The sequence below is a fragment of the Spermophilus citellus genome, assembly GCF_964194105.1.
Source record: "Spermophilus citellus genome assembly, chromosome: 13".
In the NCBI taxonomy this organism is placed as follows: domain Eukaryota; kingdom Metazoa; phylum Chordata; class Mammalia; order Rodentia; family Sciuridae; genus Spermophilus; species Spermophilus citellus.
Genome location: NC_138193.1, coordinates 38,761,177 through 39,049,534, shown reverse-complemented (window position 1 = coordinate 39,049,534; position 288,358 = coordinate 38,761,177).

Here is a 288,358-nt window from a genome sequence, read left to right as displayed (position 1 = left end):
ACTGCTTAGGGCTACACCAATAGGAAACAGAACATAGAGATAGAACTTGAAACTACTTAATTGTGTCAAGTTTCAAGAAGCTAGCACAAACCGTGCTTGATTTAGAGTTCCAAATACATCTATCAATATAGGAGAAAACAGAGTGAAACCTAAAAATTCAAATTGTTAGTGGAAACGAAAGCTTCAACATAGAAGAACGAAATTTGGGGAACAAAGTGGGCTCAGTGTACTGATCACTACATGAAAGTATCATCCAGTTTGGGTGTAAAAATATTTGCTGAGATTTCTGGAGATTCGTAATTTTTGGAAGCTTTTCAACCCCTTTCAATGAAAGTGTGTCTCGTCTGTCACTGCTTAGGGCTACATCAATAGGAAACAGAACATAGAGTTAGAACTTGAAACTACTTAATTGTGTCAAGTTTCAAGAAGGTAGCACAAACCGTGTTTGATTTAGAGTTCCAAATACATCTATCAATATAGGAGAAAACAGAGTGAAACACCAAAATTCAATCTGTTACTGGAAACGAAAGCTTCAATATTGAAGAACAAAATTTGGGGAAAAAAGTGGGCTCAGTGTACTGATCATTACCTGAAAGTATCATCCAGTTTGGGTGTAAAAATATTTGCTGAGATTTTTGGAGACTCGTAATTTTTGGAAGCTTGGCAACCCCTTTCAATGAAAGGGTTTCTCGCCTGTCACTACTTAGTGCTACATCAATAGGAAAAAGAACATAGAGATAGAAGTTGAAACTACTTAATTGTGTCAAGTTTCAAGAAGCTAGCACAAACCTTGCTTGATTTAGAGTTCCAAATACATCTATCAATATAGGAGAAAACAGAGTGAAACGCCAAAATTCAAACTGTTACTGGAAACGAACGCTTCAACATAGAAGATCGAAATTTGAGGAAAAAAGTGGGCTTAGTGTACTGATCATTACCTGAAAGTATCATCCAGTTTGGGTAAAAATATATTTGCTGAGATTTCTGGAGATTCGTAATTTTTGGAAGCTTGGCAACCCCTTTCAATGAAAGTGTTTCTCTCCTGGCACTGCTTAGGGCTACATCAATAGGAAAGAGAACATAGAGATAGAACTTGAAACTACATAATTGTGTCAAGTTTCAAGAAGCTAGCACAAACCGTGCTTGATGTAGAGTTCCAAATACATCTATCAATATAGGAGAAAACAGAGTGAAACGCCAAAATTCAAACTGTTACTGGATACGAACGCTTCAACATAGAAGAACGAAATTTGGAGATCAAAGTGGGCTCAATGTACTGATCATTACCTGAAAGTATCATCCAGTTTGGGTGAAAAAATATTTGCTGAGATTTCTGGAGATTCGTAATTTTTGGAAGCTTGGCAACCCCTTTCAATGAAAGTGTTTCTCGTCTGTCACTGCTTAGGGCTACACCAATAGGAAACAAAATATAGAGATAGAACTTGAAACTACTTAATTGTGTCAAGTTTCAAGAAGCTAGCACAAACCGGTTTGATTTAGTGTTCCAAATACATCTATCAATATAGGAGAAAACAGAGTGAAACCTAAAAATTCAAACTGTTACTGGAAACGAAAGCTTCAACATTGAAGAACGAAATTTGGGGAACAAAGTGGGCTCAGTGTACTGATCATTACCTGAAAGTATCACCCAGTTTGGGTGTAAAAATATTTGCTGAAATTTCTGTAGTTTCGTAATTTTTGGAAGCTTGGCAACCCCTATCAATGAAAGTGTTTCTCGCCTGTCACTGCTTAGGGCTACATCAATAGGAAACAGAACGTAGAGATAGAACTTGAAACTACTTAATTGTGTCAAGTTTCAAGAAGCTAGCACAAACCATGCTTGATTTAGAGTTCCAAATACATCTATCAATATAGGAGAAAACAGAGTGAAACCTAAAAATTCAAACTGTTACTGGAAATGAACGCTTCAACATAGAAGATCGAAATTTGGGGAACAAAGTGGGCTTAGTGTACTGATCATTCCTGAAAGTATCATCCAGTTTGGGTGAAAAAATATTTGCTGAGATTTCTGGAGTTTCGTAATTTTTGGAAGCTTTTCAACCCCTTTCAATGAAAGTGTTTCTCGCCTGTCACTGCTTAGGGCTACATCAATCGGAAACAGAACATAGAGATAGAACTTGAAACTACTTAATTGTGTCAAGTTTCAAGGAGCTAGCACAAACTGTGTTTGATTTAGAGTTCCAAATACATCTATCAATATAGGAGAAAACAGAGTGAAACCTAAAAATTCAAACTGTTAATGGAAACGAAAGCTTCAACATTGAAGAACGAAATTTGGGGAACAAAGTGGCCTCAGTGTACTTATCATTACCTGAAAGTATCACCCAGTTTGGGTGTAAAAATATTTGCTGAAATTTCTGGAGATTCATAATTTTTGGAAGCTTGGCAACCCCTTTCAATGAAAGTGTTTCTCGCCTGACACTGCTTAGGGCTACATCAATAGGAAAGAGAACATAGAGATAGAACTTGAAACTACTTAATTGTGTCAAGTTTCAAGAAGCTAGCACAAACCGTGCTTGATTTAGAGTTCCAAATACATCTATCAATATAGGAGAAAACAGAGTGAAACGCCAAAATTCAAACTGTTACTGGAAACGAACGCTTCAACATAGAAGAACGAAATTTAGATAATAAAGTGGGCTCAGTGTACTGATCTTTACCTGAAAGTGTCATCCAGTTTGGGTGAAAAAATATTTGCTGAGATTTCTGGAGATTCGTAATTTTTGGAAGCTTGGCAACCCCTTTCAATGAAAGTGTTTCTCGTCTGTCACTGCTTAGGGCTACACCAATAGGAAACAAAATATAGAGATAGAACTTGAAACTACTTAATTGTGTCAAGTTTCAAGAAGCTAGCACAAACCGTGCTTGATTTAGAGTTCCAAATAAATCTGTCAATATAGGAGAAAACAGAGTGAAACCTAAAAATTCAAATTGTTAGTGGAAACGAAAGCTTCAACATAGAAGAACGAAATTTGGGGAACAAAGTGGGCTCAGTGTACTGATCACTACATGAAAGTATCATCCAGTTTGGGTGTAAAAATATTTGCTGAGATTTCTGGAGATTCGTAATTTTTGGAAGCTTTTCAACCCCTTTCAATGAAAGTGTGTCTCGTCTGTCACTGCTTAGGGCTACATCAATAGGAAACAGAACATAGAGTTAGAACTTGAAACTACTTAATTGTGTCAAGTTTCAAGAAGGTAGCACAAACCGTGTTTGATTTAGAGTTCCAAATACATCTATCAATATAGGAGAAAACAGAGTGAAACACCAAAATTCAATCTGTTACTGGAAACGAAAGCTTCAATATTGAAGAACAAAATTTGGGGAAATAAGTGGGCTCAGTGTACTGATCATTACCTGAAAGTATCATCCAGTTTGGGTGTAAAAATATTTGCTGAGATTTTTGGAGACTCGTAATTTTTGGAAGCTTGGCAACCCCTTTCAATGAAAGGGTTTCTCGCCTGTCACTACTTAGTGCTACATCAATAGGAAAAAGAACATAGAGATAGAAGTTGAAACTACTTAACTGTGTCAAGTTTCAAGAAGCTAGCACAAACCGTGCTTGATTTAGAGTTCCAAATACATCTATCAATATAGGAGAAAACAGAGTGAAACGCCAAAATTCAAACTGTTACTGGAAACGAACGCTTCAACATAGAAGATCGAAATTTGAGGAAAAAAGTGGGCTTTTGTACTGATCATTACCTGAAAGTATCATCCAGTTTGGGTAAAAATATATTTGCTGAGATTTCTGGAGATTCGTAATTTATGGAAGCTTGGCAACCCCTTTCAATGAAAGTGTTTCTCGCCTGTCACTGCTTAGGGCTACACCAATAGGAAACAAAATATGGAGATAGAACTTGAAACTACTTAATTGTGTCAAGTTTCAAGAAGCTAGCACAAACCGTGCTTGATTTAGAGTTCCAAATACATCTATCAATATAGGAGAAAACAGAGTGAAACGCCAAAATTCAAACTGTTACTGGAAACGAACGCTTCAACATAAAAGAGCGAAATTTGGGGAACCAAGTGGGCTTAGTGTACTCATCATTACCTGAAAGTATCATCCAGTTTGGTTGAAAAAATATTTGCTGAGATTTCTGGAGATTCGTAATTTATGGAATCTTGGCAACCCCTTTCAATGAAAGTGTTTCTCGCCTGTCACTGCTTAGGGCTACATCAATCGAAAAAAAAATATAGAGATAGAACTTGAAACTACTTAATTGTGTCAAGTTTCAAGAAGCTAGCACAAACCGTGCTTGATTTAGAGTTCCAAATACATCTATCAATATAGGAGAAAACAAAGTGAAACGCCAAAATTCAAACTGTTACTGGAAACGAACGCTTCAACATTGAAGATCGAAATTTGGAGAACAACGTGGGCTCAGTGTACTGATCATTACCTGAAAGTATCACCCAGTTTGGGTGTAAACATATTTGCTGTGATTTCTGGAGATTCGTAATTTTTGGAAGCTTGGCAACCCCTTTCAATGAAAGTGTTTCTCGCCTGTTACTGCTTAGGGCTACATCAATAGGAAACAGAACATAGAGATAGAACTTGAAACTACTTAATTGTGTCAAGTTTCAAGAAGCTAGCAAAAACCGTGCTTGATTTAGAGTTCCAAATACATCTATCAATATAGGAGAAAACAGAGTGAAACGCCAAAATTCAAACTGTTACTGGAAACGAACGCTTCAACATAGAAGAACGAAATTTGGGGAACCAAGTGGGCTTAGTGTACTGATCATTACCTGAAAGTATCATCCAGTTTGGGTGAAAAAATATTTGCTGAGATTTCTGGAGATTTGTAATTTTTGGAAGCTTGGCAACCCCTTTCAATGAAAGGGTTTCTCGCCTGTAACTGCTTAGGGCTACATCAATTGGAAACAGAACATAGAGTTAGAACTTGAAACTACTTAATTGTGTCTAGTTTCAAGAAGCTAGTACAAACCGTGTTTGATTTAGAGTTACAAATACATCTATCAATATAGGAGAAAACAGAGTGAAACCTAAAAATTTAAACCGTTACTGGAAAAGAAAGCTTCAACATTGAAGATCGAAATTTGGGGAACAAAGTGGGCTCAGTGTACTGATCATTACCTGAAAGTATCACCCAGTTTGGGTGAAAAAATATTTGCTGCGATTTTTGGAGATTCGTAATTTTTCGAAGCTTGGCAACCCCTTTCAATGAAAGTGTTTCTCGCCTGTCACTGCTTAGGGCTACATCAATCGGAAACAGAACATAGAGATAGAACTGGAAACTACTTAATTGTGTCAAGTTTCAAGAACCTAGCACAAACCGTGCTTGATTTAGAGTTCCAAATACATCTATCAATATAGGAGAAAACAGAGTGAAACGCCAAAATTCAAACTGTTACTGGAAACGAACGCTTCAACACAGAAGAACGAAATTTGGGGAACCAAGTGGGCTTAGTGTACTGATCAATACCTGAAAGTATCATCCAGTTTAAATGAAAAAATATTTGCTGAGATTTCTGGAGATTCGTTATTTTTGGAAGCTTGGCAACCCCTTTCAATGAAAGTGTTTCTCGTCTGTCACTGCTTAGGGCTACACCAATAGGAAACAAAACATAGAGATAGAACTTGAGACTACTTAATTGTGTCCAGTTTCAAGAAGCTAGCACAAACCGTGCTTGATTTAGAGTTCCAAATACATCTATCAATATAGGAGAAAACAGAGTGAAACGCCAAAATTCAAACTGTTACTGGAAACGAACACTTCAACATAGAAGAACGAAATTTGGGGAACAAAGTGGGCTCAGTGTACTGATCATTACCTGAAAGTATCATCCAGTTTGGGTGAAAAAATATTTGCTGAGATTTCTGGAGATTCGTAATTTTTGGAAGCTTGGCAACCCCTTTCAATGAAAGTGTTTCCCGTCTGTCACTGCTTAGGGCTACACCAATAGGAAACAAAATATAGAGATAGAACTTGAAACTACTTAATTGTGTCAAGTTTCAAGAAGCTAGCACAAACCGTGCTTGATTTAGAGTTCCAAATACATCTATCAATATAGGAGAAAACAGAGTGAAACGCCAAAATTCAAACTGTTACTGGAAACGAACGCTTCAACATAGAAGAACGAAATTTGGGGAACCAAATGGGCTTAGTGTGCTGATCATTACCTGAAAGTATCATCCAGTTTGGGTGAAAAAATATTTGCTGAGATTTCTGGAGATTCGTAATTTTTGGAGCTTGGCAACCCCTTTCAATGAAAGTGTTTCTCGACTGTAACTGCTTAGGGCTACATCAATCGGAAACAGAACATAGAGATAGAACTTGAAACTACTTAATTGTGTCAAGTTTCAAGAAGCTAGCACAAACCGTGTTTGATTTAGAGTTCCAAATACATCTATCAGTATAGGAGAAAACAGAGTGAAACCTAAAAATTCAAACTGTTACTGGAAACGAAAGCTTCAACATTGAAGAACGAAATTTGGGGAACAAAGTGGGCTCAGTGTACTGATCATTACCTGAAAGTATCACCCAGTTTGGGTGTAAAAATATTTGCTGAGATTTCTGGAGATTCGTAATTTTTGGAAGCTTGGCAACCCCTTTCAATGAAAGTGTTTCTCGCCTGTCCCTGCTTAGGGCTACATCAATAGGAAACAGAACATAGAGTTAGAACTTGAAACTACTTAATTGTGTCAAGTTTCAAGAAGCTAGCACAAACCGTGCTTGATTTAGAGTTCCAAATACATCTATCAATATAGGAGAAAACAGAGTGAAACGCCAAAATACAAACTGTTACTGGAAACGAATGCTTCAACATAGAAGAACGAAATTTGGGGAACAAAGTGGGCTCAGTGTACTGATCATTACCTGAAAGTATCATCCAGTTTGGGTGAAAAAATATTTGCTGAGATTTCTGGAGATTTGTAATTTTTGGAAGCTTGGCAACCCCTTTCAATGAAAGTGTTTCTCGCCTGTCACTGCTTAGGGCTACACCAATAGGAAACAAAATATAGAGATAGAACTTGAAACTACTTAATTGTGTCAAGTTTCAAGAAGCTAGCACAAACCGTGCTTGATTTAGAGTTCCAAATACATCTATCAATATAGGAGAAAACAGAGTGAAACGCCAAAATTCAAACTGTTACTGGAATCGAAAGCTTCAACATAGAAGAACGAAATTTGGGGAACCAAGTGGGCTCAGTGTGCTGATCATTAACTGAAAGAATCATCCAGTTTGGGTGAAAAAATATTTGCTGAGATTTCTGGAGATTCGTAATTTTTGGAAACTTGGCAACCCCGTTCAAAGAAAGTGTTTCTCGTCTGTCACTGCTTAGGGCTACATCAATGGGAAACAGAACATAGAAATAGAACTTGAAACTACTTAATTGTGTCAAGTTTCAAGAAGCTAGCACAAACCGTGCTTGATTTAGAGTTCCAAATACATCTATCAATATAGGAGAAAACAGAGTGAAACGCCAAAATACAAACTGTTACTGGAAAGGAACGCTTCAACATAGAAGAGCGAAATTTGGGGAACAAAGTGGGCTCAGGGTACTGATCATTACCTGAAAGTATCATCCAGTTTGGGTGAAAAAATATTTGCTGAGATTTCTGGAGATTCGTAATTTTTGGAAGCTTGGCAACCCCTTTCAATGAAAGTGTTTCTCGTCTGTCACTGCTTAGGGCTACACCAATAGGATACAAAATATAAAGATAGAACTTGAAACTACTTAATTGTGTCAAGTTTCAAGAAGCTAGCACAAACCGTGTTTGATTTAGAGTTCCAAATACATCTATCGATATAGGAGAAAACAGAGTGAAAACTAAAAATTTAAACCGTTACTGGAAACGAAAGCTTCAACATTGAAGAACTAAATTTGGTGAACAAAGTTGGCTCAGTGTACTAATCATTACCTGAAAGTATCACCAAGTTTGGGTGTAAAAATATTTGCTGCGATTACTGGAGATTCGTAATTTTTCGAAGCTTGGCAACCCCTTTCAATGAAAGGGTTTCTCGCCTGTCACTGCTTAGGGCTACATCAATCGGAAACAGAACATAGAGATAGAACTTGAAACTACTTAATTGTGTCAAGTTTCAAGAAGCTAGCACAAACCGTGTTTGATTTAGAGTTCCAAATACATCTATCAATATAGGAGAAAACAGAGTGAAACCTAAAAATTCAAACTGTTACTGGAAACGAAAGCTTCAACATTGAAGAAGGAAATTTGGGGAACCAAGTGGGCTCAGTGTACTGATCATTACCTGAAAGAATCATCCAGTTTGGGTGAAAAAAATATTTGCTGAGATTTCTGGAGATTCGTAATTTTTGGAAGCTTGGCAACCCCTTTCAATGAACGTGTTTCTCGCTTGTCACTGCTTAGGGCTACATCAATAGGAAACAAAATATAGAGATAGAACTTGAAACTAATTAATTGTGTCAAGTTTCAAGAACCTAGCACAAACCGTGTTTGATTTAGATTTCCAAATACATCTATCAATATAGGAGAAAATAGAGTGAAACCTAAAAATTCAAACTGTTACTGGAAACGAAAGCTTCAACATTGAAGAAGGAAATTTGGGGAATCAAGAGGGCTCAGTGTACTGAACATTACCTGAAAGAATCATCCAGTTTGTGTGAAAAAATATTTGCTGAGATTTCTGGAGATTCGTAATTTTTGGAAGCTTGGCAACCCCTTTCAATGAAAGTGTTTCTCGTCTGTCACTGCTTAGGACTACATCAATAGGAAACAAATATAGAGATAGAACTTGACACTACTTAATTGTGAGAAGTTTCAAGAAGCTAGCACAAACCGTGTTTGATTTAGAGTTCCAAATACATCTATCAATATAGGAGAAAACAGAGTGAAACCTAAAAATTCAAACTGTTACTGGAAACGAAAGCTTCAACATTGAAGAAGGAAATTTGGGGAACCAAGTGGGCTCAGTGTACTGATCATTACCTGAAAGAATCATCCAGTTTGGGTGAAAAAATATTTGCTGAGATTTCTGGAGATTCGTAATTTTTTTGGAAGTTTGGCAACCCCTTTCAATGAAAGTGTTTCTCCTCTGTCACTGCTTACGGCTACATCAATAGGAAACAAAACATAGAGATAGAACTTGAAACTACTTAATTGTGTCAAGTTTCAGGAAGCTAGCACAAACCGTGTTTGATTTAGAGTTCCAAATACATCTATCAATATAGGAGAAAACAGAGTGAAACCTAAAAATTTAAACCGTTACTGGAAACGAAAGCTTCAACATTGAAGATCGAAATTTGGAGAACAACGTGGGCTCAGTGTACTGATCATTACCTGAAAGTATCACCCAGTTTGGGTGTAAACATATTTGCTGTGATTTCTGGAGATTCGTAATTTTTGGAAGCTTTGCAACCCCTTTCAATGAAAGTGTTTCTCGCCTGTTACTGCTTAGGGCTACATCAATCGGAAACAGAACATAGAGATAGAACTTGAAACAACTTAATTGTGTCAAGTTTCAAGAAGCTAGCACAAAGCGTGTTTGATTTAGAGTTCCAAATACATCTATCAATATAGGAGAAAACAGAGTGAAACGCGAAAATTCAAACTGTTACTGTAAACGAACGCTTCAACACAGAAGAACGAAATTTGGGGAACCAAGTGGGCTTAGTGTACTGATCAATACCTGAAAGTATCATCCAGTTTAAGTGAAAAAATATTTGCTGAGATTTCTGGAGATTCGTTATTTTTGGAACCTTGGCAACCCCTTTCAATGAAAGTGATTCTCGTCTGTCACTGCTTAGGGCTACACCAATAGGAAACAAAATAAAGAGATAGAACTTGAAACTACTTAATTGTGTCCAGTTTCAAGAAGCTAGCACAAACCGTGCTTGATTTAGAGTTCCAAATACATCTATCAATATAGGAGAAAACAGAGTGAAACGCCAAAATTCAAACTGTTACTGGAAACGAACGCTTCAACATAGAAGAACGAAATTTGGGGAACCAAGTGGGCTTAGTGTACTGATCATTACCTGAAAGTATCATCCAGTTTGGGTGAAAGAATATTTGCTGAGATTTCTGGAGATTCGTAATTTTTGGAATCTCGGAAACCCCTTTCAATGAAAGGGTTTCTCGCCTGTCACTGCTTAGGGCTACATCAATCGGAAACAGAACATAGAGATAGAACTTGAAACTACTTAATTGTGTCAAGTTTCAAGAAGCTAGCACAAAACATGTTTGATTTAGAGTTCCAAATACATCTATCAATATAGGAGAAAACAGAGTGAAACCTAAAAATTCAAACTGTTACTGGAAACGAAAGCTTCAACATTGAAGAAGGAAATTTGGGGAACCAAGTGGGCTCAGTGTACTGATCATTACCTAAAAGAATCATCCAGTTTGGGTGAAAAAATATTTGCTGAGATTTCTGGAGATTCGTAATTTTTGGAAGCTTGGCAACCCCTTTCAATGAAAGTGTTTCTCGCTTGTCACTGCTTAGGGCTACATCAATAGGAAACAAAATATAGCGATAGAACTTGAAACTAATTAATTGTGTCAAGTTTCAAGAAGCTAGCACAAACCGTGTTTGATTTAGAGTTCCAAATACATCTATCGATATAGGAGAAAACAGAGTGAAACCTAAAAATATAAACCGTTACTGGAAACGAAAGCTTCAACATTGAAGATCGAAATTTGGAGAACAACGTGGGCTCAGTGTACTGATCATTACCTGAAAGTATCACCCAGTTTGGGTGTAAACATATTTGCTGTGATTTCTGGAGATTCGTAATTTTTGGAAGCTTGGCAACCCCTTTCAATGAAAGTGTTTCTCGCCTGTTACTGCTTAGGGCTACATCAATAGGAAACAGAACATAGAGATAGAACTTGAAACTACTTAATTGTGTCAAGTTTCAAGAAGCTAGCACAAACCGTGCTTGATTTAGAGTTCCAAATACATCTATCAATATAGGAGAAAACAGAGTGAAACGCCAAAATTCAAACTGTTACTGGAAACGAACGCTTCAACATAGAAGAACGAAATTTGGGGAACCAAGTGGGCTTAGTGTACTGATCATTACCTGAAAGTATCATCCAGTTTGGGTGAAAAAATATTTGCTGAGATTTCTGGAGATTTGTAATTTTTGGAAGCTTGGCAACCCCTTTCAATGAAAGTGTTTCTCGCCTGTAACTGCTTAGGGCTACATCAATAGGAAACAGAACATAGAGTTAGAACTTGAAACTACTTAATTGTGTCAAGTTTCAGGAAGCTAGCACAAACCGTGCTTGATTTAGAGTTCCAAATACATCTATCAATATAGGAGAAAACAGAGTGAAACGCAAAAATTCAAACTGTTACTGGAAACGAACTTTTCAACATATAAGAACGAAATTTGGGGAACCAAGTGGGCTTAGTGTACTGATCATTACCTGAAAGTATCATCCAGTTTGGGTGTAAAAATATTTGCTGAGATTTCTGGAAACTCGTAATTTATGGAAGCTTGGCAACCCCTTTCAATGAAAGTGTTTCTCCTCTGTCACTGCTTAGGGCTACACCAATGGGAAACAAAATATAGAGATAGAACTTGAAACTACTTAATTGTGTCAAGTTTCAGGAAGCTAGCACAAACCGTGCTTGATTTAGAGTTCCAAATACATCTATCAATATAGGAGAAAACAAAGTGAAACGCCAAAATTCAAACTGTTACTGGAAACGAACGCTTCAACATAGAAGAACTAAATTTGGGGAACCAAGTGGGCTTAGTGTACTGATCATTACCTGAGAGTATCATCCAGTTTGGGTGAAAAACTATTTGCTGAGATTTCTGGAGATTCCTAATTTTGGAAGCTTGGCAACCCCTTTCAATGAAAGTGTTTCTCGTCGGTCACTGCTTAGGGATACACCAATAGGAAACAAAATATAGAGATAGAACTTGAAACTACTTAATTGTGTCTAGTTTCAAGAAGCTAGCACAAACCGTGTTTGATTTAGAGTTACAAATACATCTATCAATATAGGAGAAAACAGAGTGAAACCTAAAAATTTAAACCGTTACTGGAAACGAAAGCTTCAACATTGAAGATCGAAATTTGGGGAACAAAGTGGGCTCAGTGTACTGATCATTACCTGAAAGTATCACCCAGTTTGGGTGTAAACATATTTGCTGAGATTTCTGGAGATTCGTAATTTTTGGAAGCTTGGCAACCCCTTTCAATGAAATTGTTTCTCGCTTGTCACTGCTTAGGGCTACATCAATAGGAAACAGAACATAGAGATAGAACTTGAAACAACTTAATTGTGTCAAGTTTCAAGAAGCTAGCACAAACCGTGCTTGATTTAGAGTTCCAAATACATGTAGGCATATAGGAGAAATCAGAGTGAAACCTAAAAATTAAAACTGTTACTGCCAACGAACGGTTTAACCTAGAAGAACGAAATTTGGTGAGCCAAGTGGGATTGGAGTACTGATCATTACCTGGAAGTGTCAAAAGAATGGGTGAATATATGTGTGCTGAGATTTCAGGAAACCCGTAGTTTTTTAGAAGCTTGGCAACCCCTTTCCATCAAAGTGATTTGTGCCAGTCTCTGCTTAGGTCTACATCAAAAGGAAAAAAAAAAAAACATACAGATAAAACTTGGAACTACATTATCGCATCAAGTTTCAAACAGCTAGCACAAACCATGTTTGATTTAGAGATCCAAATACATGTATCCATATATTAAAAAAACAGAATATAACCTAAAAAATAAAACTGTTACTGCCAACGAACGGTTTAACCTAGAAGAACGAAATTTGGTGAGTCAAGTGGGATTGGGTTACTGATCATTACCTGAAAGAGTCATCAAGATTGGGTCAAAAAATGTGTTTTGCGATTTCAGGAAATTCGTAGTTTTTTGGAAGCTTGGCAACCCCTTTCCATGAAAGTGATTTGCGCCAGTCTTTGCTTAGTTCTACATCAATAGGAAACAAACCATAGAGATACATCTTGGAACTACTTTATTGGGTCAAGTTACAAAGACCTAGCACAAACCGTGTTTGATTTATAGTTCCATCTACATGTATCCATATAGGAGAAAACAGAGTGAAACCTCAAAATTAAAATTGTTACTGCCAACGAACGGTTTAACCTAGAAGAATGAAATTTGGTGAGCCCAGTGGGATTGGGGTACTGATCATTACCTGAAAGTGTCATCAAGTTTGGGTGAAAAAATGTGTGCTGGGATTTCAGGAAAATCGTAGTTTTTTGGAAGCTTGGCAACCCCTTTCCATCAAAGCGATTTGCCAGTCTCTGCTTAGGGCTACATCAACAGGAAACAAACCATAGAGATAGAACTTGGAACTACATTATTGTGTCAAGTTTCAACGAGCTAGCACATGATTGTTTGATTTAGAGTTCCAACTACATTTATCCATATATTAGAAAACAGAGTGAAACCTAAAAATTAAAACTGTTACTGCCAACGAACGGTTTAACCTAGAAGAACCAAATTTGGTGAGCCAAGTTGGATTGGGGTACTGATCATTACCTGAAAGTGTCATCAAGATTGGGTGAAAGAACGTGTGCTGAGATTTCAGGAAACTCGTAGTTTTTTGGAAGCTTGGCCACCCATTTCCATTAAAGTGATTTGTGCCAGTTTCTGCTTAGGGCTATATCAATAGGAAAGAAACCATAGAGATAGAACTTGGAACTACTTTATTGTGTCAAGTTTCAAAGAGCTAGCACAAACCGTGTTTGATTTAGAGTGCCAATTACATGTATCCATATAGGAGAAAACAGAGTGAAACCTAAAAATTAAAACTGTTACTGCCAACGAACGGTTTAACCTAGAAGAACGAAATTTGGTGAGCCAAGTGGGATTGAGGTACTGATCATTACCTGGAAGTGTCAAAAGAATGGGTGAAAATATGTGTGCTGAGATTTCAGGAAACTCGTAGTTTTTTAGAAGATGGCAACCCCTCTTTATCAAAGTGATTTGTGCCAGTCTCTGCTTAGGGCTACATCAAAAGGAAAAAAAAACATAGAGACAGAACTTGGAACTATATTATCGCATCAAGTTTCAAAGAGGTAGCACAAACCATGTTTGATTTAGAGTTCCAAATATATGTATCCATATATTAAAAAACAGAGTATAACCTAAAAAATAAAACTGTTACTGCCAACGAACGGTTTAACCTAGAAGAACGAAATTTGGTGAGTCAAGTGCGATTGGGGTACTGATCATTACCTGAAAGCGTCATCAAGATTGGGTGAAAAAATGTGTTTTGCGATTTCAGGAAACTCGTAGTTTTTTGGAAGCTTGGCAACCCCTTTCAATGAAAGTGATTTGCGCCAGTCTTTCCTTAGTTCTACATCAATAGGAAACAAACCATAGAGATACATCTTGGAACTACTTTATTGGGTCAAGTTCCAAAGACCTAGCACAAACCGTGTTTGATTTAGAGTTCCAAATACATGTATCCATATATTAGAAAAAAGAGTGAAACCTCAAAATTAAAACTGTTACTGCCAACGAACGGTTTAACCTAGAAGAACGAAATTTGGTGAGCCAGGTGGGATTGGGTTACCGATCATTACCTGAAAGTGTCAAAAGAATAGGTGAAAATATGTGTGTTGAGATTTCAGGAAATTTGTAGTTTTTGGAAGCTTGGCAACCCCTTTCCATCAAAGTGATTTGTGCCAGTCTCTGCTTAGGGCTACATCAACAGGAAACAAACCATAGAGATAGAACTTGGAACTACTTTATTGGGTCAAGTTCCAAAGACCTAGCACAAACCGTGTTTGATTTAGAGTTCCAAATATATGTATCCATATAGGAGAAAACAGAGTGAAACCTAAAAATTAAAACTCTTACTGCCAACGAATGGTTTAACCTTGAAGAACAAAATTTGGTGAGCCAAGTGGGATTGGCGTACTGATCATTACCTGAAAGTGTCATCTAGATTGGGTGAAAAAATGTGTGCTGAGATTTCAAGAAACTCATAGTTTTTTGGAAGCTTGGCAACCCCTTTCCATGAAAGTGATTTGCACCAGTCGCTCCTTAGGGCTACATCAATAGGAAACAAACCATAGAGATAGAACTTGGAACTACTTTATTGTGTCAAGTTTCAAAGAGCTAGCACAAACCGTGTTTGATTTAGAGTTCCAAATACATGTATCCATATAGGAGAAAACAGAGTGAAACCTAAAAATTAAAACTCTTACTGCCAATGAATGGTTTAACCTTGAAGAACGAAATTTGGTGAGCCAATTGGGATTGGTGTACTTATCATTACCTGAAAGTGTCGTCAAGATTGGGTGAAAAAATGTGTGCTGCGATTTCAGGAAACTCGTAGTTTTTGGAAGCTTGGCCAACCCTTTCCATGAAAGTGGTTTGCGCCAGTCTCCGCTTAGGGGTACATCAATAGGAAACAAACCATAGAGATAGAACTTGGAACTACTTTCTTGTGTCATGTTTCAAAGAGCTAGCACAAACCATGTTTGATTAAGAGATCCAACTACATGAATCCATATAGGAGAAAACAGAGTGAAACCTAAAAATTAAAACTGTTACTGCCAACGAACGGTTTAATCTAGAAGAACGAAAGTTGGTGAGCCAAGTGGGATTGGGGTACTGATCATTACCTGAAAGTGTCATCAAGATAGGTTGAAAAAATGTGTGCTGAGATTTCAGGAAACTCATAGTTGTTTGGAAGCTTGGCAACCCCTTTCCATGAAAGTGATTTGCACCAGTCTCTGCTTATGGTTACATCAATAGGAAACAAACCATAGCGATAGAACTTGGAACTACTTTATTGGGTCAAGTTCCAAAGACCTAGCACAAACCGTGTTTGATTTAGAGTTCCAAATATATGTATCCATATAGGAGAAAACAGAGTGAAACCTAAAAATTAAAACTCTTATTGCCAACGAATGGTTTAACCTTGAAGAACAAAATTTGGTGAGCCAAGTGGGATTGGCATACTGATCATTACCTGAAAGTGTCATCTAGATTGGGTGAAAAAATGTGTGCTGAGATTTCAAGAAACTCATAGTTTTTTGGAAGCTTGGCAACCCCTTTCCATGAAAGTGATTTGCACCAGTCTCTCCTTAGGGCTACATCAATAGGAAACAAACCATAGAGATAGAACTTGGAACTACTTTATTGTGTCAAGTTTCAAAGAGCTAGCACAAACCGTGTTTGATTTAGAGTTCCAAATACATGTATCCATATAGGAGAAAACAGAGTGAAACCTAAAAATTAAAACTCTTACTGCCAATGAATGGTTTAACCTTGAAGAACGAAATTTGGTGAGCCAATTGGGATTGGTGTACTTATCATTACCTGAAAGTGTCATCAAGATTGGGTGAAAAAATATGTGCTGAGATTCAGGAAACTTGTAGTTTTTTGGAAGCTTGGCCACCCCTTTCTATGAAAGTGATTTGTGCCAGTCTCTGCTTAGGGCTACATCAATAGGAAAAAACTATAGATATAGGTCTTGGAAGTACTTTATTGTGTCAAGTTTCAAAGAGCTAGCACAAACCGTGTTTGATTTAGAGATCCAAATACATGTATCCATATAGGAGAAAACAGAGTGAAACCTAAAAATTAAAACTGTTACTGCCAACGAGCGGCTTAACCTAGAAGAACAAAATTTGGTGAGCCAAGTGGGATTGGGGTACTGATCATTACCAGGAAGTGTCATCAAGATTGGGTGAAAAAATGTGTCCTGGATTTCAGGAAACTCGTAGATTTTTGGAAGCTTGGCAACCCCTTTCCATGAAAGAGATTTGCGCCAGTCTCTGTTTTGGGCTACATCAATAGGAAACAAACAATAGAGATAGAACGTGGAACTACTTTATTGTGTCAAGTTTCAAAGAGCTAGCACAAACTATGTTTTATTTAGAGTTCGAACGACATGTATCCATATAGGAGAAAACAGATTAAAACGTAAAAATTAAAACTGTTACAGCCAACGAAGGGTTTAACCCAGAAGAATAAAACGTGATGAGCCAAGTACGATTGGGGTAATGATCATTACCTGAAAGTGTCATCAAGATTGGGTGAAAAAATGTGTGCTGAGATTTCAGTAAACACGTAGTTTTTTTAAGCTTGTCAACCACTTTCCATGAAAGTGATTAGCGTCAGTCTCTACTTAGGGCTACATCTATAGGAAACAAACCATAGAGACAGAAATTGGAACTACTTTATTGTGTCAAGTTTGAAAGAGCTAGCACAAACCGTGTTTGATTTAGAGTTCCAAATATATGTATCCATATAGGAGAAAACAGAGTGAAACCTAAAAATTTAAACTGCTACTGCCAACGAACGGTTTAACCTAGAACAACGAAATTTGGTGAGATAAGTGGGATTTGGGTGCTGATCATTACCTGAAAGTGTCATCAAGTTTGGGTGAAAAAATGTGTGCTGAGATTTCTGTAATCACGTAGTTTTTTGGAAGCTTGGCAAACCCTTTCCATGAAAGTAATTTGCGAAAGTCTCTCCTTAGGGCTACATCTATAGGAAACAAACCATAGAGACAGAAATTGGAAATACTTTATTGTGTCAAGTTTCAAAGAGCTAGCACAAACGGTGTTTGATTTAGAGTTCCAACTACATGTATCCATATAGGAGAAAACAGAGTGAAACCTAAAAATTAAAACTTTTACTGCCAACGAACGGTTTGACCTAGAAGAACGAAATTTGGTGAGCCAAGTGGGACTGGGGTACTGATCATTACCTGAAACTGTCCAAAGAATTGGTGAAAATATATGTGCTGAGATTTCAGGAAACTCGTAGTTTTTTAGAAGCTTGGCAATCCCTTTCCATGAAAGTGATTTGCGTCAGTCTCTGCTTAGGGCTACATCAACAGGAAAGAAACCATAGAGATAGAACTTGGAACTACATTATTGTGTCAAGTTTCAAAGAGCTAGCACAAACCGTGTTTGATTTAGAGTTCCAACTACAGCTATCCATATAGGAGAACACAGAGTGAAACCTAAAATTAAAACTGTTACTGCCAACGAACGGTTTAACCTAGAAAAACGAATTTGTTGAGCCAAGTGGGATTGGGGTACTGATCATTACCTGAAAGTGTCAAAAGAATCGGTGAAAATATGTGTGCTGAGATTTCAGGAAACTCGTAGTTTTTTAGAAGCTTGGCAGCCCCTTTCCATGAAAGTGATTTGCGTCAGTCTATGCTTAGGGCTACATCAACAGGAAAGAAACCGTAGAGATAGAACTTGGAACTACATCATTGTGTCAAGTTCCAAAGACCTAGCACAAACGGTGTTTGATTTAGAGTTTCAAATACATGTATCCATGTAGGAGAAAACAGAGTGAAACCTAAAAATTAAAACTGTTACTGCCAACGAACAGTTTAACCTAGAAGAACGAAATTTGGTGAGCCAAGTGGGATTGGGGTACTGATCCTTACCTGAAAGTGTCATCAAGATTGGGTGAAAAATTTTGTGCAGCGATTTCAGGAAACTCGTAGTTTTTTGGAAGCTTGGCAACCACTTTCCATGAAAGTGATTTGCGCCAGTCTCTGCTTAGGGCTACATCAATAGGAAACAAACCATAGAGATAGAACTTGGAACTACTTTATTGTGTCTAGTTTCAAAGAGCTAGCACAAGGAACTACTTTATTGTGTCAAGTTTCAAAGAGCTAGCACAAACGGTGTTTGACTTAGAGTTCCAACTACATGTATCCATATAGGAGAAAACAGAGTGAAACCTAAAAATTAAAACTTTAACTGCCAACGAACGGTTTGACCTAGAAGAACGAAATTTGGTGAGCCAAGTGGGATTGGGGTACTGATCATTACCTGAAACTGTCCAAAGATTTGGTGAAAATATATGTGCTGAGATTTCAGGAAACTCGTAGTTTTTTAGAAGCTTGGCAATCCCTTTCCATGAAAGTGATTTGCGTCAGTCTCTGCTTAGGGCTACATCAACAGGAAAGAAACCATAGAGATAGAACTTGGAACTACATTATTGTGTCAAGTTTCAAAGAGGTAGCACAAACCATGTTTGATTTAGAGTTCCAACTACAGCTATCCATATAGGAGAAAACTGAGTGAAACCTAAAATTAAAACTGTTACTGCCAACGAACGGTTTAACCTAGAAGAACGAAATTTGGTGAGCCAAGTGGGATTGGGGTACTGATCATTACCTGAAAGTGTCATCAAGATTGGGTGAAAAAATGTGTGCTGAGATTTCAGGAAACTCGTAGTTTTTTGGAAGTTTAGCCACCCCTTTCCATGAAAGTGATTTTCGCCAGTCTCTGCTTAAGGCTACATCAATAGGAAACAAACCATAGAGATAGAACTTGGAACTACTTTACTGTGTCACGTTTCAAAGAGTTAGCACAAACCGTGTTTGTTTTAGAGTTCCAAATACATGTATCCATATAGGAGAAAACAGAGTGAAACCTAAAAATTAAAACTGTTACTGACAACAAACGGTTTAAACTAGAAGAACGAAATTTGGTGAGCCAAGTGGGATTGGGGGACTGATCATTACCTGAAAGTGTCAAAGGAATGCGTGAAAATATGTGTGCTGAGATTTCAGGAAACTCGTAGTTTTTTAGAAGCTTGGCAACCCCTTTCCATCAAAGTGATTTGTGCCAATCTCTGCTTAGGGCTACATCAACAGGAAACAAACCATAGAAATAGAACTTGGAACTAGATTATTGTGTCAAGTTTCAAAGAGCCTGCACATACCGTGTTTGATTTAGAGTTCCAACTACATGTATCCATATATTAGAAAACAGAGTGAAACATAAAAATTAAAACTCTTACTGCCAACGAACGGTTTAAACTAGAAGAACGAAATTTGGTGAGCCAAGTGGGATTGGGGTACTGATCATTACCTGAAAGTGTCATCAAGATTGGGTGAAAAAATGTGTGCTTCGATATCAGGAAACTCTTAGTTTTTTGGAAGCTTGGCAACCCTTTTCCATGAAAGTGATTTGCGCCAGTCTCTGCTTAGGTCTACATCAATAAGAAACAAACCATCAGATAGAACTTGGAACTATTTTATTGTGTGAAGTTCAAAGAGCTAGCACAAACCGTGTTTGATTTAGAGTTCCAACTACATGTATCTATATAGGAGAAAACAGAGTGAAACCTAAAAATTAAAACTGTTACTGCCAACGAACGGTTTAAACTAGAAGAACGAAATTTAGTGAGCCAAGTGGGATTTGGGTACTGATCATTACCTGAAAGTGTCATCAAGTTTGGGTGACAAAATGTGTGCTGAGATTTAAGGAAACTCGTAGTTTTTTGGAAGCTTGGCAACCCATTTCCATGAAAGGGATTTGCGCCAGTCTCTGCTTAGGGCTTCATCAATAGGAAACAAACCATAGAGATAGGTCTTGGAACTACTTTATTGTGTCAAGTTTCAAAGAGCTAGCACAAACCGAGTTTTATTTAGAGTTCCAACTACATGTATCCATATAGGAGAAACAGAGTGAAACCTAAAAATTAAAACTGTTACTGCCAATGAACGGTTTAACCTAGAAGAACGAAATTTGATTAGCCAAGTGGGATTGGGGTACTGATCATTATCTCAAAGTGTCATCAAGATTGGTGAAAATATGTGTGCTGAGATTTCAGGAAACTCGTAGTTTTTTGCAAGCTTGGCAACCCCTTTCAATCAAAGTTATTTGCGCCAGTCGCTGCTTAGGTCTATATCAATAGGAAACAAAACATGGAGATAGAACTTGGGAATACTTTATTGTGTCAAGTTTCAAAGACCTAGCACAAAGCGTGTTTGATTTAGAGTTCCAACTACATGTATCCATATAGGAGAAAACAGAGTGAAACCTAAAAATTAAAACTGTTACTGCAAACGAACGGTTTAACATAGAATAACGAAATTCGGTGAGCCAAGTGCGATTGGGGTACTGATCATTAGCTGAAAGTGTCATCAAGATTGGGTGAAAAATTGTGTGGTGAGATTTCAGGAAACTCGTAGTTTTTTGGAAGGTTGGCCACCCCTTTCGATGAAAGTGATTTGCGCCAGTATATGCTTAGGGCTACATCAATAGGAAACAAACCATAGAGATAGAACTTGGAACTACTTTATTGTGTCAAGGTTCAAAGAGCTAATACAAACCGTGTTTGATTTAGATTTCCAGCTACATGTATCCATAAAGGAGAAAACAGAGTGAAACCTAAAAATTAAAACTGTTACTGGCAACGAACGGTTTAACCTAGAAGAACGAAATTTGGTGAGCCAACTGGGAATGGGTTACTGATCATTACTTGAAAGTGCCGTCTAGATTGGGTGAAAAAATGTGTGCTGAGATTTCAGGAAACTCGTAGTTTTTTGGAAGCTTGGCAGCCCCTTTCAATGAAAGTGATTTGAGCCAGTCTCTCCTAAGGACTACATAAATAGGAAACAAACCATAGAGAGAGAACTTGGAACTATTTTATTGTGTCAAGTTTCAAAGAGCTAGCACAAACCGTGTTTGATTTACAGTTCCAAATTCATGTATCCATATAGGAGAAAACAGAGTAAATCCTAAAAATTAAAACTGTTACTGCCAACGAACGGTTTAATCTAGAACGAAATTTGGTGAGCCAAGTGGGATTGGGGTACTCATCATTACCTGAAAGTGTCAAAAGAATGGGTGAAAATATGTGTGCTGAGATTTCAGGAAACTCCTAGTTGTTTATAAGCTTGGCAACAAATTTCCATCAAAGTGATTTGCGCCAGTCTCTGCTTGGGGCTACATCAAAAGGAAACAAACCATAGAGATAGAATTTGGAACCACATTATCACGTTAAGATTCATAGAGCTAGCACAAACCGTGTTTGATTTACAGTTCCAAATACATATATCCATTTATTAGAAAACAGAGTGAAACCCAAAAATTAAAACTGTTACTGCCAACGAACGGTTTAACTTAGAAGAACGAAATTTGGTGAGCCAAGTGGGATTGGGGTACTGATCATTACCTGAAAGTGTCAAAAGAATGGGTGAAAATATGTGTGCTGAGATTTCAGGAAACTCGTAGTTTTTTAGAACTTGACAACACCTTTCCATCAAAGTGATTTGTGCCAATCTCTGCTTAGGGTTACATCAACAGGAAACAATCCATAGAGGTAGAAATTGGAACTACATTATTGTGTCAAGTTTCAAAGAGCTAGCACAAACCGTGTTTGATTTAGTGTTCCAATACATGTATCCATATAGGAGAAAACAGAGTGGAACCTAAAAATTAAAACTGTTACTGCCAAAGAACGGTTTAACCTAGAAGAACGAAATTTGGTGAGCCAATGGGATTGGAGTACTGATCATTACCTGAAAGTGTCATCAAGATTGGGTGAAAAAATGTGTGCTGAGATTTCAGAAAACTCGTAGTTTTTTGGATGCTTCGCAACCCCTTTTCATGAAAGTCATTTACGCCTGTCTCTGCTTCGAGCTATATCAATACGAAAGAAACCGTAGAGATAGAACTTGGAACTACTTTATTGTGTCAAGTTTCAAAGAACTAGCACTAACCGTGTTTGATTTAGAGTTCCAACTACATGTATCCATATAGGAGAAAACAAAGTGAAACATAAAAATTAAAACTGTTACTGCCAAAGAATGGTTTAACCTAGAAGAATGAAATTTGGTGAGCCAAGTGGGATTGGGGTACTGATCATTACCTGAAAGTGTCATCAAGATTGGGTGAAAAAATGTGCGCTGAGATTACAGGAAACTCGTAGTTTTTGGAAGCTTGGCAACCCCTTTCCATGAAAGAGATTTGCGCCAGTCTCTGCTTAGGACTACATCAATAGGATAAGAAACCATAGAGATATAACTTGGAACTACCTTATTGTGTCAAGTTTCAAAGAGCTAGCACAAACCTTGTTTGATTTAGAGTTCCAACTAGATGTATCCATATAGGAGAAAACAGAGTGAAACCTAAAAATTAAAACTGTTACTGCCAACGAACTGTTTAACCTAGAAGAACGAAATTTGGTGAGCCAAGTGGGATTGGTGTACTGATCATTACCTGAATGTGTCATCAAGATTGGGTGAAAAAATGTGTGCTGAGATTTCAGGAAACTCGTAGTATTTTAGAAGTTTGGCAACCCCTTTCCACCAAAGTGATTTGAGCCAGTCTCTGCTTAGGGCTACATCAAAAGGAAACAAACCATAGAGATAGAACTTGGAACTACATTATCGTGTCAAGTTTTAAAGAGCTAGCACAAACCGTGTTTGATTTAGAGTTCCAACTACATGTATCCATATTGGAGAAAACAGAGTGAAACCTAAAAATTAAAACTGTTACTGCCAACGAACGGTTTAACCTAGAAGAAAGAAATTTGGTGAGCCAAGTGGGATTGGGGTACTGATCATTACCTGAAAGTGTCAAAAGAATGGGTGAAATTATGTGTGCTGAGATTTCAGAAACTCGTAGTTTTTTAGAAGCTTGGCAACCCCTTTCCATGAAAGTGATTTGCGTCAGTTTATGCTTAGGGCTACATCAACAGGAAAGAAACCGTAGAGATAGAACTTGGAAATACATTATTGTGTCATGTTTCAAAGAGCTAGCACAAACCTAGTTTGATTTAGAGTTCCAAATACATGTATCCATATAGGAGAAAACAGAGTGAAACCTAAAAATTAAAACTGTTACTGCCAACGAACGGTTTAACCTAGAAGAATGAAATTTGATGAGCCAGGTGCGATTGGGGTACTGATCATTACCTAAAAGTGTCATCAAGATTGGGTGAAAAAATGTGTGCTGAGATTACAGGAAACTCGTAGTTTTTATGAACCTTGTCAACCACTTTCCATCAAAGTGATTTGTGCCAGTCTCTGCTTAGGGCTACATCAACAGGAAAAAAAAACATAGAGATAAAACTTGGAACTACATTATCGCATCAAGTTTCAAAGAGCTAGCACAAACCGTGTTTGATTTAGAGTTCCAACTACATGTATCCATATATTACAAAACAGAGTGAAACCTAAAAATTAAAACTGTTACTGCCAATGAACGGTTTAACCTAGAAGAACGAAATTTGGTGAGCCAAGTGGGATGGGGTACTGATCAGTTCCTGAAAGTGTCATCAAGATTGGGTGAAAAAATGTGTGCTGCAATTTCAGGAAACTCATAGTTTTTTGGAAGCTTGGCCACCCCTTTTCCATGAAAGTGATTTGCGCCAGTATAGGCTTAGGGCTACATCAATTGGAAACAAAAAAAGAGATAGAACTTGGAACAACTTTATTGTGTCAAGTTTCAAAGAGTTAATACAAACTGTGTTTGATTTAGAGTTCCCGCTACATGTATCCATATAGGAGAAAACAGAGTGAAACCTAAAATTTAAACTGTTATTGCCAATGAACAGTTTATCCTAGAAGAATGAAATTTGGTGAGCCAAGTGGGATTGGGGTACTGATCATTACGTGAAAGTGTCATCAAGATTGGGTGAAAAAATGTGCGCTGAGATTTCCGGAAACTCGTAGTATTTTTCGAAGCTTGGCAACCCCTTTCCATGAAAGTAATTTGCGAAAGTCTCTCCTTAGAGCTACATCTACAGGAAACAAACCATAGACATAGAAATTGGAACTACTTTATTGTGTCAAGTTTCAAAGAGCTAATACAAACCGTGTTTGATTTAGAGTTCCAGCTACATGTATCCATATAGGAGAAAACAGAGTGAAACCTAAAAATTAAAACTATTACTGGCAATGAACGGTTTAACCTAGAAGAACGAAATTTGGTGAGCCAAGTGGGAATGGGTTACTGATCATTACTTCAAAGTGTCATCTAGATTGGGTGAAAAAATGTGTGCTGAGATTTCAGGAAACTCGTAGTTTTTTGGGAGCTTGGCAACCCCTTTCAATGAAAGTGATTTGAGCCAGTCTCTCCTAAGGACTACATAAATAGGAAACAAACCATAGAGAGAGAACTTGGAACTATTTTATTGTGTCAAGTTTCAAAGAGCTAGCACAAACCGTGTTTGATTTACAGTTCCAAATTCATGTATCCATATAGGAGAAAACAGAGTGAAACCTAAAAATTAAAAGTGTTACTGCCAACCTACGGTTTAACCTAGAAGAATGAAATTTGGAGTGCCAAGTGGGATTGGGGTACTGATCATTACCTGAAAGTGTCAAAAGAATGGGTGAAAATATATGTGCTGAGATTTCAGGAAACTCCTAGTTGTTTATAAGCTTGGCAACACCTTTCAATCAAAGTGATTTGTGCCAATCTCTGCTTAGGGTTACATCAACAGGAAACAATCCATAGAGGTAGAAATTGGAACTACAGTATTGTGTCAAGATTCAAAGAGCTAGCACAAACCGTGTTTGATTTAGAGTTCCAATACATGTATCCATATAGGAGAAAACAGAGTGAAACCTAAAAATTAAAACTGTTACTGCAAACTAACGGTTTAACCTAGAACAACAAAATTTGGTGAGCCAATGGGATTGGAGTACTGATCATTACCTGAAAGTGTCATCAAGATTGGGTGAAAAAATATGTGCTGAGATTTCAGAAAACTCGTAGTTTTTTGGATGCTTCGCAACCCCTTTTCATGAAAGTGATTTGCGCCTGTCTCTGCTTAGGGCTACATCAATAGGAAACCAACCATAGATATAGAAATTGGAAGTACTTTATTGTGTCAAGTTTTAAAGAGCTAGCACTAACCGTGTTTGATTTAGAGTTCCAACTACATGTATCCATATAGGAGAAAACAAAGTGAAACTTAAAAATTAAAACTGTTACTGCCAATGAATGGTTTAACCTAGAAGAATGAAATTTGGTGAGCCAAGTGGGATTGGGGTACTGATCATTACCTGAAAGTTTCATCAAGATTGGGTGAAAAAATGTGTGCTGAGATATCAGGAAACTCGTAGTTTTTTTCGAAGCTTGGCAACCCCTTTCCATGAAAGTAATTTCTGAAAGTCTCTCCTTAGAGCTACATCTACAGGAAACAAACCATAGACATAGAAATTTGAACTACTTTATTGTGTAAAGTTTCAAAGAGGTATCACAAACCCTGTTTGATTTAGAGTTCCAACTACATGTATCCATATAGGAGAAAACAGAGTGAAACCTAAATATTTAAACTGTTACTGCCAACGAATGGCTTAACTTAGAAGAACGAAACTTGGTGAGCCAAGTGGGACTGGGGAACTCATCATTACCTGAAAGTGTCATCAAGAGTGGGTGAACACATGTGTGCTGGAAACTCGAGGATTCTGGAAGATTGGCAACCCATTTCCATGAAAGGGATTAGCACCAGTCTCTGCTTAGGGCTACATCAATAGGAAACAAACCATAGAGATAGGTCTTGGAAGTACTTTATTGTGTCAAGTTTCAAAGAGCTAGCACGAAGCGTGTTTGATTTAGAGTTCGAAATGCATCTGTCCATATAAGAGAAAAGAGAGTGAAACCTAAAAATTAAAACTGTTACTGCCAACGAACGGTTTATCCTAGAAGAACGAAATTTGGTGAGACAAGTGGGATTGGGGTCCTAATCATTACCTGAAAGTGTCATCAAGATTTGTTGAAAAAATGTGTGCTGTGATTTCAGGAAACTCATAGTTTTTTGGAAGCTTGGCAACCCCTTTCCATGAAAGGGAATTGCACCAGTCTCTGCTTAGGGCTACATCAATAGGAAACAAACCATAGTGATAGAACTTGGGACTAATTTATTGTGTCAAGTTTCAAAGAGCTAGCAGAAACCGTGTTTCATTTAGAGTTCCAAATACATGTATCTATATATTAGAAAACAGAGTGAAACCTAAAAATTAAAACTGTTACTGCCAACGAACGGTTTAACCTAGAAGAACGAAATTTGGTGAGCCAAGTGGGATTGGGGTACTGATCATTACCTGAAAGTGTCATCAAGATTGGGTGAAAAAATGTGTGCTTCGATATCAGGAAACTCTTAGTTTTTTGGAAGCTTGGCAACCCTTTTCCATGAAAGTGATTTGCGCCAGTCTCTGCTTAGGGCTACATCAATAAGAAACAAACCATCAGATAGAACTTGGAACTATTTTATTGTGTGAAGTTCAAAGAGCTAGCACAAACCGTGTTTGATTTAGAGTTCCAACTACATGTATCTATATAGGAGAAAACAGAGTGAAACCTAAAAATTAAAACTGTTACTGCCAACGAACGGTTTAAACTAGAAGAACGAAATTTGGTGAGCCAAGTGGGATTTGGGTACTGATCATTACCTGAAAGTGTCATCAAGATTGGGTGACAAAATGTGTGCTGAGATTTAAGGAAACTCGTAGTTTTTTGGAAGCTTGGCAACCCATTTCCATGAAAGGGATTTGCGCCAGTCTCTGCTTAGGGCTTCATCAATAGGAAACAAACCATAGAGATAGGTCTTGGAACTACTTTATTGTGTCAAGTTTCAAAGAGGTAGCACAAACGGAGTTTTATTTAGAGTTCCAACTACATGTATCCATATAGGAGAAACAGAGTGAAACCTAAAAATTAAAACTGTTACTGCCAATGAACGGTTTAACCTAGAAGAACGAAATTTGATTAGCCAAGTGGGATTGGGGTACTGATCATTATCTCAAAGTGTCATCAAGATTGGTGAAAATATGTGTGCTGAGATTTCAGGAAACTCGTAGTTTTTTGCAAGCTTGGCAACCCCTTTCAATCAAAGTTATTTGCGCCAGTCGCTGCTTAGGTCTATATCAATAGGAAACAAAACATGGAGATAGAACTTGGGAATACTTTATTGTGTCAAGTTTCAAAGACCTAGCACAAAGCGTGTTTGATTTAGAGTTCCAACTACATGTATCCATATAGGAGAAAACAGAGTGAAACCTAAAAATTAAAACTGTTACTGCAAACGAACGGTTTAACATAGAATAACGAAATTCGGTGAGCCAAGTGCGATTGGGGTACTGATCATTAGCTGAAAGTGTCATCAAGATTGGGTGAAAAATTGTGTGGTGAGAATTCAGGAAACTCGTAGTTTTTTGGAAGCTTGGCAACCCATTTCCATGAAAGGGATTTGCGCCAGTCTCTGCTTAGGGCTTCATCAATAGGAAACAAACCATAGAGATAGGTCTTGGAACTACTTTATTGTGTCAAGTTTCAAAGAGGTAGCACAAACGGAGTTTTATTTAGAGTTCCAACTACATGTATCCATATAGGAGAAACAGAGTGAAACCTAAAAATTAAAACTGTTACTGCCAATGAACGGTTTAACCTAGATGAACGAAATTTGATTAGCCAAGTGGGATTGGGGTACTGATCATTATCTCAAAGTGTCATCAAGATTGGTGAAAATATGTGTGCTGAGATTTCAGGAAACTCGTAGTTTTTTGCAAGCTTGGCAACCCCTTTCAATCAAAGTTATTTGCGCCAGTCGCTGCTTAGGTCTATATCAATAGGAAACAAAACATGGAGATAGAACTTGGGAATACTTTATTGTGTCAAGTTTCAAAGACCTAGCACAAAGCGTGTTTGATTTAGAGTTCCAACTACATGTATCCATATAGGAGAAAACAGAGTGAAACCTAAAAATTAAAACTGTTACTGCAAACGAACGGTTTAACATAGAATAACGAAATTCGGTGAGCCAAGTGCGATTGGGGTACTGATCATTAGCTGAAAGTGTCATCAAGATTGGGTGAAAAATTGTGTGGTGAGATTTCAGGAAACTCGTAGTTTTTTGGAAGGTTGGCCACCCCTTTCGATGAAAGTGATTTGCGCCAGTATATGCTTAGGGCTACATCAATAGGAAACAAACCATAGAGATAGAACTTGGAACTACTTTATTGTGTCAAGGTTCAAAGAGCTAATACAAACCGTGTTTGATTTAGATTTCCAGCTACATGTATCCATAAAGGAGAAAACAGAGTGAAACCTAAAAATTAAAACTGTTACTGGCAACGAACGGTTTAACCTAGAAGAACGAAATTTGGTGAGCCAAGTGGGAATGGGTTACTGATCATTACTTGAAAGTGCCGTCTAGATTGGGTGAAAAAATGTGTGCTGAGATTTCAGGAAACTCGTAGTTTTTTGGAAGCTTGGCAGCCCCTTTCAATGAAAGTGATTTGAGCCAGTCTCTCCTAAGGACTACATAAATAGGAAACAAACCATAGAGAGAGAACTTGGAACTATTTTATTGTGTCAAGTTTCAAAGAGCTAGCACAAACCGTGTTTGATTTACAGTTCCAAATTCATGTATCCATATAGGAGAAAACAGAGTAAATCCTAAAAATTAAAACTGTTACTGCCAACGAACGGTTTAATCTAGAACGAAATTTGGTGAGCCAAGTGGGATTGGGGTACTCATCATTACCTGAAAGTGTCAAAAGAATGGGTGAAAATATGTGTGCTGAGATTTCAGGAAACTCCTAGTTGTTTATAAGCTTGGCAACAAATTTCCATCAAAGTGATTTGCCCCAGTCTCTGCTTGGGGCTACATCAAAAGGAAACAAACCGTAGAGATAGAATTTGGAACCACATTATCACGTTAAGATTCATAGAGCTAGCACAAACCGTGTTTGATTTACAGTTCCAAATACATATATCCATATATTAGAAAACAGAGTGAAACCCAAAAATTAAAACTGTTACTGCCAACGAACGGTTTAACTTAGAAGAACGAAATTTGGTGAGCCAGGTGCGGTTGGGGTACTGATCATTACCTAAAAGTGTCATCAAGATTGGGTGAAAAAATGTGTGCTGAGATTACAGGAAACTCGTAGTTTTTATGAACCTTGTCAACCCCTTTCCATCAAAGTGATTTGTGCCAGTCTCTGCTTAGGGCTACATCAACAGGAAAAAAAAACATAGAGATAAAACTTGGAACTACATTATCGCATCAAGTTTCAAAGAGCTAGCACAAACCGTGTTTGATTTAGAGTTCCAACTACATGTATCCATATATTACAAAACAGAGTGAAACCTAAAAATTAAAACTGTTACTGCCAATGAACGGTTTAACCTAGAAGAACGAAATTTGGTGAGCCAAGTGGGATGGGGTACTGATCAGTTCCTGAAAGTGTCATCAAGATTGGGTGAAAAAATGTGTGCTGCAATTTCAGGAAACTCATAGTTTTTTGGAAGCTTGGCCACCCCTTTTCCATGAAAGTGATTTGCTCCAGTATAGGCTTAGGGCTACATCAATTGGAAACAAAAAAAAAGAGATAGAACTTGGAACAACTTTATTGTGTCAAGTTTCAAAGAGTTAATACAAACTGTGTTTGATTTAGAGTTCCCGCTACATGTATCCATATAGGAGAAAACAGAGTGAAACCCTAAATTTAAACTGTTATTGCCAATGAACAGTTTATCCTAGAAGAATGAAACTTGGTGAGCCAAGTGGGATTGGGGTACTGATCATTACGTGAAAGTGTCATCAAGATTGGGTGAAAAAATGTGCGCTGAGATTTCCGGAAACTCGTAGTATTTTTCGAAGCTTGGCAACCCCTTTCCATGAAAGTAATTTGCGAAAGTCTCTCCTTAGAGCTACATCTACAGGAAACAAACCATAGACATAGAAATTGGAACTACTTTATTGTGTCAAGTTTCAAAGAGCTAATACAAACCGTGTTTGATTTAGAGTTCCAGCTACATGTATCCATATAGGAGAAAACAGAGTGAAACCTAAAAATTAAAACTATTACTGGCAATGAACGGTTTAACCTAGAAGAATGAAATTTGGTGAGCCAAGTGGGAATGGGTTACTGATCATTACTTCAAAGTGTCATCTAGATTGGGTGAAAAAATGTGTGCTGAGATTTCAGGAAACTCGTAGTTTTTTGGGAGCTTGGCAACCCCTTTCAATGAAAGTGATTTGAGCCAGTCTCTCCTAAGGAATACATAAATAGGAAACAAACCATAGAGAGAGAACTTGGAACTACTTTATTGTGTCAAGTTTCAAAGAGCTAGCACAAACCGTGTTTGATTTACAGTTCCAAATTCATGTATCCATATAGGAGAAAACAGAGTGAAACCTAAAAATTAAAAGTGTTACTGCCAACCTACGGTTTAACCTAGAAGAATGAAATTTGGAGTGCCAAGTGGGATTGGGGTACTGATCATTACCTGAAAGTGTCAAAAGAATGGGTGAAAATATATGTGCTGAGATTTCAGGAAACTCCTAGTTGTTTATAAGCTTGGCAACACCTTTCAATCAAAGTGATTTGTGCCAATCTCTGCTTAGGGTTACATCAACAGGAAACAATCCATAGAGGTAGAAATTGGAACTACAGTATTGTGTCAAGATTCAAAGAGCTAGCACAAACCGTGTTTGATTTAGAGATCCAATACATGTATCCATATAGGAGAAAACAGAGTGAAACCTAAAAATTAAAACTGTTACTGCAAACTAACGGTTTAACCTAGAACAACAAAATTTGGTGAGCCAATGGGATTGGAGTACTGATCATTACCTGAAAGTGTCATCAAGATTGGGTGAAAAAATATGTGCTGAGATTTCAGAAAACTCGTAGTTTTTTGGATGCTTCGCAACCCCTTTTCATGAAAGTGATTTGCGCATGTCTCTGCTTAGGGCTACATCAATAGGAAACCAACCATAGATATAGAAATTGGAAGTACTTTATTGTGTCAAGTTTTAAAGAGCTAGCACTAACCGTGTTTGATTTAGAGTTCCAACTACATGTATCCATATAGGAGAAAACAAAGTGAAACTTAAAAATTAAAACTGTTACTGCCAATGAATGGTTTAACCTAGAAGAATGAAATTTGGTGAGCCAAGTGGGATTGGGTTCCTGATCATTACCTGAAAGTTTCATCAAGATTGGGTGAAAAAATGTGTGCTGAGATTTCAGGAAACTCGTAGTTTTTTTCGAAGCTTGGCAACCCCTTTCCATGAAAGTAATTTGCGAAAGTCTCTCCTTAGAGCTACATCTACAGGAAACAAACCATAGACATAGAAATTTGAACTACTTTATTGTGTAAAGTTTCAAAGAGGTATCACAAACCCTGTTTGATTTAGAGTTCCAACTACATGTATCCATATAGGAGAAAACAGAGTGAAACCTAAATATTTAAACTGTTACTGCCAACGAATGGCTTAACTTAGAAGAACGAAACTTGGTGAGCCAAGTGGGACTGGGGAACTCATCATTACCTGAAAGTGTCATCAAGAGTGGGTGAACACATGTGTGCTGGAAACTCGAGGTTTCTGGAAGATTGGCAACCCATTTCCATGAAAGGGATTAGCACCAGTCTCTGCTTAGGGCTACATCAATAGGAAACAAACCATAGAGATAGGTCTTGGAAGTACTTTATTGTGTCAAGTTTCAAAGAGCTAGCACGAAGCGTGTTTGATTTAGAGTTCGAAATACATCTGTCCATATAAGAGAAAAGAGAGTGAAACCTAAAAATTAAAACTGTTACTGCCAACGAACGGTTTATCCTAGAAGAACGAAATTTGGTGAGACAAGTGGGATTGGGGTCCTAATCATTACCTGAAAGTGTCATCAAGATTTGTTGAAAAAATGTGTGCTGAGATTTCAGGAAACTCATAGTTTTTTGGAAGCTTGGCAACCCCTTTCCATGAAAGGGAATTGCACCAGTCTCTGCTTAGGGCTACATCAATAGGAAACAAACCATAGTGATAGAACTTGGGACTAATTTATTGTGTCAAGTTTCAAAGAGCTAGCAGAAACCGTGTTTGATTTAGAGTTCCAACCACATGTATCCATATAGGAAAAGACGGAATAAAACCTAAAATTAAAACTGTTACTCCAAACGATCGGTTTACCTTAGAAGAACGAAATTTGGTGAGCCAAGAGGGATTGGGGTACTCATCATTACTTGAAAGTGTCATCAAGATTGGGTGAAATAATGTGTGCTGAGATTTCAGGAAACTCGTATTTTTTGAAGCCTGGCAACCCCTTTCCATGAAAGGGATTTGCACCAGTCTCTGCTTAGGGCTACATCTATAGGAAATAAAGCATAGAGATAGAAATTGGAACTACTTTATTGTGTCAAGTTTCAAAAAGCTAGCACAAACCATGTTTAATTTAGAGTTCCAACTACATGTATCCCTATAGGAGAAAACAAAGTGAAACCTAAAAATTAAAACTGCTACTGCCAAGGAACAGTTTAACCTAGAACAAGAAAATTTGGTAAGCCAAGTGGGATTGGGGTACTGATCATAACCTGAAAGTGTCATCAAGTTTGGGTGAAAAAATGTGTGTTGAGATTTCAGGAAACTCGTAGTTTTTGGAAGCTTGGCAACCCCTTTTTCTGAAAGTGATTTGCGCCAGCCTCTGCTTAGGGCTACATCAATAGGAAACAAACCATACAGAGAGAACTTGGAACTACTTTATTGTGTCAAGTTTCAAAGTGCTAGCACTAAATGAGTTTGATTTAGTGTTCCTACTACATGTATCCATATAGGAGAAAACAGAGTGAAACCTAAAATTTAAAACTGTTACTGCCAACAAATGGTTTAACCTAGAAGAACGAAATTTGGTGAGCCAAGTGGGATTGGGGTAATGATCATTACGTGAAAGTGTCATCAAGATTGGGTGAAAATATATGTACTGAGATTTCAGGAAACTTGTAGATTTTTAGAAGCTTGGCAACCCCTTTCCATGAAAGTGATTTGCGTCAGTCTCTGCTTAGGGCTACATCAACAGGAAAGAAACCGTAGAGATAGAACTTGGAACTACATTATTGTGTCAAGTTTCAAAGAGCTAGCACAAACCGTGTTTGATTTAGAGTTCCAACTACATGTATCCATATAGGAGAAAACAGAGTGAAACCTAAAAATTAAAACTGTTACTGCCAACGAACGGTTTAACCGAGAAGAACGAAATTTGGTGAGCCAAGTGCAATTGGTGTACTGATCATTACCTGAAAGTGACATCAAGATTGGGTCTAAAAACGTGTGCTGAAATTTCAGGAAACTCGTAGTTTTTTGGATGATTCGCAACCCCTTTTCATGAAAGTGATTTGCGCCAGCCTCTGCTTAGGGCTACATCAATAGGAAAGAAACCATAGATAGAACTTGGAACTACTTTACTGTGTCAAGTTTCAAAGAGCTTGCACAAACCCTGTTTAATTTAGAGTTCCAACTACATGTATCCATATATTAGAAAACAGAGTGAAACCTAAAAATTAAAACTGTTACTGCCAACGAACGCTTTAACCTAGAAGAACGAAATTTGGTGAGCCAAGTGGGATGGGGTACTGATCATTACCTGAAAGTGTCATCAAGAGTGGGTGAACACATGTGTGCTGGAAACTCGAGGTTTCTGGAAGATTGGCAACCCATTTCCATGAAAGGGATTAGCACCAGTCTCTGCTTAGGGCTACATCAATAGGAAACAAACCATAGAGATAGGTCTTGGAAGTACTTTATTGTGTCAAGTTTCAAAGAGCTAGCACGAAGCGTGTTTGATTTAGAGTTCGAAATACATCTGTCCATATAAGAGAAAAGAGAGTGAAACCTAAAAATTAAAACTGTTACTGCCAACGAACGGTTTATCCTAGAAGAACGAAATTTGGTGAGACAAGTGGGATTGGGGTCCTAATCATTACCTGAAAGTGTCATCAAGATTTGTTGAAAAAATGTGTGCTGAGATTTCAGGAAACTCATAGTTTTTTGGAAGCTTGGCAACCACTTTCCATGATAGTGATTTGTGCCAGACTTTGCTTAGAGCTACATCAATAGGAAACAAACCATAGACACAGAACTTGGAACTACTTTACTGTGTCACGTTTCAAAGAGCTAGCACAAACCGAGTTTTCTTTAGAGTTCCAACTACATGCATCCATATAGGAGAAAACAGAGTGAAACCTAATAATTTAAACTGTTACTGCCAACGAACGGTTTAACCTAGAAGAACAAAACTTGGTGAGCCAAGTGGGATTGGGGAACTGATAATTTTCTGAAAGTGTCATCAAGATTGGGTGAAAATATGTGTGCTGATATTTCAGTAAACTCGCAGTTTTTTGGAAGCTTGGCCAACCGTTTCCATGAAAGTGATTTGCACCAGTCTCTGCTTAGGGCTACATCTATAGGAAACAAAGCATAGAGATAGAAATTGGAACTACTTTATTGTGTCAAGTTTCAAAAAGCTAGCACAAACCATGTTTAATTTAGAGTTCCAACTACATGTATCCCTATAGGAGAAAACAAAGTGAAACCTAAAAATTAAAACTGCTACTGCCAAGGAACAGTTTAACCTAGAACAAGAAAATTTGGTAAGCCAAGTGGGATTGGGGTACTGATCATAACCTGAAAGTGTCATCAAGTTTGGGTGAAAAAATGTGTGTTGAGATTTCAGGAAACTCGTAGTTTTTGGAAGCTTGGCAACCCCTTTTTCTGAAAGTGATTTGCGCCAGCCTCTGCTTAGGGCTACATCAATAGGAAACAAACCATACAGAGAGAACTTGGAACTACTTTATTGTGTCAAGTTTCAAAGTGCTAGCACTAAATGAGTTTGATTTAGTGTTCCTACTACATGTATCCATATAGAAGAAAACAGAGTGAAACCTAAAATTTAAAACTGTTACTGACAACAAATGGTTTAACCTAGAAGAACGAAATTTGGTGAGCCAAGTGGGATTGGGGTAATGATCATTACGTGAAAGTGTCATCAAGATTGGGTGAAAATATATGTACTGAGATTTCAGGAAACTTGTAGATTTTTAGAAGCTTGGCAACCCCTTTCCATGAAAGTGATTTGCGTCAGTCTCTGCTTAGGGCTACATCAACAGGAAAGAAACCGTAGAGATAGAACTTGGAACTACATTATTGTGTCAAGTTTCAAAGAGCTAGCACAAACCGTGTTTGATTTAGAGTTCCAACTACATGTATCCATATAGGAGAAAACAGAGTGAAACCTAAAAATTAAAACTGTTACTGCCAACGAAGGGTTTAACCGAGAAGAACGAAATTTGGTGAGCCAAGTGCAATTGGTGTACTGATCATTACCTGAAAGTGACATCAAGATTGGGTCTAAAAACGTGTGCTGAAATTTCAGGAAACTCGTAGTTTTTTGGATGATTCGCAACCCCTTTTCATGAAAGTGATTTGCGCCAGCCTCTGCTTAGGGCTACATCAATAGGAAAGAAACCATAGATAGAACTTGGAACTACTTTACTGTGTCAAGTTTCAAAGAGCTTGCACAAACCCTGTTTAATTTAGAGTTCCAACTACATGTATCCATATATTAGAAAACAGAGTGAAACCTAAAAATTAAAACTGTTACTGCCAACGAACGCTTTAACCTAGAAGAACGAAATTTGGTGAGCCAAGTGGGATGGGGTACTGATCATTACCTGAAAGTGTCATCAAGATTGGGTGAAAAAATGTGTGCTGCAATTTCAGGAAAATCGTAGTTTTTTGGAAGCTTGGCAACCACTTTCCATGAAAGTGATTTGTGCCAGACTTTGCTTAGAGCTACATCAATAGGAAACAAACCATAGACATAGAACTTGGAACTACTTTATTGTGTCAAGTTTCAAAGAGCTAGCACAAACCGAGTTTTCTTTAGAGTTCCAACTACATGCATCCATATAGGAGAAAACAGAGTGAAACCTAAAAATTTAAACTGTTACTGCCAACGAACGCTTTAACCTAGAAGAACGAAATTTGGTGAGCCAAGTGGGATGGGGTACTGATCATTACCTGACAGTGTCATCAAGATTGGGTGAAAAAATGTGTGCTGCAATTTCAGGAAAATCGTAGTTTTTTGGAAGCTTGGCAACCACTTTCCATGATAGTGATTTGTGCCAGACTTTGCTTAGAGCTACATCAATAGGAAACAAACCATAGACATAGAACTTGGAACTACTTTACTGTGTCACGTTTCAAAGAGCTAGCACAAACCGAGTTTTCTTTAGAGTTCCAACTAAATGCATCCATATAGGAGAAAACAGAGTGAAACCTAATAATTTAAACTGTTACTGCCAACGAACGGTTTAACCTAGAAGAACAAAACTTGGTGAGCCAAGTGGGATTGGGGAACTGATAATTTTCTGAAAGTGTCATCAAGATTGGGTGAAAATATGTGTGCTGATATTTCAGTAAACTCGCAGTTTTTTGGAAGCTTGGCCAACCGTTTCCATGAAAGTGATTTGCACCAGTCTCTGCTTAGGGCTACATCTATAGGAAACAAACCATAGAGATAGAAATTGGAACTACTTTATTGTGTCAAGGTTCAAAGAGCTAGCACAAACCGTGTTTGATTTAGAGTTCCAACTACATGTATCCATATAGGAGAAAACAGAGTGAAACCTAAAAATTATACTGTTACTGCCAATGAACCGTTTAACTTAGAAGATCGAAATTTGGTGAGCCAAGTGGGATTGGGGTACTGATCATTACCTGAAAGTGTCATCACGATTGGGTGAAAAAATGTGTGCTGAGATTTCAGGAAACTCGTAGTTTTTTGGAAGCTTGGCAACCCCTTTCAATGAAAGTGATTTGCGCCAGTTTTTGCTTAGGGCTACATCAACAGGAAACAACCCATACAGATAGAACTTGGAACTATTTTATTGTGTCAAGTTTCAAAGAGCTAGCACAAACTGTGTTTGATTTAGAGTTCCAACTACATGTACCTATATATTAGAAAACAGAGTGAAACCTAAAAATTAAAACTGTTACTGCCAACGAACTGCTTAAACTAGAAGAACGAAATGTGGTGAGACAAGTGGGATTGGGGTACTAATCATTATCAGAAAGTGTCATCAAGATTGGTTGAAAAAATGTGTCCTGTGATTTCAGGAAACTCGTAGTTTTTTGGAAGCTTGGCAAACCCTTTCCATGAAAGTGATTTGGGCCAGTCTCTGCGTAGGGCTACATCAATAGGAAACAAACCATAGAGATAGAACTTGGCACTACTTTAGTTTGTCAAGTTTCAAAGAGCTAACACAAACCGTGTTTGATTTAGAGTTCCAGCTACATGTATCCATATAGGAGAAAACAGAGTGAAACCTAAAAATTAAACTGTTACTGCCAACAAATAGTTTAACCAAGAAGAACGAAATTTGGTGAGCCAAGTGGGATTGGGGTACTGATAATTACCTGGAAGTGTCAAAAGAATGGGTGAAAATATGTGTGCTGAGATTTCAGGAAACTCATAGTTTTTTGGAAGCTTGGCAACCCCTTTCCATGAAAGTGATTTGCGCCAGCCTCTGCTTAGGGCTACCTCAATAGGAAACAAACCATAGATAGAACTTGGAACTACTTTTTTTTTTTTTTTAAAGAGAGAGTGAGAGAGGGGAGAGAGAGAGAGATAGAGAGAGAGAGAGAGAGAGAGAGAGAGAGAGAGAGAGAGAGAATTTTTAATATTTATTTTTTTTTTAGTTCTCGGCGGACAAAACATCTTTGTTGGTATGTGGTGCTGAGGATCGAACCCGGGCTGCACGCATGCCAGTCGAGCGCGCTACCGCTTGAGCCACATCCCCAGCCCAGAACTTGGAACTACTTAACTGTGTCAAGTTTCAAAGAGCTTGCACAAACACTGTTTAATTTAGAGTTCCAACTACATGTATCCATATAGGAGAAAACAGAGTGAAACCTAAAAATTAAAACTGTTACTGCCAACGAAGAGTTTAACCTAGAAGAACGAAATTTCGTGAGCCAAGTGGGATTGGGGTACTGATCATTATCAGAAAGTGTCATCAAGATTGGGTGAAAAAATGTGTCCGGAGATTTCAGGAAACTCGTAGTTTTTTGGAAGCTTGGCAAACCCTTTCCATGAAAGAGATTTGTGCCAGTCTCTGCTTAGGGCTACAAAACAGGAAAGAAACCATAGAGATAGAACTTGGAATTACTTTATTGTGTCAAGTTTCAAAGAGCTAGCACAAACCGTGTTTGATTTAGAGTTCCAACTACATGTATCCATATAGGAGAAAACAGAGTGAAACCTAAAAATTATACTGTTACTGCCAATGAACCATTTAACTTAGAAGAACGAAATTTGGTGAGCCAAGTGGGATTGGGGTACTGATCATTACCTGAAAGTGTCATCAATATTAGGTGAAAAAATGTGTGCTGAGATTTCAGGAAACTTATAGTTTTTTGGAAGCTTGGCCACCCCTTTCCATGAAAGTGATTTGCGCCAGTCTCTGCTTAGGGCTACATCAATAGGAAACAAACCATAGAGATACAACTTCGAACTACTTTATTGTGTCAAGGTTCAAAGAGCTAACACAAACCGTGTTTGATTTAGAGTTCCAGCTACATGTATCCATATAGGAGAAAACAGAGTGAAAGCTAAAAATTAAAACTGTTACTGCCAACGAATGGTTTAACCTAGAAGAACGAAATTTGGTGAGCCAGGTGGGATGGGCGTACTGATCATTACATGAAAGTGTCTTCAACATTGGGTGAAAAAATGTGTGCTGAGATTTCAGGAAACTCGTAGTTTTTGGATGATTGGCAACCCCATTCCATGAAAGGGATTTGTTCCAGTCTCAGCTTAGGGGTACATCAATAGGAAACAAACCATAGAGATAGAACTTGGAACTAGATTATTGTGTCAAGTTTCAAAGAGCTAGCACAAACCGTGTTTGATTTAGAGTTCCAACTACAGGTATCCATATAGGAGAACACAGAGTGAAACCTAAAAATTAAAACTGTTACTGCCAACGAACGGTTTAACTTAGAAGAACTAAATTTGGTGAGCCAAGTGGGATGGGGTACTGATCATTACCTGAAAGTGTCATCAAGATTGGGTGAAAAAATGTGTGCTGCAATTTCAGGAAAATCGTAGTTTTTTGGAAGCTTGGCAACCACTTTCCATGAAAGTGATTTGTGCCAGACTTTGCTTAGAGCTACATCAATAGGAAACAAACCATAGACATAGAACTTGGAACTACTTAATATGTGTCAAGTTTCAAAGAGCTAGCACAAACCTTGTTTGATTTAGAGTTCCAACTACATGCATCCATATAGGAGAAAACAGAGTGAAACCTAAAAATTTAAACTGTTACTGCCAACGAACGGTTTAACATAGAAGAACAAAACTTGGTGAGCCAAGTGGGATTGGGGTACTGATAATTTTCTGAAAGTGTCATCAAGATTGGGTGAAAATATGTGTGCTGCTATTTCAGTAAACTCGCAGTTTTTTGGAAGCTTGGCCAACCGTTTCCATGAAAGTGATTTGCACCAGTCTCTGCTTAGGGCTACATCTATAGGAAACAAAGCATAGAGATAGAAATTGGAACTACTTTATTGTGTCAAGTTTCAAAAAGCTAGCACAAACCATGTTTAATTTAGAGTTCCAACTACATGTATCCCTATAGGAGAAAACAAAGTGAAACCTAAAAATTAAAACTGCTACTGCCAAGGAACAGTTTAACCTAGAACAAGAAAATTTGGTAAGCCAAGTGGGATTGGGGTACTGATCATAACCTGAAAGTGTCATCAAGTTTGGGTGAAAAAATGTGTGTTGAGATTTCAGGAAACTCGTAGTTTTTGGAAGCTTGGCAACCCTTTTTCTGAAAGTGATTTGCGCCAGCCTCTGCTTAGGGCTACATCAATAGGAAACAAACCATACAGAGAGAACTTGGAACTACTTTATTGTGTCAAGTTTCAAAGTGCTAGCACTAAATGAGTTTGATTTAGTGTTCCTACTACATGTATCCATATAGGAGAAAACAGAGTGAAACCTAAAATTTAAAACTGTTACTGCCAACAAATGGTTTAACCTAGAAGAACGAAATTTGGTGAGCCAAGTGGGATTGGGGTAATGATCATTACGTGAAAGTGTCATCAAGATTGGGTGAAAATATATGTACTGAGATTTCAGGAAACTTGTAGATTTTTAGAAGCTTGGCAACCCCTTTCCATGAAAGTGATTTGCGTCAGTCTCTGCTTAGGGCTACATCAACAGGAAAGAAACCGTAGAGATAGAACTTGGAACTACATTATTGTGTCAAGTTTCAAAGAGCTAGCACAAACCGTGTTTGATTTAGAGTTCCAACTACATGTATCCATATAGGAGAAAACAGAGTGAAACCTAAAAATTAAAACTGTTACTGCCAACGAACGGTTTAACCGAGAAGAACGAAATTTGGTGAGCCAAGTGCAATTGGTGTACTGATCATTACCTGAAAGTGACATCAAGATTGGGTCTAAAAACGTGTGCTGAAATTTCAGGAAACTCGTAGTTTTTTGGATGATTCGCAACCCCTTTTCATGAAAGTGATTTGCGCCAGCCTCTGCTTAGGGCTACATCAATAGGAAAGAAACCATAGATAGAACTTGGAACTACTTTACTGTGTCAAGTTTCAAAGAGCTTGCACAAACCCTGTTTAATTTAGAGTTCCAACTACATGTATCCATATATTAGAAAACAGAGTGAAACCTAAAAATTAAAACTGTTACTGCCAACGAACGCTTTAACCTAGAAGAACGAAATTTGGTGAGCCAAGTGGGATGGGGTACTGATCATTACCTGAAAGTGTCATCAAGAGTGGGTGAACACATGTGTGCTGGAAACTCGAGGTTTCTGGAAGATTGGCAACCCATTTCCATGAAAGGGATTAGCACCAGTCTCTGCTTAGGGCTACATCAATAGGAAACAAACCATAGAGATAGGTCTTGGAAGTACTTTATTGTGTCAAGTTTCAAAGAGCTAGCACGAAGCGTGTTTGATTTAGAGTTCGAAATACATCTGTCCATATAAGAGAAAAGAGAGTGAAACCTAAAAATTAAAACTGTTACTGCCAACGAACGGTTTATCCTAGAAGAACGAAATTTGGTGAGACAAGTGGGATTGGGGTCCTAATCATTACCTGAAAGTGTCATCAAGATTTGTTGAAAAAATGTGTGCTGAGATTTCAGGAAACTCATAGTTTTTTGGAAGCTTGGCAACCACTTTCCATGATAGTGATTTGTGCCAGACTTTGCTTAGAGCTACATCAATAGGAAACAAACCATAGACACAGAACTTGGAACTACTTTACTGTGTCACGTTTCAAAGAGCTAGCACAAACCGAGTTTTCTTTAGAGTTCCAACTACATGCATCCATATAGGAGAAAACAGAGTGAAACCTAATAATTTAAACTGTTACTGCCAACGAACGGTTTAACCTAGAAGAACAAAACTTGGTGAGCCAAGTGGGATTGGGGAACTGATAATTTTCTGAAAGTGTCATCAAGATTGGGTGAAAATATGTGTGCTGATATTTCAGTAAACTCGCAGTTTTTTGGAAGCTTGGCCAACCGTTTCCATGAAAGTGATTTGCACCAGTCTCTGCTTAGGGCTACATCTATAGGAAACAAAGCATAGAGATAGAAATTGGAACTACTTTATTGTGTCAAGTTTCAAAAAGCTAGCACAAACCATGTTTAATTTAGAGTTCCAACTACATGTATCCCTATAGGAGAAAACAAAGTGAAACCTAAAAATTAAAACTGCTACTGCCAAGGAACAGTTTAACCTAGAACAAGAAAATTTGGTAAGCCAAGTGGGATTGGGGTACTGATCATAACCTGAAAGTGTCATCAAGTTTGGGTGAAAAAATGTGTGTTGAGATTTCAGGAAACTCGTAGTTTTTGGAAGCTTGGCAACCCCTTTTTCTGAAAGTGATTTGCGCCAGCCTCTGCTTAGGGCTACATCAATAGGAAACAAACCATACAGAGAGAACTTGGAACTACTTTATTGTGTCAAGTTTCAAAGTGCTAGCACTAAATGAGTTTGATTTAGTGTTCCTACTACATGTATCCATATAGAAGAAAACAGAGTGAAACCTAAAATTTAAAACTGTTACTGACAACAAATGGTTTAACCTAGAAGAACGAAATTTGGTGAGCCAAGTGGGATTGGGGTAATGATCATTACGTGAAAGTGTCATCAAGATTGGGTGAAAATATATGTACTGAGATTTCAGGAAACTTGTAGATTTTTAGAAGCTTGGCAACCCCTTTCCATGAAAGTGATTTGCGTCAGTCTCTGCTTAGGGCTACATCAACAGGAAAGAAACCGTAGAGATAGAACTTGGAACTACATTATTGTGTCAAGTTTCAAAGAGCTAGCACAAACCGTGTTTGATTTAGAGTTCCAACTACATGTATCCATATAGGAGAAAACAGAGTGAAACCTAAAAATTAAAACTGTTACTGCCAACGAAGGGTTTAACCGAGAAGAACGAAATTTGGTGAGCCAAGTGCAATTGGTGTACTGATCATTACCTGAAAGTGACATCAAGATTGGGTCTAAAAACGTGTGCTGAAATTTCAGGAAACTCGTAGTTTTTTGGATGATTCGCAACCCCTTTTCATGAAAGTGATTTGCGCCAGCCTCTGCTTAGGGCTACATCAATAGGAAAGAAACCATAGATAGAACTTGGAACTACTTTACTGTGTCAAGTTTCAAAGAGCTTGCACAAACCCTGTTTAATTTAGAGTTCCAACTACATGTATCCATATATTAGAAAACAGAGTGAAACCTAAAAATTAAAACTGTTACTGCCAACGAACGCTTTAACCTAGAAGAACGAAATTTGGTGAGCCAAGTGGGATGGGGTACTGATCATTACCTGAAAGTGTCATCAAGATTGGGTGAAAAAATGTGTGCTGCAATTTCAGGAAAATCGTAGTTTTTTGGAAGCTTGGCAACCACTTTCCATGAAAGTGATTTGTGCCAGACTTTGCTTAGAGCTACATCAATAGGAAACAAACCATAGACATAGAACTTGGAACTACTTTATTGTGTCAAGTTTCAAAGAGCTAGCACAAACCGAGTTTTCTTTAGAGTTCCAACTACATGCATCCATATAGGAGAAAACAGAGTGAAACCTAAAAATTTAAACTGTTACTGCCAACGAACGCTTTAACCTAGAAGAACGAAATTTGGTGAGCCAAGTGGGATGGGGTACTGATCATTACCTGACAGTGTCATCAAGATTGGGTGAAAAAATGTGTGCTGCAATTTCAGGAAAATCGTAGTTTTTTGGAAGCTTGGCAACCACTTTCCATGATAGTGATTTGTGCCAGACTTTGCTTAGAGCTACATCAATAGGAAACAAACCATAGACATAGAACTTGGAACTACTTTACTGTGTCACGTTTCAAAGAGCTAGCACAAACCGAGTTTTCTTTAGAGTTCCAACTAAATGCATCCATATAGGAGAAAACAGAGTGAAACCTAATAATTTAAACTGTTACTGCCAACGAACGGTTTAACCTAGAAGAACAAAACTTGGTGAGCCAAGTGGGATTGGGGAACTGATAATTTTCTGAAAGTGTCATCAAGATTGGGTGAAAATATGTGTGCTGATATTTCAGTAAACTCGCAGTTTTTTGGAAGCTTGGCCAACCGTTTCCATGAAAGTGATTTGCACCAGTCTCTGCTTAGGGCTACATCTATAGGAAACAAACCATAGAGATAGAAATTGGAACTACTTTATTGTGTCAAGGTTCAAAGAGCTAGCACAAACCGTGTTTGATTTAGAGTTCCAACTACATGTATCCATATAGGAGAAAACAGAGTGAAACCTAAAAATTATACTGTTACTGCCAATGAACCGTTTAACTTAGAAGATCGAAATTTGGTGAGCCAAGTGGGATTGGGTACTGATCATTACCTGAAAGTGTCATCACGATTGGGTGAAAAAATGTGTGCTGAGATTTCAGGAAACTCGTAGTTTTTTGGAAGCTTGGCAACCCCTTTCAATGAAAGTGATTTGCGCCAGTTTTTGCTTAGGGCTACATCAACAGGAAACAACCCATACAGATAGAACTTGGAACTATTTTATTGTGTCAAGTTTCAAAGAGCTAGCACAAACTGTGTTTGATTTAGAGTTCCAACTACATGTACCTATATATTAGAAAACAGAGTGAAACCTAAAAATTAAAACTGTTACTGCCAACGAACTGCTTAAACTAGAAGAACGAAATGTGGTGAGACAAGTGGGATTGGGGTACTAATCATTATCAGAAAGTGTCATCAAGATTGGTTGAAAAAATGTGTCCTGTGATTTCAGGAAACTCGTAGTTTTTTGGAAGCTTGGCAAACCCTTTCCATGAAAGTGATTTGGGCCAGTCTCTGCGTAGGGCTACATCAATAGGAAACAAACCATAGAGATAGAACTTGGCACTACTTTAGTTTGTCAAGTTTCAAAGAGCTAACACAAACCGTGTTTGATTTAGAGTTCCAGCTACATGTATCCATATAGGAGAAAACAGAGTGAAACCTAAAAATTAAACTGTTACTGCCAACAAATAGTTTAACCAAGAAGAACGAAATTTGGTGAGCCAAGTGGGATTGGGGTACTGATAATTACCTGGAAGTGTCAAAAGAATGGGTGAAAATATGTGTGCTGAGATTTCAGGAAACTCATAGTTTTTTGGAAGCTTGGCAACCCCTTTCCATGAAAGTGATTTGCGCCAGCCTCTGCTTAGGGCTACCTCAATAGGAAACAAACCATAGATAGAACTTGGAACTACTTTTTTTTTTTTTTTAAAGAGAGAGTGAGAGAGGGGAGAGAGAGAGAGATAGAGAGAGAGAGAGAGAGAGAGAGAGAGAGAGAGAGAGAGAGAGAATTTTTAATATTTATTTTTTTTTTAGTTCTCGGCGGACAAAACATCTTTGTTGGTATGTGGTGCTGAGGATCGAACCCGGGCTGCACGCATGCCAGTCGAGCGCGCTACCGCTTGAGCCACATCCCCAGCCCAGAACTTGGAACTACTTAACTGTGTCAAGTTTCAAAGAGCTTGCACAAACACTGTTTAATTTAGAGTTCCAACTACATGTATCCATATAGGAGAAAACAGAGTGAAACCTAAAAATTAAAACTGTTACTGCCAACGAAGAGTTTAACCTAGAAGAACGAAATTTCGTGAGCCAAGTGGGATTGGGGTACTGATCATTATCAGAAAGTGTCATCAAGATTGGGTGAAAAAATGTGTCCGGAGATTTCAGGAAACTCGTAGTTTTTTGGAAGCTTGGCAAACCCTTTCCATGAAAGAGATTTGTGCCAGTCTCTGCTTAGGGCTACAAAACAGGAAAGAAACCATAGAGATAGAACTTGGAATTACTTTATTGTGTCAAGTTTCAAAGAGCTAGCACAAACCGTGTTTGATTTAGAGTTCCAACTACATGTATCCATATAGGAGAAAACAGAGTGAAACCTAAAAATTATACTGTTACTGCCAATGAACCATTTAACTTAGAAGAACGAAATTTGGTGAGCCAAGTGGGATTGGGGTACTGATCATTACCTGAAAGTGTCATCAATATTAGGTGAAAAAATGTGTGCTGAGATTTCAGGAAACTTATAGTTTTTTGGAAGCTTGGCCACCCCTTTCCATGAAAGTGATTTGCGCCAGTCTCTGCTTAGGGCTACATCAATAGGAAACAAACCATAGAGATACAACTTCGAACTACTTTATTGTGTCAAGGTTCAAAGAGCTAACACAAACCGTGTTTGATTTAGAGTTCCAGCTACATGTATCCATATAGGAGAAAACAGAGTGAAAGCTAAAAATTAAAACTGTTACTGCCAACGAATGGTTTAACCTAGAAGAACGAAATTTGGTGAGCCAGGTGGGATGGGCGTACTGATCATTACATGAAAGTGTCTTCAACATTGGGTGAAAAAATGTGTGCTGAGATTTCAGGAAACTCGTAGTTTTTGGATGATTGGCAACCCCATTCCATGAAAGGGATTTGTTCCAGTCTCAGCTTAGGGGTACATCAATAGGAAACAAACCATAGAGATAGAACTTGGAACTAGATTATTGTGTCAAGTTTCAAAGAGCTAGCACAAACCGTGTTTGATTTAGAGTTCCAACTACAGGTATCCATATAGGAGAACACAGAGTGAAACCTAAAAATTAAAACTGTTACTGCCAACGAACGGTTTAACTTAGAAGAACTAAATTTGGTGAGCCAAGTGGGATGGGGTACTGATCATTACCTGAAAGTGTCATCAAGATTGGGTGAAAAAATGTGTGCTGCAATTTCAGGAAAATCGTAGTTTTTTGGAAGCTTGGCAACCACTTTCCATGAAAGTGATTTGTGCCAGACTTTGCTTAGAGCTACATCAATAGGAAACAAACCATAGACATAGAACTTGGAACTACTTAATATGTGTCAAGTTTCAAAGAGCTAGCACAAACCTTGTTTGATTTAGAGTTCCAACTACATGCATCCATATAGGAGAAAACAGAGTGAAACCTAAAAATTTAAACTGTTACTGCCAACGAACGGTTTAACATAGAAGAACAAAACTTGGTGAGCCAAGTGGGATTGGGGTACTGATAATTTTCTGAAAGTGTCATCAAGATTGGGTGAAAATATGTGTGCTGCTATTTCAGTAAACTCGCAGTTTTTTGGAAGCTTGGCCAACCGTTTCCATGAAAGTGATTTGCACCAGTCTCTGCTTAGGGCTACATCTATAGGAAACAAAGCATAGAGATAGAAATTGGAACTACTTTATTGTGTCAAGTTTCAAAAAGCTAGCACAAACCATGTTTAATTTAGAGTTCCAACTACATGTATCCCTATAGGAGAAAACAAAGTGAAACCTAAAAATTAAAACTGCTACTGCCAAGGAACAGTTTAACCTAGAACAAGAAAATTTGGTAAGCCAAGTGGGATTGGGGTACTGATCATAACCTGAAAGTGTCATCAAGTTTGGGTGAAAAAATGTGTGTTGAGATTTCAGGAAACTCGTAGTTTTTGGAAGCTTGGCAACCCCTTTTTCTGAAAGTGATTTGCGCCAGCCTCTGCTTAGGGCTACATCAATAGGAAACAAACCATACAGAGAGAACTTGGAACTACTTTATTGTGTCAAGTTTCAAAGTGCTAGCACTAAATGAGTTTGATTTAGTGTTCCTACTACATGTATCCATATAGAAGAAAACAGAGTGAAACCTAAAATTTAAAACTGTTACTGCCAACAAATGGTTTAACCTAGAAGAACGAAATTTGGTGAGCCAAGTGGGATTGGGGTAATGATCATTACGTGAAAGTGTCATCAAGATTGGGTGAAAATATATGTACTGAGATTTCAGGAAACTTGTAGATTTTTAGAAGCTTGGCAACCCCTTTCCATGAAAGTGATTTGCGTCAGTCTCTGCTTAGGGCTACATCAACAGGAAAGAAACCGTAGAGATAGAACTTGGAACTACATTATTGTGTCAAGTTTCAAAGAGCTAGCACAAACCGTGTTTGATTTAGAGTTCCAACTACATGTATCCATATAGGAGAAAACAGAGTGAAACCTAAAAATTAAAACTGTTACTGCCAACGAACGGTTTAACCGAGAAGAACGAAATTTGGTGAGCCAAGTGCAATTGGTGTACTGATCATTACCTGAAAGTGACATCAAGATTGGGTCTAAAAACGTGTGCTGAAATTTCAGGAAACTCGTAGTTTTTTGGATGATTCGCAACCCCTTTTCATGAAAGTGATTTGCGCCAGCCTCTGCTTAGGGCTACATCAATAGGAAAGAAACCATAGATAGAACTTGGAACTACTTTACTGTGTCAAGTTTCAAAGAGCTTGCACAAACCCTGTTTAATTTAGAGTTCCAACTACATGTATCCATATATTAGAAAACAGAGTGAAACCTAAAAATTAAAACTGTTACTGCCAACGAACGCTTTAACCTAGAAGAACGAAATTTGGTGAGCCAAGTGGGATGGGGTACTGATCATTACCTGAAAGTGTCATCAAGATTGGGTGAAAAAATGTGTGCTGCAATTTCAGGAAAATCGTAGTTTTTTGGAAGCTTGGCAACCACTTTCCATGAAAGTGATTTGTGCCAGACTTTGCTTAGAGCTACATCAATAGGAAACAAACCATAGACATAGAACTTGGAACTACTTTATTGTGTCAAGTTTCAAAGAGCTAGCACAAACCGAGTTTTCTTTAGAGTTCCAACTACATGCATCCATATAGGAGAAAACAGAGTGAAACCTAAAAATTTAAACTGTTACTGCCAACGAACGCTTTAACCTAGAAGAACGAAATTTGGTGAGCCAAGTGGGATTGGGGAACTGATAATTTTCTGAAAGTGTCATCAAGATTGGGTGAAAATATGTGTGCTGATATTTCAGTAAACTCGCAGTTTTTTGGAAGCTTGGCCAACCGTTTCCATGAAAGTGATTTGCACCAGTCTCTGCTTAGGGCTACATCTATAGGAAACAAACCATAGAGATAGAAATTGGAACTACTTTATTGTGTCAAGGTTCAAAGAGCTAGCACAAACCGTGTTTGATTTAGAGTTCCAACTACATGTATCCATATAGGAGAAAACAGAGTGAAACCTAAAAATTATACTGTTACTGCCAATGAACCGTTTAACTTAGAAGATCGAAATTTGGTGAGCCAAGTGGGATTGGGGTACTGATCATTACCTGAAAGTGTCATCACGATTGGGTGAAAAAATGTGTGCTGAGATTTCAGGAAACTCGTAGTTTTTTGGAAGCTTGGCAACCCCTTTCAATGAAAGTGATTTGCGCCAGTTTTTGCTTAGGGCTACATCAACAGGAAACAACCCATACAGATAGAACTTGGAACTATTTTATTGTGTCAAGTTTCAAAGAGCTAGCACAAACTGTGTTTGATTTAGAGTTCCAACTACATGTACCTATATATTAGAAAACAGAGTGAAACCTAAAAATTAAAACTGTTACTGCCAACGAACTGCTTAAACTAGAAGAACGAAATGTGGTGAGACAAGTGGGATTGGGGTACTAATCATTATCAGAAAGTGTCATCAAGATTGGTTGAAAAAATGTGTCCTGTGATTTCAGGAAACTCGTAGTTTTTTGGAAGCTTGGCAAACCCTTTCCATGAAAGTGATTTGGGCCAGTCTCTGCGTAGGGCTACATCAATAGGAAACAAACCATAGAGATAGAACTTGGCACTACTTTAGTTTGTCAAGTTTCAAAGAGCTAACACAAACCGTGTTTGATTTAGAGTTCCAGCTACATGTATCCATATAGGAGAAAACAGAGTGAAACCTAAAAATTAAACTGTTACTGCCAACAAATAGTTTAACCAAGAAGAACGAAATTTGGTGAGCCAAGTGGGATTGGGGTACTGATAATTACCTGGAAGTGTCAAAAGAATGGGTGAAAATATGTGTGCTGAGATTTCAGGAAACTCATAGTTTTTTGGAAGCTTGGCAACCCCTTTCCATGAAAGTGATTTGCGCCAGCCTCTGCTTAGGGCTACCTCAATAGGAAACAAACCATAGATAGAACTTGGAACTACTTTTTTTTTTTTTAAAGAGAGAGTGAGAGAGGGGAGAGAGAGAGAGATAGAGAGAGAGAGAGAGAGAGAGAGAGAGAGAGAGAATTTTTAATATTTATTTTTTTTTTAGTTCTCGGCGGACAAAACATCTTTGTTGGTATGTGGTGCTGAGGATCGAACCCGGGCTGCACGCATGCCAGTCGAGCGCGCTACCGCTTGAGCCACATCCCCAGCCCAGAACTTGGAACTACTTAACTGTGTCAAGTTTCAAAGAGCTTGCACAAACACTGTTTAATTTAGAGTTCCAACTACATGTATCCATATAGGAGAAAACAGAGTGAAACCTAAAAATTAAAACTGTTACTGCCAACGAAGAGTTTAACCTAGAAGAACGAAATTTCGTGAGCCAAGTGGGATTGGGGTACTGATCATTATCAGAAAGTGTCATCAAGATTGGGTGAAAAAATGTGTCCGGAGATTTCAGGAAACTCGTAGTTTTTTGGAAGCTTGGCAAACCCTTTCCATGAAAGAGATTTGTGCCAGTCTCTGCTTAGGGCTACAAAACAGGAAAGAAACCATAGAGATAGAACTTGGAATTACTTTATTGTGTCAAGTTTCAAAGAGCTAGCACAAACCGTGTTTGATTTAGAGTTCCAACTACATGTATCCATATAGGAGAAAACAGAGTGAAACCTAAAAATTATACTGTTACTGCCAATGAACCATTTAACTTAGAAGAACGAAATTTGGTGAGCCAAGTGGGATTGGGGTACTGATCATTACCTGAAAGTGTCATCAATATTAGGTGAAAAAATGTGTGCTGAGATTTCAGGAAACTTATAGTTTTTTGGAAGCTTGGCCACCCCTTTCCATGAAAGTGATTTGCGCCAGTCTCTGCTTAGGGCTACATCAATAGGAAACAAACCATAGAGATACAACTTCGAACTACTTTATTGTGTCAAGGTTCAAAGAGCTAACACAAACCGTGTTTGATTTAGAGTTCCAGCTACATGTATCCATATAGGAGAAAACAGAGTGAAAGCTAAAAATTAAAACTGTTACTGCCAACGAATGGTTTAACCTAGAAGAACGAAATTTGGTGAGCCAGGTGGGATGGGCGTACTGATCATTACATGAAAGTGTCTTCAACATTGGGTGAAAAAATGTGTGCTGAGATTTCAGGAAACTCGTAGTTTTTGGATGATTGGCAACCCCATTCCATGAAAGGGATTTGTTCCAGTCTCAGCTTAGGGGTACATCAATAGGAAACAAACCATAGAGATAGAACTTGGAACTAGATTATTGTGTCAAGTTTCAAAGAGCTAGCACAAACCGTGTTTGATTTAGAGTTCCAACTACAGGTATCCATATAGGAGAACACAGAGTGAAACCTAAAAATTAAAACTGTTACTGCCAACGAACGGTTTAACTTAGAAGAACTAAATTTGGTGAGCCAAGTGGGATGGGGTACTGATCATTACCTGAAAGTGTCATCAAGATTGGGTGAAAAAATGTGTGCTGCAATTTCAGGAAAATCGTAGTTTTTTGGAAGCTTGGCAACCACTTTCCATGAAAGTGATTTGTGCCAGACTTTGCTTAGAGCTACATCAATAGGAAACAAACCATAGACATAGAACTTGGAACTACTTAATATGTGTCAAGTTTCAAAGAGCTAGCACAAACCTTGTTTGATTTAGAGTTCCAACTACATGCATCCATATAGGAGAAAACAGAGTGAAACCTAAAAATTTAAACTGTTACTGCCAACGAACGGTTTAACATAGAAGAACAAAACTTGGTGAGCCAAGTGGGATTGGGGTACTGATAATTTTCTGAAAGTGTCATCAAGATTGGGTGAAAATATGTGTGCTGCTATTTCAGGAAACTCGTAGTTTTTTGGAAGCTTGGCAACCCCTTTCAATGAAAGTGATTTGTGCCAGTCTTTGCTTAGGGCTACATCAACAGGAAACAAAGCATAGAGATAGAACTTGGAACTACTTTATTGTCAAGGTTCAAAGACCTAGCACAAACCGTGTTTGATTTAGAGTTCCAACTACATGTATCCATATAGAAGAAAACAGAGTGAAACCTAAAAATTAAAACTGTTACTGCCAAGGAACGGTTCAACCTAGAAGAACGAAATTTGTTGAGCCAAGTGGGATTGGGCTACTATTCATTAACTGAATGTATCATCAAGATTCGGTTAAAAAATGTGTGCTGAGATTTCAGGAAACTCGTAGTTTTATGGAAGCTTGGCCATCCCTTTCCATGAAAGGGATTTGCGCCAGTCTCTGCTTAGTGCTACATCAATGGGAAACAAACCATAGAGATAGAACTTGGAAATACTTTATTGTGTCAAGATTCAAAGAGCTAACACAAACCATGTTTGATTTAGAGTTCCAGCTACATGTATCCATATAGGAGAAAACAGAGTGAAACCTAAAAATTAAATCTGTTACTGCCAACGAACGGTTTAACCTAGAAAAACGAAATTTGGTGAGCCTTGTGCTATTGGGGTACTGATTATTACCTGAATGTGTCATCAAGATTGGGTGAAAAAATGTGTGCTGAGATTTCAGGAAACCTGTAGTTTTTTAGAAGCTTGGCAACCCCTTTCCATCAAAGTGATTTGTGCCATTCTCTGCTTAGTGCTACATCAGTAGGAAACAAACCATAGAGATAGAACTTGGAACTACTTTATTGTATCAAGGTTCAAAGAGCTAGCACAAACCGAGTTTGATTTAGAGTTCCAACTACATGTATCCATATAGGAGAAAACAGAGTGAAACCTAAAAATTAAAACTGTTACTGCCAACGAACGGTTTAACCTAGAAAAACGAAATTTGGTGAGCCAAGTGCTATTGGGGTACTGATTATTACCTGAATGTGTCATCAAGATTGGGTGAAACAATGTGTCCTGAGATTTCAGGAAACTCGTAGATTTTTGGAAGCTTGGCCACCCCTTTCCATGAAAGTGATTTGCGCCAGTCTCTGCTTAGGGCTACATCAATAGGAAAGAAACCAAAGAGATAGAAATTGGAACTACTTTATTGTGTCAAGATTCAAAGAGCTAACACAAACCGTGTTTGATTTAGAGTTCCAGCTACATGTATCCATATAGAAGAAAACAGAGTGAAACCTAAAATTTAAAACTGTTACTAACAAGGAACGGTTTAACCTTGAAGAACGAAATTTGGTGAGCCAAGTGGGATTGGGGTACTGATCATTACCTGAAAGTGTCAAAAGAATGCGTTTAAATATGTGTGCTGAGATTTCAGGAAACTCGTAGTTTTTTGGAAGCTAGGCCACCCCTTTCCATAAAAGTGATTTATGCCAGTCTCTGCTTAGGGCTACATCAACAGGAAACAAACCATAGAGATAGAAATTGGAACTAGATTATTGTGTCAAGTTTCAAAGTGCTAGCACAAACCGTGTTTGATTTAGATTTCCAAATACATGTATCCATATATTAGAAAACAGAGTGAAACCTACAAATTTAGACAGTTACTGCCAACGAACGGCTTAACCTAGAAGAACAAAATTTGGTGAGCCAAGTGGGATTGGGGTACTGATCATTACCAGAAAGTGTCATCAAGATTGGGTGAAAAAATGTGTCCTGAGATTTCAGGAAACTAGTACTTTTTGGAAGCTTGGCAAACCCTTTCCATGAAAGAGATTTGCGCCAGTCTCTGCTTAGGGCTACATCAATAGGAAACAAACCCTAGAGATAGAACTTGGAACTACTTTATTGTGTCAAATTTCAAAGAGCTAGCACAAACTGTGTTTCATTTAGAGTTCCAACTACATGTATCCATATAGGAGAAAACATAGTGAAACTTAAAAATTAAAACTGTTACTGCCAACGAACGGTTTAACCTAGAAGAACGAGATATGGTGAGCCATGTGGGATTGGGGTCCTGATCATTACCTGAAAGTGTCATGAAGATTGAGTGAAAAAATGTATGCTGCGATTTCAGGAAACTCGTAGTTTTTTGGAAGCTTGGCAACCCTTTTCCGTGAAAGTGATTTACGCCAGTCTCTGCTTAGGGCTACATAAATAGGAAACAAACCATAGAGATAGAACTTGGATCTACATTATTGCGTCAAGATTCAAAGAGCAGGCACAAACCGTGTTTGATTTAGAGTTCCAACTACATGTATCCATATAGAAGAAAACAGAGTGAAACCTAAAAATTATAACTGTTACTGCCAACGAAGGGTTTAAGCTAAAAGAACGAAAGTTGGTGAGCCAAGTGGGTTTGTGGTACTGATCATTACCTGAAAGTGTCAAAAGAATGGGTGAATATATGTGTGCTGAGATTTAAGGAAACTCGTAGTTTTTTAGAAGCTTCACAACCCCTTTCCATCAAAGTGATTTGTTCCAGTATCTGCTTAGGGCTGCATCAACAGGAAACAAACCATAGAGATAGAACTTGGAACTACATTATTGTGTCAAGTTTCAACGAGCTAGCACATGCCATGTTTGATTTAGAGTTCCAACTACATGTATCCATATATTAGAAAACAGAGTGAAACCTAAAAATTAAAACTGTTACTGCCAACGAACGGTTTAACCTAGAAGAACCAAATTTGGTGAGCCAAGTTGGATTGGGGTACTGATCATTACCTGAAAGTGTCATCAAGATTGGGTGAAAAAACGTGTGCTGAGATTTCAGGAAACTCGTAGTTTTTTGGAAGCTTGGCCACCCATTTCCATTAAAGTGATATGTGCCAGTTTCTGCTTAGGGCTATATCAATAGGAAAGAAACCATAGAGATAGAACTTGGAACTACTTTATTGTGTCAAGTTTCAAAGAGCTAGCACAAACCGTGTTTGATTTAGAGTTCCAATTACATGTATCCATATAGGAGAAAACAGAGTGAAACGAAAAATTAAAACTGTTACTGCCAACGAACTGTTTAAACTAGAAGAACGAAATTTGGTGAGCCAAGTGGGATTGAGGTACTGATCATTACCTGGAAGTGTCAAAAGAATGGGTGAAAATATGTGTGCTGAGATTTCAGGAAACTCGTAGTTTTTTAGAAGATGGCAACCCCTCTCCATCAAAGTGATTTGTGCCAGTCTCTGCTTAGTGCTACATCAAAAGGAAAAAAAAAAACATAGAGATAGAACTTGGAACTACATTATCGCATCAAGTTTCAAAGAGCTAGCACAAACCATGTTTGATTTAGAGTTCCAACTACATGTATCCATATATTAAAAAACAGAGTATAACCTAAAAAATAAAACTGTTACTGCCAACGAACGGTTTAACCTAGAAGAACGAAATTTGGTGAGTCAAGTGGGATTGGGATACTGATCATTACCTGAAAGCGTCATCAAGATTGGGTGAAAAAATGTGTTTTGCGATTTCAGGAAACTCGTAGTTTTTTGGAAGCTTGGCTACCCCTTTCCATGAAAGTGATTTGCGCCAATCTTTGCTTAGTTCTACATCAATAGGAAACAAACCATAGAGATACATCTTGGAACTACTTTATTGGGTCAAGTTCCAAAGACCTAGCACAAACCGTGTTTGATTTAGAGTTCCAAATACATGTATCCATATATTAGAAAACAGAGTGAAACCTCAAAATTAAAACTGTTACTGCCAACGAACGGTTTAACCTAGAAGAACGAAATTTGGTAAGCCAAGTGTGATTGGGGTACTGATCATTACCTGAAAGTGTCATCAAAATTGGGTGAAAAAATGTGTGCTGAGATTTCAGGAAACTCGTAGTTTTTTGGAAACTTGGCAACCCCTTTTTATGAAAGTGATTTGCGCCAGTCTCTGCTTAGGGCTACATCAATAGGAAACAAACCATAGAGATAGAACTTGGAACTACTTTACTGTGTCACGTTTCAAAGAGCTAGCACAAACCGTGTTTGTTTTAGAGTTCCAAATACATGTATCCATATAGGTAAAAACAGAGTGAAACCTAAAAATTAAAACTGTTAATGCCAACGAACGATTTAACCTAGAAGAACGAAATTTGGTGAGCCAAGTGGGATGGGGTACTGTTCATTACCTGAAAGTGTCAAAAGAATGGGTGAAAATATGTGTGCTGAGATTTCAGGAAACTCGTAGTTTTTTGGAAGCTTGGAAACCCCTTTTTCTGAAAGTGATTTGCGACAGTCTCCGCTTAGGTCTACATCAATAGAAAACAAAACATAGAGATAGAACTTGGAACTACTTTATTGTGTCAAGATTCAAAGAGCTAGCAGAAACCGTGTTTGATTTAGAGTTCCAACTACATGTATCCATATAGGAGAAAACAGAGTGAAACCTAAAAATTAAAACTGTTACTGCCAAGGAACGGTTCAACCTAGAAGAACAAAATTTGGTGAGCCAAGTGCGATTGGGGTACTGATTATTACCTGAATGTGTCATCAAGTTTGGGTGAAAAAATGTGTGCTGACATTTCAGGAAACTCGTAGTTTTTTGGAAGCTTGGCCACCCGTTTCCATGAAAGTGATTTGCGCCAGTCTCTGCTTAGGGCTACATCAATAGGAAACAAACCATAGAGATAGAACTTGGAACTACTTTATTGTGTCAAGATTCAAAGAGCTAACACAAACCTTGTTTGATTTAGAGTTCCAGCTACATGTATCCATATAGGAGAAAACAGATGAAACCTAAAAATATAAACTCTTACTGCCAACAAACGGTTTAACCTAGAAGAACGAAATTTGGTGAGCCAACTGGGATTGGGGTACTGATCATTACCTGAAAGTGTCATCAAGATTGGGTGAAAAAACGTGTCCTGAGATTTCAGGAAACTCGTAGTTTTTTGGAAGCTTGGCCACCCCTTTCCATGAAAGTGATTTTCGCCAGTCTCTGCTTAGGGCTACATAAATAGGAAACAAACCATAGAGATAGAGCTTGGAACTACTTTATTGTGTCAAGTTTCAAAGACCTAGCACAAACCGTGTTTGATTTAGAGTTCCAACTACATGTATCCATATAGAAGAAAACAGAGTGAAACCTAAAAATTAAAACTGTTACTGCCAAGGAACGTTTCAACCTAGAAGAACAAAATTTGTTGAGCCAAGTGGGATTGGGGTACTATTCATTAACTGAATGTATCATCAAGATTCGGTGAAAAAATGTGTGCTGAGATTTCAGGAAACTCGTAGTTTTATGGAAGCTTGGCCATCCCTTTCCATGAAAGTGATTTGCGCCAGTCTCTGCTTAGTGCTACATCAATAGGAAACAAACCATAGAGATAGAACTTGGAAATACTTTATTTTGTCAAGATTCAAAGAGCTAACACAATCCATGTTTGATTTAGAGTTCCAGCTACATGTATCCATATAGGAGAAAACAGAGTGAAACCTAAAAATTAAAACTGTTACTGCCAACGAACGGTTTAACCTAGAAAAACGAAATTTGGTGAGCCAAGTGCTATTGGGGTACTGATTATTACCTGAATGTGTCATCAAGATTGGGTGAAAAAATGTGTGCTGAGATTTCAGGAAACCTGTAGTTTTTTAGAAGCTTGGCAACCCCTTTCCATCAAAGTGATTTGTGCCATTCTCTGCTTAGTGCTACATCAGTAGGAAACAAACCAGAGAGATAGAACTTGGAACTACTTTATTGTATCAAGGTTCAAAGAGCTAGCACAAACCGAGTTTGATTTAGGGTTCCAACTACATGTATCCATATAGGAGAAAACAGAGTGAAACCTAAAAATTAAAACTGTTACTGCCAACGAACGGTTTAACCTAGAAAAACGAAATTTGGTGAGCCAAGTGCTATTGGGGTACTGATTATTACCTGAATGTGTCATCAAGATTGGGTGAAACAATGTGTCCTGAGATTTCAGGAAACTCGTAGTTTTTTGGAAGCTTGGCCACCCCTTTCCATGAAAGTGATTTGCGCCAGTCTCTGATTAGGGCTACATCAATAGGAAACAAACCAAAGAGATAGAAATTGGAACTACTTTATTGTGTCAAGATTCAAAGAGCTAACACAAACCGTGTTTGATTTAGAGTTCCAGCTACATGTATCCATATAGGAGAAAACAGAGTGAAACCTAAAATTTAAAACTGTTACTAACAAGGAACGGTTTAACCTAGAAGAACGAAATTTGGTGAGCCAAGTGGGATTGGGGTACTGATCATTACCTGAAAGTGTCAAAAGAATGCATTTAAATATGTGTGCTGAGATTTCAGGAAACTCGTAGTTTTTTGGAAGCTAGGCCACCACTTTCCATAAAAGTGATTTATGCCAGTCTCTGCTTAGGGCTACATCAACAGGAAACAAACCATAGAGATAGAAATTGGAACTAGATTATTGTGTCAAGTTTCAAAGTGCTAGCACAAACCGTGTTTGATTTAGATTTCCAAATACATGTATCCATATATTAGAAAACAGAGTGAAACCTACAAATTTAGACAGTTACTGCCAACGAACGGCTTAACCTAGAAGAACAAAATTTGGTGAGCCAAGTGGGATTGGGGTACTGATCATTACCAGAAAGTGTCATCAAGATTGGGTGAAAAAAGGTGTCCTGAGATTTCAGGAAACTAGTACTTTTTGGAAGCTTGGCAAACCCTTTCCATGAAAGAGATTTGCGCCAGTCTCTGCTTAGGGCTACATCAATAGGAAACAAACCCTAGAGATAGAACTTGGAACTACTTTATTGTGTCAAATTTCAAAGAGCTAGCACAAACTGTGTTTCATTTAGAGTTCCAACTACATGTATCCATATAGGAGAAAACATAGTGAAACTTAAAAATTAAAACTGTTACTGCCAACGAACGGTTTAACCTAGAAGAACGAGATATGGTGAGCCATGTGGGATTGGGGTCCTGATCATTACCTGAAAGTGTCATGAAGATTGAGTGAAAAAATGTATGCTGCGATTTCAGGAAACTCGTAGTTTTTTGGAAGCTTGGCAACCCTTTTCCGTGAAAGTGATTTACGCCAGTCTCTGCTTAGGGCTACATAAATAGGAAACAAACCATAGAGATAGAACTTGGATCTACATTATTGCGTCAAGATTCAAAGAGCAGGCACAAACCGTGTTTGATTTAGAGTTCCAACTACATGTATCCATATAGAAGAAAACAGAGTGAAACCTAAAAATTATAACTGTTACTGCCAACGAAGCGTTTAAGCTAAAAGAACGAAAGTTGGTGAGCCAAGTGGGTTTGTGGTACTGATCATTACCTGAAAGTGTCAAAAGAATGGGTGAATATATGTGTGCTGAGATTTAAGGAAACTCGTAGTTTTTTAGAAGCTTCACAACCCCTTTCCATCAAAGTGATTTGTTCCAGTATCTGCTTAGGGCTACATCAACAGGAAACAAACCATAGAGATAGAACTTGGAACTACATTATTGTGTCAAGTTTCAACGAGCTAGCACATGCCATGTTTGATTTAGTTCCAACTACATGTATCCATATATTAGAAAACAGAGTGAAACCTAAAAATTAAAACTGTTACTGCCAATGAACGGTTTAACCTAGAAGAACCAAATTTGGTGAGCCAAGTTGGATTGGGGTACTGATCATTACCTGAAAGTGTCATCAAGATTGGGTGAAAAAACGTGTGCTGAGATTTCAGGAAACTCGTAGTTTTTTGGAAGCTTGGCCACCCATTTCCATTAAAGTGATTTGTGCCAGTTTCTGCTTAGGGCTATATCAATAGGAAAGAAACCATAGAGATAGAACATGGAACTACTTTATTGTGTCAAGTTTCATAGAGCTAGCACAAACCGTGTTTGATTTAGAGTTCCAATTACATGTATCCATATAGGAGAAAACAGAGTGAAACGAAAAATTAAAACTGTTACTGCCAACGAACTGTTTAAACTAGAAGAACGAAATTTGGTGAGCCAAGTGGGATTGAGGTACTGATCATTACCTGGAAGTGTCAAAAGAATGGGTGAAAATATGTGTGCTGAGATTTCAGGAAACTCGTAGTTTTTTAGAAGATGGCAACCCCTCTCCATCAAAGTGATTTGTGCCAGTCTCTGCTTAGGGCTACTTCAAAAGGAAAAAAAAAAAAAAAAAACATAGAGATAGAACTTGGAACTACATTATCGCATCAAGTTTCAAAGAGCTAGCACAAACCATGTTTGATTTAGAGTTCCAACTACATGTATCCATATATTAAAAAACAGAGTATAACCTAAAAAATAAAACTGTTACTGCCAACGAACGGTTTAACCTAGAAGAACGAAATTTGGTGAGTCAAGTGGGATTGGGGTACTGATCATTACCTGAAAGCGTCATCAAGATTGGGTGAAAAAATGTGTTTTGCGATTTCAGGAAACTCGTAGTTTTTTGGAAGCTTGGCAACCACTTTCCATGAAAGTGATTTGCGCCAGTCTTTGCTTAGTTCTACATCAATAGGAAACAAACCATAGAGATACATCTTGGAACTACTTTATTGGGTCAAGTTCCAAAGACCTAGCACAAACCGTGTTTGATTTAGAGTTCCAAATACATGTATCCATATATTAGAAAACAGAGTGAAACCTCAAAATTAAAACTGTTACTGCCAACGAACGGTTTAACCTAGAAGAACGAAATTTGGTGAGCCAAGTGGGATAGGGGTACTGATCATTACCTGAAAGTGTCATAAAGATTGGGTGAAAAAATTTGTGCTGAGATTTAAGGAAATTCGTAGTTTTTTGGAAGCTTGGCAACCCAATTCCTTGAAAGGAATTTGCGCCAGTCTCTGCTTAGGGCTACATCATTAGGAAACTAACCATAGAGATAGATCTTGCAACTAATTTATTGTGTCATGTTTAAAGAGCTATCACAAACCGTATTTGATTTAGAGTTCCAACTACATGTATCCATATAGGAGAAAACAGAGTGAAACCTAAAAATTAAAACTGTTACTACCAACGAACGGTTTAACCTAGAAGAACAAAATTTGGTGAGCCAGGTGGGATCGGGATACCGATCATTACCTGAAAGTGTCAAAAGAATGGGTGAAAATATGTGTGTTGAGATTTCAGGAAATTCCTAGTTTTTGGAAGCTTGGCAACCCCTTTCCATCAAAGTGATTTGTGCCAGTCTCTGCTTAGGGCTACATCAACAGGAAACAAACCATAGAGATAGAACTTGGAACTACATTATTGTGTCAGGTTTCAAAGAGCTAGCACAAACCGTGTTAGATTTAGAGTTCCAACTATATGTATCCATATATTAGAAAACAGAGTGAAACCTAAAAATTAAAACTGTTACTGCCAACGAACGGTTTAACCTAGAAGAACGAAATTTGGTGAGTCAAGTGGGATTGGGGTACTGATCATTACCTGAAAGTGTCATAAAGATTGGGTGAAAAAATGTGTCCTGAGATTTCAGGAAACTCGTAGTTTTTTGGAAACTTGGAAACCCCTTTCCAGGAAAGTGATTTGCACCAGTCTCTGCTTAGGTCTACATCAAAAGGATACAAACCATAGAGATAGAACATGGAACTATTTACTTGTGTCATGTTTCAAAGAGCTAGCACAAACCGTGTTTGATTTAGAGTTCCAACTACATGTATCCATATAGGAGAAAACAGAGTGAAACCTAAAAATTAAAACTGTTACTGCCAACGAGCGGTTTAACCTAGAGGAACGAAATTTGGTGAGCCCAGTTGGATTGGGGTACTGATCATTACCTGAAAGTGTCATCAATTTGGGTGAAAAAATGTGTGCTGAGATTTCAGGAAACTCGTAGTTTTTTGGAAGCATGGCCACCCCTTTCCATCAAAGTGATTTGTGCCAGTCTCTGCTTAGGGCTACATCAAAAGGAAAAAACCATAGATGGAACTTCGAACTACATTATCGCTTCAAGTTTAAAAGAGCTAACACAAAACGTGTTTGATTTAGAGTTCCAACTATATGTATCCATATAGGAGAAAACAGAGTGAAACCTAAAAATTAAAACTCTTACTGCCAATGAACGGTTTAACCTTGAAGAACGAAATTTGGTGAGCCAATTGGGATTGGTGTACTTATCATTACATGAAAGTGTCATCAAGATTGGGTGAAAAAATATGTGCTGAGATTCAGGAAACTCGTAGTTTTTTGAAGCTTGGCCACCCCTTTCTATGAAAGTGATTTGCGCCAGTCTCTGCTTAGGGCTACATCAATAGGAAACAAACTATAGAGATAGGTCTTTGAAGTACTTTATTGTGTCAAGTTTCAAAGAGCTAGCACAAACCGTGTTTGATTTAGAGATCCAAATACATGTATCCATATAGGAGAAAACAGAGTGAAACCTAAAAATTAAAACTGTTACTTCCAACGAACGATTTAACCTAGAAGAAAGAAATTTGGTAAGCCAAGTGGGATTGGGGTACTGATCATTACCTGAAAGTGTCATCAAGATTGGGTGAAAAAATATGTGCTGAGATTTCAGTAAACTCGTAGTTTTTTGGTAGCTTGTCAACCACTTTCCATGAAAGTGATTTGCGTCAGTCTCTACTTAGGGCTACATCTATAGGAAACAAACCATAGAGACAGAAATTGGAACTACTTTATTGTGTCAAGTTTGAAAGAGCTAGCACAAACCCTGTTTGATTTAGAGTTCCAAGTATATGTATCCATATAGGAGAAAACAGAGTGAAACCTAAAAATTTAAACTGCTACTGCCAACGAACGGTTTAACCTAGAACAACGAAATTTTGTGAGATAAGTGGGATTGGGGTGCTGATCATTACCTGAAAGTGTCATCAAGTTTGGGTGAAAAAATGTGTGCTGAGATTTCTGTAATCTCGTAGTTTTTTGGAAGCTTGGCAAACCCTTTCCATTAAAGTAATTTGCGAAAGTCTCTCCTTAGGGCTACATCTATAGGAAACAAACCATAGAGACAGAAATTGGAAATACTTTATTTTGTCAAGTTTCAAAGAGCTAGCACAAACCGCGTTTGATTTAGAGTTCCAACTACATGTATCCATGAAAGAGAAAACCGAGTGAAACCTAAAAATTTAAACTGTTACTGCCAACGAATGGTTTAACTTAGAAGAAGGAAATTTGGTGAGCCAAGTGGGATTGGTGTACTCATCATTACCTGAAAGTGTCATCAAGATTGGGTGAAAACATGTGTGCTGAGATTTCAGAAAACTCGAGGTTTCTGGAAGATTGGCAACGCTTTCCATGAAAGGGATTTGCACCAGTCTCTGCTTAGGGCTACATCAATAGGAAACAAACCGTAGAGATAGGTCTTGGAAGTACTTTATTGTGTCAAGTTTCAAAAAGCTAGCACAAACCGTGTTTGATTTAGAGATCCAAATACATGTATCCATATAGGAGAAAACAGAGTGAAACCTAAAAATTAAAACTGTTACTGCCAACGAGCGGCTTAACCTAGAAGAACGAAATTTGGTGAGCCAAGTGGGATTGGGGTACTGATCATTACCAGAAAGTGTCATCAAGATTGGGTGAAAAAATGTGTGCTGAGATTTCAGGAAACTCGTAGTTTTTTGGAAGCTTGGCAACCCCTTTCCCTGAAAGTGATTTGCGACAGTCTGTCCTTAGTTCTACATGAATAGAAAACAAACCATGGAGATAAACATGGAACTACTTTATTGTGTCAAGTTTCCAAGAGCTACCACAAACCATGTTTCATTTAGAGATCCAAATACATGTATCCATATAGGACAAAACAGAGTGAAACCTAAAAGTTCAAACTGTTACTGCCAAGAACGGTTTTACCTAGAAGAACGAAATTTGGTGAGCCAAGTGGGACTGGGGTACTGATCATTACCTGAAAGTGTCATCAATTTGGGTGAAAAAATGTGTGCTGCCTTTTCAGGAAACTCGTAGTTTTTTTGCAGCTTGGCAACCCCTTTCCGTGAAAGTGATTTGGGCCAGTCTCTGCTTAGGGCTACATCAATAGGAAACAAACCATTGAAATAGAACTTGGAACTACATTCTTTTGTCAATTTTGAATGGGCTAGCAAAAACCATGTTTGATTTAGAGTTCCAACTACATGTATCTATATAGGAGAAAAGAGAGTGAAACCTAAAAATTTAAACTGTTACTACCAATGAATGGTTTAACCTAGAAGAACGAAATTTGGTGAGCCAAGTGGGATTGGGGTACTGATCATTACCTGAAAGTGTCAAAAGAATGGGTGAAAATATGTGTGCTGAGATTTCAGGAAACTCGTAGTTTTTTAGAAGCTTGGCAACCCCTTTCCCTGAAAGTGATTTGCGTCAGTCTATGCTTAGGGCTACATCAACAGGAAAGAAACCATAGAGATAGAACTTGGAACTACATTATTGTGTCAAGTTTCAAATAGCTAGCACAAACCGTGTTTCATTTAGGGTTCCAAATACATGTATCTATATATTAGAAAATAGAGTGAAACCTAAAAATTAAAACTGTTACTGCCAACGAAAGGTTTAACCTAGAAGAACGAAATTTGGTGAGCCAAGTGGGATTGGGGTACTGATCATTACCTGAAAGTGTCATCAAATTGGGTTAAAAAATGTGTGCTGCCTTTTCAGGAAACTCGTAGTTTTTTTGCAGCTTGGCAACCCCTTTCCGTGAAAGTGATTTGGGCCAGTCTCTGCTTAGGGCTACATCAATAGGAAACAAACCATTGAAATAGAACTTGGAACTACATTCTTTTGTCAATTTTGAATGAGCTAGCAAAAACCATGTTTGATTTAGAGTTCCAACTACATGTATCTATATAGGAGAAAAGAGAGTGAAACCTAAAAATTTAAACTGTTACTGCAAACGAACAGATTAACTTGGAAGAAGGAAATTTGGTTAGCCAAGTGGGATTGGGGTACTGATCATTACCTGAAAGTGTCATCAAGATTGGGTGACAAAATGTGTGCTGAGATTTCAGGAAACTCGTAGTTTTTTGGAAGCTTGGCAACCCCTTTATCTGAACGTGATTTGCGACAGTGTGTGCTTAGTTCTACATCAACAGGAAACAAACCATTGAGATAGAACTTGGAACTAGATTATTGTGTCAAGTTTCAAAGAACTATCACAAACCGTGTTTGATTTAGAGTTCCAACTACATGTATCCATATAGGAGAAAACAGAATGAAACCTAAAAATTAAAACTGTTACTGCCAACGAACAGTTTAACCTAGAAGAACGATATTTGGTGAGCCAAGTGGGATTGGGGTACTTATCATTACCTGAAAGTGTCATCAAGATTGGGTGAAAAAATGTGTGCTGCGATATCAGGAAACTCGTAGTTTTTTGGAAGCTAGGCAACCCCTTTATCTGAAAGTGATTTGCGCCAGTCTCTGCTTAGGGCTACATCAATAGGAAAGAAACCGTGGAGATAGAACTTGGAACTACTTTATTGTGTCAAGTTTCAAAGAGCTAGCACACACCATTTTTGATTTAGAGTTCCAACTACAGGTATCCATATAGGAGAAAACAGAGTGAAACCTAAAAATTAAAACTGTTACTTCCAACGAACGATTTAACCTAGAAGAAAGAAATTTGGTAAGGCTAGTGTGATTGGGGTACTGATCATTACCTGAAAGTGTCATCAAGATTGGGTGAAAAAATGTGTGCTGAGATTTCAGGAAACTCGTAGTTTTTTGGAAACTTGGCAACCCCTTTTTATGAAAGTGATTTGCGCCAGTCTCTGCTTAGGGCTACATCAATAGGAAACAAACCATAGAGATAGAACTTGGAACTACTTTACTGTGTCACGTTTCAAAGAGCTAGCACAAACCGTGTTTGTTTTAGAGTTCCAAATACATGTATCCATATAGGAGAAAAGAGAGTGAAACCTAAAAATTAAAACTGTTAATGCCAACGAACGATTTAACCTAGAAGAACGAAATTTGGTGAGCCAAGTGGGATGGGGTACTGATCATTACCTTAAAGTGTCAAAAGAATGGGTGAAAATATGTGTGCTGAGATTTCAGGAAACTCCTAGTTTTTTAGAAGCTTGGCAACCCCTTTCCATGAAAGTGATTTGCGGCAGTCTATGCTTAGGGCTACATCAACAGGAAAGAAACCGTAGAGATAGAACTTGGAACTACATTATTGTGTCAAGTTTCAAAGACCTAGCACAAACGGTGTTTGATTTAGAGTTTCAAATACATGTATCCATGTAGGAGAAACAGAGTGAAACCTAAAAATTAAAACTGTTACTGCCAACGAACAGTTTAACCTAGAAGAACAAAATTTGGTGATCCAAGTGGGATTGGGGTACTGATCATTACCTGAAAGTGTCATCAAGATTGGGTGAAAAATTTTGTGCAGCGATTTCAGGAAACTCGTAGTTTTTTGGAAGCTTGGCAACCACTTTCCATGAAAGTGATTTGCGCCAGTCTCTGCTTAGGGCTACATCAATAGGAAACAAACCATAGAGATAGAACTTGGAACTACTTTATTGTGTCAAGTTTCAAAGAGCTAGCACAAGGAACTACTTTATTGTGTCAAGTTTCAAAGAGCTAGCAGAAACGGTGTTTGATTTAGAGTTCCAACTACATGTATCCATATAGGAGAAAACAGAGTGAAACCTAAAAATTAAAACTTTAACTGCCAACGAACGGTTTGACCTAGAAGAACGAAATTTGGTGAGCCAAGTGGGATTGGGGTACTGATCATTACCTGAAAGTGTCATCAAGATTGGGTGAAAAAATGTGTGCTGAGATTTCAGGAAACTCGTAGTTTTTGGAAGTTTGGCCACCCCTTTCCATGAAAGTGATTTTCGCCAGTCTCTGCTTAAGGCTACATCAATAGGAAACAAACCATAGAGATAGAACTTGGAACTACTTTACTGTGTCACGTTTCAAAGTGTTAGCACAAACCGTGTTTGTTTTAGAGTTCCAAATACATGTATCCATATAGGAGAAAACAGAGTGAAACCTAAAAATTCAAACTGTTACTGACAACAAATGGTTTAAACTAGAAGAACGATATTTGGTGAGCCAAGTGGGATTGGGGTACTGATCATTACCTGAAAGTGTCAAAGGAATGCGTGAAAATATGTGTGCTGAGATTTCAGGAAACCCGTAGTTTTTTAGAAGCTTGGCAACCCCTTTCCATCAAAGTGATTTGTGCCAGTCTCTGCTTAGGGCTACATCAACAGGAAACAAACCATAGAAATAGAACTTGGAACTAGATTATTGTGTCAAGTTTCAAAGAGCCTGCACATACCGTGTTTGATTTAGAGTTCCAACTACATGTATCCATATATTAGAAAACAGAGTGAAACCTAAAAATTAAAACTGTTACTGCCAATGAACGGTTAAACCTAGAAGAACGTAATTTGGTGAGCCAAGTGAGATTGGGGTACTGATCTTAACCTGAACGTCATCTAGATTGGGTGAAAAAAAATGTGTGCTGAGATTTCAGAAATCTCGTAGTTTTTTGGAAGATTGGCAACCCGTTTCCATGAACGTGATTTGCGCCAGTCTCTGCTTAGTTCTACATCAATAGGAAACAAACCATAGAGATAGAACTTGGAACTTCTTTATTGGGTGAAGTTTCAAAGACATAGCACAAACCGTGTTTGATTTAGTGTTCCAAATACATGTACCCATATATTAGAAAACAGAGTGAAACCTCAAAATTAAAAGTGTTCCTGCCAACGAATGGTTCAAACTAGAAGAACGAAATTTGGTGAGCCAAGTGGGATTGGGGTACTGATCATTACCTGAAAGTGTCTCCAAGATTGGGTGAAAAAATGTGTGCTGAGATTTCAGGAAACTCATAGTGTTTTGGAAGATTGGCAACCCAATTCCATGAAAGGGATTTGTGCCAGTCTCTGCTTAGTGGTACATCAATAGGAAATTTTTTTTAAAGAGAGAGTGAGAGAGGACAGAGAGAGAGGAGAGAGAGAATTTTTTTTAATATTTATTTTTTAGTTCTCGGCGGACACAAAATCTTTGTTGGTATGTGGTGCTGAGGATCGAACCCGGGCCGTACACATGCCAGGCGAGCACGCTACCGCTTAAGCCACATCCCCAGCCCCATCAATAGGAAATTAACCGTAGAGACAGAACTTGGAACTACTTTATTAGGTCAAGTTTCAAAGAGCTAGCACAAACCGTGTTTGATTTACAGTTCCAAATACATGTATCCATATTGGAGAAAACAGAGTGAAACCTAAAAATTAAAACTGTTACTGACAACAAACGGTTTAACCTAGTGAAAGTGATTTCCGCCAGTCTCTGCTTAGGGCTACATTAATAGGATAAAAAACCATAGAGATAGAACCTGAAACTACTTTATTGTGTCCAGTTTCAAAGAGCTAGCAGAAACAAAGTTTGATTTAGAGTTCCAACTACATGTATCCATATAGGAGAAAACATTGTGAAACCTAAAAATGAAAACTGTTACTGCCAACGAACGGTTTAACTTAGAAGAACGAAATTTGGTGAGCCAAGTGGGATTGGGGTACTCATCATTACCTGAAAGTGTCAAAAGAATGCGTGAAAATATGTGTTCTGAGATTTCAGGAAACTCGTAGTTTTTTTGTAGCTTGGCAACCCGGTCCATGAAAGTGATTTGTGCCAATCTCTGCTTAGGGCGACATCAACAGGAAACAAACCATAGAGATAGAACTTGGAACTAGATTATTGTGTCAAGTTTCAAAGAGCTAGCACAAACCGTGTTTGATTTATAGTTCCAACTACATGTATCCACATATTAGAAAAAAGAGTGAAACCTAAAAATTAAAACTGTTACTGCCAACGAATGGTTTAACCTAGAAGAACGAAATTTGGTGAGCCAAGTGGGATTGGGTTACTGATCATTACCTGAAAGTGTCAAAAGAATGGGTGAAAATATGTGTGCTGAGATTTCAGGAAACTCGTAGTTTTTTAGAAGCTTGGCAACCCTTTTCCCTGAAAGTGATTTGTGTCAGTCTATGCTTAGGGCTACATCAACAGGAAAGAAACCATAGAGATAGAACTTGGAACTACATTATTGTGTCAAGTTTCAAAGAGCTAGCACAAACCGTGTTTCATTTAGAGTACCAAATACATGTATCTATATATTAGAAAATAGAGTGAAACCTAAAAATTAAAACTGTTACTGCCAACGAACGGTTTAACCTAGAAGAACGAAATTTGGTGAGCCAAGTGGGATTGGGGTACTGATCATTACCTGAAAGTGTCATCAAGATTGGGTGAAAAAATGTGTGCTTCGATATCAGGAAACTCTTAGTTTTTTGGAAGCTTGGCAACCCTTTTCCATGAAAGTGATTTGCGCCAGTCTCTGCTTAGGGCTACACCAATAAGAAACAAACCATAGAGATAGAACTTGGAACTATTTTATTGTGTGAAGTTCAAAGAGCTAGCACAAACCGTGTTTGATTTAGAGTTCCAACTATATGTATCCATATAGGAGAAAACAGAGTGAAACCTAAAAATTAAAACTGTTACTGCCAACGAACGGTTTAAACTAGAAGAACGAAATTTGGTGAGCCAAGTGGGATTTGGGTACTAATCATTACCTGAAAGTGTCATCAAGATTGGGTGACAAAATGTGTGCTGAGATTTAAGGAAACTCGTAGTTTTTTGGAAGCTTGGCCAACCCTTTCCATGAAAGTGATTTGCTCCAGTCCCTGCTTAGGGCTACATCAATAGGAAACAAACCAAAGAGATAGAAATTGGAACTACTTTATTGTGTCAAGATTCAAAGAGCTAACACAAACCGTGTTTGATTTAGAGTTCCAGCTACATGTATCCATATAGGAGAAAACAGAGTGAAACCTAAAAATTAAAACTGTTACTGCCAACGAACGGTTTAACATAGAATAACGAAATTCGGTGAGCCAAGTGCGATTGGGGTACTGATCATTAGCTGAAAGTGTCATCAAGATTGGTTGAAAAATTGTGTGGTGAGATTTCAGGAAACTCGTAGTTTTTTGGAAGCTTGGCCACCCCTTTCCATGAAAGTGATTTCCGCCAGTATATGCTTAGGGCTACATCAATAGGAAACAAACCATAGAGATAGAACTTGGAACTACTTTATTGTGTCAAGGTTCAAAGAGCAAATACAAACCGTGTTTGATTTAGATTTCCAGCTACATGTATCCATATAGGAGAAAACAGAGTGAAACCTAAAAATTAAAACTGTTACTGCCAAAGAACGGTTTAACCTAGAAGAACGAAATTTGGTGAGCCAATGGGATTGGAGTACTGATCATTACCTGAAAGTGTCATCAAGATTGGGTGAAAAAATGTGTGCTGAGATTTCAGAAAACTCGTAGTTTTTTGGATGCTTCGCAACCCCTTTTCATGAAAGTCATTTACGCCTGTCTCTGCTTAGAGCTACATCAATAGGAAAGAAACCGTAGAGATAGAACTTGGAACTACTTTATTGTGTCAAGTTTCAAAGAACTAGCACTAACCGTGTTTGATTTAGAGTTCCAACTACATGTATCCATATAAGAGAAAACAAAGTGAAACCTAAAAATTAAAACTATTACTGCCAAAGAATGGTTTAACCTAGAAGAATGAAATTTAGTGAGCCAAGTGGGATTGGGGTACTGATCATTACCTGAAAGTGTCATCAAGATTGGGTGAAAAAATGTGCGCTGAGATTACAGGAAACTCGTAGTTTTTGGAAGCTTGGCAACCCCTTTCCATGAAAGAGATTTGCGCCAGTCTCTGCTTAGGACTACATCAATAGGATAAAAAACCATAGAGATAGAACTTGGAACTACTTTATTGTGTCAAGTTTCAAAGAGCTAGCACAAACCTTGTTTGATTTAGAGTTCCAACTAGATGTATCCATATAGGAGAAAACAGAGTGAAACCTAAAAATTAAAACTGTTACTGCCAACGAACGGTTTAACCTAGAAGAACGAAATTTGGTGAGCCAAGTGGTATTGGGGTACTGATCATTACCGGAATGTATCATCAACATTGGGTGAAAAAATCTGTGCTGAGATTTCAGGAAACTCGTAGTTTTTTAGAAGCTTGGCCACCCCTTTCCATGAAAGTGATTTCCGCCAGTCTCTTCTTAGGGCTACATCAATAGGAAAGAAACCATAGAGATAGAACTTGGAACTATTTCATTGTGTCATGTTTAACGAGCTAGCAAAAACCGTGTTTGATTTAGTGTTCCAACTACATGTATCCATATAGGAGAAAACAGAGTGAAACATAAAAGTCAAAACTGTTACTGCCAACGAACGGTTTAACCTAAAAAATGAAATTTGGTGAGCCAAGTGGGATTGGGGTACTGATTATTACATGAAAGTTTGAAAAGAATGGGTGAAAATATGTGTGCTGAGATTTCAGGGAACTTGTAGTTTTTAGAACCTTGGCAACCCCTTTCCATCAAAGTGATTTGTGCCAGTCTCTGCTTAGGGCTACATCAACAGAAAACAAACCATAGAAAAAGAACTTGGAACTAGATTATTGTGTCAAGTTTCAAAGAGCCTGCACATACCGTGTTTGATTTAGAGTTCCAACTACATGTATCCATATAGTAGAAAACAGAGTGAAACCTAAAAATTAAAACTGTTACTGCCAACGAACGGTTTAACCTAGAAGAACGAAATTTAGTGAGCCAAGTGAGATTGAGGTACTGATCATAACCTGAAAGTCATCAAGATTGGGTGAAAAAAAATGTGTGCTGAGATTTCAGAAATCTCGTAGTTTTTTGGAAGATTGGCAACCTGTTTCCATGTAAGTGATTTGCGCCAGTCTCTGCTTAGTTCTACATCAATAGGAAACAAACCATAGAGATAGAACTTTGAACTACTTTATTGGGAGAAGTTTCAAAGAACTAGCACAAACCGTGTTTGATTTAGAGTTCCAAATACATGTACCCATATATTAGAAAACAGAGTGAAACCTCAAAATTAATACTGTTCCTGCCAAGGAATGGTTCAACCTACAAGAATGAAATTTGGTGAGCCAAGTGGGATTGGGGTACTGATCATTACTTGAAAGTGTCTCCAAGATTGGGTGAAAAATGTGTGCTGAGATTTCAGGAAACTCATAGTTTTTTGGAAGATTGGCAATCCCATTCCATGAAAGGGATTTGTGCCAGTCTCTGCTTAGTGGTACATCAATAGGAAATTTACCGTAGAGACAGAACTTGGAACTACTTTATTATGTCAAGTTTCAAAGAGCTAGCACAAACCGTGTTTGATTTAGAGTTCCAGCTACATGTATCCATATACGAGAAAACAGAGTGAAACCTAAAAATTAAAACTGTTACTGCCAACAAATAGTTTAACCCAGAAGAACGAAATTTGGTGAGCCAAGTGGGATTGGGGTACTGATAATTACCTGGAAGTGTCAAAAGATTGGGTGAAAAAAAGGTGTCCTGAGATTTTAGGAAACTAGTACTTTTTTGGAAGCTTGGCAAACCCTTTCCATGAAAGAGATTTGCGCCAGTCTCTGCTTAGGGCTACATCAATAGGAAACAAACCCTAGAGATAGAACTCGGAAGTACTTTATTGTGTCAAGTTTCAAAGAGCTAGCACAAACCGTGTTTCATTTAGAGTTCCAACTACATGTATCCATATAGGAGAAAACATAGTGAAACTTAAAAATTAAAACTGTTACTGCGAACGAACGGTTTAACCTAGAAGAACGAGATATGGTGAGCCATGTGGGATTGGGGTCCTGATCATTACCTGAAAGTGTCATCAAGATTGAGTGAAAAAATGTATGCTGCGATTTCAGGAAACTCGTAGTTTTTTGGAAGCTTGGCAACCCTTTTCCGTGAAAGTGATTTACGCCAGTCTCTGCTTAGGGCTACATAAATAGGAAACAAACCATAGAGATAGAACTTGGAACTACATTATTGCGTCAAGATTCAAAGAGCAGGCACAAACAGTGTTTGATTTAGAGTTCCAACTACATGTATCCATATAGAAGAAAACAGAGTGAAACCTAAAAATTAAAACTGTTACTGCCAACGAAGGGTTTAAGCTAAAAGAACAAAATTTGGTGAGCCAAGTGGGTTTGTGGTACTGATCATTACCTGAAAGTGTCAAAAGAATGGGTGAATATATGTGTGCTGAGATTTAAGGAAACTCATAGTTTTTTAGAAGCTTCACAACCCCTTTTCATCAAAGTGATTTGTTCCAGTATCTGCTTAGGGCTACATCAACAGGAAACAAACCATAGAGATAGAATTTGGGACTACATTATTGTGTCAAGTTTCAAAGACCTAGTACAAACCGTGTTTGATTTAGAGTTCCTACTACATGTATCCATATATTAGAAAACAGAGTGAAACCTAAAAATTACAACTGTTACTGCCAACGAACGGATGAACCTAGAAGAACGAAATTTGGTGAGCCAAGTGGGATTGGGGTACTGATCATTACCTGAAAGTGTCATCAAGATTGGTTGAAAAAATGTGTGCTGAGATTTCAGAAACTCCTAGTTTTTTGGAAGCTTGGCAACCCTTTTCCCGGAAAGTGATTTGCGAGAGTCTCTGCTTAGGTCTACATCAATAGAAAACAAACCATAGAGATAGAACGTGGAACTACATAATTGGGTCAAGTTTTTAAGAGCTAGCACAAACCGTGTTTGATTTAGAGTTCCAACTACATGTATCCATATAGGAGAAAACAGACTGAAACTTAAAAATTAAAACTGTTACTGCGAAAGAAAGGTTTAACGTAGAAGAACGAAATTTGGTGAGCCAAGTGGGATTGGAGTACTGATCATTACCTGAAAGTGTCACCAAGATTGAATGAAAAAATGTGTGCTGAGGTTTCAGGAAACTCGTAGTTTTTTGGAAGCTTTGCAACCCCTTTCCATGAAAGAGATTTGAGCCAGTCTCTTCTTACAGCTACATCAACAGAAAACAAATCATAGAGATAGAACTTGGAACTACACTATTGTGTCAAGTTTCAAAGAGCTAGCACAAACTGTGTTTGATTTGGAGTTCCAACTACATGTATCCATATAGGAGAAAACAGAGCGCAACCTAAAAATTAAAACTGTTACTGCCAACGAACAGTTTAACCTAGAAGAACGAAATTTGGTGAGCCAAGTGGGATTGGGGTACGGATCATTACCTGAAATTTTCAAAAGAATGGTTGAAATTATGTGTGCTGAGATTTCAGGAAACTTGTAGTTTTTTAGATGCTTGGCAACCCCTTTCCATCAAAATGATTTGTGCCACTCTAGGCTTTGGGCTTCATGAATAGGAAACAAACCATAGAGATAGAACTTGGAACTACTTTGTTGTGTCAAGTTTCAAAGAGCTTGCACAAACCGTGTTTCATTTAGAGTTCCAACTACATGTATCCATATAGGAGCAAACAGAGTGAAACCTAAAAATTAAAACTGTTACTGCCAATGAACGGTTTAACCTAGAAGAACAAAATTTGGTGAGCCAAGTGGGATTTGGGTACTGATCATTACCTGAAAATGTCATCAAGATTGGGTGAAAAAATATGTGCTGAGATTTCAGGAAACTCGTAGGTATTTGGAAGCTTGGCAACCCCTTTCTGTGAAAGTGATTCGCGCCAGTCTCTCCTTAGGGCTACATAAATGGGAAACAAACCATAGACATAGAACTTGGAAGTAAATTATTGTGTCAAGTTTCAAAAAGCTAGCACAAACCAAATTTGATTTACAGTTCCAACTACATGTATCCATATACGAGAAAACAGAGTGAAACCTAAATATTAAAACTGTTACTGCCAATGATCGGTTTAAACTAGAAGAACGAAATTTGGTGAGCCCATTGGGATTGGGGTACTGATCATTACCTGAAAGGGTCAATAAAATGTGTGAATATTTGTGTGCTGAGAATTCAGGAAACTCGTAGTTTTTTGGAAGCCTGGCAAACCCTTTCCCTGAAAGTGATTTGCGACAGTGTCTGATTAGGTCTACATAAATAGGAAACAAACGATAGAGATAGAACATGGAACTACTTTATTGTGTCAAAGTTCAAAGAGCTAGCACAAACCGTGTTTGATTTGGAGTTCCAACTACATGTATCCATATAGGAGAAAACAGAGTGCAACCTAAAAATTAAAACTGTTACCGCCAACAAACAGTTTAACCTAGAAAACGAAATTTGGTGAGCCAAGTGGGATTGGGGTACGGATCATTACCTGAAATTTTCAAAAGAATTGTTGAAATTATGTGTGCTGAGATTTCAGGAAACTTGTAGTTTTTTAGATGCTTGGCAACCCCTTTCCATCAAAATGATTTGTGCCACTCTAGGCTTTGGGCTTCATCAATAGGAAACAAACCATAGAGACAGAACTTGGAACTACTTTGTCTTGTCAAGTTTCAAAGAGCTTGCACAAACCGTGTTTCATTTAGAGTTCCAACTACATGTATCCATATAGGAGCAAACAGAGTGAAACCTAAAAATTAAAACTGTTACTGCCAATGAACGGTTTAACCTAGAAGAACAAAATTTGGTGAGCCAAGTGGGATTTGGGTACTGATCATTACCTGAAAATGTCATCAAGATTGGGTGAAAAAATATGTGCTGAGATTTCAGGAAACTCGTAGGTTTTTGTAAGCTTGGCAACCCCTTTCTGTGAAAGTGATTCGCGCCAGTCTCTCCTTAGGGCTACATAAATGGAAAACAAACCATAGACATAGAACTTGGAAGTAAATTATTGTGTCAAGTTTCAAAAAGCTAGCACAAACCAAATTTGATTTACAGTTCCAACTACATGTATCCATATAGGAGAAAACAGAGTGAAACCTAAATATTATAACTGTTACTGCCAATGATCGGTTTAAACTAGAAGAACGAAATTTGGTGAGCCCATTGGGATTGGGGTACTGATCATTACCTGAAAGTGTCATCAAGATTGGGTGAAAAAATGTGTCCTGAGATTTCAGGAAACTCGTAGATTTTTGGAAGCCTGGCAAACCCTTTCCCTGAAAGTGATTTGCGACAGTGTCTGATTAGGTCTACATAAAAAGGAAACAAACGATAGAGATAGAACATGGAACTACTTTATTGTGTCAAGGTTCAAAGAGCTAGCACAAACCGTGTTTTATTTAGAGTTCCAACTACATGTATCCATATAGGAGAAAACAGAGTGAAACCTAAAAATTAAAACTGTTACTGCCAACGAATGGCTTAAATTAGAAGAACGGAATTTGGTGAGCCAAGTAGGAATGGGGTACTGATCATTACCTGAAAGTGTCATCAAGATTGGGTGAAGAAATGTGTGCTGTGATTTCAGGAAACTCGTAGTTTTTTGGAAGCTTAGCAACCCTTTTCCGTGAAAGTGATTTGCGCCAGTCTCTGCTAAGGGCTACATCAATAGGAATCAAACCATAGAGATAGAACTTGGAACTACATTATTGTGTCAAGTTTCAAAAAGCTAGCACAAACCGAATTTGATTTACAGTTCCAAATATATATATCAATATAGGAGAAAACAGAGTGAAACCTAAAAATTAAAACTGTTACTGCCAACGAATGGTTTAACCTAGAAGAACGAGATATGGTGAGCCATGTAGGATTGGGGTCCTGATCATTACCTGAAAGTGTCATCAAGATTGGGTGAAAAAATGTTTGCTGAGATTTCTGGAGATTCGTAATTTTTGGAAGCTTGGCAACCCCTTTCAATGAAAGTGTTTTTCGTCTGTCACTGCTTAGGGCTACACCAATAGGAAACAAAATATAGAGATAGAACTTGAAACTACATTATTGTGTCAAGTTTCAAGAAGCTAGCACAAACCGTGCTTGATTTAGAGTTCCAAATACATCTATCAATATAGGAGAAAACAGAGTGAAATGCCAAAATACAAACTGTTACTGGAATCGAACGCTTCAACATATAGAACGAAATTTGGGGAACAAAGTGGGCTCAGTGTACTGATCATTACCTGAAAGTATCACCCAGTTTGGGTGTAAAAATATTTGCTGAGATTTTTTGAGATTCGTAATTTTTGGAAGCTTGGCAACCCCTTTCAATGAAAGTGTTTCTCGCCTGTCACTGCTTAGGGCTACATCAATACGAAAGTGAACATAGAGATAGAACTTGAAACTACTTAATCGTGTCTAGTTTCAAGAAGCTAGCACAAAACGTGCTTGATTTAGAGTTCCAAATACATCTATCGATATAGGAGAAAACAGAGTGAAACCTAAAAATTTAAACCGTTACTGGAAATGAAAGCTTCAACATTGAAGAACGAAATTTGGGGAACAAAATGGGCGCAGTGTACTGATCATTACCTGAAAGTATCACCCAGTTTGGGTGAAAAAATATTTGCTGATATTTCTGTAGATTCGTAATTTTTGGAAGCTTGGCAACCCCTTTCAATGAAACTATTTCTCGCCTGTCACTGCTTAGGACTACATCAATCGGAAACAGAATATAGAGATAGAACTTGAAACTACTTAATTTTGTCAAGTTTCAAGAAGCTAGCACAAACCGTGTTTGATTTAGAGTTCCAAATACATCTATCAATATAGGAGAAAACAGAGTGAAACGCCAAAATTCAAACTGTTACTGGAAACGAACGCTTCAAAATAGAAGAACGAAATTTGGGGAACAAAGTGGGCTTAGTGTACTGATCATTACCTGAAAGTATCATCCAGTTTGGGTGAAAAAATATTTGCTGTGATTTCTGGAGATTCATAATTTTTGGAAGCTTGGCAACCCCTTTCAATGAAACTATTTCTCGCCTGTCACTGCTTAGGACTACATCAATCGGAAACAGAACATAGAGATAGAACTTGAAGCTACTTAATTTTGTCAAGTTTCAAGAAGCTAGCACAAACCGTGTTTGATTTAGAGTTCCAAATACATCTATCAATATAGGAGAAAACAGAGTGAAACCTAAAAATTCAAACTGTTACTGGAAACGAAAGCTTCAACATTGATGAACTAAATTTGGGGAACAAGGTGGGCTCAGTGTACTCATCATTACCTGAAATTATCACCCAGTTTGGGTGTAAAAATATTTGCTGAAATTTCTGGAGTTTCGTAATTTTTGGAAGCTTGGCAACCCCTATCAATGAAAGTGTTTCTCGCCTGTCACTGCTTAGGGCTACATCAATAGGAAACAGAACATAGAGATAGAACTTGAAACTACTTAATTGTGTCAAGTTTCAAGAAGCTAGCACAAACCGTGCTTGATTTAGAGTTCCAAATACATCTATCAATATAGGAGAAAACAGAGTGAAACGCCAAAATTCAAACTGTTACTGGAAACGAACGCTTCAACATAGAAGAACGAAATTTGGGGAACAAAGTGGGCTTAGTGTACTGATCATTACCTGAAAGTATCATCCAGTTTGGGTGAAAAAATATTTGCTGAGATTTCTGGAGATTCGTAATTTTTGGAAGCTTTTCAACCCCTTTCAATGAAAGTGTTTCTCGCCTGTCACTGCTTAGGGCTACATCAATAGGAAACAAAACATAGAGATAGAACTTGAAACTACTTAATTGTGTCAAGGTTCAAGAAGCTAGCACAAACCGTGCTTGATTTAGAGTTCCAAATACATCTGTCAATATAGGAGAAAACAGAGTGAAACCTAAAAATTCAAATAGTTAGTGGAAACGAAAGCTTCTACATAGAAGAACGAAATTTGGGGAACAAAGTGGGCTCAGTGTACTGATCACTACCTGAAAGTATCATCCAGTTTGGGTGTAAAAATATTTGCTGAGATTTCTGGTGATTCGTAATTTTTGGAAGCTTGGCAACCCCTTTCAATGAAAGTGTTTCTCGTCTGTCACTGCTTAGGGCTACACCAATAGGAAACGAAATATAGAGATAAAACTTGAAACTACTTAATTGTGTCAAGTTTCAAGAAGCTAGCACAAACCGTGCTTGATTTAGAGTTCCAAATACATCTATCAATATAGGAGAAAACAGAGTGAAACGCCAAAATTCAAACTGTTACTGGAAACGAACGCTTCAACATAGAAGATCGAAATTTGGGGAACAAAGTGGGCTCAGGGTACTGATCATGACCTGAAAGTATCATCCAGTTTCGGTGAAAAAATATTTGCTGTGATTTCTGGAGATTCGTAATTTTTGGAAGCTTGGCAACCCCTTTCAATGAAACTATTTCTCGCCTGTCACTGCTTAGGACTACATCAATCGGAAACAGAACATAGAGATAGAACTTGAAGCTACTTAATTTTGTCAAGTTTCAAGAAGCTAGCACAAACCGTGTTTGATTTAGAGTTCCAAATACATCTATCAATATAGGAGAAAACAGAGTGAAACCTAAAAATTCAAACTGTTACTGGAAACGAAAGCTTCAACATTGAAGAACAAAATTTGGGGAACAAAGTGGCCTCAGTGTACTTATCATTACCTGAAAGTATCACCCAGTTTGGGTGTAAAAATATTTGCTGAAATTTCTGGAGATTCGTAATTTTTGGAAGCTTGGCAACCACTTTCAATGAAAGTGTTTCTCGCCTGACACTGCTTAGGGCTACATCAATAGGAAAGAGAACATAGAGATAGAACTTGAAACTACTTAATTGTGTCAAGTTTCAAGAAGCTAGCACAAACCCTGAATGATTTAGAGTTCCAAATACATCTATCAATATAGGAGAAAACAGAGTGAAACGCCAAAATTCAAACTGTTACTGGAAACGAACGCTTCAACATAGAAGATCGAAATTTGGGGAACAAAGTTGGCTTAGTGTACTGATCATTCCTGAAAGTATCATCCAGTTTGGGTGAAAAAATATTTGCTGAGATTTCTGGAGATTCGTAATTTTTGGAAGCTTGGCAACCCCTTTCAATGAAAGTGTTTCTCGCCTGTCACTGCTTAGGGCTACATCAATCGGAAACACAACATAGAGAGAGAACTTGAAACTACTTAATTGTGTCAAGTTTCAAGAAGCTAGCAGAAACCGTGTTTGATTTAGAGTTCCAAATACATCTATCAATATAGGAGAAAACAGAGTGAAACCTAAAAATTCAAACTGTTAATGGAAACGAAAGCTTCAACATTGAAGAACGAAATTTGGGGAACAAAGTGGCCTCAGTGTACTGATCATTACCTGAAAGTATCACCCAGTTTGGGTGTAAAAATATTTGCTGAAATCTCTGGAGATTCGTAATTTTTGGAAGCTTGGCAACCCCTTTCAATGAAAGTGTTTCTCTCCTGGCACTGCTTAGGGCTACATCAATAGGAAAGAGAACATAGAGATAGAACTTGAAACTACTTAATTGTGTCAAGTTTCAAGAAGCTAGCACAAACCGTGCTTGATTTAGAGTTCCAAATACATCTATCAATATAGGAGAAAACAGAGTGAAACGCCAAAATTCAAACTGATACTGGAAACGAACGCTTCAACATAGAAGAACGAAATTTGGAGAACAAAAGTGGGCTCAGTGTACTGATCATTACCTGAAAGTATCATCCAGTTTGGGTGAAAAAATATTTGCTGAGATTTCTGGAGATTCGTAATTTTTGGAAGCTTGGCAACCCCTTTCAATGAAAGTGTTTCTCGTCTGTCACTGCTTAGGGCTACACCAATAGGAAACATAATATAGAGATAGAACTTGAAACTACTTAATTGTGTCAAGTTTCAAGAAGCTAGCACAAACCGTGCTTGATTTAGAGTTCCAAATACATCTATCAATATAGGAGAAAACAGAGTGAAACTCCAAAATTCAAACTGTTACTGGAAACGAACGCTTCAACATAGAAGATCGAAATTTGGGGAACAAAGTGGGCTTAGTGTACTGATCATTCCTGAAAGTATTATCCAGTTTGGGTGAAAAAATAGTTGCTGAGATTTCTGGAGATTCGTAATTTTTGGAAGCTTGGCAACCCCTTTCAATGAAAGTGTTTCTCGCCTGTCACTGCTTAGGGCTACATCAATAGGAAAGAGAACATAGAGATAAAACTTGAAACTACTTAACTGTGTCAAGTTTCAAGAAGCTAGCACAAACCGTGTTTGATTTAGAGTTCCAAATACATCTATCAATATAGGAGAAAACAGAGTGAAACCTAAAAATTCAAACTGTTAATGGAAACGAAAGCTTCAACATTGAAGAACGAAATTTGGGGAACAAAGTGGGCTCAGTGTACTGATCATTACCTGAAAGTATCACCCAGTTTGGGTGTAAAAATATTTGCTGAAATTTCTGTAGTTTCGTAATTTTTGGAAGCTTGGCAACCCCTATCAATGAAAGTGTTTCTCGCCTGTCACTGCTTAGGGCTACATCAATAGGAAACAGAACATAGAGATAGAACTTGAAACTACTTAATTGTGTCAAGTTTCAAGAAGCTAGCACAAACCGTGCTTGATTTAGAGTTCCAAATACATCTATCAATATAGGAGAAAACAGAGTGAAACGCCAAAATACAAACTGACTGGAAACGAACGCTTCAACATAGAAGAACGAAATTTGGAGAACAAAGTCGGCTCAGTGTACTGATCATTACCTGAAAGTATCATCCAGTTTGGGTGAAAAAAATATTTGCTGAGATTTCCGGAGATTCGTAATTTTTGGAAGCTTGGCAACCCCTTTCAATGAAAGTGTTTCTCGTCTGTCACTGCTTAGGGCTACACCAATAGGAAACAGAACATAGAGATAGAACTTGAAATTACTTAATTGTGTCCAGTTTCAAGAAGCTTGCACAAACCGTGTTTGATTTAGAGTTCCAAATACATCTGTAAATATAGGAGAAAACAGAGTGAAACCTAAAAATTCAAACTGTTACTGGAAATGAAAGCTTCAACATTGAAGAACGAAATTTGGGGAACAAAGTGGGCTCAGTGTACTGATCATTATTGAAAGTATCATCCAGTTTGGGTGTAAAAATATTTGCTGAGATTTTTGGAGATTCGTAATTTTTGGAAGCTTGGCAACCCCTTTCAATGAAAGTGTTTCTCGCCTATCACTGCTTAGGGCTACATCAATAGGAAAGAGAACATAGAGATAGAACTTGAAACTACTTAATTGTGTCAAGTTTCAAGAAGCTAGCACAAACCGTGCTTGATTTAGAGTTCCAAATACATCTATCAGTATAGGAGAAAACAGAGTGAAACGCCAAAATTCAAACTGTTACTGGAAAGGAACGCTTCAACATAGAAGATCGAAATTTGGGGAACAAAGTGGGCTTAGTGTACTGATCATTCCTGAAAGTATTATCCAGTTTGGGTGAAAAAATAGTTGCTGAGATTTCTGGAGTTTCGTAATTTTTGGAAGCTTGGCAACCCCTTTCAATGAAAGTGTTTCTCGCCTGTCACTGCTTAGGGCTACATCAATAGGAAAGAGAACATAGAGATAGAACTTGAAACTACATAATTGTGTCAAGTTTCAAGAAGCTAGCACAAACCGTGTTTGATTTAGAGTTCCAAATACATCTATCAATATAGGAGAAAACAGAGTGAAACCTAAAAATTCAAACTGTTACTGGATACGAACGCTTCAACATAGAAGAACGAAATTTGGAGAACAAAGTGGGCTCAATGTACTGATCATTACCTGAAAGTATCATCCAGTTTGGGTGAAAAAATATTTGCTGAGATTTCTGGAGATTCGTAATTTTTGGAAGCTTGGCAACCCCTTTCAATGAAAGTGTTTCTCGTCTGTCACTGCTTAGGGCTACACCAATAGGAAACAAAATATAGAGATAGAACTTGAAACTACTTAATTGTGTCAAGTTTCAAGAAGCTAGCACAAACCGTGTTTGATTTAGTGTTCCAAATACATCTATCAATATAGGAGAAAACAGAGTGAAACCTAAAAATTCAAACTGTTACTGGAAACGAAAACTTCAACATTGAAGAACGAAATTTGGGGAACAAAGTGGGCTCAGTGTACTGATCATTACCTGAAAGTATCACCCAGTTTGGGTGTAAAAATATTTGCTGAAATTTCTGTAGTTTCGTAATTTTTGGAAGCTTGGCAACCCCTATCAATGAAAGTGTTTCTCGCCTGTCACTGCTTAGGGCTACATCAATAGGAAACAGAACGTAGAGATAGAACTTGAAACTACTTAATTGTGTCAAGTTTCAAGAAGCTAGCACAAACCGTGCTTGATTTAGAGTTCCAAATACATCTATCAATATAGGAGAAAACAGAGTGAAACGCCAAAATTCAAACTGTTACTGGAAACGAACGCTTCAACATAGAAGATCGAAATTTGGGGAACAAAGAGGGCTTAGTGTACTGATCATTCCTGAAAGTATCATCCAGTTTGGGTGAAAAAATATTTGCTGAGATTTCTGGAGTTTCTTAATTTTTGGAAGCTTTTCAACCCCTTTCAATGAAAGTGTTTCTCGCCTGTCACTGCTTAGGGCTACATCAATCGGAAACAGAACATAGAGATAGAACTTGAAACTACTTAATTGTGTTAAGTTTCAATAAGCTAGCACAAACCGTGTTTGATTTAGAGTTCCAAATACATCTATCAATATAGGAGAAAACAGAGTGAAACCTAAAAATTCAAACTGTTACTGGAAATGAAAGCTTCAACATTGAAGAACGAAATTTGGGGAACAAAGTGGGCTCAGTGTACTGATCATTACCTGAAAGTATCACCCAGTTTGGGTGTAAAAATATTTGCTGAGATTTCTGGAGATTCGTAATTTTTGGAAGCTTGGCAACCCCTTTCAATGAAAGTGTTTATCGTCTGTCACTGCTTAGGGCTACACCAATAGGAAACAGAACATAGAGATAGAACTTGAAACTACTTAATTGTGTCAAGTTTCAAGAAGCTAGCACAAACCGTGCTTGATTTAGAGTTCCAAATACATCTATCAATATAGGAGAAAACAGAGTGAAACCTAAAAATTCAAATTGTTAGTGGAAACGAAAGCTTCAACATAGAAGAACGAAATTTGGGGAACAAAGTGGGCTCAGTGTACTGATCACTACATGAAAGTATCATCCAGTTTGGGTGTAAAAATATTTGCTGAGATTTCTGGAGATTCGTAATTTTTGGAAGCTTTTCAACCCCTTTCAATGAAAGTGTGTCTCGTCTGTCACTGCTTAGGGCTACATCAATAGGAAACAGAACATAGAGTTAGAACTTGAAACTACTTAATTGTGTCAAGTTTCAAGAAGGTAGCACAAACCGTGTTTGATTTAGAGTTCCAAATACATCTATCAATATAGGAGAAAACAGAGTGAAACACCAAAATTCAATCTGTTACTGGAAACGAAAGCTTCAATATTGAAGAACAAAATTTGGGGAAAAAAGTGGGCTCAGTGTACTGATCATTACCTGAAAGTATCATCCAGTTTGGGTGTAAAAATATTTGCTGAGATTTTTGGAGACTCGTAATTTTTGGAAGCTTGGCAACCCCTTTCAATGAAAGGGTTTCTCGCCTGTCACTACTTAGTGCTACATCAATAGGAAAAAGAACATAGAGATAGAAGTTGAAACTACTTAATTGTGTCAAGTTTCAAGAAGCTAGCACAAACCTTGCTTGATTTAGAGTTCCAAATACATCTATCAATATAGGAGAAAACAGAGTGAAACGCCAAAATTCAAACTGTTACTGGAAACGAACGCTTCAACATAGAAGATCGAAATTTGAGGAAAAAAGTGGGCTTAGTGTACTGATCATTACCTGAAAGTATCATCCAGTTTGGGTAAAAATATATTTGCTGAGATTTCTGGAGATTCGTAATTTTTGGAAGCTTGGCAACCCCTTTCAATGAAAGTGTTTCTCTCCTGGCACTGCTTAGGGCTACATCAATAGGAAAGAGAACATAGAGATAGAACTTGAAACTACATAATTGTGTCAAGTTTCAAGAAGCTAGCACAAACCGTGCTTGATGTAGAGTTCCAAATACATCTATCAATATAGGAGAAAACAGAGTGAAACGCCAAAATTCAAACTGTTACTGGATACGAACGCTTCAACATAGAAGAACGAAATTTGGAGATCAAAGTGGGCTCAATGTACTGATCATTACCTGAAAGTATCATCCAGTTTGGGTGAAAAAATATTTGCTGAGATTTCTGGAGATTCGTAATTTTTGGAAGCTTGGCAACCCCTTTCAATGAAAGTGTTTCTCGTCTGTCACTGCTTAGGGCTACACCAATAGGAAACAAAATATAGAGATAGAACTTGAAACTACTTAATTGTGTCAAGTTTCAAGAAGCTAGCACAAACCGGTTTGATTTAGTGTTCCAAATACATCTATCAATATAGGAGAAAACAGAGTGAAACCTAAAAATTCAAACTGTTACTGGAAACGAAAGCTTCAACATTGAAGAACGAAATTTGGGGAACAAAGTGGGCTCAGTGTACTGATCATTACCTGAAAGTATCACCCAGTTTGGGTGTAAAAATATTTGCTGAAATTTCTGTAGTTTCGTAATTTTTGGAAGCTTGGCAACCCCTATCAATGAAAGTGTTTCTCGCCTGTCACTGCTTAGGGCTACATCAATAGGAAACAGAACGTAGAGATAGAACTTGAAACTACTTAATTGTGTCAAGTTTCAAGAAGCTAGCACAAACCATGCTTGATTTAGAGTTCCAAATACATCTATCAATATAGGAGAAAACAGAGTGAAACCTAAAAATTCAAACTGTTACTGGAAATGAACGCTTCAACATAGAAGATCGAAATTTGGGGAACAAAGTGGGCTTAGTGTACTGATCATTCCTGAAAGTATCATCCAGTTTGGGTGAAAAAATATTTGCTGAGATTTCTGGAGTTTCGTAATTTTTGGAAGCTTTTCAACCCCTTTCAATGAAAGTGTTTCTCGCCTGTCACTGCTTAGGGCTACATCAATCGGAAACAGAACATAGAGATAGAACTTGAAACTACTTAATTGTGTCAAGTTTCAAGGAGCTAGCACAAACTGTGTTTGATTTAGAGTTCCAAATACATCTATCAATATAGGAGAAAACAGAGTGAAACCTAAAAATTCAAACTGTTAATGGAAACGAAAGCTTCAACATTGAAGAACGAAATTTGGGGAACAAAGTGGCCTCAGTGTACTTATCATTACCTGAAAGTATCACCCAGTTTGGGTGTAAAAATATTTGCTGAAATTTCTGGAGATTCATAATTTTTGGAAGCTTGGCAACCCCTTTCAATGAAAGTGTTTCTCGCCTGACACTGCTTAGGGCTACATCAATAGGAAAGAGAACATAGAGATAGAACTTGAAACTACTTAATTGTGTCAAGTTTCAAGAAGCTAGCACAAACCGTGCTTGATTTAGAGTTCCAAATACATCTATCAATATAGGAGAAAACAGAGTGAAACGCCAAAATTCAAACTGTTACTGGAAACGAACGCTTCAACATAGAAGAACGAAATTTAGATAATAAAGTGGGCTCAGTGTACTGATCTTTACCTGAAAGTGTCATCCAGTTTGGGTGAAAAAATATTTGCTGAGATTTCTGGAGATTCGTAATTTTTGGAAGCTTGGCAACCCCTTTCAATGAAAGTGTTTCTCGTCTGTCACTGCTTAGGGCTACACCAATAGGAAACAAAATATAGAGATAGAACTTGAAACTACTTAATTGTGTCAAGTTTCAAGAAGCTAGCACAAACCGTGCTTGATTTAGAGTTCCAAATAAATCTGTCAATATAGGAGAAAACAGAGTGAAACCTAAAAATTCAAATTGTTAGTGGAAACGAAAGCTTCAACATAGAAGAACGAAATTTGGGGAACAAAGTGGGCTCAGTGTACTGATCACTACATGAAAGTATCATCCAGTTTGGGTGTAAAAATATTTGCTGAGATTTCTGGAGATTCGTAATTTTTGGAAGCTTTTCAACCCCTTTCAATGAAAGTGTGTCTCGTCTGTCACTGCTTAGGGCTACATCAATAGGAAACAGAACATAGAGTTAGAACTTGAAACTACTTAATTGTGTCAAGTTTCAAGAAGGTAGCACAAACCGTGTTTGATTTAGAGTTCCAAATACATCTATCAATATAGGAGAAAACAGAGTGAAACACCAAAATTCAATCTGTTACTGGAAACGAAAGCTTCAATATTGAAGAACAAAATTTGGGGAAATAAGTGGGCTCAGTGTACTGATCATTACCTGAAAGTATCATCCAGTTTGGGTGTAAAAATATTTGCTGAGATTTTTGGAGACTCGTAATTTTTGGAAGCTTGGCAACCCCTTTCAATGAAAGGGTTTCTCGCCTGTCACTACTTAGTGCTACATCAATAGGAAAAAGAACATAGAGATAGAAGTTGAAACTACTTAACTGTGTCAAGTTTCAAGAAGCTAGCACAAACCGTGCTTGATTTAGAGTTCCAAATACATCTATCAATATAGGAGAAAACAGAGTGAAACGCCAAAATTCAAACTGTTACTGGAAACGAACGCTTCAACATAGAAGATCGAAATTTGAGGAAAAAAGTGGGCTTTTGTACTGATCATTACCTGAAAGTATCATCCAGTTTGGGTAAAAATATATTTGCTGAGATTTCTGGAGATTCGTAATTTATGGAAGCTTGGCAACCCCTTTCAATGAAAGTGTTTCTCGCCTGTCACTGCTTAGGGCTACACCAATAGGAAACAAAATATGGAGATAGAACTTGAAACTACTTAATTGTGTCAAGTTTCAAGAAGCTAGCACAAACCGTGCTTGATTTAGAGTTCCAAATACATCTATCAATATAGGAGAAAACAGAGTGAAACGCCAAAATTCAAACTGTTACTGGAAACGAACGCTTCAACATAAAAGAGCGAAATTTGGGGAACCAAGTGGGCTTAGTGTACTCATCATTACCTGAAAGTATCATCCAGTTTGGTTGAAAAAATATTTGCTGAGATTTCTGGAGATTCGTAATTTATGGAATCTTGGCAACCCCTTTCAATGAAAGTGTTTCTCGCCTGTCACTGCTTAGGGCTACATCAATCGAAAAAAAAATATAGAGATAGAACTTGAAACTACTTAATTGTGTCAAGTTTCAAGAAGCTAGCACAAACCGTGCTTGATTTAGAGTTCCAAATACATCTATCAATATAGGAGAAAACAAAGTGAAACGCCAAAATTCAAACTGTTACTGGAAACGAACGCTTCAACATTGAAGATCGAAATTTGGAGAACAACGTGGGCTCAGTGTACTGATCATTACCTGAAAGTATCACCCAGTTTGGGTGTAAACATATTTGCTGTGATTTCTGGAGATTCGTAATTTTTGGAAGCTTGGCAACCCCTTTCAATGAAAGTGTTTCTCGCCTGTTACTGCTTAGGGCTACATCAATAGGAAACAGAACATAGAGATAGAACTTGAAACTACTTAATTGTGTCAAGTTTCAAGAAGCTAGCAAAAACCGTGCTTGATTTAGAGTTCCAAATACATCTATCAATATAGGAGAAAACAGAGTGAAACGCCAAAATTCAAACTGTTACTGGAAACGAACGCTTCAACATAGAAGAACGAAATTTGGGGAACCAAGTGGGCTTAGTGTACTGATCATTACCTGAAAGTATCATCCAGTTTGGGTGAAAAAATATTTGCTGAGATTTCTGGAGATTTGTAATTTTTGGAAGCTTGGCAACCCCTTTCAATGAAAGGGTTTCTCGCCTGTAACTGCTTAGGGCTACATCAATTGGAAACAGAACATAGAGTTAGAACTTGAAACTACTTAATTGTGTCTAGTTTCAAGAAGCTAGTACAAACCGTGTTTGATTTAGAGTTACAAATACATCTATCAATATAGGAGAAAACAGAGTGAAACCTAAAAATTTAAACCGTTACTGGAAAAGAAAGCTTCAACATTGAAGATCGAAATTTGGGGAACAAAGTGGGCTCAGTGTACTGATCATTACCTGAAAGTATCACCCAGTTTGGGTGAAAAAATATTTGCTGCGATTTTTGGAGATTCGTAATTTTTCGAAGCTTGGCAACCCCTTTCAATGAAAGTGTTTCTCGCCTGTCACTGCTTAGGGCTACATCAATCGGAAACAGAACATAGAGATAGAACTGGAAACTACTTAATTGTGTCAAGTTTCAAGAACCTAGCACAAACCGTGCTTGATTTAGAGTTCCAAATACATCTATCAATATAGGAGAAAACAGAGTGAAACGCCAAAATTCAAACTGTTACTGGAAACGAACGCTTCAACACAGAAGAACGAAATTTGGGGAACCAAGTGGGCTTAGTGTACTGATCAATACCTGAAAGTATCATCCAGTTTAAATGAAAAAATATTTGCTGAGATTTCTGGAGATTCGTTATTTTTGGAAGCTTGGCAACCCCTTTCAATGAAAGTGTTTCTCGTCTGTCACTGCTTAGGGCTACACCAATAGGAAACAAAACATAGAGATAGAACTTGAGACTACTTAATTGTGTCCAGTTTCAAGAAGCTAGCACAAACCGTGCTTGATTTAGAGTTCCAAATACATCTATCAATATAGGAGAAAACAGAGTGAAACGCCAAAATTCAAACTGTTACTGGAAACGAACACTTCAACATAGAAGAACGAAATTTGGGGAACAAAGTGGGCTCAGTGTACTGATCATTACCTGAAAGTATCATCCAGTTTGGGTGAAAAAATATTTGCTGAGATTTCTGGAGATTCGTAATTTTTGGAAGCTTGGCAACCCCTTTCAATGAAAGTGTTTCCCGTCTGTCACTGCTTAGGGCTACACCAATAGGAAACAAAATATAGAGATAGAACTTGAAACTACTTAATTGTGTCAAGTTTCAAGAAGCTAGCACAAACCGTGCTTGATTTAGAGTTCCAAATACATCTATCAATATAGGAGAAAACAGAGTGAAACGCCAAAATTCAAACTGTTACTGGAAACGAACGCTTCAACATAGAAGAACGAAATTTGGGGAACCAAATGGGCTTAGTGTGCTGATCATTACCTGAAAGTATCATCCAGTTTGGGTGAAAAAATATTTGCTGAGATTTCTGGAGATTCGTAATTTTTGGAGCTTGGCAACCCCTTTCAATGAAAGTGTTTCTCGACTGTAACTGCTTAGGGCTACATCAATCGGAAACAGAACATAGAGATAGAACTTGAAACTACTTAATTGTGTCAAGTTTCAAGAAGCTAGCACAAACCGTGTTTGATTTAGAGTTCCAAATACATCTATCAGTATAGGAGAAAACAGAGTGAAACCTAAAAATTCAAACTGTTACTGGAAACGAAAGCTTCAACATTGAAGAACGAAATTTGGGGAACAAAGTGGGCTCAGTGTACTGATCATTACCTGAAAGTATCACCCAGTTTGGGTGTAAAAATATTTGCTGAGATTTCTGGAGATTCGTAATTTTTGGAAGCTTGGCAACCCCTTTCAATGAAAGTGTTTCTCGCCTGTCCCTGCTTAGGGCTACATCAATAGGAAACAGAACATAGAGTTAGAACTTGAAACTACTTAATTGTGTCAAGTTTCAAGAAGCTAGCACAAACCGTGCTTGATTTAGAGTTCCAAATACATCTATCAATATAGGAGAAAACAGAGTGAAACGCCAAAATACAAACTGTTACTGGAAACGAATGCTTCAACATAGAAGAACGAAATTTGGGGAACAAAGTGGGCTCAGTGTACTGATCATTACCTGAAAGTATCATCCAGTTTGGGTGAAAAAATATTTGCTGAGATTTCTGGAGATTTGTAATTTTTGGAAGCTTGGCAACCCCTTTCAATGAAAGTGTTTCTCGCCTGTCACTGCTTAGGGCTACACCAATAGGAAACAAAATATAGAGATAGAACTTGAAACTACTTAATTGTGTCAAGTTTCAAGAAGCTAGCACAAACCGTGCTTGATTTAGAGTTCCAAATACATCTATCAATATAGGAGAAAACAGAGTGAAACGCCAAAATTCAAACTGTTACTGGAATCGAAAGCTTCAACATAGAAGAACGAAATTTGGGGAACCAAGTGGGCTCAGTGTGCTGATCATTAACTGAAAGAATCATCCAGTTTGGGTGAAAAAATATTTGCTGAGATTTCTGGAGATTCGTAATTTTTGGAAACTTGGCAACCCCGTTCAAAGAAAGTGTTTCTCGTCTGTCACTGCTTAGGGCTACATCAATGGGAAACAGAACATAGAAATAGAACTTGAAACTACTTAATTGTGTCAAGTTTCAAGAAGCTAGCACAAACCGTGCTTGATTTAGAGTTCCAAATACATCTATCAATATAGGAGAAAACAGAGTGAAACGCCAAAATACAAACTGTTACTGGAAAGGAACGCTTCAACATAGAAGAGCGAAATTTGGGGAACAAAGTGGGCTCAGGGTACTGATCATTACCTGAAAGTATCATCCAGTTTGGGTGAAAAAATATTTGCTGAGATTTCTGGAGATTCGTAATTTTTGGAAGCTTGGCAACCCCTTTCAATGAAAGTGTTTCTCGTCTGTCACTGCTTAGGGCTACACCAATAGGATACAAAATATAAAGATAGAACTTGAAACTACTTAATTGTGTCAAGTTTCAAGAAGCTAGCACAAACCGTGTTTGATTTAGAGTTCCAAATACATCTATCGATATAGGAGAAAACAGAGTGAAAACTAAAAATTTAAACCGTTACTGGAAACGAAAGCTTCAACATTGAAGAACTAAATTTGGTGAACAAAGTTGGCTCAGTGTACTAATCATTACCTGAAAGTATCACCAAGTTTGGGTGTAAAAATATTTGCTGCGATTACTGGAGATTCGTAATTTTTCGAAGCTTGGCAACCCCTTTCAATGAAAGGGTTTCTCGCCTGTCACTGCTTAGGGCTACATCAATCGGAAACAGAACATAGAGATAGAACTTGAAACTACTTAATTGTGTCAAGTTTCAAGAAGCTAGCACAAACCGTGTTTGATTTAGAGTTCCAAATACATCTATCAATATAGGAGAAAACAGAGTGAAACCTAAAAATTCAAACTGTTACTGGAAACGAAAGCTTCAACATTGAAGAAGGAAATTTGGGGAACCAAGTGGGCTCAGTGTACTGATCATTACCTGAAAGAATCATCCAGTTTGGGTGAAAAAAATATTTGCTGAGATTTCTGGAGATTCGTAATTTTTGGAAGCTTGGCAACCCCTTTCAATGAACGTGTTTCTCGCTTGTCACTGCTTAGGGCTACATCAATAGGAAACAAAATATAGAGATAGAACTTGAAACTAATTAATTGTGTCAAGTTTCAAGAACCTAGCACAAACCGTGTTTGATTTAGATTTCCAAATACATCTATCAATATAGGAGAAAATAGAGTGAAACCTAAAAATTCAAACTGTTACTGGAAACGAAAGCTTCAACATTGAAGAAGGAAATTTGGGGAATCAAGAGGGCTCAGTGTACTGAACATTACCTGAAAGAATCATCCAGTTTGTGTGAAAAAATATTTGCTGAGATTTCTGGAGATTCGTAATTTTTGGAAGCTTGGCAACCCCTTTCAATGAAAGTGTTTCTCGTCTGTCACTGCTTAGGACTACATCAATAGGAAACAAATATAGAGATAGAACTTGACACTACTTAATTGTGAGAAGTTTCAAGAAGCTAGCACAAACCGTGTTTGATTTAGAGTTCCAAATACATCTATCAATATAGGAGAAAACAGAGTGAAACCTAAAAATTCAAACTGTTACTGGAAACGAAAGCTTCAACATTGAAGAAGGAAATTTGGGGAACCAAGTGGGCTCAGTGTACTGATCATTACCTGAAAGAATCATCCAGTTTGGGTGAAAAAATATTTGCTGAGATTTCTGGAGATTCGTAATTTTTTTGGAAGTTTGGCAACCCCTTTCAATGAAAGTGTTTCTCCTCTGTCACTGCTTACGGCTACATCAATAGGAAACAAAACATAGAGATAGAACTTGAAACTACTTAATTGTGTCAAGTTTCAGGAAGCTAGCACAAACCGTGTTTGATTTAGAGTTCCAAATACATCTATCAATATAGGAGAAAACAGAGTGAAACCTAAAAATTTAAACCGTTACTGGAAACGAAAGCTTCAACATTGAAGATCGAAATTTGGAGAACAACGTGGGCTCAGTGTACTGATCATTACCTGAAAGTATCACCCAGTTTGGGTGTAAACATATTTGCTGTGATTTCTGGAGATTCGTAATTTTTGGAAGCTTTGCAACCCCTTTCAATGAAAGTGTTTCTCGCCTGTTACTGCTTAGGGCTACATCAATCGGAAACAGAACATAGAGATAGAACTTGAAACAACTTAATTGTGTCAAGTTTCAAGAAGCTAGCACAAAGCGTGTTTGATTTAGAGTTCCAAATACATCTATCAATATAGGAGAAAACAGAGTGAAACGCGAAAATTCAAACTGTTACTGTAAACGAACGCTTCAACACAGAAGAACGAAATTTGGGGAACCAAGTGGGCTTAGTGTACTGATCAATACCTGAAAGTATCATCCAGTTTAAGTGAAAAAATATTTGCTGAGATTTCTGGAGATTCGTTATTTTTGGAACCTTGGCAACCCCTTTCAATGAAAGTGATTCTCGTCTGTCACTGCTTAGGGCTACACCAATAGGAAACAAAATAAAGAGATAGAACTTGAAACTACTTAATTGTGTCCAGTTTCAAGAAGCTAGCACAAACCGTGCTTGATTTAGAGTTCCAAATACATCTATCAATATAGGAGAAAACAGAGTGAAACGCCAAAATTCAAACTGTTACTGGAAACGAACGCTTCAACATAGAAGAACGAAATTTGGGGAACCAAGTGGGCTTAGTGTACTGATCATTACCTGAAAGTATCATCCAGTTTGGGTGAAAGAATATTTGCTGAGATTTCTGGAGATTCGTAATTTTTGGAATCTCGGAAACCCCTTTCAATGAAAGGGTTTCTCGCCTGTCACTGCTTAGGGCTACATCAATCGGAAACAGAACATAGAGATAGAACTTGAAACTACTTAATTGTGTCAAGTTTCAAGAAGCTAGCACAAAACATGTTTGATTTAGAGTTCCAAATACATCTATCAATATAGGAGAAAACAGAGTGAAACCTAAAAATTCAAACTGTTACTGGAAACGAAAGCTTCAACATTGAAGAAGGAAATTTGGGGAACCAAGTGGGCTCAGTGTACTGATCATTACCTAAAAGAATCATCCAGTTTGGGTGAAAAAATATTTGCTGAGATTTCTGGAGATTCGTAATTTTTGGAAGCTTGGCAACCCCTTTCAATGAAAGTGTTTCTCGCTTGTCACTGCTTAGGGCTACATCAATAGGAAACAAAATATAGCGATAGAACTTGAAACTAATTAATTGTGTCAAGTTTCAAGAAGCTAGCACAAACCGTGTTTGATTTAGAGTTCCAAATACATCTATCGATATAGGAGAAAACAGAGTGAAACCTAAAAATATAAACCGTTACTGGAAACGAAAGCTTCAACATTGAAGATCGAAATTTGGAGAACAACGTGGGCTCAGTGTACTGATCATTACCTGAAAGTATCACCCAGTTTGGGTGTAAACATATTTGCTGTGATTTCTGGAGATTCGTAATTTTTGGAAGCTTGGCAACCCCTTTCAATGAAAGTGTTTCTCGCCTGTTACTGCTTAGGGCTACATCAATAGGAAACAGAACATAGAGATAGAACTTGAAACTACTTAATTGTGTCAAGTTTCAAGAAGCTAGCACAAACCGTGCTTGATTTAGAGTTCCAAATACATCTATCAATATAGGAGAAAACAGAGTGAAACGCCAAAATTCAAACTGTTACTGGAAACGAACGCTTCAACATAGAAGAATGAAATTTGGGGAACCAAGTGGGCTTAGTGTACTGATCATTACCTGAAAGTATCATCCAGTTTGGGTGAAAAAATATTTGCTGAGATTTCTGGAGATTTGTAATTTTTGGAAGCTTGGCAACCCCTTTCAATGAAAGTGTTTCTCGCCTGTAACTGCTTAGGGCTACATCAATAGGAAACAGAACATAGAGTTAGAACTTGAAACTACTTAATTGTGTCAAGTTTCAGGAAGCTAGCACAAACCGTGCTTGATTTAGAGTTCCAAATACATCTATCAATATAGGAGAAAACAGAGTGAAACGCAAAAATTCAAACTGTTACTGGAAACGAACTTTTCAACATATAAGAACGAAATTTGGGGAACCAAGTGGGCTTAGTGTACTGATCATTACCTGAAAGTATCATCCAGTTTGGGTGTAAAAATATTTGCTGAGATTTCTGGAAACTCGTAATTTATGGAAGCTTGGCAACCCCTTTCAATGAAAGTGTTTCTCCTCTGTCACTGCTTAGGGCTACACCAATGGGAAACAAAATATAGAGATAGAACTTGAAACTACTTAATTGTGTCAAGTTTCAGGAAGCTAGCACAAACCGTGCTTGATTTAGAGTTCCAAATACATCTATCAATATAGGAGAAAACAAAGTGAAACGCCAAAATTCAAACTGTTACTGGAAACGAACGCTTCAACATAGAAGAACTAAATTTGGGGAACCAAGTGGGCTTAGTGTACTGATCATTACCTGAGAGTATCATCCAGTTTGGGTGAAAAACTATTTGCTGAGATTTCTGGAGATTCCTAATTTTGGAAGCTTGGCAACCCCTTTCAATGAAAGTGTTTCTCGTCGGTCACTGCTTAGGGATACACCAATAGGAAACAAAATATAGAGATAGAACTTGAAACTACTTAATTGTGTCTAGTTTCAAGAAGCTAGCACAAACCGTGTTTGATTTAGAGTTACAAATACATCTATCAATATAGGAGAAAACAGAGTGAAACCTAAAAATTTAAACCGTTACTGGAAACGAAAGCTTCAACATTGAAGATCGAAATTTGGGGAACAAAGTGGGCTCAGTGTACTGATCATTACCTGAAAGTATCACCCAGTTTGGGTGTAAACATATTTGCTGAGATTTCTGGAGATTCGTAATTTTTGGAAGCTTGGCAACCCCTTTCAATGAAATTGTTTCTCGCTTGTCACTGCTTAGGGCTACATCAATAGGAAACAGAACATAGAGATAGAACTTGAAACAACTTAATTGTGTCAAGTTTCAAGAAGCTAGCACAAACCGTGCTTGATTTAGAGTTCCAAATACATGTAGGCATATAGGAGAAATCAGAGTGAAACCTAAAAATTAAAACTGTTACTGCCAACGAACGGTTTAACCTAGAAGAACGAAATTTGGTGAGCCAAGTGGGATTGGAGTACTGATCATTACCTGGAAGTGTCAAAAGAATGGGTGAATATATGTGTGCTGAGATTTCAGGAAACCCGTAGTTTTTTAGAAGCTTGGCAACCCCTTTCCATCAAAGTGATTTGTGCCAGTCTCTGCTTAGGTCTACATCAAAAGGAAAAAAAAAAAACATACAGATAAAACTTGGAACTACATTATCGCATCAAGTTTCAAACAGCTAGCACAAACCATGTTTGATTTAGAGATCCAAATACATGTATCCATATATTAAAAAAACAGAATATAACCTAAAAAATAAAACTGTTACTGCCAACGAACGGTTTAACCTAGAAGAACGAAATTTGGTGAGTCAAGTGGGATTGGGTTACTGATCATTACCTGAAAGAGTCATCAAGATTGGGTCAAAAAATGTGTTTTGCGATTTCAGGAAATTCGTAGTTTTTTGGAAGCTTGGCAACCCCTTTCCATGAAAGTGATTTGCGCCAGTCTTTGCTTAGTTCTACATCAATAGGAAACAAACCATAGAGATACATCTTGGAACTACTTTATTGGGTCAAGTTACAAAGACCTAGCACAAACCGTGTTTGATTTATAGTTCCATCTACATGTATCCATATAGGAGAAAACAGAGTGAAACCTCAAAATTAAAATTGTTACTGCCAACGAACGGTTTAACCTAGAAGAATGAAATTTGGTGAGCCCAGTGGGATTGGGGTACTGATCATTACCTGAAAGTGTCATCAAGTTTGGGTGAAAAAATGTGTGCTGGGATTTCAGGAAAATCGTAGTTTTTTGGAAGCTTGGCAACCCCTTTCCATCAAAGCGATTTGCCAGTCTCTGCTTAGGGCTACATCAACAGGAAACAAACCATAGAGATAGAACTTGGAACTACATTATTGTGTCAAGTTTCAACGAGCTAGCACATGATTGTTTGATTTAGAGTTCCAACTACATTTATCCATATATTAGAAAACAGAGTGAAACCTAAAAATTAAAACTGTTACTGCCAACGAACGGTTTAACCTAGAAGAACCAAATTTGGTGAGCCAAGTTGGATTGGGGTACTGATCATTACCTGAAAGTGTCATCAAGATTGGGTGAAAGAACGTGTGCTGAGATTTCAGGAAACTCGTAGTTTTTTGGAAGCTTGGCCACCCATTTCCATTAAAGTGATTTGTGCCAGTTTCTGCTTAGGGCTATATCAATAGGAAAGAAACCATAGAGATAGAACTTGGAACTACTTTATTGTGTCAAGTTTCAAAGAGCTAGCACAAACCGTGTTTGATTTAGAGTGCCAATTACATGTATCCATATAGGAGAAAACAGAGTGAAACCTAAAAATTAAAACTGTTACTGCCAACGAACGGTTTAACCTAGAAGAACGAAATTTGGTGAGCCAAGTGGGATTGAGGTACTGATCATTACCTGGAAGTGTCAAAAGAATGGGTGAAAATATGTGTGCTGAGATTTCAGGAAACTCGTAGTTTTTTAGAAGATGGCAACCCCTCTTTATCAAAGTGATTTGTGCCAGTCTCTGCTTAGGGCTACATCAAAAGGAAAAAAAAACATAGAGACAGAACTTGGAACTATATTATCGCATCAAGTTTCAAAGAGGTAGCACAAACCATGTTTGATTTAGAGTTCCAAATATATGTATCCATATATTAAAAAACAGAGTATAACCTAAAAAATAAAACTGTTACTGCCAACGAACGGTTTAACCTAGAAGAACGAAATTTGGTGAGTCAAGTGCGATTGGGGTACTGATCATTACCTGAAAGCGTCATCAAGATTGGGTGAAAAAATGTGTTTTGCGATTTCAGGAAACTCGTAGTTTTTTGGAAGCTTGGCAACCCCTTTCAATGAAAGTGATTTGCGCCAGTCTTTCCTTAGTTCTACATCAATAGGAAACAAACCATAGAGATACATCTTGGAACTACTTTATTGGGTCAAGTTCCAAAGACCTAGCACAAACCGTGTTTGATTTAGAGTTCCAAATACATGTATCCATATATTAGAAAAAAGAGTGAAACCTCAAAATTAAAACTGTTACTGCCAACGAACGGTTTAACCTAGAAGAACGAAATTTGGTGAGCCAGGTGGGATTGGGTTACCGATCATTACCTGAAAGTGTCAAAAGAATAGGTGAAAATATGTGTGTTGAGATTTCAGGAAATTTGTAGTTTTTGGAAGCTTGGCAACCCCTTTCCATCAAAGTGATTTGTGCCAGTCTCTGCTTAGGGCTACATCAACAGGAAACAAACCATAGAGATAGAACTTGGAACTACTTTATTGGGTCAAGTTCCAAAGACCTAGCACAAACCGTGTTTGATTTAGAGTTCCAAATATATGTATCCATATAGGAGAAAACAGAGTGAAACCTAAAAATTAAAACTCTTACTGCCAACGAATGGTTTAACCTTGAAGAACAAAATTTGGTGAGCCAAGTGGGATTGGCGTACTGATCATTACCTGAAAGTGTCATCTAGATTGGGTGAAAAAATGTGTGCTGAGATTTCAAGAAACTCATAGTTTTTTGGAAGCTTGGCAACCCCTTTCCATGAAAGTGATTTGCACCAGTCGCTCCTTAGGGCTACATCAATAGGAAACAAACCATAGAGATAGAACTTGGAACTACTTTATTGTGTCAAGTTTCAAAGAGCTAGCACAAACCGTGTTTGATTTAGAGTTCCAAATACATGTATCCATATAGGAGAAAACAGAGTGAAACCTAAAAATTAAAACTCTTACTGCCAATGAATGGTTTAACCTTGAAGAACGAAATTTGGTGAGCCAATTGGGATTGGTGTACTTATCATTACCTGAAAGTGTCGTCAAGATTGGGTGAAAAAATGTGTGCTGCGATTTCAGGAAACTCGTAGTTTTTGGAAGCTTGGCCAACCCTTTCCATGAAAGTGGTTTGCGCCAGTCTCCGCTTAGGGGTACATCAATAGGAAACAAACCATAGAGATAGAACTTGGAACTACTTTCTTGTGTCATGTTTCAAAGAGCTAGCACAAACCATGTTTGATTAAGAGATCCAACTACATGAATCCATATAGGAGAAAACAGAGTGAAACCTAAAAATTAAAACTGTTACTGCCAACGAACGGTTTAATCTAGAAGAACGAAAGTTGGTGAGCCAAGTGGGATTGGGGTACTGATCATTACCTGAAAGTGTCATCAAGATAGGTTGAAAAAATGTGTGCTGAGATTTCAGGAAACTCATAGTTGTTTGGAAGCTTGGCAACCCCTTTCCATGAAAGTGATTTGCACCAGTCTCTGCTTATGGTTACATCAATAGGAAACAAACCATAGCGATAGAACTTGGAACTACTTTATTGGGTCAAGTTCCAAAGACCTAGCACAAACCGTGTTTGATTTAGAGTTCCAAATATATGTATCCATATAGGAGAAAACAGAGTGAAACCTAAAAATTAAAACTCTTATTGCCAACGAATGGTTTAACCTTGAAGAACAAAATTTGGTGAGCCAAGTGGGATTGGCATACTGATCATTACCTGAAAGTGTCATCTAGATTGGGTGAAAAAATGTGTGCTGAGATTTCAAGAAACTCATAGTTTTTTGGAAGCTTGGCAACCCCTTTCCATGAAAGTGATTTGCACCAGTCTCTCCTTAGGGCTACATCAATAGGAAACAAACCATAGAGATAGAACTTGGAACTACTTTATTGTGTCAAGTTTCAAAGAGCTAGCACAAACCGTGTTTGATTTAGAGTTCCAAATACATGTATCCATATAGGAGAAAACAGAGTGAAACCTAAAAATTAAAACTCTTACTGCCAATGAATGGTTTAACCTTGAAGAACGAAATTTGGTGAGCCAATTGGGATTGGTGTACTTATCATTACCTGAAAGTGTCATCAAGATTGGGTGAAAAAATATGTGCTGAGATTCAGGAAACTCGTAGTTTTTTGGAAGCTTGGCCACCCCTTTCTATGAAAGTGATTTGTGCCAGTCTCTGCTTAGGGCTACATCAATAGGAAAAAACTATAGATATAGGTCTTGGAAGTACTTTATTGTGTCAAGTTTCAAAGAGCTAGCACAAACCGTGTTTGATTTAGAGATCCAAATACATGTATCCATATAGGAGAAAACAGAGTGAAACCTAAAAATTAAAACTGTTACTGCCAACGAGCGGCTTAACCTAGAAGAACAAAATTTGGTGAGCCAAGTGGGATTGGGGTACTGATCATTACCAGGAAGTGTCATCAAGATTGGGTGAAAAAATGTGTCCTGGATTTCAGGAAACTCGTAGATTTTTGGAAGCTTGGCAACCCCTTTCCATGAAAGAGATTTGCGCCAGTCTCTGTTTTGGGCTACATCAATAGGAAACAAACAATAGAGATAGAACGTGGAACTACTTTATTGTGTCAAGTTTCAAAGAGCTAGCACAAACTATGTTTTATTTAGAGTTCGAACGACATGTATCCATATAGGAGAAAACAGATTAAAACGTAAAAATTAAAACTGTTACAGCCAACGAAGGGTTTAACCCAGAAGAATAAAACGTGATGAGCCAAGTACGATTGGGGTAATGATCATTACCTGAAAGTGTCATCAAGATTGGGTGAAAAAATGTGTGCTGAGATTTCAGTAAACACGTAGTTTTTTTAAGCTTGTCAACCACTTTCCATGAAAGTGATTAGCGTCAGTCTCTACTTAGGGCTACATCTATAGGAAACAAACCATAGAGACAGAAATTGGAACTACTTTATTGTGTCAAGTTTGAAAGAGCTAGCACAAACCGTGTTTGATTTAGAGTTCCAAATATATGTATCCATATAGGAGAAAACAGAGTGAAACCTAAAAATTTAAACTGCTACTGCCAACGAACGGTTTAACCTAGAACAACGAAATTTGGTGAGATAAGTGGGATTTGGGTGCTGATCATTACCTGAAAGTGTCATCAAGTTTGGGTGAAAAAATGTGTGCTGAGATTTCTGTAATCACGTAGTTTTTTGGAAGCTTGGCAAACCCTTTCCATGAAAGTAATTTGCGAAAGTCTCTCCTTAGGGCTACATCTATAGGAAACAAACCATAGAGACAGAAATTGGAAATACTTTATTGTGTCAAGTTTCAAAGAGCTAGCACAAACGGTGTTTGATTTAGAGTTCCAACTACATGTATCCATATAGGAGAAAACAGAGTGAAACCTAAAAATTAAAACTTTTACTGCCAACGAACGGTTTGACCTAGAAGAACGAAATTTGGTGAGCCAAGTGGGACTGGGGTACTGATCATTACCTGAAACTGTCCAAAGAATTGGTGAAAATATATGTGCTGAGATTTCAGGAAACTCGTAGTTTTTTAGAAGCTTGGCAATCCCTTTCCATGAAAGTGATTTGCGTCAGTCTCTGCTTAGGGCTACATCAACAGGAAAGAAACCATAGAGATAGAACTTGGAACTACATTATTGTGTCAAGTTTCAAAGAGCTAGCACAAACCGTGTTTGATTTAGAGTTCCAACTACAGCTATCCATATAGGAGAACACAGAGTGAAACCTAAAATTAAAACTGTTACTGCCAACGAACGGTTTAACCTAGAAAAACGAATTTGTTGAGCCAAGTGGGATTGGGGTACTGATCATTACCTGAAAGTGTCAAAAGAATCGGTGAAAATATGTGTGCTGAGATTTCAGGAAACTCGTAGTTTTTTAGAAGCTTGGCAGCCCCTTTCCATGAAAGTGATTTGCGTCAGTCTATGCTTAGGGCTACATCAACAGGAAAGAAACCGTAGAGATAGAACTTGGAACTACATCATTGTGTCAAGTTCCAAAGACCTAGCACAAACGGTGTTTGATTTAGAGTTTCAAATACATGTATCCATGTAGGAGAAAACAGAGTGAAACCTAAAAATTAAAACTGTTACTGCCAACGAACAGTTTAACCTAGAAGAACGAAATTTGGTGAGCCAAGTGGGATTGGGGTACTGATCCTTACCTGAAAGTGTCATCAAGATTGGGTGAAAAATTTTGTGCAGCGATTTCAGGAAACTCGTAGTTTTTTGGAAGCTTGGCAACCACTTTCCATGAAAGTGATTTGCGCCAGTCTCTGCTTAGGGCTACATCAATAGGAAACAAACCATAGAGATAGAACTTGGAACTACTTTATTGTGTCTAGTTTCAAAGAGCTAGCACAAGGAACTACTTTATTGTGTCAAGTTTCAAAGAGCTAGCACAAACGGTGTTTGACTTAGAGTTCCAACTACATGTATCCATATAGGAGAAAACAGAGTGAAACCTAAAAATTAAAACTTTAACTGCCAACGAACGGTTTGACCTAGAAGAACGAAATTTGGTGAGCCAAGTGGGATTGGGGTACTGATCATTACCTGAAACTGTCCAAAGATTTGGTGAAAATATATGTGCTGAGATTTCAGGAAACTCGTAGTTTTTTAGAAGCTTGGCAATCCCTTTCCATGAAAGTGATTTGCGTCAGTCTCTGCTTAGGGCTACATCAACAGGAAAGAAACCATAGAGATAGAACTTGGAACTACATTATTGTGTCAAGTTTCAAAGAGGTAGCACAAACCATGTTTGATTTAGAGTTCCAACTACAGCTATCCATATAGGAGAAAACTGAGTGAAACCTAAAATTAAAACTGTTACTGCCAACGAACGGTTTAACCTAGAAGAACGAAATTTGGTGAGCCAAGTGGGATTGGGGTACTGATCATTACCTGAAAGTGTCATCAAGATTGGGTGAAAAAATGTGTGCTGAGATTTCAGGAAACTCGTAGTTTTTTGGAAGTTTAGCCACCCCTTTCCATGAAAGTGATTTTCGCCAGTCTCTGCTTAAGGCTACATCAATAGGAAACAAACCATAGAGATAGAACTTGGAACTACTTTACTGTGTCACGTTTCAAAGAGTTAGCACAAACCGTGTTTGTTTTAGAGTTCCAAATACATGTATCCATATAGGAGAAAACAGAGTGAAACCTAAAAATTAAAACTGTTACTGACAACAAACGGTTTAAACTAGAAGAACGAAATTTGGTGAGCCAAGTGGGATTGGGGGACTGATCATTACCTGAAAGTGTCAAAGGAATGCGTGAAAATATGTGTGCTGAGATTTCAGGAAACTCGTAGTTTTTTAGAAGCTTGGCAACCCCTTTCCATCAAAGTGATTTGTGCCAATCTCTGCTTAGGGCTACATCAACAGGAAACAAACCATAGAAATAGAACTTGGAACTAGATTATTGTGTCAAGTTTCAAAGAGCCTGCACATACCGTGTTTGATTTAGAGTTCCAACTACATGTATCCATATATTAGAAAACAGAGTGAAACATAAAAATTAAAACTCTTACTGCCAACGAACGGTTTAAACTAGAAGAACGAAATTTGGTGAGCCAAGTGGGATTGGGGTACTGATCATTACCTGAAAGTGTCATCAAGATTGGGTGAAAAAATGTGTGCTTCGATATCAGGAAACTCTTAGTTTTTTGGAAGCTTGGCAACCCTTTTCCATGAAAGTGATTTGCGCCAGTCTCTGCTTAGGTCTACATCAATAAGAAACAAACCATCAGATAGAACTTGGAACTATTTTATTGTGTGAAGTTCAAAGAGCTAGCACAAACCGTGTTTGATTTAGAGTTCCAACTACATGTATCTATATAGGAGAAAACAGAGTGAAACCTAAAAATTAAAACTGTTACTGCCAACGAACGGTTTAAACTAGAAGAACGAAATTTAGTGAGCCAAGTGGGATTTGGGTACTGATCATTACCTGAAAGTGTCATCAAGTTTGGGTGACAAAATGTGTGCTGAGATTTAAGGAAACTCGTAGTTTTTTGGAAGCTTGGCAACCCATTTCCATGAAAGGGATTTGCGCCAGTCTCTGCTTAGGGCTTCATCAATAGGAAACAAACCATAGAGATAGGTCTTGGAACTACTTTATTGTGTCAAGTTTCAAAGAGCTAGCACAAACCGAGTTTTATTTAGAGTTCCAACTACATGTATCCATATAGGAGAAACAGAGTGAAACCTAAAAATTAAAACTGTTACTGCCAATGAACGGTTTAACCTAGAAGAACGAAATTTGATTAGCCAAGTGGGATTGGGGTACTGATCATTATCTCAAAGTGTCATCAAGATTGGTGAAAATATGTGTGCTGAGATTTCAGGAAACTCGTAGTTTTTTGCAAGCTTGGCAACCCCTTTCAATCAAAGTTATTTGCGCCAGTCGCTGCTTAGGTCTATATCAATAGGAAACAAAACATGGAGATAGAACTTGGGAATACTTTATTGTGTCAAGTTTCAAAGACCTAGCACAAAGCGTGTTTGATTTAGAGTTCCAACTACATGTATCCATATAGGAGAAAACAGAGTGAAACCTAAAAATTAAAACTGTTACTGCAAACGAACGGTTTAACATAGAATAACGAAATTCGGTGAGCCAAGTGCGATTGGGGTACTGATCATTAGCTGAAAGTGTCATCAAGATTGGGTGAAAAATTGTGTGGTGAGATTTCAGGAAACTCGTAGTTTTTTGGAAGGTTGGCCACCCCTTTCGATGAAAGTGATTTGCGCCAGTATATGCTTAGGGCTACATCAATAGGAAACAAACCATAGAGATAGAACTTGGAACTACTTTATTGTGTCAAGGTTCAAAGAGCTAATACAAACCGTGTTTGATTTAGATTTCCAGCTACATGTATCCATAAAGGAGAAAACAGAGTGAAACCTAAAAATTAAAACTGTTACTGGCAACGAACGGTTTAACCTAGAAGAACGAAATTTGGTGAGCCAACTGGGAATGGGTTACTGATCATTACTTGAAAGTGCCGTCTAGATTGGGTGAAAAAATGTGTGCTGAGATTTCAGGAAACTCGTAGTTTTTTGGAAGCTTGGCAGCCCCTTTCAATGAAAGTGATTTGAGCCAGTCTCTCCTAAGGACTACATAAATAGGAAACAAACCATAGAGAGAGAACTTGGAACTATTTTATTGTGTCAAGTTTCAAAGAGCTAGCACAAACCGTGTTTGATTTACAGTTCCAAATTCATGTATCCATATAGGAGAAAACAGAGTAAATCCTAAAAATTAAAACTGTTACTGCCAACGAACGGTTTAATCTAGAACGAAATTTGGTGAGCCAAGTGGGATTGGGGTACTCATCATTACCTGAAAGTGTCAAAAGAATGGGTGAAAATATGTGTGCTGAGATTTCAGGAAACTCCTAGTTGTTTATAAGCTTGGCAACAAATTTCCATCAAAGTGATTTGCGCCAGTCTCTGCTTGGGGCTACATCAAAAGGAAACAAACCATAGAGATAGAATTTGGAACCACATTATCACGTTAAGATTCATAGAGCTAGCACAAACCGTGTTTGATTTACAGTTCCAAATACATATATCCATTTATTAGAAAACAGAGTGAAACCCAAAAATTAAAACTGTTACTGCCAACGAACGGTTTAACTTAGAAGAACGAAATTTGGTGAGCCAAGTGGGATTGGGGTACTGATCATTACCTGAAAGTGTCAAAAGAATGGGTGAAAATATGTGTGCTGAGATTTCAGGAAACTCGTAGTTTTTTAGAACTTGACAACACCTTTCCATCAAAGTGATTTGTGCCAATCTCTGCTTAGGGTTACATCAACAGGAAACAATCCATAGAGGTAGAAATTGGAACTACATTATTGTGTCAAGTTTCAAAGAGCTAGCACAAACCGTGTTTGATTTAGTGTTCCAATACATGTATCCATATAGGAGAAAACAGAGTGGAACCTAAAAATTAAAACTGTTACTGCCAAAGAACGGTTTAACCTAGAAGAACGAAATTTGGTGAGCCAATGGGATTGGAGTACTGATCATTACCTGAAAGTGTCATCAAGATTGGGTGAAAAAATGTGTGCTGAGATTTCAGAAAACTCGTAGTTTTTTGGATGCTTCGCAACCCCTTTTCATGAAAGTCATTTACGCCTGTCTCTGCTTCGAGCTATATCAATACGAAAGAAACCGTAGAGATAGAACTTGGAACTACTTTATTGTGTCAAGTTTCAAAGAACTAGCACTAACCGTGTTTGATTTAGAGTTCCAACTACATGTATCCATATAGGAGAAAACAAAGTGAAACATAAAAATTAAAACTGTTACTGCCAAAGAATGGTTTAACCTAGAAGAATGAAATTTGGTGAGCCAAGTGGGATTGGGGTACTGATCATTACCTGAAAGTGTCATCAAGATTGGGTGAAAAAATGTGCGCTGAGATTACAGGAAACTCGTAGTTTTTGGAAGCTTGGCAACCCCTTTCCATGAAAGAGATTTGCGCCAGTCTCTGCTTAGGACTACATCAATAGGATAAAAAACCATAGAGATAGAACTTGGAACTACCTTATTGTGTCAAGTTTCAAAGAGCTAGCACAAACCTTGTTTGATTTAGAGTTCCAACTAGATGTATCCATATAGGAGAAAACAGAGTGAAACCTAAAAATTAAAACTGTTACTGCCAACGAACTGTTTAACCTAGAAGAACGAAATTTGGTGAGCCAAGTGGGATTGGTGTACTGATCATTACCTGAATGTGTCATCAAGATTGGGTGAAAAAATGTGTGCTGAGATTTCAGGAAACTCGTAGTATTTTAGAAGTTTGGCAACCCCTTTCCACCAAAGTGATTTGAGCCAGTCTCTGCTTAGGGCTACATCAAAAGGAAACAAACCATAGAGATAGAACTTGGAACTACATTATCGTGTCAAGTTTTAAAGAGCTAGCACAAACCGTGTTTGATTTAGAGTTCCAACTACATGTATCCATATTGGAGAAAACAGAGTGAAACCTAAAAATTAAAACTGTTACTGCCAACGAACGGTTTAACCTAGAAGAAAGAAATTTGGTGAGCCAAGTGGGATTGGGGTACTGATCATTACCTGAAAGTGTCAAAAGAATGGGTGAAATTATGTGTGCTGAGATTTCAGAAACTCGTAGTTTTTTAGAAGCTTGGCAACCCCTTTCCATGAAAGTGATTTGCGTCAGTTTATGCTTAGGGCTACATCAACAGGAAAGAAACCGTAGAGATAGAACTTGGAAATACATTATTGTGTCATGTTTCAAAGAGCTAGCACAAACCTAGTTTGATTTAGAGTTCCAAATACATGTATCCATATAGGAGAAAACAGAGTGAAACCTAAAAATTAAAACTGTTACTGCCAACGAACGGTTTAACCTAGAAGAATGAAATTTGATGAGCCAGGTGCGATTGGGGTACTGATCATTACCTAAAAGTGTCATCAAGATTGGGTGAAAAAATGTGTGCTGAGATTACAGGAAACTCGTAGTTTTTATGAACCTTGTCAACCACTTTCCATCAAAGTGATTTGTGCCAGTCTCTGCTTAGGGCTACATCAACAGGAAAAAAAAACATAGAGATAAAACTTGGAACTACATTATCGCATCAAGTTTCAAAGAGCTAGCACAAACCGTGTTTGATTTAGAGTTCCAACTACATGTATCCATATATTACAAAACAGAGTGAAACCTAAAAATTAAAACTGTTACTGCCAATGAACGGTTTAACCTAGAAGAACGAAATTTGGTGAGCCAAGTGGGATGGGGTACTGATCAGTTCCTGAAAGTGTCATCAAGATTGGGTGAAAAAATGTGTGCTGCAATTTCAGGAAACTCATAGTTTTTTGGAAGCTTGGCCACCCCTTTTCCATGAAAGTGATTTGCGCCAGTATAGGCTTAGGGCTACATCAATTGGAAACAAAAAAAGAGATAGAACTTGGAACAACTTTATTGTGTCAAGTTTCAAAGAGTTAATACAAACTGTGTTTGATTTAGAGTTCCCGCTACATGTATCCATATAGGAGAAAACAGAGTGAAACCTAAAATTTAAACTGTTATTGCCAATGAACAGTTTATCCTAGAAGAATGAAATTTGGTGAGCCAAGTGGGATTGGGGTACTGATCATTACGTGAAAGTGTCATCAAGATTGGGTGAAAAAATGTGCGCTGAGATTTCCGGAAACTCGTAGTATTTTTCGAAGCTTGGCAACCCCTTTCCATGAAAGTAATTTGCGAAAGTCTCTCCTTAGAGCTACATCTACAGGAAACAAACCATAGACATAGAAATTGGAACTACTTTATTGTGTCAAGTTTCAAAGAGCTAATACAAACCGTGTTTGATTTAGAGTTCCAGCTACATGTATCCATATAGGAGAAAACAGAGTGAAACCTAAAAATTAAAACTATTACTGGCAATGAACGGTTTAACCTAGAAGAACGAAATTTGGTGAGCCAAGTGGGAATGGGTTACTGATCATTACTTCAAAGTGTCATCTAGATTGGGTGAAAAAATGTGTGCTGAGATTTCAGGAAACTCGTAGTTTTTTGGGAGCTTGGCAACCCCTTTCAATGAAAGTGATTTGAGCCAGTCTCTCCTAAGGACTACATAAATAGGAAACAAACCATAGAGAGAGAACTTGGAACTATTTTATTGTGTCAAGTTTCAAAGAGCTAGCACAAACCGTGTTTGATTTACAGTTCCAAATTCATGTATCCATATAGGAGAAAACAGAGTGAAACCTAAAAATTAAAAGTGTTACTGCCAACCTACGGTTTAACCTAGAAGAATGAAATTTGGAGTGCCAAGTGGGATTGGGGTACTGATCATTACCTGAAAGTGTCAAAAGAATGGGTGAAAATATATGTGCTGAGATTTCAGGAAACTCCTAGTTGTTTATAAGCTTGGCAACACCTTTCAATCAAAGTGATTTGTGCCAATCTCTGCTTAGGGTTACATCAACAGGAAACAATCCATAGAGGTAGAAATTGGAACTACAGTATTGTGTCAAGATTCAAAGAGCTAGCACAAACCGTGTTTGATTTAGAGTTCCAATACATGTATCCATATAGGAGAAAACAGAGTGAAACCTAAAAATTAAAACTGTTACTGCAAACTAACGGTTTAACCTAGAACAACAAAATTTGGTGAGCCAATGGGATTGGAGTACTGATCATTACCTGAAAGTGTCATCAAGATTGGGTGAAAAAATATGTGCTGAGATTTCAGAAAACTCGTAGTTTTTTGGATGCTTCGCAACCCCTTTTCATGAAAGTGATTTGCGCCTGTCTCTGCTTAGGGCTACATCAATAGGAAACCAACCATAGATATAGAAATTGGAAGTACTTTATTGTGTCAAGTTTTAAAGAGCTAGCACTAACCGTGTTTGATTTAGAGTTCCAACTACATGTATCCATATAGGAGAAAACAAAGTGAAACTTAAAAATTAAAACTGTTACTGCCAATGAATGGTTTAACCTAGAAGAATGAAATTTGGTGAGCCAAGTGGGATTGGGGTACTGATCATTACCTGAAAGTTTCATCAAGATTGGGTGAAAAAATGTGTGCTGAGATATCAGGAAACTCGTAGTTTTTTTCGAAGCTTGGCAACCCCTTTCCATGAAAGTAATTTCTGAAAGTCTCTCCTTAGAGCTACATCTACAGGAAACAAACCATAGACATAGAAATTTGAACTACTTTATTGTGTAAAGTTTCAAAGAGGTATCACAAACCCTGTTTGATTTAGAGTTCCAACTACATGTATCCATATAGGAGAAAACAGAGTGAAACCTAAATATTTAAACTGTTACTGCCAACGAATGGCTTAACTTAGAAGAACGAAACTTGGTGAGCCAAGTGGGACTGGGGAACTCATCATTACCTGAAAGTGTCATCAAGAGTGGGTGAACACATGTGTGCTGGAAACTCGAGGATTCTGGAAGATTGGCAACCCATTTCCATGAAAGGGATTAGCACCAGTCTCTGCTTAGGGCTACATCAATAGGAAACAAACCATAGAGATAGGTCTTGGAAGTACTTTATTGTGTCAAGTTTCAAAGAGCTAGCACGAAGCGTGTTTGATTTAGAGTTCGAAATGCATCTGTCCATATAAGAGAAAAGAGAGTGAAACCTAAAAATTAAAACTGTTACTGCCAACGAACGGTTTATCCTAGAAGAACGAAATTTGGTGAGACAAGTGGGATTGGGGTCCTAATCATTACCTGAAAGTGTCATCAAGATTTGTTGAAAAAATGTGTGCTGTGATTTCAGGAAACTCATAGTTTTTTGGAAGCTTGGCAACCCCTTTCCATGAAAGGGAATTGCACCAGTCTCTGCTTAGGGCTACATCAATAGGAAACAAACCATAGTGATAGAACTTGGGACTAATTTATTGTGTCAAGTTTCAAAGAGCTAGCAGAAACCGTGTTTCATTTAGAGTTCCAAATACATGTATCTATATATTAGAAAACAGAGTGAAACCTAAAAATTAAAACTGTTACTGCCAACGAACGGTTTAACCTAGAAGAACGAAATTTGGTGAGCCAAGTGGGATTGGGGTACTGATCATTACCTGAAAGTGTCATCAAGATTGGGTGAAAAAATGTGTGCTTCGATATCAGGAAACTCTTAGTTTTTTGGAAGCTTGGCAACCCTTTTCCATGAAAGTGATTTGCGCCAGTCTCTGCTTAGGGCTACATCAATAAGAAACAAACCATCAGATAGAACTTGGAACTATTTTATTGTGTGAAGTTCAAAGAGCTAGCACAAACCGTGTTTGATTTAGAGTTCCAACTACATGTATCTATATAGGAGAAAACAGAGTGAAACCTAAAAATTAAAACTGTTACTGCCAACGAACGGTTTAAACTAGAAGAACGAAATTTGGTGAGCCAAGTGGGATTTGGGTACTGATCATTACCTGAAAGTGTCATCAAGATTGGGTGACAAAATGTGTGCTGAGATTTAAGGAAACTCGTAGTTTTTTGGAAGCTTGGCAACCCATTTCCATGAAAGGGATTTGCGCCAGTCTCTGCTTAGGGCTTCATCAATAGGAAACAAACCATAGAGATAGGTCTTGGAACTACTTTATTGTGTCAAGTTTCAAAGAGGTAGCACAAACGGAGTTTTATTTAGAGTTCCAACTACATGTATCCATATAGGAGAAACAGAGTGAAACCTAAAAATTAAAACTGTTACTGCCAATGAACGGTTTAACCTAGAAGAACGAAATTTGATTAGCCAAGTGGGATTGGGGTACTGATCATTATCTCAAAGTGTCATCAAGATTGGTGAAAATATGTGTGCTGAGATTTCAGGAAACTCGTAGTTTTTTGCAAGCTTGGCAACCCCTTTCAATCAAAGTTATTTGCGCCAGTCGCTGCTTAGGTCTATATCAATAGGAAACAAAACATGGAGATAGAACTTGGGAATACTTTATTGTGTCAAGTTTCAAAGACCTAGCACAAAGCGTGTTTGATTTAGAGTTCCAACTACATGTATCCATATAGGAGAAAACAGAGTGAAACCTAAAAATTAAAACTGTTACTGCAAACGAACGGTTTAACATAGAATAACGAAATTCGGTGAGCCAAGTGCGATTGGGGTACTGATCATTAGCTGAAAGTGTCATCAAGATTGGGTGAAAAATTGTGTGGTGAGAATTCAGGAAACTCGTAGTTTTTTGGAAGCTTGGCAACCCATTTCCATGAAAGGGATTTGCGCCAGTCTCTGCTTAGGGCTTCATCAATAGGAAACAAACCATAGAGATAGGTCTTGGAACTACTTTATTGTGTCAAGTTTCAAAGAGGTAGCACAAACGGAGTTTTATTTAGAGTTCCAACTACATGTATCCATATAGGAGAAACAGAGTGAAACCTAAAAATTAAAACTGTTACTGCCAATGAACGGTTTAACCTAGATGAACGAAATTTGATTAGCCAAGTGGGATTGGGGTACTGATCATTATCTCAAAGTGTCATCAAGATTGGTGAAAATATGTGTGCTGAGATTTCAGGAAACTCGTAGTTTTTTGCAAGCTTGGCAACCCCTTTCAATCAAAGTTATTTGCGCCAGTCGCTGCTTAGGTCTATATCAATAGGAAACAAAACATGGAGATAGAACTTGGGAATACTTTATTGTGTCAAGTTTCAAAGACCTAGCACAAAGCGTGTTTGATTTAGAGTTCCAACTACATGTATCCATATAGGAGAAAACAGAGTGAAACCTAAAAATTAAAACTGTTACTGCAAACGAACGGTTTAACATAGAATAACGAAATTCGGTGAGCCAAGTGCGATTGGGGTACTGATCATTAGCTGAAAGTGTCATCAAGATTGGGTGAAAAATTGTGTGGTGAGATTTCAGGAAACTCGTAGTTTTTTGGAAGGTTGGCCACCCCTTTCGATGAAAGTGATTTGCGCCAGTATATGCTTAGGGCTACATCAATAGGAAACAAACCATAGAGATAGAACTTGGAACTACTTTATTGTGTCAAGGTTCAAAGAGCTAATACAAACCGTGTTTGATTTAGATTTCCAGCTACATGTATCCATAAAGGAGAAAACAGAGTGAAACCTAAAAATTAAAACTGTTACTGGCAACGAACGGTTTAACCTAGAAGAACGAAATTTGGTGAGCCAAGTGGGAATGGGTTACTGATCATTACTTGAAAGTGCCGTCTAGATTGGGTGAAAAAATGTGTGCTGAGATTTCAGGAAACTCGTAGTTTTTTGGAAGCTTGGCAGCCCCTTTCAATGAAAGTGATTTGAGCCAGTCTCTCCTAAGGACTACATAAATAGGAAACAAACCATAGAGAGAGAACTTGGAACTATTTTATTGTGTCAAGTTTCAAAGAGCTAGCACAAACCGTGTTTGATTTACAGTTCCAAATTCATGTATCCATATAGGAGAAAACAGAGTAAATCCTAAAAATTAAAACTGTTACTGCCAACGAACGGTTTAATCTAGAACGAAATTTGGTGAGCCAAGTGGGATTGGGGTACTCATCATTACCTGAAAGTGTCAAAAGAATGGGTGAAAATATGTGTGCTGAGATTTCAGGAAACTCCTAGTTGTTTATAAGCTTGGCAACAAATTTCCATCAAAGTGATTTGCCCCAGTCTCTGCTTGGGGCTACATCAAAAGGAAACAAACCGTAGAGATAGAATTTGGAACCACATTATCACGTTAAGATTCATAGAGCTAGCACAAACCGTGTTTGATTTACAGTTCCAAATACATATATCCATATATTAGAAAACAGAGTGAAACCCAAAAATTAAAACTGTTACTGCCAACGAACGGTTTAACTTAGAAGAACGAAATTTGGTGAGCCAGGTGCGGTTGGGGTACTGATCATTACCTAAAAGTGTCATCAAGATTGGGTGAAAAAATGTGTGCTGAGATTACAGGAAACTCGTAGTTTTTATGAACCTTGTCAACCCCTTTCCATCAAAGTGATTTGTGCCAGTCTCTGCTTAGGGCTACATCAACAGGAAAAAAAAACATAGAGATAAAACTTGGAACTACATTATCGCATCAAGTTTCAAAGAGCTAGCACAAACCGTGTTTGATTTAGAGTTCCAACTACATGTATCCATATATTACAAAACAGAGTGAAACCTAAAAATTAAAACTGTTACTGCCAATGAACGGTTTAACCTAGAAGAACGAAATTTGGTGAGCCAAGTGGGATGGGGTACTGATCAGTTCCTGAAAGTGTCATCAAGATTGGGTGAAAAAATGTGTGCTGCAATTTCAGGAAACTCATAGTTTTTTGGAAGCTTGGCCACCCCTTTTCCATGAAAGTGATTTGCTCCAGTATAGGCTTAGGGCTACATCAATTGGAAACAAAAAAAAAGAGATAGAACTTGGAACAACTTTATTGTGTCAAGTTTCAAAGAGTTAATACAAACTGTGTTTGATTTAGAGTTCCCGCTACATGTATCCATATAGGAGAAAACAGAGTGAAACCCTAAATTTAAACTGTTATTGCCAATGAACAGTTTATCCTAGAAGAATGAAACTTGGTGAGCCAAGTGGGATTGGGGTACTGATCATTACGTGAAAGTGTCATCAAGATTGGGTGAAAAAATGTGCGCTGAGATTTCCGGAAACTCGTAGTATTTTTCGAAGCTTGGCAACCCCTTTCCATGAAAGTAATTTGCGAAAGTCTCTCCTTAGAGCTACATCTACAGGAAACAAACCATAGACATAGAAATTGGAACTACTTTATTGTGTCAAGTTTCAAAGAGCTAATACAAACCGTGTTTGATTTAGAGTTCCAGCTACATGTATCCATATAGGAGAAAACAGAGTGAAACCTAAAAATTAAAACTATTACTGGCAATGAACGGTTTAACCTAGAAGAATGAAATTTGGTGAGCCAAGTGGGAATGGGTTACTGATCATTACTTCAAAGTGTCATCTAGATTGGGTGAAAAAATGTGTGCTGAGATTTCAGGAAACTCGTAGTTTTTTGGGAGCTTGGCAACCCCTTTCAATGAAAGTGATTTGAGCCAGTCTCTCCTAAGGAATACATAAATAGGAAACAAACCATAGAGAGAGAACTTGGAACTACTTTATTGTGTCAAGTTTCAAAGAGCTAGCACAAACCGTGTTTGATTTACAGTTCCAAATTCATGTATCCATATAGGAGAAAACAGAGTGAAACCTAAAAATTAAAAGTGTTACTGCCAACCTACGGTTTAACCTAGAAGAATGAAATTTGGAGTGCCAAGTGGGATTGGGGTACTGATCATTACCTGAAAGTGTCAAAAGAATGGGTGAAAATATATGTGCTGAGATTTCAGGAAACTCCTAGTTGTTTATAAGCTTGGCAACACCTTTCAATCAAAGTGATTTGTGCCAATCTCTGCTTAGGGTTACATCAACAGGAAACAATCCATAGAGGTAGAAATTGGAACTACAGTATTGTGTCAAGATTCAAAGAGCTAGCACAAACCGTGTTTGATTTAGAGATCCAATACATGTATCCATATAGGAGAAAACAGAGTGAAACCTAAAAATTAAAACTGTTACTGCAAACTAACGGTTTAACCTAGAACAACAAAATTTGGTGAGCCAATGGGATTGGAGTACTGATCATTACCTGAAAGTGTCATCAAGATTGGGTGAAAAAATATGTGCTGAGATTTCAGAAAACTCGTAGTTTTTTGGATGCTTCGCAACCCCTTTTCATGAAAGTGATTTGCGCATGTCTCTGCTTAGGGCTACATCAATAGGAAACCAACCATAGATATAGAAATTGGAAGTACTTTATTGTGTCAAGTTTTAAAGAGCTAGCACTAACCGTGTTTGATTTAGAGTTCCAACTACATGTATCCATATAGGAGAAAACAAAGTGAAACTTAAAAATTAAAACTGTTACTGCCAATGAATGGTTTAACCTAGAAGAATGAAATTTGGTGAGCCAAGTGGGATTGGGTTCCTGATCATTACCTGAAAGTTTCATCAAGATTGGGTGAAAAAATGTGTGCTGAGATTTCAGGAAACTCGTAGTTTTTTTCGAAGCTTGGCAACCCCTTTCCATGAAAGTAATTTGCGAAAGTCTCTCCTTAGAGCTACATCTACAGGAAACAAACCATAGACATAGAAATTTGAACTACTTTATTGTGTAAAGTTTCAAAGAGGTATCACAAACCCTGTTTGATTTAGAGTTCCAACTACATGTATCCATATAGGAGAAAACAGAGTGAAACCTAAATATTTAAACTGTTACTGCCAACGAATGGCTTAACTTAGAAGAACGAAACTTGGTGAGCCAAGTGGGACTGGGGAACTCATCATTACCTGAAAGTGTCATCAAGAGTGGGTGAACACATGTGTGCTGGAAACTCGAGGTTTCTGGAAGATTGGCAACCCATTTCCATGAAAGGGATTAGCACCAGTCTCTGCTTAGGGCTACATCAATAGGAAACAAACCATAGAGATAGGTCTTGGAAGTACTTTATTGTGTCAAGTTTCAAAGAGCTAGCACGAAGCGTGTTTGATTTAGAGTTCGAAATACATCTGTCCATATAAGAGAAAAGAGAGTGAAACCTAAAAATTAAAACTGTTACTGCCAACGAACGGTTTATCCTAGAAGAACGAAATTTGGTGAGACAAGTGGGATTGGGGTCCTAATCATTACCTGAAAGTGTCATCAAGATTTGTTGAAAAAATGTGTGCTGAGATTTCAGGAAACTCATAGTTTTTTGGAAGCTTGGCAACCCCTTTCCATGAAAGGGAATTGCACCAGTCTCTGCTTAGGGCTACATCAATAGGAAACAAACCATAGTGATAGAACTTGGGACTAATTTATTGTGTCAAGTTTCAAAGAGCTAGCAGAAACCGTGTTTGATTTAGAGTTCCAACCACATGTATCCATATAGGAAAAGACGGAATAAAACCTAAAATTAAAACTGTTACTCCAAACGATCGGTTTACCTTAGAAGAACGAAATTTGGTGAGCCAAGAGGGATTGGGGTACTCATCATTACTTGAAAGTGTCATCAAGATTGGGTGAAATAATGTGTGCTGAGATTTCAGGAAACTCGTATTTTTTGAAGCCTGGCAACCCCTTTCCATGAAAGGGATTTGCACCAGTCTCTGCTTAGGGCTACATCTATAGGAAATAAAGCATAGAGATAGAAATTGGAACTACTTTATTGTGTCAAGTTTCAAAAAGCTAGCACAAACCATGTTTAATTTAGAGTTCCAACTACATGTATCCCTATAGGAGAAAACAAAGTGAAACCTAAAAATTAAAACTGCTACTGCCAAGGAACAGTTTAACCTAGAACAAGAAAATTTGGTAAGCCAAGTGGGATTGGGGTACTGATCATAACCTGAAAGTGTCATCAAGTTTGGGTGAAAAAATGTGTGTTGAGATTTCAGGAAACTCGTAGTTTTTGGAAGCTTGGCAACCCCTTTTTCTGAAAGTGATTTGCGCCAGCCTCTGCTTAGGGCTACATCAATAGGAAACAAACCATACAGAGAGAACTTGGAACTACTTTATTGTGTCAAGTTTCAAAGTGCTAGCACTAAATGAGTTTGATTTAGTGTTCCTACTACATGTATCCATATAGGAGAAAACAGAGTGAAACCTAAAATTTAAAACTGTTACTGCCAACAAATGGTTTAACCTAGAAGAACGAAATTTGGTGAGCCAAGTGGGATTGGGGTAATGATCATTACGTGAAAGTGTCATCAAGATTGGGTGAAAATATATGTACTGAGATTTCAGGAAACTTGTAGATTTTTAGAAGCTTGGCAACCCCTTTCCATGAAAGTGATTTGCGTCAGTCTCTGCTTAGGGCTACATCAACAGGAAAGAAACCGTAGAGATAGAACTTGGAACTACATTATTGTGTCAAGTTTCAAAGAGCTAGCACAAACCGTGTTTGATTTAGAGTTCCAACTACATGTATCCATATAGGAGAAAACAGAGTGAAACCTAAAAATTAAAACTGTTACTGCCAACGAACGGTTTAACCGAGAAGAACGAAATTTGGTGAGCCAAGTGCAATTGGTGTACTGATCATTACCTGAAAGTGACATCAAGATTGGGTCTAAAAACGTGTGCTGAAATTTCAGGAAACTCGTAGTTTTTTGGATGATTCGCAACCCCTTTTCATGAAAGTGATTTGCGCCAGCCTCTGCTTAGGGCTACATCAATAGGAAAGAAACCATAGATAGAACTTGGAACTACTTTACTGTGTCAAGTTTCAAAGAGCTTGCACAAACCCTGTTTAATTTAGAGTTCCAACTACATGTATCCATATATTAGAAAACAGAGTGAAACCTAAAAATTAAAACTGTTACTGCCAACGAACGCTTTAACCTAGAAGAACGAAATTTGGTGAGCCAAGTGGGATGGGGTACTGATCATTACCTGAAAGTGTCATCAAGAGTGGGTGAACACATGTGTGCTGGAAACTCGAGGTTTCTGGAAGATTGGCAACCCATTTCCATGAAAGGGATTAGCACCAGTCTCTGCTTAGGGCTACATCAATAGGAAACAAACCATAGAGATAGGTCTTGGAAGTACTTTATTGTGTCAAGTTTCAAAGAGCTAGCACGAAGCGTGTTTGATTTAGAGTTCGAAATACATCTGTCCATATAAGAGAAAAGAGAGTGAAACCTAAAAATTAAAACTGTTACTGCCAACGAACGGTTTATCCTAGAAGAACGAAATTTGGTGAGACAAGTGGGATTGGGGTCCTAATCATTACCTGAAAGTGTCATCAAGATTTGTTGAAAAAATGTGTGCTGAGATTTCAGGAAACTCATAGTTTTTTGGAAGCTTGGCAACCACTTTCCATGATAGTGATTTGTGCCAGACTTTGCTTAGAGCTACATCAATAGGAAACAAACCATAGACACAGAACTTGGAACTACTTTACTGTGTCACGTTTCAAAGAGCTAGCACAAACCGAGTTTTCTTTAGAGTTCCAACTACATGCATCCATATAGGAGAAAACAGAGTGAAACCTAATAATTTAAACTGTTACTGCCAACGAACGGTTTAACCTAGAAGAACAAAACTTGGTGAGCCAAGTGGGATTGGGGAACTGATAATTTTCTGAAAGTGTCATCAAGATTGGGTGAAAATATGTGTGCTGATATTTCAGTAAACTCGCAGTTTTTTGGAAGCTTGGCCAACCGTTTCCATGAAAGTGATTTGCACCAGTCTCTGCTTAGGGCTACATCTATAGGAAACAAAGCATAGAGATAGAAATTGGAACTACTTTATTGTGTCAAGTTTCAAAAAGCTAGCACAAACCATGTTTAATTTAGAGTTCCAACTACATGTATCCCTATAGGAGAAAACAAAGTGAAACCTAAAAATTAAAACTGCTACTGCCAAGGAACAGTTTAACCTAGAACAAGAAAATTTGGTAAGCCAAGTGGGATTGGGGTACTGATCATAACCTGAAAGTGTCATCAAGTTTGGGTGAAAAAATGTGTGTTGAGATTTCAGGAAACTCGTAGTTTTTGGAAGCTTGGCAACCCCTTTTTCTGAAAGTGATTTGCGCCAGCCTCTGCTTAGGGCTACATCAATAGGAAACAAACCATACAGAGAGAACTTGGAACTACTTTATTGTGTCAAGTTTCAAAGTGCTAGCACTAAATGAGTTTGATTTAGTGTTCCTACTACATGTATCCATATAGAAGAAAACAGAGTGAAACCTAAAATTTAAAACTGTTACTGACAACAAATGGTTTAACCTAGAAGAACGAAATTTGGTGAGCCAAGTGGGATTGGGGTAATGATCATTACGTGAAAGTGTCATCAAGATTGGGTGAAAATATATGTACTGAGATTTCAGGAAACTTGTAGATTTTTAGAAGCTTGGCAACCCCTTTCCATGAAAGTGATTTGCGTCAGTCTCTGCTTAGGGCTACATCAACAGGAAAGAAACCGTAGAGATAGAACTTGGAACTACATTATTGTGTCAAGTTTCAAAGAGCTAGCACAAACCGTGTTTGATTTAGAGTTCCAACTACATGTATCCATATAGGAGAAAACAGAGTGAAACCTAAAAATTAAAACTGTTACTGCCAACGAAGGGTTTAACCGAGAAGAACGAAATTTGGTGAGCCAAGTGCAATTGGTGTACTGATCATTACCTGAAAGTGACATCAAGATTGGGTCTAAAAACGTGTGCTGAAATTTCAGGAAACTCGTAGTTTTTTGGATGATTCGCAACCCCTTTTCATGAAAGTGATTTGCGCCAGCCTCTGCTTAGGGCTACATCAATAGGAAAGAAACCATAGATAGAACTTGGAACTACTTTACTGTGTCAAGTTTCAAAGAGCTTGCACAAACCCTGTTTAATTTAGAGTTCCAACTACATGTATCCATATATTAGAAAACAGAGTGAAACCTAAAAATTAAAACTGTTACTGCCAACGAACGCTTTAACCTAGAAGAACGAAATTTGGTGAGCCAAGTGGGATGGGGTACTGATCATTACCTGAAAGTGTCATCAAGATTGGGTGAAAAAATGTGTGCTGCAATTTCAGGAAAATCGTAGTTTTTTGGAAGCTTGGCAACCACTTTCCATGAAAGTGATTTGTGCCAGACTTTGCTTAGAGCTACATCAATAGGAAACAAACCATAGACATAGAACTTGGAACTACTTTATTGTGTCAAGTTTCAAAGAGCTAGCACAAACCGAGTTTTCTTTAGAGTTCCAACTACATGCATCCATATAGGAGAAAACAGAGTGAAACCTAAAAATTTAAACTGTTACTGCCAACGAACGCTTTAACCTAGAAGAACGAAATTTGGTGAGCCAAGTGGGATGGGGTACTGATCATTACCTGACAGTGTCATCAAGATTGGGTGAAAAAATGTGTGCTGCAATTTCAGGAAAATCGTAGTTTTTTGGAAGCTTGGCAACCACTTTCCATGATAGTGATTTGTGCCAGACTTTGCTTAGAGCTACATCAATAGGAAACAAACCATAGACATAGAACTTGGAACTACTTTACTGTGTCACGTTTCAAAGAGCTAGCACAAACCGAGTTTTCTTTAGAGTTCCAACTAAATGCATCCATATAGGAGAAAACAGAGTGAAACCTAATAATTTAAACTGTTACTGCCAACGAACGGTTTAACCTAGAAGAACAAAACTTGGTGAGCCAAGTGGGATTGGGGAACTGATAATTTTCTGAAAGTGTCATCAAGATTGGGTGAAAATATGTGTGCTGATATTTCAGTAAACTCGCAGTTTTTTGGAAGCTTGGCCAACCGTTTCCATGAAAGTGATTTGCACCAGTCTCTGCTTAGGGCTACATCTATAGGAAACAAACCATAGAGATAGAAATTGGAACTACTTTATTGTGTCAAGGTTCAAAGAGCTAGCACAAACCGTGTTTGATTTAGAGTTCCAACTACATGTATCCATATAGGAGAAAACAGAGTGAAACCTAAAAATTATACTGTTACTGCCAATGAACCGTTTAACTTAGAAGATCGAAATTTGGTGAGCCAAGTGGGATTGGGGTACTGATCATTACCTGAAAGTGTCATCACGATTGGGTGAAAAAATGTGTGCTGAGATTTCAGGAAACTCGTAGTTTTTTGGAAGCTTGGCAACCCCTTTCAATGAAAGTGATTTGCGCCAGTTTTTGCTTAGGGCTACATCAACAGGAAACAACCCATACAGATAGAACTTGGAACTATTTTATTGTGTCAAGTTTCAAAGAGCTAGCACAAACTGTGTTTGATTTAGAGTTCCAACTACATGTACCTATATATTAGAAAACAGAGTGAAACCTAAAAATTAAAACTGTTACTGCCAACGAACTGCTTAAACTAGAAGAACGAAATGTGGTGAGACAAGTGGGATTGGGGTACTAATCATTATCAGAAAGTGTCATCAAGATTGGTTGAAAAAATGTGTCCTGTGATTTCAGGAAACTCGTAGTTTTTTGGAAGCTTGGCAAACCCTTTCCATGAAAGTGATTTGGGCCAGTCTCTGCGTAGGGCTACATGAATAGGAAACAAACCATAGAGATAGAACTTGGCACTACTTTAGTTTGTCAAGTTTCAAAGAGCTAACACAAACCGTGTTTGATTTAGAGTTCCAGCTACATGTATCCATATAGGAGAAAACAGAGTGAAACCTAAAAATTAAACTGTTACTGCCAACAAATAGTTTAACCAAGAAGAACGAAATTTGGTGAGCCAAGTGGGATTGGGGTACTGATAATTACCTGGAAGTGTCAAAAGAATGGGTGAAAATATGTGTGCTGAGATTTCAGGAAACTCATAGTTTTTTGGAAGCTTGGCAACCCCTTTCCATGAAAGTGATTTGCGCCAGCCTCTGCTTAGGGCTACCTCAATAGGAAACAAACCATAGATAGAACTTGGAACTACTTTTTTTTTTTTTTTAAAGAGAGAGTGAGAGAGGGGAGAGAGAGAGAGATAGAGAGAGAGAGAGAGAGAGAGAGAGAGAGAGAGAGAGAGAGAATTTTTAATATTTATTTTTTTTTTAGTTCTCGGCGGACAAAACATCTTTGTTGGTATGTGGTGCTGAGGATCGAACCCGGGCTGCACGCATGCCAGTCGAGCGCGCTACCGCTTGAGCCACATCCCCAGCCCAGAACTTGGAACTACTTAACTGTGTCAAGTTTCAAAGAGCTTGCACAAACACTGTTTAATTTAGAGTTCCAACTACATGTATCCATATAGGAGAAAACAGAGTGAAACCTAAAAATTAAAACTGTTACTGCCAACGAAGAGTTTAACCTAGAAGAACGAAATTTCGTGAGCCAAGTGGGATTGGGGTACTGATCATTATCAGAAAGTGTCATCAAGATTGGGTGAAAAAATGTGTCCGGAGATTTCAGGAAACTCGTAGTTTTTTGGAAGCTTGGCAAACCCTTTCCATGAAAGAGATTTGTGCCAGTCTCTGCTTAGGGCTACAAAACAGGAAAGAAACCATAGAGATAGAACTTGGAATTACTTTATTGTGTCAAGTTTCAAAGAGCTAGCACAAACCGTGTTTGATTTAGAGTTCCAACTACATGTATCCATATAGGAGAAAACAGAGTGAAACCTAAAAATTATACTGTTACTGCCAATGAACCATTTAACTTAGAAGAACGAAATTTGGTGAGCCAAGTGGGATTGGGGTACTGATCATTACCTGAAAGTGTCATCAATATTAGGTGAAAAAATGTGTGCTGAGATTTCAGGAAACTTATAGTTTTTTGGAAGCTTGGCCACCCCTTTCCATGAAAGTGATTTGCGCCAGTCTCTGCTTAGGGCTACATCAATAGGAAACAAACCATAGAGATACAACTTCGAACTACTTTATTGTGTCAAGGTTCAAAGAGCTAACACAAACCGTGTTTGATTTAGAGTTCCAGCTACATGTATCCATATAGGAGAAAACAGAGTGAAAGCTAAAAATTAAAACTGTTACTGCCAACGAATGGTTTAACCTAGAAGAACGAAATTTGGTGAGCCAGGTGGGATGGGCGTACTGATCATTACATGAAAGTGTCTTCAACATTGGGTGAAAAAATGTGTGCTGAGATTTCAGGAAACTCGTAGTTTTTGGATGATTGGCAACCCCATTCCATGAAAGGGATTTGTTCCAGTCTCAGCTTAGGGGTACATCAATAGGAAACAAACCATAGAGATAGAACTTGGAACTAGATTATTGTGTCAAGTTTCAAAGAGCTAGCACAAACCGTGTTTGATTTAGAGTTCCAACTACAGGTATCCATATAGGAGAACACAGAGTGAAACCTAAAAATTAAAACTGTTACTGCCAACGAACGGTTTAACTTAGAAGAACTAAATTTGGTGAGCCAAGTGGGATGGGGTACTGATCATTACCTGAAAGTGTCATCAAGATTGGGTGAAAAAATGTGTGCTGCAATTTCAGGAAAATCGTAGTTTTTTGGAAGCTTGGCAACCACTTTCCATGAAAGTGATTTGTGCCAGACTTTGCTTAGAGCTACATCAATAGGAAACAAACCATAGACATAGAACTTGGAACTACTTAATATGTGTCAAGTTTCAAAGAGCTAGCACAAACCTTGTTTGATTTAGAGTTCCAACTACATGCATCCATATAGGAGAAAACAGAGTGAAACCTAAAAATTTAAACTGTTACTGCCAACGAACGGTTTAACATAGAAGAACAAAACTTGGTGAGCCAAGTGGGATTGGGGTACTGATAATTTTCTGAAAGTGTCATCAAGATTGGGTGAAAATATGTGTGCTGCTATTTCAGTAAACTCGCAGTTTTTTGGAAGCTTGGCCAACCGTTTCCATGAAAGTGATTTGCACCAGTCTCTGCTTAGGGCTACATCTATAGGAAACAAAGCATAGAGATAGAAATTGGAACTACTTTATTGTGTCAAGTTTCAAAAAGCTAGCACAAACCATGTTTAATTTAGAGTTCCAACTACATGTATCCCTATAGGAGAAAACAAAGTGAAACCTAAAAATTAAAACTGCTACTGCCAAGGAACAGTTTAACCTAGAACAAGAAAATTTGGTAAGCCAAGTGGGATTGGGGTACTGATCATAACCTGAAAGTGTCATCAAGTTTGGGTGAAAAAATGTGTGTTGAGATTTCAGGAAACTCGTAGTTTTTGGAAGCTTGGCAACCCTTTTTCTGAAAGTGATTTGCGCCAGCCTCTGCTTAGGGCTACATCAATAGGAAACAAACCATACAGAGAGAACTTGGAACTACTTTATTGTGTCAAGTTTCAAAGTGCTAGCACTAAATGAGTTTGATTTAGTGTTCCTACTACATGTATCCATATAGGAGAAAACAGAGTGAAACCTAAAATTTAAAACTGTTACTGCCAACAAATGGTTTAACCTAGAAGAACGAAATTTGGTGAGCCAAGTGGGATTGGGGTAATGATCATTACGTGAAAGTGTCATCAAGATTGGGTGAAAATATATGTACTGAGATTTCAGGAAACTTGTAGATTTTTAGAAGCTTGGCAACCCCTTTCCATGAAAGTGATTTGCGTCAGTCTCTGCTTAGGGCTACATCAACAGGAAAGAAACCGTAGAGATAGAACTTGGAACTACATTATTGTGTCAAGTTTCAAAGAGCTAGCACAAACCGTGTTTGATTTAGAGTTCCAACTACATGTATCCATATAGGAGAAAACAGAGTGAAACCTAAAAATTAAAACTGTTACTGCCAACGAACGGTTTAACCGAGAAGAACGAAATTTGGTGAGCCAAGTGCAATTGGTGTACTGATCATTACCTGAAAGTGACATCAAGATTGGGTCTAAAAACGTGTGCTGAAATTTCAGGAAACTCGTAGTTTTTTGGATGATTCGCAACCCCTTTTCATGAAAGTGATTTGCGCCAGCCTCTGCTTAGGGCTACATCAATAGGAAAGAAACCATAGATAGAACTTGGAACTACTTTACTGTGTCAAGTTTCAAAGAGCTTGCACAAACCCTGTTTAATTTAGAGTTCCAACTACATGTATCCATATATTAGAAAACAGAGTGAAACCTAAAAATTAAAACTGTTACTGCCAACGAACGCTTTAACCTAGAAGAACGAAATTTGGTGAGCCAAGTGGGATGGGGTACTGATCATTACCTGAAAGTGTCATCAAGAGTGGGTGAACACATGTGTGCTGGAAACTCGAGGTTTCTGGAAGATTGGCAACCCATTTCCATGAAAGGGATTAGCACCAGTCTCTGCTTAGGGCTACATCAATAGGAAACAAACCATAGAGATAGGTCTTGGAAGTACTTTATTGTGTCAAGTTTCAAAGAGCTAGCACGAAGCGTGTTTGATTTAGAGTTCGAAATACATCTGTCCATATAAGAGAAAAGAGAGTGAAACCTAAAAATTAAAACTGTTACTGCCAACGAACGGTTTATCCTAGAAGAACGAAATTTGGTGAGACAAGTGGGATTGGGGTCCTAATCATTACCTGAAAGTGTCATCAAGATTTGTTGAAAAAATGTGTGCTGAGATTTCAGGAAACTCATAGTTTTTTGGAAGCTTGGCAACCACTTTCCATGATAGTGATTTGTGCCAGACTTTGCTTAGAGCTACATCAATAGGAAACAAACCATAGACACAGAACTTGGAACTACTTTACTGTGTCACGTTTCAAAGAGCTAGCACAAACCGAGTTTTCTTTAGAGTTCCAACTACATGCATCCATATAGGAGAAAACAGAGTGAAACCTAATAATTTAAACTGTTACTGCCAACGAACGGTTTAACCTAGAAGAACAAAACTTGGTGAGCCAAGTGGGATTGGGGAACTGATAATTTTCTGAAAGTGTCATCAAGATTGGGTGAAAATATGTGTGCTGATATTTCAGTAAACTCGCAGTTTTTTGGAAGCTTGGCCAACCGTTTCCATGAAAGTGATTTGCACCAGTCTCTGCTTAGGGCTACATCTATAGGAAACAAAGCATAGAGATAGAAATTGGAACTACTTTATTGTGTCAAGTTTCAAAAAGCTAGCACAAACCATGTTTAATTTAGAGTTCCAACTACATGTATCCCTATAGGAGAAAACAAAGTGAAACCTAAAAATTAAAACTGCTACTGCCAAGGAACAGTTTAACCTAGAACAAGAAAATTTGGTAAGCCAAGTGGGATTGGGGTACTGATCATAACCTGAAAGTGTCATCAAGTTTGGGTGAAAAAATGTGTGTTGAGATTTCAGGAAACTCGTAGTTTTTGGAAGCTTGGCAACCCCTTTTTCTGAAAGTGATTTGCGCCAGCCTCTGCTTAGGGCTACATCAATAGGAAACAAACCATACAGAGAGAACTTGGAACTACTTTATTGTGTCAAGTTTCAAAGTGCTAGCACTAAATGAGTTTGATTTAGTGTTCCTACTACATGTATCCATATAGAAGAAAACAGAGTGAAACCTAAAATTTAAAACTGTTACTGACAACAAATGGTTTAACCTAGAAGAACGAAATTTGGTGAGCCAAGTGGGATTGGGGTAATGATCATTACGTGAAAGTGTCATCAAGATTGGGTGAAAATATATGTACTGAGATTTCAGGAAACTTGTAGATTTTTAGAAGCTTGGCAACCCCTTTCCATGAAAGTGATTTGCGTCAGTCTCTGCTTAGGGCTACATCAACAGGAAAGAAACCGTAGAGATAGAACTTGGAACTACATTATTGTGTCAAGTTTCAAAGAGCTAGCACAAACCGTGTTTGATTTAGAGTTCCAACTACATGTATCCATATAGGAGAAAACAGAGTGAAACCTAAAAATTAAAACTGTTACTGCCAACGAAGGGTTTAACCGAGAAGAACGAAATTTGGTGAGCCAAGTGCAATTGGTGTACTGATCATTACCTGAAAGTGACATCAAGATTGGGTCTAAAAACGTGTGCTGAAATTTCAGGAAACTCGTAGTTTTTTGGATGATTCGCAACCCCTTTTCATGAAAGTGATTTGCGCCAGCCTCTGCTTAGGGCTACATCAATAGGAAAGAAACCATAGATAGAACTTGGAACTACTTTACTGTGTCAAGTTTCAAAGAGCTTGCACAAACCCTGTTTAATTTAGAGTTCCAACTACATGTATCCATATATTAGAAAACAGAGTGAAACCTAAAAATTAAAACTGTTACTGCCAACGAACGCTTTAACCTAGAAGAACGAAATTTGGTGAGCCAAGTGGGATGGGGTACTGATCATTACCTGAAAGTGTCATCAAGATTGGGTGAAAAAATGTGTGCTGCAATTTCAGGAAAATCGTAGTTTTTTGGAAGCTTGGCAACCACTTTCCATGAAAGTGATTTGTGCCAGACTTTGCTTAGAGCTACATCAATAGGAAACAAACCATAGACATAGAACTTGGAACTACTTTATTGTGTCAAGTTTCAAAGAGCTAGCACAAACCGAGTTTTCTTTAGAGTTCCAACTACATGCATCCATATAGGAGAAAACAGAGTGAAACCTAAAAATTTAAACTGTTACTGCCAACGAACGCTTTAACCTAGAAGAACGAAATTTGGTGAGCCAAGTGGGATGGGGTACTGATCATTACCTGACAGTGTCATCAAGATTGGGTGAAAAAATGTGTGCTGCAATTTCAGGAAAATCGTAGTTTTTTGGAAGCTTGGCAACCACTTTCCATGATAGTGATTTGTGCCAGACTTTGCTTAGAGCTACATCAATAGGAAACAAACCATAGACATAGAACTTGGAACTACTTTACTGTGTCACGTTTCAAAGAGCTAGCACAAACCGAGTTTTCTTTAGAGTTCCAACTAAATGCATCCATATAGGAGAAAACAGAGTGAAACCTAATAATTTAAACTGTTACTGCCAACGAACGGTTTAACCTAGAAGAACAAAACTTGGTGAGCCAAGTGGGATTGGGGAACTGATAATTTTCTGAAAGTGTCATCAAGATTGGGTGAAAATATGTGTGCTGATATTTCAGTAAACTCGCAGTTTTTTGGAAGCTTGGCCAACCGTTTCCATGAAAGTGATTTGCACCAGTCTCTGCTTAGGGCTACATCTATAGGAAACAAACCATAGAGATAGAAATTGGAACTACTTTATTGTGTCAAGGTTCAAAGAGCTAGCACAAACCGTGTTTGATTTAGAGTTCCAACTACATGTATCCATATAGGAGAAAACAGAGTGAAACCTAAAAATTATACTGTTACTGCCAATGAACCGTTTAACTTAGAAGATCGAAATTTGGTGAGCCAAGTGGGATTGGGTACTGATCATTACCTGAAAGTGTCATCACGATTGGGTGAAAAAATGTGTGCTGAGATTTCAGGAAACTCGTAGTTTTTTGGAAGCTTGGCAACCCCTTTCAATGAAAGTGATTTGCGCCAGTTTTTGCTTAGGGCTACATCAACAGGAAACAACCCATACAGATAGAACTTGGAACTATTTTATTGTGTCAAGTTTCAAAGAGCTAGCACAAACTGTGTTTGATTTAGAGTTCCAACTACATGTACCTATATATTAGAAAACAGAGTGAAACCTAAAAATTAAAACTGTTACTGCCAACGAACTGCTTAAACTAGAAGAACGAAATGTGGTGAGACAAGTGGGATTGGGGTACTAATCATTATCAGAAAGTGTCATCAAGATTGGTTGAAAAAATGTGTCCTGTGATTTCAGGAAACTCGTAGTTTTTTGGAAGCTTGGCAAACCCTTTCCATGAAAGTGATTTGGGCCAGTCTCTGCGTAGGGCTACATCAATAGGAAACAAACCATAGAGATAGAACTTGGCACTACTTTAGTTTGTCAAGTTTCAAAGAGCTAACACAAACCGTGTTTGATTTAGAGTTCCAGCTACATGTATCCATATAGGAGAAAACAGAGTGAAACCTAAAAATTAAACTGTTACTGCCAACAAATAGTTTAACCAAGAAGAACGAAATTTGGTGAGCCAAGTGGGATTGGGGTACTGATAATTACCTGGAAGTGTCAAAAGAATGGGTGAAAATATGTGTGCTGAGATTTCAGGAAACTCATAGTTTTTTGGAAGCTTGGCAACCCCTTTCCATGAAAGTGATTTGCGCCAGCCTCTGCTTAGGGCTACCTCAATAGGAAACAAACCATAGATAGAACTTGGAACTACTTTTTTTTTTTTTTTAAAGAGAGAGTGAGAGAGGGGAGAGAGAGAGAGATAGAGAGAGAGAGAGAGAGAGAGAGAGAGAGAGAGAGAGAGAGAGAATTTTTAATATTTATTTTTTTTTTAGTTCTCGGCGGACAAAACATCTTTGTTGGTATGTGGTGCTGAGGATCGAACCCGGGCTGCACGCATGCCAGTCGAGCGCGCTACCGCTTGAGCCACATCCCCAGCCCAGAACTTGGAACTACTTAACTGTGTCAAGTTTCAAAGAGCTTGCACAAACACTGTTTAATTTAGAGTTCCAACTACATGTATCCATATAGGAGAAAACAGAGTGAAACCTAAAAATTAAAACTGTTACTGCCAACGAAGAGTTTAACCTAGAAGAACGAAATTTCGTGAGCCAAGTGGGATTGGGGTACTGATCATTATCAGAAAGTGTCATCAAGATTGGGTGAAAAAATGTGTCCGGAGATTTCAGGAAACTCGTAGTTTTTTGGAAGCTTGGCAAACCCTTTCCATGAAAGAGATTTGTGCCAGTCTCTGCTTAGGGCTACAAAACAGGAAAGAAACCATAGAGATAGAACTTGGAATTACTTTATTGTGTCAAGTTTCAAAGAGCTAGCACAAACCGTGTTTGATTTAGAGTTCCAACTACATGTATCCATATAGGAGAAAACAGAGTGAAACCTAAAAATTATACTGTTACTGCCAATGAACCATTTAACTTAGAAGAACGAAATTTGGTGAGCCAAGTGGGATTGGGGTACTGATCATTACCTGAAAGTGTCATCAATATTAGGTGAAAAAATGTGTGCTGAGATTTCAGGAAACTTATAGTTTTTTGGAAGCTTGGCCACCCCTTTCCATGAAAGTGATTTGCGCCAGTCTCTGCTTAGGGCTACATCAATAGGAAACAAACCATAGAGATACAACTTCGAACTACTTTATTGTGTCAAGGTTCAAAGAGCTAACACAAACCGTGTTTGATTTAGAGTTCCAGCTACATGTATCCATATAGGAGAAAACAGAGTGAAAGCTAAAAATTAAAACTGTTACTGCCAACGAATGGTTTAACCTAGAAGAACGAAATTTGGTGAGCCAGGTGGGATGGGCGTACTGATCATTACATGAAAGTGTCTTCAACATTGGGTGAAAAAATGTGTGCTGAGATTTCAGGAAACTCGTAGTTTTTGGATGATTGGCAACCCCATTCCATGAAAGGGATTTGTTCCAGTCTCAGCTTAGGGGTACATCAATAGGAAACAAACCATAGAGATAGAACTTGGAACTAGATTATTGTGTCAAGTTTCAAAGAGCTAGCACAAACCGTGTTTGATTTAGAGTTCCAACTACAGGTATCCATATAGGAGAACACAGAGTGAAACCTAAAAATTAAAACTGTTACTGCCAACGAACGGTTTAACTTAGAAGAACTAAATTTGGTGAGCCAAGTGGGATGGGGTACTGATCATTACCTGAAAGTGTCATCAAGATTGGGTGAAAAAATGTGTGCTGCAATTTCAGGAAAATCGTAGTTTTTTGGAAGCTTGGCAACCACTTTCCATGAAAGTGATTTGTGCCAGACTTTGCTTAGAGCTACATCAATAGGAAACAAACCATAGACATAGAACTTGGAACTACTTAATATGTGTCAAGTTTCAAAGAGCTAGCACAAACCTTGTTTGATTTAGAGTTCCAACTACATGCATCCATATAGGAGAAAACAGAGTGAAACCTAAAAATTTAAACTGTTACTGCCAACGAACGGTTTAACATAGAAGAACAAAACTTGGTGAGCCAAGTGGGATTGGGGTACTGATAATTTTCTGAAAGTGTCATCAAGATTGGGTGAAAATATGTGTGCTGCTATTTCAGTAAACTCGCAGTTTTTTGGAAGCTTGGCCAACCGTTTCCATGAAAGTGATTTGCACCAGTCTCTGCTTAGGGCTACATCTATAGGAAACAAAGCATAGAGATAGAAATTGGAACTACTTTATTGTGTCAAGTTTCAAAAAGCTAGCACAAACCATGTTTAATTTAGAGTTCCAACTACATGTATCCCTATAGGAGAAAACAAAGTGAAACCTAAAAATTAAAACTGCTACTGCCAAGGAACAGTTTAACCTAGAACAAGAAAATTTGGTAAGCCAAGTGGGATTGGGGTACTGATCATAACCTGAAAGTGTCATCAAGTTTGGGTGAAAAAATGTGTGTTGAGATTTCAGGAAACTCGTAGTTTTTGGAAGCTTGGCAACCCCTTTTTCTGAAAGTGATTTGCGCCAGCCTCTGCTTAGGGCTACATCAATAGGAAACAAACCATACAGAGAGAACTTGGAACTACTTTATTGTGTCAAGTTTCAAAGTGCTAGCACTAAATGAGTTTGATTTAGTGTTCCTACTACATGTATCCATATAGAAGAAAACAGAGTGAAACCTAAAATTTAAAACTGTTACTGCCAACAAATGGTTTAACCTAGAAGAACGAAATTTGGTGAGCCAAGTGGGATTGGGGTAATGATCATTACGTGAAAGTGTCATCAAGATTGGGTGAAAATATATGTACTGAGATTTCAGGAAACTTGTAGATTTTTAGAAGCTTGGCAACCCCTTTCCATGAAAGTGATTTGCGTCAGTCTCTGCTTAGGGCTACATCAACAGGAAAGAAACCGTAGAGATAGAACTTGGAACTACATTATTGTGTCAAGTTTCAAAGAGCTAGCACAAACCGTGTTTGATTTAGAGTTCCAACTACATGTATCCATATAGGAGAAAACAGAGTGAAACCTAAAAATTAAAACTGTTACTGCCAACGAACGGTTTAACCGAGAAGAACGAAATTTGGTGAGCCAAGTGCAATTGGTGTACTGATCATTACCTGAAAGTGACATCAAGATTGGGTCTAAAAACGTGTGCTGAAATTTCAGGAAACTCGTAGTTTTTTGGATGATTCGCAACCCCTTTTCATGAAAGTGATTTGCGCCAGCCTCTGCTTAGGGCTACATCAATAGGAAAGAAACCATAGATAGAACTTGGAACTACTTTACTGTGTCAAGTTTCAAAGAGCTTGCACAAACCCTGTTTAATTTAGAGTTCCAACTACATGTATCCATATATTAGAAAACAGAGTGAAACCTAAAAATTAAAACTGTTACTGCCAACGAACGCTTTAACCTAGAAGAACGAAATTTGGTGAGCCAAGTGGGATGGGGTACTGATCATTACCTGAAAGTGTCATCAAGATTGGGTGAAAAAATGTGTGCTGCAATTTCAGGAAAATCGTAGTTTTTTGGAAGCTTGGCAACCACTTTCCATGAAAGTGATTTGTGCCAGACTTTGCTTAGAGCTACATCAATAGGAAACAAACCATAGACATAGAACTTGGAACTACTTTATTGTGTCAAGTTTCAAAGAGCTAGCACAAACCGAGTTTTCTTTAGAGTTCCAACTACATGCATCCATATAGGAGAAAACAGAGTGAAACCTAAAAATTTAAACTGTTACTGCCAACGAACGCTTTAACCTAGAAGAACGAAATTTGGTGAGCCAAGTGGGATTGGGGAACTGATAATTTTCTGAAAGTGTCATCAAGATTGGGTGAAAATATGTGTGCTGATATTTCAGTAAACTCGCAGTTTTTTGGAAGCTTGGCCAACCGTTTCCATGAAAGTGATTTGCACCAGTCTCTGCTTAGGGCTACATCTATAGGAAACAAACCATAGAGATAGAAATTGGAACTACTTTATTGTGTCAAGGTTCAAAGAGCTAGCACAAACCGTGTTTGATTTAGAGTTCCAACTACATGTATCCATATAGGAGAAAACAGAGTGAAACCTAAAAATTATACTGTTACTGCCAATGAACCGTTTAACTTAGAAGATCGAAATTTGGTGAGCCAAGTGGGATTGGGGTACTGATCATTACCTGAAAGTGTCATCACGATTGGGTGAAAAAATGTGTGCTGAGATTTCAGGAAACTCGTAGTTTTTTGGAAGCTTGGCAACCCCTTTCAATGAAAGTGATTTGCGCCAGTTTTTGCTTAGGGCTACATCAACAGGAAACAACCCATACAGATAGAACTTGGAACTATTTTATTGTGTCAAGTTTCAAAGAGCTAGCACAAACTGTGTTTGATTTAGAGTTCCAACTACATGTACCTATATATTAGAAAACAGAGTGAAACCTAAAAATTAAAACTGTTACTGCCAACGAACTGCTTAAACTAGAAGAACGAAATGTGGTGAGACAAGTGGGATTGGGGTACTAATCATTATCAGAAAGTGTCATCAAGATTGGTTGAAAAAATGTGTCCTGTGATTTCAGGAAACTCGTAGTTTTTTGGAAGCTTGGCAAACCCTTTCCATGAAAGTGATTTGGGCCAGTCTCTGCGTAGGGCTACATCAATAGGAAACAAACCATAGAGATAGAACTTGGCACTACTTTAGTTTGTCAAGTTTCAAAGAGCTAACACAAACCGTGTTTGATTTAGAGTTCCAGCTACATGTATCCATATAGGAGAAAACAGAGTGAAACCTAAAAATTAAACTGTTACTGCCAACAAATAGTTTAACCAAGAAGAACGAAATTTGGTGAGCCAAGTGGGATTGGGGTACTGATAATTACCTGGAAGTGTCAAAAGAATGGGTGAAAATATGTGTGCTGAGATTTCAGGAAACTCATAGTTTTTTGGAAGCTTGGCAACCCCTTTCCATGAAAGTGATTTGCGCCAGCCTCTGCTTAGGGCTACCTCAATAGGAAACAAACCATAGATAGAACTTGGAACTACTTTTTTTTTTTTTAAAGAGAGAGTGAGAGAGGGGAGAGAGAGAGAGATAGAGAGAGAGAGAGAGAGAGAGAGAGAGAGAGAGAATTTTTAATATTTATTTTTTTTTTAGTTCTCGGCGGACAAAACATCTTTGTTGGTATGTGGTGCTGAGGATCGAACCCGGGCTGCACGCATGCCAGTCGAGCGCGCTACCGCTTGAGCCACATCCCCAGCCCAGAACTTGGAACTACTTAACTGTGTCAAGTTTCAAAGAGCTTGCACAAACACTGTTTAATTTAGAGTTCCAACTACATGTATCCATATAGGAGAAAACAGAGTGAAACCTAAAAATTAAAACTGTTACTGCCAACGAAGAGTTTAACCTAGAAGAACGAAATTTCGTGAGCCAAGTGGGATTGGGGTACTGATCATTATCAGAAAGTGTCATCAAGATTGGGTGAAAAAATGTGTCCGGAGATTTCAGGAAACTCGTAGTTTTTTGGAAGCTTGGCAAACCCTTTCCATGAAAGAGATTTGTGCCAGTCTCTGCTTAGGGCTACAAAACAGGAAAGAAACCATAGAGATAGAACTTGGAATTACTTTATTGTGTCAAGTTTCAAAGAGCTAGCACAAACCGTGTTTGATTTAGAGTTCCAACTACATGTATCCATATAGGAGAAAACAGAGTGAAACCTAAAAATTATACTGTTACTGCCAATGAACCATTTAACTTAGAAGAACGAAATTTGGTGAGCCAAGTGGGATTGGGGTACTGATCATTACCTGAAAGTGTCATCAATATTAGGTGAAAAAATGTGTGCTGAGATTTCAGGAAACTTATAGTTTTTTGGAAGCTTGGCCACCCCTTTCCATGAAAGTGATTTGCGCCAGTCTCTGCTTAGGGCTACATCAATAGGAAACAAACCATAGAGATACAACTTCGAACTACTTTATTGTGTCAAGGTTCAAAGAGCTAACACAAACCGTGTTTGATTTAGAGTTCCAGCTACATGTATCCATATAGGAGAAAACAGAGTGAAAGCTAAAAATTAAAACTGTTACTGCCAACGAATGGTTTAACCTAGAAGAACGAAATTTGGTGAGCCAGGTGGGATGGGCGTACTGATCATTACATGAAAGTGTCTTCAACATTGGGTGAAAAAATGTGTGCTGAGATTTCAGGAAACTCGTAGTTTTTGGATGATTGGCAACCCCATTCCATGAAAGGGATTTGTTCCAGTCTCAGCTTAGGGGTACATCAATAGGAAACAAACCATAGAGATAGAACTTGGAACTAGATTATTGTGTCAAGTTTCAAAGAGCTAGCACAAACCGTGTTTGATTTAGAGTTCCAACTACAGGTATCCATATAGGAGAACACAGAGTGAAACCTAAAAATTAAAACTGTTACTGCCAACGAACGGTTTAACTTAGAAGAACTAAATTTGGTGAGCCAAGTGGGATGGGGTACTGATCATTACCTGAAAGTGTCATCAAGATTGGGTGAAAAAATGTGTGCTGCAATTTCAGGAAAATCGTAGTTTTTTGGAAGCTTGGCAACCACTTTCCATGAAAGTGATTTGTGCCAGACTTTGCTTAGAGCTACATCAATAGGAAACAAACCATAGACATAGAACTTGGAACTACTTAATATGTGTCAAGTTTCAAAGAGCTAGCACAAACCTTGTTTGATTTAGAGTTCCAACTACATGCATCCATATAGGAGAAAACAGAGTGAAACCTAAAAATTTAAACTGTTACTGCCAACGAACGGTTTAACATAGAAGAACAAAACTTGGTGAGCCAAGTGGGATTGGGGTACTGATAATTTTCTGAAAGTGTCATCAAGATTGGGTGAAAATATGTGTGCTGCTATTTCAGGAAACTCGTAGTTTTTTGGAAGCTTGGCAACCCCTTTCAATGAAAGTGATTTGTGCCAGTCTTTGCTTAGGGCTACATCAACAGGAAACAAAGCATAGAGATAGAACTTGGAACTACTTTATTGTCAAGGTTCAAAGACCTAGCACAAACCGTGTTTGATTTAGAGTTCCAACTACATGTATCCATATAGAAGAAAACAGAGTGAAACCTAAAAATTAAAACTGTTACTGCCAAGGAACGGTTCAACCTAGAAGAACGAAATTTGTTGAGCCAAGTGGGATTGGGCTACTATTCATTAACTGAATGTATCATCAAGATTCGGTTAAAAAATGTGTGCTGAGATTTCAGGAAACTCGTAGTTTTATGGAAGCTTGGCCATCCCTTTCCATGAAAGGGATTTGCGCCAGTCTCTGCTTAGTGCTACATCAATGGGAAACAAACCATAGAGATAGAACTTGGAAATACTTTATTGTGTCAAGATTCAAAGAGCTAACACAAACCATGTTTGATTTAGAGTTCCAGCTACATGTATCCATATAGGAGAAAACAGAGTGAAACCTAAAAATTAAATCTGTTACTGCCAACGAACGGTTTAACCTAGAAAAACGAAATTTGGTGAGCCTTGTGCTATTGGGGTACTGATTATTACCTGAATGTGTCATCAAGATTGGGTGAAAAAATGTGTGCTGAGATTTCAGGAAACCTGTAGTTTTTTAGAAGCTTGGCAACCCCTTTCCATCAAAGTGATTTGTGCCATTCTCTGCTTAGTGCTACATCAGTAGGAAACAAACCATAGAGATAGAACTTGGAACTACTTTATTGTATCAAGGTTCAAAGAGCTAGCACAAACCGAGTTTGATTTAGAGTTCCAACTACATGTATCCATATAGGAGAAAACAGAGTGAAACCTAAAAATTAAAACTGTTACTGCCAACGAACGGTTTAACCTAGAAAAACGAAATTTGGTGAGCCAAGTGCTATTGGGGTACTGATTATTACCTGAATGTGTCATCAAGATTGGGTGAAACAATGTGTCCTGAGATTTCAGGAAACTCGTAGATTTTTGGAAGCTTGGCCACCCCTTTCCATGAAAGTGATTTGCGCCAGTCTCTGCTTAGGGCTACATCAATAGGAAAGAAACCAAAGAGATAGAAATTGGAACTACTTTATTGTGTCAAGATTCAAAGAGCTAACACAAACCGTGTTTGATTTAGAGTTCCAGCTACATGTATCCATATAGAAGAAAACAGAGTGAAACCTAAAATTTAAAACTGTTACTAACAAGGAACGGTTTAACCTTGAAGAACGAAATTTGGTGAGCCAAGTGGGATTGGGGTACTGATCATTACCTGAAAGTGTCAAAAGAATGCGTTTAAATATGTGTGCTGAGATTTCAGGAAACTCGTAGTTTTTTGGAAGCTAGGCCACCCCTTTCCATAAAAGTGATTTATGCCAGTCTCTGCTTAGGGCTACATCAACAGGAAACAAACCATAGAGATAGAAATTGGAACTAGATTATTGTGTCAAGTTTCAAAGTGCTAGCACAAACCGTGTTTGATTTAGATTTCCAAATACATGTATCCATATATTAGAAAACAGAGTGAAACCTACAAATTTAGACAGTTACTGCCAACGAACGGCTTAACCTAGAAGAACAAAATTTGGTGAGCCAAGTGGGATTGGGGTACTGATCATTACCAGAAAGTGTCATCAAGATTGGGTGAAAAAATGTGTCCTGAGATTTCAGGAAACTAGTACTTTTTGGAAGCTTGGCAAACCCTTTCCATGAAAGAGATTTGCGCCAGTCTCTGCTTAGGGCTACATCAATAGGAAACAAACCCTAGAGATAGAACTTGGAACTACTTTATTGTGTCAAATTTCAAAGAGCTAGCACAAACTGTGTTTCATTTAGAGTTCCAACTACATGTATCCATATAGGAGAAAACATAGTGAAACTTAAAAATTAAAACTGTTACTGCCAACGAACGGTTTAACCTAGAAGAACGAGATATGGTGAGCCATGTGGGATTGGGGTCCTGATCATTACCTGAAAGTGTCATGAAGATTGAGTGAAAAAATGTATGCTGCGATTTCAGGAAACTCGTAGTTTTTTGGAAGCTTGGCAACCCTTTTCCGTGAAAGTGATTTACGCCAGTCTCTGCTTAGGGCTACATAAATAGGAAACAAACCATAGAGATAGAACTTGGATCTACATTATTGCGTCAAGATTCAAAGAGCAGGCACAAACCGTGTTTGATTTAGAGTTCCAACTACATGTATCCATATAGAAGAAAACAGAGTGAAACCTAAAAATTATAACTGTTACTGCCAACGAAGGGTTTAAGCTAAAAGAACGAAAGTTGGTGAGCCAAGTGGGTTTGTGGTACTGATCATTACCTGAAAGTGTCAAAAGAATGGGTGAATATATGTGTGCTGAGATTTAAGGAAACTCGTAGTTTTTTAGAAGCTTCACAACCCCTTTCCATCAAAGTGATTTGTTCCAGTATCTGCTTAGGGCTGCATCAACAGGAAACAAACCATAGAGATAGAACTTGGAACTACATTATTGTGTCAAGTTTCAACGAGCTAGCACATGCCATGTTTGATTTAGAGTTCCAACTACATGTATCCATATATTAGAAAACAGAGTGAAACCTAAAAATTAAAACTGTTACTGCCAACGAACGGTTTAACCTAGAAGAACCAAATTTGGTGAGCCAAGTTGGATTGGGGTACTGATCATTACCTGAAAGTGTCATCAAGATTGGGTGAAAAAACGTGTGCTGAGATTTCAGGAAACTCGTAGTTTTTTGGAAGCTTGGCCACCCATTTCCATTAAAGTGATATGTGCCAGTTTCTGCTTAGGGCTATATCAATAGGAAAGAAACCATAGAGATAGAACTTGGAACTACTTTATTGTGTCAAGTTTCAAAGAGCTAGCACAAACCGTGTTTGATTTAGAGTTCCAATTACATGTATCCATATAGGAGAAAACAGAGTGAAACGAAAAATTAAAACTGTTACTGCCAACGAACTGTTTAAACTAGAAGAACGAAATTTGGTGAGCCAAGTGGGATTGAGGTACTGATCATTACCTGGAAGTGTCAAAAGAATGGGTGAAAATATGTGTGCTGAGATTTCAGGAAACTCGTAGTTTTTTAGAAGATGGCAACCCCTCTCCATCAAAGTGATTTGTGCCAGTCTCTGCTTAGTGCTACATCAAAAGGAAAAAAAAAAACATAGAGATAGAACTTGGAACTACATTATCGCATCAAGTTTCAAAGAGCTAGCACAAACCATGTTTGATTTAGAGTTCCAACTACATGTATCCATATATTAAAAAACAGAGTATAACCTAAAAAATAAAACTGTTACTGCCAACGAACGGTTTAACCTAGAAGAACGAAATTTGGTGAGTCAAGTGGGATTGGGATACTGATCATTACCTGAAAGCGTCATCAAGATTGGGTGAAAAAATGTGTTTTGCGATTTCAGGAAACTCGTAGTTTTTTGGAAGCTTGGCTACCCCTTTCCATGAAAGTGATTTGCGCCAATCTTTGCTTAGTTCTACATCAATAGGAAACAAACCATAGAGATACATCTTGGAACTACTTTATTGGGTCAAGTTCCAAAGACCTAGCACAAACCGTGTTTGATTTAGAGTTCCAAATACATGTATCCATATATTAGAAAACAGAGTGAAACCTCAAAATTAAAACTGTTACTGCCAACGAACGGTTTAACCTAGAAGAACGAAATTTGGTAAGCCAAGTGTGATTGGGGTACTGATCATTACCTGAAAGTGTCATCAAAATTGGGTGAAAAAATGTGTGCTGAGATTTCAGGAAACTCGTAGTTTTTTGGAAACTTGGCAACCCCTTTTTATGAAAGTGATTTGCGCCAGTCTCTGCTTAGGGCTACATCAATAGGAAACAAACCATAGAGATAGAACTTGGAACTACTTTACTGTGTCACGTTTCAAAGAGCTAGCACAAACCGTGTTTGTTTTAGAGTTCCAAATACATGTATCCATATAGGTAAAAACAGAGTGAAACCTAAAAATTAAAACTGTTAATGCCAACGAACGATTTAACCTAGAAGAACGAAATTTGGTGAGCCAAGTGGGATGGGGTACTGTTCATTACCTGAAAGTGTCAAAAGAATGGGTGAAAATATGTGTGCTGAGATTTCAGGAAACTCGTAGTTTTTTGGAAGCTTGGAAACCCCTTTTTCTGAAAGTGATTTGCGACAGTCTCCGCTTAGGTCTACATCAATAGAAAACAAAACATAGAGATAGAACTTGGAACTACTTTATTGTGTCAAGATTCAAAGAGCTAGCAGAAACCGTGTTTGATTTAGAGTTCCAACTACATGTATCCATATAGGAGAAAACAGAGTGAAACCTAAAAATTAAAACTGTTACTGCCAAGGAACGGTTCAACCTAGAAGAACAAAATTTGGTGAGCCAAGTGCGATTGGGGTACTGATTATTACCTGAATGTGTCATCAAGTTTGGGTGAAAAAATGTGTGCTGACATTTCAGGAAACTCGTAGTTTTTTGGAAGCTTGGCCACCCGTTTCCATGAAAGTGATTTGCGCCAGTCTCTGCTTAGGGCTACATCAATAGGAAACAAACCATAGAGATAGAACTTGGAACTACTTTATTGTGTCAAGATTCAAAGAGCTAACACAAACCTTGTTTGATTTAGAGTTCCAGCTACATGTATCCATATAGGAGAAAACAGATGAAACCTAAAAATATAAACTCTTACTGCCAACAAACGGTTTAACCTAGAAGAACGAAATTTGGTGAGCCAACTGGGATTGGGGTACTGATCATTACCTGAAAGTGTCATCAAGATTGGGTGAAAAAACGTGTCCTGAGATTTCAGGAAACTCGTAGTTTTTTGGAAGCTTGGCCACCCCTTTCCATGAAAGTGATTTTCGCCAGTCTCTGCTTAGGGCTACATAAATAGGAAACAAACCATAGAGATAGAGCTTGGAACTACTTTATTGTGTCAAGTTTCAAAGACCTAGCACAAACCGTGTTTGATTTAGAGTTCCAACTACATGTATCCATATAGAAGAAAACAGAGTGAAACCTAAAAATTAAAACTGTTACTGCCAAGGAACGTTTCAACCTAGAAGAACAAAATTTGTTGAGCCAAGTGGGATTGGGGTACTATTCATTAACTGAATGTATCATCAAGATTCGGTGAAAAAATGTGTGCTGAGATTTCAGGAAACTCGTAGTTTTATGGAAGCTTGGCCATCCCTTTCCATGAAAGTGATTTGCGCCAGTCTCTGCTTAGTGCTACATCAATAGGAAACAAACCATAGAGATAGAACTTGGAAATACTTTATTTTGTCAAGATTCAAAGAGCTAACACAATCCATGTTTGATTTAGAGTTCCAGCTACATGTATCCATATAGGAGAAAACAGAGTGAAACCTAAAAATTAAAACTGTTACTGCCAACGAACGGTTTAACCTAGAAAAACGAAATTTGGTGAGCCAAGTGCTATTGGGGTACTGATTATTACCTGAATGTGTCATCAAGATTGGGTGAAAAAATGTGTGCTGAGATTTCAGGAAACCTGTAGTTTTTTAGAAGCTTGGCAACCCCTTTCCATCAAAGTGATTTGTGCCATTCTCTGCTTAGTGCTACATCAGTAGGAAACAAACCAGAGAGATAGAACTTGGAACTACTTTATTGTATCAAGGTTCAAAGAGCTAGCACAAACCGAGTTTGATTTAGGGTTCCAACTACATGTATCCATATAGGAGAAAACAGAGTGAAACCTAAAAATTAAAACTGTTACTGCCAACGAACGGTTTAACCTAGAAAAACGAAATTTGGTGAGCCAAGTGCTATTGGGGTACTGATTATTACCTGAATGTGTCATCAAGATTGGGTGAAACAATGTGTCCTGAGATTTCAGGAAACTCGTAGTTTTTTGGAAGCTTGGCCACCCCTTTCCATGAAAGTGATTTGCGCCAGTCTCTGATTAGGGCTACATCAATAGGAAACAAACCAAAGAGATAGAAATTGGAACTACTTTATTGTGTCAAGATTCAAAGAGCTAACACAAACCGTGTTTGATTTAGAGTTCCAGCTACATGTATCCATATAGGAGAAAACAGAGTGAAACCTAAAATTTAAAACTGTTACTAACAAGGAACGGTTTAACCTAGAAGAACGAAATTTGGTGAGCCAAGTGGGATTGGGGTACTGATCATTACCTGAAAGTGTCAAAAGAATGCATTTAAATATGTGTGCTGAGATTTCAGGAAACTCGTAGTTTTTTGGAAGCTAGGCCACCACTTTCCATAAAAGTGATTTATGCCAGTCTCTGCTTAGGGCTACATCAACAGGAAACAAACCATAGAGATAGAAATTGGAACTAGATTATTGTGTCAAGTTTCAAAGTGCTAGCACAAACCGTGTTTGATTTAGATTTCCAAATACATGTATCCATATATTAGAAAACAGAGTGAAACCTACAAATTTAGACAGTTACTGCCAACGAACGGCTTAACCTAGAAGAACAAAATTTGGTGAGCCAAGTGGGATTGGGGTACTGATCATTACCAGAAAGTGTCATCAAGATTGGGTGAAAAAAGGTGTCCTGAGATTTCAGGAAACTAGTACTTTTTGGAAGCTTGGCAAACCCTTTCCATGAAAGAGATTTGCGCCAGTCTCTGCTTAGGGCTACATCAATAGGAAACAAACCCTAGAGATAGAACTTGGAACTACTTTATTGTGTCAAATTTCAAAGAGCTAGCACAAACTGTGTTTCATTTAGAGTTCCAACTACATGTATCCATATAGGAGAAAACATAGTGAAACTTAAAAATTAAAACTGTTACTGCCAACGAACGGTTTAACCTAGAAGAACGAGATATGGTGAGCCATGTGGGATTGGGGTCCTGATCATTACCTGAAAGTGTCATGAAGATTGAGTGAAAAAATGTATGCTGCGATTTCAGGAAACTCGTAGTTTTTTGGAAGCTTGGCAACCCTTTTCCGTGAAAGTGATTTACGCCAGTCTCTGCTTAGGGCTACATAAATAGGAAACAAACCATAGAGATAGAACTTGGATCTACATTATTGCGTCAAGATTCAAAGAGCAGGCACAAACCGTGTTTGATTTAGAGTTCCAACTACATGTATCCATATAGAAGAAAACAGAGTGAAACCTAAAAATTATAACTGTTACTGCCAACGAAGCGTTTAAGCTAAAAGAACGAAAGTTGGTGAGCCAAGTGGGTTTGTGGTACTGATCATTACCTGAAAGTGTCAAAAGAATGGGTGAATATATGTGTGCTGAGATTTAAGGAAACTCGTAGTTTTTTAGAAGCTTCACAACCCCTTTCCATCAAAGTGATTTGTTCCAGTATCTGCTTAGGGCTACATCAACAGGAAACAAACCATAGAGATAGAACTTGGAACTACATTATTGTGTCAAGTTTCAACGAGCTAGCACATGCCATGTTTGATTTAGTTCCAACTACATGTATCCATATATTAGAAAACAGAGTGAAACCTAAAAATTAAAACTGTTACTGCCAATGAACGGTTTAACCTAGAAGAACCAAATTTGGTGAGCCAAGTTGGATTGGGGTACTGATCATTACCTGAAAGTGTCATCAAGATTGGGTGAAAAAACGTGTGCTGAGATTTCAGGAAACTCGTAGTTTTTTGGAAGCTTGGCCACCCATTTCCATTAAAGTGATTTGTGCCAGTTTCTGCTTAGGGCTATATCAATAGGAAAGAAACCATAGAGATAGAACATGGAACTACTTTATTGTGTCAAGTTTCATAGAGCTAGCACAAACCGTGTTTGATTTAGAGTTCCAATTACATGTATCCATATAGGAGAAAACAGAGTGAAACGAAAAATTAAAACTGTTACTGCCAACGAACTGTTTAAACTAGAAGAACGAAATTTGGTGAGCCAAGTGGGATTGAGGTACTGATCATTACCTGGAAGTGTCAAAAGAATGGGTGAAAATATGTGTGCTGAGATTTCAGGAAACTCGTAGTTTTTTAGAAGATGGCAACCCCTCTCCATCAAAGTGATTTGTGCCAGTCTCTGCTTAGGGCTACTTCAAAAGGAAAAAAAAAAAAAAAAACATAGAGATAGAACTTGGAACTACATTATCGCATCAAGTTTCAAAGAGCTAGCACAAACCATGTTTGATTTAGAGTTCCAACTACATGTATCCATATATTAAAAAACAGAGTATAACCTAAAAAATAAAACTGTTACTGCCAACGAACGGTTTAACCTAGAAGAACGAAATTTGGTGAGTCAAGTGGGATTGGGGTACTGATCATTACCTGAAAGCGTCATCAAGATTGGGTGAAAAAATGTGTTTTGCGATTTCAGGAAACTCGTAGTTTTTTGGAAGCTTGGCAACCACTTTCCATGAAAGTGATTTGCGCCAGTCTTTGCTTAGTTCTACATCAATAGGAAACAAACCATAGAGATACATCTTGGAACTACTTTATTGGGTCAAGTTCCAAAGACCTAGCACAAACCGTGTTTGATTTAGAGTTCCAAATACATGTATCCATATATTAGAAAACAGAGTGAAACCTCAAAATTAAAACTGTTACTGCCAACGAACGGTTTAACCTAGAAGAACGAAATTTGGTGAGCCAAGTGGGATAGGGGTACTGATCATTACCTGAAAGTGTCATAAAGATTGGGTGAAAAAAATTGTGCTGAGATTTAAGGAAATTCGTAGTTTTTTGGAAGCTTGGCAACCCAATTCCTTGAAAGGAATTTGCGCCAGTCTCTGCTTAGGGCTACATCATTAGGAAACTAACCATAGAGATAGATCTTGCAACTAATTTATTGTGTCATGTTTAAAGAGCTATCACAAACCGTATTTGATTTAGAGTTCCAACTACATGTATCCATATAGGAGAAAACAGAGTGAAACCTAAAAATTAAAACTGTTACTACCAACGAACGGTTTAACCTAGAAGAACAAAATTTGGTGAGCCAGGTGGGATCGGGATACCGATCATTACCTGAAAGTGTCAAAAGAATGGGTGAAAATATGTGTGTTGAGATTTCAGGAAATTCCTAGTTTTTGGAAGCTTGGCAACCCCTTTCCATCAAAGTGATTTGTGCCAGTCTCTGCTTAGGGCTACATCAACAGGAAACAAACCATAGAGATAGAACTTGGAACTACATTATTGTGTCAGGTTTCAAAGAGCTAGCACAAACCGTGTTAGATTTAGAGTTCCAACTATATGTATCCATATATTAGAAAACAGAGTGAAACCTAAAAATTAAAACTGTTACTGCCAACGAACGGTTTAACCTAGAAGAACGAAATTTGGTGAGTCAAGTGGGATTGGGGTACTGATCATTACCTGAAAGTGTCATAAAGATTGGGTGAAAAAATGTGTCCTGAGATTTCAGGAAACTCGTAGTTTTTTGGAAACTTGGAAACCCCTTTCCAGGAAAGTGATTTGCACCAGTCTCTGCTTAGGTCTACATCAAAAGGATACAAACCATAGAGATAGAACATGGAACTATTTACTTGTGTCATGTTTCAAAGAGCTAGCACAAACCGTGTTTGATTTAGAGTTCCAACTACATGTATCCATATAGGAGAAAACAGAGTGAAACCTAAAAATTAAAACTGTTACTGCCAACGAGCGGTTTAACCTAGAGGAACGAAATTTGGTGAGCCCAGTTGGATTGGGGTACTGATCATTACCTGAAAGTGTCATCAATTTGGGTGAAAAAATGTGTGCTGAGATTTCAGGAAACTCGTAGTTTTTTGGAAGCATGGCCACCCCTTTCCATCAAAGTGATTTGTGCCAGTCTCTGCTTAGGGCTACATCAAAAGGAAAAAACCATAGATGGAACTTCGAACTACATTATCGCTTCAAGTTTAAAAGAGCTAACACAAAACGTGTTTGATTTAGAGTTCCAACTATATGTATCCATATAGGAGAAAACAGAGTGAAACCTAAAAATTAAAACTCTTACTGCCAATGAACGGTTTAACCTTGAAGAACGAAATTTGGTGAGCCAATTGGGATTGGTGTACTTATCATTACATGAAAGTGTCATCAAGATTGGGTGAAAAAATATGTGCTGAGATTCAGGAAACTCGTAGTTTTTTGAAGCTTGGCCACCCCTTTCTATGAAAGTGATTTGCGCCAGTCTCTGCTTAGGGCTACATCAATAGGAAACAAACTATAGAGATAGGTCTTTGAAGTACTTTATTGTGTCAAGTTTCAAAGAGCTAGCACAAACCGTGTTTGATTTAGAGATCCAAATACATGTATCCATATAGGAGAAAACAGAGTGAAACCTAAAAATTAAAACTGTTACTTCCAACGAACGATTTAACCTAGAAGAAAGAAATTTGGTAAGCCAAGTGGGATTGGGGTACTGATCATTACCTGAAAGTGTCATCAAGATTGGGTGAAAAAATATGTGCTGAGATTTCAGTAAACTCGTAGTTTTTTGGTAGCTTGTCAACCACTTTCCATGAAAGTGATTTGCGTCAGTCTCTACTTAGGGCTACATCTATAGGAAACAAACCATAGAGACAGAAATTGGAACTACTTTATTGTGTCAAGTTTGAAAGAGCTAGCACAAACCCTGTTTGATTTAGAGTTCCAAGTATATGTATCCATATAGGAGAAAACAGAGTGAAACCTAAAAATTTAAACTGCTACTGCCAACGAACGGTTTAACCTAGAACAACGAAATTTTGTGAGATAAGTGGGATTGGGGTGCTGATCATTACCTGAAAGTGTCATCAAGTTTGGGTGAAAAAATGTGTGCTGAGATTTCTGTAATCTCGTAGTTTTTTGGAAGCTTGGCAAACCCTTTCCATTAAAGTAATTTGCGAAAGTCTCTCCTTAGGGCTACATCTATAGGAAACAAACCATAGAGACAGAAATTGGAAATACTTTATTTTGTCAAGTTTCAAAGAGCTAGCACAAACCGCGTTTGATTTAGAGTTCCAACTACATGTATCCATGAAAGAGAAAACCGAGTGAAACCTAAAAATTTAAACTGTTACTGCCAACGAATGGTTTAACTTAGAAGAAGGAAATTTGGTGAGCCAAGTGGGATTGGTGTACTCATCATTACCTGAAAGTGTCATCAAGATTGGGTGAAAACATGTGTGCTGAGATTTCAGAAAACTCGAGGTTTCTGGAAGATTGGCAACGCTTTCCATGAAAGGGATTTGCACCAGTCTCTGCTTAGGGCTACATCAATAGGAAACAAACCGTAGAGATAGGTCTTGGAAGTACTTTATTGTGTCAAGTTTCAAAAAGCTAGCACAAACCGTGTTTGATTTAGAGATCCAAATACATGTATCCATATAGGAGAAAACAGAGTGAAACCTAAAAATTAAAACTGTTACTGCCAACGAGCGGCTTAACCTAGAAGAACGAAATTTGGTGAGCCAAGTGGGATTGGGGTACTGATCATTACCAGAAAGTGTCATCAAGATTGGGTGAAAAAATGTGTGCTGAGATTTCAGGAAACTCGTAGTTTTTTGGAAGCTTGGCAACCCCTTTCCCTGAAAGTGATTTGCGACAGTCTGTCCTTAGTTCTACATGAATAGAAAACAAACCATGGAGATAAACATGGAACTACTTTATTGTGTCAAGTTTCCAAGAGCTACCACAAACCATGTTTCATTTAGAGATCCAAATACATGTATCCATATAGGACAAAACAGAGTGAAACCTAAAAGTTCAAACTGTTACTGCCAAGAACGGTTTTACCTAGAAGAACGAAATTTGGTGAGCCAAGTGGGACTGGGGTACTGATCATTACCTGAAAGTGTCATCAATTTGGGTGAAAAAATGTGTGCTGCCTTTTCAGGAAACTCGTAGTTTTTTTGCAGCTTGGCAACCCCTTTCCGTGAAAGTGATTTGGGCCAGTCTCTGCTTAGGGCTACATCAATAGGAAACAAACCATTGAAATAGAACTTGGAACTACATTCTTTTGTCAATTTTGAATGGGCTAGCAAAAACCATGTTTGATTTAGAGTTCCAACTACATGTATCTATATAGGAGAAAAGAGAGTGAAACCTAAAAATTTAAACTGTTACTACCAATGAATGGTTTAACCTAGAAGAACGAAATTTGGTGAGCCAAGTGGGATTGGGGTACTGATCATTACCTGAAAGTGTCAAAAGAATGGGTGAAAATATGTGTGCTGAGATTTCAGGAAACTCGTAGTTTTTTAGAAGCTTGGCAACCCCTTTCCCTGAAAGTGATTTGCGTCAGTCTATGCTTAGGGCTACATCAACAGGAAAGAAACCATAGAGATAGAACTTGGAACTACATTATTGTGTCAAGTTTCAAATAGCTAGCACAAACCGTGTTTCATTTAGGGTTCCAAATACATGTATCTATATATTAGAAAATAGAGTGAAACCTAAAAATTAAAACTGTTACTGCCAACGAAAGGTTTAACCTAGAAGAACGAAATTTGGTGAGCCAAGTGGGATTGGGGTACTGATCATTACCTGAAAGTGTCATCAAATTGGGTTAAAAAATGTGTGCTGCCTTTTCAGGAAACTCGTAGTTTTTTTGCAGCTTGGCAACCCCTTTCCGTGAAAGTGATTTGGGCCAGTCTCTGCTTAGGGCTACATCAATAGGAAACAAACCATTGAAATAGAACTTGGAACTACATTCTTTTGTCAATTTTGAATGAGCTAGCAAAAACCATGTTTGATTTAGAGTTCCAACTACATGTATCTATATAGGAGAAAAGAGAGTGAAACCTAAAAATTTAAACTGTTACTGCAAACGAACAGATTAACTTGGAAGAAGGAAATTTGGTTAGCCAAGTGGGATTGGGGTACTGATCATTACCTGAAAGTGTCATCAAGATTGGGTGACAAAATGTGTGCTGAGATTTCAGGAAACTCGTAGTTTTTTGGAAGCTTGGCAACCCCTTTATCTGAACGTGATTTGCGACAGTGTGTGCTTAGTTCTACATCAACAGGAAACAAACCATTGAGATAGAACTTGGAACTAGATTATTGTGTCAAGTTTCAAAGAACTATCACAAACCGTGTTTGATTTAGAGTTCCAACTACATGTATCCATATAGGAGAAAACAGAATGAAACCTAAAAATTAAAACTGTTACTGCCAACGAACAGTTTAACCTAGAAGAACGATATTTGGTGAGCCAAGTGGGATTGGGGTACTTATCATTACCTGAAAGTGTCATCAAGATTGGGTGAAAAAATGTGTGCTGCGATATCAGGAAACTCGTAGTTTTTTGGAAGCTAGGCAACCCCTTTATCTGAAAGTGATTTGCGCCAGTCTCTGCTTAGGGCTACATCAATAGGAAAGAAACCGTGGAGATAGAACTTGGAACTACTTTATTGTGTCAAGTTTCAAAGAGCTAGCACACACCATTTTTGATTTAGAGTTCCAACTACAGGTATCCATATAGGAGAAAACAGAGTGAAACCTAAAAATTAAAACTGTTACTTCCAACGAACGATTTAACCTAGAAGAAAGAAATTTGGTAAGGCTAGTGTGATTGGGGTACTGATCATTACCTGAAAGTGTCATCAAGATTGGGTGAAAAAATGTGTGCTGAGATTTCAGGAAACTCGTAGTTTTTTGGAAACTTGGCAACCCCTTTTTATGAAAGTGATTTGCGCCAGTCTCTGCTTAGGGCTACATCAATAGGAAACAAACCATAGAGATAGAACTTGGAACTACTTTACTGTGTCACGTTTCAAAGAGCTAGCACAAACCGTGTTTGTTTTAGAGTTCCAAATACATGTATCCATATAGGAGAAAAGAGAGTGAAACCTAAAAATTAAAACTGTTAATGCCAACGAACGATTTAACCTAGAAGAACGAAATTTGGTGAGCCAAGTGGGATGGGGTACTGATCATTACCTTAAAGTGTCAAAAGAATGGGTGAAAATATGTGTGCTGAGATTTCAGGAAACTCCTAGTTTTTTAGAAGCTTGGCAACCCCTTTCCATGAAAGTGATTTGCGGCAGTCTATGCTTAGGGCTACATCAACAGGAAAGAAACCGTAGAGATAGAACTTGGAACTACATTATTGTGTCAAGTTTCAAAGACCTAGCACAAACGGTGTTTGATTTAGAGTTTCAAATACATGTATCCATGTAGGAGAAACAGAGTGAAACCTAAAAATTAAAACTGTTACTGCCAACGAACAGTTTAACCTAGAAGAACAAAATTTGGTGATCCAAGTGGGATTGGGGTACTGATCATTACCTGAAAGTGTCATCAAGATTGGGTGAAAAATTTTGTGCAGCGATTTCAGGAAACTCGTAGTTTTTTGGAAGCTTGGCAACCACTTTCCATGAAAGTGATTTGCGCCAGTCTCTGCTTAGGGCTACATCAATAGGAAACAAACCATAGAGATAGAACTTGGAACTACTTTATTGTGTCAAGTTTCAAAGAGCTAGCACAAGGAACTACTTTATTGTGTCAAGTTTCAAAGAGCTAGCAGAAACGGTGTTTGATTTAGAGTTCCAACTACATGTATCCATATAGGAGAAAACAGAGTGAAACCTAAAAATTAAAACTTTAACTGCCAACGAACGGTTTGACCTAGAAGAACGAAATTTGGTGAGCCAAGTGGGATTGGGGTACTGATCATTACCTGAAAGTGTCATCAAGATTGGGTGAAAAAATGTGTGCTGAGATTTCAGGAAACTCGTAGTTTTTGGAAGTTTGGCCACCCCTTTCCATGAAAGTGATTTTCGCCAGTCTCTGCTTAAGGCTACATCAATAGGAAACAAACCATAGAGATAGAACTTGGAACTACTTTACTGTGTCACGTTTCAAAGTGTTAGCACAAACCGTGTTTGTTTTAGAGTTCCAAATACATGTATCCATATAGGAGAAAACAGAGTGAAACCTAAAAATTCAAACTGTTACTGACAACAAATGGTTTAAACTAGAAGAACGATATTTGGTGAGCCAAGTGGGATTGGGGTACTGATCATTACCTGAAAGTGTCAAAGGAATGCGTGAAAATATGTGTGCTGAGATTTCAGGAAACCCGTAGTTTTTTAGAAGCTTGGCAACCCCTTTCCATCAAAGTGATTTGTGCCAGTCTCTGCTTAGGGCTACATCAACAGGAAACAAACCATAGAAATAGAACTTGGAACTAGATTATTGTGTCAAGTTTCAAAGAGCCTGCACATACCGTGTTTGATTTAGAGTTCCAACTACATGTATCCATATATTAGAAAACAGAGTGAAACCTAAAAATTAAAACTGTTACTGCCAATGAACGGTTAAACCTAGAAGAACGTAATTTGGTGAGCCAAGTGAGATTGGGGTACTGATCTTAACCTGAACGTCATCTAGATTGGGTGAAAAAAAATGTGTGCTGAGATTTCAGAAATCTCGTAGTTTTTTGGAAGATTGGCAACCCGTTTCCATGAACGTGATTTGCGCCAGTCTCTGCTTAGTTCTACATCAATAGGAAACAAACCATAGAGATAGAACTTGGAACTTCTTTATTGGGTGAAGTTTCAAAGACATAGCACAAACCGTGTTTGATTTAGTGTTCCAAATACATGTACCCATATATTAGAAAACAGAGTGAAACCTCAAAATTAAAAGTGTTCCTGCCAACGAATGGTTCAAACTAGAAGAACGAAATTTGGTGAGCCAAGTGGGATTGGGGTACTGATCATTACCTGAAAGTGTCTCCAAGATTGGGTGAAAAAATGTGTGCTGAGATTTCAGGAAACTCATAGTGTTTTGGAAGATTGGCAACCCAATTCCATGAAAGGGATTTGTGCCAGTCTCTGCTTAGTGGTACATCAATAGGAAATTTTTTTTAAAGAGAGAGTGAGAGAGGACAGAGAGAGAGGAGAGAGAGAATTTTTTTTAATATTTATTTTTTAGTTCTCGGCGGACACAAAATCTTTGTTGGTATGTGGTGCTGAGGATCGAACCCGGGCCGTACACATGCCAGGCGAGCACGCTACCGCTTAAGCCACATCCCCAGCCCCATCAATAGGAAATTAACCGTAGAGACAGAACTTGGAACTACTTTATTAGGTCAAGTTTCAAAGAGCTAGCACAAACCGTGTTTGATTTACAGTTCCAAATACATGTATCCATATTGGAGAAAACAGAGTGAAACCTAAAAATTAAAACTGTTACTGACAACAAACGGTTTAACCTAGTGAAAGTGATTTCCGCCAGTCTCTGCTTAGGGCTACATTAATAGGATAAAAAACCATAGAGATAGAACCTGAAACTACTTTATTGTGTCCAGTTTCAAAGAGCTAGCAGAAACAAAGTTTGATTTAGAGTTCCAACTACATGTATCCATATAGGAGAAAACATTGTGAAACCTAAAAATGAAAACTGTTACTGCCAACGAACGGTTTAACTTAGAAGAACGAAATTTGGTGAGCCAAGTGGGATTGGGGTACTCATCATTACCTGAAAGTGTCAAAAGAATGCGTGAAAATATGTGTTCTGAGATTTCAGGAAACTCGTAGTTTTTTTGTAGCTTGGCAACCCGGTCCATGAAAGTGATTTGTGCCAATCTCTGCTTAGGGCGACATCAACAGGAAACAAACCATAGAGATAGAACTTGGAACTAGATTATTGTGTCAAGTTTCAAAGAGCTAGCACAAACCGTGTTTGATTTATAGTTCCAACTACATGTATCCACATATTAGAAAAAAGAGTGAAACCTAAAAATTAAAACTGTTACTGCCAACGAATGGTTTAACCTAGAAGAACGAAATTTGGTGAGCCAAGTGGGATTGGGTTACTGATCATTACCTGAAAGTGTCAAAAGAATGGGTGAAAATATGTGTGCTGAGATTTCAGGAAACTCGTAGTTTTTTAGAAGCTTGGCAACCCTTTTCCCTGAAAGTGATTTGTGTCAGTCTATGCTTAGGGCTACATCAACAGGAAAGAAACCATAGAGATAGAACTTGGAACTACATTATTGTGTCAAGTTTCAAAGAGCTAGCACAAACCGTGTTTCATTTAGAGTACCAAATACATGTATCTATATATTAGAAAATAGAGTGAAACCTAAAAATTAAAACTGTTACTGCCAACGAACGGTTTAACCTAGAAGAACGAAATTTGGTGAGCCAAGTGGGATTGGGGTACTGATCATTACCTGAAAGTGTCATCAAGATTGGGTGAAAAAATGTGTGCTTCGATATCAGGAAACTCTTAGTTTTTTGGAAGCTTGGCAACCCTTTTCCATGAAAGTGATTTGCGCCAGTCTCTGCTTAGGGCTACACCAATAAGAAACAAACCATAGAGATAGAACTTGGAACTATTTTATTGTGTGAAGTTCAAAGAGCTAGCACAAACCGTGTTTGATTTAGAGTTCCAACTATATGTATCCATATAGGAGAAAACAGAGTGAAACCTAAAAATTAAAACTGTTACTGCCAACGAACGGTTTAAACTAGAAGAACGAAATTTGGTGAGCCAAGTGGGATTTGGGTACTAATCATTACCTGAAAGTGTCATCAAGATTGGGTGACAAAATGTGTGCTGAGATTTAAGGAAACTCGTAGTTTTTTGGAAGCTTGGCCAACCCTTTCCATGAAAGTGATTTGCTCCAGTCCCTGCTTAGGGCTACATCAATAGGAAACAAACCAAAGAGATAGAAATTGGAACTACTTTATTGTGTCAAGATTCAAAGAGCTAACACAAACCGTGTTTGATTTAGAGTTCCAGCTACATGTATCCATATAGGAGAAAACAGAGTGAAACCTAAAAATTAAAACTGTTACTGCCAACGAACGGTTTAACATAGAATAACGAAATTCGGTGAGCCAAGTGCGATTGGGGTACTGATCATTAGCTGAAAGTGTCATCAAGATTGGTTGAAAAATTGTGTGGTGAGATTTCAGGAAACTCGTAGTTTTTTGGAAGCTTGGCCACCCCTTTCCATGAAAGTGATTTCCGCCAGTATATGCTTAGGGCTACATCAATAGGAAACAAACCATAGAGATAGAACTTGGAACTACTTTATTGTGTCAAGGTTCAAAGAGCAAATACAAACCGTGTTTGATTTAGATTTCCAGCTACATGTATCCATATAGGAGAAAACAGAGTGAAACCTAAAAATTAAAACTGTTACTGCCAAAGAACGGTTTAACCTAGAAGAACGAAATTTGGTGAGCCAATGGGATTGGAGTACTGATCATTACCTGAAAGTGTCATCAAGATTGGGTGAAAAAATGTGTGCTGAGATTTCAGAAAACTCGTAGTTTTTTGGATGCTTCGCAACCCCTTTTCATGAAAGTCATTTACGCCTGTCTCTGCTTAGAGCTACATCAATAGGAAAGAAACCGTAGAGATAGAACTTGGAACTACTTTATTGTGTCAAGTTTCAAAGAACTAGCACTAACCGTGTTTGATTTAGAGTTCCAACTACATGTATCCATATAAGAGAAAACAAAGTGAAACCTAAAAATTAAAACTATTACTGCCAAAGAATGGTTTAACCTAGAAGAATGAAATTTAGTGAGCCAAGTGGGATTGGGGTACTGATCATTACCTGAAAGTGTCATCAAGATTGGGTGAAAAAATGTGCGCTGAGATTACAGGAAACTCGTAGTTTTTGGAAGCTTGGCAACCCCTTTCCATGAAAGAGATTTGCGCCAGTCTCTGCTTAGGACTACATCAATAGGATAAAAAACCATAGAGATAGAACTTGGAACTACTTTATTGTGTCAAGTTTCAAAGAGCTAGCACAAACCTTGTTTGATTTAGAGTTCCAACTAGATGTATCCATATAGGAGAAAACAGAGTGAAACCTAAAAATTAAAACTGTTACTGCCAACGAACGGTTTAACCTAGAAGAACGAAATTTGGTGAGCCAAGTGGTATTGGGGTACTGATCATTACCGGAATGTATCATCAACATTGGGTGAAAAAATCTGTGCTGAGATTTCAGGAAACTCGTAGTTTTTTAGAAGCTTGGCCACCCCTTTCCATGAAAGTGATTTCCGCCAGTCTCTTCTTAGGGCTACATCAATAGGAAAGAAACCATAGAGATAGAACTTGGAACTATTTCATTGTGTCATGTTTAACGAGCTAGCAAAAACCGTGTTTGATTTAGTGTTCCAACTACATGTATCCATATAGGAGAAAACAGAGTGAAACATAAAAGTCAAAACTGTTACTGCCAACGAACGGTTTAACCTAAAAAATGAAATTTGGTGAGCCAAGTGGGATTGGGGTACTGATTATTACATGAAAGTTTGAAAAGAATGGGTGAAAATATGTGTGCTGAGATTTCAGGGAACTTGTAGTTTTTAGAACCTTGGCAACCCCTTTCCATCAAAGTGATTTGTGCCAGTCTCTGCTTAGGGCTACATCAACAGAAAACAAACCATAGAAAAAGAACTTGGAACTAGATTATTGTGTCAAGTTTCAAAGAGCCTGCACATACCGTGTTTGATTTAGAGTTCCAACTACATGTATCCATATAGTAGAAAACAGAGTGAAACCTAAAAATTAAAACTGTTACTGCCAACGAACGGTTTAACCTAGAAGAACGAAATTTAGTGAGCCAAGTGAGATTGAGGTACTGATCATAACCTGAAAGTCATCAAGATTGGGTGAAAAAAAATGTGTGCTGAGATTTCAGAAATCTCGTAGTTTTTTGGAAGATTGGCAACCTGTTTCCATGTAAGTGATTTGCGCCAGTCTCTGCTTAGTTCTACATCAATAGGAAACAAACCATAGAGATAGAACTTTGAACTACTTTATTGGGAGAAGTTTCAAAGAACTAGCACAAACCGTGTTTGATTTAGAGTTCCAAATACATGTACCCATATATTAGAAAACAGAGTGAAACCTCAAAATTAATACTGTTCCTGCCAAGGAATGGTTCAACCTACAAGAATGAAATTTGGTGAGCCAAGTGGGATTGGGGTACTGATCATTACTTGAAAGTGTCTCCAAGATTGGGTGAAAAATGTGTGCTGAGATTTCAGGAAACTCATAGTTTTTTGGAAGATTGGCAATCCCATTCCATGAAAGGGATTTGTGCCAGTCTCTGCTTAGTGGTACATCAATAGGAAATTTACCGTAGAGACAGAACTTGGAACTACTTTATTATGTCAAGTTTCAAAGAGCTAGCACAAACCGTGTTTGATTTAGAGTTCCAGCTACATGTATCCATATACGAGAAAACAGAGTGAAACCTAAAAATTAAAACTGTTACTGCCAACAAATAGTTTAACCCAGAAGAACGAAATTTGGTGAGCCAAGTGGGATTGGGGTACTGATAATTACCTGGAAGTGTCAAAAGATTGGGTGAAAAAAAGGTGTCCTGAGATTTTAGGAAACTAGTACTTTTTTGGAAGCTTGGCAAACCCTTTCCATGAAAGAGATTTGCGCCAGTCTCTGCTTAGGGCTACATCAATAGGAAACAAACCCTAGAGATAGAACTCGGAAGTACTTTATTGTGTCAAGTTTCAAAGAGCTAGCACAAACCGTGTTTCATTTAGAGTTCCAACTACATGTATCCATATAGGAGAAAACATAGTGAAACTTAAAAATTAAAACTGTTACTGCGAACGAACGGTTTAACCTAGAAGAACGAGATATGGTGAGCCATGTGGGATTGGGGTCCTGATCATTACCTGAAAGTGTCATCAAGATTGAGTGAAAAAATGTATGCTGCGATTTCAGGAAACTCGTAGTTTTTTGGAAGCTTGGCAACCCTTTTCCGTGAAAGTGATTTACGCCAGTCTCTGCTTAGGGCTACATAAATAGGAAACAAACCATAGAGATAGAACTTGGAACTACATTATTGCGTCAAGATTCAAAGAGCAGGCACAAACAGTGTTTGATTTAGAGTTCCAACTACATGTATCCATATAGAAGAAAACAGAGTGAAACCTAAAAATTAAAACTGTTACTGCCAACGAAGGGTTTAAGCTAAAAGAACAAAATTTGGTGAGCCAAGTGGGTTTGTGGTACTGATCATTACCTGAAAGTGTCAAAAGAATGGGTGAATATATGTGTGCTGAGATTTAAGGAAACTCATAGTTTTTTAGAAGCTTCACAACCCCTTTTCATCAAAGTGATTTGTTCCAGTATCTGCTTAGGGCTACATCAACAGGAAACAAACCATAGAGATAGAATTTGGGACTACATTATTGTGTCAAGTTTCAAAGACCTAGTACAAACCGTGTTTGATTTAGAGTTCCTACTACATGTATCCATATATTAGAAAACAGAGTGAAACCTAAAAATTACAACTGTTACTGCCAACGAACGGATGAACCTAGAAGAACGAAATTTGGTGAGCCAAGTGGGATTGGGGTACTGATCATTACCTGAAAGTGTCATCAAGATTGGTTGAAAAAATGTGTGCTGAGATTTCAGAAACTCCTAGTTTTTTGGAAGCTTGGCAACCCTTTTCCCGGAAAGTGATTTGCGAGAGTCTCTGCTTAGGTCTACATCAATAGAAAACAAACCATAGAGATAGAACGTGGAACTACATAATTGGGTCAAGTTTTTAAGAGCTAGCACAAACCGTGTTTGATTTAGAGTTCCAACTACATGTATCCATATAGGAGAAAACAGACTGAAACTTAAAAATTAAAACTGTTACTGCGAAAGAAAGGTTTAACGTAGAAGAACGAAATTTGGTGAGCCAAGTGGGATTGGAGTACTGATCATTACCTGAAAGTGTCACCAAGATTGAATGAAAAAATGTGTGCTGAGGTTTCAGGAAACTCGTAGTTTTTTGGAAGCTTTGCAACCCCTTTCCATGAAAGAGATTTGAGCCAGTCTCTTCTTACAGCTACATCAACAGAAAACAAATCATAGAGATAGAACTTGGAACTACACTATTGTGTCAAGTTTCAAAGAGCTAGCACAAACTGTGTTTGATTTGGAGTTCCAACTACATGTATCCATATAGGAGAAAACAGAGCGCAACCTAAAAATTAAAACTGTTACTGCCAACGAACAGTTTAACCTAGAAGAACGAAATTTGGTGAGCCAAGTGGGATTGGGGTACGGATCATTACCTGAAATTTTCAAAAGAATGGTTGAAATTATGTGTGCTGAGATTTCAGGAAACTTGTAGTTTTTTAGATGCTTGGCAACCCCTTTCCATCAAAATGATTTGTGCCACTCTAGGCTTTGGGCTTCATGAATAGGAAACAAACCATAGAGATAGAACTTGGAACTACTTTGTTGTGTCAAGTTTCAAAGAGCTTGCACAAACCGTGTTTCATTTAGAGTTCCAACTACATGTATCCATATAGGAGCAAACAGAGTGAAACCTAAAAATTAAAACTGTTACTGCCAATGAACGGTTTAACCTAGAAGAACAAAATTTGGTGAGCCAAGTGGGATTTGGGTACTGATCATTACCTGAAAATGTCATCAAGATTGGGTGAAAAAATATGTGCTGAGATTTCAGGAAACTCGTAGGTATTTGGAAGCTTGGCAACCCCTTTCTGTGAAAGTGATTCGCGCCAGTCTCTCCTTAGGGCTACATAAATGGGAAACAAACCATAGACATAGAACTTGGAAGTAAATTATTGTGTCAAGTTTCAAAAAGCTAGCACAAACCAAATTTGATTTACAGTTCCAACTACATGTATCCATATACGAGAAAACAGAGTGAAACCTAAATATTAAAACTGTTACTGCCAATGATCGGTTTAAACTAGAAGAACGAAATTTGGTGAGCCCATTGGGATTGGGGTACTGATCATTACCTGAAAGGGTCAATAAAATGTGTGAATATTTGTGTGCTGAGAATTCAGGAAACTCGTAGTTTTTTGGAAGCCTGGCAAACCCTTTCCCTGAAAGTGATTTGCGACAGTGTCTGATTAGGTCTACATAAATAGGAAACAAACGATAGAGATAGAACATGGAACTACTTTATTGTGTCAAAGTTCAAAGAGCTAGCACAAACCGTGTTTGATTTGGAGTTCCAACTACATGTATCCATATAGGAGAAAACAGAGTGCAACCTAAAAATTAAAACTGTTACCGCCAACAAACAGTTTAACCTAGAAAACGAAATTTGGTGAGCCAAGTGGGATTGGGGTACGGATCATTACCTGAAATTTTCAAAAGAATTGTTGAAATTATGTGTGCTGAGATTTCAGGAAACTTGTAGTTTTTTAGATGCTTGGCAACCCCTTTCCATCAAAATGATTTGTGCCACTCTAGGCTTTGGGCTTCATCAATAGGAAACAAACCATAGAGACAGAACTTGGAACTACTTTGTCTTGTCAAGTTTCAAAGAGCTTGCACAAACCGTGTTTCATTTAGAGTTCCAACTACATGTATCCATATAGGAGCAAACAGAGTGAAACCTAAAAATTAAAACTGTTACTGCCAATGAACGGTTTAACCTAGAAGAACAAAATTTGGTGAGCCAAGTGGGATTTGGGTACTGATCATTACCTGAAAATGTCATCAAGATTGGGTGAAAAAATATGTGCTGAGATTTCAGGAAACTCGTAGGTTTTTGTAAGCTTGGCAACCCCTTTCTGTGAAAGTGATTCGCGCCAGTCTCTCCTTAGGGCTACATAAATGGAAAACAAACCATAGACATAGAACTTGGAAGTAAATTATTGTGTCAAGTTTCAAAAAGCTAGCACAAACCAAATTTGATTTACAGTTCCAACTACATGTATCCATATAGGAGAAAACAGAGTGAAACCTAAATATTATAACTGTTACTGCCAATGATCGGTTTAAACTAGAAGAACGAAATTTGGTGAGCCCATTGGGATTGGGGTACTGATCATTACCTGAAAGTGTCATCAAGATTGGGTGAAAAAATGTGTCCTGAGATTTCAGGAAACTCGTAGATTTTTGGAAGCCTGGCAAACCCTTTCCCTGAAAGTGATTTGCGACAGTGTCTGATTAGGTCTACATAAAAAGGAAACAAACGATAGAGATAGAACATGGAACTACTTTATTGTGTCAAGGTTCAAAGAGCTAGCACAAACCGTGTTTTATTTAGAGTTCCAACTACATGTATCCATATAGGAGAAAACAGAGTGAAACCTAAAAATTAAAACTGTTACTGCCAACGAATGGCTTAAATTAGAAGAACGGAATTTGGTGAGCCAAGTAGGAATGGGGTACTGATCATTACCTGAAAGTGTCATCAAGATTGGGTGAAGAAATGTGTGCTGTGATTTCAGGAAACTCGTAGTTTTTTGGAAGCTTAGCAACCCTTTTCCGTGAAAGTGATTTGCGCCAGTCTCTGCTAAGGGCTACATCAATAGGAATCAAACCATAGAGATAGAACTTGGAACTACATTATTGTGTCAAGTTTCAAAAAGCTAGCACAAACCGAATTTGATTTACAGTTCCAAATATATATATCAATATAGGAGAAAACAGAGTGAAACCTAAAAATTAAAACTGTTACTGCCAACGAATGGTTTAACCTAGAAGAACGAGATATGGTGAGCCATGTAGGATTGGGGTCCTGATCATTACCTGAAAGTGTCATCAAGATTGGGTGAAAAAATGTTTGCTGAGATTTCTGGAGATTCGTAATTTTTGGAAGCTTGGCAACCCCTTTCAATGAAAGTGTTTTTCGTCTGTCACTGCTTAGGGCTACACCAATAGGAAACAAAATATAGAGATAGAACTTGAAACTACATTATTGTGTCAAGTTTCAAGAAGCTAGCACAAACCGTGCTTGATTTAGAGTTCCAAATACATCTATCAATATAGGAGAAAACAGAGTGAAACGCCAAAATTCAAACTGTTACTAGAAACGAACGCTTCAACATAGAAGAACGAAATTTGGGGAACCAAGTGGGCTTAGTGTACTGATCATTACCTGAAAGTATCATCCAGTTTGGGTGAAAAAATATTTGCTGAGATTTCTGGAGATTCGTAATTTTTGGAAGCTTGGCAACCCCTTTCAATGAAAGTGTTTCTCGTCTGTCACTGCTTAGGGCTACATCAATAGGAAACAGAACATAGAGATAGAACGTGAAACTACTTAATTGTGTGAAGTTTTATGAAGGTAGCACAAACCGTGTTTGATTTAGAGTTCCAAATACATCTATCAATACAGGGGAAAACAGAGTGAAACCTAAAAATTCAAACTGTTACTGGAAAAGAAAGCTGCTACATTGAAGAACGAAATTTAGGGAACAAAGTGGGCTCAGTGTACTGATCATTACCTGAAAGTATCACCCAGTTTTGGTGTAAAAATTTTTGCTGAGATTTCTGGAGATTCGTAATTTTTGGAAGCTTGGCAACCCCTTTCAATGAAAGTGTTTCTTGCCTGTCACTGCTTAGGGCTACATCAATAGGAAACAGAACATAGAGATAGAACTTGAAACTAATTAATTGTGTCAAGTTTCAAAAAGCTAGCACAAACTTTGCTTGATTTAGAATTCCAAATACATCTATCAATATAGGAGAAAACAGAGTGAAACGCCAAAATTCAAACTGTTACTGGAAACGAACGCTTCAACATAGAAGAACGAAATTTGGGGAACCAAGTGGGCTTAGTGTACTGATCATTACCTGAAAGTATCATCCAGTTTGGGAGAAAAAATATTTGCTGAGATTTCTGGAGATTCGTAATTTTTGGAAGCTTGGCAACCCCTTTCAATGAAAGTGTTTCTCGCCTGTCACTGCTTAGGGCTACATCAATAGGAAAAAAACATAGAGATAGAACTTGAAACTACTTAATTGTGTCAAGTTTCCAGAAGGTAGAACAAACCGTGTTTGATTTAGAGTTCCAAACACATCTATCAATATAGGAGAAAACAGAGTGAAACGCCAAAATTCAAACTGTTACTGGAAACGAAAGCTTCAACATTGAAGAACGAAATTTGGGGAACAAAGTGGGCTCAGTGTACTGATCATTACCTGAAAGTATCACCCAGTTTGGGTGTAAAAATATTTGCTGAGATTTCTGGAGATTCGTAATTTTTGGAAGCTTGGCAACCCCTTTCAATGAAAGTGTTTCTCGCCTGTCACTGCTTAGGGCTACATCAATCGGAAACAGAACATAGAGATAGAACTTGAAACTACTTAACTGTGTCAAGTTTCAAGAAGCTAGCACAAACCGTGCTTGATTTAGAGTTCCAAATACATCTATCAATATAGGAGAAAACAGAGTGAAACGCCAAAATTCAAACTGTTACTGGAAACGAACGCTTCAACATAGAAGAACGAAATTTGGGGAACCTAGTGGGCTTAGTGTACTGATCATTACCTGAAAGTATCATCCAGTTTGGGTGAAAAAATATTTGCTGAGATTTCAGGAGATTCGTAATTTTTGGAAGCTTGGCAACCCCTTTCAATGAAAGTGTTTCTCGCCTGTCACTGCTTAGGGCTACATCAATAGGAAACAGAATATAGAGATAGAACTTGAAACTACTTAATTGTGTCAAGTTTCAAGAAGCTGGCACAAACCGTGTTTGATTTAGAGTTCCAAATACATCTATCAATATAGGAGAAAACAGAGTGAAACCTAAAAATTCAAACTGTTACTGGAAAAGAAAGCTTCAACATTGAAGAACGAAATTTGGGGAAGAAAGTGGGCTCAGTGTACTGATCATTACGAGAAAGTATCACCCAGTTTGGGTGTAAAAATATTTGCTGAGATTTCTGGAGATTCGTAATTTTTGGAAGCTTGGCAACCCCTTTCAATGAAAGTGTTTCTCGCCTGTCACTGCTTAGGGCTACATCAATAGGAAACAGAACATAGAGATAGAACTTGAAACTAATTAATTGTGTCAAGTTTCAAGAAGCTAGCACAAACCGTGCTTGATTTAGAGTTCCAAATACATCTATCAATATAGGAGAAAACAGACTGAAACGCCAAAATTCAAACTGTTACTGGAAACGAACGCTTCAACATAGAAGAACGAAATTTGGGGAACCAAGTGGGCTTAATGTACTGATCATTACCTGAAAGTATCATCCATTTTGGGTGAAAAAATGTTTGCTGAGATTTCTGGAGATTCGTAATTTTTGGACGCTTGGCAACCCCTTTCAATGAAAGTATTTTTCGTCTGTCACTGCTTAGGGCTACACCAATAGGAAACAAAATATAGAGATAGAACTTGAAACTACTTAATTGTGTCAAGTTTCAAGAAGCTAGCACAAACCGTGCTTGATTTAGAGTTCCAAATACATCTATCAATATAGGACAAAACAGAGTGAAACGCCAAAATTCAAACTGTTACTGGAAAAGAAAGCTTCAACATAGAAGAACGAAATTTGGGGAACCAAGTGGGCTTAGTGTACTGATCATTACCTGAAAGTATCATCCAGTTTGGGTGAAAAAATATTTGCTGAGATTTCTGGAGATTCGTAATTTTTGGAAGCTTGGCAACCCCTTTCAATGAAAGTGTTTCTCGCCTGTCACTGCTTAGGGCTACATCAATAGGAAACAGAACATAGAGATAGAACTTGAAACTAATTAATTGTGTCATGTTTCAAGAAGCTAGCACAAACCGTGCTTGATTTAGAGTTCCAAATACATCTATCAATATAGGAGAAAACAGAGTGAAACGCCAAAATTCAAACTGTTACTGGAAACGAACGCTTCAACATAAAAGAACGAAATTTGGGGAACAAAGTGGGCTCAGTATACTGATCATTACCTGAAAGTATCACCCAGTTTGGGTGTAAAAATATTTGTTGATATTTCTGGAGATTCGTAATTTTTGGAAGCTTGGCAACCCCTTTCAATGAAAGTGTTACTCGCCTGTCACTGCTTAGGGCTACATCAATAGGAAACAGAACATAGAGATAGAACTTGAAACTAATTAATTGTGTCAAGTTTCAAAAAACTAGCAGAAACCGTGCTTGATTTAGAGTTCCAAATACATCTATCAATATAGGAGAAAACAGAGTGAAACGCCAAAATACAAACTGTTACTGGAAACGAACGCTTCAACATAGAGGAACGAAATTTGGGGAACCAAGTGGGCTCAGTGTACTGATCATTACCTGAAAGTATCATCCAGTTTGGGTGAAAAAATGTTTGCTGAGATTTCTGGAGATTCGTAATTTTTGGAAGCTTGGCAACCCCTTTCAATGAAAGTGTTTCTCGTCTGTCACTGCTTAGGGCTACACCAATAGGAAACAAAATATAGAGATAGAACTTGAAACTACTTAATTGTGTCAAGTTTCAAGAAGCTAGCACAAACTGTGCTTGATTTAGAGTTCCAAATACATCTATCAATATAGGAGAAAACAGAGTGAAACGCCAAAATTCAAACTGTTACTGGAAATGGACGCTTCAACATAGAAGAACGAAATTTGGGGAACCAAGTGGGCTTAGTGTACTGATCATTACCTGAAAGTATCATCCAGTTTGGGTGAAAAAATGTTTGGTGAGATTTCTGGAGATTCGTAATTTTTGGACGCTTGGCAACCCCTTTCAATGAAAGTGTTTCTCGTCTGTCACTGCTTAGGGCTACACCAATAGGAAACAAAATATAGAGATAGAACTTGAAACTACTTAATTGTGTCAAGTTTCAAGAAGCTAGCACAAACCGTGCTTGATTTAGAGTTCCAAATACATCTATCAATATAGGAGAAAACAGAGTGAAACCTAAAAATTTAAACTGTTACTGGAAACGAAAGCTTCAACATTGAAGAACGAAATTTGGGGAACAAAGTGGGCTCAGTGTACTGATCATTACCTGAAAGTATCACCCAGTTTGGGTGTAAAAATATTTGCTGAGATTTCTGGAGATTCGTAATTTTTGGAAGCTTGGCAACCCCTTTCAATTAAAGTGTTACTCGCCTGTCACTGCTTAGGGCTACATCAATCGGAAACAGAACATAGAGATAGAACTTGAAACTAATTAATTGTGTCAAGTTTCAAAAAGCTAGCACAAACCGTGCTTGATTTAGAGTTCCAAATACATCTATCAATATAGGAGAAAACAGAGTGAAACCTAAAAATTCAAACTGTTACTGGAAAGGAACGCTTCAACATAGAAGAAGGAAATTTGGGGAACCAAGTGGGCTTAGTGTACTGATCATTACCTGAAAGTATCATCCAGTTTGGGTGAAAAAATGTTTGCTGAGATTTCTGGAGATTCGTAATTTTTGGACGCTTGGCAACCCCTTTCAATGAAAGTGTTTCTCGTCTGTCACTGCTTAGGGCTACACCAATAGGAAACAAAATATAGAGATAGAACTTGAAACTACTTAATTGTGTCAAGTTTCAAGAAGCTAGCACAAACCGTGCTTGATTTAGAGTTCCAAATACATCTATCAATATAGGAGAAAACAGAGTGTAACCTAAAAATTCAAACTGTTACTGGAAACGAAAGCTTCAACATCGAAGAACGAAATTTGGGGAACAAAGTGGGCTCAGTGTACTGATCATTACCTGAAAGTATCATCCAGTTTGGGTGAAAAAATGTTTGCTGAGATTTCTGGAGATTCGTAATTTTTGGAAGCTTGGCAACCCCTTTCAATGAAAGTGTTTCTCGTCTGTCACTGCTTAGGGCTACACCAATAGGAAACAAAATATAGAGATAGAACTTGAAACTACTTAATTGTGTCAAGTTTCAAGAAGCTAGCACAAACCGTGATTGATTTAGAGTTCCAAATACATCTATCAATATAGGAGAAAACAGAGTGAAACGCCAAAATTCAAACTGTTACTGGAAACGGACGCTTCAACATAGAAGAACGAAATTTGGGGAACCAAGTGGGCTTAGTGTACTGATCATTACCTGAAAGTATCATCCAGTTTGGGTGAAAAAATGTTTGCTGAGATTTCTGGAGATTCGTAATTTTTGGACGCTTGGCAACCCCTTTCAATGAAAGTGTTTCTCGTCTGTCACTGCTTGGGGCTACACCAATAGGAAACAAAATATAGAGATAGAACTTGAAACTACTTAATTGTGTCAAGTTTCATGAAGCTAGCACAAACCGTGCTTGATTTAGAGTTCCAAATACATCTATCAATATAGGAGAAAACAGAGTGAAACCTAAAAATTTAAACTGTTACTGGAAACGAAAGCTTCAACATTGAAGAACGAAATTTGGGGAACAAAGTGGGCTCAGTGTACTGATCATTACATGAAAGTATCACCCAGTTTGGGTGTAAAAATATTTGCTGAGATTTCTGGAGATTCGTAATTTTTGGAAGCTTGGCAACCCCTTTCAATGAAAGTGTTACTCGCCTGTAACTGCTTAGGGCTACATCAATAGGAAACAGAACATAGAGATAGAACTTGAAACTAATTATTTGTGTCAAGTTTCAAAAAGCTAGCACAAACCGTGCTTGATTTAGAGTTCCAAATACATCTATCAATATAGGAGAAAACAGAGTGAAACGCCAAAATTCAAATTGTTACTGGAAACAAACGCTTCAACATAGAAGAACGAAATTTGGGGAACCAAGTGGGCTCAGTGTACTGATCATTACCTGAAAGTATCATCCAGTTTGGGTGAAAAAATGTTTGCTGAGATTTCTGGAGATTCGTAATTTTTGGAAGCTTGGCAACCCCTTTCAATGAAAGTGTTTCTCGTCTGTCACTGCTTAGGGCTACACCAATAGGAAACAAAATATAGAGATAGAACTTGAAACTACTTAATTGTGTCAAGTTTCATGAAGCTAGCACAAACCGTGCTTGATTTAGAGTTCCAAATACATCTATCAATATAGGAGAAAACAGAGTGAAACCTAAAAATTTAAACTGTTACTGGAAACGAAAGCTTCAACATTGAAGAACGAAATTTGGGGAACAAAGTGGGATCAGTGTACTGATCATTACATGAAAGTATCACCCAGTTTGGGTGTAAAAATATTTGCTGAGATTTCTGGAGATTCGTAATTTTTGGAAGCTTGGCAACCCCTTTCAATGAAAGTGTTACTCGCCTGTAACTGCTTAGGGCTACATCAATAGGAAACAGAACATAGAGATAGAACTTGAAACTACTTACCTGTGTCAAGTTTCAAGAAGCTAGAACAAACCGTGCTTGATTTAGAGTTCCAAATACATCTATCAATATAGGAGAAAACAGAGTGAAACGCCAAAATTCAAATTGTTACTGGAAACAAACGCTTCAACATAGAAGAACGAAATTTGGGGAACCAAGTGGGCTCAGTGTACTGATAATTACCTGAAAGTATCATCCAGTTTGGGTGAAAAAATGTTTGCTGAGATTTCTGGAGATTCGTAATTTTTGGAAGCTTGGCAACCCCTTTCAATGAAAGTGTTTCTCGTCTGTCACTGCTTAGGGCTACACCAATAGGAAACAAAATATAGAGATAGAACTTGAAACTACTTAATTGTGTCAAGTTTCAAGAAGCTAGCACAAACCGTGCTTGATTAGGGTTCCAAATACATCTATCAATATAGGAGAAAACAGAGTGAAACCTAAAAATTCAAACTGTTACTGGAAACGAAAGCTTCAACATCGAAGAACGAAATTTGGGGAACAAAGTGGGCTCAGTGTACTGATCATTACCTGAAAGTATCACCCAGTTTGGGTGTAAAAATATTTGCTGAGATTTCTGGAGATTCGTAATTTTTGGAAGCTTGGCAACCCCTTTCAATGAAAGTGTTTCTCGCCTGTCACTGCTTAGGGCTACATCAATCGGAAACAGAACATAGAGATAGAACTTGAAACTACTTACCTGTGTCAAGTTTCAAGAAGCTAGAACAAACCGTGCTTGATTTAGAGTTCCAAATACATCTATCAATATAGGAGAAAACAGAGTGAAATGCCAAAATTAAAACTCTTACTGGAAACGAACGCTTCAACATAGAAGAACGAAATTTGGGGAACCAAGTGGGCTTAGTGTACTGATCATTACCTGAAAGTATCATCCAGTTTGGGTGAAAAAATGTTTCCTGAGATTTCTGGAGATTCGTAATTTTTGGAAGCTTGGCAACCCCTTTCAATGAAAGTGTTTCTCGTCTGTCACTGCTTAGGGCTACACCAATAGGAAACAAAATATAGAGATAGAACTTGAAACTACTTAATTGTGTCAAGTTTCAAGAAGCTAGCACAAACCGTGCTTGATTAGGGTTCCAAATACATCTATCAATATAGGAGAAAACTGAGTGAAACCTAAAAATTCAAACTGTTACTGGAAACGAAAGCTTCAACATCGAAGAACGAAATTTGGGGAACAAAGTGGGCTCAGTGTACTGATCATTACCTGAAAGTATCACCCAGTTTGGGTGTAAAAATATTTGCTGAGATTTCTGGGGATTCGTAATTTTTGGAAGCTTGGCAACCCCTTTCAATGAAAGTGTTTCTCGCCTGTCACTGCTTAGGGCTACATCAATCGGAAACAGAACATAGAGATAGAACTTGAAACTACTTACCTGTGTCAAGTTTCAAGAAGCTAGAACAAACCGTGCTTGATTTAGAGTTCCAAATACATCTATTAATATAGGAGAAAACACAGTGAAACGCCAAAATTCAAACTCTTACTGGAAACGAACGCTTCAACATAGAAGAACGAAATTTGGGGAACCAAGTGGGCTTAGTGTACTGATCATTACCTGAAAGTATCATCCAGTTTGGGTGAAAAAATGTTTCCTGAGATTTCTGGAGATTCGTAATTTTTGGAAGCTTGGCAACCCCTTTCAATGAAAGTGTTTCTCGTCTGTCACTGCTTAGGGCTACACCAATAGGAAACAAAATATAGAGATAGAACTTGAAACTACTTAATTGTGTCAAGTTTCAAGAAGCTAGCACAAACCGTGCTTGATTTAGAGTTCTAAATACATCTATCAATATAGGAGAAAACAGAGTGAAACCTAAAAATTTAAACTGTTACTGGAAACGAAAGCTTCAACATTGAAGAACGAAATTTGGGGAACAAAGTGGGCCCAGTGTACTGATCATTACCTGAAAGTATCATCCAGTTTGGGTGAAAAAATGTTTGCTGAGATTTCTGGAGATTCGTAATTTTTGGAAGCTTGGCAACCCCTTTCAATGAAAGTGTTTCTCGTCTGTCACTGCTTAGGGCTACACCAATAGGAAACAAAATATAGAGATAGAACTTGAAACTACTTAATTGTGTCAAGTTTCAAGAAGCTAGCACAAACCGTGCTTGATTTAGAGTTCCAAATACATCTATCAATATAGGAGAAAACAGAGTGAAACGCCAAAATTCAAACTGTTACTGGAAACGGATGCTTCAACATAGAAGAACGAAATTTGGGGAACCAAGTGGGCTTAGTGTACTGATCATTACCTGAAAGTATCATCCAGTTTGGGTGAAAAAATGTTTGCTGAGATTTCTGGAGATTCGTAATTTTTGGACGCTTGGCAACCCCATTCAATGAAAGTGTTTCTCGTCTGTCACTGCTTGGGGCTACACCAATAGGAAACAAAATATAGAGATAGAACTTGAAACTACTTAATTGTGTCAAGTTTCAAGAAGCTAGCACAAACCGTGCTTGATTTAGAGTTCCAAATACATCTATCAATATAGGAGAAAACAGAGTGAAACACCAAAATTCAAACTGTTACTGGAAACGAACGCTTCAACATAGAAGAACGAAATTTGGTTAACCTAGTGGGCTTAGTGTACTGATCATTACCTGAAAGTATCATCCAGTTTGTGTGAAAAAATATTTGCTGAGATTTCAGGAGATTCTTAATTTTTTGAAGCTTGGCAACCCCTTTCAATGAAAGTGTTTCTCGCCTGTCACTGCTTAGGGCTACATCAATCGGAAACAGAACATAGAGATAGAACTTGAAACTACTTACCTGTGTCAAGTTTCAAGAAGCTAGAACAAACCGTGCTTGATTTAGAGTTCCAAATACATCTATCAATATAGGAGAAAACAGAGTGAAACGCCAAAATTCAAATTGTTACTGGAAACGAACGCTTCAACATAGAAGAACGAAATTTGGGGAACCAAGTGGGCTTAGTGTACTGATCATTACCTGAAAGTATCATCCAGTTTGGGTGAAAAAATGTTTCCTGAGATTTCTGGAGATTCGTAATTTTTGGAAGCTTGGCAACCCCTTTCAATGAAAGTGTTTCTCGTCTGTCACTGCTTAGGGCTACACCAATAGGAAACAAAATATAGAGATAGAACTTGAAACTACTTAATTGTGTCAAGTTTCAAGAAGCTAGCACAAACCGTGCTTGATTTAGAGTTCCAAATACATCTATCAATATAGGAGAAAACAGAGTGAAACGCCAAAATTCAAACTGTTACTGGAAACGGACGCTTCAACATAGAAGAACGAAATTTGGGGAACCAAGTGGGCTTAGTGTACTGATCATTACCTGAAAGTATCATCCAGTTTGGGTGAAAAAATGTTTGCTGAGATTTCTGGAGATTCGTAATTTTTGGACGTTTGGCAACCCCTTTCAATGAAAGTGTTTCTCGTCTGTCACTGCTTAGGGCTACACCAATAGGAAACAAAATATAGAGATAGAACTTGAAACTACTTAATTGTGTCAAGTTTCAAGAAGCTAGCACAAACCGTGCTTGATTTAGAATTCCAAATACATCTATCAATATAGGAGAAAACTGAGTGAAACCTAAAAATTCAAACTGTTACTGGAAACGAAAGCTTCAACATCGAAGAACGAAATTTGGGGAACAAAGTGGGCTCAGTGTACTGATCATTACCTGAAAGTATCACCCAGTTTGGGTGTAAAAATATTTGCTGAGATTTCTGGAGATTCGTAATTTTTGGAAGCTTGGCAACCCCTTTCAATGAAAGTGTTTCTCGCCTGTCACTGCTTAGGGCTACATCAATCGGAAACAGAACATAGAGATAGAACTTGAAACTACTTACCTGTGTCAAGTTTCAAGAAGCTAGAACAAACCGTGCTTGATTTAGAGTTCCAAATACATCTATCAATATAGGAGAAAACACAGTGAAACGCCAAAATTCAAACTGTTACTGGAAACGAACGCATCAACATAGAAGAAGGAAATTTGGGGAACCAAGTGGGCTTAGTGTACTGATCATTACCTGAAAGTATCATCCAGTTTGGGTGAAAAAATGTTTGCTGAGATTTCTGGAGATTCGTAATTTTTGGAAGCTTGGCAACCCCTTTCAATGAAAGTGTTTCTCGTCTGTCACTGCTTAGGGCTACACCAATAGGAAACAAAATATAGAGATAGAACTTGAAACTACTTAATTGTGTCAAGTTTCAAGAAGCTAGCACAAAAAGTGCTTGATTTAGAGTTCCAAATACATCTATCAATATAGGAGAAAACAGAGTGAAACACCAAAATTCAAACTGTTACTCAAAACGAACGCTTCAACATAGAAGAACGAAATTTGGTTAACCTAGTGGGCTTAGTGTACTGATCATTACCTGAAAGTATCATCCAGTTTGTGTGAAAAAATATTTGCTGAGATTTCAGGAGATTCTTAATTTTTGGAAGCTTGGCAACCCCTTTCAATGAAAGTGTTTCTCGCCTGTCACTGCTTAGGGCTACATCAATAGGAAACAGAATATAGAGAAAGAACTTGAAACTACTTAATTGTGTCAAGTTTCAAGAAGCTAGCACAAACCGTGTTTGATTTAGAGTTCCAAATACATCTATCAATATAGGAGAAAACAGAGTGAAACCTAAAAATTCAAACTGTTACTGGAAACGAAAGGTTCAACATTGAAGAACGAAATTTGGGGAACAAAGTGGGCTCAGTGTACTGATCATTACCTGAAAGTATCACCCAGTTTGGGTGTAAAAATATTTGCTGAGATTTCTGGAGATTCGTAATTTTTCGAAGCTTGGCAACCCCTTTCAATGAAAGTGTTTCTCGCCTGTCACTGCTTAGGGCTACATCAATTGGAAACAGAACATAAAGATAGAACCTGAAACTACTTAACAGTGTCAAGTTTCAAGAAGCTAGCACAAAACGTGCTTGATTTAGAGTTCCAAATACATCTATCAATATAGGAGAAAACAGAGTGAAACCTAAAAATTCAAACTGTTACTGGAAACGAAAGCTTCAACATCGAAGAACGAAATTTGGGGAACAAAGTGGGCTCAGTGTACTGATCATTACCTGAAAGTATCACCCAGTTTGAGTCTAAAAATATTTGCTGAGATTTCTGGAGATTCGTAATTTTTGGAAGCTTGGCAACCCCTTTCAATGAAAGTGTTTCTCGCCTGTCACTGCTTAGGGCTACATCAATCGGAAACAGAACATAGAGATAGAACTTGAAACTACTTAACTGTGTCAAGTTTCAAGAATCTAGCACAAACCTTGCTTGATTTAGAGTTCCAAATACATCTATCAATTTAGGAGAAAACAAAGTGAAACGCCAAAATTCAAACTGTTACTGGAAACGAACGCTTCAACATAGAAGAATGAAATTTGGAAAACCAAGTGGGCTCAGTGTACTGATCATTACCTGAAAGTATCATCCAGTTTGGGTGAAAAAATGTTTCCTGAGATTTCTGGAGATTCGTAATTTTTGGAAGCTTGGCAACCCCTTTCAATGAAAGTGTTTCTCGTCTGTCACTGCTTAGGGCTACACCAATAGGAAACAAAATATAGAGATAGAACTTGAAACTACTTAATTGTGTCAAGTTTCAAGAAGCTAGCACAAACCGTGCTTGATTTAGAGTTCCAAATACATCTATCAATATAGGAGAAAACAGAGTGAAACGCCAAAATTCAAACTGTTACTGGAAACGGACGCTTCAACATAGAAGAACGAAATTTGGGGAACCAAGTGGGCTTAGTGTACTGATCATTACCTGAAAGTATCATCCAGTTTGGGTGAAATATGTTTGCTGAGATTTCTGGAGATTCGTAATTTTTGGACGCTTGGCAACCCCTTTCAATGAAAGTGTTTCTCGTCTGTCACTGCTTAGGGCTACACCAATAGGAAACAAAATATAGAGATAGAACTTGAAACTACTTAATTGTGTCAAGTTTCAAGAAGCTAGCACAAACCGTGCTTCATTTAGAGTTCCAAATACATCTATCAATATAGGAGAAAACAGAGTGAAACCTAAAAATTTAAACTGTTACTGGAAACGAAAGCTTCAACATTGAAGAACGAAATTTGGGGAACAAAGTGGGACCAGTGTACTGATCATTACCTGAAAGTATCACCCAGTTTGGGTGTAAAAATATTTGCTGAGATTTCTGGAGATTCGTAATTTTTGGAAGCTTGGCAACCCCTTTCAATGAAAGTGTTACTCGCCTGTCACTGCTTAGGGCTACATCAATAGGAAACAGAACATAGAGATAGAACTTGAAACTAATTAATTGTGTCAAGTTTCAAAAAGCCAGCACAAACCGTGCTTGATTTAGAGTTCCAAATACATCTATCAAAATAGGAGAAAACAGAGTGAAACGCCAAAATTCAAACTGTTACTGGAAAGGAACGCTTCAACATAGAAGAACAAAATTTGGGGAACCAAGTGGGCTCAGTGTACTGATCATTACCTGAAAGTATCATCCAGTTTGGGTGAAAAAATGTTTGCTGAGATTTCTGGAGATTCGTAATTTTTGGAAGCTTGGCAACCCCTTTCAATGAAAGTGTTTCTCGTCTGTCACTGCTTAGGGCTACACCAATAGGAAACAAAATACAGAGATAGAACTTGAAACTACTTAATTGTGTCAAGTTTCAAGAAGCTAGCACAAACCGTGCTTGATTTAGAGTTCCTAATACATCTATCAATATAGGAGAAAACAGAGTGAAACGCCAAAATTCAAACTGTTACTGGAAACGGACGCTTCAACATAGAAGAACGAAATTTGGGGAACCAAGTGGGCTTAGTGTACTGATCATTACCTGAAAGTATCATCCAGTTTGGGTGAAAAAATGTTTGCTGAGATTTCTGGAGATTCGTAATTTTTGGACGCTTGGCAACCCCTTTCAATGAAAGTGTTTCTCGTCTGTCACTGCTTAGGGCTACACCAATAGGAAACAAAATATAGAGATAGAACTTGAAACTACTTAATTGTGTCAAGTTTCAAGAAGCTAGCACAAACCATGCTTGATTTAGAGTTCCAAATACATCTATCAATATAGGAGAAAACAGAGTGAAACACCAAAATTCAAACTGTTACTGGAAACGAAAGCTTCAACATCGAAGAACGAAATTTGGGGAACAAAGTGGGCTCAGTGTACTGATCATTACCTGATAGTATCATCCAGTTTGGGTGTAAAAATATTTGCTGAGATTTCTGGAGATTCGTAATTTTTGGAAGCTTGGCAACCCCTTTCAATGAAAGTGTTTCTCGCCTGTCACTGCTTAGGGCTACATCAATCGGAAACAGAACATAGAGATAGAACTTGAAACTACTTACCTGTGTCAAGTTTCAAGAAGCTAGAACAAACCGTGCTTGATTTAGAGTTCCAAATACATCTATTAATATAGGAGAAAACACAGTGAAACGCCAAAATTCAAACTGTTACTGGAAACGAACGCTTCAACATAGAAGAGGAAATTTGGGGAACCAAGTGGGCTTAGTGTACTGATCATTACCTAAAGTATCATCCAGTTTGGGTGAAAAAATGTTTGCTGAGATTTCTGGAGATTCGTAATTTTTGGACGCTTGGCAACCCCTTTCAATGAAAGTGTTTCTCGTCTGTCACTGCTTAGGGCTACACCAATAGGAAACAAAATATAGAGATAGAACTTGAAACTACTTAATTGTGTCAAGTTTCAAGAAGCTAGCACAAACCGTGCTTGATTTAGAATTCCAAATACATCTATCAATATAGGAGAAAACTGAGTGAAACCTAAAAATTCAAACTGTTACTGGAAACGAAAGCTTCAACATCGAAGAACGAAATTTGGGGAACAAAGTGGGCTCAGTGTACTGATCATTACCTGAAAGTATCACCCAGTTTGGGTGTAAAAATATTTGCTGAGATTTCTGGAGATTCGTAATTTTTGGAAGCTTGGCAACCCCTTTTAATGAAAGTGTTTCTCGCCTGTCACTGCTTAGGGCTACATCAATCGGAAACAGAACATAGAGATAGAACTTGAAACTACTTACCTGTGTCAAGTTTCAAGAAGCTAGAACAAACCGTGCTTGATTTAGAGTTCCAAATACATCTATCAATATAGGAGAAAACACAGTGAAACGCCAAAATTCAAACTGTTACTGGAAACGAACGCATCAACATAGAAGAAGGAAATTTGGGGAACCAAGTGGGCTTAGTGTACTGATCATTACCTGAAAGTATCATCCAGTTTGGGTGAAAAAATGTTTGCTGAGATTTCTGGAGATTCGTAATTTTTGGAAGCTTGGCAACCCCTTTCAATGAAAGTGTTTCTCGTCTGTCACTGCTTAGGGCTACACCAATAGGAAACAAAATATAGAGATAGAACTTGAAACTACTTAATTGTGTCAAGTTTCAAGAAGCTAGCACAAAAAGTGCTTGATTTAGAGTTCCAAATACATCTATCAATATAGGAGAAAACAGAGTGAAACACCAAAATTCAAACTGTTACTCAAAACGAACGCTTCAACATAGAAGAACGAAATTTGGTTAACCTAGTGGGCTTAGTGTACTGATCATTACCTGAAAGTATCATCCAGTTTGTGTGAAAAAATATTTGCTGAGATTTCAGGAGATTCTTAATTTTTGGAAGCTTGGCAACCCCTTTCAATGAAAGTGTTTCTCGCCTGTCACTGCTTAGGGCTACATCAATAGGAAACAGAATATAGAGAAAGAACTTGAAACTACTTAATTGTGTCAAGTTTCAAGAAGCTAGCACAAACCGTGTTTGATTTAGAGTTCCAAATACATCTATCAATATAGGAGAAAACAGAGTGAAACCTAAAAATTCAAACTGTTACTGGAAACGAAAGGTTCAACATTGAAGAACGAAATTTGGGGAACAAAGTGGGCTCAGTGTACTGATCATTACCTGAAAGTATCACCCAGTTTGGGTGTAAAAATATTTGCTGAGATTTCTGGAGATTCGTAATTTTTCGAAGCTTGGCAACCCCTTTCAATGAAAGTGTTTCTCGCCTGTCACTGCTTAGGGCTACATCAATTGGAAACAGAACATAAAGATAGAACCTGAAACTACTTAACAGTGTCAAGTTTCAAGAAGCTAGCACAAAACGTGCTTGATTTAGAGTTCCAAATACATCTATCAATATAGGAGAAAACAGAGTGAAACCTAAAAATTCAAACTGTTACTGGAAACGAAAGCTTCAACATCGAAGAACGAAATTTGGGGAACAAAGTGGGCTCAGTGTACTGATCATTACCTGAAAGTATCACCCAGTTTGAGTCTAAAAATATTTGCTGAGATTTCTGGAGATTCGTAATTTTTGGAAGCTTGGCAACCCCTTTCAATGAAAGTGTTTCTCGCCTGTCACTGCTTAGGGCTACATCAATCGGAAACAGAACATAGAGATAGAACTTGAAACTACTTAACTGTGTCAAGTTTCAAGAATCTAGCACAAACCTTGCTTGATTTAGAGTTCCAAATACATCTATCAATTTAGGAGAAAACAAAGTGAAACGCCAAAATTCAAACTGTTACTGGAAACGAACGCTTCAACATAGAAGAATGAAATTTGGAAAACCAAGTGGGCTCAGTGTACTGATCATTACCTGAAAGTATCATCCAGTTTGGGTGAAAAAATGTTTCCTGAGATTTCTGGAGATTCGTAATTTTTGGAAGCTTGGCAACCCCTTTCAATGAAAGTGTTTCTCGTCTGTCACTGCTTAGGGCTACACCAATAGGAAACAAAATATAGAGATAGAACTTGAAACTACTTAATTGTGTCAAGTTTCAAGAAGCTAGCACAAACCGTGCTTGATTTAGAGTTCCAAATACATCTATCAATATAGGAGAAAACAGAGTGAAACGCCAAAATTCAAACTGTTACTGGAAACGGACGCTTCAACATAGAAGAACGAAATTTGGGGAACCAAGTGGGCTTAGTGTACTGATCATTACCTGAAAGTATCATCCAGTTTGGGTGAAATATGTTTGCTGAGATTTCTGGAGATTCGTAATTTTTGGACGCTTGGCAACCCCTTTCAATGAAAGTGTTTCTCGTCTGTCACTGCTTAGGGCTACACCAATAGGAAACAAAATATAGAGATAGAACTTGAAACTACTTAATTGTGTCAAGTTTCAAGAAGCTAGCACAAACCGTGCTTCATTTAGAGTTCCAAATACATCTATCAATATAGGAGAAAACAGAGTGAAACCTAAAAATTTAAACTGTTACTGGAAACGAAAGCTTCAACATTGAAGAACGAAATTTGGGGAACAAAGTGGGACCAGTGTACTGATCATTACCTGAAAGTATCACCCAGTTTGGGTGTAAAAATATTTGCTGAGATTTCTGGAGATTCGTAATTTTTGGAAGCTTGGCAACCCCTTTCAATGAAAGTGTTACTCGCCTGTCACTGCTTAGGGCTACATCAATAGGAAACAGAACATAGAGATAGAACTTGAAACTAATTAATTGTGTCAAGTTTCAAAAAGCCAGCACAAACCGTGCTTGATTTAGAGTTCCAAATACATCTATCAAAATAGGAGAAAACAGAGTGAAACGCCAAAATTCAAACTGTTACTGGAAAGGAACGCTTCAACATAGAAGAACAAAATTTGGGGAACCAAGTGGGCTCAGTGTACTGATCATTACCTGAAAGTATCATCCAGTTTGGGTGAAAAAATGTTTGCTGAGATTTCTGGAGATTCGTAATTTTTGGAAGCTTGGCAACCCCTTTCAATGAAAGTGTTTCTCGTCTGTCACTGCTTAGGGCTACACCAATAGGAAACAAAATACAGAGATAGAACTTGAAACTACTTAATTGTGTCAAGTTTCAAGAAGCTAGCACAAACCGTGCTTGATTTAGAGTTCCTAATACATCTATCAATATAGGAGAAAACAGAGTGAAACGCCAAAATTCAAACTGTTACTGGAAACGGACGCTTCAACATAGAAGAACGAAATTTGGGGAACCAAGTGGGCTTAGTGTACTGATCATTACCTGAAAGTATCATCCAGTTTGGGTGAAAAAATGTTTGCTGAGATTTCTGGAGATTCGTAATTTTTGGACGCTTGGCAACCCCTTTCAATGAAAGTGTTTCTCGTCTGTCACTGCTTAGGGCTACACCAATAGGAAACAAAATATAGAGATAGAACTTGAAACTACTTAATTGTGTCAAGTTTCAAGAAGCTAGCACAAACCATGCTTGATTTAGAGTTCCAAATACATCTATCAATATAGGAGAAAACAGAGTGAAACACCAAAATTCAAACTGTTACTGGAAACGAAAGCTTCAACATCGAAGAACGAAATTTGGGGAACAAAGTGGGCTCAGTGTACTGATCATTACCTGAAAGTATCATCCAGTTTGGGTGTAAAAATATTTGCTGAGATTTCTGGAGATTCGTAATTTTTGGAAGCTTGGCAACCCCTTTCAATGAAAGTGTTTCTCGCCTGTCACTGCTTAGGGCTACATCAATCGGAAACAGAACATAGAGATAGAACTTGAAACTACTTACCTGTGTCAAGTTTCAAGAAGCTAGAACAAACCGTGCTTGATTTAGAGTTCCAAATACATCTATTAATATAGGAGAAAACACAGTGAAACGCCAAAATTCAAACTGTTACTGGAAACGAACGCTTCAACATAGAAGAGGAAATTTGGGGAACCAAGTGGGCTTAGTGTACTGATCATTACCTAAAGTATCATCCAGTTTGGGTGAAAAAATGTTTGCTGAGATTTCTGGAGATTCGTAATTTTTGGACGCTTGGCAACCCCTTTCAATGAAAGTGTTTCTCGTCTGTCACTGCTTAGGGCTACACCAATAGGAAACAAAATATAGAGATAGAACTTGAAACTACTTAATTATGTCAAGTTTCAAGAAGCTAGCACAAACCGTGCTTGATTTAGAGTTCCAAATACATCTATCAATATAGGAGAAAACAGAGTGAAACACCAAAATTCAAACTGTTACTGGAAACGAACGCTTCAACATAGAAGAACGAAATTTGGTTAACCTAGTGGGCTTAGTGTACTGATCATTACCTGAAAGTATCATCCAGTTTGTGTGAAAAAATATTTGCTGAGATTTCAGGAGATTCTTAATTTTTTGAAGCTTGGCAACCCCTTTCAATGAAAGTGTTTCTCGCCTGTCACTGCTTAGGGCTACATCAATCGGAAACAGAACATAGAGATAGAACTTGAAACTACTTACCTGTGTCAAGTTTCAAGAAGCTAGAACAAACCGTGCTTGATTTAGAGTTCCAAATACATCTATCAATATAGGAGAAAACAGAGTGAAACGCCAAAATTCAAATTGTTACTGGAAACGAACGCTTCAACATAGAAGAACGAAATTTGGGGAACCAAGTGGGCTTAGTGTACTGATCATTACCTGAAAGTATCATCCAGTTTGGGTGAAAAAATGTTTCCTGAGATTTCTGGAGATTCGTAATTTTTGGAAGCTTGGCAACCCCTTTCAATGAAAGTGTTTCTCGTCTGTCACTGCTTAGGGCTACACCAATAGGAAACAAAATATAGAGATAGAACTTGAAACTACTTAATTGTGTCAAGTTTCAAGAAGCTAGCACAAACCGTGCTTGATTTAGAGTTCCAAATACATCTATCAATATAGGAGAAAACAGAGTGAAACGCCAAAATTCAAACTGTTACTGGAAACGGACGCTTCAACATAGAAGAACGAAATTTGGGGAACCAAGTGGGCTTAGTGTACTGATCACTACCTGAAAGTATCATCCAGTTTGGGTGAAAAAATGTTTGCTGAGATTTCTGGAGATTCGTAATTTTTGGACGTTTGGCAACCCCTTTCAATGAAAGTGTTTCTCGTCTGTCACTGCTTAGGGCTACACCAATAGGAAACAAAATATAGAGATAGAACTTGAAACTACTTAATTGTGTCAAGTTTCAAGAAGCTAGCACAAACCGTGCTTGATTTAGAGTTCCAAATACATCTATCAATATAGGAGAAAACTGAGTGAAACCTAAAAATTCAAACTGTTACTGGAAACGAAAGCTTCAACATCGAAGAACGAAATTTGGGGAACAAAGTGGGCTCAGTGTACTGATCATTACCTGAAAGTATCACCCAGTTTGGGTGTAAAAATATTTGCTGAGATTTCTGGAGATTCGTAATTTTTGGAAGCTTGGCAACCCCTTTCAATGAAAGTGTTTCTCGCCTGTCACTGCTTAGGGCTACATCAATCGGAAACAGAACATAGAGATAGAACTTGAAACTACTTACCTGTGTCAAGTTTCAAGAAGCTAGAACAAACCGTGCTTGATTTAGAGTTCCAAATACATCTATCAATATAGGAGAAAACACAGTGAAACGCCAAAATTCAAACTGTTACTGGAAACGAACGCATCAACATAGAAGAAGGAAATTTGGGGAACCAAGTGGGCTTAGTGTACTGATCATTACCTGAAAGTATCATCCAGTTTGGGTGAAAAAATGTTTGCTGAGATTTCTGGAGATTCGTAATTTTTGGAAGCTTGGCAACCCCTTTCAATGAAAGTGTTTCTCGTCTGTCACTGCTTAGGGCTACACCAATAGGAAACAAAATATAGAGATAGAACTTGAAACTACTTAATTGTGTCAAGTTTCAAGAAGCTAGCACAAAAAGTGCTTGATTTAGAGTTCCAAATACATCTATCAATATAGGAGAAAACAGAGTGAAACACCAAAATTCAAACTGTTACTCAAAACGAACGCTTCAACATAGAAGAACGAAATTTGGTTAACCTAGTGGGCTTAGTGTACTGATCATTACCTGAAAGTATCATCCAGTTTGTGTGAAAAAATATTTGCTGAGATTTCAGGAGATTCTTAATTTTTGGAAGCTTGGCAACCCCTTTCAATGAAAGTGTTTCTCGCCTGTCACTGCTTAGGGCTACATCAATAGGAAACAGAATATAGAGAAAGAACTTGAAACTACTTAATTGTGTCAAGTTTCAAGAAGCTAGCACAAACCGTGTTTGATTTAGAGTTCCAAATACATCTATCAATATAGGAGAAAACAGAGTGAAACCTAAAAATTCAAACTGTTACTGGAAACGAAAGGTTCAACATTGAAGAACGAAATTTGGGGAACAAAGTGGGCTCAGTGTACTGATCATTACCTGAAAGTATCACCCAGTTTGGGTGTAAAAATATTTGCTGAGATTTCTGGAGATTCGTAATTTTTCGAAGCTTGGCAACCCCTTTCAATGAAAGTGTTTCTCGCCTGTCACTGCTTAGGGCTACATCAATTGGAAACAGAACATAAAGATAGAACCTGAAACTACTTAACAGTGTCAAGTTTCAAGAAGCTAGCACAAAACGTGCTTGATTTAGAGTTCCAAATACATCTATCAATATAGGAGAAAACAGAGTGAAACCTAAAAATTCAAACTGTTACTGGAAACGAAAGCTTCAACATCGAAGAACGAAATTTGGGGAACAAAGTGGGCTCAGTGTACTGATCATTACCTGAAAGTATCACCCAGTTTGAGTCTAAAAATATTTGCTGAGATTTCTGGAGATTCGTAATTTTTGGAAGCTTGGCAACCCCTTTCAATGAAAGTGTTTCTCGCCTGTCACTGCTTAGGGCTACATCAATCGGAAACAGAACATAGAGATAGAACTTGAAACTACTTAACTGTGTCAAGTTTCAAGAATCTAGCACAAACCTTGCTTGATTTAGAGTTCCAAATACATCTATCAATTTAGGAGAAAACAAAGTGAAACGCCAAAATTCAAACTGTTACTGGAAACGAACGCTTCAACATAGAAGAACGAAATTTGGAAAACCAAGTGGGCTCAGTGTACTGATCATTACCTGAAAGTATCATCCAGTTTGGGTGAAAAAATGTTTCCTGAGATTTCTGGAGATTCATAATTTTTGGAAGCTTGGCAACCCCTTTCAATGAAAGTGTTTCTCGTCTGTCACTGCTTAGGGCTACACCAATAGGAAACAAAATATAGAGATAGAACTTGAAACTACTTAATTGTGTCAAGTTTCAAGAAGCTAGCACAAACCGTGCTTGATTTAGAGTTCCAAATACATCTATCAATATAGGAGAAAACAGAGTGAAACGCCAAAATTCAAACTGTTACTGGAAACGGACGCTTCAACATAGAAGAACGAAATTTGGGGAACCAAGTGGGCTTAGTGTACTGATCATTACCTGAAAGTATCATCCAGTTTGGGTGAAATATGTTTGCTGAGATTTCTGGAGATTCGTAATTTTTGGACGCTTGGCAACCCCTTTCAATGAAAGTGTTTCTCGTCTGTCACTGCTTAGGGCTACACCAATAGGAAACAAAATATAGAGATAGAACTTGAAACTACTTAATTGTGTCAAGTTTCAAGAAGCTAGCACAAACCGTGCTTCATTTAGAGTTCCAAATACATCTATCAATATAGGAGAAAACAGAGTGAAACCTAAAAATTTAAACTGTTACTGGAAACGAAAGCTTCAACATTGAAGAACGAAATTTGGGGAACAAAGTGGGCTTAGTGTACTCATCATTACCTGAAAGTATCACCCAGTTTGGGTGTAAAAATATTTGCTGAGATTTCTGGAGATTCGTAATTTTTGGAAGCTTGGCAACCCCTTTCAATGAAAGTGTTACTCGCCTGTCACTGCTTAGGGCTACATCAATAGGAAACAGAACATAGAGATAGAACTTGAAACTAATTAATTGTGTCAAGTTTCAAAAAGCCAGCACAAACCGTGCTTGATTTAGAGTTCCAAATACATCTATCAAAATAGGAGAAAACAGAGTGAAACGCCAAAATTCAAACTGTTACTGGAAAGGAACGCTTCAACATAGAAGAACAAAATTTGGGGAACCAAGTGGGCTCAGTGTACTGATCATTACCTGAAAGTATCATCCAGTTTGGGTGAAAAAATGTTTGCTGAGATTTCTGGAGATTCGTAATTTTTGGAAGCTTGGCAACCCCTTTCAATGAAAGTGTTTCTCGTCTGTCACTGCTTAGGGCTACACCAATAGGAAACAAAATACAGAGATAGAACTTGAAACTACTTAATTGTGTCAAGTTTCAAGAAGCTAGCACAAACCGTGCTTGATTTAGAGTTCCTAATACATCTATCAATATAGGAGAAAACAGAGTGAAACGCCAAAATTCAAACTGTTACTGGAAACGGACGCTTCAACATAGAAGAACGAAATTTGGGGAACCAAGTGGGCTTAGTGTACTGATCATTACCTGAAAGTATCATCCAGTTTGGGTGAAAAAATGTTTCCTGAGATTTCTGGAGATTCGTAATTTTTGGACGCTTGGCAACCCCTTTCAATGAAAGTGTTTCTCGTCTGTCACTGCTTAGGGCTACACCAATAGGAAACAAAATATAGAGATAGAACTTGAAACTACTTAATTGTGTCAAGTTTCAAGAAGCTAGCACAAACCGTGCTTGATTTAGAGTTCCAAATACATCTATCAATATAGGAGAAAACAGAGTGAAACGCCAAAATTCAAACTGTTACTGGAAACGAACGCTTCAACATAGAAGAACGAAATTTGGTTAACCTAGTGGGCTTAGTGTACTGATCATTACCTGAAAGTATCATCCAGTTTGTGTGAAAAAATATTTGCTGAGATTTCAGGAGATTCTTAATTTTTTGAAGCTTGGCAACCCCTTTCAATGAAAGTGTTTCTCGCCTGTCACTGCTTAGGGCTACATCAATCGGAAACAGAACATAGAGATAGAACTTGAAACTACTTACCTGTGTCAAGTTTCAAGAAGCTAGAACAAACCGTGCTTGATTTAGAGTTCCAAATACATCTATCAATATAGGAGAAAACAGAGTGAAACGCCAAAATTAAAACTCTTACTGGAAACGAACGCTTCAACATAGAAGAACAAAATTTGGGGAACCAAGTGGGCTTAGTGTACTGATCATTACCTGAAAGTATCATGCAGTTTGGGTGAAAAAATGTTTGCTGATATTTCTGGAGTTTCGTAATTTTTGGACGCTTGGCAACCCCTTTCAATTAAAGTGTTTCTCGTCTGTCACTGCTTAGGGCTACACCAATAGGAAACAAAATATAGAGATAGAACTTGAAACTACTTAATTGTGTCAAGTTTCAAGAAGCTAGCACAAACCGTGCTTGATTTAGAGTTCCAAATACATCTATCAATATAGGAGAAAACAGAGTGAAACACCAAAATTCAAACTGTTACTGGAAACGAACGCTTCAACATAGAAGAACGAAATTTGGTTAACCTAGTGGGCTTAGTGTACTGATCATTACCTGAAAGTATCATCCTGTTTGTGTGAAAAAATATTTGCTGAGATATCAGGAGATTCTTAATTTTTTGAAGCTTGGCAACCCCTTTCAATGAAAGTGTTTCTCGCCTGTCACTGCTTAGGGCTACATCAATCGGAAACAGAACATAGAGATAGAACTTGAAACTACTTACCTGTGTCAAGTTTCAAGAAGCTAGAACAAACCGTGCTTGATTTAGAGTTAGAAAATACATCTATCAATATAGGAGAAAACAGAGTGAAACGCCAAAATTAAAACTCTTACTGGAAACGAACGCTTCAACATAGAAGAACAAAATTTGGGGAACCAAGTGGGCTTAGTGTACTGATCATTACCTGAAAGTATCATCCAGTTTGGGTGAAAAAATGTTTGCTGATATTTCTGGAGTTTCGTAATTTTTGGACGCTTGGCAACCCCTTTCAATTAAAGTGTTTCTCGTCTGTCACTGCTTAGGGCTACACCAATAGGAAACAAAATATAGAGATAGAACTTGAAACTACTTAATTGTGTCAAGTTTCAAGAAGCTAGCACAAACCGTGCTTGATTTAGAGTTCCAAATACATCTATCAATATAGGAGAAAACAGAGTGAAACGCCAAAATTCAAACTGTTACTGGAAACGAACGCTTCAACATAGAAGAACGAAATTTGGGGAACCAAGTGGGCTTAGTGCACTGATCATTACCTGAAAGTATCATCCAGTTTGGGAGAAAAAATATTTGCTGAGATTTCTGGAGATTCGTAATTTTTGGAAGCTTGGCAACCCCTTTCAATGAAAGTGTTTCTCACCTGTCACTGCTTAGGGCTACATCAATAGGAAAAAGAACATAGAGATAGAACTTGAAACTACTTAATTGTGTCAAGTTTCCAGAAGGTAGAACAAACCGTGTTTGATTTAGAGTTCCAAATACATCTATCAATATAGGAGAAAACAGAGTGAAACGCCAAAATTCAAACTGTTACTGGAAACGAAAGCTTCAATATTGAAGAACGAAATTTGGGGAACAAAGTGGGCTCAGTGTACTGATCATTACCTGAAAGTATCACCCAGTTTGGGTGTAAAAATATTTGCTGAGATTTCTGGAGATTCGTAATTTTTGGAAGCTTGGCAACCCCTTTCAATGAAAGTGTTTCTCGCCTGTCACTGCTTAGGGCTACATCAATCGGAAACAGAACATAGAGATAGAACTTGAAACTACTTAACTGTGTCAAGTTTCAAGAAGCTAGCACAAACCGTGCTTGATTTAGAGTTCCAAATACATCTATCAATATAGGAGAAAACAGAGTGAAACGCCAAAATTCAAACTGTTACTGGAAACGAACGCTTCAACATAGAAGAACGAAATTTGGGGAACCTAGTGGGCTTAGTGTACTGATCATTACCTGAAAGTATCATCCAGTTTGGGTGAAAAAATATTTGCTGAGATTTCAGGAGATTCGTAATTTTTGGAAGCTTGGCAACCCCTTTCAATGAAAGTGTTTCTCGCCTGTCACTGCTTAGGGCTACATCAATAGGAAACAGAATATAGAGATAGAACTTGAAACTACTTAATTGTGTCAAGTTTCAAGAAGCTAGCACAAACCGTGTTTGATTTAGAGTTCCAAATACATCTATCAATATAGGAGAAAACAGAGTGAAACCTAAAAATTCAAACTGTTACTGGAAAAGAAAGCTTCAACTTTGAAGAACGAAATTTGGGGAACAAAGTGGGCTCAGAGTACTGATCATTACGTGAAAGTATCACCCAGTTTGGGTGTAAAAATATTTGCTGAGATTTCTGGAGATTCGTAATTTTTGGAAGCTTGGCAACCCCTTTCAATGAAAGTGTTTCTCGCCTGTCACTGCTTAGGGCTACATCAAAAGGAAACAGAACATAGAGATAGAACTTGAAACTAATTAATTGTGTCAAGTTTCAAGAAGCTAGCACAAACTGTGCTTGATTTAGAGTTCCAAATACATCTATCAATATAGGAGAAAACAGAGTGAAACGCCAAAATTCAAACTGTTACTGGAAACGAACGCTTCAACATAGAAGAACGAAATTTGGGGAACCAAGTGGGCTTAGTGTACTGATCATTACCTGAAAGTATCATCCATTTTGGGTGAAAAAATGTTTGCTGAGATTTCTGGAGATTCGTAATTTTTGGAAGCTTGGCAACCCCTTTCAATGAAAGTATTTTTCGTCCGTCACTGCTTAGGGCTACACCAATAGGAAACAAAATATAGAGATAGAACTTGAAACTACTTAATTGTGTCAAGTTTCAAGAAGCTAGCACAAACCGTGCTTGATTTAGAGTTCCAAATACATCTATCAATATAGGACAAAACAGAGTGAAACGCCAAAATTCAAACTGTTACTGGAAACGAACGCTTCAACATAGAAGAACGAAATTTGGGGAACCAAGTGGGCTTAGTGTACTGATCATTACCTGAAAGTATCATCCAGTTTGGGTGAAAAAATATTTGCTGAGATTTCTGGAGATTCGTAATTTTTGGAAGCTTGGCAACCCCTTTCAATGAAAGTGTTTCTCGCCTGTCACTGCTTAGGGCTACATCAATAGGAAACAGAACATAGAGATAGAACTTGAAACTAATTAATTGTGTCATGTTTCAAGAAGCTAGCACAAACCGTGCTTGATTTAGAGTTCCAAATACATCTATCAATATAGGAGAAAACAAAGTGAAACGCCAAAATTCAAACTGTTACTGGAAACGAACGATTCAACATAGAAGAACGAAATTTGGGGAACCAAGTGGGCTTAGTGTACTGATCATTACATGAAAGTATCACCCAGTTTTGGTGTAAAAATATTTGCTGAGATTTCTGGAGATTCGTAATTTTTGGAAGCTTGACAACCCCTTTCAATGAAAGTGTTACTCGCCTGTCACTGCTTAGGGCTACATCAATAGGAAACAGAACATAGAGATAGAACTTGAAACTAATTAATTGTGTCAAGTTTCAAAAAGCTAGCACAAACCGTGCTTGATTTAGAGTTCCAAATACATCTATCAATATAGGAGTAAACAGAGTGAAACGCCAAAATTCAAACTGTAACTGGAAACGAACGCTTCAACATAAAAGAACGAAATTTGGGGAACAAAGTGGACTCAGTGTACTGATCATTACCTGAAAGTATCACCCAGTTTGGGTGAAAAAATATTTGCTGAGATTTCTGGAGATTCGTAATTTTTGGAAGCTTGGCAACCCCTTTCAATGAAAGTGTTTCTCGTCTGTCACTGCTTAGGGCTACATCAATAGGAAACAGAACATAGAGATAGAACTTGAAACTACTTAATTGTGTCAAGTTTCAAGAAGGTAGCACAAACCGTGTTTGATTTAGAGTTCCAAATACATCTATCAATATAGGAGAAAACAGAGTGAAACCTAAAAATTCAAACTGTTACTGGAAACGAAAGCTTCAACATCGAAGAACGAAATTTGGGAAACAAAGTGGGCTCAGTGTACTGATCATTACCTGAAAGTATCACCCAGTTTGGGTCTAAAAATATTTGCTGAGATTTCTGGAGATTCGTAATTTTTGGAAGCTTGGCAACCCCTTTCAATGAAAGTGTTTCTCGCCTGTCACTGCTTAGGGCTACATCAAACGGAAACAGAACATAGAGATAGAACTTGAAACTACTTAACTGTGTCAAGTTTCAAGAAGCTAGCACAAACCGTGCTTGATTTAGAGTTCCAAATACATCTATCAATTTAGGAGAAAACAAAGTGAAACGCCAAAATTCAAACTGTTACTGGAAACGAACGCTTCAACATAGAAGAACGAAATTTGGGGAACCAAGTGGGCTCAGTGTACTGATCATTACCTGAAAGTATCATCCAGTTTGGGTGTAAAAATATTTGCTGAGATTTCTGGAGATTCGTAATTTTTGGAAGCTTGGCAACCCCTTTCAATGAAAGTGTTTCTCGTCTGTCACTGCTTAGGGCTACATCAATAGGAAACAGAACATAGAGATAGAACTTGAAACTACTTAATTGTGTCAAGTTTCAAGAAGGTAGCACAAACCGTGTTTGATTTAGAGTTCCAAATACATCTATCAATATAGGAGAAAACAGAGTGAAACATAAAAATTCAAACTGTTACTGGAAACGAAAGCTTCAACATCGAAGAACGAAATTTGGGGAACAAAGTGGGCTCAGTGTACTGATCATTACCTGAAAGTATCACCCAGTTTGAGTCTAAAAATATTTGCTGAGATTTCTGGAGATTCGTAATTTTTGGAAGCTTGGCAACCCCTTTCAATGAAAGTGTTTCTCGCCTGTCACTGCTTAGGGCTACATCAATCGGAAACAGAACATAGAGATAGAACTTGAAACTACTTAACTGTGTCAAGTTTCAAGAATCTAGCACAAACCTTGCTTGATTTAGAGTTCCAAATACATCTATCAAAATAGGAGAAAACAGAGTGAAACGCCAAAATTCAAACTGTTACTGGAAAGGAACGCTTCAACATCGAAGAACGAAATTTGGGGAACCAAGTGGGCTCAGTGAAATGATCATTACCTGAAAGTATCATCCAGTTTGGGTGAAAAAATGTTTGCTGAGATTTCTGGAGATTCGTAATTTTTGGAAGCTTGGCAACCCCTTTCAATGAAAGTGTTTCTCGTCTGTCACTGCTTAGGGCTACACCAATAGGAAACAAAATACAGAGATAGAACTTGAAACTACTTAATTGTGTCAAGTTTCAAGAAGCTAGCACAAACCGTGCTTGATTTAGAGTTCCTAATACATCTATCAATATAGGAGAAAACAGAGTGAAACGCCAAAATTCAAACTGTTACTGGAAACGGACGCTTCAACATAGAAGAACGAAATTTGGGGAACCAAGTGGGCTTAGTGTACTGATCATTACCTGAAAGTATCATCCAGTTTGGGTGAAAAAATGTTTGCTGAGATTTCTGGAGATTCGTAATTTTTGGACGCTTGGCAACCCCTTTCAATGAAAGTGTTTCTCGTCTGTCACTGCTTAGGGCTACGCCAATAGGAAACAAAATATAGATATAGAACTTGAAACTACTTAATTGTGTCAAGTTTCAAGAAGCTAGCACAAACCGTGCTTGATTTAGAGTTCCAAATACATCTATCAATATAGGAGAAAACAGAGTGAAACCTAAAAATTTAAACTGTTACTGGAAACGAAAGCTTCAACATTGAAGAACGAAATTTGGGGAACAAAGTGGGATCAGTGTACTGATCATTACCTGAAAGTATCACCCAGTTTGGGTGTAAAAATATTTGCTGAGATTTCTGGAGATTCATAATTTTTGGAAGCTTGGCAACCCCTTTCAATGAAAGTGTTACTCGCCTGTCACTGCTTAGGGCTACATCAATAGGAAACAGAACATAGAGATAGAACTTGAAACTAATTCATTGTGTCAAGTTTCAAAAAGCTAGCACAAACCGTGCTTGATTTAGAGTTCCAAATACATCTATCAATATAGGAGAAAACAGAGTGAAACGCCAAAATTCAAACTGTTACTGGAAAGGAACGCTTCAACATAGAAGAACGAAATTTGGGGAACCAAGTGGGCTCAGTGTACTGATCATTACCTGAAAGTATCATCCAGTTTGGGTGAAAAAATGTTTGCTGAGATTTCTGGAGATTCGTAATTTTTGGAAGCTTGGCAACCCCTTTCAATGAAAGTGTTTCTCGTCTGTCACTGCTTAGGGCTACACCAATAGGAAACAAAATATAGAGATAGAACTTGAAACTACTTAATTGTGTCAAGTTTCAAGAAGCTAGCACAAACCGTGCTTGATTTAGAGTTCCAAATACATCTATCAATATAGGAGAAAACAGAGTGAAACCTAAAAATTCAAACTGTTACTGGAAACGAAAGGTTCAACATCGAAGAACGAAATTTGGGGAACAAAGTGGGCTCAGTGTACTGATCATTACCTGAAAGTATCACCCAGTTTGGGTGTAAAAATACTTGCTGAGATTTCTGGAGATTCGTAATTTTTGGAAGCTTGGCAACCCCTTTCAATGAAAGTGTTTCTCGCCTGTCACTGCTTAGGGCTACATCAATCGGAAACAGAACATAGAGATAGAACTTGAAACTACTTACCTGTGTCAAGTTTCAAGAAGCTAGAACAAACCGTGCTTGATTTAGAGTTCCAAATACATCTATTAATATAGGAGAAAACACAGTGAAACGCCAAAATTCAAACTGTTACTGGAAACGAACGCTTCAACATAGAAGAAGGAAATTTGGGGAACCAAGTGGGCTTAGTGTACTGATCATTACCTGAAAGTATCATCCAGTTTGGGTGAAAAAATGTTTGCTGAGATTTCAGGAGATTCTTAATTTTTGGAAGCTTGGCAACCCCTTTCAATGAAAGTGTTTCTCGCCTGTCACTGCTTAGGGCTACATCAATAGGAAACAGAATATAGAGATAGAACTTGAAACTACTTAATTGTGTCAAGTTTCAAGAAGCTAGCACAAACCGTGTTTGATTTAGAGTTCCAAATACATCTATCAATATAGGAGAAAACAGAGTGAAACGCCAAAATTCAAACTGTTACTGGAAACGAACGCTTCAACATAGAAGAACGAAATTTGGTTAACCTAGTGGGCTTAGTGTACTGATCATTACCTGAAAGTATCATCCAGTTTGTGTGAAAAAATATTTGCTGAGATTTCAGGAGATTCTTAATTTTTGGAAGCTTGGCAACCCCTTTCAATGAAAGTGTTTCTCGCCTGTCACTGCTTAGGGCTACATCAATAGGAAACAGAATATTGAGATAGAACTTGAAACTACTTAATTGTGTCAAGTTTCAAGAAGCTAGCACAAACCATGTTTGATTTAGAGTTCCACTACATCTATCAATATAGGAGAAAACAGAGTGAAACGCCAAAATTCAAACTGTTACTGGAAACGAACGCTTCAACATAAAAGAACGAAATGTGGGGAACAAAGTGGGCTCAGTGTACTGATCATTACCTGAAAGTATCACCCAGTTTGGGTGAAAAAATATTTGCTGAGATTTCTGGAGATTCGTAATTTTTGGAAGCTTGGCAACCCCTTTCAATGAAAGTGTTTCTCGTCTGTCACTGCTTAGGGCTACACCAATAGGAAACAAAATATAGAGATAGAACTTGAAACTACTTAATTGTGTCAAGTTTCAAGAAGCTAGCACAAACCGTGCTTGATTTAGAGTTCCAAATACATCTATCAATATAGGAGAAAACAGAGTGAAACGCCAAAATTCAAACTGTTACTGGAAACGAACGCTTCAACATAGAAGAACGAAATTTGGGGAACCAAGTGGGCTCAGTGTACTGATCATTACCTGAAAGTATCATCCAGTTTGGGTGAAAACATGTTTGCTGAGATTTCTGGAGATTCGTAATTTTTGGAAGCTTGGCAACCCCTTTCAATGAAAGTGTTTCTCGTCTGTCACTGCTTAGGGCTACACCAATAGGAAACAAAATATAGAGATAGAACTTGAAACTACTTAATTGTGTCAAGTTTCAAGAAGCTAGCACAAACCGTGCTTGATTTAGAGTTCCAAATACATCTATCAATATAGGAGAAAACAGAGTGAAACGCCAAAATTCAAACTGTTACTGGAAACGGACGCTTCAACATAGAAGAACGAAATTTGGGGAACCAAGTGGGCTTAGTGTACTGATCATTACCTGAAAGTATCATCCAGTTTGGGTGAAAAAATGTTTGCTGAGATTTCTGGAGATTCGTAATTTTTGGACGCTTGGCAACCCCTTTCAATGAAAGTGTTTCTCGTCTGTCACTGCTTAGGGCTACACCAATAGGAAACAAAATAGAGAGATAGAACTTGAAACTACTTAATTGTGTCAAGTTTCAAGAAGCTAGCACAAACCGTGCTTGATTTAGAGTTCCAAATACATCTATCAATATAGGAGAAAACAGAGTGAAACGCCAAAATTAAAACTCTTACTGGAAACGAACGCTTCAACATAGAAGAACAAAATTTGGGGAACCAAGTGGGCTTAGTGTACTGATCATTACCTGAAAGTATCATCCAGTTTGGGTGAAAAAATGTTTGCTAATATTTCTGGAGTTTCGTAATTTTTGGACGCTTGGCAACCCCTTTCAATTAAAGTGTTTCTCGTCTGTCACTGCTTAGGGCTACACCAATAGGAAACAAAATATAGAGATAGAACTTGAAACTACTTAATTGTGTCAAGTTTCAAGAAGCTAGCACAAACCGTGCTTGATTTAGAGTTCCAAATACATCTATCAATATAGGAGAAAACAGAGTGAAACGCCAACATTCAAACTGTTACTGGAAACGAACGCTTCAACATAGAAGAACGAAATTTGGGGAACCAAGTGGGCTTAGTGTACTGATCATTACCTGAAAGTATCATCCAGTTTGGGAGAAAAAATATTTGCTGAGATTTCTGGAGATTCGTAATTTTTGGAAGCTTGGCAACCCCTTTCAATGAAAGTGTTTCTCGCCTGTCACTGCTTAGGGCTACATCAATAGGAAAAAGAACATAGAGATAGAACTTGAAACTACTTAATTGTGTCAAGTTTCCAGAAGGTAGAACAAACCGTGTTTGATTTAGAGTTCCAAATACATCTATCAATATAGGAGAAAACAGAGTGAAACGCCAAAATTCAAACTGTTACTGGAAACGAACGCTTCAACATAGAAGAACGAAATTTGGGGAACCAAGTGGGCTTAGTGTACTGATCATTACCTGAAAGTATCATCCATTTTGGGTGAAAAAATGTTTGCTGAGATTTCTGGAGATTCGTAATTTTTGGACGCTTGGCAACCCCTTTCAATGAAAGTATTTTTCGTCTGTCACTGCTTAGGGCTACACCAATAAAAAACAAAATATAGAGATAGAACTTGAAACTACTTAATTGTGTCAAGTTTCAAGAAGCTAGCACAAACCGTGCTTGATTTAGAGTTCCAAATACATCTATCAATATAGGACAAAACAGAGTGAAACGCCAAAATTCAAACTGTTACTGGAAACGAACGCTTCAACATAGAAGAACGAAATTTGGGGAACCAAGTGGGCTTAGTGTACTGATCATTACCTGAAAGTATCATCCAGTTTGGGTGAAAAAATATTTGCTGAGATTTCTGGAGATTCGTAATTTTTGGAAGCTTGGCAACCCCTTTCAATGAAAGTGTTTCTCGCCTGTCACTGCTTAGGGCTACATCAATAGGAAACAGAACATAGAGATAGAACTTGAAACTAATTAATTGTGTCATGTTTCAAGAAGCTAGCACAAACCGTGCTTGATTTAGAGTTCCAAATACATCTATCAATATAGGAGAAAACAGAGTGAAACGCCAAAATTCAAACTGTGACTGGAAACGAATGATTCAACATAGAAGAACGAAATTTGGGGAACCAAGTGGGCTTAGTGTACTGATCATTACATGAAAGTGTCACCCAGTTTGGGTGTAAAAATATTTGCTGAGATTTCTGGAGATTCGTAATTTTTGGAAGCTTGACAACCCCTTTCAATGAAAGTGTTACTCGCCTGTCACTGCTTAGGGCTACATCAATAGGAAACAGAACATAGAGATAGAACTTGAAACTAATTAATTGTGTCAAGTTTCAAAAAGCTAGCACAAACCGTGCTTGATTTAGAGTTCCAAATACATCTATCAATATAGGAGAAAACAGAGTGAAACGCCAAAATTCAAACTGTTACTGGAAACGAACGCTTCAACATAAAAGAACGAAATTTGGGGAACAAAGTGGGCTCAGTGTACTGATCATTACCTGAAAGTATCACCCAGTTTGGGTGAAAAAATATTTGCTGAGATTTCTGGAGATTCGTAATTTTTGGAAGCTTGGCAACCCCTTTCAATGAAAGTGTTTCTCGCCTGTCACTGCTTAGGGCTACATCAATAGGAAACAGAACATAGAGATAGAACTTGAAACTACTTAATTGTGTCAAGTTTCAAGAAGGTAGCACAAACCGTGTTTGATTTAGAGTTCCAAATACATCTATCAATATAGGAGAAAACAGAGTGAAACCTAAAAATTCAAACTGTTACTGGAAACGAAAGCTAAAACATCGAAGAACGAAATTTGGGAAACAAAGTGGGCTCAGTGTACTGATCATTACCTGAAAGTATCACCCAGTTTGGGTCTAAAAATATTTGCTGAGATTTCTGGAGATTCGTAATTTTTGGAAGCTTGGCAACCCCTTTCAATGAAAGTGTTTCTCGCCTGTCACTGCTTAGGGCTACATCAAACGGAAACAGAACATAGAGATAGAACTTGAAACTACTTAACTGTGTCAAGTTTCAAGAAGCTATCGCAAACCGTGCTTGATTTAGAGTTCCAAATACATCTATCAATTTAGGAGAAAACAAAGTGAAACGCCAAAATTCAAACTGTTACTGGAAACGAACGCTTCAACATAGAAGAACGAAATTTGGGGAATCAAGTGGGCTCAGTGTACTGATCATTACCTGAAAGTATCATCCAGTTTGGGTGAAAAAATGTTTCCTGAGATTTCTGGAGATTCGTAATTTTTGGAAGCTTGGCAACCCCTTTCAATGAAAGTGTTTCTCGTCTGTCACTGCTTAGGGCTACACCAATAGGAAACAAAATATAGAGATAGAACTTGAAACTACTTAATTGTGTCAAGTTTCAAGAAGCTAGCACAAACCGTGCTTGATTTAGAGTTCCAAATACATCTATCAATATAGGAGAAAACAGAGTTAAACGCCAAAATTCAAACTGTTACTGGAAACGGACGCTTCAACATAGAAGAACGAAATTTGGGGAACCAAGTGGGCTTAGTGTACTGATCATTACCTGAAAGTATCATCCAGTTTGGGTGAAAAAATGTTTGCTGAGATTTCTGGAGATTCGTAATTTTTGGAAGCTTGGCAACCCCTTTCAATGAAAGTGTTTCTCGTCTGTCACTGCTTAGGGCTACACCAATAGGAAACAAAATATAGAGATGGAACTTGAAACTACTTAATTGTGTCAAGTTTCAAGAAGCTAGCACAAACCGTGCTTGATTTAGAGTTCCAAATACATCTATCAATTTAGGAGAAAACAAAGTGAAACGCCAAAATTCAAACTGTTACTGGAAACGAACGCTTCAACATAAAAGAACGAAATTTGGGGAACGAAGTGGGCTCAGTGTACTGATCATTACCTGAAAGTATCATCCAGTTTGGGTGAAAAAATGTTTCCTGAGATTTCTGGAGATTCGTAATTTTTGGAAGCTTGGCAACCCCTTTCAATGAAAGTATTTCTCGTCTGTCACTGCTTAGGGCTAAACCAATAGGAAACAAAATATAGAGATAGAACTTGAAACTACTTAATTGTGTCAAGTTTCAAGAAGCTAGCACAAACCGTGCTTGATTTAGAGTTCCAAATACATCTATCAATATAGGAGAAAACAGAGTGAAACGCCAAAATTCAAACTGTTACTGGAAACGGACGCTTCAACATAGAGGAACGAAATTTGGGGAACCAAGTGGGCTTAGTGTACTGATCATTACCTGAAAGTATCATCCAGTTTGGGTGAAAAAATGTTTGCTGAGATTTCTGGAGATTCGTAATTTTTGGACGCTTGGCAACCCCTTTCAATGAAAGTGTTTCTCGTCTGTCACTGCTTAGGGCTACACCAATAGGAAACAAAATATAGAGATGGAACTTGAAACTACTTAATTGTGTCAAGTTTCAAGAAGCTAGCACAAACCGTGCTTGATTTAGAGTTCCAAATACATCTATCAATATAGGAGAAAACAGAGTGAAACCTAAAAATTCAAACTGTTACTGGAAACGAAAGCTTCAACATCGAAGAACGAAATTTGGGGAACAAAGTGGGCTCAGTGTACTGATCATTACCTGAAAGTATCACCCAGTTTGAGTCTAAAAATATTTGTTGAGATTTCTGGAGATTCGTAATTTTTGGAAGCTTGGCAACCCCTTTCAATGAAAGTGTTTCTCGTCTGTCACTGCTTAGGGCTACACCAATAGGAAACAAAATATAGAGATAGAACTTGAAACTACTTAATTGTGTCAAGTTTCAAGAAGCTAGCACAAACCGTGCTTGATTTAGAGTTCCAAATACATCTATCAAAATAGGAGAAAACAGAGTGAAACCTAAAAATTTAAACTGTTACTGGAAACGATCGCTTCAACATAGAGGAACGAAATTTGGGGAACCAAGTGGGCTCAGTGTACTGATCATTACCTGAAAGTATCATCCAGTTTGGGTGAAAAAATGTTTGCTGAGATTTCTGGAGATTCGTAATTTTTGGACGCTTGGCAACCCCTTTCAATGAAAGTGTTTCTCGTCTGTCACTGCTTAGGGCTACACCAATAGGAAACAAAATATAGAGATAGAACTTGAAACTACTTAATTGTGTCAAGTTTCAAGAAGCTAGCACAAACCGTGCTTGATTTAGAGTTCCAAATACATCTATCAATATAGGAGAAAACAGAGTGAAACCTAAAAATTCAAACTGTTACTGGAAACGAAAGCTTCAACATAGAAGAACGAAATTTGGTTAACCTAGTGGGCTTAGTGTACTGATCATTACCTGAAAGTATCATCCAGTTTGTGTGAAAAAATATTTGCTGAGATTTCAGGAGATTCTTAATTTTTGGAAGCTTGGCAACCCCTTTCAATGAAAGTGTTTCTCGCCTGTCACTGCTTAGGGCTACATCAATAGGAAACAGAATATAGAGAAAGAACTTGAAACTACTTAATTGTGTCAAGTTTCAAGAAGCTAGCAAAAACCGTGCTTGATTTAGAGTTCCAAATACATCTATCAATATAGGAGAAAACAGAGTGAAACCTAAAAATTCAAACTGTTACTGGAAACGAAAGGTTCAACATTGAAGAACGAAATTTGGGGAACAAAGTGGGCTCAGTGTACTGATCATTACCTGAAAGTATCACCCAGTTTGGGTGTAAAAATATTTGCTGAGATTTCTGGAGATTCGTAATTTTTGGAAGCTTGGCAACCCCTTTCAATGAAAGTGTTTCTCGCCTGTCACTGCTTAGGGCTACATCAATCGGAAACAGAACATAAAGATAGAACCTGAAACTACTTAACTGTGTCAAGTTTCAAGAAGCTAGCACAAACCGTGCTTGATTTAGAGTTCCAAATACATCTATCAATATAGGAGAAAACAGAGTGAAACGCCAAACTTCAAACTGTTACTGGAAACGAACGCTTCAACATAGAAGAACGAAATTTGGGGAACCAAGTGGGCTTAGTGTACTGATCATTACCTGAAAGTATCACCCAGTTTGAGTCTAAAAATATTTGTTGAGATTTCTGGAGATTCGTAATTTTTGGAAGCTTGGCAACCCCTTTCAATGAAAGTGTTTCTCGCCTGTTACTGCTTAGGGCTACATCAATCGGAAACAGAACATAGAGATAGAACTTGAAACTACTTAACTGTGTCAAGTTTCAAGAAGCTAGCACAAACCGTGCTTGATTTAGAGTTCCAAATACATCTATCAATTTAGGAGAAAACAAAGTGAAACGCCAAAATTCAAACTGTTACTGGAAACGAACGCTTCAACATAAAAGAACGAAATTTGGGGAACGAAGTGGGCTCAGTGTACTGATCATTACCTGAAAGTATCATCCAGTTTGGGTGAAAAAATGTTTCCTGAGATTTCTGGAGATTCGTAATTTTTGGAAGCTTGGCAACCCCTTTCAATGAAAGTATTTCTCGTCTGTCACTGCTTAGGGCTAAACCAATAGGAAACAAAATATAGAGATAGAACTTGAAACTACTTAATTGTGTCAAGTTTCAAGAAGCTAGCACAAACCGTGCTTGATTTAGAGTTCCAAATACATCTATCAATATAGGAGAAAACAGAGTGAAACGCCAAAATTCAAACTGTTACTGGAAACGGACGCTTCAACATAGAAGAACGAAATTTGGGGAACCAAGTGGGCTTAGTGTACTGATCATTACCTGAAAGTATCATCCAGTTTGGGTGAAAAAATGTTTGCTGAGATTTCTGGAGATTCGTAATTTTTGGACGCTTGGCAACCCCTTTCAATGAAAGTGTTTCTCGTCTGTCACTGCTTAGGGCTACACCAATAGGAAACAAAATATAGAGATGGAACTTGAAACTACTTAATTGTGTCAAGTTTCAAGAAGCTAGCACAAACCGTGCTTGATTTAGAGTTCCTAATACATCTATCAATATAGGAGAAAACAGAGTGAAACGCCAAAATTCAAACTGTTACTGGAAACGGACGCTTCAACATAGAAGAACGAAATTTGGGGAACCAAGTGGGCTTAGTGTACTGATCATTACCTGAAAGTATCATCCAGTTTGGGTGAAAAAATGTTTGCTGAGATTTCTGGAGATTCGTAATTTTTGGACGCTTGGCAACCCCTTTCAATGAAAGTGTTTCTCGTCTGTCACTGCTTAGGGCTACGCCAATAGGAAACAAAATATAGATATAGAACTTGAAACTACTTAATTGTGTCAAGTTTCAAGAAGCTAGCACAAACCGTGCTTGATTTAGAGTTCCAAATACATCTATCAATATAGGAGAAAACAGAGTGAAACCTAAAAATTTAAACTGTTACTGGAAACGAAAGCTTCAACATTGAAGAACGAAATTTGGGGAACAAAGTGGGATCAGTGTACTGATCATTACCTGAAAGTATCACCCAGTTTGGGTGTAAAAATATTTGCTGAGATTTCTGGAGATTCATAATTTTTGGAAGCTTGGCAACCCCTTTCAATGAAAGTGTTACTCGCCTGTCACTGCTTAGGGCTACATCAATAGGAAACAGAACATAGAGATAGAACTTGAAACTAATTCATTGTGTCAAGTTTCAAAAAGCTAGCACAAACCGTGCTTGATTTAGAGTTCCAAATACATCTATCAATATAGGAGAAAACAGAGTGAAACGCCAAAATTCAAACTGTTACTGGAAAGGAACGCTTCAACATAGAAGAACGAAATTTGGGGAACCAAGTGGGCTCAGTGTACTGATCATTACCTGAAAGTATCATCCAGTTTGGGTGAAAAAATGTTTGCTGAGATTTCTGGAGATTCGTAATTTTTGGAAGCTTGGCAACCCCTTTCAATGAAAGTGTTTCTCGTCTGTCACTGCTTAGGGCTACACCAATAGGAAACAAAATATAGAGATAGAACTTGAAACTACTTAATTGTGTCAAGTTTCAAGAAGCTAGCACAAACCGTGCTTGATTTAGAGTTCCAAATACATCTATCAATATAGGAGAAAACAGAGTGAAACCTAAAAATTCAAACTGTTACTGGAAACGAAAGGTTCAACATCGAAGAACGAAATTTGGGGAACAAAGTGGGCTCAGTGTACTGATCATTACCTGAAAGTATCACCCAGTTTGGGTGTAAAAATACTTGCTGAGATTTCTGGAGATTCGTAATTTTTGGAAGCTTGGCAACCCCTTTCAATGAAAGTGTTTCTCGCCTGTCACTGCTTAGGGCTACATCAATCGGAAACAGAACATAGAGATAGAACTTGAAACTACTTACCTGTGTCAAGTTTCAAGAAGCTAGAACAAACCGTGCTTGATTTAGAGTTCCAAATACATCTATTAATATAGGAGAAAACACAGTGAAACGCCAAAATTCAAACTGTTACTGGAAACGAACGCTTCAACATAGAAGAAGGAAATTTGGGGAACCAAGTGGGCTTAGTGTACTGATCATTACCTGAAAGTATCATCCAGTTTGGGTGAAAAAATGTTTGCTGAGATTTCAGGAGATTCTTAATTTTTGGAAGCTTGGCAACCCCTTTCAATGAAAGTGTTTCTCGCCTGTCACTGCTTAGGGCTACATCAATAGGAAACAGAATATAGAGATAGAACTTGAAACTACTTAATTGTGTCAAGTTTCAAGAAGCTAGCACAAACCGTGTTTGATTTAGAGTTCCAAATACATCTATCAATATAGGAGAAAACAGAGTGAAACGCCAAAATTCAAACTGTTACTGGAAACGAACGCTTCAACATAGAAGAACGAAATTTGGTTAACCTAGTGGGCTTAGTGTACTGATCATTACCTGAAAGTATCATCCAGTTTGTGTGAAAAAATATTTGCTGAGATTTCAGGAGATTCTTAATTTTTGGAAGCTTGGCAACCCCTTTCAATGAAAGTGTTTCTCGCCTGTCACTGCTTAGGGCTACATCAATAGGAAACAGAATATTGAGATAGAACTTGAAACTACTTAATTGTGTCAAGTTTCAAGAAGCTAGCACAAACCGTGTTTGATTTAGAGTTCCACTACATCTATCAATATAGGAGAAAACAGAGTGAAACGCCAAAATTCAAACTGTTACTGGAAACGAACGCTTCAACATAAAAGAACGAAATGTGGGGAACAAAGTGGGCTCAGTGTACTGATCATTACCTGAAAGTATCACCCAGTTTGGGTGAAAAAATATTTGCTGAGATTTCTGGAGATTCGTAATTTTTGGAAGCTTGGCAACCCCTTTCAATGAAAGTGTTTCTCGTCTGTCACTGCTTAGGGCTACACCAATAGGAAACAAAATATAGAGATGGAACTTGAAACTACTTAATTGTGTCAAGTTTCAAGAAGCTAGCACAAACCGTGCTTGATTTAGAGTTCCTAATACATCTATCAATATAGGAGAAAACAGAGTGAAACGCCAAAATTCAAACTGTTACTGGAAACGGACGCTTCAACATAGAAGAACGAAATTTGGGGAACCAAGTGGGCTTAGTGTACTGATCATTACCTGAAAGTATCATCCAGTTTGGGTGAAAAAATGTTTGCTGAGATTTCTGGAGATTCGTAATTTTTGGACGCTTGGCAACCCCTTTCAATGAAAGTGTTTCTCGTCTGTCACTGCTTAGGGCTACGCCAATAGGAAACAAAATATAGATATAGAACTTGAAACTACTTAATTGTGTCAAGTTTCAAGAAGCTAGCACAAACCGTGCTTGATTTAGAGTTCCAAATACATCTATCAATATAGGAGAAAACAGAGTGAAACCTAAAAATTTAAACTGTTACTGGAAACGAAAGCTTCAACATTGAAGAACGAAATTTGGGGAACAAAGTGGGATCAGTGTACTGATCATTACCTGAAAGTATCACCCAGTTTGGGTGTAAAAATATTTGCTGAGATTTCTGGAGATTCATAATTTTTGGAAGCTTGGCAACCCCTTTCAATGAAAGTGTTACTCGCCTGTCACTGCTTAGGGCTACATCAATAGGAAACAGAACATAGAGATAGAACTTGAAACTAATTCATTGTGTCAAGTTTCAAAAAGCTAGCACAAACCGTGCTTGATTTAGAGTTCCAAATACATCTATCAATATAGGAGAAAACAGAGTGAAACGCCAAAATTCAAACTGTTACTGGAAAGGAACGCTTCAACATAGAAGAACGAAATTTGGGGAACCAAGTGGGCTCAGTGTACTGATCATTACCTGAAAGTATCATCCAGTTTGGGTGAAAAAATGTTTGCTGAGATTTCTGGAGATTCGTAATTTTTGGAAGCTTGGCAACCCCTTTCAATGAAAGTGTTTCTCGTCTGTCACTGCTTAGGGCTACACCAATAGGAAACAAAATATAGAGATAGAACTTGAAACTACTTAATTGTGTCAAGTTTCAAGAAGCTAGCACAAACCGTGCTTGATTTAGAGTTCCAAATACATCTATCAATATAGGAGAAAACAGAGTGAAACCTAAAAATTCAAACTGTTACTGGAAACGAAAGGTTCAACATCGAAGAACGAAATTTGGGGAACAAAGTGGGCTCAGTGTACTGATCATTACCTGAAAGTATCACCCAGTTTGGGTGTAAAAATACTTGCTGAGATTTCTGGAGATTCGTAATTTTTGGAAGCTTGGCAACCCCTTTCAATGAAAGTGTTTCTCGCCTGTCACTGCTTAGGGCTACATCAATCGGAAACAGAACATAGAGATAGAACTTGAAACTACTTACCTGTGTCAAGTTTCAAGAAGCTAGAACAAACCGTGCTTGATTTAGAGTTCCAAATACATCTATTAATATAGGAGAAAACACAGTGAAACGCCAAAATTCAAACTGTTACTGGAAACGAACGCTTCAACATAGAAGAAGGAAATTTGGGGAACCAAGTGGGCTTAGTGTACTGATCATTACCTGAAAGTATCATCCAGTTTGGGTGAAAAAATGTTTGCTGAGATTTCAGGAGATTCTTAATTTTTGGAAGCTTGGCAACCCCTTTCAATGAAAGTGTTTCTCGCCTGTCACTGCTTAGGGCTACATCAATAGGAAACAGAATATAGAGATAGAACTTGAAACTACTTAATTGTGTCAAGTTTCAAGAAGCTAGCACAAACCGTGTTTGATTTAGAGTTCCAAATACATCTATCAATATAGGAGAAAACAGAGTGAAACGCCAAAATTCAAACTGTTACTGGAAACGAACGCTTCAACATAGAAGAACGAAATTTGGTTAACCTAGTGGGCTTAGTGTACTGATCATTACCTGAAAGTATCATCCAGTTTGTGTGAAAAAATATTTGCTGAGATTTCAGGAGATTCTTAATTTTTGGAAGCTTGGCAACCCCTTTCAATGAAAGTGTTTCTCGCCTGTCACTGCTTAGGGCTACATCAATAGGAAACAGAATATTGAGATAGAACTTGAAACTACTTAATTGTGTCAAGTTTCAAGAAGCTAGCACAAACCGTGTTTGATTTAGAGTTCCACTACATCTATCAATATAGGAGAAAACAGAGTGAAACGCCAAAATTCAAACTGTTACTGGAAACGAACGCTTCAACATAAAAGAACGAAATGTGGGGAACAAAGTGGGCTCAGTGTACTGATCATTACCTGAAAGTATCACCCAGTTTGGGTGAAAAAATATTTGCTGAGATTTCTGGAGATTCGTAATTTTTGGAAGCTTGGCAACCCCTTTCAATGAAAGTGTTTCTCGTCTGTCACTGCTTAGGGCTACACCAATAGGAAACAAAATATAGAGATAGAACTTGAAACTACTTAATTGTGTCAAGTTTCAAGAAGCTAGCACAAACCGTGCTTGATTTAGAGTTCCAAATACATCTATCAATATAGGAGAAAACAGAGTGAAACGCCAAAATTCAAACTGTTACTGGAAACGAACGCTTCAACATAGAAGAACGAAATTTGGGGAACCAAGTGGGCTCAGTGTACTGATCATTACCTGAAAGTATCATCCAGTTTGGGTGAAAAAATGTTTGCTGAGATTTCTGGAGATTCGTAATTTTTGGAAGCTTGGCAACCCCTTTCAATGAAAGTGTTTCTCGTCTGTCACTGCTTAGGGCTACACCAATAGGAAACAAAATATAGAGATAGAACTTGAAACTACTTAATTGTGTCAAGTTTCAAGAAGCTAGCACAAACCGTGCTTGATTTAGAGTTCCAAATACATCTATCAATATAGGAGAAAACAGAGTGAAACGCCAAAATTCAAACTGTTACTGGAAACGGACTCTTCAACATAGAAGAACGAAATTTGGGGAACCAAGTGGGCTTAGTGTACTGATCATTACCTGAAAGTATCATCCAGTTTGGGTGAAAAAATGTTTGCTGAGATTTCTGGAGATTCGTAATTTTTGGACGCTTGGCAACCCCTTTCAATGAAAGTGTTTCTCGTCTGTCACTGCTTAGGGCTACACCAATAGGAAACAAAATAGAGAGATAGAACTTGAAACTACTTAATTGTGTCAAGTTTCAAGAAGCTAGCACAAACCGTGCTTGATTTAGAGTTCCAAATACATCTATCAATATAGGAGAAAACAGAGTGAAACGCCAAAATTAAAACTCTTACTGGAAACGAACGCTTCAACATAGAAGAACAAAATTTGGGGAACCAAGTGGGCTTAGTGTACTAATCATTACCTGAAAGTATCATCCAGTTTGGGTGAAAAAATGTTTGCTAATATTTCTGGAGTTTCGTAATTTTTGGACGCTTGGCAACCCCTTTCAATTAAAGTGTTTCTCGTCTGTCACTGCTTAGGGCTACACCAATAGGAAACAAAATATAGAGATAGAACTTGAAACTACTTAATTGTGTCAAGTTTCAAGAAGCTAGCACAAACCGTGCTTGATTTAGAGTTCCAAATACATCTATCAATATAGGAGAAAACAGAGTGAAACGCCAACATTCAAACTGTTACTGGAAACGAACGCTTCAACATAGAAGAACGAAATTTGGGGAACCAAGTGGGCTTAGTGTACTGATCATTACCTGAAAGTATCATCCAGTTTGGGAGAAAAAATATTTGCTGAGATTTCTGGAGATTCGTAATTTTTGGAAGCTTGGCAACCCCTTTCAATGAAAGTGTTTCTCGCCTGTCACTGCTTAGGGCTACATCAATAGGAAAAAGAACATAGAGATAGAACTTGAAACTACTTAATTGTGTCAAGTTTCCAGAAGGTAGAACAAACCGTGTTTGATTTAGAGTTCCAAATACATCTATCAATATAGGAGAAAACAGAGTGAAACGCCAAAATTCAAACTGTTACTGGAAACGAAATCTTCAACATTGAAGAACGAAATTTGGGGAACCAAGTGGGCTCAGTGTACTGATCATTACCTGAAAGTATCACCCAGTTTGGGTGTAAAAATATTTGCTGAGATATCTGGAGATTCGTAATTTTTGGAAGCTTGGCAACCCCTTTCAATGAAAGTGTTTCTCGCCTGTCACTGCTTAGGGCTACATCAATAGGAAACAGAACATGGAGATAGAACTTGAAACTTCTTAACTGTGTCAAGTTTCAAGAAGCTAGCACAAACCGTGCTTGATTTAGAGTTCCAAATACATCTATCAATATAGGAGAAAACAGAGTGAAACGCCAAAATTCAAACTGTTACTGGAAACGAACGCTTCAACATAGAAGAACGAAATTTGGGGAACCAAGTGGGCTTAGTGTACTGATCATTACCTGAAAGTATCATCCATTTTGGGTGAAAAAATGTTTGCTGAGATTTCTGGAGATTCGTAATTTTTGGACGCTTGGCAACCCCTTTCAATGAAAGTATTTTTCGTCTGTCACTGCTTAGGGCTACACCAATAAAAAACAAAATATAGAGATAGAACTTGAAACTACTTAATTGTGTCAAGTTTCAAGAAGCTAGCACAAACCGTGCTTGATTTAGAGTTCCAAATACATCTATCAATATAGGACAAAACAGAGTGAAACGCCAAAATTCAAACTGTTACTGGAAACGAATGCTTCAACATAGAAGAACGAAATTTGGGGAACCAAGTGGGCTTAGTGTACTGATCGTTACCTGAAAGTATCATCCAGTTTGGGTGAAAAAATATTTGCTGAGATTTCTGGAGATTCGTAATTTTTGGAAGCTTGGCAACCCCTTTCAATGAAAGTGTTTCTCGCCTGTCACTGCTTAGGGCTACATCAATAGGAAACAGAACATAGAGATAGAACTTGAAACTAATTAATTGTGTCATGTTTCAAGAAGCTAGCACAAACCGTGCTTGATTTAGAGTTCCAAATACATCTATCAATATAGGAGAAAACAGAGTGAAACGCCAAAATTCAAACTGTGACTGGAAACGAATGATTCAACATAGAAGAACGAAATTTGGGGAACCAAGTGGGCTTAGTGTACTGATCATTACATGAAAGTGTCACCCAGTTTGGGTGTAAAAATATTTGCTGAGATTTCTGGAGATTCGTAATTTTTGGAAGCTTGACAACCCCTTTCAATGAAAGTGTTACTCGCCTGTCACTGCTTAGGGCTACATCAATAGGAAACAGAACATAGAGATAGAACTTGAAACTAATTAATTGTGTCAAGTTTCAAAAAGCTAGCACAAACCGTGCTTGATTTAGAGTTCCAAATACATCTATCAATATAGGAGAAAACAGAGTGAAACGCCAAAATTCAAACTGTTACTGGAAACGAACGCTTCAACATAAAAGAACGAAATTTGGGGAACAAAGTGGGCTCAGTGTACTGATCATTACCTGAAAGTATCACCCAGTTTGGGTGAAAAAATATTTGCTGAGATTTCTGGAGATTCGTAATTTTTGGAAGCTTGGCAACCCCTTTCAATGAAAGTGTTTCTCGCCTGTCACTGCTTAGGGCTACATCAATAGGAAACAGAACATAGAGATAGAACTTGAAACTACTTAATTGTGTCAAGTTTCAAGAAGGTAGCACAAACCGTGTTTGATTTAGAGTTCCAAATACATCTATCAATATAGGAGAAAACAGAGTGAAACCTAAAAATTCAAACTGTTACTGGAAACGAAAGCTTCAACATCGAAGAACGAAATTTGGGAAACAAAGTGGGCTCAGTGTACTGATCATTACCTGAAAGTATCACCCAGTTTGGGTCTAAAAATATTTGCTGAGATTTCTGGAGATTCGTAATTTTTGGAAGCTTGGCAACCCCTTTCAATGAAAGTGTTTCTCGCCTGTCACTGCTTAGGGCTACATCAAACGGAAACAGAACATAGAGATAGAACTTGAAACTACTTAACTGTGTCAAGCTTCAAGAAGCTATCGCAAACCGTGCTTGATTTAGAGTTCCAAATACATCTATCAATTTAGGAGAAAACAAAGTGAAACGCCAAAATTCAAACTGTTACTGGAAACGAACGCTTCAACATAGAAGAACGAAATTTGGGGAATCAAGTGGGCTCAGTGTACTGATCATTACCTGAAAGTATCATCCAGTTTGGGTGAAAAAATGTTTCCTGAGATTTCTGGAGATTCGTAATTTTTGGAAGCTTGGCAACCCCTTTCAATGAAAGTGTTTCTCGTCTGTCACTGCTTAGGGCTACACCAATAGGAAACAAAATATAGAGATAGAACTTGAAACTACTTAATTGTGTCAAGTTTCAAGAAGCTAGCACAAACCGTGCTTGATTTAGAGTTCCAAATACATCTATCAATATAGGAGAAAACAGAGTTAAACGCCAAAATTCAAACTGTTACTGGAAACGGACGCTTCAACATAGAAGAACGAAATTTGGGGAACCAAGTGGGCTTAGTGTACTGATCATTACCTGAAAGTATCATCCAGTTTGGGTGAAAAAATGTTTGCTGAGATTTCTGGAGATTCGTAATTTTTGGACGCTTGGCAACCCCTTTCAATGAAAGTGTTTCTCGTCTGTCACTGCTTAGGGCTACACCAATAGGAAACAAAATATAGAGATGGAACTTGAAACTACTTAATTGTGTCAAGTTTCAAGAAGCTAGCACAAACCGTGCTTGATTTAGAGTTCCAAATACATCTATCAATTTAGGAGAAAACAAAGTGAAACGCCAAAATTCAAACTGTTACTGGAAACGAACGCTTCAACATAAAAGAACGAAATTTGGGGAACGAAGTGGGCTCAGTGTACTGATCATTACCTGAAAGTATCATCCAGTTTGGGTGAAAAAATGTTTCCTGAGATTTCTGGAGATTCGTAATTTTTGGAAGCTTGGCAACCCCTTTCAATGAAAGTATTTCTCGTCTGTCACTGCTTAGGGCTAAACCAATAGGAAACAAAATATAGAGATAGAACTTGAAACTACTTAATTGTGTCAAGTTTCAAGAAGCTAGCACAAACCGTGCTTGATTTAGAGTTCCAAATACATCTATCAATATAGGAGAAAACAGAGTGAAACGCCAAAATTCAAACTGTTACTGGAAACGGACGCTTCAACATAGAGGAACGAAATTTGGGGAACCAAGTGGGCTTAGTGTACTGATCATTACCTGAAAGTATCATCCAGTTTGGGTGAAAAAATGTTTGCTGAGATTTCTGGAGATTCGTAATTTTTGGACGCTTGGCAACCCCTTTCAATGAAAGTGTTTCTCGTCTGTCACTGCTTAGGGCTACACCAATAGGAAACAAAATATAGAGATGGAACTTGAAACTACTTAATTGTGTCAAGTTTCAAGAAGCTAGCACAAACCGTGCTTGATTTAGAGTTCCAAATACATCTATCAATATAGGAGAAAACAGAGTGAAACCTAAAAATTCAAACTGTTACTGGAAACGAAAGCTTCAACATCGAAGAACGAAATTTGGGGAACAAAGTGGGCTCAGTGTACTGATCATTACCTGAAAGTATCACCCAGTTTGAGTCTAAAAATATTTGTTGAGATTTCTGGAGATTCGTAATTTTTGGAAGCTTGGCAACCCCTTTCAATGAAAGTGTTTCTCGTCTGTCACTGCTTAGGGCTACACCAATAGGAAACAAAATATAGAGATAGAACTTGAAACTACTTAATTGTGTCAAGTTTCAAGAAGCTAGCACAAACCGTGCTTGATTTAGAGTTCCAAATACATCTATCAAAATAGGAGAAAACAGAGTGAAACCTAAAAATTTAAACTGTTACTGGAAACGATCGCTTCAACATAGAGGAACGAAATTTGGGGAACCAAGTGGGCTCAGTGTACTGATCATTACCTGAAAGTATCATCCAGTTTGGGTGAAAAAATGTTTGCTGAGATTTCTGGAGATTCGTAATTTTTGGACGCTTGGCAACCCCTTTCAATGAAAGTGTTTCTCGTCTGTCACTGCTTAGGGCTACACCAATAGGAAACAAAATATAGAGATAGAACTTGAAACTACTTAATTGTGTCAAGTTTCAAGAAGCTAGCACAAACCGTGCTTGATTTAGAGTTCCAAATACATCTATCAATATAGGAGAAAACAGAGTGAAACCTAAAAATTCAAACTGTTACTGGAAACGAAAGCTTCAACATAGAAGAACGAAATTTGGTTAACCTAGTGGGCTTAGTGTACTGATCATTACCTGAAAGTATCATCCAGTTTGTGTGAAAAAATATTTGCTGAGATTTCAGGAGATTCTTAATTTTTGGAAGCTTGGCAACCCCTTTCAATGAAAGTGTTTCTCGCCTGTCACTGCTTAGGGCTACATCAATAGGAAACAGAATATAGAGAAAGAACTTGAAACTACTTAATTGTGTCAAGTTTCAAGAAGCTAGCAAAAACCGTGCTTGATTTAGAGTTCCAAATACATCTATCAATATAGGAGAAAACAGAGTGAAACCTAAAAATTCAAACTGTTACTGGAAACGAAAGGTTCAACATTGAAGAACGAAATTTGGGGAACAAAGTGGGCTCAGTGTACTGATCATTACCTGAAAGTATCACCCAGTTTGGGTGTAAAAATATTTGCTGAGATTTCTGGAGATTCGTAATTTTTGGAAGCTTGGCAACCCCTTTCAATGAAAGTGTTTCTCGCCTGTCACTGCTTAGGGCTACATCAATCGGAAACAGAACATAAAGATAGAACCTGAAACTACTTAACTGTGTCAAGTTTCAAGAAGCTAGCACAAACCGTGCTTGATTTAGAGTTCCAAATACATCTATCAATATAGGAGAAAACAGAGTGAAACGCCAAACTTCAAACTGTTACTGGAAAGGAACGCTTCAACATAGAAGAACGAAATTTGGGGAACCAAGTGGGCTTAGTGTACTGATCATTACCTGAAAGTATCACCCAGTTTGAGTCTAAAAATATTTGTTGAGATTTCTGGAGATTCGTAATTTTTGGAAGCTTGGCAACCCCTTTCAATGAAAGTGTTTCTCGCCTGTTACTGCTTAGGGCTACATCAATCGGAAACAGAACATAGAGATAGAACTTGAAACTACTTAACTGTGTCAAGTTTCAAGAAGCTAGCACAAACCGTGCTTGATTTAGAGTTCCAAATACATCTATCAATTTAGGAGAAAACAAAGTGAAACGCCAAAATTCAAACTGTTACTGGAAACGAACGCTTCAACATAAAAGAACGAAATTTGGGGAACGAAGTGGGCTCAGTGTACTGATCATTACCTGAAAGTATCATCCAGTTTGGGTGAAAAAATGTTTCCTGAGATTTCTGGAGATTCGTAATTTTTGGAAGCTTGGCAACCCCTTTCAATGAAAGTATTTCTCGTCTGTCACTGCTTAGGGCTAAACCAATAGGAAACAAAATATAGAGATAGAACTTGAAACTACTTAATTGTGTCAAGTTTCAAGAAGCTAGCACAAACCGTGCTTGATTTAGAGTTCCAAATACATCTATCAATATAGGAGAAAACAGAGTGAAACGCCAAAATTCAAACTGTTACTGGAAACGGACGCTTCAACATAGAAGAACGAAATTTGGGGAACCAAGTGGGCTTAGTGTACTGATCATTACCTGAAAGTATCATCCAGTTTGGGTGAAAAAATGTTTGCTGAGATTTCTGGAGATTCGTAATTTTTGGACGCTTGGCAACCCCTTTCAATGAAAGTGTTTCTCGTCTGTCACTGCTTAGGGCTACACCAATAGGAAACAAAATATAGAGATGGAACTTGAAACTACTTAATTGTGTCAAGTTTCAAGAAGCTAGCACAAACCGTGCTTGATTTAGAGTTCCAAATACATCTATCAATATAGGAGAAAACAGAGTGAAACCTAAAAATTCAAACTGTTACTGGAAACGAAAGCTTCAACATCGAAGAACGAAATTTGGGGAACCAAGTGGGCTCAGTGTACTGATCATTACCTGAAAGTATCATCCAGTTTGGGTGAAAAAATGTTTGCTGAGATTTCTGGAGATTCGTAATTTTTGGACGCTTGGCAACCCCTTTCAATGAAAGTGTTTCTCGTCTGTCACTGCTTAGGGCTACACCAATAGGAAACAAAATATAGAGATAGAACTTGAAACTCCTTAATTGTGTCAAGTTTCAAGAAGCTAGCACAAACCGTGCTTGATTTAGAGTTCCAAATACATCTATCAATATAGGAGAAAACAGAGTGAAACGCCAAAATTCAAACTGTTACTGGAAACGGACTCTTCAACATAGAAGAACGAAATTTGGGGAACCAAGTGAGCTTAGTGTACTGATCATTACCTGAAAGTATCATCCAGTTTGGGTGAAAAAATGTTTGCTGAGATTTCTGGAGATTCGTAATTTTTGGACGCTTGGCAACCCCTTTCAATGAAAGTGTTTCTCGTCTGTCACTGCTTAGGGCTACACCAATAGGAAACAAAATATAGAGATAGAACTTGAAACTACTTAATTGTGTCAAGTTTCAAGAAGCTAGCACAAACCGTGCTTGATTTAGAGTTCCAAATACATCTATCAATATAGGAGAAAACAGAGTGAAACCTAAAAATTTAAACTGTTACTGGAAACGAAAGCTTCAACATTGAAGAACGAAATTTGGGGAACAAAGTGGGATCAGTGTACTGATCATTACCTGAAAGTATCACCCAGTTTGGGTGTAAAAATATTTGCTGAGATTTCTGGAGATTCGTAATTTTTGGAAGCTTGGCAACCCCTTTCAATGAAAGTGTTACTCGCCTGTCACTGCTTAGGGCTACATCAATAGGAAACAGAACATAGAGATAGAACTTGAAACTATTAATTGTTTCAAGATTCAAAAAGCTAGCACAAACCGTGCTTGATTTAGAGTTCCAAATACATCTATCAATATAGGAGAAAACAGAGTGAAACCTAAAAATTCAAACTGTTACTGGAAAGGAACGCTTCAACATAGAAGAACGAAATTTGGGGAACCAAGTGGGCTCAGTGTACTGATCATTACCTGAAAGTATCATCCAGTTTGGGTGAAAAAATGTTTGCTGAGATTTCTGGAGATTCGTAAATTTGGAAACTTGGCAACCCCTTTCAATGAAAGTGTTTCTCGTCTGTCACTGCTTAGGGCTACACCAATAGGAAACAAAATATAGAGATAGAACTTGAAACTACTTAATTGTGTCAAGTTTCAAGAAGCTAGCACAAATCGTGCTTGATTTAGAGTTCCAAATACATCTATCAATATAGGAGAAAACAGAGTGTAACCTAAAAATTCAAACTGTTACTGGAAACGAAAGCTTCAACATCGAAGAACGAAATTTGGGGAACAAAGTGGGCTCAGTGTACTGATCATTACCTGAAAGTATCACCCAGTTTGGGTGTAAAAATATTTGCTGAGATTTCTGGAGATTCGTAATTTTTGGAAGCTTGGCAACCCCTTTCAATGAAAGGGTTTCTCGCCTGTCACTGCTTAGGGCTACATCAATTGGAAACAGAACATAGAGATAGAACTTGAAACTACTTACCTGTGTCAAGTTTCAAGAAGCTAGAACAAACCGTGCTTGATTTAGAGTTCCAAATACATCTATCAATTTAGGAGAAAACAAAGTGAAACGCCAAAATTCAAACTGTTACTGGAAACGAACGCTTCAACATAGAAGAAGGAAATTTGGGGAACCAAGTGGGCTTAGTGTACTGATCATTACCTGAAAGTATCATCCAGTTTGGGTGAAAAAATGTTTGCTGAGATTTCTGGAGATTCGTAATTTTTGGAAGCTTGGCAACCCCTTTCAATGAAAGTGTTTCTCGCCTGTCACTGCTTAGGGCTACATCAATAGGAAAAAGAACATAGAGATAGAACTTGAAACTACTTAATTGTGTCAAGTTTCAGGAAGCTAGCACAAACCGTGCTTGATTTAGAGTTCCAAATACATCTATCAATATAGGAGAAAACAGAGTGAAACACCAAAATTCAAACTGTTACTGGAAACGAACGCTTCAACATAGAAGAACGAAATTTGGTTAACCTAGTGGGCTTAGTGTACTGATCATTACCTGAAAGTATCATCCAGTTTGTGTGAAAAAATATTTGCTGAGATTTCAGGAGATTCTTAATTTTTGGAAGCTTGGCAACCCCTTTCAATGAAAGTGTTTCTCGCCTGTCACTGCTTAGGGCTACATCAATAGGAAACAGAATATAGAGAAAGAACTTGAAACTACTTAATTGTGTCAAGTTTCAAAAAGCTAGCACAAACCGTGTTTGATTTAGAGTTCCAAATACATCTATCAATATAGGAGAAAACAGAGTGAAACCTAAAAATTCAAACTGTTACTGGAAACGAAAGGTTCAACATTGAAGAACGAAATTTGGGGAACAAAGTGGGCTCAGTGTACTGATCATTACCTGAAAGTATCACCCAGTTTGGGTGTAAAAATATTTGCTGAGATTTCTGGAGATTCGTAATTTTTGGAAGCTTGGCAACCCCTTTCAATGAAAGTGTTTCTCGCCTGTCACTGCTTAGGGCTACATCAATCGGAAACAGAACATAAAGATAGAACCTGAAACTACTTAACTGTGTCAAGTTTCAAGAAGCTAGCACAAACCGTGCTTGATTTAGAGTTCCAAATACATCTATCAATATAGGAGAAAACAGAGTGAAACGCCAAAATTCAAACTGTTACTGGAAACGAACGCTTCAACATAGAAGAACGAAATTTGGGGAACCAAGTGGGCTTAGTGTACTCATCATTACCTGAAAGTATCACCCAGTTTGGGTGTAAAAATATTTGCTGAGATTTCTGGAGATTCGTAATTTTTGGAAGCTTGGCAACCCCTTTCAATGAAAGTGTTTCTCGTCTGTCACTGCTTAGGGCTACATCAATAGGAAACAGAACATAGAGATAGAACTTGAAACTACTTAATTGTGTCAAGTTTCAAGAAGGTAGCACAAACCGTGTTTGATTTAGAGTTCCAAATACATCTATCAATATAGGAGAAAACAGAGTGAAACCTAAAAATTCAAACTGTTACTGGAAACGAAAGCTTCAACATCGAAGAACGAAATTTGGGGAACAAAGTGGGCTCAGTGTACTGATCATTACCTGAAAGTATCACCCAGTTTGAGTCTAAAAATATTTGTTGAGATTTCTGGAGATTCGTAATTTTTGGAAGCTTGGCAACCCCTTTCAATGAAAGTGTTTCTCGCCTGTCACTGCTTAGGGCTACATCAATCGGAAACAGAACATAGAGATAGAACTTGAAACTACTTAACTGTGTCAAGTTTCAAGAAGCTAGCACAAACCGTGCTTGATTTAGAGTTCCAAATACATCTATCAATTTAGGAGAAAACAAAGTGAAACGCCAAAATTCAAACTGTTACTGGAAACGAACGCTTCAACATAGAAGAATGAAATTTGGGGAACCAAGTGGGCTCAGTGTACTGATCATTACCTGAAAGTATCATCCAGTTTGGGTGAAAAAATGTTTCCTGAGATTTCTGGAGATTCGTAATTTTTGGAAGCTTGGCAACCCCTTTCAATGAAAGTGTTTCTCGTCTGTCACTGCTTAGGGCTACACCAATAGGAAACAAAATATAGAGATAGAACTTGAAACTACTTAATTGTGTCAAGTTTCAAGAAGCTAGCACAAACCGTGCTTGATTTAGAGTTCCAAATACATCTATCAATATAGGAGAAAACAGAGTGAAACCTAAAAATTTAAACTGTTACTGGAAACGATCGCTTCAATATAGAGGAACGAAATTTGGGGAACCAAGTGGGCTCAGTGTACTGATCATTACCTGAAAGTATCATCCAGTTTGGGTGAAAAAATGTTTGCTGAGATTTCTGGAGATTCGTAATTTTTGGACGCTTGGCAACCCCTTTCAATGAAAGTGTTTCTCGTCTGTCACTGCTTAGGGCTACACCAATAGGAAACAAAATATAGAGATAGAACTTGAAACTACTTAATTGTGTCAAGTTTCAAGAAGCTAGCACAAATCGTGCTTGATTTAGAGTTCCAAATACATCTATCAATATAGGAGAAAACAGAGTGTAACCTAAAAATTCAAACTGTTACTGGAAACGAAAGCTTCAACATCGAAGAACGAAATTTGGGGAACAAAGTGGGCTCAGTGTACTGATCATTACCTGAAAGTATCACCCAGTTTGGGTGTAAAAATATTTGCTGAGATTTCTGGAGATTCGTAATTTTTGGAAGCTTGGCAACCCCTTTCAATGAAAGGGTTTCTCGCCTGTCACTGCTTAGGGCTACATCAATCGGAAACAGAACATAGAGATAGAACTTGAAACTACTTACCTGTGTCAAGTTTCAAGAAGCTAGAACAAACCGTGCTTGATTTAGAGTTCCAAATACATCTATTAATATAGGAGAAAACACAGTGAAACGCCAAAATTCAAACTGTTACTGGAAACGAACGCTTCAACATAGAAGAAGGAAATTTGGGGAACCAAGTGGGCTTAGTGTACTGATCATTACCTGAAAGTATCATCCAGTTTGGGTGAAAAAATGTTTGCTGAGATTTCTGGAGATTCGTAATTTTTGGAAGCTTGGCAACCCCTTTCAATGAAAGTGTTTCTCGCCTGTCACTGCTTAGGGCTACATCAATAGGAAAAAGAACATAGAGATAGAACTTGAAACTACTTAATTGTGTCAAGTTTCAGGAAGCTAGCACAAACCGTGCTTGATTTAGAGTTCCAAATACATCTATCAATATAGGAGAAAACAGAGTGAAACACCAAAATTCAAACTGTTACTGGAAACGAATGCTTCAACATAGAAGAACGAAATTTGGTTAACCTAGTGGGCTTAGTGTACTGATCATTACCTGAAAGTATCATCCAGTTTGTGTGAAAAAATATTTGCTGAGATTTCAGGAGATTCTTAATTTTTGGAAGCTTGGCAACCCCTTTCAATGAAAGTGTTTCTCGCCTGTCACTGCTTAGGGCTACATCAATAGGAAACAGAATATAGAGAAAGAACTTGAAACTACTTAATTGTGTCAAGTTTCAAAAAGCTAGCACAAACCGTGTTTGATTTAGAGTTCCAAATACATCTATCAATATAGGAGAAAACAGAGTGAAACCTAAAAATTCAAACTGTTACTGGAAACGAAAGGTTCAACATTGAAGAACGAAATTTGGGGAACAAAGTGGGCTCAGTGTACTGATCATTACCTGAAAGTATCACCCAGTTTGGGTGTAAAAATATTTGCTGAGATTTCTGGAGATTCGTAATTTTTGGAAGCTTGGCAACCCCTTTCAATGAAAGTGTTTCTCGCCTGTCACTGCTTAGGGCTACATCAATCGGAAACAGAACATAAAGATAGAACCTGAAACTACTTAACTGTGTCAAGTTTCAAGAAGCTAGCACAAACCGTGCTTGATTTAGAGTTCCAAATACATCTATCAATATAGGAGAAAACAGAGTGAAACGCCAAAATTCAAACTGTTACTGGAAAGGAACGCTTCAACATAGAAGAACGAAATTTGGGGAACCAAGTGGGCTCAGTGTACTGATCATTACCTGAAAGTATCATCCAGTTTGGGTGAAAAAATGTTTGCTGAGATTTCTGGAGATTCGTAATTTTTGGAAGCTTGGCAACCCCTTTCAATGAAAGTGTTTCTCGTCTGTCACTGCTTAGGGCTACACCAATAGGAAACAAAATATAGAGATAGAACTTGAAACTACTTAATTGTGTCAAGTTTCAAGAAGCTAGCACAAACCGTGCTTGATTTAGAGTTCCAAATACATCTATCAATATAGGAGAAAACAGAGTGAAACCTAAAAATTCAAACTGTTACTGGAAACGAAAGGTTCAACATCGAAGAACGAAATTTGGGGAACAAAGTGGGCTCAGTGTACTGATCATTACCTGAAAGTATCACCCAGTTTGGGTGTAAAAATACTTGCTGAGATTTCTGGAGATTCGTAATTTTTGGAAGCTTGGCAACCCCTTTCAATGAAAGTGTTTCTCGTCTGTCACTGCTTAGGGCTACACCAATAGGAAACAAAATATAGAGATAGAACTTGAAACTACTTAATTGTGTCAAGTTTCAAGAAGCTAGCACAAACCGTGCTTGATTTAGAGTTCCAAATACATCTATCAATATAGGAGAAAACAGAGTGAAACCTAAAAATTCAAACTGTTACTGGAAACGAAAGGTTCAACATCGAAGAACGAAATTTGGGGAACAAAGTGGGTTCAGTGTACTGATCATGACCTGAAAGTATCACCCAGTTTGGGTGTAAAAATACTTGCTGAGATTTCTGGAGATTCGTAATTTTTGGAAGCTTGGCAACCCCTTTCAATGAAAGTGTTTCTCGCCTGTCACTGCTTAGGGCTACATCAATCGGAAACAGAACATAGAGATAGAACTTGAAACTACTTACCTGTGTCAAGTTTCAAGAAGCTAGAACAAACCGTGCTTGATTTAGAGTTCCAAATACATCTATTAATATAGGAGAAAACACAGTGAAACGCCAAAATTCAAACTGTTACTGGAAACGAACGCTTCAACATAGAAGAAGGAAATTTGGGGAACCAAGTGGGCTTAGTGTACTGATCATTACCTGAAAGTATCATCCAGTTTGGGTGAAAAAATGTTTGCTGAGATTTCAGGAGATTCTTAATTTTTGGAAGCTTGGCAACCCCTTTCAATGAAAGTGTTTCTCGCCTGTCACTGCTTAGGGCTACATCAATAGGAAACAGAATATAGAGATAGAACTTGAAACTACTTAATTGTGTCAAGTTTCAAGAAGCTAGCACAAACCGTGTTTGATTTAGAGTTCCAAATACATCTATCAATATAGGAGAAAACAGAGTGAAACCTAAAAATTCAAACTGTTACTGGAAACGAAAGCTTCAACATCGAAGAACGAAATTTGGGGAACAAAGTGGGCTCAGTGTACTGATCATTACCTGAAAGTATCACCCAGTTTGAGTCTAAAAATATTTGTTGAGATTTCTGGAGATTCTTAATTTTTGGAAGCTTGGCAACCCCTTTCAATGAAAGTGTTTCTCGCCTGTCACTGCTTAGGGCTACATCAATAGGAAACAGAATATTGAGATAGAACTTGAAACTACTTAATTGTGTCAAGTTTCAAGAAGCTAGCACAAACCGTGTTTGATTTAGAGTTCCACTACATCTATCAATATAGGAGAAAACAGAGTGAAACGCCAAAATTCAAACTGTTACTGGAAACGAACGCTTCAACATAAAAGAACGAAATGTGGGGAACAAAGTGGGCTCAGTGTACTGATCATTACCTGAAAGTATCACCCAGTTTGGGTGAAAAAATATTTGCTGAGATTTCTGGAGATTCGTAATTTTTGGAAGCTTGGCAACCCCTTTCAATGAAAGTGTTTCTCGTCTGTCACTGCTTAGGGCTACACCAATAGGAAACAAAATATAGAGATAGAACTTGAAACTACTTAATTGTGTCAAGTTTCAAGAAGCTAGCACAAACTGTGCTTGATTTAGAGTTCCAAATACATCTATCAATATAGGAGAAAACAGAGTGAAACGCCAAAATTCAAACTGTTACTGGAAACGAACGCTTCAACATAGAAGAACGAAATTTGGGGAACCAAGTGGGCTCAGTGTACTGATCATTACCTGAAAGTATCATCCAGTTTGGGTGAAAAAATGTTTGCTGAGATTTCTGGAGATTCGTAATTTTTGGAAGCTTGGCAACCCCTTTCAATGAAAGTGTTTCTCGTCTGTCACTGCTTAGGGCTACACCAATAGGAAACAAAATATAGAGATAGAACTTGAAACTACTTAATTGTGTCAAGTTTCAAGAAGCTAGCACAAACCGTGCTTGATTTAGAGTTCCAAATACATCTATCAATATAGGAGAAAACAGAGTGAAACGCCAAAATTCAAACTGTTACTGGAAACGGACGCTTCAACATAGAAGAACGAAATTTGGGGAACCAAGTGGGCTTAGTGTACTGATCATTACCTGAAAGTATCATCCAGTTTGGGTGAAAAAATGTTTGCTGAGATTTCTGGAGATTCGTAATTTTTGGACGCTTGGCAACCCCTTTCAATGAAAGTGTTTCTCGTCTGTCACTGCTTAGGGCTACACCAATAGGAAACAAAATAGAGAGATAGAACTTGAAACTACTTAATTGTGTCAAGTTTCAAGAAGCTAGCACAAACCGTGCTTGATTTAGAGTTCCAAATACATCTATCAATATAGGAGAAAACAGAGTGAAACGCCAAAATTAAAACTCTTACTGGAAACGAACGCTTCAACATAGAAGAACAAAATTTGGGGAACCAAGTGGGCTTAGTGTACTGATCATTACCTGAAAGTATCATCCAGTTTGGGTGAAAAAATATTTGCTGAGATTTCTGGAGATTCGTAATTTTTGGAAGCTTGGCAACCCCTTTCAATGAAAGTGTTTCTCGCCTGTCACTGCTTAGGGCTACATCAATAGGAAACAGAACATAGAGATAGAACTTGAAACTAATTAATTGTGTCATGTTTCAAGAAGCTAGCACAAACCGTGCTTGATTTAGAGTTCCAAATACATCTATCAATATAGGAGAAAACAGAGTGAAACGCCAAAATTCAAACTGTGACTGGAAACGAACGATTCAACATAGAAGAACGAAATTTGGGGAACCAAGTGGGCTTAGTGTACTGATCATTACATGAAAGTGTCACCCAGTTTGGGTGTAAAAATATTTGCTGAGATTTCTGGAGATTCGTAATTTTTGGAAGCTTGACAACCCCTTTCAATGAAAGTGTTACTCGCCTGTCACTGCTTAGGGCTACATCAATAGGAAACAGAACATAGAGATAGAACTTGAAACTAATTAATTGTGTCAAGTTTCAAAAAGCTAGCACAAACCGTGCTTGATTTAGAGTTCCAAATACATCTATCAATATAGGAGAAAACAGAGTGAAACGCCAAAATTCAAACTGTTACTGGAAACGAACGCTTCAACATAAAAGAACGAAATTTGGGGAACCAAGTGGGCTCAGTGTACTGATGATTACCTGAAAGTATCACCCAGTTTGGGTGAAAAAATATTTGCTGAGATTTCTGGAGATTCGTAATTTTTGGAAGCTTGGCAACCCCTTTCAATGAAAGTGTTTCTCGCCTGTCACTGCTTAGGGCTACATCAATAGGAAACAGAACATAGAGATAGAACTTGAAACTACTTAATTGTGTCAAGTTTCAAGAAGGTAGCACAAACCGTGTTTGATTTAGAGTTCCAAATACATCTATCAATATAGGAGAAAACAGAGTGAAACCTAAAAATTCAAACTGTTACTGGAAACGAAAGCTTCAACATCGAAGAACGAAATTTGGGAAACAAAGTGGGCTCAGTGTACTGATCATTACCTGAAAGTATCACCCAGTTTGGGTCTAAAAATATTTGCTGAGATTTCTGGAGATTCGTAATTTTTGGAAGCTTGGCAACCCCTTTCAATGAAAGTGTTTCTCGCCTGTCACTGCTTAGGGCTACATCAAACGGAAACAGAACATAGAGATAGAACTTGAAACTACTTAACTGTGTCAAGTTTCAAGAAGCTATCGCAAACCGTGCTTGATTTAGAGTTCCAAATACATCTATCAATTTAGGAGAAAACAAAGTGAAACGCCAAAATTCAAACTGTTACTGGAAACGAACGCTTCAACATAGAAGAACGAAATTTGGGGAACCAAGTGGGCTCAGTGTACTGATCATTACCTGAAAGTATCATCCAGTTTGGGTGAAAAAATGTTTCCTGAGATTTCTGGAGATTCGTAATTTTTGGAAGCTTGGCAACCCCTTTCAATGAAAGTGTTTCTCGTCTGTCACTGCTTAGGGCTACACCAATAGGAAACAAAATATAGAGATAGAACTTGAAACTACTTAATTGTGTCAAGTTTCAAGAAGCTAGCACAAACCGTGCTTGATTTAGAGTTCCAAATACATCTATCAATATAGGAGAAAACAGAGTGAAACGCCAAAATTCAAACTGTTACTGGAAACGGATGCTTCAACATAGAAGAACGAAATTTGGGGAACCAAGTGGGCTTAGTGTACTGATCATTACCTGAAAGTATCATCCAGTTTGGGTGAAAAAATGTTTGCTGAGATTTCTGGAGATTCGTAATTTTTGGAAGCTTGGCAACCCCTTTCAATGAAAGTGTTTCTCGCCTGTCACTGCTTAGGGCTACACCAATAGGAAACAAAATATAGAGATAGAACTTGAAACTACTTAATTGTGTCAAGTTTCAAGAAGCTAGCACAAACCGTGCTTGATTTAGAGTTCCAAATACATCTATCAATATAGGAGAAAACAGAGTGAAACCTAAAAATTCAAACTGTTACTGGAAACGAAAGCTTCAACATAGAAGAACGAAATTTGGTTAACCTAGTGGGCTTAGTGTACTGATCATTACCTGAAAGTATCATCCAGTTTGTGTGAAAAAATATTTGCTGAGATTTCAGGAGATTCTTAATTTTTGGAAGCTTGGCAACCCCTTTCAATGAAAGTGTTTCTCGCCTGTCACTGCTTAGGGCTACATCAATAGGAAACAGAATATAGAGAAAGAACTTGAAACTACTTAATTGTGTCAAGTTTCAAGAAGCTAGCACAAACCGTGCTTGATTTAGAGTTCCAAATACATCTATCAATATAGGAGAAAACAGAGTGAAACCTAAAAATTCAAACTGTTACTGGAAACGAAAGGTTCAACATTGAAGAACGAAATTTGGGGAACAAAGTGGGCTCAGTGTACTGATCATTACCTGAAAGTATCACCCAGTTTGGGTGTAAAAATATTTGCTGAGATTTCTGGAGATTCGTAATTTTTGGAAGCTTGGCAACCCCTTTCAATGAAAGTGTTTCTCGCCTGTCACTGCTTAGGGCTACATCAATCGGAAACAGAACATAAAGATAGAACCTGAAACTACTTAACTGTGTCAAGTTTCAAGAAGCTAGCACAAACCGTGCTTGATTTAGAGTTCCAAATACATCTATCAATATAGGAGAAAACAGAGTGAAACGCCAAAATTCAAACTGTTACTGGAAACGAACGCTTCAACATAGAAGAACGAAATTTGGGGAACCAAGTGGGCTTAGTGTACTGATCATTACCTGAAAGTATCACCCAGTTTGAGTCTAAAAATATTTGTTGAGATTTCTGGAGATTCGTAATTTTTGGAAGCTTGGCAACCCCTTTCAATGAAAGTGTTTCTCGCCTGTTACTGCTTAGGGCTACATCAATCGGAAACAGAACATAGAGATAGAACTTGAAACTACTTAACTGTGTCAAGTTTCAAGAAGCTAGCACAAACCGTGCTTGATTTAGAGTTCCAAATACATCTATCAATTTAGGAGAAAACAAAGTGAAACGCCAAAATTCAAACTGTTACTGGAAACGAACGCTTCAACATAAAAGAACGAAATTTGGGGAACGAAGTGGGCTCAGTGTACTGATCATTACCTGAAAGTATCATCCAGTTTGGGTGAAAAAATGTTTCCTGAGATTTCTGGAGATTCGTAATTTTTGGAAGCTTGGCAACCCCTTTCAATGAAAGTATTTCTCGTCTGTCACTGCTTAGGGCTAAACCAATAGGAAACAAAATATAGAGATAGAACTTGAAACTACTTAATTGTGTCAAGTTTCAAGAAGCTAGCACAAACCGTGCTTGATTTAGAGTTCCAAATACATCTATCAATATAGGAGAAAACAGAGTGAAACGCCAAAATTCAAACTGTTACTGGAAACGGACGCTTCAACATAGAAGAACGAAATTTGGGGAACCAAGTGGGCTTAGTGTACTGATCATTACCTGAAAGTATCATCCAGTTTGGGTGAAAAAATGTTTGCTGAGATTTCTGGAGATTCGTAATTTTTGGACGCTTGGCAACCCCTTTCAATGAAAGTGTTTCTCGTCTGTCACTGCTTAGGGCTACACCAATAGGAAACAAAATATAGAGATGGAACTTGAAACTACTTAATTGTGTCAAGTTTCAAGAAGCTAGCACAAACCGTGCTTGATTTAGAGTTCCAAATACATCTATCAATATAGGAGAAAACAGAGTGAAACCTAAAAATTCAAACTGTTACTGGAAACGAAAGCTTCAACATCGAAGAACGAAATTTGGGGAACAAAGTGGGCTCAGTGTACTGATCATTACCTGAAAGTATCACCCAGTTTGAGTCTAAAAATATTTGTTGAGATTTCTGGAGATTCGTAATTTTTGGAAGCTTGGCAACCCCTTTCAATGAAAGTGTTTCTCGTCTGTCACTGCTTAGGGCTACACCAATAGGAAACAAAATATAGAGATAGAACTTGAAACTACTTAATTGTGTCAAGTTTCAAGAAGCTAGCACAAACCGTGCTTGATTTAGAGTTCCAAATACATCTATCAATATAGGAGAAAACAGAGTGAAACCTAAAAATTTAAACTGTTACTGGAAACGATCGCTTCAACATAGAGGAACGAAATTTGGGGAACCAAGTGGGCTCAGTGTACTGATCATTACCTGAAAGTATCATCCAGTTTGGGTGAAAAAATGTTTGCTGAGATTTCTGGAGATTCGTAAATTTGGAAACTTGGCAACCCCTTTCAATGAAAGTGTTTCTCGTCTGTCACTGCTTAGGGCTACACCAATAGGAAACAAAATATAGAGATAGAACTTGAAACTACTTAATTGTGTCAAGTTTCAAGAAGCTAGCACAAACCGTGCTTGATTTAGAGTTCCAAATACATCTATCAATATAGGAGAAAACAGAGTGAAACGCCAAAATTCAAACTGTTACTGGAAACGGACTCTTCAACATAGAAGAACGAAATTTGGGGAACCAAGTGAGCTTAGTGTACTGATCATTACCTGAAAGTATCATCCAGTTTGGGTGAAAAAATGTTTGCTGAGATTTCTGGAGATTCGTAATTTTTGGACGCTTGGCAACCCCTTTCAATGAAAGTGTTTCTCGTCTGTCACTGCTTAGGGCTACACCAATAGGAAACAAAATATAGAGATAGAACTTGAAACTACTTAATTGTGTCAAGTTTCAAGAAGCTAGCACAAACCGTGCTTGATTTAGAGTTCCAAATACATCTATCAATATAGGAGAAAACAGAGTGAAACCTAAAAATTTAAACTGTTACTGGAAACGAAAGCTTCAACATTGAAGAACGAAATTTGGGGAACAAAGTGGGATCAGTGTACTGATCATTACCTGAAAGTATCACCCAGTTTGGGTGTAAAAATATTTGCTGAGATTTCTGGAGATTCGTAATTTTTGGAAGCTTGGCAACCCCTTTCAATGAAAGTGTTACTCGCCTGTCACTGCTTAGGGCTACATCAATAGGAAACAGAACATAGAGATAGAACTTGAAACTAATTAATTGTGTCAAGATTCAAAAAGCTAGCACAAACCGTGCTTGATTTAGAGTTCCAAATACATCTATCAATATAGGAGAAAACAGAGTGAAACCTAAAAATTCAAACTGTTACTGGAAAGGAACGCTTCAACATAGAAGAACGAAATTTGGGGAACCAAGTGGGCTCAGTGTACTGATCATTACCTGAAAGTATCATCCAGTTTGGGTGAAAAAATGTTTGCTGAGATTTCTGGAGATTCGTAAATTTGGAAACTTGGCAACCCCTTTCAATGAAAGTGTTTCTCGTCTGTCACTGCTTAGGGCTACACCAATAGGAAACAAAATATAGAGATAGAACTTGAAACTACTTAATTGTGTCAAGTTTCAAGAAGCTAGCACAAATCGTGCTTGATTTAGAGTTCCAAATACATCTATCAATATAGGAGAAAACAGAGTGTAACCTAAAAATTCAAACTGTTACTGGAAACGAAAGCTTCAACATCGAAGAACGAAATTTGGGGAACAAAGTGGGCTCAGTGTACTGATCATTACCTGAAAGTATCACCCAGTTTGGGTGTAAAAATATTTGCTGAGATTTCTGGAGATTCGTAATTTTTGGAAGCTTGGCAACCCCTTTCAATGAAAGGGTTTCTCGCCTGTCACTGCTTAGGGCTACATCAATCGGAAACAGAACATAGAGATAGAACTTGAAACTACTTACCTGTGTCAAGTTTCAAGAAGCTAGAACAAACCGTGCTTGATTTAGAGTTCCAAATACATCTATTAATATAGGAGAAAACACAGTGAAACGCCAAAATTCAAACTGTTACTGGAAACGAACGCTTCAACATAGAAGAAGGAAATTTGGGGAACCAAGTGGGCTTAGTGTACTGATCATTACCTGAAAGTATCATCCAGTTTGGGTGAAAAAATGTTTGCTGAGATTTCTGGAGATTCGTAATTTTTGGAAGCTTGGCAACCCCTTTCAATGAAAGTGTTTCTCGCCTGTCACTGCTTAGGGCTACATCAATAGGAAAAAGAACATAGAGATAGAACTTGAAACTACTTAATTGTGTCAAGTTTCAGGAAGCTAGCACAAACCGTGCTTGATTTAGAGTTCCAAATACATCTATCAATATAGGAGAAAACAGAGTGAAACACCAAAATTCAAACTGTTACTGGAAACGAACGCTTCAACATAGAAGAACGAAATTTGGTTAACCTAGTGGGCTTAGTGTACTGATCATTACCTGAAAGTATCATCCAGTTTGTGTGAAAAAATATTTGCTGAGATTTCAGGAGATTCTTAATTTTTGGAAGCTTGGCAACCCCTTTCAATGAAAGTGTTTCTCGCCTGTCACTGCTTAGGGCTACATCAATAGGAAACAGAATATAGAGAAAGAACTTGAAACTACTTAATTGTGTCAAGTTTCAAAAAGCTAGCACAAACCGTGTTTGATTTAGAGTTCCAAATACATCTATCAATATAGGAGAAAACAGAGTGAAACCGAAAAATTCAAACTGTTACTGGAAACGAAAGGTTCAACATTGAAGAACGAAATTTGGGGAACAAAGTGGGCTCAGTGTACTGATCATTACCTGAAAGTATCACCCAGTTTGGGTGTAAAAATATTTGCTGAGATTTCTGGAGATTCGTAATTTTTGGAAGCTTGGCAACCCCTTTCAATGAAAGTGTTTCTCGCCTGTCACTGCTTAGGGCTACATCAATCGGAAACAGAACATAAAGATAGAACCTGAAACTACTTAACTGTGTCAAGTTTCAAGAAGCTAGCACAAACCGTGCTTGATTTAGAGTTCCAAATACATCTATCAATATAGGAGAAAACAGAGTGAAACGCCAAAATTCAAACTGTTACTGGAAACGAACGCTTCAACATAGAAGAACGAAATTTGGGGAACCAAGTGGGCTTAGTGTACTCATCATTACCTGAAAGTATCACCCAGTTTGGGTGTAAAAATATTTGCTGAGATTTCTGGAGATTCGTAATTTTTGGAAGCTTGGCAACCCCTTTCAATGAAAGTGTTTCTCGTCTGTCACTGCTTAGGGCTACATCAATAGGAAACAGAACATAGAGATAGAACTTGAAACTACTTAATTGTGTCAAGTTTCAAGAAGGTAGCACAAACCGTGTTTGATTTAGAGTTCCAAATACATCTATCAATATAGGAGAAAACAGAGTGAAACCTAAAAATTCAAACTGTTACTGGAAACGAAAGCTTCAACATCGAAGAACGAAATTTGGGGAACAAAGTGGGCTCAGTGTACTGATCATTACCTGAAAGTATCACCCAGTTTGAGTCTAAAAATATTTGTTGAGATTTCTGGAGATTCGTAATTTTTGGAAGCTTGGCAACCCCTTTCAATGAAAGTGTTTCTCGCCTGTCACTGCTTAGGGCTACATCAATCGGAAACAGAACATAGAGATAGAACTTGAAACTACTTAACTGTGTCAAGTTTCAAGAAGCTAGCACAAACCGTGCTTGATTTAGAGTTCCAAATACATCTATCAATATAGGAGAAAACAAAGTGAAACGCCAAAATTCAAACTGTTACTGGAAACGAACGCTTCAACATAGAAGAATGAAATTTGGGGAACCAAGTGGGCTCAGTGTACTGATCATTACCTGAAAGTATCATCCAGTTTGGGTGAAAAAATGTTTCCTGAGATTTCTGGAGATTCGTAATTTTTGGAAGCTTGGCAACCCCTTTCAATGAAAGTGTTTCTCGTCTGTCACTGCTTAGGGCTACACCAATAGGAAACAAAATATAGAGATAGAACTTGAAACTACTTAATTGTGTCAAGTTTCAAGAAGCTAGCACAAACCGTGCTTGATTTAGAGTTCCAAATACATCTATCAATATAGGAGAAAACAGAGTGAAACCTAAAAATTTAAACTGTTACTGGAAACGAAAGCTTCAACATTGAAGAACGAAATTTGGGGAACAAAGTGGGATCAGTGTACTGATCATTACCTGAAAGTATCACCCAGTTTGGGTGTAAAAATATTTGTTGATATTTCTGGAGATTCGTAATTTTTGGAAGCTTGGCAACCCCTTTCAATGAAAGTGTTACTCGCCTGTCACTGCTTAGGGCTACATCAATAGGAAACAGAACATAGAGATAGAACTTGAAACTAATTAATTGTGTCAAGTTTCAAAAAGCTAGCACAAACCGTGCTTGATTTAGAGTTCCAAATACATGTATCAATATAGGAGAAAACAGAGTGAAACGCCAAAATACAAACTGTTACTGGAAACGAACGCTTCAACATAGAGGAACGAAATTTGGGGAACCAAGTGGGCTCAGTGTACTGATCATTACCTGAAAGTATCATCCAGTTTGGGTGAAAAAATGTTTGCTGAGATTTCTGGAGATTCGTAATTTTTGGACGCTTGGCAACCCCTTTCAATGAAAGTGTTTCTCGTCTGTCACTGCTTAGGGCTACACCAATAGGAAACAAAATATAGAGATAGAACTTGAAACTACTTAATTGTGTCAAGTTTCAAGAAGCTAGCACAAACCGTGCTTGATTTAGAGTTCCAAATACATCTATCAATATAGGAGAAAACAGAGTGAAACCTAAAAATTTAAACTGTTACTGGAAACGAAAGCTTCAATATTGAAGAACGAAATTTGGGGAACAAAGTGGGATCAGTGTACTGATCATTACCTGAAAGTATCACCCAGTTTGGGTGTAAAAATATTTGCTGAGATTTCTGGAGATTCGTAATTTTTGGAAGCTTGGCAACCCCTTTCAATGAAAGTGTTACTCGCCTGTCACTGCTTAGGGCTACATCAATAGGAAACAGAACATAGAGATAGAACTTGAAACTAATTAATTGTGTCAAGTTTCAAAAAGCTAGCACAAACCGTGCTTGATTTAGAGTTCCAAATACATCTATCAATTTAGGAGAAAACAAAGTGAAACGCCAAAATTCAAACTGTTACTGGAAACGAACGCTTCAACATAGAAGAATGAAATTTGGGGAACCAAGTCGGCTCAGTGTACTGATCATTACCTGAAAGTATCATCCAGTTTGGGTGAAAAAATGTTTCCTGAGATTTCTGGAGATTCGTAATTTTTGGAAGCTTGGCAACCCCTTTCAATGAAAGTGTTTCTCGTCTGTCACTGCTTAGGGCTACACCAATAGGAAACAAAATATAGAGATAGAACTTGAAACTACTTAATTGTGTCAAGTTTCAAGAAGCTAGCACAAACCGTGCTTGATTTAGAGTTCCAAATACATCTATCAATATAGGAGAAAACAGAGTGAAACGCCAAAATTCAAACTGTTACTGGAAACGGACGCTTCAACATAGAAGAACGAAATTTGGGGAACCAAGTGGGCTTAGTGTACTGATCATTACCTGAAAGTATCATCCAGTTTGGGTGAAAAAATGTTTGCTGAGATTTCTGGAGATTCGTAATTTTTGGACGCTTGGCAACCCCTTTCAATGAAAGTGTTTCTCGTCTGTCACTGCTTAGGGCTACACCAATAGGAAACAAAATAGAGAGATAGAACTTGAAACTACTTAATTGTGTCAAGTTTCAAGAAGCTAGCACAAACCGTGCTTGATTTAGAGTTCCAAATACATCTATCAATATAGGAGAAAACAGAGTGAAACCTAAAAATTCAAACTGTTACTGGAAACGAAAGGTTCAACATTGAAGAACGAAATTTGGGGAACAAAGTGGGCTCAGTGTACTGATCATTACCTGAAAGTATCACCCAGTTTGGGTGTAAAAATATTTGCTGAGATTTCTGGAGATTCGTAATTTTTGGAAGCTTGGCAACCCCTTTCAATGAAAGTGTTTCTCGCCTGTCACTGCTTAGGGCTACATCAATCGGAAACAGAACATAAAGATAGAACCTGAAACTACTTAACTGTGTCAAGTTTCAAGAAGCTAGCACAAACCGTGCTTGATTTAGAGTTCCAAATACATCTATCAATATATTAGAAAACAGAGTGAAACGCCAAAATTCAAACTGTTACTGGAAACGAACGCTTCAACATAGAAGAACGAAATTTGGGGAACCAAGTGGGCTTAGTGTACTGATCATTACCTGAAAGTATCACCCAGTTTGGGTGTAAAAATATTTGCTGAGATTTCTGGAGATTCGTAATTTTTGGAAGCTTGGCAACCCCTTTCAATGAAAGTGTTTCTCGTCTGTCACTGCTTAGGGCTACATCAATAGGAAACAGAACATAGAGATAGAACATGAAACTACTTAATTGTGTCAAGTTTCAAGAAGGTAGCGCAAACCGTGTTTGATTTAGAGTTCCAAATACATCTATCAATATAGGAGAAAACAGAGTGAAACCTAAAAATTCAAACTGTTACTGGAAACGAAAGCTTCAACATCGAAGAACGAAATTTGGGGAACAAAGTGGGCTCAGTGTACTGATCATTACCTGAAAGTATCACCCAGTTTGAGTCTAAAAATATTTGTTGAGATTTCTGGAGATTCGTAATTTTTGGAAGCTTGGCAACCCCTTTCAATGAAAGTGTTTCTCGCCTGTTACTGCTTAGGGCTACATCAATCGGAAACAGAACATAGAGATAGAACTTGAAACTACTTAACTGTGTCAAGTTTCAAGAAGCTAGCACAAACCGTGCTTGATTTAGAGTTCCAAATACATCTATCAATTTAGGAGAAAACAAAGTGAAACGCCAAAATTCAAACTGTTACTGGAAACGAACGCTTCAACATAGAAGAACGAAATTTGGGGAACCAAGTGGGCTCAGTGTACTGATCATTACCTGAAAGTATCATCCAGTTTGGGTGAAAAAATATTTGCTGAGATTTCTGGAGATTCGTAATTTTTGGAAGCTTGGCAACCCCTTTCAATGAAAGTGTTTCTCGCCTGTCACTGCTTAGGGCTACATCAATAGGAAACAGAACATAGAGATAGAACTTGAAACTAATTAATTGTGTCATGTTTCAAGAAGCTAGCACAAACCGTGCTTGATTTAGAGTTCCAAATACATCTATCAATATAGGAGAAAACAGAGTGAAACGCCAAAATTCAAACTGTTACTGGAAACGAACGCTTCAACATAAAAGAACGAAATTTGGGGAACAAAGTGGGCTCAGTGTACTGATCATTACCTGAAAGTATCACCCAGTTTGGGTGAAAAAATATTTGCTGAGATTTCTGGAGATTCGTAATTTTTGGAAGCTTGGCAACCCCTTTCAATGAAAGTGTTTCTCGTCTGTCACTGCTTAGGGCTACATCAATAGGAAACAGAACATAGAGATAGAACTTGAAACTACTTAATTGTGTCAAGTTTCAAGAAGGTAGCACAAACCGTGTTTGATTTAGAGTTCCAAATACATCTATCAATATAGGAGAAAACAAAGTGAAACGCCAAAATTCAAACTGTTACTGGAAACGAACGCTTCAACATAGAAGAACGAAATTTGGGGAACCAAGTGGGCTCAGTGTACTGATCATTACCTGAAAGTATCATCCAGTTTGGGTGAAAAAATGTTTCCTGAGATTTCTGGAGATTCGTAATTTTTGGAAGCTTGGCAACCCCTTTCAATGAAAGTATTTCTCGTCTGTCACTGCTTAGGGCTAAACCAATAGGAAACAAAATATAGTGATAGAACTTGAAACTACTTAATTGTGTCAAGTTTCAAGAAGCTAGCACAAACCGTGCTTGATTTAGAGTTCCAAATACATCTATCAATATAGGAGAAAACAGAGTGAAACGCCAAAATTCAAACTGTTACTGGAAACGGACGCTTCAACATAGAAGAACGAAATTTGGGGAACCAAGTGGGCTTAGTGTACTGATCATTACCTGAAAGTATCATCCAGTTTGGGTGAAAAAATGTTTGCTGAGATTTCTGGAGATTCGTAATTTTTGGACGCTTGGCAACCCCTTTCAATGAAAGTGTTTCTCGTCTGTCACTGCTTAGGGCTACACCATTAGGAAACAAAATATAGAGATGGAACTTGAAACTACTTAATTGTGTCAAGTTTCAAGAAGCTAGCACAAACCGTGCTTGATTTAGAGTTCCAAATACATCTATCAATATAGGAGAAAACAGAGTGAAACCTAAAAATTCAAACTGTTACTGGAAACGAAAGCTTCAACATCGAAGAACGAAATTTGGGGAACAAAGTGGGCTCAGTGTACTGATCATTACCTGAAAGTATCACCCAGTTTGAGACTAAAAATATTTGTTGAGATTTCTGGAGATTCGTAATTTTTGGAAGCTTGGCAACCCCTTTCAATGAAAGTGTTTCTCGTCTGTCACTGCTTAGGGCTACACCAATAGGAAACAAAATATAGAGATAGAACTTGAAACTACTTAATTGTGTCAAGTTTCAAGAAGCTAGCACAAACCGTGCTTGATTTAGAGTTCCAAATACATCTATCAATATAGGAGAAAACAGAGTGAAACCTAAAAATTTAAACTGTTACTGGAAACGAACGCTTCAACATAGAGGAACGAAATTTGGGGAACCAAGTGGGCTCAGTGTACTGATCATTACCTGAAAGTATCATCCAGTTTGGGTGAAAAAATGTTTGCTGAGATTTCTGGAGATTCGTAATTTTTGGACGCTTGGCAACCCCTTTCAATGAAAGTGTTTCTCGTCTGTCACTGCTTAGGGCTACACCAATAGGAAACAAAATATAGAGATAGAACTTGAAACTACTTAATTGTGTCAAGTTTCAAGAAGCTAGCACAAACCGTGCTTGATTTAGAGTTCCAAATACATCTATCAATATAGGAGAAAACAGAGTGAAACGCCAAAATTCAAACTGTTACTGGAAACGGACTCTTCAACATAGAAGAACGAAATTTGGGGAACCAAGTGAGCTTAGTGTACTGATCATTACCTGAAAGTATCATCCAGTTTGGGTGAAAAAATGTTTGCTGAGATTTCTGGAGATTCGTAATTTTTGGACGCTTGGCAACCCCTTTCAATGAAAGTGTTTCTCGTCTGTCACTGCTTAGGGCTACACCAATAGGAAACAAAATATAGAGATAGAACTTGAAACTACTTAATTGTGTCAAGTTTCAAGAAGCTAGCACAAACCGTGCTTGATTTAGAGTTCCAAATACATCTATCAATATAGGAGAAAACAGAGTGAAACCTAAAAATTTAAACTGTTACTGGAAACGAAAGCTTCAACACTGAAGAACGAAATTTGGGGAACAAAGTGGGATCAGTGTACTGATCATTACCTGAAAGTATCACCCAGTTTGGGTGTAAAAATATTTGCTGAGATTTCTGGAGATTCGTAATTTTTGGAAGCTTGGCAACCCCTTTCAATGAAAGTGTTACTCGCCTGTCACTGCTTAGGGCTACATCAATAGGAAACAGAACATAGAGATAGAACTTGAAACTACTTAATTGTGTCAAGTTTCAAGAAGCTAGCACAAACCGTGCTTGATTTAGAGTTCCAAATACATCTATCAATATAGGAGAAAACAGAGTGAAACCTAAAAATTCAAACTGTTACTGGAAACGAAAGCTTCAACATCGAAGAACGAAATTTGGGGAACAAAGTGGGCTCAGTGTACTGATCATTACCTGAAAGTATCACCCAGTTTGAGTCTAAAAATATTTGTTGAGATTTCTGGAGATTCGTAATTTTTGGAAGCTTGGCAACCCCTTTCAATGAAAGTGTTTCTCGTCTGTCACTGCTTAGGGCTACACCAATAGGAAACAAAATATAGAGATAGAACTTGAAACTACTTAATTGTGTCAAGTTTCAAGAAGCTAGCACAAACCGTGCTTGATTTAGAGTTCCAAATACATCTATCAATATAGGAGAAAACAGAGTGAAACCTAAAAATTTAAACTGTTACTGGAAACGATCGCTTCAACATAGAGGAACGAAATTTGGGGAACCAAGTGGGCTCAGTGTACTGATCATTACCTGAAAGTATCATCCAGTTTGGGTGAAAAAATGTTTGCTGAGATTTCTGGAGATTCGTAATTTTTGGACGCTTGGCAACCCCTTTCAATGAAAGTGTTTCTCGTCTGTCACTGCTTAGGGCTACACCAATAGGAAACAAAATATAGAGATAGAACTTGAAACTACTTAATTGTGTCAAGTTTCAAGAAGCTAGCACAAATCGTGCTTGATTTAGAGTTCCAAATACATCTATCAATATAGGAGAAAACAGAGTGAAACGCCAAAATTCAAACTGTTACTGGAAACGAAAGCTTCAACATCGAAGAACGAAATTTGGGGAACAAAGTGGGCTCAGTGTACTGATCATTACCTGAAAGTATCACCCAGTTTGGGTGTAAAAATATTTGCTGAGATTTCTGGAGATTCGTAATTTTTGGAAGCTTGGCAACCCCTTTCAATGAAAGGGTTTCTCGCCTGTCACTGCTTAGGGCTACATCAATCGGAAACAGAACATAGAGATAGAACTTGAAACTACTTACCTGTGTCAAGTTTCAAGAAGCTAGAACAAACCGTGCTTGATTTAGAGTTCCAAATACATCTATTAATATAGGAGAAAACACAGTGAAACGCCAAAATTCAAACTGTTACTGGAAACGAACGCTTCAACATAGAAGAACGAAATTTGGTTAACCTAGTGGGCTTAGTGTACTGATCATTACCTGAAAGTATCATCCAGTTTGTGTGAAAAAATATTTGCTGAGATTTCAGGAGATTCTTAATTTTTGGAAGCTTGGCAACCCCTTTCAATGAAAGTGTTTCTCGCCTGTCACTGCTTAGGGCTACATCAATAGGAAACAGAATATAGAGAAAGAACTTGAAACTACTTAATTGTGTCAAGTTTCAAAAAGCTAGCACAAACCGTGTTTGATTTAGAGTTCCGAATACATCTATCAATATAGGAGAAAACAGAGTGAAACCTAAAAATTCAAACTGTTACTGGAAACGAAAGGTTCAACATTGAAGAACGAAATTTGGGGAACAAAGTGGGCTCAGTGTACTGATCATTACCTGAAAGTATCACCCAGTTTGGGTGTAAAAATATTTGCTGAGATTTCTGGAGATTCGTAATTTTTGGAAGCTTGGCAACCCCTTTCAATGAAAGTGTTTCTCGCCTGTCACTGCTTAGGGCTACATCAATCGGAAACAGAACATAAAGATAGAACCTGAAACTACTTAACTGTGTCAAGTTTCAAGAAGCTAGCACAAACCGTGCTTGATTTAGAGTTCCAAATACATCTATCAATATAGGAGAAAACAGAGTGAAACGCCAAAATTCAAACTGTTACTGGAAACGAACGCTTCAACATAGAAGAAGGAAATTTGGGGAACCAAGTGGGCTTAGTGTACTGATCATTACCTGAAAGTATCACCCAGTTTGGGTGTAAAAATATTTGCTGAGATTTCTGGAGATTCGTAATTTTTGGAAGCTTGGCAACCCCTTTCAATGAAAGTGTTTCTCGTCTGTCACTGCTTAGGGCTACATCAATAGGAAACAGAACATAGAGATAGAACATGAAACTACTTAATTGTGTCAAGTTTCAAGAAGGTAGCGCAAACCGTGTTTGATTTAGAGTTCCAAATACATCTATCAATATAGGAGAAAACAGAGTGAAACCTAAAAATTCAAACTGTTACTGGAAACTAAAGCTTCAACATCGAAGAACGAAATTTGGGGAACAAAGTGGGCTCAGTGTACTGATCATTACCTGAAAGTATCACCCAGTTTGAGTCTAAAAATATTTGTTGAGATTTCTGGAGATTCGTAATTTTTGGAAGCTTGGCAACCCCTTTCAATGAAAGTGTTTCTCGCCTGTTACTGCTTAGGGCTACATCAATCGGAAACAGAACATAGAGATAGAACTTGAAACTACTTAACTGTGTCAAGTTTCAAGAAGCTAGCACAAACCGTGCTTGATTTAGAGTTCCAAATACATCTATCAATTTAGGAGAAAACAAAGTGAAACGCCAAAATTCAAACTGTTACTGGAAACGAACGCTTCAACATAGAAGAACGAAATTTGGGGAACCAAGTGGGCTCAGTGTACTGATCATTACCTGAAAGTATCATCCAGTTTGGGTGAAAAAATATTTGCTGAGATTTCTGGAGATTCGTAATTTTTGGAAGCTTGGCAACCCCTTTCAATGAAAGTGTTTCTCGCCTGTCACTGCTTAGGGCTACATCAATAGGAAACAGAACATAGAGATAGAACTTGAAACTAATTAATTGTGTCATGTTTCAAGAAGCTAGCACAAACCGTGCTTGATTTAGAGTTCCAAATACATCTATCAATATAGGAGAAAACAGAGTGAAACGCCAAAATTCAAACTGTTACTGGAAACGAACGCTTCAACATAAAAGAACGAAATTTGGGGAACAAAGTGGGCTCAGTGTACTGATCATTACCTGAAAGTATCACCCAGTTTGGGTGAAAAAATATTTGCTGAGATTTCTGGAGATTCGTAATTTTTGGAAGCTTGGCAACCCCTTTCAATGAAAGTGTTTCTCGTCTGTCACTGCTTAGGGCTACATCAATAGGAAACAGAACATAGAGATAGAACTTGAAACTACTTAATTGTGTCAAGTTTCAAGAAGGTAGCACAAACCGTGTTTGATTTAGAGTTCCAAATACATCTATCAATATAGGAGAAAACAAAGTGAAACGCCAAAATTCAAACTGTTACTGGAAACGAACGCTTCAACATAGAAGAACGAAATTTGGGGAACCAAGTGGGCTCAGTGTACTGATCATTACCTGAAAGTATCATCCAGTTTGGGTGAAAAAATGTTTCCTGAGATTTCTGGAGATTCGTAATTTTTGGAAGCTTGGCAACCCCTTTCAATGTAAGTATTTCTCGTCTGTCACTGCTTAGGGCTAAACCAATAGGAAACAAAATATAGAGATAGAACTTGAAACTACTTAATTGTGTCAAGTTTCAAGAAGCTAGCACAAACCGTGCTTGATTTAGAGTTCCAAATACATCAATCAATATAGGAGAAAACAGAGTGAAACGCCAAAATTCAAACTGTTACTGGAAACGGACGCTTCAACATAGAAGAACGAAATTTGGGGAACCAAGTGGGCTTAGTGTACTGATCATTACCTGAAAGTATCATCCAGTTTGGGTGAAAAAATGTTTGCTGAGATTTCTGGAGATTCGTAATTTTTGGACGCTTGGCAACCCCTTTCAATGAAAGTGTTTCTCGTCTGTCACTGCTTAGGGCTACACCAATAGGAAACAAAATATAGAGATGGAACTTGAAACTACTTAATTGTGTCAAGTTTCAAGAAGCTAGCACAAACCGTGCTTGATTTAGAGTTCCAAATACATCTATCAATATAGGAGAAAACAGAGTGAAACCTAAAAATTCAAACTGTTACTGGAAACGAAAGCTTCAACATCGAAGAACGAAATTTGGGGAACAAAGTGGGCTCAGTGTACTGATCATTACCTGAAAGTATCACCCAGTTTGAGACTAAAAATATTTGTTGAGATTTCTGGAGATTCGTAATTTTTGGAAGCTTGGCAACCCCTTTCAATGAAAGTGTTTCTCGTCTGTCACTGCTTAGGGCTACACCAATAGGAAACAAAATATAGAGATAGAACTTGAAACTACTTAATTGTGTCAAGTTTCAAGAAGCTAGCACAAACCGTGCTTGATTTAGAGTTCCAAATACATCTATCAATATAGGAGAAAACAGAGTGAAACCTAAAAATTTAAACTGTTACTGGAAACGAACGCTTCAACATAGAGGAACGAAATTTGGGGAACCAAGTGGGCTCAGTGTACTGATCATTACCTGAAAGTATCATCCAGTTTGGGTGAAAAAATGTTTGCTGAGATTTCTGGAGATTCGTAATTTTTGGACGCTTGGCAACCCCTTTCAATGAAAGTGTTTCTCGTCTGTCACTGCTTAGGGCTACACCAATAGGAAACAAAATATAGAGATAGAACTTGAAACTACTTAATTGTGTCAAGTTTCAAGAAGCTAGCACAAACCGTGCTTGATTTAGAGTTCCAAATACATCTATCAATATAGGAGAAAACAGAGTGAAACGCCAAAATTCAAACTGTTACTGGAAACGGACTCTTCAACATAGAAGAACGAAATTTGGGGAACCAAGTGAGCTTATTGTACTGATCATTACCTGAAAGTATCATCCAGTTTGGGTGAAAAAATGTTTGCTGAGATTTCTGGAGATTCGTAATTTTTGGACGCTTGGCAACCCCTTTCAATGAAAGTGTTTCTCGTCTGTCACTGCTTAGGGCTACACCAATAGGAAACAAAATATAGAGATAGAACTTGAAACTACTTAATTGTGTCAAGTTTCAAGAAGCTAGCACAAACCGTGCTTGATTTAGAGTTCCAAATACATCTATCAATATAGGAGAAAACAGAGTGAAACCTAAAAATTTAAACTGTTACTGGAAACGAAAGCTTCAACACTGAAGAACGAAATTTGGGGAACAAAGTGGGATCAGTGTACTGATCATTACCTGAAAGTATCACCCAGTTTGGGTGTAAAAATATTTGCTGAGATTTCTGGAGATTCGTAATTTTTGGAAGCTTGGCAACCCCTTTCAATGAAAGTGTTACTCGCCTGTCACTGCTTAGGGCTACATCAATAGGAAACAGAACATAGAGATAGAACTTGAAACTACTTAATTGTGTCAAGTTTCAAGAAGCTAGCACAAACCGTGCTTGATTTAGAGTTCCAAATACATCTATCAATATAGGAGAAAACAGAGTGAAACCTAAAAATTCAAACTGTTACTGGAAACGAAAGCTTCAACATCGAAGAACGAAATTTGGGGAACAAAGTGGGCTCAGTGTACTGATCATTACCTGAAAGTATCACCCAGTTTGAGTCTAAAAATATTTGTTGAGATTTCTGGAGATTCGTAATTTTTGGAAGCTTGGCAACCCCTTTCAATGAAAGTGTTTCTCGTCTGTCACTGCTTAGGGCTACACCAATAGGAAACAAAATATAGAGATAGAACTTGAAACTACTTAATTGTGTCAAGTTTCAAGAAGCTAGCACAAACCGTGCTTGATTTAGAGTTCCAAATACATCTATCAATATAGGAGAAAACAGAGTGAAACCTAAAAATTTAAACTGTTACTGGAAACGATCGCTTCAACATAGAGGAACGAAATTTGGGGAACCAAGTGGGCTCAGTGTACTGATCATTACCTGAAAGTATCATCCAGTTTGGGTGAAAAAATGTTTGCTGAGATTTCTGGAGATTCGTAATTTTTGGACGCTTGGCAACCCCTTTCAATGAAAGTGTTTCTCGTCTGTCACTGCTTAGGGCTACACCAATAGGAAACAAAATATAGAGATAGAACTTGAAACTACTTAATTGTGTCAAGTTTCAAGAAGCTAGCACAAATCGTGCTTGATTTAGAGTTCCAAATACATCTATCAATATAGGAGAAAACAGAGTGTAACCTAAAAATTCAAACTGTTACTGGAAACGAAAGCTTCAACATCGAAGAACGAAATTTGGGGAACAAAGTGGGCTCAGTGTACTGATCATTACCTGAAAGTATCACCCAGTTTGGGTGTAAAAATATTTGCTGAGATTTCTGGAGATTCGTAATTTTTGGAAGCTTGGCAACCCCTTTCAATGAAAGGGTTTCTCGCCTGTCACTGCTTAGGGCTACATCAATCGGAAACAGAACATAGAGATAGAACTTGAAACTACTTACCTGTGTCAAGTTTCAAGAAGCTAGAACAAACCGTGCTTGATTTAGAGTTCCAAATACATCTATTAATATAGGAGAAACCACAGTGAAACGCCAAAATTCAAACTGTTACTGGAAACGAACGCTTCAACATAGAAGAAGGAAATTTGGGGAACCAAGTGGGCTTAGTGTACTGATCATTACCTGAAAGTATCATCCAGTTTGGGTGAAAAAATGTTTGCTGAGATTTCTGGAGATTCGTAATTTTTGGAAGCTTGGCAACCCCTTTCAATGAAAGTGTTTCTCGCCTGTCACTGCTTAGGGCTACATCAATAGGAAAAAGAACATAGAGATAGAACTTGAAACTACTTAATTGTGTCAAGTTTCAGGAAGCTAGCACAAACCGTGCTTGATTTAGAGTTCCAAATACATCTATCAATATAGGAGAAAACAGAGTGAAACACCAAAATTCAAACTGTTACTGGAAACGAACGCTTCAACATAGAAGAACGAAATTTGGTTAACCTAGTGGGCTTAGTGTACTGATCATTACCTGAAAGTATCATCCAGTTTGTGTGAAAAAATATTTGCTGAGATTTCAGGAGATTCTTAATTTTTGGAAGCTTGGCAACCCCTTTCAATGAAAGTGTTTCTCGCCTGTCACTGCTTAGGGCTACATCAATAGGAAACAGAATATAGAGAAAGAACTTGAAACTACTTAATTGTGTCAAGTTTCAAAAAGCTAGCACAAACCGTGTTTGATTTAGAGTTCCAAATACATCTATCAATATAGGAGAAAACAGAGTGAAACCTAAAAATTCAAACTCTTACTGGAAACGAAAGGTTCAACATTGAAGAACGAAATTTGGGGAACAAAGTGGGCTCAGTGTACTGATCATTACCTGAAAGTATCACCCAGTTTGGGTGTAAAAATATTTGCTGAGATTTCTGGAGATTCGTAATTTTTGGAAGCTTGGCAACCCCTTTCAATGAAAGTGTTTCTCGCCTGTCACTGCTTAGGGCTACATCAATCAGAAACAGAACATAAAGATAGAACCTGAAACTACTTAACTGTGTCAAGTTTCAAGAAGCTAGCACAAACCGTGCTTGATTTAGAGTTCCAAATACATCTATCAATATAGGAGAAAACAGAGTGAAACGCCAAAATTCAAACTGTTACTGGAAACGAACGCTTCAACATAGAAGAACGAAATTTGGGGAACCAAGTGGGCTTAGTGTACTCATCATTACCTGAAAGTATCACCCAGTTTGGGTGTAAAAATATTTGCTGAGATTTCTGGAGATTCGTAATTTTTGGAAGCTTGGCAACCCCTTTCAATGAAAGTGTTTCTCGTCTGTCACTGCTTAGGGCTACATCAATAGGAAACAGAACATAGAGATAGAACTTGAAACTACTTAATTGTGTCAAGTTTCAAGAAGCTAGCACAAACCGTGCTTGATTTAGAGTTCCAAATACATCTATCAATATAGGAGAAAACAGAGTGAAACCTAAAAATTCAAACTGTTACTGGAAACGAAAGCTTCAACATCGAAGAACGAAATTTGGGGAACAAAGTGGGCTCAGTGTACTGATCATTACCTGAAAGTATCACCCAGTTTGAGTCTAAAAATATTTGTTGAGATTTCTGGAGATTCGTAATTTTTGGAAGCTTGGCAACCCCTTTCAATGAAAGTGTTTCTCGTCTGTCACTGCTTAGGGCTACACCAATAGGAAACAAAATATAGAGATAGAACTTGAAACTACTTAATTGTGTCAAGTTTCAAGAAGCTAGCACAAACCGTGCTTGATTTAGAGTTCCAAATACATCTATCAATATAGGAGAAAACAGAGTGAAACCTAAAAATTTAAACTGTTACTGGAAACGATCGCTTCAACATAGAGGAACGAAATTTGGGGAACCAAGTGGGCTCAGTGTACTGATCATTACCTGAAAGTATCATCCAGTTTGGGTGAAAAAATGTTTGCTGAGATTTCTGGAGATTCGTAATTTTTGGACGCTTGGCAACCCCTTTCAATGAAAGTGTTTCTCGTCTGTCACTGCTTAGGGCTACACCAATAAAACAAAATATAGAGATAGAACTTGAAACTACTTAATTGTGTCAAGTTTCAAGAAGCTAGCACAAATCGTGCTTGATTTAGAGTTCCAAATACATCTATCAATATAGGAGAAAACAGAGTGTAACCTAAAAATTCAAACTGTTACTGGAAACGAAAGCTTCAACATCGAAGAACGAAATTTGGGGAACAAAGTGGGCTCAGTGTACTGATCATTACCTGAAAGTATCACCCAGTTTGGGTGTAAAAATATTTGCTGAGATTTCTGGAGATTCGTAATTTTTGGAAGCTTGGCAACCCCTTTCAATGAAAGGGTTTCTCGCCTGTCACTGCTTAGGGCTACATCAATCGAAAACAGAACATAGAGATAGAACTTGAAACTACTTACCTGTGTCAAGTTTCAAGAAGCTAGAACAAACCGTGCTTGATTTAGAGTTCCAAATACATCTATTAATATAGGAGAAACCACAGTGAAACGCCAAAATTCAAACTGTTACTGGAAACGAACGCTTCAACATAGAAGAAGGAAATTTGGGGAACCAAGTGGGCTTAGTGTACTGATCATTACCTGAAAGTATCATCCAGTTTGGGTGAAAAAATGTTTGCTGAGATTTCTGGAGATTCGTAATTTTTGGAAGCTTGGCAACCCCTTTCAATGAAAGTGTTTCTCGCCTGTCACTGCTTAGGGCTACATCAATAGGAAAAAGAACATAGAGATAGAACTTGAAACTACTTAATTGTGTCAAGTTTCAGGAAGCTAGCACAAACCGTGCTTGATTTAGAGTTCCAAATACATCTATCAATATAGGAGAAAACAGAGTGAAACACCAAAATTCAAACTGTTACTGGAAACGAACGCTTCAACATAGAAGAACGAAATTTGGTTAACCTAGTGGGCTTAGTGTACTGATCATTACCTGAAAGTATCATCCAGTTTGTGTGAAAAAATATTTGCTGAGATTTCAGGAGATTCTTAATTTTTGGAAGCTTGGCAACCCCTTTCAATGAAAGTGTTTCTCGCCTGTCACTGCTTAGGGCTACATCAATAGGAAACAGAATATAGAGAAAGAACTTGAAACTACTTAATTGTGTCAAGTTTCAAAAAGCTAGCACAAACCGTGTTTGATTTAGAGTTCCAAATACATCTATCAATATAGGAGAAAACAGAGTGAAACCTAAAAATTCAAACTGTTACTGGAAACGAAAGGTTCAACATTGAAGAACGAAATTTGGGGAACAAAGTGGGCTCAGTGTACTGATCATTACCTGAAAGTATCACCCAGTTTGGGTGTAAAAATATTTGCTGAGATTTCTGGAGATTCGTAATTTTTGGAAGCTTGGCAACCCCTTTCAATGAAAGTGTTTCTCGCCTGTCACTGCTTAGGGCTACATCAATAGGAAACAGAACATAGAGATAGAACTTGAAACTACTTAATTGTGTCAAGTTTCAAGAAGGTAGCACAAACCGTGTTTGATTTAGAGTTCCAAATACATCTATCAATATAGGAGAAAACAGAGTGAAACCTAAAAATTCAAACTGTTACTGGAAACGAAAGCTTCAACATCGAAGAACGAAATTTGGGGAACAAAGTGGGCTCAGTGTACTGATCATTACCTGAAAGTATCACCCAGTTTGGGTGTAAAAATATTTGTTGAGATTTCTGGAGATTCGTAATTTTTGGAAGCTTGGCAACCCCTTTCAATGAAAGTGTTTCTCGCCTGTCACTGCTTAGGGCTACATCAATCGGAAACAGAACATAGAGATAGAACTTGAAACTACTTAACTGTGTCAAGTTTCAAGAAGCTAGCACAAACCGTGCTTGATTTAGAGTTCCAAATACATCTATCAATTTAGGAGAAAACAAAGTGAAACGCCAAAATTCAAACTGTTACTGGAAACGAACGCTTCAACATAGAAGAATGAAATTTGGGGAACCAAGTGGGCTCAGTGTACTGATCATTACCTGAAAGTATCATCCAGTTTGGGTGAAAAAATGTTTCCTGAGATTTCTGGAGATTCGTAATTTTTGGAAGCTTGGCAACCCCTTTCAATGAAAGTGTTTCTCGTCTGTCACTGCTTAGGGCTACACCAATAGGAAACAAAATATAGAGATAGAACTTGAAACTACTTAATTGTTTCTAGTTTCAAGAAGCTAGCACAAACCGTGCTTGATTTAGAGTTCCAAATACATCTATCAATATAGGAGAAAACAGAGTGAAACCTAAAAATTTAAACTGCTACTGGAAACGAAAGCTTCAACATTGAAGAACGAAATTTGGGGAACAAAGTGGGATCAGTGTACTGATCATTACCTGAAAGTATCACCCAGTTTGGGTGTAAAAATATTTGTTGATATTTCTGGAGATTCGTAATTTTTGGAAGCTTGGCAACCCCTTTCAATGAAAGTGTTACTCGCCTGTCACTGCTTAGGGCTACATCAATAGGAAACAGAACATAGAGATAGAACTTGAAACTAATTAATTGTGTCAAGTTTCAAAAAGCTAGCACAAACCGTGCTTGATTTAGAGTTCCAAATACATGTATCAATATAGGAGAAAACAGAGTGAAACGCCAAAATACAAACTGTTACTGGAAACGAACGCTTCAACATAGAGGAACGAAATTTGGGGAACCAAGTGGGCTCAGTGTACTGATCATTACCTGAAAGTATCATCCAGTTTGGGTGAAAAAATGTTTGCTGAGATTTCTGGAGATTCGTAATTTTTGGACGCTTGGCAACCCCTTTCAATGAAAGTGTTTCTCGTCTGTCACTGCTTAGGGCTACACCAATAGGAAACAAAATATAGAGATAGAACTTGAAACTACTTAATTGTGTCAAGTTTCAAGAAGCTAGCACAAATCGTGCTTGATTTAGAGTTCCAAATACATCTATCAATATAGGAGAAAACAGAGTGTAACCTAAAAATTCAAACTGTTACTGGAAACGAAAGCTTCAACATCGAAGAACGAAATTTGGGGAACAAAGTGGGCTCAGTGTACTGATCATTACCTGAAAGTATCACCCAGTTTGGGTGTAAAAATATTTGCTGAGATTTCTGGAGATTCGTAATTTTTGGAAGCTTGGCAACCCCTTTCAATGAAAGGGTTTCTCGCCTGTCACTGCTTAGGGCTACATCAATCGGAAACAGAACATAGAGATAGAACTTGAAACTACTTACCTGTGTCAAGTTTCAAGAAGCTAGAACAAACCGTGCTTGATTTAGAGTTCCAAATACATCTATTAATATAGGAGAAACTACAGTGAAACGCCAAAATTCAAACTGTTACTGGAAACGAACGCTTCAACATAGAAGAAGGAAATTTGGGGAACCAAGTGGGCTTAGTGTACTGATCATTACCTGAAAGTATCATCCAGTTTGGGTGAAAAAATGTTTGCTGAGATTTCTGGAGATTCGTAATTTTTGGAAGCTTGGCAACCCCTTTCAATGAAAGTGTTTCTCGCCTGTCACTGCTTAGGGCTACATCAATAGGAAAAAGAACATAGAGATAGAACTTGAAACTACTTAATTGTGTCAAGTTTCAGGAAGCTAGCACAAACCGTGCTTGATTTAGAGTTCCAAATACATCTATCAATATAGGAGAAAACAGAGTGAAACACCAAAATTCAAACTGTTACTGGAAACGAACGCTTCAACATAGAAGAACGAAATTTGGTTAACCTAGTGGGCTTAGTGTACTGATCATTACCTGAAAGTATCATCCAGTTTGTGTGAAAAAATATTTGCTGAGATTTCAGGAGATTCTTAATTTTTGGAAGCTTGGCAACCCCTTTCAATGAAAGTGTTTCTCGCCTGTCACTGCTTAGGGCTACATCAATAGGAAACAGAATATAGAGAAAGAACTTGAAACTACTTAATTGTGTCAAGTTTCAAAAAGCTAGCACAAACCGTGTTTGATTTAGAGTTCCAAATACATCTATCAATATAGGAGAAAACAGAGTGAAACCTAAAAATTCAAACTGTTACTGGAAACGAAAGGTTCAACATTGAAGAACGAAATTTGGGGAACAAAGTGGGCTCAGTGTACTGATCATTACCTGAAAGTATCACCCAGTTTGGGTGTAAAAATATTTGCTGAGATTTCTGGAGATTCGTAATTTTTGGAAGCTTGGCAACCCCTTTCAATGAAAGTGTTTCTCGCCTGTCACTGCTTAGGGCTACATCAATCGGAAACAGAACATAAAGATAGAACCTGAAACTACTTAACTGTGTCAAGTTTCAAGAAGCTAGCACAAACCGTGCTTGATTTAGAGTTCCAAATACATCTATCAATATAGGAGAAAACAGAGTGAAACGCCAAAATTCAAACTGTTACTGGAAACGAACGCTTCAACATAGAAGAACGAAATTTGGGGAACCAAGTGGGCTTAGTGTACTCATCATTACCTGAAAGTATCACCCAGTTTGGGTGTAAAAATATTTGCTGAGATTTCTGGAGATTCGTAATTTTTGGAAGCTTGGCAACCCCTTTCAATGAAAGTGTTTCTCGTCTGTCACTGCTTAGGGCTACATCAATAGGAAACAGAACATAGAGATAGAACTTGAAACTACTTAATTTTGTCAAGTTTCAAGAAGCTAGCACAAACCGTGCTTGATTTAGAGTTCCAAATACATCTATCAATATAGGAGAAAACAGAGTGAAACCTAAAAATTCAAACTGTTACTGGAAACGAAAGCTTCAACATCGAAGAACGAAATTTGGGGAACAAAGTGGGCTCAGTGTACTGATCATTACCTGAAAGTATCACCCAGTTTGAGTCTAAAAATATTTGTTGAGATTTCTGGAGATTCGTAATTTTTGGAAGCTTGGCAACCCCTTTCAATGAAAGTGTTTCTCGTCTGTCACTGCTTAGGGCTACACCAATAGGAAACAAAATATAGAGATAGAACTTGAAACTACTTAATTGTGTCAAGTTTCAAGAAGCTAGCACAAACCGTGCTTGATTTAGAGTTCCAAATACATCTATCAATATAGGAGAAAACAGAGTGAAACCTAAAAATTTAAACTGTTACTGGAAACGATCGCTTCAACATAGAGGAACGAAATTTGGGGAACCAAGTGGGCTCAGTGTACTGATCATTACCTGAAAGTATCATCCAGTTTGGGTGAAAAAATGTTTGCTGAGATTTCTGGAGATTCGTAATTTTTGGACGCTTGGCAACCCCTTTCAATGAAAGTGTTTCTCGTCTGTCACTGCTTAGGGCTACACCAATAGGAAACAAAATATAGAGATAGAACTTGAAACTACTTAATTGTGTCAAGTTTCAAGAAGCTAGCACAAATCGTGCTTGATTTAGAGTTCCAAATACATCTATCAATATAGGAGAAAACAGAGTGTAACCTAAAAATTCAAACTGTTACTGGAAACGAAAGCTTCAACATCGAAGAACGAAATTTGGGGAACAAAGTGGGCTCAGTGTACTGATCATTACCTGAAAGTATCACCCAGTTTGGGTGTAAAAATATTTGCTGAGATTTCTGGAGATTCGTAATTTTTGGAAGCTTGGCAACCCCTTTCAATGAAAGGGTTTCTCGCCTGTCACTGCTTAGGGCTACATCAATCGGAAACAGAACATAGAGATAGAACTTGAAACTACTTACCTGTGTCAAGTTTCAAGAAGCTAGAACAAACCGTGCTTGATTTAGAGTTCCAAATACATCTATTAATATAGGAGAAACCACAGTGAAACGCCAAAATTCAAACTGTTACTGGAAACGAACGCTTCAACATAGAAGAAGGAAATTTGGGGAACCAAGTGGGCTTAGTGTACTGATCATTACCTGAAAGTATCATCCAGTTTGGGTGAAAAAATGTTTGCTGAGATTTCTGGAGATTCGTAATTTTTGGAAGCTTGGCAACCCCTTTCAATGAAAGTGTTTCTCGCCTGTCACTGCTTAGGGCTACATCAATAGGAAAAAGAACATAGAGATAGAACTTGAAACTACTTAATTGTGTCAAGTTTCAGGAAGCTAGCACAAACCGTGCTTGATTTAGAGTTCCAAATACATCTATCAATATAGGAGAAAACAGAGTGAAACATCAAAATTCAAACTGTTACTGGAAACGAACGCTTCAACATAGAAGAACGAAATTTGGTTAACCTAGTGAGCTTAGTGTACTGATCATTACCTGAAAGTATCATCCAGTTTGTGTGAAAAAATATTTGCTGAGATTTCAGGAGATTCTTAATTTTTGGAAGCTTGGCAACCCCTTTCAATGAAAGTGTTTCTCGCCTGTCACTGCTTAGGGCTACATCAATAGGAAACAGAATATAGAGAAAGAACTTGAAACTACTTAATTGTGTCAAGTTTCAAAAAGCTAGCACAAACCGTGTTTGATTTAGAGTTCCAAATACATCTATCAATATAGGAGAAAACAGAGTGAAACCTAAAAATTCAAACTGTTACTGGAAACGAAAGGTTCAACATTGAAGAACGAAATTTGGGGAACAAAGTGGGCTCAGTGTACTGATCATTACCTGAAAGTATCACCCAGTTTGGGTGTAAAAATATTTGCTGAGATTTCTGGAGATTCGTAATTTTTGGAAGCTTGGCAACCCCTTTCAATGAAAGTGTTTCTCGCCTGTCACTGCTTAGGGCTACATCAATCGGAAACAGAACATAAAGATAGAACCTGAAACTACTTAACTGTGTCAAGTTTCAAGAAGCTAGCACAAACCGTGCTTGATTTAGAGTTCCAAATACATCTATCAATATAGGAGAAAACAGAGTGAAACGCCAAAATTCAAACTGTTACTGGAAACGAACGCTTCAACATAGAAGAACGAAATTTGGGGAACCAAGTGGGCTTAGTGTACTCATCATTACCTGAAAGTATCACCCAGTTTGGGTGTAAAAATATTTGCTGAGATTTCTGGAGATTCGTAATTTTTGGAAGCTTGGCAACCCCTTTCAATGAAAGTGTTTCTCGTCTGTCACTGCTTAGGGCTACATCAATAGGAAACAGAACATAGAGATAGAACTTGAAACTACTTAATTGTGTCAAGTTTCAAGAAGGTAGCACAAACCGTGTTTGATTTAGAGTTCCAAATACATCTATCAATATAGGAGAAAACAGAGTGAAACCTAAAAATTCAAACTGTTACTGGAAACGAAAGCTTCAACATCGAAGAACGAAATTTGGGGAACAAAGTGGGCTCAGTGTACTGATCATTACCTGAAAGTATCACCCAGTTTGAGTCTAAAAATATTTGTTGAGATTTCTGGAGATTCGTAATTTTTGGAAGCTTGGCAACCCCTTTCAATGAAAGGGTTTCTCGCCTGTCACTGCTTAGGGCTACATCAATCGGAAACAGAACATAGAGATAGAACTTGAAACTACTTAACTGTGTCAAGTTTCAAGAAGCTAGCACAAACCGTGCTTGATTTAGAGTTCCAAATACATCTATCAATTTAGGAGAAAACAAAGTGAAACGCCAAAATTCAAACTGTTACTGGAAACGAACGCTTCAACATAGAAGAATGAAATTTGGGGAACCAAGTGGGCTCAGTGTACTGATCATTACCTGAAAGTATCATCCAGTTTGGGTGAAAAAATGTTTCCTGAGATTTCTGGAGATTCGTAATTTTTGGAAGCTTGGCAACCCCTTTCAATGAAAGTGTTTCTCGTCTGTCACTGCTTAGGGCTACACCAATAGGAAACAAAATATAGAGATAGAACTTGAAACTACTTAATTGTTTCAAGTTTCAAGAAGCTAGCACAAACCGTGCTTGATTTAGAGTTCCAAATACATCTATCAATATAGGAGAAAACAGAGTGAAACCTAAAAATTTAAACTGCTACTGGAAACGAAAGCTTCAACATTGAAGAACGAAATTTGGGGAACAAAGTGGGATCAGTGTACTGATCATTACCTGAAAGTATCACCCAGATTGGGTGTAAAAATATTTGTTGATATTTCTGGAGATTCGTAATTTTTGGAAGCTTGGCAACCCCTTTCAATGAAAGTGTTACTCGCCTGTCACTGCATAGGGCTACATCAATAGGAAACAGAACATAGAGATAGAACTTGAAACTAATTAATTGTGTCAAGTTTCAAAAAGCTAGCACAAACCGTGCTTGATTTAGAGTTCCAAATACATGTATCAATATAGGAGAAAACAGAGTGAAACGCCAAAATACAAACTGTTACTGGAAACGAACGCTTCAACATAGAGGAACGAAATTTGGGGAACCAAGTGGGCTCAGTGTACTGATCATTACCTGAAAGTATCATCCAGTTTGGGTGAAAAAATGTTTGCTGAGATTTCTGGAGATTCGTAATTTTTGGAAGCTTGGCAACCCCTTTCAATGAAAGTGTTTCTCGTCTGTCACTGCTTAGGGCTACACCAATAGGAAACAAAATATAGAGATAGAACTTGAAACTACTTAATTGTGTCAAGTTTCAAGAAGCTAGCACAAACCGTGCTTGATTTAGAGTTCCAAATACATCTATCAATATAGGAGAAAACAGAGTGAAACGCCAAAATTCAAACTGTTACTGGAAACGGACTCTTCAACATAGAAGAACGAAATTTGGGGAACCAAGTGAGCTTAGTGTACTGATCATTACCTGAAAGTATCATCCAGTTTGGGTGAAAAAATGTTTGCTGAGATTTCTGGAGATTCGTAATTTTTGGAAGCTTGGCAACCCCTTTCAATGAAAGTGTTACTCGCCTGTCACTGCTTAGGGCTACATCAATAGGAAACAGAACATAGAGATAGAACTTGAAACTAATTAATTGTGTCAAGTTTCAAAAAGCTAGCACAAACCGTGCTTGATTTAGAGTTCCAAATACATCTATCAATATAGGAGAAAACAGAGTGAAACCTAAAAATTCAAACTGTTACTGGAAAGGAACGCTTCAACATAGAAGAACGAAATTTGGGGAACCAAGTGGGCTCAGTGTACTGATCATTACCTGAAAGTATCATCCAGTTTGGGTGAAAAAATGTTTGCTGAGATTTCTGGAGATTCGTAAATTTGGAAGCTTGGCAACCCCTTTCAATGAAAGTGTTTCTCGTCTGTCACTGCTTACGGCTACATCAATAGGAAACAGAACATAGAGATAGAACTTGAAACTACTTAATTGTGTCAAGTTTCAAGAAGGTAGCGCAAACCGTGCTTGATTTAGAGTTCCAAATACATCTATCAATATAGGAGAAAACAGAGTGAAACCTAAAAATTCAAACTGTTACTGGAAAGGAACGCTTCAACATAGAAGAACGAAATTTGGGGAACCAAGTGGGCTCAGTGTACTGATCATTACCTGAAAGTATCATCCAGTTTGGGTGAAAAAATGTTTGCTGAGATTTCTGGAGATTCGTAAATTTGGAAGCTTGGCAACCCCTTTCAATGAAAGTGTTTCTCGTCTGTCACTGCTTAGGGCTACATCAATAGGAAACAGAACATAGAGATAGAACTTGAAACTACTTAACTGTGTCAAGTTTCAAGAAGCTAGCACAAACCGTGCTTGATTTAGAGTTCCAAATACATCTATCAATTTAGGAGAAAACAAAGTGAAACGCCAAAATTCAAACTGTTACTGGAAACGAACGCTTCAACATAGAAGAATGAAATTTGGGGAACCAAGTGGGCTCAGTGTACTGATCATTACCTGAAAGTATCATCCAGTTTGGGTGAAAAAATGTTTCCTGAGATTTCTGGAGATTCGTAATTTTTGGAAGCTTGGCAACCCCTTTCAATGAAAGTGTTTCTCCTCTGTCACTGCTTAGGGCTACACCAATAGGAAACAAAATATAGAGATAGAACTTGAAACTACTTAATTGTGTCAAGTTTCAAGAAGCTAGCACAAACCGTGCTTGATTTAGAGTTCCAAATACATCTATCAATATAGGAGAAAACAGAGTGAAACGCCAAAATTCAAACTGTTACTGGAAACGGACGCTTCAACATAGAAGAACGAAATTTGGGGAACCAAGTGGGCTCAGTGTACTGATCATTACCTGAAAGTATCATCCAGTTTGGGTGAAAAAATGTTTGCTGAGATTTCTGGAGATTCGTAATTTTTGGACGCTTGGCAACCCCTTTCAATGAAAGTGTTTCTCGTCTGTCACTGCTTAGGGCTACACCAATAGGAAACAAAATAGAGAGATAGAACTTGAAACTACTTAATTGTGTCAAGTTTCAAGAAGCTAGCACAAACCGTGCTTGATTTAGAGTTCCAAATACATCTATCAATATAGGAGAAAACAGAGTGAAACCTAAAAATTCAAACTGTTACTGGAAACGAAAGGTTCAACATTGAAGAACGAAATTTGGGGAACAAAGTGGGCTCAGTGTACTGATCATTACCTGAAAGTATCACCCAGTTTGGGTGTAAAAATATTTGCTGAGATTTCTGGAGATTCGTAATTTTTGGAAGCTTGGCAACCCCTTTCAATGAAAGTGTTTCTCGCCTGTCACTGCTTAGGGCTACATCAATCGGAAACAGAACATAAAGATAGAACCTGAAACTACTTAACTGTGTCAAGTTTCAAGAAGCTAGCACAAACCGTGCTTGATTTAGAGTTCCAAATACATCTATCAATATAGGAGAAAACAGAGTGAAACCTAAAAATTCAAACAGTTACTGGAAACGAAAGGTTCAACATTGAAGAACGAAATTTGGGGAACCAAGTGGGCTTAGTGTACTGATCATTACCTGAAAGTATCACCCAGTTTGGGTGTAAAAATATTTGCTGAGATTTCTGGAGATTCGTAATTTTTGGAAGCTTGGCAACCCCTTTCAATGAAAGTGTTTCTCGCCTGTCACTGCTTAGGGCTACATCAATCGGAAACAGAACATAAAGATAGAACCTGAAACTACTTAACTGTGTCAAGTTTCAAGAAGCTAGCACAAACCGTGCTTGATTTAGAGTTCCAAATACATCTATCAATATAGGAGAAAACAGAGTGAAACGCCAAAATTCAAACTGTTACTGGAAACGAACGCTTCAACATAGAAGAACGAAATTTGGGGAACCAAGTGGGCTTAGTGTACTGATCATTACCTGAAAGTATCACCCAGTTTGGTTGTAAAAATATTTGCTGAGATTTCTGGAGATTCGTAATTTTTGGAAGCTTGGCAACCCCTTTCAATGAAAGTGTTTCTCGTCTGTCACTGCTTAGGGCTACATCAATAGGAAACAGAACATAGAGATAGAACATGAAACTACTTAATTGTGTCAAGTTTCAAGAAGGTAGCGCAAACCGTGTTTGATTTAGAGTTCCAAATACATCTATCAATATAGGAGAAAACAGAGTGAAACCTAAAAATTCAAACTGTTACTGGAAACGAAAGCTTCAACATCGAAGAACGAAATTTGGGGAACAAAGTGGGCTCAGTGTACTGATCATTACCTGAAAGTATCACCCAGTTTGAGTCTAAAAATATTTGTTGAGATTTCTGGAGATTCGTAATTTTTGGAAGCTTGGCAACCCCTTTCAATGAAAGTGTTTCTCGCCTGTTACTGCTTAGGGCTACATCAATCGGAAACAGAACATAGAGATAGAACTTGAAACTACTTAACTGTGTCAAGTTTCAAGAAGCTAGCACAAACCGTGCTTGATTTAGAGTTCCAAATACATCTATCAATTTAGGAGAAAACAAAGTGAAACGCCAAAATTCAAACTGTTACTGGAAACGAACGCTTCAACATAGAAGAACGAAATTTGGGGAACCAAGTGGGCTCAGTGTACTGATCATTACCTGAAAGTATCACCCAGTTTGGGTGAAAAAATATTTGCTGAGATTTCTGGAGATTCGTAATTTTTGGAAGCTTGGCAACCCCTTTCAATGAAAGTGTTTCTCGTCTGTCACTGCTTAGGGCTACATCAATAGGAAACAGAACATAGAGATAGAACTTGAAACTACTTAATTGTGTCAAGTTTCAAGAAGGTAGCACAAACCGTGCTTGATTTAGAGTTCCAAATACATCTATCAATATAGGAGAAAACAGAGTGAAACGCCAAAATTCAAACTGTTACTGGAAACGAACGCTTCAACATAAAAGAACGAAATTTGGGGAACCAAGTGGGCTCAGTGTACTGATCATTACCTGAAAGTATCATCCAGTTTGGGTGAAAAAATGTTTGCTGAGATTTCTGGAGATTCGTAATTTTTGGAAGCTTGGCAACCCCTTTCAATGAAAGTGTTTCTCGTCTGTCACTGCTTAGGGCTACATCAATAGGAAACAAAATATAGAGATAGAACTTGAAACTACTTAATTGTGTCAAGTTTCAAGAAGCTAGCACAAACCGTGTTTGATTTAGAGTTCCAAATACATCTATCAATATAGGAGAAAACAAAGTGAAACGCCAAAATTCAAACTGTTACTGGAAACGAACGCTTCAACATAGAAGAACGAAATTTGGGGAACCAAGTGGGCTCAGTGTACTGATCATTACCTGAAAGTATCATCCAGTTTGGGTGAAAAAATGTTTCCTGAGATTTCTGGAGATTCGTAATTTTTGGAAGCTTGGCAACCCCTTTCAATGAAAGTATTTCTCGTCTGTCACTGCTTAGGGCTAAACCAATAGGAAACAAAATATAGAGATAGAACTTGAAACTACTTAATTGTGTCAAGTTTCAAGAAGCTAGCACAAACCGTGCTTGATTTAGAGTTCCAAATACATCTATCAATATAGGAGAAAACAGAGTGAAACGCCAAAATTCAAACTGTTACTGGAAACGGACGCTTCAACATAGAAGAACGAAATTTGGGGAACCAAGTGGGCTTAGTGTACTGATCATTACCTGAAAGTATCATCCAGTTTGGGTGAAAAAATGTTTGCTGAGATTTCTGGAGATTCGTAATTTTTGGACGCTTGGCAACCCCTTTCAATGAAAGTGTTTCTCGTCTGTCACTGCTTAGGGCTACACCAATAGGAAACAAAATATAGAGATGGAACTTGAAACTACTTAATTGTGTCAAGTTTCAAGAAGCTAGCACAAACCGTGCTTGATTTAGAGTTCCAAATACATCTATCAATATAGGAGAAAACAGAGTGAAACCTAAAAATTTAAACTGTTACTGGAAACGAACGCTTCAACATAGAGGAACGAAATTTGGGGAACAAAGTGGGCTCAGTGTACTGATCATTACCTGAAAGTATCACCCAGTTTGAGACTAAAAATATTTGTTGAGATTTCTGGAGATTCGTAATTTTTGGACGCTTGGCAACCCCTTTCAATGAAAGTGTTTCTCGTCTGTCACTGCTTAGGGCTACACCAATAGGAAACAAAATATAGAGATAGAACTTGAAACTACTTAATTGTGTCAAGTTTCAAGAAGCTAGCACAAACCGTGCTTGATTTAGAGTTCCAAATACATCTATCAATATAGGAGAAAACAGAGTGAAACGCCAAAATTCAAACTGTTACTGGAAACGGACTCTTCAACATAGAAGAACGAAATTTGGGGAACCAAGTGAGCTTAGTGTACTGATCATTACCTGAAAGTATCATCCAGTTTGGGTGAAAAAATGTTTGCTGAGATTTCTGGAGATTCGTAATTTTTGGACGCTTGGCAACCCCTTTCAATGAAAGTGTTTCTCGTCTGTCACTGCTTAGGGCTACACCAATAGGAAACAAAATATAGAGATAGAACTTGAAACTACTTAATTGTGTCAAGTTTCAAGAAGCTAGCACAAACCGTGCTTGATTTAGAGTTCCAAATACATCTATCAATATAGGAGAAAACAGAGTGAAACGCCAAAATTCAAACTGTTACTGGAAACGGACTCTTCAACATAGAAGAACGAAATTTGGGGAACAAAGTGGGATCAGTGTACTGATCATTACCTGAAAGTATCACCCAGTTTGGGTGTAAAAATATTTGCTGAGATTTCTGGAGATTCGTAATTTTTGGAAGCTTGGCAACCCCTTTCAATGAAAGTGTTACTCGCCTGTCACTGCTTAGGGCTACATCAATAGGAAACAGAACATAGAGATAGAACTTGAAACTAATTAATTGTGTCAAGATTCAAAAAGCTAGCACAAACCGTGCTTGATTTAGAGTTCCAAATACATCTATCAATATAGGAGAAAACAGAGTGAAACCTAAAAATTCAAACTGTTACTGGAAAGGAACGCTTCAACATAGAAGAACGAAATTTGGGGAACCAAGTGGGCTCAGTGTACTGATCATTACCTGAAAGTATCATCCAGTTTGGGTGAAAAAATGTTTGCTGAGATTTCTGGAGATTCGTAAATTTGGAAACTTGGCAACCCCTTTCAATGAAAGTGTTTCTCGTCTGTCACTGCTTAGGGCTACACCAATAGGAAACAAAATATAGAGATAGAACTTGAAACTACTTAATTGTGTCAAGTTTCAAGAAGCTAGCACAAACCGTGCTTGATTTAGAGTTCCAAATACATCTATCAATATAGGAGAAAACAGAGTGAAACCTAAAAATTCAAACTGTTACTGGAAACGAAAGCTTCAACATCGAAGAACGAAATTTGGGGAACAAAGTGGGCTCAGTGTACTGATCATTACCTGAAAGTATCACCCAGTTTGGGTGTAAAAATATTTGCTGAGATTTCTGGAGATTCGTAATTTTTGGAAGCTTGGCAACCCCTTTCAATGAAAGGGTTTCTCGCCTGTCACTGCTTAGGGCTACATCAATCGGAAAAAGAACATAGAGATAGAACTTGAAACTACTTACCTGTGTCAAGTTTTAAGAAGCTAGCACAAACCGTGCTTGATTTAGAGTTCCAAATACATCTATTAATATAGGAGAAAACACAGTGAAACGCCAAAATTCAAACTGTTACTGGAAACGAAAGCTTCAACATAGAAGAAGGAAATTTGGGGAACCAAGTGGGCTTAGTGTACTGATCATTACCTGAAAGTATCATCCAGTTTGGGTGAAAAAATGTTTGCTGAGATTTCTGGAGATTCGTAATTTTTGGAAGCTTGGCAACCCCTTTCAATGAAAGTGTTTCTCGCCTGTCACTGCTTAGGGCTACATCAATAGGAAAAAGAACATAGAGATAGAACTTGAAACTACTTAATTGTGTCAAGTTTCAGGAATCTAGCACAAACCGTGCTTGATTTAGAGTTCCAAATACATCTATCAATATAGGAGAAAACAGAGTGAAACCTAAAAATTCAAACTGTTACTGGAAACGAAAGCTTCAACATCGAAGAACGAAATTTGGGGAACAAAGTGGGCTCAGTGTACTGATCATTACCTGAAAGTATCACCCAGTTTGGGTGTAAAAATATTTGCTGAGATTTCTGGAGATTCGTAATTTTTGGAAGCTTGGCAACCCCTTTCAATGAAAGTGTTTCTCGTCTGTCACTGCTTAGGGCTACACCAATAGGAAACAAAATATAGAGATAAAACTTGAAACTACTTAATTGTGTGAAGTTTCAAGAAGCTAGCACAAACCGTGCTTGATTTAGAGTTCCAAATACATCTATCAATATAGGAGAAAACAGAGTGAAACGCCAAAATTCAAACTGTTACTGGAAACGAACGCTTCAACATAGAAGAACGAAATTTGGGGAACCAAGTGGGCTCAGTGTACTGATCATTACCTGAAAGTATCATCCAGTTTGGGTGAAAAAATGTTTGCTGAGATTTCTGGAGATTCGTAATTTTTGGAAGCTTGGCAACCCCTTTCAATGAAAGTGTTTCTCGTCTGTCACTGCTTAGGGCTACACCAATAGGAAACAAAATATAGAGATAGAACTTGAAACTACTTAATTTTGTGAAGTTTCAAGAAGCTAGCACAAACCGTGCTTGATTTAGAGTTCCAAATACATCTATCAATATAGGAGAAAACAGAGTGAAACGCCAAAATTCAAACTGTTACTGGAAACGAACGCTTCAACATAGAAGAACGAAATTTGGGGAACCAAGTGGGCTCAGTGTACTGATCATTACCTGAAAGTATCATCCAGTTTGGGTGAAAAAAATGTTTGCTGAGATTTCTGGAGATTCGTAATTTTTGGAAGCTTGGCAACTCCTTTCAATGAAAGTGTTTCTCGTCTGTCACTGCTTAGGGCTACACCAATAGGAAACAAAATATAGAGATAGAACTTGAAACTACTTAATTGTGTCAAGTTTCAAGAAGCTAGCACAAACCGTGCTTGATTTAGAGTTCCAAATACATCTATCAATATAGGAGAAAACAGAGTGAAACGCCAAAATTCAAACTGTTACTGGAAACGGACGCTTCAACATAGAAGAACGAAATTTGGGGAACCAAGTGGGCTCAGTGTACTGATCATTACCTGAAAGTATCATCCAGTTTGGGTGAAAAAATGTTTGCTGAGATTTCTGGAGATTCGTAATTTTTGGACGCTTGGCAACCCCTTTCAATGAAAGTGTTTCTCGTCTGTCACTGCTTAGGGCTACACCAATAGGAAACAAAATAGAGAGATAGAACTTGAAACTACTTAATTGTGTCAAGTTTCAAGAAGCTAGCACAAACCGTGCTTGATTTAGAGTTCCAAATACATCTATCAATATAGGAGAAAACAGAGTGAAACCTAAAAATTCAAACTGTTACTGGAAACGAAAGGTTCAACATTGAAGAACGAAATTTGGGGAACAAAGTGGGCTCAGTGTACTGATCATTACCTGAAAGTATCACCCAGTTTGGGTGTAAAAATATTTGCTGAGATTTCTGGAGATTCGTAATTTTTGGAAGCTTGGCAACCCCTTTCAATGAAAGTGTTTCTCGCCTGTCACTGCTTAGGGCTACATCAATCGGAAACAGAACATAAAGATAGAACCTGAAACTACTTAACTGTGTCAAGTTTCAAGAAGCTAGCACAAACCGTGCTTGATTTAGAGTTCCAAATACATCTATCAATATAGGAGAAAACAGAGTGAAACCTAAAAATTCAAACTGTTAAAGGAAACGAAAGGTTCAACATTGAAGAACGAAATTTGGGGAACCAAGTGGGCTTAGTGTACTGATCATTACCTGAAAGTATCACCCAGTTTGGGTGTAAAAATATTTGCTGAGATTTCTGGAGATTCGTAATTTTTGGAAGCTTGGCAACCCCTTTCAATGAAAGTGTTTCTCGCCTGTCACTGCTTAGGGCTACATCAATCGGAAACAGAACATAAAGATAGAACCTGAAACTACTTAACTGTGTCAAGTTTCAAGAAGCTAGCACAAACCGTGCTTGATTTAGAGTTCCAAATACATCTATCAATATAGGAGAAAACAGAGTGAAACGCCAAAATTCAAACTGTTACTGGAAACGAACGCTTCAACATAGAAGAACGAAATTTGGGGAACCAAGTGGGCTTAGTGTACTGATCATTACCTGAAAGTATCACCCAGTTTGGTTGTAAAAATATTTGCTGAGATTTCTGGAGATTCGTAATTTTTGGAAGCTTGGCAACCCCTTTCAATGAAAGTGTTTCTCGTCTGTCACTGCTTAGGGCTACATCAATAGGAAACAGAACATAGAGATAGAACATGAAACTACTTAATTGTGTCAAGTTTCAAGAAGGTAGCGCAAACCGTGTTTGATTTAGAGTTCCAAATACATCTATCAATATAGGAGAAAACAGAGTGAAACCTAAAAATTCAAACTGTTACTGGAAACGAAAGCTTCAACATCGAAGAACGAAATTTGGGGAACAAAGTGGGCTCAGTGTACTGATCATTACCTGAAAGTATCACCCAGTTTGAGTCTAAAAATATTTGTTGAGATTTCTGGAGATTCGTAATTTTTGGAAGCTTGGCAACCCCTTTCAATGAAAGTGTTTCTCGCCTGTTACTGCTTAGGGCTACATCAATCGGAAACAGAACATAGAGATAGAACTTGAAACTACTTAACTGTGTCAAGTTTCAAGAAGCTAGCACAAACCGTGCTTGATTTAGAGTTCCAAATACATCTATCAATTTAGGAGAAAACAAAGTGAAACGCCAAAATTCAAACTGTTACTGGAAACGAACGCTTCAACATAGAAGAACGAAATTTGGGGAACCAAGTGGGCTCAGTGTACTGATCATTACCTGAAAGTATCACCCAGTTTGGGTGAAAAAATATTTGCTGAGATTTCTGGAGATTCGTAATTTTTGGAAGCTTGGCAACCCCTTTCAATGAAAGTGTTTCTCGTCTGTCACTGCTTAGGGCTACATCAATAGGAAACAGAACATAGAGATAGAACTTGAAACTACTTAATTGTGTCAAGTTTCAAGAAGGTAGCACAAACCGTGCTTGATTTAGAGTTCCAAATACATCTATCAATATAGGAGAAAACAGAGTGAAACGCCAAAATTCAAACTGTTACTGGAAACGAACGCTTCAACATAAAAGAACGAAATTTGGGGAACCAAGTGGGCTCAGTGTACTGATCATTACCTGAAAGTATCATCCAGTTTGGGTGAAAAAATGTTTGCTGAGATTTCTGAAGATTCGTAATTTTTGGAAGCTTGGCAACCCCTTTCAATGAAAGTGTTTCTCGTCTGTCACTGCTTAGGGCTACATCAATAGGAAACAAAATATAGAGATAGAACTTGAAACTACTTAATTGTGTCAAGTTTCAAGAAGCTAGCACAAACCGTGTTTGATTTAGAGTTCCAAATACATCTATCAATATAGGAGAAAACAAAGTGAAACGCCAAAATTCAAACTGTTACTGGAAACGAACGCTTCAACATAGAAGAACGAAATTTGGGGAACCAAGTGGGCTCAGTGTACTGATCATTACCTGAAAGTATCATCCAGTTTGGGTGAAAAAATGTTTCCTGAGATTTCTGGAGATTCGTAATTTTTGGAAGCTTGGCAACCCCTTTCAATGAAAGTATTTCTCGTCTGTCACTGCTTAGGGCTAAACCAATAGGAAACAAAATATAGAGATAGAACTTGAAACTACTTAATTGTGTCAAGTTTCAAGAAGCTAGCACAAACCGTGCTTGATTTAGAGTTCCAAATACATCTATCAATATAGGAGAAAACAGAGTGAAACGCCAAAATTCAAACTGTTACTGGAAACGGACGCTTCAACATAGAAGAACGAAAATTGGGGAACCAAGTGGGCTTAGTGTACTGATCATTACCTGAAAGTATCATCCAGTTTGGGTGAAAAAATGTTTGCTGAGATTTCTGGAGATTCGTAATTTTTGGACGCTTGGCAACCCCTTTCAATGAAAGTGTTTCTCGTCTGTCACTGCTTAGGGCTACACCAATAGGAAACAAAATATAGAGATGGAACTTGAAACTACTTAATTGTGTCAAGTTTCAAGAAGCTAGCACAAACCGTGCTTGATTTAGAGTTCCAAATACATCTATCAATATAGGAGAAAACAGAGTGAAACCTAAAAATTTAAACTGTTACTGGAAACGAACGCTTCAACATAGAGGAACGAAATTTGGGGAACAAAGTGGGCTCAGTGTACTGATCATTACCTGAAAGTATCACCCAGTTTGAGACTAAAAATATTTGTTGAGATTTCTGGAGATTCGTAATTTTTGGACGCTTGGCAACCCCTTTCAATGAAAGTGTTTCTCGTCTGTCACTGCTTAGGGCTACACCAATAGGAAACAAAATATAGAGATAGAACTTGAAACTACTTAATTGTGTCAAGTTTCAAGAAGCTAGCACAAACCGTGCTTGATTTAGAGTTCCAAATACATCTATCAATATAGGAGAAAACAGAGTGAAACGCCAAAATTCAAACTGTTACTGGAAACGGACTCTTCAACATAGAAGAACGAAATTTGGGGAACCAAGTGAGCTTAGTGTACTGATCATTACCTGAAAGTATCATCCAGTTTGGGTGAAAAAATGTTTGCTGAGATTTCTGGAGATTCGTAATTTTTGGACGCTTGGCAACCCCTTTCAATGAAAGTGTTTCTCGTCTGTCACTGCTTAGGGCTACACCAATAGGAAACAAAATATAGAGATAGAACTTGAAACTACTTAATTGTGTCAAGTTTCAAGAAGCTAGCACAAACCGTGCTTGATTTAGAGTTCCAAATACATCTATCAATATAGGAGAAAACAGAGTGAAACGCCAAAATTCAAACTGTTACTGGAAACGGACTCTTCAACATAGAAGAACGAAATTTGGGGAACAAAGTGGGATCAGTGTACTGATCATTACCTGAAAGTATCACCCAGTTTGGGTGTAAAAATATTTGCTGAGATTTCTGGAGATTCGTAATTTTTGGAAGCTTGGCAACCCCTTTCAATGAAAGTGTTACTCGCCTGTCACTGCTTAGGGCTACATCAATAGGAAACAGAACATAGAGATAGAACTTGAAACTAATTAATTGTGTCAAGATTCAAAAAGCTAGCACAAACCGTGCTTGATTTAGAGTTCCAAATACATCTATCAATATAGGAGAAAACAGAGTGAAACCTAAAAATTCAAACTGTTACTGGAAAGGAACGCTTCAACATAGAAGAACGAAATTTGGGGAACCAAGTGGGCTCAGTGTACTGATCATTACCTGAAAGTATCATCCAGTTTGGGTGAAAAAATGTTTGCTGAGATTTCTGGAGATTCGTAAATTTGGAAACTTGGCAACCCCTTTCAATGAAAGTGTTTCTCGTCTGTCACTGCTTAGGGCTACACCAATAGGAAACAAAATATAGAGATAGAACTTGAAACTACTTAATTGTGTCAAGTTTCAAGAAGCTAGCACAAACCGTGCTTGATTTAGAGTTCCAAATACATCTATCAATATAGGAGAAAACAGAGTGAAACCTAAAAATTCAAACTGTTACTGGAAACGAAAGCTTCAACATCGAAGAACGAAATTTGGGGAACAAAGTGGGCTCAGTGTACTGATCATTACCTGAAAGTATCACCCAGTTTGGGTGTAAAAATATTTGCTGAGATTTCTGGAGATTCGTAATTTTTGGAAGCTTGGCAACCCCTTTCAATGAAAGGGTTTCTCGCCTGTCACTGCTTAGGGCTACATCAATCGGAAAAAGAACATAGAGATAGAACTTGAAACTACTTACCTGTGTCAAGTTTTAAGAAGCTAGCACAAACCGTGCTTGATTTAGAGTTCCAAATACATCTATTAATATAGGAGAAAACACAGTGAAACGCCAAAATTCAAACTGTTACTGGAAACGAAAGCTTCAACATAGAAGAAGGAAATTTGGGGGACCAAGTGGGCTTAGTGTACTGATCATTACCTGAAAGTATCATCCAGTTTGGGTGAAAAAATGTTTGCTGAGATTTCTGGAGATTCGTAATTTTTGGAAGCTTGGTAACCCCTTTCAATGAAAGTGTTTCTCGCCTGTCACTGCTTAGGGCTACATCAATAGGAAAAAGAACATAGAGATAGAACTTGAAACTACTTAATTGTGTCAAGTTTCAGGAAGCTAGCACAAACCGTGCTTGATTTAGAGTTCCAAATACATCTATCAATATAGGAGAAAACAGAGTGAAACACCAAAATTCAAACTGTTACTGGAAACGAACGCTTCAACATAGAAGAACGAAATTTGGTTAACCTAGTGGGCTTAGTGTACTGATCATTACCTGAAAGTATCATCCAGTTTGTGTTAAAAAATATTTGCTGAGATTTCAGGAGATTCTTAATTTTTGGAAGCTTGGCAACCCCTTTCAATGAAAGTGTTTCTCGCCTGTCACTGCTTAGGGCTACATCAATAGGAAACAGAATATAGAGAAAGAACTTGAAACTACTTAATTGTGTCAAGTTTCAAAAAGCTAGCACAAACCGTGTTTGATTTAGAGTTCCAAATACATCTATCAATATAGGAGAAAACAGAGTGAAACCTAAAAATTCAAACTGTTACTGGAAACGAAAGGTTCAACATTGAAGAACGAAATTTGGGGAACAAAGTGGGCTCAGTGTACTGATCATTACCTGAAAGTATCACCCAGTTTGGGTGTAAAAATATTTGCTGAGATTTCAGGAGATTCGTAATTTTTGGAAGCTTGGCAACCCCTTTCAATGAAAGTGTTTCTCGCCTGTCACTGCTTAGGGCTACATCAATCGGAAACAGAACATAAAGATAGAACCTGAAACTACTTAACTGTGTCAAGTTTCAAGAAGCTAGCACAAACCGTGCTTGATTTAGAGTTCCAAATACATCTATCAATATAGGAGAAAACAGAGTGAAACGCCAAAATTCAAACTGTTACTGGAAACGAACGCTTCAACATAGAAGAACGAAATTTGGGGAACCAAGTGGGCTTAGTGTACTCATCATTACCTGAAAGTATCACCCAGTTTGGGTGTAAAAATATTTGCTGAGATTTCTGGAGATTCGTAATTTTTGGAAGCTTGGCAACCCCTTTCAATGAAAGTGTTTCTCGTCTGTCACTGCTTAGGGCTACATCAATAGGAAACAGAACATAGAGATAGAACTTGAAACTACTTAATTGTGTCAAGTTTCAAGAAGGTAGCACAAACCGTGTTTGATTTAGAGTTCCAAATACATCTATCAATATAGGAGAAAACAGAGTGAAACCTAAAAATTCAAACTGTTACTGGAAACGAAAGCTTCAACATCGAAGAACGAAATTTGGGGAACAAAGTGGGCTCAGTGTACTGATCATTACCTGAAAGTATCACCCAGTTTGAGTCTAAAAATATTTGTTGAGATTTCTGGAGATTCGTAATTTTTGGAAGCTTGGCAACCCCTTTCAATGAAAGGGTTTCTCGCCTGTCACTGCTTAGGGCTACATCAATCGGAAACAGAACATAGAGATAGAACTTGAAACTACTTAACTGTGTCAAGTTTCAAGAAGCTAGCACAAACCGTGCTTGATTTAGAGTTCCAAATACATCTATCAATTTAGGAGAAAACAAAGTGAAACGCCAAAATTCAAACTGTTACTGGAAACGAACGCTTCAACATAAAAGAACGAAATTTGGGGAACAAAGTGGGCTCAGTGTACTGATCATTACCTGAAAGTATCACCCAGTTTGGGTGAAAAAATATTTGCTGAGATTTCTGGAGATTCGTAATTTTTGGAAGCTTGGCAACCCCTTTCAATGAAAGTGTTTCTCGTCTGTCACTGCTTAGGGCTACACCAATAGGAAACAAAATATAGAGATAAAACTTGAAACTACTTAATTGTGTGAAGTTTCAAGAAGCTAGCACAAACCGTGCTTGATTTAGAGTTCCAAATACATCTATCAATATAGGAGAAAACAGAGTGAAACGCCAAAATTCAAACTGTTACTGGAAACGAACGCTTCAACATAGAAGAACGAAATTTGGGGAACCAAGTGGGCTCAGTGTACTGATCATTACCTGAAAGTATCATCCAGTTTGGGTGAAAAAATGTTTGCTGAGATTTCTGGAGATTCGTAATTTTTGGAAGCTTGGCAACCCCTTTCAATGAAAGTGTTTCTCGTCTGTCACTGCTTAGGGCTACACCAATAGGAAACAAAATATAGAGATAGAACTTGAAACTACTTAATTTTGTGAAGTTTCAAGAAGCTAGCACAAACCGTGCTTGATTTAGAGTTCCAAATACATCTATCAATATAGGAGAAAACAGAGTGAAACGCCAAAATTCAAACTGTTACTGGAAACGAACGCTTCAACATAGAAGAACGAAATTTGGGGAACCAAGTGGGCTCAGTGTACTGATCATTACCTGAAAGTATCATCCAGTTTGGGTGAAAAAATGTTTGCTGAGATTTCTGGAGATTCGTAATTTTTGGAAGCTTGGCAACCCCTTTCAATGAAAGTGTTTCTCGTCTGTCACTGCTTAGGGCTACACCAATAGGAAACAAAATATAGAGATAGAACTTGAAACTACTTAATTGTGTCAAGTTTCAAGAAGCTAGCACAAACCGTGCTTGATTTAGAGTTCCAAATACATCTATCAATATAGGAGAAAACAGAGTGAAACGCCAAAATTCAAACTGTTACTGGAAACGAACGCTTCAACATAGAAGAACGAAATTTGGGGAACCAAGTGGGCTCAGTGTACTGATCATTACCTGAAAGTATCATCCAGTTTGGGTGAAAAAATGTTTGCTGAGATTTCTGGAGATTCGTAATTTTTGGAAGCTTGGCAACCCCTTTCAATGAAAGTGTTTCTCGTCTGTCACTGCTTACGGCTACACCAATAGGAAACAAAATGTAGAGATAGAACTTGAAACTACTTAATTGTGTCAAGTTTCAAGAAGCTAGCACAAACCGTGCTTGATTTAGAGTTCCAAATACATCTATCAATATAGGAGAAAACAGAGTGAAACGCCAAAATTCAAACTGTTACTGGAAACGGACGCGTCAACATAGAAGAACGAAATTTGGGGAACCAAGTGAGCTTAGTGTACTGATCATTACCTGAAAGTATCATCCAGTTTGGGTGAAAAAATGTTTGCTGAGATTTCTGGAGATTCGTAATTTTTGGACGCTTGGCAACCCCTTTCAATGAAAGTGTTTCTCGTCTGTCACTGCTTAGGGCTACACCAATAGGAAACAAAATATAGAGATGGAACTTGAAACTACTTAATTGTGTCAAGTTTCAAGAAGCTAGCACAAACCGTGCTTGATTTAGAGTTCCAAATACATCTATCAATATAGGAGAAAACAGAGTGAAACCTAAAAATTTAAACTGTTACTGGAAACGAACGCTTCAACATAGAGGAACGAAATTTGGGGAACAAAGTGGGCTCAGTGTACTGATCATTACCTGAAAGTATCACCCAGTTTGAGACTAAAAATATTTGTTGAGATTTCTGGAGATTCGTAATTTTTGGACGCTTGGCAACCCCTTTCAATGAAAGTGTTTCTCGTCTGTCACTGCTTAGGGCTACACCAATAGGAAACAAAATATAGAGATAGAACTTGAAACTACTTAATTGTGTCAAGTTTCAAGAAGCTAGCACAAACCGTGCTTGATTTAGAGTTCCAAATACATCTATCAATATAGGAGAAAACAGAGTGAAACGCCAAAATTCAAACTGTTACTGGAAACGGACTCTTCAACATAGAAGAACGAAATTTGGGGAACCAAGTGAGCTTAGTGTACTGATCATTACCTGAAAGTATCATCCAGTTTGGGTGAAAAAATGTTTGCTGAGATTTCTGGAGATTCGTAATTTTTGGACGCTTGGCAACCCCTTTCAATGAAAGTGTTTCTCGTCTGTCACTGCTTAGGGCTACACCAATAGGAAACAAAATATAGAGATAGAACTTGAAACTACTTAATTGTGTCAAGTTTCAAGAAGCTAGCACAAACCGTGCTTGATTTAGAGTTCCAAATACATCTATCAATATAGGAGAAAACAGAGTGAAACGCCAAAATTCAAACTGTTACTGGAAACGGACTCTTCAACATAGAAGAACGAAATTTGGGGAACAAAGTGGGATCAGTGTACTGATCATTACCTGAAAGTATCACCCAGTTTGGGTGTAAAAATATTTGCTGAGATTTCTGGAGATTCGTAATTTTTGGAAGCTTGGCAACCCCTTTCAATGAAAGTGTTACTCGCCTGTCACTGCTTAGGGCTACATCAATAGGAAACAGAACATAGAGATAGAACTTGAAACTAATTAATTGTGTCAAGATTCAAAAAGCTAGCACAAACCGTGCTTGATTTAGAGTTCCAAATACATCTATCAATATAGGAGAAAACAGAGTGAAACCTAAAAATTCAAACTGTTACTGGAAAGGAACGCTTCAACATAGAAGAACGAAATTTGGGGAACCAAGTGGGCTCAGTGTACTGATCATTACCTGAAAGTATCATCCAGTTTGGGTGAAAAAATGTTTGCTGAGATTTCTGGAGATTCGTAAATTTGGAAACTTGGCAACCCCTTTCAATGAAAGTGTTTCTCGTCTGTCACTGCTTAGGGCTACACCAATAGGAAACAAAATATAGAGATAGAACTTGAAACTACTTAATTGTGTCAAGTTTCAAGAAGCTAGCACAAACCGTGCTTGATTTAGAGTTCCAAATACATCTATCAATATAGGAGAAAACAGAGTGAAACCTAAAAATTCAAACTGTTACTGGAAACGAAAGCTTCAACATCGAAGAACGAAATTTGGGGAACAAAGTGGGCTCAGTGTACTGATCATTACCTGAAAGTATCACCCAGTTTGGGTGTAAAAATATTTGCTGAGATTTCTGGAGATTCGTAATTTTTGGAAGCTTGGCAACCCCTTTCAATGAAAGGGTTTCTCGCCTGTCACTGCTTAGGGCTACATCAATCGGAAACAGAACATAGAGATAGAACTTGAAACTACTTACCTGTGTCAAGTTTCAAGAAGCTAGCACAAACCGTGCTTGATTTAGAGTTCCAAATACATCTATTAATATAGGAGAAAACACAGTGAAACGCCAAAATTCAAACTGTTACTGGAAACGAAAGCTTCAACATAGAAGAAGGAAATTTGGGGAACCAAGTGGGCTTAGTGTACTGATCATTACCTGAAAGTATCATCCAGTTTGGGTGAAAAAATGTTTGCTGAGATTTCTGGAGATTCGTAATTTTTGGACGCTTGGCAACCCCTTTCAATGAAAGTGTTTCTCGCCTGTCACTGCTTAGGGCTACATCAATAGGAAAAAGAACATAGAGATAGAACTTGAAACTACTTAATTGTGTCAAGTTTCAGGAAGCTAGCACAAACCGTGCTTGATTTAGAGTTCCAAATACATCTATCAATATAGGAGAAAACAGAGTGAGACACCAAAATTCAAACTGTTACTGGAAACGAACGCTTCAACATAGAAGAACGAAATTTGGTTAACCTAGTGGGCTTAGTGTACTGATCATTACCTGAAAGTATCATCCAGTTTGTGTGAAAAAATATTTGCTGAGATTTCAGGAGATTCTTAATTTTTGGAAGCTTGGCAACCCCTTTCAATGAAAGTGTTTCTCGCCTGTCACTGTTTAGGGCTACATCAATAGGAAACAGAATATAGAGAAAGAACTTGAAACTACTTAATTGTGTCAAGTTTCAAAAAGCTAGCACAAACCGTGTTTGATTTAGAGTTCCAAATACATCTATCAATATAGGAGAAAACAGAGTGAAACCTAAAAATTCAAACTGTTACTGGAAACGAAAGGTTCAACATTGAAGAACGAAATTTGGGGAACAAAGTGGGCTCAGTGTACTGATCATTACCTGAAAGTATCACCCAGTTTGGGTGTAAAAATATTTGCTGAGATTTCAGGAGATTCGTAATTTTTGGAAGCTTGGCAACCCCTTTCAATGAAAGTGTTTCTCGCCTGTCACTGCTTAGGGCTACATCAATCGGAAACAGAACATAAAGATAGAACCTGAAACTACTTAACTGTGTCAAGTTTCAAGAAGTTAGCACAAACCGTGCTTGATTTAGAGTTCCAAATACATCTATCAATATAGGAGAAAACAGAGTGAAACGCCAAAATTCAAACTGTTACTGGAAACGAACGCTTCAACATAGAAGAACGAAATTTGGGGAACCAAGTGGGCTTAGTGTACTCATCATTACCTGAAAGTATCACCCAGTTTGGGTGTAAAAATATTTGCTGAGATTTCTGGAGATTCGTAATTTTTGGAAGCTTGGCAACCCCTTTCAATGAAAGTGTTTCTCGTCTGTCACTGCTTAGGGCTACATCAATAGGAAACAGAACATAGAGATAGAACTTGAAACTACTTAATTGTGTCAAGTTTCAAGAAGGTAGCACAAACCGTGTTTGATTTAGAGTTCCAAATACATCTATCAATATAGGAGAAAACAGAGTGAAACCTAAAAATTCAAACTGTTACTGGAAACGAAAGCTTCAACATCGAAGAACGAAATTTGGGGAACAAAGTGGGCTCAGTGTACTGATCATTACCTGAAAGTATCACCCAGTTTGAGTCTAAAAATATTTGTTGAGATTTCTGGAGATTCGTAATTTTTGGAAGCTTGGCAACCCCTTTCAATGAAAGTGTTTCTCGCCTGTCACTGCTTAGGGCTACATCAATCGGAAACAGAACATAGAGATAGAACTTGAAACTACTTAACTGTGTCAAGTTTCAAGAAGCTAGCACAAACCGTGCTTGATTTAGAGTTCCAAATACATCTATCAATTTAGGAGAAAACAAAGTGAAACGCCAAAATTCAAACTGTTACTGGAAACGAACGCTTCAACATAAAAGAACGAAATTTGGGGAACAAAGTGGGCTCAGTGTACTGATCATTACCTGAAAGTATCACCCAGTTTGGGTGAAAAAATATTTGCTGAGATTTCTGGAGATTCGTAATTTTTGGAAGCTTGGCAACCCCTTTCAATGAAAGTGTTACTCGCCTGTCACTGCTTAGGGCTACATCAATAGGAAACAGAACATAGAGATAGAACTTGAAACTAATTAATTGTGTCAAGTTTCAAAAAGCTAGGACAAACCGTGCTTGATTTAGAGTTCCAAATACATCTATCAATATAGGAGAAAACAGAGTGAAACGCCAAAATTCAAACTGTTACTGGAAACGAACGCTTCAACATAGAAGAACGAAATTTGGGGAACCAAGTGGGCTCAGTGTACTGATCATTACCTGAAAGTATCATCCAGTTTGGGTGAAAAAATGTTTGCTGAGATTTCTGGAGATTCGTAATTTTTGGAAGCTTGGCAACCCCTTTCAATGAAAGTGTTTCTCGTCTGTCACTGCTTAGGGCTACACCAATAGGAAACAAAATATAGAGATAGAACTTGAAACTACTTAATTGTGTCAAGTTTCAAGAAGCTAGCACAAACCGTGCTTGATTTAGAGTTCCAAATACATCTTTCAATATAGGAGAAAACAGAGTGAAACGCCAAAATTCAAACTGTTACTGGAAACGGACGCTTCAACATAGAAGAACGAAATTTGGGGAACCAAGTGGGCTTAGTGTACTGATCATTACCTGAAAGTATCATCCAGTTTGGGTGAAAAAATGTTTGCTGAGATTTCTGGAGATTCGTAATTTTTGGAAGCTTGGCAACCCCTTTCAATGAAAGTGTTTCTCGTCTGTCACTGCTTAGGGCTACACCAATAGGAAACAAAATATAGAGATAGAACTTGAAACTACTTAATTGTGTCAAGTTTCAAGAAGCTAGCACAAACCGTGCTTGATTTAGAGTTCCAAATACATCTATCAATATAGGAGAAAACAGAGTGAAACCTAAAAATATAAACTGTTACTGGAAACGAAAGCTTCAACATTGAAGAACAAAATTTGGGGAACAAAGTGGGCTCAGTGTACTGATCATTACCTGAAAGTATCACCCAGTTTGGGTGTAAAAATATTTGCTGAGATTTCTGGAGATTCGTAATTTTTGGAAGCTTGGCAACCCCTTTCAATGAAAGTGTTACTCGCCTGTAACTGCTTTGGGCTACATCAATAGGAAACAGAACATAGAGATAGAACTTGAAACTAATTAATTGTGTCAAGTTTCAAAAAGCTAGCACAAACCGTGCTTGATTTAGAGTTCCAAATACATCTATCAATATAGGAGAAAACAGAGTGAAACGCCAAAATTCAAATTGTTACTGGAAACGAACGCTTCAACATAGAAGAACGAAATTTGGGGAACCAAGTGGGCTCAGTGTACTGATCATTACCTGAAAGTATCATCCAGTTTGGGTGAAAAAATGTTTGCTGAGATTTCTGGAGATTCGTAATTTTTGGAAGCTTGGCAACCCCTTTCAATGAAAGTGTTTCTCGTCTGTCACTGCTTAGGGCTACACCAATAGGAAAGAAAATATAGAGATAGAACTTGAAACTACTTAATTGTGTCAAGTTTCAAGAAACTAGCACAAACCGTGCTTGATTTAGAGTTCCAAATACATCTATCAATATAGGAGAAAACAGAGTGAAACCTAAAAATTTAAACTGTTACTGGAAACGAAAGCTTCAACATTGAAGAACGAAATTTGGGGAACAAAGTGGGCTCAGTGTACTGATCATTACCTGAAAGTATCACCCAGTTTGGGTGTAAAAATGTTTGCTGAGATTTCTGGAGATTCGTAATTTTTGGAAGCTTGGCAACCCCTTTCAATGAAAGTGTTTCTCGTCTGTCACTGCTTAGGGCTACACCAATAGGAAACAAAATATAGAGATAGAACTTGAAACTACTTAATTGTGTCAAGTTTCAAAAAGCTAGCACAAACTGTGCTTGATTTAGAGTTCCAAATACATCTATCAATATAGGAGAAAACAGAGTGAAACGCCAAAATTCAAATTGTTACTGGAAACGAAAGCTTCAACATAGAAGAACGAAATTTGGGGAACCAAGTGGGCTCAGTGTACTGATCATTACCTGAAAGTATCATCCAGTTTGGGTGTAAAAATATTTGCTGAGATTTCTGGAGATTCGTAATTTTTGGAAGCTTGGCAACCCCTTTCAATGAAAGTGTTACTCGCCTGTAACTGCTTTGGGCTACATCAATAGGAAACAGAACATAGAGATAGAACTTGAAACTAATTAATTGTGTCAAGTTTCAAAAAGCTAGCACAAACTGTGCTTGATTTAGAGTTCCAAATACATCTATCAATATAGGAGAAAACAGAGTGAAACGCCAAAATTCAAATTGTTACTGGAAACGAACGCTTCAACATAGAAGAACGAAATTTGGGGAACCAAGTGTGCTCAGTGTACTGATCATTACCTGAAAGTATCATCCAGTTTGGGTGAAAAAATATTTGCTGAGATTTCTGGAGATTCGTAATTTTTGGAAGCTTGGCAACCCCTTTCAATGAAAGTGTTTCTCGTCTGTCACTGCTTAGGGCTACACCAATAGGAAAGAAAATATAGAGATAGAACTTGAAACTACTTAATTGTGTCAAGTTTCAAGAAGCTAGCACAAACCGTGCTTGATTTAGAGTTCCAAATACATCTATCAATATAGGAGAAAACAGAGTGAAACGTAAAAATTTAAACTGTTACTGGAAACGAAAGCTTCAACATTGAAGAACGAAATTTGGGGAACAAAGTGGGATCAGTGTACTGATCATTACCTGAAAGTATCACCCAGTTTGGGTGTAAAAATATTTGCTGAGATTTCTGGAGATTCGTAATTTTTGGAAGCTTGGAAACCCCTTTCAATGAAAGTGTTACTCGCCTGTAACTGCTTTGGGCTACATCAATAGGAAACAGAACATAGAGATAGAACTTGAAACTAATTAATTGTGTCAAGTTTCAAAAAGCTAGCACAAACTGTGCTTGATTTAGAGTTCCAAATACATCTATCAATATAGGAGAAAACAGAGTGAAACGCCAAAATTCAAATTGTTACTGGAAACGAACGCTTCAACATAGAAGAACGAAATTTGGGGAACCAAGTGGGCTCAGTGTACTGATCATTACCTGAAAGTATCATCCAGTTTGGGTGAAAAAATGTTTGCTGAGATTTCTGGAGATTCGTAATTTTTGGAAGCTTGGCAACCCCTTTCAATGAAAGTGTTTCTCGTCTGTCACTGCTTAGGGCTACACCAATAGGAAAGAAAATATAGAGATAGAACTTGAAACTACTTAATTGTGTCAAGTTTCAAGAAGCTAGCACAAACCGTGCTTGATTTAGAGTTCCAAATACATCTCTCAATATAGGAGAAAACAGAGTGTAACCTAAAAATTCAAACTGTTACTGGAAACGAAAGCTTCAACATCGAATAACGAAATTTGGGGAACCAAGTGGGCTCAGTGTACTGATCATTACCTGAAAGTATCACCCAGTTTGGGTGTAAAAATATTTGCTGAGATTTCTGGAGATTCGTAATTTTTGGAAGCTTGGCAACCCCTTTCAATGAAAGTGTTTCTCGCCTGTCACTGCTTAGGGCTACATCAATCGGAAACAGAACATAGAGATAGAACTTGAAACTACTTACCTGTGTCAAGTTTCAAGAAGCTAGAACAAACCGTGCTTGATTTAGAGTTCCAAATACATCTATTAATATAGGAGAAAACAAAGTGAAACGCCAAAATTCAAACTGTTACTGGAAACGAACGCTTCAACATAAAAGAAGGAAATTTGGGGAACCAAGTGGGCTTAGTGTACTGATAATTACCTGAAAGTATCATCCAGTTTGGGTGAAAAAATGTTTGCTGAGATTTCTGGAGATTCGTAATTTTTGGAAGCTTGGCAACCCCTTTCAATGAAAGTGTTTCTCGCCTATCACTGCTTAGGGCTATATCAATAGGAAAAAAAACATAGAGATAGAACTTGAAACTACTTAATTGTGTCAAGTTTCAGGAAGCTAGCACAAACCGTGCTTGATTTAGAGTTCCAAATACATCTATCAATATAGGAGAAAACAGAGTGAAACGCCAAAATTCAAACTGTTACTGGAAACGGACGCTTCAACATAGAAGAACGAAATTTGGGGAACCAAGTGGGCTTAGTGTACTGATCATTACCTGAAAGTATCATCCAGTTTGGGTGAAAAAAATGTTTGCTGAGATATCTGGAGATTCGTAATTTTTGGACGCTTGGCAACCCCTTTCAATGAAAGTGTTTCTCGTCTGTCACTGCTTAGGGCTACACCAATAGGAAACAAAATATAGAGATAGAACTTGAAACTACTTAATTGTGTCAAGTTTCAAGAAGCTAGCACAAACCGTGCTTGATTTAGAGTTCCAAATACATCTATCAATATAGGAGAAAACTGAGTGAAACCTAAAAATTCAAACTGTTACTGGAAACGAAAGCTTCAACATCGAAGAACGAAATTTGGGGAACCAAGTGGGCTTAGTGTACTGATCATTACCTGAAAGTATCACCCAGTTTGGGTGTAAAAATATTTGCTGAGATTTCTGGAGATTCGTAATTTTTGGAAGCTTGGCAACCCCTTTCAATGAAAGTGTTTCTCGCCTGTCACTGCTTAGGGCTACACCAATAGGAAACAAAATATAGAGATAGAACTTGAAACTACTTAATTGTGTCAAGTTTCAAGAAGCTAGCACAAACCGTGCTTGATTTAGAGTTCCAAATACATCTATCAATATAGGAGAAAACAGAGTGAAACCTAAAAATTTAAACTGTTACTGGAAACGAAAGCTTCAAAATTGAAGAACGAAATTTGGGGAACAAAGTGGGCTCAGTGTACTGATCATTACCTGAAAGTATCACCCAGTTTGGGTGTAAAAATATTTGCTGAGATTTCTGGAGATTCGTAATTTTTGGAAGCTTGGCAACCCCTTTCAATGAAAGTGTTACTCGCCTGTCACTGCTTAGGGCTACATCAATAGGAAACAGAACATAGAGATAGATCTTGAAACTAATTAATTGTGTCAAGTTTCAAAAAGCTAGCACAAACCGTGCTTGATTTACAGTTCCAAATACATCTATCAATATAGGAGAAAACAGAGTGAAACGCCAAAATTCAAACTGTTACTGGAAACGGACGCTTCAACATAGAAGAACGAAATTTGGGGAACAAAGTGGGATCAGTGTACTGATCATTACCTGAAAGTATCACCCAGTTTGGGTGTAAAAATATTTGCTGAGATTTCTGGAGATTCGTAATTTTTGGAAGCTTGGCAACCCCTTTCAATGAAAGTGTTACTCGCCTGTCACTGCTTAGGGCTACATCAATAGGAAACAGAACATAGAGATAGAACTTGAAACTAATTAATTGTGTCAAGTTTCAAAAAGCTAGCACAAACCGTGATTGATTTAGAGTTCCAAATACATCTATCAATATAGGAGAAAACAGAGTGAAACCTAAAAATTCAAACTGTTACTGGAAAGGAACGCTTCAACATAGAAGAACGAAATTTGGGGAACCAAGTGGGCTCAGTGTACTGATCATTACCTGAAAGTATCATCCAGTTTGGGTGAAAAAATGTTTGCTGAGATTTCTGGAGATTCGTAAATTTGGAAACTTGGCAACCCCTTTCAATGAAAGTGTTTCTCGTCTGTCACTGCTTAGGGCTACACCAATAGGAAACAAAATATAGAGATAGAACTTGAAACTACTTAATTGTGTCAAGTTTCAAGAAGCTAGCACAAACCGTGCTTGATTTAGAGTTCCAAATACATCTATCAATATAGGAGAAAACAGAGTGTAACCTAAAAATTCAAACTGTTACTGGAAACGAAAGCTTCAACATCGAAGAACGAAATTTGGGGAACAAAGTGGGCTCAGTGTACTGATCATTACCTGAAAGTATCACCCAGTTTGGGTGTAAAAATATTTGCTGAGATTTCTGGAGATTCGTAATTTTTGGAAGCTTGGCAACCCCTTTCAATGAAAGTGTTTCTCGCCTGTCACTGCTTAGGGCTACATCAATCGGAAACAGAACATAGAGATAGAACTTGAAACTACTTACCTGTGTCAAGTTTCAAGAAGCTAGAACAAACCGTGCTTGATTTAGAGTTCCAAATACATCTATTAATATAGGAGAAAACACAGTGAAACGCCAAAATTCAAACTGTTACTGGAAACGAACGCTTCAACATAGAAGAAGGAAATTTGGGGAACCAAGTGGGCTTAGTGTACTGATCATTACCTGAAAGTACCATCCAGTTTGGGTGAAAAAATGTTTGCTGAGATTTCTGGAGATTCGTAATTTTTGGAAGCTTGGCAACCCCTTTCAATGAAAGTGTTTCTCGCCTGTCACTGCTTAGGGCTACATCAATAGGAAAAAGAACATAGAGATAGAACTTGAAACTACTTAATTGTGTCAAGTTTCAGGAAGCTAGCACAAACCGTGCTTGATTTAGAGTTCCAAATACATCTATCAATATAGGAGAAAACAGAGTGAAACGCCAAAATTCAAACTGTTACTGGAAACGGACGCTTCAACATAGAAGAACGAAATTTGGGGAACCAAGTGGGCTTAGTGTACTGATCATTACCTGAAAGTATCATCCAGTTTGGGTGAAAAAATGTTTGCTGAGATATCTGGAGATTCGTAATTTTTGGACGCTTGGCAACCCCTTTCAATGAAAGTGTTTCTCGTCTGTCACTGCTTAGGGCTACACCAATAGGAAACAAAATATAGAGATAGAACTTGAAACTACTTAATTGTGTCAAGTTTCAAGAAGCTAGCACAAACCGTGCTTGATTTAGAGTTCCAAATACATCTATCAATATAGGAGAAAACAGAGTGTAACCTAAAAATTCAAACTGTTACTGGAAAGGAAAGCTTCAACATAGAAGAAGGAAATTTGGGGAACCAAGTGGGCTTAGTGTACTGATCATTACCTGAAAGTATCATCCAGTTTGGGTGAAAAAATGTTTGCTGAGATTTCTGGAGATTCGTAATTTTTGGACGCTTGGCAACCCCTTTCAATGAAAGTGTTTCTCGTCTGTCACTGCTTAGGGCTACACCAATAGGAAACAAAATATAGAGATAGAACTTGAAACTACTTAATTGTGTCAAGTTTCAAGAAGCTAGCACAAACCGTGCTTGATTTAGAGTTCCAAATACATCTATCAATATAGGAGAAAACAGAGTGAAACACCAAAATTCAAACTGTTACTGGAAACGAACGCTTCAACATAGAAGAACGAAATTTGGGGAACAAAGTGGGCTCAGTGTACTGATCATTACCTGAAAGTATCACCCAGTTTGGGTGTAAAAATATTTGCTGAGATTTCTGGAGATTCGTAATTTTTTAAGCTTGGCAACCCCTTTCAATGAAAGTGTTTCTCGCCTGTCACTGCTTAGGGCTACATCAATCGGAAACAGAACATAAAGATAGAACCTGAAACTACTTAACTGTGTCAAGTTTCAAGAAGCTAGCACAAACCGTGCTTGATTTAGAGTTCCAAATACATCTATCAATATAGGAGAAAACAGAGTGAAACGCCAAAATTCAAACTGTTACTGGAAACAACCGCTTCAACATAGAAGAACGAAATTTGGGGAACCAAGTGGGCTTAGTGTACTGATCATTACCTGAAAGTATCACCCAGTTTGGGTGTAAAAATATTTGCTGAGATTTCTGGAGATTCGTAATTTTTGGAAGCTTGGCAACCCCTTTCAATGAAAGTGTTACTCGCCTGTCACTGCTTAGGGCTACATCAATAGGAAACAGAACATAGAGATAGAACTTGAAACTAATTAATTGTGTCAAGTTTCAAAAAGCTAGCACAAACCGTGCTTGATTTAGAGTTCCAAATACATCTATCAATATAGGAGAAAACAGAGTGAAACGCCAAAATTCAAACTGTTACTGGAAACGAACGCTTCAACATAAAAGAACGAAATTTGGGGAACAAAGTGGGCTCAGTGTACTGATCATTACCTGAAAGTATCACCCAGTTTGGGTGAAAAAATATTTGCTGAGATTTCTGGAGATTCGTAATTTTTGGAAGCTTGGCAACCCCTTTCAATGAAAGTGTTTCTCGTCTGTCACTGCTTAGGGCTACACCAATAGGAAACAAAATATAGAGATAGAACTTGAAACTACTTAATTGTGTCAAGTTTCAAGAAGCTAGCACAAACCGTGCTTGATTTAGAGTTCCAAATACATCTATCAATATAGGAGAAAACAGAGTGAAACGCCAAAATTCAAACTGTTACTGGAAACGAACGCTTCAACATAGAAGAACGAAATTTGGGGAACCAAGTGGGCTCAGTGTACTGATCATTACCTGAAAGTATCATCCAGTTTGGGTGAAAAAATGTTTGCTGAGATTTCTGGAGATTCGTAATTTTTGGAAGCTTGGCAACCCCTTTCAATGAAAGTGTTTCTCGTCTGTCACTGCTTAGGGCTACACCAATAGGAAACAAAATATAGAGATAGAACTTGAAACTACTTAATTGTGTCAAGTTTCAAGAAGCTAGCACAAACCGTGCTTGATTTAGAGTTCCAAATACATCTATCAATATAGGAGAAAACAGAGTGAAACGCCAAAATTCAAACTGTTACTGGAAACGGACGCTTCAACATAGAAGAACGAAATTTGGGGAACCAAGTGGGCTTAGTGTACTGATCATTACCTGAAAGTATCATCCAGTTTGGGTGAAAAAATGTGTGCTGAGATATCTGGAGATTCATAATTTTTGGACGCTTGGCAACCCCTTTCAATGAAAGTGTTTCTCGTCTGTCACTGCTTAGGGCTACACCAATAGGAAACAAAATATAGAGATAGAACTTGAAACTACTTAATTGTGTCAAGTTTCAAGAAGCTAGCACAAACCGTGCTTGATTTAGAGTTCCAAATACATCTATCAATATAGGAGAAAACTGAGTGAAACCTAAAAATTCAAACTGTTACTGGAAACGAAAGCTTCAACATTGAAGAACGAAATTTGGGGAACAAAGTGGGCTCAGTGTACTGATCATTACCTGAAAGTATCTCCCAGTTTGGGTGTAAAAATATTTGCTGAGATTTCTGGAGATTCGTAATTTTTGGAAGCTTGGCAACCCCTTTCAATGAAAGTGTTTCTCGCCTGTCACTGCTTAGGGCTACATCAATCGGAAACAGAACATAGAGATAGAACTTGAAACTACTTACCTGTGTCAAGTTTCAAGAAGCTAGAACAAACCGTGCTTGATTTAGAGTTCCAAATACATCTATTAATATAGGAGAAAACACAGTGAAACGCCAAAATTCAAACTGTTACTGGAAACGAACGCTTCAACATAGAAGAAGGAAATTTGGGGAACCAAGTGGGCTTAGTGTACTGATCATTACCTGAAAGTATCATCCAGTTTGGGTGAAAAAATGTTTGCTGAGATTTCTGGAGATTCGTAATTTTTGGACGCTTGGCAACCCCTTTCAATGAAAGTGTTTCTCATCTGTCACTGCTTAGGGCTACACCAATAGGAAACAAAATATAGAGATAGAACTTGAAACTACTTAATTGTGTCATGTTTCAAGAAGCTAGCACAAACCGTGCTTGATTTAGAGTTCCAAATACATCTATCAATATAGGAGAAAACAGAGTGAAACACCAAAATTCAAACTGTTACTGGAAACGAACGCTTCAACATAGAAGAACGAAATTTGGTTAACCTAGTGGGCTTAGTGTACTGATCATTACCTGAAAGTATCATCCAGTTTGTGTGAAAAAATATTTGCTGAGATTTCAGGAGATTCTTAATTTTTGGGAGCTTGGCAACCCCTTTCAATGAAAGTGTTTCTCGCCTGTCACTGCTTAGGGCTACATCAATAGGAAACAGAATATAGAGAAAGAACTTGAAACTACTTAATTGTGTCAAGTTTCAAGAAGCTAGCACAAACCGTGTTTGATTTAGAGTTCCAAATACATCTATCAATATAGGAGAAAACAGAGTGAAACGCCAAAATTCAAACTGTTAATGGAAACGAACGCTTCAACATAGAAGAACGAAATTTGGGGAACCAAGTGGGCTTAGTGTACTGATCATTACCTGAAAGTATCACCCAGTTTGGGTGTAAAAATATTTGCTGAGATTTCTGGAGATTCGTAATTTTTGGAAGCTTGGCAACCCCTTTCAATGAAAGTGTTACTCGCCTGTCACTGCTTAGGGCTACATCAATAGGAAACAGAACATAGAGATAGAACTTGAAACTAATTAATTGTGTCAAGTTTCAAAAAGCTAGCACAAACCGTGCTTGATTTAGAGTTCCAAATACATCTATCAATATAGGAGAAAACAGAGTGAAACGCCAAAATTCAAACTGTTACTGGAAACGAACGCTGCAACATAAAAGAACGAAATTTGGGGAACAAAGTGGGCTCAGTGTACTGATCATTACCTGAAAGTATCATCCAGTTTGGGTGAAAAAATGTTTGCTGAGATTTCTGGAGATTCGTAATTTTTGGAAGCTTGGCAACCCCTTTCAATGAAAGTGTTTCTCGTCTGTCACTGCTTAGGGCTACACCAATAGGAAACAAAATATAGAGATAGAACTTGAAACTACTTAATTGTGTCAAGTTTCAAGAAGCTAGCACAAACCGTGCTTGATTTAGAGTTCCAAATACATCTTTCAATATAGGAGAAAACAGAGTGAAACGCCAAAATTCAAACTGTTACTGGAAACGGACGCTTCAACATAGAAGAACGAAATTTGGGGAACCAAGTGGGCTTAGTGTACTGATCATTACCTGAAAGTATCATCCAGTTTGGGTGAAAAAATGTTTGCTGAGATTTCTGGAGATTCGTAATTTTTGGACGCTTGGCAACCCCTTTCAATGAAAGTGTTTCTCGTCTGTCACTGCTTAGGGCTACACCAATAGGAAACAAAATATAGAGATAGAACTTGAAACTACTTAATTGTGTCAAGTTTCAAGAAGCTAGCACAAACCGTGCTTGATTTAGAGTTCCAAATACATCTATCAATATAGGAGAAAACAGAGTGAAACCTAAAAATTTAAACTGTTACTGGAAACGAAAGCTTCAACATTGAAGAACGAAATTTGGGGAACAAAGTGGGATCAGTGTACTGATCATTACCTGAAAGTATCACCCAGTTTGGGTGTAAAAATATTTGCTGAGATTTCTGGAGATTCGTAATTTTTGGAAGCTTGGCAACCCCTTTAAATGAAAGTGTTACTCGCCTGTAACTGCTTAGGGCTACATCAATAGGAAACAGAACATAGAGATAGAACTTGAAACTAATTAATTGTGTCAAGTTTCAAAAAGCTAGCACAAACCGTGCTTGATTTAGAGTTCCAAATACATCTATCAATATAGGAGAAAACAGAGTGAAACGCCAAAATTCAAACTGTTACTGGAAAGGAACGCTTCAACATAGAAGAACGAAATTTGGGGAACCAAGTGGGCTCAGTGTACTGATCATTACCTGAAAGTATCATCCAGTTTGGGTGAAAAAATGTTTGCTGAGATTTCTGGAGATTCGTAATTTTTGGAAGCTTGGCAACCCCTTTCAATGAAAGTGTTTCTCGTCTGTCACTGCTTAGGGCTACACCAATAGGAAACAAAATATAGAGATAGAACTTGAAACTACTTAATTGTGTCAAGTTTCAAGAAGCTAGCACAAACCGTGCTTGATTTAGAGTTCCAAATACATCTATCAATATAGGAGAAAACAGAGTGAAACGCCAAAATTCAAACTGATACTGGAAACGAACGCTTCAACATAGAAGAACGAAATTTGGGGAACCAAGTGGGCTTAGTGTACTGATCATTACCTGAAAGTATCATCCAGTTTGGGTGAAAAAATGTTTGCTGAGATTTCTGGAGATTCGTAATTTTTGGAAGCTTGGCAACCCCTTTCAATGAAAGTGTTTCTCGCCTGTCACTGCTTAGGGCTACACCAATAGGAAACAAAATATAGAGATAGAACTTGAAACTACTTAATTGTGTCAAGTTTCAAGAAGCTAGCACAAACCGTGCTTGATTTAGAGTTCCAAATACATCTTTCAATATAGGAGAAAACAGAGTGAAACGCCAAAATTCAAACTGTTACTGGAAACGGACGCTTCAACATAGAAGAACGAAATTTGGGGAACCAAGTGGGCTTAGTGTACTGATCATTACCTGAAAGTATCATCCAGTTTGGGTGAAAAAATGTTTGCTGAGATTTCTGGAGATTCGTAATTTTTGGACGCTTGGCAACCCCTTTCAATGAAAGTGTTTCTCGTCTGTCACTGCTTAGGGCTACACCAATAGGAAACAAAATATAGACATAGAACTTGAAACTACTTAATTGTGTCAAGTTTCAAGAAGCTAGCACAAACCTTGCTTGATTTAGAGTTCCAAATACATCTATCAATATAGGAGAAAACAGAGTGAAACCTAAAAATTTAAACTGTTACTGGAAACGAAAGCTTCAACATTGAAGAACGAAATTTGGGGAACAAAGTGGGATCAGTGTACTGATCATTACCTGAAAGTATCACCCAGTTTGGGTGTAAAAATATTTGCTGAGATTTCTGGAGATTCGTAATTTTTGGAAGCTTGGCAACCCCTTTCAATGAAAGTGTTATTCGCCTGTAACTTCTTTGGGCTACATCAATAGGAAACAGAACATAGAGATAGAACTTGAAACTAATTAATTGTGTCAAGTTTCAAAAAGCTAGCACAAACTGTGCTTGATTTAGAGTTCCAAATGCATCTATCAATATAGGAGAAAACAGAGTGAAACGCCAAAATTCAAATTGTTACTGGAAACGAACGCTTCAACATCGAAGAACGAAATTTGGGGAACAAAGTGGGCTCAGTGTACTGATCATTACCTGAAAGTATCACCCAGTTTGGGTGTAAAAATATTTGCTGAGATTTCTGGAGATTCGTAATTTTTGGAAGCTTGGCAACCCCTTTCAATGAAAGGGTTCTCGCCTGTCACTGCTTAGGGCTACATCAATCGGAAACAGAACATAGAGATAGAACTTGAAACTACTTACCTGTGTCAAGTTTCAAGAAGCTAGAACAAACCGTGCTTGATTTAGAGTTCCAAATACATCTATCAATATAGGAGAAAACAGAGTGAAACGCCAAAATTAAAACTCTTACTGGAAACGAACGCTTCAACATAGAAGAACGAAATTTGGGGAACCAAGTGGGCTTAGTGTACTGATCATTACCTGAAAGTATCATCCAGTTTGGGTGAAAAAATGTTTCCTGAGATTTCTGGAGATTCGTAATTTTTGGAAGCTTGGCAACCCCTTTCAATGAAAGTGTTTCTCGTCTGTCACTGCTTAGGGCTACACCAATAGGAAACAAAATATAGAGATAGAACTTGAAACTACTTAATTGTGTCAAGTTTCAAGAAGCTAGCACAAACCGTGCTTGATTTAGAGTTCCAAATACATCTATCAATATAGGAGAAAACAGAGTGAAACGCCAAAATTCAAACTGTTACTGGAAACGGACGCTTCAACATAGAAGAACGAAATTTGGGGAACCAAGTGGGCTTAGTGTACTGATCATTACCTGAAAGTATCATCCAGTTTGGGTGAAAAAATGTTTGCTGAGATATCTGGAGATTCATAATTTTTGGACGCTTGGCAACCCGTTTCAATGAAAGTGTTTCTCGTCTGTCACTGCTTAGGGCTACACCAATAGGAAACAAAATATAGAGATAGAACTTGAAACTACTTAATTGTGTCAAGTTTCAAGAAGCTAGCACAAACCGTGCTTGATTTAGAGTTCCAAATACATCTATCAATATAGGAGAAAACTGAGTGAAACCTAAAAATTCAAACTGTTACTGGAAACGAAAGCTTCAACATCGAAGAACGAAATTTGGGGAACAAAGTGGGCTCAGTGTACTGATCATTACCTGAAAGTATCTCCCAGTTTGGGTGTAAAAATACTTGCTGAGATTTCTGGAGATTCGTAATTTTTGGAAGCTTGGCAACCCCTTTCAATGAAAGTGTTTCTCGCCTGTCACTGCTTAGGGCTACATCAATCGGAAACAGAACATAGAGATAGAACTTGAAACTACTTACCTGTGTCAAGTTTCAAGAAGCTAGAACAAACCGTGCTTGATTTAGAGTTCCAAATACATCTATTAATATAGGAGAAAACACAGTGAAACGCCAAAATTCAAACTGTTACTGGAAACGAACGCTTCAACATAGAAGAAGGAAATTTGGGGAACCAAGTGGGCTTAGTGTACTGATCATTACCTGAAAGTATCATCCAGTTTGGGTGAAAAAATGTTTGCTGAGATTTCTGGAGATTCGTAATTTTTGGACGCTTGGCAACCCCTTTCAATGAAAGTGTTTCTCGTCTGTCACTGCTTAGGGCTACACCAATAGGAAACAAAATATAGAGATAGAACTTGAAACTACTTAATTGTGTCATGTTTCAAGAAGCTAGCACAAACCGTGCTTGATTTAGAGTTCCAAATACATCTATCAATATAGGAGAAAACAGAGTGAAACACCAAAATTCAAACTGTTACTGGAAACGAACGCTTCAACATAGAAGAACGAAATTTGGTTAACCTAGTGGGCTTAGTGTACTGATCATTACCTGAAAGTATCATCCAGTTTGTGTGAAAAAATATTTGCTGAGATTTCAGGAGATTCTTAATTTTTGGGAGCTTGGCAACCCCTTTCAATGAAAGTGTTTCTCGCCTGTCACTGCTTAGGGCTACATCAATAGGAAACAGAATATAGAGAAAGAACTTGAAACTACTTAATTGTGTCAAGTTTCAAGAAGCTAGCACAAACCGTGTTTGATTTAGAGTTCCAAATACATCTATCAATATAGGAGAAAACAGAGTGAAACACCAAAATTCAAACTGTTACTGGAAACGAACGCTTCAACATAGAAGAACGAAATTTGGGGAACAAAGTGGGCTCAGTGTACTGATCATTACCTGAAAGTATCACCCAGTTTGCGTGTAAAAATATTTGCTGAGATTTCTGGAGATTCGTAATTTTTGGAAGCTTGGCAACCCCTTTCAATGAAAGTGTTACTCGCCTGTCACTGCTTAGGGCTACATCAATAGGAAACAGAACATAGAGATAGAACTTGAAACTAATTAATTGTGTCAAGTTTCAAAAAGCTAGCACAAACCGTGCTTGATTTAGAGTTCCAAATACATCTATCAATATAGGAGAAAACAGAGTGAAACGCCAAAATTCAAACTGTTACTGGAAACGAACGCTTCAACATAAAAGAACGAAATTTGGGGAACAAAGTGGGCTCAGTGTACTGATCATTTCCTGAAAGTATCACCCAGTTTGGGTGAAAAAATATTTGCTGAGATTTCTGGAGATTCGTAATTTTTGGAAGCTTGGCAACCCCTTTCAATGAAAGTGTTTCTCGTCTGTCACTGCTTAGGGCTACACAAATAGGAAACAAAATATAGAGATAGAACTTGAAACTACTTAATTGTGTCAAGTTTCAAGAAGCTAGCACAAACCGTGCTTGATTTAGAGTTCCAAATACATCTATCAATATAGGAGAAAACAGAGTGAAACGCCAAAATTCAAACTGTTACTGGAAACGAACGCTTCAACATAGAAGAACGAAATTTGGGGAACCAAGTGGGCTCAGTGTACTGATCATTACCTGAAAGTATCATCCAGTTTGGGTGAAAAAATGTTTGCTGAGATTTCTGGAGATTCGTAATTTTTGGAAGCTTGGCAACCCCTTTCAATGAAAGTGTTTCTCGTCTGTCACTGCTTAGGGCTACACCAATAGGAAACAAAATATAGAGATAGAACTTGAAACTACTTAATTGTGTCAAGTTTCAAGAAGCTAGCACAAACCGTGCTTGATTTAGAGTTCCAAATACATCTATCAATATAGGAGAAAACAGAGTGAAACGCCAAAATTCAAACTGTTACTGGAAACGAACGCTTCAACATAGAAGAACGAAATTTGGGGAACCAAGTGGGCTCAGTGTACTGATCATTACCTGAAAGTATCATCCAGTTTGGGTGAAAAAATGTTTGCTGAGATTTCTGGAGATTCGTAATTTTTGGAAGCTTGGCAACCCCTTTCAATGAAAGTGTTTCTCGTCTGTCACTGCTTAGGGCTACACCAATAGGAAACAAAATATAGAGATAGAACTTGAAACTACTTAATTGTGTCAAGTTTCAAGAAGCTAGCACAAACCGTGCTTGATTTAGAGTTCCAAATACATCTTTCAATATAGGAGAAAACAGAGTGAAACGCCAAAATTCAAACTGTTACTGGAAACGGACGCTTCAACATAGAAGAACGAAATTTGGGGAACCAAGTGGGCTTAGTGTACTGATCATTACCTGAAAGTATCATCCAGTTTGGGTGAAAAAATGTTTGCTGAGATTTCTGGAGATTCGTAATTTTTGGACGCTTGGCAACCCCTTTCAATGAAAGTGTTTCTCGTCTGTCACTGCTTAGGGCTACACCAATAGGAAACAAAATATAGAGATAGAACTTGAAACTACTTAATTGTGTCAAGTTTCAAGAAGCTAGCACAAACCGTGCTTGATTTAGAGTTCCAAATACATCTATCAATATAGGAGAAAACAGAGTGAAACCTAAAAATTTAAACTGTTACTGGAAACGAAAGCTTCAACATTGAAGAACGAAATTTGGGGAACAAAGTGGGATCAGTGTACTGATCATTACCTGAAAGTATCACCCAGTTTGGGTGTAAAAATATTTGCTGAGATTTCTGGAGATTCGTAATTTTTGGAAGCTTGGCAACCCCTTTAAATGAAAGTGTTACTCGCCTGTAACTGCTTAGGGCTACATCAATCGGAAACAGAACATAGAGATAGAACTTGAAACTACTTACCTGTGTCAAGTTTCAAGAAGCTAGAACAAACCGTGCTTGATTTAGAGTTCCAAATACATCTATTAATATAGGAGAAAACACAGTGAAACGCCAAAATTCAAACTGTTACTGGAAACGAACGCTTCAACATAGAAGAAGGAAATTTGGGGAACCAAGTGGGCTTAGTGTACTGATCATTACCTGAAAGTATCATCCAGTTTGGGTGAAAAAATGTTTGCTGAGATTTCTGGAGATTCGTAATTTTTGGACGCTTGGCAACCCCTTTCAATGAAAGTGTTTCTCGTCTGTCACTGCTTAGGGCTACACCAATAGGAAACAAAATATAGAGATAGAACTTGAAACTACTTAATTGTGTCATGTTTCAAGAAGCTAGCACAAACCGTGCTTGATTTAGAGTTCCAAATACATCTATCAATATAGGAGAAAACAGAGTGAAACACCAAAATTCAAACTGTTACTGGAAACGAACGCTTCAACATAGAAGAACGAAATTTGGTTAACCTAGTGGGCTTAGTGTACTGATCATTACCTGAAAGTATCATCCAGTTTGTGTGAAAAAATATTTGCTGAGATTTCAGGAGATTCTTAATTTTTGGGAGCTTGGCAACCCCTTTCAATGAAAGTGTTTCTCGCCTGTCACTGCTTAGGGCTACATCAATAGGAAACAGAATATAGAGAAAGAACTTGAAACTACTTAATTGTGTCAAGTTTCAAGAAGCTAGCACAAACCGTGTTTGATTTAGAGTTCCAAATACATCTATCAATATAGGAGAAAACAGATTGAAACACCAAAATTCAAACTGTTACTGGAAACGAACGCTTCAACATAGAAGAATGAAATTTGGGGAACAAAGTGGGCTCAGTGTACTGATCATTACCTGAAAGTATCACCCAGTTTGGGTGTAAAAATATTTGCTGAGATTTCTGGAGATTCGTAATTTTTGGAAGCTTGGCAACCCCTTTCAATGAAAGTGTTACTCGCCTGTCACTGCTTAGGGCTACATCAATAGGAAACAGAACATAGAGATAGAACTTGAAACTAATTAATTGTGTCAAGTTTCAAAAAGCTAGCACAAACCGTGCTTGATTTAGAGTTCCAAATACATCTATCAATATAGGAGAAAACAGAGTGAAACGCCAAAATTCAAACTGTTACTGGAAACGAACGCTTCAACATAAAAGAACGAAATTTGGGGAACAAAGTGGGCTCAGTGTACTGATCATTTCCTGAAAGTATCACCCAGTTTGGGTGAAAAAGTATTTGCTGAGATTTCTGGAGATTCGTAATTTTTGGAAGCTTGGCAACCCCTTTCAATGAAAGTGTTTCTCGTCTGTCACTGCTTAGGGCTACACCAATAGGAAACAAAATATAGAGATAGAACTTGAAACTACTTAATTGTGTCAAGTTTCAAGAAGCTAGCACAAACCGTGCTTGATTTAGAGTTCCAAATACATCTATCAATATAGGAGAAAACAGAGTGAAACGCCAAAATTCAAACTGTTACTGGAAACGAACGCTTCAACATAGAAGAACGAAATTTGGGGAACCAAGTGGGCTCAGTGTACTGATCATTACCTGAAAGTATCATCCAGTTTGGGTGAAAAAATGTTTGCTGAGATTTCTGGAGATTCGTAATTTTTGGAAGCTTGGCAACCCCTTTCAATGAAAGTGTTTCTCGTCTGTCACTGCTTAGGGCTACACCAATAGGAAACAAAATATAGAGATAGAACTTGAAACTACTTAATTGTGTCAAGTTTCAAGAAGCTAGCACAAACCGTGCTTGATTTAGAGTTCCAAATACATCTTTCAATATAGGAGAAAACAGAGTGAAACGCCAAAATTCAAACTGTTACTGGAAACGGACGCTTCAACATAGAAGAACGAAATTTGGGGAACCAAGTGGGCTTAGTGTACTGATCATTACCTGAAAGTATCATCCAGTTTGGGTGAAAAAATGTTTGCTGAGATTTCTGGAGATTCGTAATTTTTGGACGCTTGGCAACCCCTTTCAATGAAAGTGTTTCTCGTCTGTCACTGCTTAGGGCTACACCAATAGGAAACAAAATATAGAGATAGAACTTGAAACTACTTAATTGTGTCAAGTTTCAAGAAGCTAGCACAAACCGTGCTTGATTTAGAGTTCCAAATACATCTATCAATATAGGAGAAAACAGAGTGAAACCTAAAAATTTAAACTGTTACTGGAAACGAAAGCTTCAACATTGAAGAACGAAATTTGGGGAACAAAGTGGGATCAGTGTACTGATCATTACCTGAAAGTATCACCCAGTTTGGGTGTAAAAATATTTGCTGAGATTTCTGGAGATTCGTAATTTTTGGAAGCTTGGCAACCCCTTTAAATGAAAGTGTTACTCGCCTGTAACTGCTTAGGGCTACATCAATAGGAAACAGAACATAGAGATAGAACTTGAAACTAATTAATTGTGTCAAGTTTCAAAAAGCTAGCACAAACCGTGCTTGATTTAGAGTTCCAAATACATCTATCAATATAGGAGAAAACAGAGTGAAACGCCAAAATTCAAACTGTTACTGGAAAGGAACGCTTCAACATAGAAGAACGAAATTTGGGGAACCAAGTGGGCTCAGTGTACTGATCATTACCTGAAAGTATCATCCAGTTTGGGTGAAAAAATGTTTGCTGAGATTTCTGGAGATTCGTAATTTTTGGAAGCTTGGCAACCCCTTTCAATGAAAGTGTTTCTCGTCTGTCACTGCTTAGGGCTACACCAATAGGAAACAAAATATAGAGATAGAACTTGAAACTACTTAATTGTGTCAAGTTTCAAGAAGCTAGCACAAACCGTGCTTGATTTAGAGTTCCAAATACATCTATCAATATAGGAGAAAACAGAGTGAAACG